This window comes from Pleurodeles waltl, chromosome 3_1 (assembly GCF_031143425.1).
Source record: "Pleurodeles waltl isolate 20211129_DDA chromosome 3_1, aPleWal1.hap1.20221129, whole genome shotgun sequence".
Taxonomy (NCBI): domain Eukaryota; kingdom Metazoa; phylum Chordata; class Amphibia; order Caudata; family Salamandridae; genus Pleurodeles; species Pleurodeles waltl.
This window is the reverse complement of record NC_090440.1, coordinates 545,293,408-545,565,920: the sequence shown is the minus strand read 5'-3', so window position 1 is coordinate 545,565,920 and position 272,513 is coordinate 545,293,408. Positions and strand designations below refer to the sequence as shown.

Here is a 272,513-nt window from a genome sequence, read left to right as displayed (position 1 = left end):
GGAAAAATTACCGGTTTCGAGCACAAGATCATATTAAAGAAGGAAGCTTTACCAAAAATTCATAAGGCCAGAACTGTGCCGATCATGATCAGAGAAGAAGTCTCCAAGGAGCTGGACAAATTGATTTCAATGGATGTGATTGAGCCAATTGAGAGTTCGGAATGGATTTTGCCTGTAGTAATAGCTCGGCGCAGTAACGGGAAAATCCGTTTATGTGTAGACTTAAGATACTTAAATAATAATATCCTGATTGATCGTTTTCCTCTACCCAAGATTACAGAAATGGTTTCTAGTCTTGAGGGAGCACATTGGTTTTCTACTATTGACTTGTCATCTGCGTATCACCAGATTCCCTTATCCGAGGGTTCCAAAAGGTTAACAGCCTTCATCACACCCTTCGGATGCTTCCAATACAAGAGGATGCCTTTCGGTCTAGCGTCTGCAGCAGCTGTTTTTCAACGTCTAATGCATAAACTGTTTGGAAAGGTTAAAGGGGTTATGTGCTTCCAAGATGACATTTTAATTTTTGGGAAGGATAAGTGCATGCATGATGAGCGTTTGGAACATGTATTAGAAGTTTTGGGTGAGAAGGGGTTAACAGTGGAATTAAGTAAATGCAAATTTGCGAAAAGAAGTGTGGAGTATTTGGGACATGAGATTAGTGGTGAGGGTGTTAGACCAAAAACTTCTCTGGTGAATGCTATAATCGAGGTATCTCCTCCTGTGTCTAAGGATGAGGTAAGATCTTTTTTGGGTATGGCTGAGTTTTGTGCAAAATTTATTCCGAACTTTGCCAGTAAGATTTACAATTTAAGATCTTTGCTAAAAAAGAATTCACCTTTCGCGTGGAGTGAAGCATGTAATCAGGAGTTTGAGTGTATTAAAAGGGAGTTAAGCAAGGCTGCATGTTTAGAAAGTTTTGACCCTAATTTGGATACATTTGTTACCACAGATGCAAGTAATAAAGGTTTAGGTGCTGTTTTGTCTCAAAGGAATTGTAAGGGTAAGGAAAGGATTATACTTTTTGCTTCCAGATCGTTATCTCCTTCAGAAGAGAGATACTCTGTTATAGAGAAGGAAGCTTTATCCTGCGCTTGGGCTTTAGAGCACTTCTGTGCATTCGTGTGGGGTAAGGACATAACCATTCGCTGTGACCACAAGCCTTTGATTAAACTTCTTACAAGTGAAGGAAGTGTAATGGCTTCTGCTAGAATCTTAAGGTTGTCTATGCGTTTAAAGGACTACACTTATCGTATGATGTATGTACCAGGCAAGAGTAATGTATTAGCGGATGGCCTTTCTAGATTACCTAATTTGTTGGAGAAATGTGTTGATGACCCGTGGTATGAATGGAATGTGGCGCTTATTCATGACTTTGGCAGCCCTGCACTGAATGAGGATAGTTGGAGGAAGGAAATGCAGGTAGATGTTAGTTTACAGTCCGTCTTAAACTACGTTTTGAATGGATGACCTAGGAAGGATCTATTACCTGAACTGTGCAGAAATTTTGGGGAGGTAAGGAACGAACTTTCTGTTGTGAACAATGTTCTTTGGAGAGGTGATAAGATAGTTCCTCCTTCTGGTATAAGGGAGGTGATCTTAGAATTATGTCATGAGGGACATTTCGGCATCGTTAGAACCAAATCTGTGGTAAAGGAGCTGTTCTGGTGGCCTGGTGCTGATAGATCGGTGGAAAGATTTGTCAGAACCTGTCATATATGTTCTACAACTGACAAAAGTTTGTGTACCCTTAGGCCTTCCATGCAGCAAACATTCATTCCAAGACAACCATGGGAATATGTCGCTATTGATCTCTTGGGTCCGGTGGGTGATTCTCAAGAGTTTGTAATAGTCCTTATTGATTTGTTTTCCAAATGGCCAGAAGTTGGCATTTTAGAAAAAGCAGACACTGTAAGCGTGTTGGAGTTTTTGGATAAGATTTTCCTTGCAGAAGGTATCCCTTCTAAATTGTTGAGTGATAATGGTGTACAGTTTACGTCAGATGCTGCAAGAAACTATTTTAGGAGAGTGGGAATTGAACATAAAACTACTTCTCTGTACAATCCCAGTGGAAATGGAGCGGTAGAAAGATTCAATAGAGTAGTTAAAGGTATAATTCAAGGTGCTATGAATGGTGGAGAGGATTGGCAAATTGCCATCTTTAAAGCTGTGTGGGCGTATAGGATAACAGAGAATGTTACTACTGGTCTCAGCCCTTTCATTATTATAAGTGGAAGAAGACCAAGATGCAAACATAACCCTGCTTGGTTGATCAAGACTGGTTTTCAACACTGGTCTGTGGAGAATGTAAGGGATTGTTTGAATAAATCTCTTGAAAAATCGAAGTCCTATTATGATAAGCTCCATCATGTTAAGTCTGTTGATATTAATATTGGTGATTTGGTTAGAGTTAAGAAACCCTACAAGGTTAAGAAGGGCGAGAGCCAGTACTTTAATCCTGAACGTGTCATGGAAGTTTTGCATAATGCGGTAAAACTGAGTGATGGTAAGGTGTGGAATCTTAAACGTATTGTCTTACTTTGTAACGGACAGGAATTGGGAGGTGGGGGAGTTCACCCAAACGATAAGGAGGGTGGAAAGGCTGAATGGGTGGAAGATGAAGTTATGAGTCAAAATGTGTTTAATAAGGAAGCGCCTCCACACGTTTTGTGCAAGGAGGAAGATGTGATAAGGGATTCGGTTGCTGAGTCGGAAATTAGGAGTGGTGGTATATGTGGTGGTGTGCAACAGGGTGAGTCTGTGGAAAGGACAAGGAAAGTGATTCCTCCTGGTTGGTTGAAGGATTACGTGTTAGGATACTTAACTGACGTTTCTGATGACGTTTCTGATTTTCATGTTTAAGTGCTTTTTATCTATTGTTATGTTAATTGTTTTTTTTCTTGTTCCATATTTTCTTGTTATAGGAAAAGAAGGAGGATGTGTAGTGTTCTAGTTTATTCCTAGAATGCTCGTGATGCTGACTTGGGGAGATTCCACGTTCTATGTCGTGCAGTCTCCTGAAGTCAGTTGATCCAGAGCCTGTCCCTGAACGGACCTGTTCTTCCGTCCTTACTTCTTAATAAAGGATTGTACCTACCCGGCTTGTGAGAAGCAATTACTTCATGCTGCTATGCTGACTATGTCCCAACATGTGAGCAACATACTTTTGAGGTATGACTGAATGGGCAGGTCGCATTTTGCATGGCACTGTACTCAACTTTCATGGCATCCGTTCTCCTATGTGGTTTTGATTTTGCTGACGTTTAGGATTATTTCTGCTCATGTTATTCATCCCACATATCTTTTATGAAATAAAAGGGAATTTTTGTTTGTGTAAAAGACAATAACTAAAGAGCCCTTTTCTGCCCTACTTTTTCCTTGCTAATAATTTTTTATTTTAGAATAGAAAATGAGGAAAGTGATGACATTCTGACAAATGAAAAAAATCATTTTGATTGGTGGGGAACATTTTTTGATAAACAAGAATTTTGGTGTAGGAAATACGCCTTTTCTGCATGGTTACCCCTTCTAGCCTTTTGCTGTACCCTACATTTTTGCTGTCATTAGAACTCTATATTTTACCTCTGCTAATCAATAGCAAAATGGCTGTGCTTCCTTTAAACATGGTTGAAATGTCACACTCCTAATTAGTATATTTAACTTGCCTATAAGTCCTCCGTATATGGAATAAGGTGTACCCGGGGCCTCAAACTGAAATGCCACTATTGGACTACAGCACTTATTGTGTCATCCACTACAGTGTTAGTGTAAACATGGCTTCAGGTCTATCCTGTGTAGCCTGACTGTTGCAGTGTAAAAACTGCAATTAATCCCATCAAAATAAACACTTTTAATAGGTCAAAGCCTCCTCTTTAAATCTTAATAAGTCAACCATGTATAGGCCTTGTATTCCACAAGGCAGGGTGGATGGTATTTAAAGAAGGACATGTTAAGATTACATTTCTACATGTCCGAATGGTGACTAGTGGCCAAAAGGTATTTTTCACTGTGGCTGGCCTAGCTGTCCTATGTGACGACTTTTACTTCCTGTAGATAGTCAAGTTTGATCATCTTCTCAGTGCTCCGCCGGGACCGTTGCTGACCCCGGCGAGGCCGATCCGAGGACCTCACTAAACCATCCAATTGGCAGTAGTGACGGGCGGTGTGTACAAAGGGCAGGGCCTTCACGCAAGCTTATCTCCTGCACTTACTGGGAATTTCTCGTTCATGGGAAATAATTGCAATCCCTATCATGAACAGGATTCAGCGGGTTACTGGCACCTGTCGGCGAGGGGCAGACACACGCTCATCCATTCAGTGTAGCATGCGTGCAGCTCTGAACATCTAAGGGCATCACAGACCTGGTATGGCTCTATCTCGTGTGGCTGAACCCCACTTGTCCCTCTCAGAAGCTGGACGCCACCGCTGGGGGTCGTGTAACTAGTTAGCATGGAGGCGTCTCGTTCGTTATTGGAATTAACCAGACAAATCGCTCCACCAACTAAAAACTGCCTTGCACCATCACCCACAGAATCAAGAAAGAGCTATCAATTGTTCAATCCTTTCCGATTTCCGCTTAGATGTCCTATGTAGAAAACCAGAGTACAGTTTAAAATCCGAATACTGTATCACTAAAAGGGGACCAGCTAGAAAAATGTTAGAGGTGAGTTCCTCGGGAACAGTACCCTCCAATGCCCACCTTCTGGCAGCACAGACTCTGTGAATATCTGTTACACCAGAGGATCGGAGTGGCTGGATCAGGGGAAGGATTTTGGGGAGGGTATTGCGGGGAGGGGGACCTAGAACAGCGATGAGTAATGATTGATGCTGAGTTTAGAAACAAGGAACAGCTACTTATTATCAGTATATGTATTCTAAACCCCTCTTACATATATGGGATTTAAAGGTGTTAATTTCACACACCATCATGACTTGCAGCCATTTTGTGTTGATGAGCATAAGGAACACGATGTACACTCTGCAAATATTTCCACTTGAATGTTCTCTGTGTGTTCAAAGTTCACACTAGATGTTATTGTACCACTCAAACAGTTTGTTCACGGATCAATAGTTCACTTCACACATTTCCCATGCTTGTTATCTGTTAGCAATCATCCATAAAGAAAGTAACTCGACTTTCATATCATATAAATGCAAAACAGACGTTATGCGCTTTCCTGTTGTATGCGCAAAATGTCAGTTTTTAGAAACGTCTCACTGTCCTTGGTGCACTTTCATTACTTAAATGACAAGCCTTAATTCTTAGTGCTGCTCAATGCGCCTTGTTTTACAAACGTCATGAATGAGAGAACCACAATTCTTTAAGAGTCTCTGAGCGTTCTCTAGTAAGCTCTCTACAAGGTTTCTTTGATTAGATAAACCAGGAACTGAGAGCGCGATACATGCTTAATGGTCCAACTGTGATTCAGTCATCAGCAACAGGAGCCACGGCTGCTACTAGGAACAGTGCTAATCACGGGTGCTTGTCATTAGGCGGGCCCATTTTTATACTCGGCCGCTGTGACCATACCCAATACGGCAGCCACGATTTTTCAAGTATTGGGGGACCACGTGGCCCAAATAGTTAGTAGTTGAAATGTTGCTCGCACACGCATAGCACGACTATTAATTGGGTTATTGGTCAGTTGGTGATGCGCTCTGAATGCAAAGATTCAAGTGTCCCAAGAAAGAATACAGCTGTGTACAATGTTCTAGTGACCATGCACTGCTATTCAGTCAATCACATAGCAGACATAGCCTCACAGCATTAATGACTGTATATAGGCTGCTGTTCACATGCTCATGTCGAGACCCCCAATGTCCCATGTCTATGCTGGTCACCTTGACAGGCTGAGTGGACGCCTGAGGACTGGGCTGATCAATCATGACAAAAAATAATTAAGCAACTATTTTCAGTAGTTATTAAAAATCTAATTCAGTGGTGATGTCAGATGTTTAATAAATATTAAGGTAAACCAACTTTTCGACTGTTACCTTTTCCCTGCCTGAGGTTCCTGGAGGCCAATTTGAATTTACTGTCAAACTTCTCTTAGGCAGGGATTAACATTTGTTGTGGAAAAAAGTTGTGAAATGCTTCCAAATAAAGAGGCTAACTTATGTGGTCAGAGATGACTCTTCTGAACTGGACATAATATGCATTGTGGGTTTGTAGAATCCTTTTGGGCATTACAATGTCAAATCCTGCTTGACAAGTCTGCTGGGTTTACATATAGCACTGTGAGGTCTGTTTGAAAGTCAGAGAACAGGATGACAAGCATTGAGACCTCCTCTTTCAGGGCGTTATGTACTTGTGGTGCCATGGTCTCTAAAGCCTCCTTTGCTAGTCAGGCTTGAGGAAATCCTCAAGACTGCTGACTGATCTCTAAAGGCTACGCTCATGGCCTTCTACCTTAATCCAGCCGAATATATGGCTTCCAAAATCAATACCAGGTCTTAAACTCACATATTGTACCTCCTCATTGTCGTGTGATACAATGGAGATTGTCCTAGCTTCAGTGAAGAGGAAATCTGAGATTTTAAAGACTATAGGTCTGATTACGAGTTGGTTGGTGTATTCCTACCCGTGCTTAAACCCCCTAATACACCTGGGTCAAAATTATGAGTTTGGTTGTATTCAAAGCATCTGTAAGGAAATGCCTCCTTGGCATGGTTACCCCCTAACTTTTTGCCTTTGCTGATGCTAAGTTACGGTTTGAAAGTGTGCTGGGACCCTGCTAACCAGGCCCCAGCACCAGTGTTCTTTCCCTAAACTGTACCTTTGTCTCCACAATTGGCACAACCTGTCAAAGTCCAGCTCACCTGAGTTCTTGTTCAGTTCTGATGGAGGTTGAAGACAATCCGACCCCACCCTGAAACTGCTTGTTCCAGCACACTAGTTTTTAAAACAGTGCACTAAGAACAGAAGCTCAAGGGAAGGGGGGAAGTGGATAAAATAAAAAAAGAGACAACACCGTTCTTGCGTTTCCACTGTTGAAGTGCTGCACAAATCTGCGGCCCTTTCTGACTTCTGTAGAAACTGGTGCCTAATGAAACATAAATAAAGAACAGATAAGTGCAACCTATTCCTAAATGGGTTCCTGACTATCTCTTTATTTATTAGAAATTCTCTTCTAAAAGTACCTCTTGGATCCTGGTCTCTAGTTTCCAGGTTTGGAATGTGTTACTGCTCTAGGATGTGTTTTCTATTACTGTAAAGCTTCTAAAACATTAAACAAATACCGTTATCAGAATTATCAATATCAAACATTCATCATAATATAACTAAAGCCTAAATTCCCAATAGCAGACTCACTTTTCCCATATTTCCAGAATCTTTTATAAAACAAATACTGTACTTTTACATCAAAATACAGCATGTAATTTGTGCAAGTCCTTGATTTACTGTTTGCCTTGCTGTTAATGGTTTCCACTGTTCGATTCTTAAAAGTTCCATAAAAAAAAAACAATGTTTGTTTACAAAGTTCCGCAAAGTATTCTTGTAACAAAGGGTTTGAATCACAATGTTCGTGGAAGGTATCTTGTTTCCAATTGTCTATACACGAATCCAGAAATTGTTGTCAAAGTTCTTTCAGGTAATAAAAAGTTTTGCACTTACTTGTTGCTGGCAAGAGATATCGATCAGTCTAACCTTGTCTTCTTTCTCTTTTGCAGGTTGCTCGTAGGAGAGAGGCTGAGGCAAGGAGGAACCGGAAACCAGAAGAAGGAAGAGCCAGCAGCTGCGCCCATTGAAGCCAATGAAAGTCAGGAGTGTCAGCGCCGAGGGATCTATTCTCAGGTAAGCGGGAGGTAGACGAGCACAAGCACTGGGTGAGGCTCGGGGGCTGCCTTTTATAGACAGGGCTGGGTGTGGTTTGAAGAGCTGGGTGTGGTTTGAAGGGCTGGGTGTGGTCCTCACATGCTGCACATGTTCTTGAAAGGTGTGCAGAGTTTCAGTTATTATGCAAATGAGTTGAATTAACACATGGCATAGGGAGGAGTGTTTTTAAAGAAGCCTTGGTAAAAGCAAGGCCCAATGTGTAAACAAAACAGCACATTAAACAACATACACAGAAGCCTGGGGGGGGAAGGTGAGATAACAAGAAAGGCTTTCAATAGTAAGTTTAAAAGGGAGCTATTACAGAACCCACTAGTGCAGTGAGAGGGGACATGCTCTTTGCTGTGCACAAACCCTAACAGTTGCCCCCCTCAAAGGCCCTCCTACAGGACGGGGTTTTCCTGGATTTTTTAAATAAAACCGTCTAATCAGGTGTGGGGCATGTACATATGATGCTGGTTCCCATGAATTCTCAGATTCATCATATCCTTTCCATTCTACTAAATAAAACAGACGTCCACTAATTCTTTTTGAGTCTTTTATGCTTTTCACTTCATATTCTAGATTTCCCTTAATTGTTATGGGTGGAGGTGGTGGTTCAGGTCGGGTTTTTGGGTTGTACGGCTTAAGCAAGGACACATGGAATGTAGTATGTACTGGATATTCTTTTGGTAAATCTAATTTTACTGTTACCGGGTTTACTATGGCAGTTATACTAAAGGGTCCAATGAAACGTGGTTGCAGCTTTCGGGATCCCTCTATGTTTAGGTTCCTTGTGGAGAGCCATACCTTGTAACCAATTTTATACATTGGGGCCTCAGATCTGTGTTTGTCTGCTTGTCTTTTCATGCTTTCCTTGTACTTTAATAAATGTTTCCTGGCTTTGTCTTGTATGTCACCTAACCTCGTTAGTCTATCCGTTACTGTAGGTAACAGGGAATCTTCTAACAAAATGGGTATAGCTCTTGGATGATACCCCTGCAAGAAATAGAATGGTGAGCAAAGTAGAGCTGAATGCTCAGTATTATTATAAACAAACTCCGCTACAGGGAGAGCTTCCAACCATTCACTAGAATAATCAGCCAATAAACAACGTAGCGTTTGAAGTAAGGTTTGGTTCAGTCGTTCAGTCTGTCCATCTGTCTCTGGGTGGAAAGCAGTGGATAATGCCACATCTATTTTCAGTTTTTCACATAATTTTTTCCAAAATCTAGAGTTGAACTGGCTCCCTCGGTCTGACACCACTTTGCTTGGCAAACCATGTAAACGCACAATTTCCCTTATAAAAATATCGGCAAATTCTGCCGCCGTGGGTAATTTCCGTAATGGTACAAAATGTGCCATTTTAGATAAAAAATCCACTATAACCAACACTGTTGTGAAAGATTTTACAGGTGGTAAACCTACAATAAAGTCTACGCTCACAGTATGCCAAGGTTGTTTGGGTGTTGGCATTGGTATTAACAAGCCGTCAGGGGCCTTATGAGAAGATTTATGTCTTGCACAAATTGGACAGGTAGTGACAAATTGCTTAATGTCCTTTCTTATAGTGTCCCACCAAAAGTGTTTTTGCACATTTTCCAGGGTTTTTACCCAACCAGGATGACCTGCCAACGGTGAGGCGTGATGCCAAATTATCACCTGTGTTTGTAATTCAGAGGTGGGCACTAACAGCATGTTGTCGTGATACAATAAAACTCGTTGTATTGTGTTATGGGAATCCTTTAACCAATCCTGAGGTGCTATTTGCATGTGTGCATTATATAGATCTGTGATGAAATCCTTCTGTTGTACTGGTGCCAAAAACTTTTGGGGAGGAATAATGGGTTCTCCTATTTTATCTTGTTTCATGTCTGAGGTATGTCCGTATCTAGATAACACATCAGATTGAATTTGTTGTGCACCTGGTCTATAGGTTATTACAAAGTCAAATGTGCTAAAAAAATTTAACCAGCGCATCTGACGTGGTGTTAGTGCTTTAAGTGATCCAAAAAACTGTAGGTTCCTATGGTCAGAAAAGATTGTAATTGGGTACTTGGCTCCCATTAAATGGTGCCTCCATTCTGAAAAGGCTACTTTGATAGCTAGTAGTTCCCTTTCAGCCACAGTGTAATTTTGTTCAGCTGGTAATAACTTTTTGGAATAGAAGGCTATAGGATGTAACTGGCCATCTACTGCATCTCGTTGAGAGAGAACTCCTCCTAAAGCTACTTGTGAAGCATCCGCTTCAACAAAAAAGGGCAAGTCAGGATCAGGATGTTTCAGAATTGGGGCTGAAGTGAATTTTTGTTTTAGGAGTTGAAAGGCGTGTGCCGCCTCATCAGTCCAAAGAAATCGTTGCCCTTTCCGCAACAAGGTAGTTATTGGGGCCGCAATGTCTGCAAAATGTGCAATAAACCTCCTATAAAAATTGGCGAAACCCAGAAATTTCTGAATATCTTTTACAGAGGATGGTTCTGGCCAATCAGCAATAGCACTGATTTTCTTTACATCCATAGTTATTCCTTGAGGTGACAGGCAGTATCCTAAAAAGTCCACCTTGCTGACATTAAAAGTACACTTTTCTAACTTAGCAAAAAGATGATTTTCTTTTAACTTTGATAATACTGCACGAACATGTTGGGTATGTTCTTCTGAGTTCTTAGAGTAAATGAGGATGTTGTCTATGTATACTATGACACAAACGTCCAGGAATTCGTGTAGGACCTCATTTATAAAGAACTGAAAGGCCGCAGGGGCATTACATAACCCAAAGGGCATTACTGTGTACTCAAATAAACCAAACTTTGTTTTGAAAGCTGTCTTCCACTCATCCCCCTCTTTTACTCGGACCAGGTGGTAAGCTCCCCGCAGATCTAGTTTAGTGTATACAGTAGAATGTCTTAATTGATCCAACAACACAGGTATTAGAGGAAGAGGATATTTATTCTTTATTGTAGCCTTATTTAGTCCTCTATAATCGATACACGCGCGCAGGGATTTATCCGGCTTCGGGATAAAAAAGAGTGGAGATGACACCGGAGATGTGGAATGACGGATGAACCCAGACTGTAGTAGGTCATCTAGGTAGGTTCTTAAGTATTTGGTTTCTTCGTCAGTCAAAGCATATACTCTGTTATTAGGTAAAGGGGCCCCTGGGATAAGATCTATACGACAGTCATAAGACCGATGTGGGGGCAACACACTAGCCTTTATTGGATCAAAGACGTCTTTAAAGTCAGAATATTCAGGAGGGAGACTTGGTTCATCTTGTGTAAGACTAGCACAGTGTAATACTGTGCTCTGTTCTGTACCTGCTTCTTGATAGCAATTGGTTCTACAGAAAGAGGAATCCAAAGTAACAGTTCTATTCACCCAATCAATTTTTGGGTTATGAGTTGTTAACCAGGGTACCCCGAGAATCAAACCAAAATTAGGAGTATCTATCAGATCAAAGCTAATCACCTCTGTGTGCCCGTTCTGACAGACCATAACAAGTGGACTTGTTTGTTTTGTGATTAATCCAGAGGTAAATTCTGACCCATCCACTGTACATACTGCTTCTGGACAAGGCTTTAGGCACATAGGAAGTCCTAAGTTTTCAGCTAACTTATTATCCACAAAATTTCCTGTCGCGCCTGAGTCCAGTAGGACAGGGAGAGAATGCCTCACTTGGGTAGTAACAATTAAAACGACCTGAATTATGAAATGTCTAGGTATGTGCGGTACCCTGAAGGCTGCAGCATTAGAGGTTTGATTAAGATGTTTTCTCGAACAAGTAACCTCTCCCCTTGTCGAGCTTAATCGTTTCCCTGATTCAGTTGAGGAGGTGGAGGAAACAACACCCTTTCGTGGAGTTTTAGGCTTTACTGGACATTCTCTGGCAAAGTGACCTGCCCTGCCACAATATAAACATAATTGAAGTTTTCTCCTTCTTTCTTTTTCCTCTGATGTGAGTGGACCTCTGAGTGTCCCTATTTGCATAGGCTCTGGTTCAGGGAGTTTATTATCTGTGTCTTTCTTCTCGTGTCTAATAAAAGTTAACCGTGATTCCAGTTTGTATTTATCTCCCTTTCTTTCTCCTAATCTATGTTCTAATTTCACAACTAAATCTACAAAGTCCGAATAGTCTTCTGGCAAATCAACGATATGAGCCAAGCGCGTCTTTTAACTCGTCTCTCAAACCTTTATAAAAAAGGGAGACACGCTTTGCTTCTGGCCACTGTGTCTCGGTGAGTAAACGATTAAAACTAGTGAGATAGGTCAATAAATCCTTGTTACCTTGTTTAAGATTTAAAAGCTCATTATCACTTGCCTGCATGAAAGTGTGTTTTGCAAAAAGGCTGGTCATGGTACGTTTAAATTGATTCCAATTATGGAGGAAGGGATCATCTCTATCCACGAAAGGAATTGACCAATTGGCTGCTGTGCCACCCAAATAAGACAAGACGAATGCCACTTTCGTATCATCAGTAGGGAACTGTTGTGGCTTACAAACGAAGTGTAATTGACATTGATGGATAAAAACATGGAATTTGTTACTATCTCCATGAAAACGTTCAGGTGCTGCTAAGGGCACAGCATTAGGAACATTAACAGTAACCTCAACTGGGGGAGGCAAAGTTGTATGTTTCGATGGCGCCCCTGTCTCTGAGGAGGTTTTAAACAAAGGCGTAAAAGCTGTGTTCCACTGAGATCCCCTAAATTTATACCTGCTTAAATCCTGTTTTAAAGAGGTATTCTCCATCTTTAATCTCTCTATTTCCTCTTGCATATGTTGCAAGATGCCAGACACTGATTCATTATGAGCCAAGTCCTCATTTAGGGCCTGCGCCATATCCGTGACGTCAATGCCCTCTATTTCTTCCCCGGTATTCATCGTCCACCAGAACTGAAATTTTTTAAGGCTTGTGCTTCTGTCAAAGCCCAGCTCACCTGAGTTCTTGTTCAGTTCTGATGGAGGTTGAAGACAATCCGACCCCACCCTGAAACTGCTTGTTCCAGCACACTAGTTTTTAAAACAGTGCACTAAGAACAGAAGGTCAAGGGAAGGGGGGAAGTGGATAAAATAAAAAAAGAGACAACACCGTTCTTGCGTTTCCACTGTTGAAGTGCTGCACAAATCTGCGGCCCTTTCTGACTTCTGTAGAAACTGGTGCCTAATGAAACATAAATAAAGAACAGATAAGTGCAACCTATTCCTAAATGGGTTCCTGACTATCTCTTTATTTATTAGAAATTCTCTTCTAAAAGTACCTCTTGGATCCTGGTCTCTAGTTTCCAGGTTTGGAATGTGTTACTGCTCTGGGATGTGTTTTCTATTACTGTAAAGCTTCTAAAACATTAAACAAATACCGTTATCAGAATTATCAATATCAAACATTCATCATAATATAACTAAAGCCTAAATTCCCAATAGCAGACTCACTTTTCCCATATTTCCAGAATCTTTTATAAAACAAATACTGTACTTTTACATCAAAATACAGCATGTAATTTGTGCAAGTCCTTGATTTACTGTTTCCCTTGCTGTTAATGGTTTCCACTGTTCGATTCTTAAAAGTTCCATAAAAAAAAAACAATGTTTGTTTACAAAGTTCCGCAAAGTATTCTTGTAACAAAGGGTTTGAATCACAATGTTCGTGGAAGGTATCTTGTTTCCAATTGTCTATACACGAATCCAGAAATTGTTGTCAAAGTTCTTTCAGGTAATAAAAAGTTTTGCACTTACTTGTTGCTGGCAAGAGATATCGATCAGTCTAACCTTGTCTTCTTTCTCTTTTGCAGGTTGCTCGTAGGAGAGAGGCTGAGGCAAGGAGGAACCGGAAACCAGAAGAAGGAAGAGCCAGCAGCTGCGCCCATTGAAGCCAATGAAAGTCAGGAGTGTCAGCGCTGAGGGATCTGTTCTCAGGTAAGCGGGAGGTAGACGAGCACAAGCACTGGGTGAGGCTCGGGGGCTGCCTTTTATAGACAGGGCTGGGTGTGGTTTGAAGAGCTGGGTGTGGTTTGAAGGGCTGGGTGTGGTCCTCACATGCTGCACATGTTCTTGAAAGGTGTGCAGAGTTTCAGTTATTATGCAAATGAGTTGAATTAACACATGGCATAGGGAGGAGTGTTTTTAAAGAAGCCTTGGTAAAAGCAAGGCCCAATGTGTAAACAAAACAGCACATTAAACAACATACACAGAAGCCTGGGGGGGGGAGGTGAGATAACAAGAAAGGCTTTCAATAGTAAGTTTAAAAGGGAGCTATTACAGAACCCACTAGTGCAGTGAGAGGGGACATGCTCTTTGCTGTGCACAAACCCTAACACAACCCTGGCACTCAGGTAAGTCCCTTTTAATTGGTATCCCTGGTACCAAGGGCCCTGATGCCAGGGAAGGTCTCTAAGGGCTGCAGCATGTCTTATGCCACCCTGGGGACCCCTCACCCAGCACATGCACACTGCCTCTCAGCTTGTGTGTGCTGATGGGGAGAAAATGACTAAGTCGACATGGCACTCCCCTCAGAGTGCCATGCCAACCTCACACTGCCTGTGGCATAGGTAAGTCACCCCTCTAGCAGGCCTTACAGCCCTAAGGCAGGGTGCACTATACCACAGGTGAGGGCATATGTGCATGAGCACTATGCCCCTACAGTGTCTAAGCAAAACCTTAGACATTGTAAGTGCAGGGTAGCCATAAGAGTATATGGTCTGGGAGTCTGTCAACCACGAACTCCACAGTTCCATAATGGCTACACTGAAAACTGGGAAGTTTGGTATCAAACTTCTCAGCACAATATATGCACACTGATTCCAGTGTGCAATTTATTGTAACATACACCCAGAGGGAATCTTAGAGATGCCCCCTGAATACCAATCCAACTTTTAGTGTAGGCTGACCAGTTTCTGCCAGCCTGCCACACACCAGACATGTTGCTGGCCACATGGGGAGAGTGCCTTTGTCACTCTGTGGCCAGGAACAAAGCCTGCACTGGGTGGAGGTGCTCACACCTCCCCCCTGCAGGAACTGTAACACCTTGCAGTGAGCCTCAAAGGCTCACCCCTTTTGTTACAGCACCCCAGGGCATACCAGCTAGTGGAGATGCCCGCCCCTCAGACCACTGCCCCCACTTTTGGCAGCAAGGCTGGAGGAGATAATGAGAAAAACAAGGAGGAGTCACCCACCAGTCAGGACAGTCCCTAAGGTGTCCTGAGCTGAGGTGACCCCTGCCTTTAGAAATCCTCCATCTTGAATTTGGAGGATTCCCCCAATAGGAATAGAGATGTGCCCCCCCTCCACAGGGAGGGGGCACAAAGAGGGTGGAGCCACCCTCAAGGACAGTAGCCATTGGCTACTGCCCTCCCAGACCTAAACACCCCCCTAAATTCAGTATTTAGGGGCTCCCCAGATCCCAGGAAATCAGATTCCTGCAACCTGAAGAAACAAGAAGGACTGCTGACCTACAAGCCTGTAGAGAAGGCGGAAGACGACAACTGCTTTGGCCCCAGCCCTACCGGCCGGTCTCCAAGTTTGAAAACCTGCAACCAGCGACGCATCTGACAGGGACCAGCGACCTTTGAAGCCTCAGAGGACTGCCCTGGACTAAAGGACCAAGAAACTCCCTTGAACAGCGGCCCTGTTCAAAACCAGCTACTTCTTTGCCTCAAAGAAGCAACTCTCAAAGACTGCATGTTTCCCGCTGGAAGTGTGAGACTTCACACTCTGCACCCGACCCCCCCGCGGAAGATCCAGAGAACAAACACCTCAGGGAGGACTCCCCAGCGACTGCGAACCCGTGAGTAACCAGAGACGACCCCCCTGGGCCCCCACAGCGACGCCTGCAGAGAAAATCCAGAGGCTCCCCCTGACCGCGACTGCCTGTAACAAGGGACCCGACGCCTGGAACCAACACTGCACCCGCAGCCCCCAGAACCTGAAGGAACTGAACCTTAGCGCAGGAGTGACCCCTAGCCGACCCTCTACTTTGCCCAGGGGGTGGCTGTCCCGAGAAGCCCCCCCCGTGCCTGCCTGCACCGCTAGAGTGACCCCCGGGTCCCTCCATTGTTTCCTACCTGAAACCGACGCCTGCTTTGCACACTGCACCCGGCCACCCCTGTGCCGCTGAGGGTGTGTTTTGTGTGCCTACCTGTGTCCCCCCCCCAGTGCTCTACAAAACCCCCCTGGTCTGCCCCCTGAGGACGCAGGTACTTACCTGCTGGCAGACTGGAACCTGAGCACCCCTGTTCTCCATAGGCGCCTATGTGTTTTGGCACCTCTTTTGACCTCTGCACCCGACTGGCCCTGAGCTGCTGGGGTGGTAGCTTTGGGGTTGCCTTGAACCCCCAACGGTGGGCTGCCTATGCCCCAGAACTGAGACTTATAAGTGTTTTACTTACCTCCTAATCTAACCTTTACTTACCTTCCCCAGGAACTGTTGATTTTTGCACTGTGTCCACTTTGAAAATAGCTTATTGCCATTTTTTCAAAGACTGTATATGATATTGCTTTTATTCAAAGTTCCTAAAGTATCTAAGTGAAGTACCTTACATTTACAGTGTTTAATGTAAATCTTGAACCTGTGGTTCTTAAAATAAACTAAGAAAATATATTTTTCAATATAAAAACCTATTGGCGTGGAGTAAGTCTTTGAGTGTGTGTTCCTCATTTATTGCCTGTGTGTGTACAACAAATGCTTAACACTACCCTCTGATAAGCCTACTGCTCGACCACACTACCACAAAATAGAGCATTAGAATTATCTACTTTTGCCACTATCTTACCTCTAAGGGGAACCCTTGGACTCTCTGCACATAATTTCTTCCTTTGAAAGAGTATATACAGAGCCAACTTCCTACAGCATCCAAAAACAATTCGGCCCCTAATGCGATGCATGTTTAAAATAAACTTGCTGCAGAAGAAGAGCAAAAGAAAGACTGCTGGCTCGCTGAGTAAATACAGAGGACTCAGTGAGATGCCTTTAATTCATGACCCCTCCCGTCCAGCACACCCCGTTGAAACTTCAAAGTGGTGATAAATCCAACCTCCTGAAGCAGCAGTCTTTGCAAGACTTGAACACTCTTGCAGAGGAGGCAGAAACAGCTGCTAAATGCCATTTGCACTATTTTATTTTATTTCATGGGGGTGAGAGGACAGAAAAGAAAAACACTGTCTCACCTTCCATGAAGGCTGCTCCCTCAGCACAGCAGTGAATATGCTGCCTGTAGCAATCTAAGCCCCAAAGAGATTGGTAGACAAGCTGGCCCATGAATAGAACAAACATTCTACTCCACATAATTCAATACCACACAATTAAGTGCCACACAATTCTACACCGTATAATCCCACCTCACAAACACATTTGAACATCTCATAATTCCATGCCATGCGATTCAATTACACACAGTTTCACTCCACACCATGCCACTCCATGCCATATAATTACAATCCAACAAAAAGCACGTCCTGATGATTTATCCAGTCCTTCAGTTAACACTAGCGGAATGCAAAAAACTGGGACAGAAGTGCATACTGATGCCTGATTTGGACCAGTGAGATTGTGCTACCTGTCTGCAAATGTGGTATAAAAATACAGCTAGATGAGTCATTGAATCTCATTGTAGGCCATACATATTTTCTTTTAATCATACCAAGGTACACAATAATAAAGGAAAAGGTTTACCTTTAGATGGTATTATTTATCTGAATCCCTGCAAATAATCCAGCAAGCATTTATATATGAACTCACAGCGATGGTTGAGTTTACCAAGGTGGTATTTACCTCCAGAGGTGTGGGAAACCGCCAATTATGAAGCAAGCCACAAATAGTTGTGGGTCAGGCATCTACCCCAAAATCTTTTGCATTCCTGTAGGTCTATTATGATATCCTCTCAGATTATGCCACCTGTCTGCAAATACGGGGAAGAAAGATCATCCTGATGACTGATTCAGCCCCTACAAACTGTGCTGCCTGATTACACAAAAGGAAGCACGTCCTGATGACATATCCAGTCCTTCAGATGACACTAGCAGAATGCAAAAACCGGGACAGAAGTGCATACTGATGTCTGATTTGAGCCAGTGAGATTGTGCAACCTGTCTGCAAATGCAATTCAGAAAAGGCACCCTTGTGGCTAGGTCTACTCTGTCAGATACACCTTTGTAAACACAGAGAAGGGAGTGTATCATGCTCATTTATTCAGCCTCATTACCTCCTCATCGATCTTCCACATCCTAGTCTTTAGTAATGAGCCTTCTGCTTCAGTGCGCAGACGTTAACTCCCGAAAAAAATAAACAATATACTGTGGAGGAAATTATTCCCCTGAACCACACCCAAAGCATATTGACAAATACGGACTAATCCTTTCTATCATCCTCTGTTTTTTTCTGTCTCTGTTGAGCAATGTTTCCTTGAAGATTGGTGATTTTTAGTTTCTTTTTGAGTTTCTTTTAAGGCACACAATTTTAGAATTGGCGCACCTTTCAATAATGTCTGAGTTTTAATCTTGCTAACGTTTCCCACTGGGGGAAAGAACGGCTGCACGATGCTAGTGTGCCATTCTGGGTTTCTCTTGTCTCAATTTAGAGAAGAAGATGCTGTGCAAAGTCACTTCATCTTCTAATTCTGTTAATTGTTAAGCAAGGATGTCGCTGTGCACAGCCTTTGCGTCTTGCCAAACAATTGTCTTCACTGGTTTATTTACTTAATGGGGAGATGATGCTGGGCAAGTCCAGTTAGTAAACCGGTTTGTTTACTCAGAGGAGATGACATGGCTATATGGAGCCACCACATCCTCTTTAACTGTTTTCTCAGCAAGGGAAGATACATCTGTGCATGGCCAGTTCGCCATCTGTTTATGTGTTTGCTTTGCAGCCTTTTTGTTTTGAGAGAAAACAACTTATCTTTAACAATGGCCATTCTTTAAACCTTTTATAGAAAGTTAGCTTTACTAAGGCAGCTAATTAATATTGCCTGCTTAGATGTGCAGATTTATCCTTCTTTCGTTTCAGATTTTCTCTGTGAGCTGGCAGAATGTTGTTATAAAAGAAAAAAAGTAATTTTAAGGCAACAAAATCCTCCTCTGGGGTAATATTTGGTCGTCTACAGAAAACTTGAAGGAGGGAGTGACTCCTAGCTGGCGATTTACCTGTTCTGATGGAGTAAGGCCGATGAAAAGCAGTAGCTAAAACGAGACATTTAGAAGAAGACCTTCAGGTGGATATCTATATCCCACATAACTGAAACTATAGTATATGATTAACAGAGCGGGGGCTGCTCCTTTTACATATCAACGATCATGTGGGGTCTTCTGATGACCGTGTTGAAGAACACTGAGAAAAGAAGGGGACTGTATTCAGGGTCCTAACTTTAGTGAAGTTCTTATTCACGTTAGACCAAATTTATATTTTCCACAACCTACCACACAAGAGGAAGAAGTGTTTCTTCCGTGCAATATCATTGTAAAAAAACTGACTCCTTGCCAGTACATTGCTGCTTTAAGTAGAGTTCTGAATAGAGAGTGGAAAAACATTGAAAAGCCATTATTTCCACTGTTTCTCTCCAACAGAAATCCTGCTGAAATTTGTCAAGATGAAGTTCCCTCTTTGGTCTCTCACGGGTGGGCTAGCCTCCCAATGTCATTATTTACTCAGGGCCCTCTCTCTAAGACATGGTGGATACATAGATGGATGCCACAATGAAGTATATACACATAATCAGACTTTAAGGGCTTCCGTGTATGCCTCTTACAAGGTCCAGTCTCTTTTAAGGGATTGTCAATCCCTAGCTGATGAAATTCAAGATAGATCTGATTGTACTGAAACACTTTTACCAATGGAACAACAGTTCAGGTTCTTGGCTAATATTTATTTTGGCTTTCTGTGCACTTAGCACTTTTCCATCAGCCTATGCTATTTATATTACTAGAAGCATATGAATGCCTTCATGGACGGTAGATGCTGCACAAAAAGCTACGTTGAACCACCTTCCTTTTACAGGACTTATAGTGTTTGGAGCCCAGCTGTAAGATGTGATCAAGGAACCTTCTGATGCTATGAGCTGATGGAAGAACAGTAGATCCTTGTTCTAGTGGTTCTTTTGTCAGCTTTTGTACAGTTGGTTCTTTGTCTCTGTTGATACTGCTTTAGCAAACAGCACCTTTTTCCCTGTCCAGGCTCTTATCAATTAGTCAGTAAACAAACACAGGTTTAGCCTTACTCAAGTCTTTCTTTCCTTTCAGATTCCTAGTGTCAGTTGTTCCCAAAAAGAAAACGATGAGTCTCTGTCCTAACAACGTCTTCAGTTGTTGCCTTACCAGCACCTAAAGTGTTCACATCAAAACAAAACAATTGTCCTTAGTCTTACCAAAGTAACTGTAAATACAATGTGGGTCTTCAGGAACTTCATCTCCAACATTTTGCCTTAACATGACTCAGGCGAGAGGTTAAGCATCAATGTCTTATACTTATGGCCTTGCCAAAAAAGGTGAACCCCTCCAAGTCCTCCAGTCACTTCAGTGTGCATGAAGGATATCCAGGGCATGTCTCCCCAACTTGCTGCCTCAACTCTCAGCTCTGGACGTGTGAATGCCATGTGGGTGCTGGAGGAAGCAGCTGTCTTAAATAGGCGTGCTTTGGCAATGGTGGCCACTATTTGGTGAGTCTTGTGAGATCTCGTTCACGCAGTGCGACCTGAAAGGAAACAAAAAGCATTAACGCAATACAATGGAAACAATGTATGTCAGGGCTTCAGCATGTCAGCACTTAGCATTGCATTCATACCTGGATGTGTCTGGTTTAAGTGTTTGGGTGTTTTGGTGGATATTTTCTTAGTTATTTAATGTGGCATCATAGGTGCATTCTGTATTGGCACAGCGATTATGGTAATAATGACACAAGGCAGTGTACTCACGTGGGCCACTCCCAAGATGGCAGCGCCGTTGGAGGATGAGTTCGAAGATGCCCCTGACGTGCAGCCTCTGGAGCCTACATTGAGTAATATAATTGACCAGCGTTCCCTGAAATTGATTTTTTGTGGGTGGCAAAGGTGGCACTTTCCTGCATAGAGGGCATTGTCATAGTCCAGTTTGCTGCTTACGAGGGCTTGGGTGACTGTTCTTCTGGTTTCAGTGGGTATCCATTTGTAGAACTTTTGGAGCATGCAGGAGGAGGAGATGGCGTTGACGTGCTGGGTCATGGATAGTGAGGGGTCCAGGATGAATCCCAGGTTGCATGCATGGTCAGTGGGAGTCGGAGCGGTTCCAAGAGTGGCAGGCCACCAGGAATCATCCCATGCGGAGGGGGTGGAGCCGAAGATGAGGACTTCTGTCTTGTCGGAATTGAGTTTGAGGCAGCTGCTCTTCATCCATACAGCGATGGCCTTCATTCCATCGTGGAGGTAGGTCTTGGCGGAGTACTTGGTGAGGGAGAGGATCAGCAGGGCGTCATCGGCACATGAGATGATGTTGAGGTGTGGGATCGGGCGATGTTAGCGAGGGGGGCCATGTAGATATTAAAGTGGGTCAGGCTGAGGGACGAACCCTGGGGTATGCCGCAGATGATTTCGGTGGCCTTCGAGCGGAATGGGGGAGGCGGACTCTCTGGATTCTGCCAGTGAGAAAGAAGGTGACCCAGTCCAGGGCTCTGTTGCGGATTCCAGCATTGCTGAGGAGTGAGCATAGGGTGTGGTGGCAGACGTTGTCAAACGTGGCCGAGAGGTCCATGAGGATGAGGGCCGCGGTTTCGTCACTCTCCAGTATGGTTCTGATGTAGTCGGTGGTGGCCATGAGGGCGGTTTCGGTGCTGTGGTTGCTGCGGAATCCGGATTGGGAAGGGTCCAGGGTGCGGTTCTCCTCTAGGAAGCGGGTTAGTTGTCTGTTGACGTCCTTCTCGATTACTTTTGCCGGGAAGGGGAGCAGAGATAGGCTGGACATTCTTGAGGTCCTTTGGGTCCACCTTGGGTTTTTTGAGGAGGGTGTTGATCTCAGCTACATAAGTCATCTGCTGAATAATTTATAGAGTTTAACAAAAATATTCTAGCTCTGACTGATCAAATGTTACTAACATGGCGACACTCACAGCAGCCCAGTGTAAGATCATTCTCCGCGGTTCACAGGTCAGCTTTCAGTTGCTTATTTCTGTATTTGGGTGTTAAACAGATATTGAGATGAAAGTACTAAGATGAAACCTTTCCCACATAGTGTTAACCTGCAAAATGTCAAAATAAATGATATGACCACAAAATTATCCCCGTAACGTAGTATGATTTGACTTTTCTTAACATATAATTTAGTCAATCCATCCACATAATTTAGTCCTCCATTACTGCATAATTCCAGTGCCATTGATAATATGGCACCTGCAGGAGACACCCTCAAACCAGTGGTATTGTCTTCGTTTTTTAGGTCTTGCCTAGGCAGCACATGCGCTATCTCTTCGAGACATGCTGTGTCTACTCTGTAGGCTTTCAGCACACCCATTGCTTTTCATTAGTGCCTTTCTATGTTTTTTAGAAAAGCTTGCTTATCTTTGGCTAATCTATGCTGTTGGTCCCTCCTTTGTCCGTCTTGCTTCCTCCCACGTTGCAGCGGCCTATTACTTGTATTTTTCTTTTTTGTATGTCTGTTCATGTGCGCGCAATATTTTTATTGTTGCTTTCTGACCGTGTTTTTGAAATGTCCAGTTTTGCCTTTGTAGTGGTTATCTTTCCACTTGTTTTCTTTCTGTTGTAAAAACAAACACCCCCCTGGAGGGTTTTTATGACAGTTTGTTGCTGTTTCGTTTTTGTTCATTCACTTTCCAATGCTGGTTTTTTTCCACCGAGCCTCCAGCTCTGTTCGTTCTCCGTTGCAGTATCATTTTCTTTCCCCCACGCCTCCAGCTCTGCTCATTACAATGCTTAATCAGCAAAGTGACTATATTTAAAATACAACTTAACTGCAGCAAACATCTTACTTCCAAACATGGGTGCTCATTAATATTCCATTGTTGTTTCCATTTTCCCATAAGCGTTAAAAATATATTTGACAAATTCACAAACGATTGTGTTTATAATTACACTTTGGCGCAGTTTTGCTTTCATTCACGGTCCGTTGCTGTATCATTTTTTTCACCAAGCCTTCTCTAAAAGGCTGACTACACATTCTCTTTCAAGTATTGGCTCGGCCATGTATTACGTAGGCTAACCCCTTTGTGTCAAATAAAATAAATGAGCAGGTCGTCCCCTTGAACTGCTGCCTCAGAGATCAGTACTTAAAAGACAGAGAGGCTGCACAAGAGTCCATTTACTGATGTACTTTTTATATAACTTGTTGCAATAGTGTTTATGCATGCCTTGGCTGAAGCATTGCACACCATCTAACCATGTTCCCCAAACTACTCCACATTATTGATCCATGTCCTCCAATGACCGTAGCTGAAGCATTGCACACCATCTAACCATGTTCCCCAAACTACTCCACACTATTGATCCATGTCCTCCAATGACCGTCATGCTATCTGTCCACGTGTCCAAAACCTCCTGGGGCAACAAGCCTCACACAAATTATCCTGGTCACCCAAGTACAACTTTCTATGTGCCCTTATGTCACAAGTCCTCACATAAGCCATCAGTGTGGTCTCCATCTACCCACTCGCCAGGGGCTCCAAGCTCCTCATTATGTTGTGTGTAACAAGCTCCACAAACATCAGACTGCTTAATGGGCAATCAGGCAGTGCCCAAAGGGCTGGACTAAGAGGTCAAGGTGGGGGCGTTTTTTTTGGTCATTTGTGGACCTGTTGTATAGTATGCTTTTTACAGTTTATTAACCTAATAGTAAAACAAAACATTGCCCGCAGCAAGCTCAGATCCATGAAGTCTCCCATACCTGTCAAGTAATGGCGGACGCAGAGAAGGTAGGTAAGAGGTTTATTGCACCACTCCAAAGAAGCATCCAACTCCTGGATCAGCGGAGAACAAACTGCCAAACCGTGAGTGGAACACTACGAGAATCCACATCATAACAATGCAAGCGTTGCCACAAACACAAAGCGGCAAGGACATGCGTATGACATAACACATCTCCTTTCTTTTACAAACAAAGCACGTAAACATTCAAAAGGAACAAAACAATAAAAACAAAGATAATATAGATCTAATTAAAATACTCAGCTAGCCATTTTGGTTTACATCTATTCCTTTTACATTTGGTGACATGGTTATTATCAAGAATATCTGGAGATGAAGACTTAGCTCCAGAGTCTCCGACTATCTGGTTTTAGTTCGAGGAATTATTTTCTTCATGTCTATGAGGCTCGAAATCCAGTTCATCTTGTTCTACAACTAAATCTTGAACCTCAAGACCCCCACTCTCCTCATTGCTCTTTGACAAACCAGATTCAATTACTGGATCAACATCCAGAAGAGTCCTGCGCTCACCAGGTAGACTGTGGTTATTAGCAGGATACAATAAACCAAAATAATATACACACGGTTCCAAAAAACACGAGGGTTTCTTTTAGACATGTGGTTCTGTAATGAATGGAAACCAATATGTTCGAAGCAAGAGCCCTCACTCACCTTTCCGGTGACATACTTCATCATAGGGCTATGCTCCTCGTCAGGCCGGCGCTGCAATGCCTGACGGGCCCCACAAGGGAGCTCTTTGCCGGAGATCTTTTGAAAATGATGCACAACCGGTCAAAGCGTGAGTAAGGATTGGTATAAGGATAGTTAAAAATGCCTAGAGGTAAAAAAAAAATGCTATTTATTCTGATATTAATACCCCTGACATGGTTAAAAACAATAAATAGGGATATGGTAAAATAATGTCTACGCTCCCCAAATGAAGAGATGATTTATACAGTTACTATGTCTCAAAATGGAGAATAGTACAAGGAAAGAGAAAACACAGGGACCCTGTGTTACTCTATATAGTAGGTCAACAAGTTTCTCACTATTTTTTAGTCAATAATGATCTTATGCGATTCGTCAGGACCTTAGCACATACCTAATCCTTTAAACAATTAGGAGTCCCATACTAGGGAAATCAGAAACCTTCCAAATATTAAAGGTAGGGCCTCATCGGGGAAAACATCAGGCTTGAAAAGTCCACTATGACCGGACCGACAGCGCTTTTAGGTGGACCAGAATTGACGTATCTACTACAAACCAAAGCCATCCCTTTAGTGGTGAGTAATTTAACCAAGGGTTTGTGATCACTACGAATTTCATAAGGCTTGCCCCAGACAAATGCTCTAAAATACTCCAAAGCCCAGACACATGCTAAAGTTTCTCTTCTGCGTCAGTCAGAGACCTAGAGGCATAGGAAATTAAACTTTTACTGCCATCACTCTTCCTCCGAGACAACATTGCACCTAACCCTTTCGAGCTGGCATCAGTGGTAACAATGCTGGGCAAATTGGGATCAAAACCCGACAGAGGACCAGCATTAGCAATAGCGGACTTAATATTTCTGAATTCACGATCACACTCCTCACACCAATTAAATTTGTTACTGTTCTTGAGTAATTGTCTTATGTGAAATGTTTTGCAAGAAAAATTCATTATCTATTTGGAGTAAAACTCTGTGAGACCAAGAAAAGATCTTACATCGTCTTTACAACTGGGTTCCGGGGCTAAACGTATTGCATCAATGAAATCAGGTTTGGGCTTAATCCCCTCCTCACTCAACACATGACCTAAATACGCAACACTCTTGACAGCAAATTTGCACTTAGAAAACTTAACAGTTAGACCTCTTTCAGTTAGGATACTTAACACACGATCCAACAGATTATCATGTTCAATTTTGTCTCTGCCATGGATCAAAATGTAATCTTGGAAGCAATGTATGTTGGGCATGTTACCAAATAAAGAGGGCATAAGTCTCTGAAAAACAGCGGCGGCTGAAGCCAGACCAAAAGGCATTCTCTTGTATTGGTAACAACCAAAAGGAGTAATGAATGCTGTATAGTTTTTGGAATCTTGATGTAACGCAATCTGATGGTAAGCGGCTGAAAGGTCTATGGTGGAAAACAGTTTTGCACCTTGAATAGTAGAAAGCATTTCTGAAATGTGTGGTAAAGGAAACTGGTCAATGAGGATGTTGTCATTAAGATAACGCAAATTGATGCATAGTCTAATTTTGCCATCAGAACGTCTAGCTACCACTATGGGAGAAACCCACTCAGAAGATTACATTTTTTCTATTATGTCTGCACTCACTAAAGCATTTAATTCCTTCTCAACTTCACACCTAACAGTTAACGGTATGTTCCTTACTTTGAAAATCTTGGGAGTGGCATTATCTTTAAGTACAATTTTGTGTACGAAATCAGTTAACTTGCCAATGCCATCATTAAAAACTTTAGGGAATTTTCTTTGAATTGAAGTAAGTCTAGATTCGCACATATCAACTACCATCACTGGTTCAGGACTATTGGGGTTTAAAATGATATCTAAACTACCTTGATCTTGCCAACCTAAAATTGCAGGACCTCTCTTCGCAACATACAATTTGCACAAGCTGGATCTATCTTTGAATTCAAACAAACAAGTGATAAATCCTACTAAATCAATTTTCTCACCTGAAAATCCTTCAGGAGCAATATCAGTAGGAACTAAAATATTACCAAATTTCTTTTTACATTTATCAAACCACAACTGTTCATCAATAATAGTATAAGGTGAACCTGAATCCACATACATTTGGACTTCAACACCACCAATAGTCATCATACAAATAGGTTTCTTCCTGACCCTCGCAGTGTCAACATTTAAGACTAAGTTGTCATTACTTCTGATGTTTAGAATAAACCTATTATCGTCATTTTTGTCCCATAGAGAAGTATCATCTCTTCCACACTCTTCTTCTACAAATTTGACCTCATTGAGGAGTTTCTTCCTACACATGTTAGAAAAGTGTCCAACCACCCCGCATGAAGAACATTTCTGTTTTAATGCAGGGCATGATTTGTTATTTGCCAAATGTGAACTGCTGCCACAACGAAAACATTTAAGGTGTTCATTAGGAGTTCCTTTAACTACTTCTGGTTTCTTGCTTTTATTCTGCCCTCAAATTTTAGGATAAACTTTATTTACACTCTCATCTAGTTTAGATTCCTAGAAGACATTTCAGCTTTCCTGACAATATCAAGAATTTGTTGTAGGCTAGAATACCCATTAACCCACAACCTTTCTTGAACAGAGGAATCATTAACGTGCATACCAATTTGATCCCTGATGAATTCTTCTTGTAACTGTCCAAAATTGCAATCTAACAATAATGTCCTAAGGGCAGCAAGATAATCATCAATATTCTCATCAGTTTCCTGTGGAAACATTTCTTAAAATACCAATACATACTTTAGGGGAAAAATAATGGTCAAAAACACTAATAGCACTATCGAAAGCATTTCGATCCCCATCTCCACCCCCAGTTTTTGTCATTTGTTTGTATGCCTTTAAACCTTCCGGGCCAACAAAATGCAAGAAAATCCTTTTCTTTTGTTGGGGAGGCATATCACCTTGGGTATCAATAGTATCAATGTAATTGAGAAAGAATGCTTTCCACTCTGGCCACTTCATACAAGGAGCACCACCTGCAGGCCAGAATGATTGTGGAGGAGGAAGAGAGAAACTCTGGGCACACATAGTGATAAATAGTTCCTGGGACAGAGAGCCCTTTGTTGTAACAGAGAGTAAGTATCAGGTAGGTAGAGGAAGTAGCAACGGCTTCAGTTGCACAGCTCGTGCACTTAGTAGTAGCAAAATGAAGGCATATTCTAGTAGCAAACGGCGTCCTCCATTGTGTCTAGCTGCCACTAAGTGAACTGCATCAGGGTGCATGCGGACAATCACCGCAATAAAAATGGCGTCTCCTTTTGCTAGGCAATGGTGTTGTTAGAAGATTAAGTATGCAGGCACACGGAAGACGCAGGTTACAGTGGTAACGGATGAAACGTCTTCAGCTGAAAGGCGTCCACTGTTGCTAAGTGAGGAGCAGAAAGGGTACACGTCACTGAGTATCTTAGCGATGTGGAAAACGCAATGGAGAATGCAAAACATCTGACGGTGGCACACTCGTGCTTTGTATCCTAGCAACGTGAAAGACACACAAGAAGTCCAACAGTGGAACACTTGGTATCCTAGCAACGTGGAAGACGCACAAGAAATCCAACGAGGCACGCTCGCGCTGGAAAGCATGAGCCGCAAGTCTCCCCCAAAATAATGTGTAAGGGAAAAAACGCCATGGCCAAAGACGGTGCAGGGAAGCTTGAACAAACTTCGAGTGAATAGGCAGTCAGCAGGAACAACGATGGAAATGTGCAGGAGAGGAGGAAAAAAACCAAAAAAATTGGAAAAAAAAGTGTAGGAGGATTAGCAGAGAGAATCCTGGAAAGCGGGTTTGAGGAGTGGTGTGGCTCGTCGCCACTTGTCAAGTAATGGCGGACGCATAGAAGGTAAGTAAGAGGTTTATTGCACCACTCCAAAGAAGCGTCCAACTCCTGGATCAGCGGAGAACAAACTGCCGAACCGGGAGTGGAACACTACGAGAATTCACATCATAACAATGCACGCGTTGCCACAAACACAAAGCGGCAAGCACATGCGTATGACATAACAATACCTTCAAAAACACTTCCACAGCATTTCTTCAAATCTGACCTAATTTGCACACTTCTGCATTTTTTACCTTTCTAATTCACCTATGGGGGCCATGTCATAGCGTTTTGTTTTAAGCAAGATGTCACTTGATTAAATTTGAAGTGTTGTTACAACGACCAGACAAAGAGAGTATGGCAAACAGCCTGTGAATACGTCACTGCTCCCAAGCTCTGATGATATCAGGGAAGTGACATCTTGTTTATCACTGCTTCCCAGTTTTTTTGCTTTCCTTGCCTATCTGGAGTTCAAATGTTAGAAAGCCATGTCGTGTTTTAATCGAAAGGTCTCCGCCTTGTTGTGACTGGTAGCTTCATGTCTTGAAGAAAACAGTCATTTCAGACCACGTTGGGGGTTGCGTTTTCTATGCACATAGTGCTATTAAGTTTGCTTAGAGCGTGAGCAACTAGATTGTATTAATATAAATTCTAGTTTTGCTCCTCTAAGTAAACAAATGCCACTTGTTTACTTTGCTTCATATGTCATCTGCCTGCAAGTTGGTATACACTTTTTATTTTGTGTGCAGTTTTTTTTGTTTTTTTGCACATGGATGCACTTTGGGCTTGATATAGCCTTACACAAATTCTGGAATTAAGCTATAATTTAAACCACGCAGGCTAATGTGCTGTAGGGCAAAGAACTTATAAGGTCCCAAAGCTCCGCTCAGCAACTCTATAACATTGGAATCCTTGGCCTAAGGACTATGATAGGAACATTCTAATGACATAAGACATAAGTTTGGAACTGAGGTGCTGGTTGAATCCAGTCACCATGGTTGAGGGTGTTTTTTGATTGTTCCAAATCCAAAGATCATCACTACAGGTACAGGGTCAGGGAGGGGGGTGGTTGTTTCCTGGGGGCAGTGATGGAGAATCTTTCTTTCCAGGGCTTTTGGTCTTAACAAAGGCCCTCAAACTTGAGGCAATGTGTTTTCTGGAATCTGTCCAGAATATAACCCTAGATTTGAATTCTCTAGACCCTCTGGTAGTGCAGACTTAGTCAAAATACCATCATGAGACAGAGAACCCAGCGGAGTGTAACCCACAAAACCCACTGAATCTTACATGATGAATGAAAATAATATGCAGTTAAATTAATGAATATGCAAAATATAATGAGGAGTGCCTAAAGACAAAATATAAAAAGGTTATTTCAGGCAGAGTTAACAGCAATCTTCAGTGCCCTTCAGGCTTTTCTGCTATACGTTCATAATCAGGCAGTGAGAATAAGAACAAGTAGCCTGTTTTTATGGCAACCAACAGGGAGGATCAAAGGTCTGGGCACTGGCACTCCTAGTGCAGTAAATGGGGAATTGGGTGGAATCCAATCTCCTCTCTCTCTAAGCAATTCATCTTCCTGGGAGAGAGAATGGCCTTGTGGACCAACTGACCAGGGTTTTTCCTTTTAAACTTCAATGAGTCTAGTCCTATGCTTTTCCATCTGCTCATTCAATGGTTCAATCTGCCATGTGTGGATAAGTCTGCAACAGAGTGAATGCTCACCTTCCATATTTTGATCCCTTATTCCTTCCCAAAAGGCTTGAGCACTGGATGCTTCGTCCATTCCCCGGCTAAGGGGCCTAATTTATGCTTTTCCTCCACTTCCCTTACTATCCAGAATCCGGAGGAGAATGCTTAGGTCCTGTTAGTAGTCCCTTGCTGGCCTTGAAAACCCTGGTACTCTGTGATTCTCAGGTTAGCAGTCGCCAAGCCTTGTTCTCTTCTGATTCCTCTTCTTTCAGTTTTATCATATTAAAGCTGAGATTGGGAGTCTGGTGATTGAAAAGAGAAGATTAATTGAAATGGGATGTCAGAAAAAGTAGCCTGTTGAGGATTCTAGAAAGCCACCCCCATTAAAAATTGATTCTAGGAATAGGAAAAAGTTTGAGTACTGGTATGGTTGAAAGGGAGTTCTTCATTCTTGCACTACAACTTTATTTCTGGGCTTCCTTAGAGACAGTTGGGTTTAGCTGCCTCCACTTTACCCAGACAGTGGGAAGTTATTCAAGCCTTCAGAGGTAAGGATGTCTTTTAGTTACAAATACTTGTCTCCTGACTTTTGAAAGATCTTTCTAACAGGAAACCTGTTATTTACTCTCACATCCCTTCTTGAGCCTTCCATTGGTTGCTTGCTAGTGTTCTACAGAATTCTCCTTTTCAACTATTCCATTCTGCTTTTCTCAAGTTCTTCACATTTAAAGTTTTTCTTGTTACCGTTATATCAGGTAACTGAGAAAAACTGGATGTTTCTTCATTAAGGATCCATTTCAAAAGCTCTCACTGGATAAGGTAGTTTTCAGAATTGATTAAGCTCCTTCTCCACAAGAAGAGGAGTTTTTGCATATGTTAGATTTACATCTCTGACCCATCAAATTTTAGAAAGTTGCAATTTTGTATTCCTACTTTTGGGCTTTGACCTTCCTCTTCCAATATGAGCAGAAGGATAAAGGAAACTGCTTTTGTAGCTTATGATCTACATCGATTTGTCCTACAAGGAACAATTCAGCATAGGTCAACAAGAGAAGTATTTACCTCTTGGGCAGTTGTAATGATATTTGTGTTTTGACCACTGACTCCACGTTGCACTTAGCCTAGCAGCACACTGTCACATTAGTGACCACCAACTTAATTTTGCCTATTGACTTTAATGTAGCATTAACTACTGCCACATTAAAAGCCGCAAGTATTTTTCCATGCTCACGTTATACAATGTGCTCATGTTTTTATTCTGCATGTTTGCGTGTTCTTTCTCACCAAGGGCTTAGGCTGATAAGAATGTACTAGAATGATGTTTATGGTACAGCAGGGAACGGTTTTGTTTTGAGAGAGGGCACCTTGGGATCTTGGCCAGTTCCCGACGTGTTCTTTTCAAAACTGACCTGAAATAGCCAGCATTTTTTTAATATTAAACTTATGGAGTGGGAGGAGGGTTCTAGAATTCTCCTCTCTTGTTTGTTTAAAGTATATAAGAGGCCGAGACCAGGATGGACCAGGGAGTGACTCAGATCTCAGGCATGCTCAGGATGCTGAGGTATGTCATCCAGAGGATAATTGATCTCGCTCTCCATGATTGATTCTGGGATCTGGTGGTCTGAGGCTGATAAGGAGGGAGATGACGCAGATTTTCCCGTGCCTCATGGCGATGCATTTTTTTTATTCTTGTTGTCTGCTTTGCTTTGTGACATATAGACATACATATATATTTGCTGTGTATATTGCAGCGGAGAATCATTTGTACATGTTTTTATTTCATTGCTGTGACCATTTTTAAACATGTGCTTTCAGCATGCTAATCTCCTCTACGAACCTTGCAGAGTGATTTAATAAATGTCATCTTTAGACTAAGAAGCGCATTCCAGAGATTTTTGTCAGTGCATGAGTGTTTCATCTCGGTCATTAGAGAAGCAAAACAGCAGTATACAAAGGATTATGTTTAAAAAAATTAATATGCTGCTGCCTGGACTTCATCAAACACTTTTTTGTCACATTACAAATTGCAATTGGGGTGTTCTGGTTCTACAGTATTTGGTTCAAAAGTTCTTCAACATTAGATTAATTAGTTCAATTGCTAATCAAGCATGAATTGCTTACACTGCCTTTGTTTATTTTATAAGTAGCCACATAAAATCAGGGTAGCACGGGAACATCCTCATTATTATGGAGTAGGACAGGGAAGACAGATGAGCAGATAATGTGCTGATTGCTTACCGGTTATCTTCGTTACTCAGAGTTGCAGTATCCCCTTTAATATGGACTGAGATGAGGAAGACAGATGAGGAGTTAGTGTGCTGGTTACTTACCGGTTATCTTCATTACTCAGAGCTGTAGTCTTCCTTGTCACAGTTCTGCGTATACCCTCCCTCCAATTTTACTTTATATGGCTCACAGTTCTGAATTCTGTTGGTTGCTTTTATAAAACAGGATGTAAGAAATGGTTAGTCCCTTATTTACACAAATATGTTGTCGGTGTGGTTCAGGGAAATCATTTGCTATACAGTATATTGTTTTAATAGAGAGATAACATGGTTTACACACCGAGGCAGAGGCCTACTTAGTGAGGACTGTGACAAGGAACACTAGCCCTTGGAATAATGATGATTACTGGTAAGTAATCCAAGCGTCAGATTCTACTACGTGTCTGCAAACACGGGGAAGGAAAAGCATCCTTGCTACTATTTCCACCCATTAGATAGTGCTACTAGTTTGCAGAAGGAGTGTTTCCTGGCGGCTCATTCAGCCCTGCACTGCTATACTACCTGTTTTCTGGGAGATGCAGTGCATTCCTGTGATTGATTCAACTCTCACAGATTGTGCCTCATGTCTGCTCACAAAGGGAAGGAAACAAGTACTGGCAAATGATTCAACCCTGTTAGATTGGGCTACAGGTTTGTAAAAGCAGGAGAAGAAATATGTCATATCTCATTTAGCCTCTTCAGATTTTGCCTCCTGATTAGAAACATGGAGGTGATGGGGGTACACATCATAATGACTGATTCGTATCTGTCAGGTTGTGCTGCCTTTTGGAAACACAGGTAAGACGACGTTTCCTGACAACTATTTCAATCCTGTCAGATTGTGCTACATGGATGCGGACAAAACGTATTTACTGCATCCTGCCGGTTCCTTCAGCCACATCATACTGTGCTGTCAAAAAAGTATAAGGTAGAAACACATCCTGCTAGTTGATTCAGAATTATGAAATTGTGCCTCTGGATCACAAACAGAGGAACGGCATAGGAGGGGAAATGCATCCGGATAAAAAACGGAATCCTTCGACTTGTGCTACCAATCTGCAAACAAAGAGGAGGAGGCAAATACAACCAATCAACCATGTCATGCTGTGCTACCTTTTGTGTAATTCGAGCTAGATTCTTTTTTGCTGCCCAGCAATATCTTACCAGGAATTTAATGTTTAACCAGTCCGTTAATCCCATAGTGGAAAGGACATGGTAAAGGTGACTGGTAATTGTTTAAGGGGCTGGTGCATAATTTTAAAATAAGACATTGTCACATAGTAGTTGAAATGTTAGCTTTAATTGCAAGCTATTTGTGATTCCAAACCAATGCCCACCTGGCATCCTGCACTTATTATAGGACTTTCACGATTCCATCAGGTGAAATCCGATAATGTTCTCCTTTGTTCTCTTCCCCTACCTTATGCCTCCTCTCATCTTTTTATGTGTACATATCTCCAGCTAGAAAGTGCTCTCTGGCTCAGCTAAGTAGGAAAAACGGGAGGTGGTGGGGTGGAGAACAAAAGAGAGGTAAAAAGAATGGTATAGTGAGAGAGGTAAAGTAGAGGGAGAAGGCGGTGGAAATAGACATACGGTAAAGAGAGAAAGGTGAGGTTGCCAAAAAGACAGATACAGAGTTCTAGAAAGAGATCTATGGAGGTAAAGAAAGAGATATATAGAGAGAGAGAGTTCTAAATAGAGATCTATGTAGGTGAAGAAAGAGATATAGAGGGCGAGCTCTAAATAGAACTATGTAGGTGAAGAAAGAGAGTAGAGAGAAACAGAGATAGGGAAAAGGAAACAGAATGGGGAAATGGGGTACATCGAGGGGAAAGTTATAGAGAGATGTGAGTTAGGGAGAAGTAGAAAGGGAGAGGAGGAGGTGGAGAGGTAAAGAAGCATGTCAAAGAATGACAGGTAAAGAAGGTAGTGAGGCAGAGAGGGAGGTAGAGACAGAGGGATGAATAGAAAGAAAAGAGAAAAGAGGCAGAGGTGAAGCAGGGAACTGGGGATGAGGCTGATGCAGTGGAATAGAAAGCATGGTGAGGTAGGGCAGGGCGAGAGCTTGAGCTCTACAGGAGAGGTGTCAGCTGTATTAAATACGAGCAAGGTGAGGCAGGTAGGGTAAGTTGAAATAGTGAGGAGAAGCAGAAAAATATGACCGACGGTAATGGCAGGCAGAGAAAAAAAAAGGTAGAGGCAGAGAAAGTGAGATAGCGAGAAGAGAGTAGGGTAATGGGAAAGGTGAGTATTGCATTTTGCTTAGCTTTCTTGGAATGCTGATGTGACATTCTGAGCAGAGGCGGCTGGTGACTTTTGAAAGTGCTGGGGCGTAAACGCTCTTTCCAACTTTCACAGCACGAGGTCTGAACTGCACGATGTAAAAGCAGAAATCCTGGGTCCAATTCTGCCTTCCCCTCTTGCCCAAACTGTGTGATCCTAAGCAAATATTGTATTTCACCAAGCTTCCCTTTTCTTTGTTATTGCATATGGGTGCACCTTCGATTACGCAATTTCAGGATGTGCTCTGTTGAAAGACATCATATGTTTAACTTTATCGAAAATAATGTTGCTTCGTGTTAATATTGCTTCATGTATCATGTCTTTAGGGCAGGGACACAGGAATGTTTCTAAAGTCATGTTAAAAAAAAAATCATATTTAAAAGACAGAGCAGACACACATACTCTCATACACTCACTCACACAGTCACACCATCAGCGCCAGTCAGCCACTTGTTATTGTGTCTTAAGGCAGCTAACACTGGGGTGAAACTGCGTGTTAATCACTGCGAGTCACAGAGCAGTGTGACCTTTGGCACTGCGCTCCGTGCAGCACAGAAATGCCAGATGTTCAGAGCAGCAGTTAAATCTTACCGAGCCCTTTGCCATTCCAATAAATGAGATACACACATATAAGGGAGAACACAACACCCATATGCAGCCTACGGATGTCACCCTTCTCACCTTGACCCTGCTCTCTATGACTGTTAATGCACTCGCTGATTATGTCACTACGACCTGTGGGCCACGGAGGTATCGCCTAAGGGGAGAGGAATGCAAGAGCATGCAAAATGGACCACGCCCTGCACCGACGTAACTGCCGTGGCGTATTTATCAAGGGCGAGGGAAGCACGTGCTTGTGCATGCGCAGTTGCATCTCAGCAGCCAGAAATATAGTACATATTTTAATATGGAGCAGTCAGCCTTTAGCTGAGCCACTCGTGCCATGAAAGGTGGGGCCCCGCCCACCATGCTCACTCACACCAGGCACGGCTGGTTCTGGGTTGGAATGTTGGTGTTTGAGGCGCTGACAGCAGTTGGCTGGCAGGCTCCCTCCTGCTAGTGATACACTCAAATAAACCTCTACAGCTTACCTGCCGCCTCATCATTCTTCCAAAGGGACTTTTCACTGGCGACAAGAGTTCACCAGTGTGAGTGGCCAGCAATAGCATCTCCGCACTTCAGTGTTGTGTTGGGTGGTGATTCTCTAGAAGGATGAATTCAAGTCTGCAGATTGGGGTAGGATTGAACCACAATTACCAACTGTTTCACCACAAAGTTTTTTGGATGGGCTCCGGCGCTAGTTTGCTCGTATGACTGCTTGCAGCGTCACAGCGCGACCCACGATGCATAAGCGGAGTGTGGTCTAGGAAGTAGATTAAATGCTACTGGTTAAATATTGCTAGGCAAACCCCGAGTGGTTCTCAGCACTGCAGATTGTTCATTTGAAGTGCATCTGCCCAAGTGAAAACCACAATTTGCAACGTGAACAAAATAATTGTATTACAAAGCTGCAGTGCATATTGTGTTATGTAATATATTGTACTTCGTGCTTTATTGTGATGTTACTTGTTTATAATGGTATGCTTCCATGGTGTGCAGTTCGAACAGCAAGCGTGGATTGAAGCTGAGATCGTGATTTCGTGCAGGAATCCAAGCAGGCTGGTCTCTGTTCAGGGGTGAACCGCTGGACTTCAATAAACAACCTGGCAAATTGGTGTGTGCGAATGCTCACTATGCCTTGCTCAGCATGCAAATACTCACTACGCCAAGCCAGTGCAAGGCGTAGTGAGCATTTGCACAAGTCAGTCTGCGGATCACGGGTGCCACCCAAACCAGCTATTTGAGAGGCTGTTCTGCCACTCTGACATTCTACAGCAAGCACCATACTTTTAACACTTAACCAGCGGTGCAGCGTTTGAAGGTCTCCTTTTGCCCATGCTGAGATAGGCATTGTTCATTCTAGGCTTGCCTGTTGGCAGACGGCCCCATTCTCGGAGCATTAGACCCCCAAGAGGATTTTCTTGGATGTCTAAAATGTGTATTTTTTACCAACGTTTGACGTCTGCAGGGGCTTCTGGATAAAGTTATCTGGTTAGAGCCACACAAGTCACGCACACCTGGACTATTTTAGTTGTCTAGTTTTCAATGTGCAAGTTTGCTGCGTTTCCTTAGGTGTCGGGGAAGCCCTGGCCCAAAATCCACAGTCACCCACTTTGCTAAAAAAACAAGAGTCAGTTTTGAGTGGAAAAATGTAATGTATCTATGTTGTCGTTAGGGCCATTCCTGTCGCTGGCACTAGGCCTACCCACACAACTGAGGTACCATTTTTATTGGGAGACATAAAAATGCTGGGTGGAAGGAAGTTTGTGGCTTCCTGCAGATTCCAGGACTTTCCATCACAGAAATTTGAGGAAAGTGTGTTTTTGGTCAAAGTTTGAGGTTTGCAAGGGATTCTGGGTGAATAGACCTGGTGAGAGCCATGCTAGTCATCCCACCCTGGATTCCCCCACATGTCTAGTTATCCTGTACCGGACACTATTCCTACCCACCCAAGTGAGGTACCATTTTCATAGGGAGATCTGGGGGAATGCTGAGTGGAAGGAAGTTTGTGGCTCCCTGCAGATTCCAGAACTTTCCTTCACAGAAATGTGATGAAATATGTTTTTTAGTTAAGGTTTGAGGTTTACAAGGGATTCTGGGTAAAGAAACCCCAGCTAGAGCCATGCACGTCACCCCATCTTGGATTCCCCCAGGTGTCTAGTTTTGAAAAATGTGTAAGTTTCCTAGGTTTCCACATGTGCTGTATGTATTAGGGCCCAAAGTCCACAGTTACCCACTTTGACAAAAGGGTCAGTTGAGTGGAAAAATGTTTTGTAGCCATGTTGCCTTTTGGTCTATTTCCTGTCCTGGCAGTTTGCCTACCCACAGAAGTGAGGTACCATTTTTATTGGGAGACTTGAGGGAATGATGGGTGGATTGAGGTTTGTGGCTCCCCACAGATTCCAGAACGTTCCATCTAAGGAATGTGACAAAAATGTTTTTCAATCAAAGTTTGAGGTTTGCAATGGATTGTCCATAAAAAAAACCTGGTGAGTGGCACACAAGTCACCCCACCTTGGATTCTCCCAGATGTAAAATGTGCAAGTTTGCTCTGTTTCTCTAGGTGCCTACTGAGCTGGGTCCCAAAATCCACAGCTACTCACAGTGGAAAAAAGGGTCAGTTTTCAGTGGAAAAAGGTAATGCATCCATGTTGTGTTTTGTCCCATTTCCTGTCACGGGCCTAGGCCTGCCCAAACAAGTGAGGTACCAATGGAATGTGGAACACATGTTTGAAGACACATGTTCTGGAGCAAATACAATTTTGAGTTCATTATCCACAGAGCAATGGAGTGGTTGAGAGGTGGAACAGAACATTAATGGAAGGATAGCAGCTGGTTCTTTGTCATGGAAATAACTATAAGATAACTGTAAGTAAATTAGTGTGGACTTATAGCACTTCTCCTCATAGTGTATCATCATCATCATCAGTTTTATTTCGGTAATTCAAATACCATGAAAGCACATTGTACAATACACATAATAGGAATTTAAAAAAAAGAAACAATAATGCAAAACCCTCTCACTGGGTAATATTAAGGATAAAACAGAAAGAATACAGAGTAAAAAATACTTAAAAACGTGATCACACATTATAAAAATCATTTACAGCACTTCTCCTCATAGTGTATCAAGTAAGACATTGTTTGAAGTCATGGTATGAAGCCTAGGATGCTGTTATCCAAGGATGCTGAAATATATAAATCATGGGACAGGTATGTGAGAGTTGGTTAGAGTGCTGATATCAAAGGAATGTGTGTTGTCAACAGGATGCACGCGACAAAAAATAAAGAAAAGGTCTATCTAAGTTCTCTGAGCCATTACAGGTTATGAAGGTACATTTTTATAATGTCCTTTTTAGTGATGGAAATTTATGGAACCTAAAAAATAGTGATGAGCAAGCATGTTTCACCAATGATATGAGAGATCAAATTGATGCCAAGTCAAATGAGTTGTCTCCAACTAATATCCATGTGCTGCCTCAGAAAGTGTCTTGTCAAGTTCCTAAATGGTTGGAAGAATTTGTAAGGTATTGAAGATAATGCGGTGTATTGTGGATGGTGTTACTGATTGTTTGGTTTTATATTTTCTTCCTAGATACTTGCTTCAATATATTTATTTGTTATTTGTTTGCATTTTGACCATATTACAATTTTTTTTATCAATGTTTCTTCTGGAACAATTGTATTACATATTCTTATGGTTTTATTCTCTGTTGCTGTTTAAGGAAGGGAGAAGTGCTGCATCTTGCTTAGCTATCTTGGTATGTTGATTGACAAGGTTGGTTTGGAATGTTGGGTGGTTGATGAGTTGACAACTGTTGCCTGGCATGTTCCCTTCTAGTAATAACTAACTCAAATAAAACTCTTCAGCTTACCTGTTGCCTTGTTCTTCCGAAGGGACTTTTTAGTGAGGTAAAGGGAACATGGATAAAAAGAGAGAGGGGAGTTTGAGATCTGAGGTAGCGAATGAATGTTGAGGTACATTGAGAGGTTAGGTAGGAGAGAGAGATGAGGCAGTGAATTGTGAGGGAAAAAGAGAAATGAAGTGGATAATGAAAAAGTTGAGAGGGTTTAAAGAATGGTAAAAAGAGGTGGAGTATAAATTGACAGAGCTATAGAGGGATATGCTAAGAGAAGACACTGAAAGAGAGGAGTAGATGGAAGAGAGATGCATGGGGTTGAGCTAGAAACAGAGCAGTGATGCAGAAAGAGGGGTGAGGTAAAAAGAACTGAGGTAAAGAGAAGGGACAGAGAAGTAGAGCTCTAGAGGCAGACACAGAATGGTCGGAAGATGAGGTCATAAAAGAGTAAATGATGTGAGGTAGAGAAATACTTTGAAAGAGAGGTGTGGAGTAGAGGGTAAAACTAGGGCAACAAGTCAGTAGTTATAGAGATGTATAAATAAAGAGGGTAAGACAATGTTGAAGAAGAGGAGTGAGACACCCGACAGTAAGGTAGATTAGGCAAAGAAAGAGAGGTAGAGGCAGTGCTTAATTTGTACATAAAAACATGCTGGTGTCCAAAGCTTTCCTCTTAAACACATGGCTACTTCCATTAAATGTGCGAACACGAAAAACTGAGGCAGCGTAATCCTGAAGCCGTTTTGGGCCTCTTCAATTCATTTAAAGCCACTTCCTGCCCTTTCAGCTCACTTTTGCACCTTTCTGCTTTCACCCATTGTGATGCTTTTTCGTTGTTCTTTTCCTCCATCTTTCTCATATAGGTCTTTTGCTCGCAATAAGTACTGGAGGCAAAAAAATAAGTGCTGTCTCTCAAAAATAAGTGGCAGTGCTCTGCACCGGAAACACCAAGCACAAATTGAGCACTGGGTAGAGGGTGGTATAAACAGATGACAAAGGTAGTCACAGAGAGTAGTGTCTAGAAAAGAGAGGCAGAAAGAAGGGCAAGTATTTAGTCATTGGTGAGGTACAAAGAGATGACGTAGAAGACAGCGAAGAAGAGAGAGAGAGAAATGACATAGCAAAAGGTGAGAAGAAAGAGAGGTGAGCAGTAGTGGAGCAAGGCAGTCCAGAAGGTAAGAGTACATTAACGGGAGGTAGACAAATAAGTAGCACAAAAGAAATAAAGAGGGGTGAGGAACATAAGGAGAGTGATGAAAGCACAAGTAGTAGGTGAGGTAGTGAAAGACGTAGAGAGTAGTGCGATAGAGATAGGTAAGAAAAGATAGAGTGAGAGGTAAACAGAGTAAGAGAGGTTAGCACAGAGAAAACTGAGAAAGAGACAGAGGACAGAGTCTTTTGAAGTCCATATCACTTTAATAGTGGGGCCCTTGAAATTGGGCAACTGGCTCTGCTACCTGTCAGCAAGTACCAGGAAGGAACCTTCCTGATGATGGATTCAGCCCTGGTAGATTGTTCTATCTGTTTTTTAAACAGGAGCCAGAGGGGCAAATACAACGTGCTACGTAATGTAATATTGTGCTACTTGTTTGCAAACAAAGTGAAGTAAGTGCTGATGGCTGATGATTCAGGCCTGTTAGATTGTGATACTTGTCTGCCTCTTGGGGGATTGCTACCTTGAAATGGTTGAGAGGTGTGCATACCTCAGCAACTCAGAAAGCTATACATACAGGAGCTTTTTTTTTGGCATGTTGCCCAACCCAGACTTGTCAAAGTATAGGCCAGATAAAGCGGATCCACTGGTCTTCCAGGTTGGGGTTTTGGCACAAGGCTACAAACATTGTAGCATAAAAAGCATTTGTTATGGAAACAGCAGAAAGAAACACTAAATCTTCTGGGCACAAGGGATTTCCAGAGTCTTTATATGAGGCATGCATGATTGAACCGTAATCAACTACTAGGAAACTACTGATAGTATAACAAAGATTCTAAGTTCAAGAGCAGAATCAGATTCTGGAACATAAGGGCTATGTATGATGCAAAAGCTGGCTCCAGTAACATCGGAGAAGAGGAGCTACAACCTATAAAACCTGGGGGGTCAGTGAAAGTGGACGGACCAGATTTGGCAGAATGAAAACCACCACAGGACAGACAGCATTGTACTCAGGGAGGGACGATGACACACATCACAAAGAAGTAGCCATCATCTTGAGCAAGGGTACAAAGAAATACCTACTAGAGTGGAAGCCAATCAATAGACTCATTACAACCATGTTAAAAGGAAGAGTCATCAACACCCCCATTATCTACTGGTTTGCTCCAACAAATGACACAGAGGAAACAGTCAAGGACATATTCTACCAACAGGTACAAATTGTGCTTTAAGCCATGCCGAACCACGACCTGAAGATTGTGGTGCGGGGCTTGAATGCTAAAGTGGGAAATAACATGAATCATGACAGAGCCATTGGAAAGGAAGGTTGTGGAACAATAAACAACAGAGGGGAAGAAACTGTTGGAATCGTCTGCCACAGACAATATGGTCACAGGAAGAACTCTCTTCCTCAACCATGATATTCATCAATTATTTTTGTGCTCACTCAGTGGCAGAGACAGAACCCAGATTGACCACCTGATGATAAGCAGCACCTGGAGATGCTCACTGCAAGATGCCAAAGTGAGGAGGGGCATGGACCTCAGTAGTGATCACCATCTCCTGACTGCTCTTGTGAAGCTGAAGCTCTAAAAACAGAATTCAAAACATCAGGAAAATAACACTTCAATCAGTCAGGATTGGATTCTCATGAATCTACTCTCAAACCTGTTTCCTGCATGGAGGCTCAGAGATCTTTCCTCAGTTCCAACCTTGTTAACCTATATCTTGCTCACTTAGCTAGATATATTAGACTTAACAGGGTATCTTTTATCTGCTAGCCCAATGACACACTATTTATTGTCGACAATGGAAACCAATGAGCCTCAAAAAGGAAATTAAAGGATTGTCTTTCTGATCTGGTACAGTAGATTAGGATAAACTGCCTAAAACTTAACTCCGATAAACCAGAGATTCCGATCCTAGACAGGGCTAGTTCCGTCTGATCTGCAGCCTCTCAAAGTTGAGAACTGTCTAGCACCAGTATGCTGTGTGTGCAACCTAAGATGTGTGTTCAATCAAACTCCCACAATAGAAACTTTATTTTTTACCACATGCTACAAAATACTACCCTTTTCCACATCCAACTTTCACTTTCTGGCCATCCATGCTAAAGATGAATTTCTACTTGATTATGGCAATGCACTCTATCTGGGCCTTCTCAAATACTAATTTCATCTTTTGCAAAATCTTCAGAATTCAGAGGTTTAATTCTTAAACTTCTATGCAGAGCCCATATACCTCATCTCAAGCTGCTGCAGTGGCTGCCTCAACAAATACATTCTGTTTAAATCCCTGACCATCTGTCATAAAACACTGCATTTTCTTGTACCCCCCCTCCTGTATTTTCAGTACTATTCCACCTTAACAATATAGCTGAAACTTTCACTGTACCTCTGCCCCACTTATCAAGATTCCCAACAAAAAGAAAACTTGGTGGGGAGGAAGAGCAGTCAATAACGTAAACATCCTTCCATTGGATCGGAGATCTATCTATGATCATCTTCTATTCAGAAAATGTGTTGAACCTTAGCCTTTCAGAATTTAGCCTATCCTACATTATGTCAGTACCTGCTTAGTCTTTGGGCCATGCATAGAATCCAACACCAGGACACATCTACTGGTATATAGGTAATTACAAAACCAAAACAAATACATGAATAAATATATATTTTCTGTTCAGGTTCAGGAATTGTCTGGCTGTTGCATTCTGGATTTGCTGCATCTTTCCTAATAGGTGTTTAGGAAGTTTTATATAGAAGCCGTTGGCATAATCAAGATATAACTAATCCTGCACATTTTAATTCCTATGTCCTATGAGACAGGGAAAATCTATTGTAGCATTCTCGTCACGCAGAAGGCATCCCTGGACACTTTGTTTATGTGGTTTGCAGTGAGAGGTAGCTTCCATGATTGGACCTCCAAAATGCTTAGTGGTAGCCCAAATTCCAAGGGCCAAGCAGATAGAGTCCTAATTTTGCCATGTTTTACAGGTGAGTATTTCTGGGTTTAAGATTATTCATTGGAATTAAATGGCTTGTTGCCAGAAGGTACCCAGTAGGCCTGAGTGCCTTAAAGTCTAGAGGTTGTTCATGTTTTAGGATTACTGGGTATCATTGGCATGATTGCATCAGGTTCGCTTGAACGGGATGGCAAGATCAGAAGAGGGCAGGATGAATTAAAATGGAGAATGACAATTGTTGATCCTTGGTGGACACTTACCCAAAAGGTGAAAGGCAATGGGTATAACAGAGGAAGTGTGACAATCTCAGCTCTGTTCTGAAGGTTGTATTTTATCCAATTAGGGATAGTGCCTTGAATTCCTCTTTTGTTAATCCTTTGGACTTGGTGTAGTTGGTGGGCTAGTGTTGAGTGCTGACAAAAGGCTGAGGAAGACTAAGGCTGTGATTCCACTACAACCCATGGTGTTCTTGACGGCATCCTAGATGGAGGTCAGCATTGATTTGTAGTCCTTCATGGTCTGAGTCCTTTCTGTTGGTCAAGGATGTGCTTGTTTTGTTAAATGGAGCAGGGGGTTTGTGAGAAGACTGCCCTTTCAATTATCATACATCAGAACAGTCTGTTGGATATTGATCTGTAATTTGCCAGGTCCAACCAATTAAGTCCCTGCTTCTTTAGTAAAGGTTTAATGCAAGATTTCTTCAGGTCACTCAACAACTTTCTGGTTGTTAAGTAGGAGATGGCATGGTGCGCAAACTAACAATGGAATGTGATGCTGCCCTGAATAATTACCAGTAGCTGAGATTTAGTCAAGCATTCCATCTATTACTTTTTTGTTAACTTTTGGTCAGAATGACAGCAGAGCCCTTCATGGGCATAACTGAGGCCCCCCACAAACCCAGCAGCGCAGGCAACCCCAGGCTTAACCAATCCAGATCGGTCCCCTTCAGCCCCTAATGATGTGAGTGTGGAGGGCTCTTTCAGCACGACTTGTAGGGGGGACCCCCTCACATTTTGTTACGCAACTGGGTTCCTTCGAAAATACATTTAAATATGTACAAGGTGCATGAGTTGCTGGAAATCCTGCTATGCTTTCAGTGTTGATTAGATCCTTGATTTCTGATCTCAGTAGTAGGTTGAATAAGTACAGTGTACAGTGTATTTTGTTGTAGATGTAGAATTTGCCGTGATTTGCAGTTGGAGGTTGTTGCTGCCTGCATTTCAGAGGAAGTAAGCTTCAAGTGCATCTGTGCTTTTGAATAAATGATTCACCAAAGAGTTCCAAAGAGCCCCAGTGTGTCCTGTACTAGTTAAGGTGCAATTTGAAATTCAACATTTTGCAATTTACAGCTGCTCTTTTTTTCGCAAGTAGTTTTAAAGAATTTTAAGAAGCAGTGTGAGTAGTGAGATTGCTTGGCTTACTCTATATTTTGTACTGTCTTTGTAGCTAGTACTTATTGTTCTAGTTCTGCATGTGTCTCAGTTGTCTTTCAAGGCTTTTAGTTGCCATGTTACATACTTTTGTATCCATATTGATACCATCCTGCCTTATGATGAGGTAATGATGTGTTGTGTTGACTGGAAACACTGTGTCGCAAGCCTTTGTCACCACACAATAATGTTTTATGAACATTGCAAAGTCTAGAAATTGGATGGCAAAGAGTTACTTGGATGGTGTCCAGGTCAACTTTCTTCCAAGGTCCAGTAGTCTTACTTAGAGTAGGATTTACTAGTGGTTGTGTTGCCATGGGGAAATTATGTTTGAAGATGATGACATGTTGATCGCTCCAGATAACCGGGTTGTTTCCTGTTAAGAGATTATATACTTTTTAGGTGATAAAAGCATCTAGAATGTGGCCTGCCTAAAGGGTGGCCCTTTGGCTAGTTGAAGGAAGTTGTGGTTCAAAGTAGGTGAGAAGGCATGATGTCTGCTGTAGTGTTACTGTACTGAACCTGGCATTGCGATATCTTAAGATCCAGTGTTTCAATAATCAAAGGCAGTGCACAATATTGAGTCCCATAGACTTAAGCAAAAGCTGAAAGAAGGAGTCACAGAAAATTGACAAGAATGAGCAGCGAGCAAGTAACAACAATCGGAGACTGAGTAGCCTTTAACACTAGAGGCTGGTAAAGTGTTCTTGTAAACCACTGCTAGGCCACTTCCCCTCTTTTCATTTTGGTGGTTTCTGAACAAGGTTAAGTACAACTCATGGAGTTCAGGAACAACATTCTCCTTGAGCCTGTTTTCAGTAATGAAAAGGAATTTCCATAGGTGACCAGCTAGGAGGACATAAATATATATTCTGTTTTTACTTAGCAACCTGGCATTTAATAGTGTGCAGAATTGGCAGTTGTCTGGTATGTTAGTTAAATAATTTTGGCCTAGATGTTCCAAACATTTTTGATGTATTAAATGGCCCAATTTGCAGAAAAGAGCCATTTGCGATCACAAAAATGCGTTTTTGTATGTATAAAGCCCAAATTGAGATCGGTAGTATGTGGAAGTGGCATGCTGAGGGTGGCCCTTCCGAATACCGAATTAGAAAAGTATGTACAAATGTTTTGTAACCGAAATGTGGTCGCAAAGCATTCACAGTTTACCGCCAATAGAAAGTTGGTGGGAACCCATTCACATTCAGCAGACGTCTTCCCCTTTGAGAATAGTTAAAATATTTTTTAAGACCACTGGACCACTGCCTACGCTTAAAAAAAGAAACTTTGAAGTTTATTTTTTTTCTTTTTAAATGCATCCATTTTTCCTTTAAGAAAAAACGGGCTCCATGTAGAGAAAAAAAAATATTGCTTTATTCAAAAGCAATCACAGACGTGGTGGTCTCCTGACCCCAGCAGGCCACCATCCCTGTGATAGCTGCGATATAGTCGGTCGCATATTGCAACCTACTTCATTAATATTCATGAGGTAAGTTTATTTGCAACCCACTAGGAATTCCAACTGAAACTCAAAAGAGTTTCACACATAAGGAATAGCGATTTCCTAACTGTGATTCTCAGGAAATCGCAAATAGGAAATTGCTATTTCTAATCTACATACATGTAGCCCAAAGACCTTTGCATAGGGGGAGTGGATGGTGAAGCACTGACTTTGGGCTTGACTGTGGTTCTGAAGTCAGTGATGGTGATCCTGGTACTTCCTTCTGTGATTTGTCTGGTATTTTAGCCAATCATTTCTCTGGAGTTTTGTCCTGCCTGTGTATAACAGCAGAGGTGGGGTTGCTGATGCCTCTACTTGATCTGCTGTGATGGATAAGTTAGTTTTAAGACTTGTCCAAGAGGCAAGGTCTGGCCACTGGAAAATGTCTGTCTCCTGAGTATTTGCAAGTGCTTTTGTGGATTGTGAGGCGTTTAAAGCCATTAGAATGTAGTGTCCTTAAGCTGATATATTTTTTTATTTTGTTCCTTAGATACATGGTTGCTGAAACATCAAGACATTTGAAAGTAAGTCAAACTAATTTGAAATGTATCCTTTCTTTCACCTGCAACTTTTGATAATTACTGTGGTGATGGATAATTGTAGGAAATTGGGTCACTGTTTGAGGGCAGTGAAACCCTACTCCACCAGTATCCTCCATTCTTGTCATGGTGAAACACAGTTAACCCATGCTCAAGCCTCTGGAAGCTTGGCAGGCAGGCTTAACTTAGAGGCAATGTGTAAAGTATTTATGCAGCACTTAAAGTAGTAATAAAGTGAAAACACAACCCATGAAAAATCCCACACCAATTAAGAACAATTTTGTACATTTAAAAAAATAGTTTGAGACCAAAATGAGAAAAACATATCAGTAGACCTGAATTTATGCAATTTTATAGGTTTTGAAGAAATCAAGCGCTAAGAAGCAAAAAGTGCCAATCGCAGTTATCTGGTTGCATTGGACCAGGTTCAATTCACAAGTTCAGGCAGACGGCTATGGAGCACGGGCTGGCCACAGGACTGAGTTTATTATGCTGAAAAAAGTACTTTGAAGTCAGGGCCTGGATATGCAAAGACCTTGCGCCATGCTCTGACGGCGGACATCAAGGAGCTGCGATGTGACATCTAGCATCGAGATGCATCACGCAAGGGTTGGATCAATGAACCATTGACAAAGAGATGCAATGCAAGGTCTTGCATAATTTTCGAGGGAGTTGTCGGGGCTTGTGTGGACTTGCGCTGAGATGCGTCGGAGACGAGCTGCTTTGCACTGGATCAGAGTCAATGGTGAGCTGCACCATGCTGTGCGGAGATGTGTCGACGTCAAAGAAGCCTGCTATGTCCCAGATGCTTCAAACAGGGAGCCAGCAACTGAACCTTGGAGATTTACCAGAGTTGTGGGTCCACACTGGCAGTCTGAATTCTGCAAGACAGTACACACCAACAGAAGAGCCCTGGTGCAGCAACTGCAGCCCTTGGGCAGCAAAGCAGTCTTTGTTCAGCAAGCAGGTCATCAGGCCAGACTTCATAGTTGAGTAGTCCGTCTTCGTGGCAGAGCCCACAGGTCCAGCAGTGATCTGAAGTGTTAGGTCTCAGGGTCCACTATTTATCTGTAGTGACAGCTTTGAAGTAGGAAACGTTTCTCGTGAGTTTAACACCCAGGCGTGTTTGGAATTTCCTCCCTCTCTACCCTTGCCCCAGCTTTTCTGGGAACACAAAAGAACAGTGTGAAACCCTTTGTGAGTGTGTTGAGGCGTAGCTTTGTGATGTGCAAGTGTGGTAGGTGACAGCTCCTACCGTTCATCAAGTCAGAGATGTCCAACCCTGCCATCACTTATTCCCCCTCTGTCTCAATGTCTGGGTACAATACAAAAAGATAAACTTCCAGCTACATCTAGTCATTTGACCCAGGATACAGGCTGGAGGCACAAAATGGTTGGGACAAGAAAATGCGACCTTTCTAAAACTCTGATTAAATACAGAAAAATACCTTGCCTGATTCGATTTGAAACAACTAGTTCCTCATATGATAAAGAATGTGATTAACATGATCACTCTGATTAGCCAACATTGGTTTTCATCTTATTCATCACATATTTAAGGACATTTTTGCATATCATACAATGAAGGCACACCCTCCCACTCCTTACCTGATAAACTCCGACACAAATTCTCTTTTTCGTCCTCCATGTACCTCGGACGCCTACGATACTTGAAAGAGAAGAGGGACAAACAGTTGGAGAAAAAAACAACAGGCAGCGTACATCCAACACAAAACACTGAAAACTGACTTCTCCTTGCAGGAAGAGGAGGCAGGGACATGATGCAGAAAAAAGAGGCGGATTGGCTTGACAGAGCGCCAAAGATGTTCCGGGCCCCTTCGGGAATACAGCACGCCAATGAAGAACAGATAGAGCCACACAGCTGGAGGGACGAGGTGAAAGAGAAGGACGACGCCGAGAAAAGCCACAAGGAGAATGAGTGGTTCGGAGGACAGCATGACTGAAGAGGTACGGAGACCTTGTCCAAAGAGTGGTGGACGCTGCCAGACGGGATGCAGCATCCTGCCACAACTTAGGAGAGCTGTAGCAAGTGTGGCGAGTGAGCGGGGGACAGAGAAGTGTGACAGGGGGAAAGAAGGGGCACAAGCTCTTACAGCATGGAATCCTCTGGAGTCTCAACAAGGGCCACAACGTTTTAGTTTTTTTTTCTTTCTCCTTCCCTCTCAGCATATGACTGCCAGGCTCATATTGCCCTAAATTGAGAAACGCTTGTTTAGGGGTGAACAGTACCCATACTTAGACTGAGGCAAAGGCATTCAGGATACTCCGATATATAAATATAGGCCCAGCGATAAAATCCCCATTTATATCATTTCCTGACCCCCTTCCCTCAGGGTGCATTTTGATAACTTTTGGCTTATGGTGTCCCTCTTGGTAGTCGCCATAAAGTTAGCGATACCTCTGTCTGCAAGAGGAGAAAAGAGAAACCATGAGTTCAGAGACACATGGATGCTTTGGTGATGGAAAAGTGACAGTAGTAAGAAGCACACCACTTACTGCACTGTTTGTATTCCTTTTTATGGTGCTGGCTGAGGAAGCCATCTTCTGAGCCCTGAAGAAAAGAAGCAGAAGCACCTCACTTCGTCTATCAAGTTGTTAAAGGTGACCACCCAGTTGTGCCCCTGAACTCTCTTGTCTTTTATTATCACACAATAATCAGTCTAGTATCAAGTGACTCACCAAAAAGTCAAAATTCGCAAAATCACCAGGCCTTTGGAGCCTTTTTTCGCCCTTCCCTCTCACACATACATATCAAGGAAATATATTATTGAAGATATACAGTGTTCATTAAACCCACAAAACATTAATTTGTTCTAAACCTACACCAAAAAGTGCTTACAGATTAAATCAAAATATCATGAACATTACTCCAGTCGAATGCAATTAATTGAAACTAAATATTATGGAATAAATGTCTCAATTTTACTGTCCGTAATTTGTTTTATGGGAACAACTAGGAGTTGACACAAGTACTTTATGTAGGGAGAGACCCCAGTGTTTAAGGGTTCACTCCTCATGAAATTTCATTAATTCAACTTCCAAATTTACCATGCAGATGCGTTTTGACCCAATTGATTAAAGGGTCTCCTCAGGACATGGAACTAGAGGAGGCTGTAAAGTAATCAAACATCGAAAATTATATTAAAAGTCTGTGGTGTTTACAAGTAATATTCATTCTAAATGCCACCCTTTTCTCCCCTTTTTATCTTAACTTAGTAAACATGGGCAGGTTGGTAATTCCTTGCTTTGCAATCAGTGCATGGCTTTAAGAGTAATTTTTGCCATAATGAACCTTAAAATGAAGAGACAGGATAAATTTAGTATATAGTACTGGTGACCACTAAGTAATTTTTTTTTTTTAACACAGTGACTTTCAGATTAATTTGTTGCCTACGATTGCCTTCGCCATTGCGGAATCCAGAATTGGAATTTTTCTGCATGAGTTGTTCACCTATTAGGGCAATGGTACTTGTAGTTCCAATCTTCCAATGCACACAATAAAAACAAAATTGTCGCTAGTACACATATCTTAATGTGTTGCAACAACAGGGATATCACAGGCCCAATTAAGGTGATAACTTTTGAAGTTCAGAGATGTCATTAAGACACACAATCGTCGTAGTAAATTGCAAAATTAAGTTTGCCTCCCGTCTGGTTAAATTGTATTCGTAGTTAAACCCCTCTGGGATCCAGATAAATAACTGAAAGTACAGTCCATTTGAAATCATTCTCTGTATGGTTGTATTCTTGGAAATGATTGACAAGAGGAGCTGTCAGAACCTTACAATTAATACTGGATTCATGCTCTATTATTTGATGGTAAATTTCTTGGTTAGTTTTTCCCACATAGAGTTTCTGACATGGGCATACAATGCCATAGACTATGTTCTTTGTTTTACGGCTTGGAAATTATGTGTGTTTCAATTTTATATTGGCCATTATGAATTCAGGATCTTCAATTGTTTAGTCACATACTGCACATGTGCCACATTTGTGATACCCTTTTAACAAAGGTCAATGTTTTCTAACCTTTGTCTAACATTGTAAACCTTCAATTATGTCCTTTTTGTGTACAATGTGCAAAGATTTTCTCACAAAAGTGACGAATAAGGTAAAAACCAATGTTGATTAATCAGAGAAATCATGTTAATTAAATTCTTGATTGTATACGTAACTAGTAGTTTCAAATTCATTCAGGCAAGGTATTTTTATGTATTAAATAATTATTTGTGGTCTAAGGTTTGTGAACTTCAAGGTTTGTGAACTTCAAGGACCTAACCCCCTTGGTATAAATTTCTAAAATGGTATTTTCAGAATTGTGATTTAAAACCTGACTTTACCATTATAGAGGGGTATGAATTGCATTTCTTTAGATACCAAACTCGATATTCCTACCTGTTCCCAATTGAAAGTTATCACTTATTAAATGTAATAAGGTAACCTAATGTTATCCTGTAGGAGAGGTAGGTGCGCAACAGTGAACAACACGTTTAAGGGTTTTTCACTACAGGGACATGTAAGAGCTAAAAATACATGTCCAGCATCTTAAATACACAGCACTGTGCCATATGGGCTGGTTGGAGCCTACGGTAGGGGTGCCATATGCATTAAAAAGGAATGTTTGAGCCTGGCAAGAGGTTTACTTGGCCAGGTTAAAATGACAAATTAAAACTGTGCTCACAGGTTGCAGTGGCAGACTTGATACATGTTTAAAGGGCTGCTTAAGTGGGTGGCATAATACATGCTGCAGCTCCACTAGTAGCATTTAATTTACAGACCCTAGGGACAAGTAGTACCACTTTATTGGGAGTAAATTACATATGCCAATCAGGTGTAAGCCAGTTTCACCATGTTTTAGGAAGTGAGCACAAGTACTTCAGCACTGGTTAGCAGTGGTAAAGTGTCTAGGGTCCTAAGACCAACAAAAATGAATTTAGCAAGAACAGAGGAGTAAGGCAAAATGTTTGAGGAAAGACCACCCTAAGGCTGACAAGTCCAGGTCTAACAATATTGGTTTGGCTTTTACACAAACCACAGATGAGGTGCACAAAGTGTCTTGGGTTTTTAGAAGACTGTTGACTATGTACAAGTTGCAGTAGTCTAAGCAGAAGTTATCTAGAGGTCTGACTGTTGAGTAGTGTGCTGTGGGTATTGTAGGAAAGTGCCTCTTTTTGACATGGTTACCACCCCCCACCACTTTTTTTGGAATCTGATGTGATTTTAACTGAAAGTGCACTGGGTTTCTGCTAACCAGGTCCCCAGTGCCAGATCTCTTTACCTACACTGTACAACTGTTTCCGCAATTCACAAAACCTTTAGCACCCTCTCTAAGTTCCTAGTAAATGATAACCCTGGTACCTGGGTCTGGATGTGCTAAAGAGGGCCCCTAAGGGCTGCAGCACGAATTGTGCCACCCTAAGGGACCCCTCACTAAGCACACAACAGACTGCTATTGTAGGCTGCATGTCTTGGTGCAGACAAAAGCGAAAACACAACGTGTGTGCCTTGTCCCCTAACCATGCATGCAATATATGTAAGTCACCCCTCTAGCAGGTCTTACAGCCCTAAGGCAGGGTGCATTATATTACATCTGAGGGCATATCTGCATGAGATATGCCCCTGCTGTGTCTCTGTCGATTCTCAGACATAGTAAGTGACCAGGGAAGCCATTTTAAATGCATGTGCTGGACACTGGTCAATACGGGTTCCTCAGCTACACAATTGCGTCACTGAAGATAGGGGTGTTTGGTATCGAACATCTCAGATTCATGAACCCACACTGATGCTAGTGTTGTATTTACCAATACATGCACCCAGTGGACATGTTAGAGAAACACTATCAGCCTTTGGTGTGCGCACTGACCACATTCTGCCAGCCTGCCACCCGAGACATCGTACTGAACCCCAAGGGTGAGAGCGTTCTGTTCTCAGGAATCCCAGAACACTCCCTCCCACAGGATGACCTGCTTATTAGCCTTCCTAAGCCTGCAAGTCTCAAAGGACTGCTGCCTTTGAAAATGCAAATCTGGCTCCTCTCACAGAAGAGGAAATAACCCCTCCCCTGTCCAGAGCTCATTTGGCACCTTTTTGACACAATTTTTCAGAGGTAGCCACCTTTGAGATGGCGTACCTAGAAATTCTGGGACAGGCTTATGCCCAGTTCCCACAGGAAGTGGTCATATAGGGGGTATAGTGACTCCAAGGGTCCGTAGCGCATTGGCTACTACCCTACACGCCCCTAAATTCAATATTTACGGGAGCCCCTGCCACCATAGAAACAAATCCTGACGACCTAAGAAGACCAAGGACACCAAAAAGCTGTGACAGCATAAGAGGAGAAAAGAAGCAGCTGCCCTGGTACCAACCCCATCGGTCTGTCTGCATTCCTCGTTGAAATCTGCACCAAAGGTGACTTGTCCTGCAGCTGTGACTGATGAAACCTGTGAGAACTGCCTGCCTTTGAAAAAGACTCAAGACCTCCCATGATCAGCGGACCTGTTTTCCAACAAACCCCAAAAGAAGGGACTCTGAAGCCCCTGGAACCACCAAAACCCAACACCTGAAGTCACCACTGCACCTGCCATCTCCGACCCAAGTTGAAGTGGACTAGTGGTGCCAACAAGGTTCCCAAGCCCTCCAGAGCCCAAGTCCATCATGGTTTCATCCCCCCTGGACTCTCTGGCAACACCTGCACCCTCTGCATGCAGCCCCCCTCTACTGCAACAGCTCCGGTCAGAAAAACCCAACACCTAAGGCAACCTCTGCACCTGTCACTTTTGAGCTGTGGAGAAGAGGACCAAGCATTGTGAGGCTTGAGCCCCACTGTTGGTTCAGACCGATGGCCTCCTGGCCAAAGCCTGCAGCTCTTTTTTCTGTGACCGATCTCCATCGCAACACATTGAGCACTAGACTCTGTTTTACACTCTTCACCCCAGTGGCGTAACAAAGGCCCCCGCAGCTCCCATGGTACGAGGAGGCCCTGAGCACCAGATGGCCCCCCTCTGCACAGTACCCTATCCTGAGAGCTCCTGAGTCCAGAGGGGGGCCCCTAAATGTATTTTGCAGGGGGGGGGCTCAAGTTTAGTTATGCCACTGCTTCACCCAGCTTCCCCCATACTGCTGAGGGTGTACTGTTGGTACTGCCTTGAACGTTGCCGACTACTCCCCTTAACCTCAGGAGGTTGGTCTTGTAAGTCGCTATACTCTACCTGTTTGCAGAACTTGTTTTTCCTCCCATAGGATAATATTGCACAACTCAGAAATTGCACTGTGTCCACATTTTAAAGTGAAAATAATTCCTATTCAAAAACATACTTACCTGAACGATTTTTCTCTGATGCCTAAACATATATAAAGATACTTGCTATTTTTATAAATTGGTGTGGATCTCCTTCTAGAGTCGTGTGTCTCATTTATTGACTATTGTTTGTATTTGTAGATGTCCTGCACGCCTGTGTTAAGCCTAAGGCTGCTCTACCACACTACCCCTAAATAGAGCACTTTGGGATTGCTTAGCAAGCCCTGTCCACTCACTGGGAACCCCTGGACCCTTTACACGGTATTCACATGCCACATAAAGGGCCAGCTTCCTACAGGTATGAAAGGTAATTTTTAGCAGTTCAGTTGCTGGACATATTTTGATTACTGATCCAATTTGAGAGCTGATGAGAGTGCCTTAGTTCCCGTCCTTGGGTTCCTAGTTAGATCCTGGCAGGATGGACTTGGGGTATAGGAGGGATGTAGTCCACTGCCTTGGTGGACTACAGGTGGCCATCCTCAGGAATGTTCTAATGCCTGGAGAAGGTCTGTGTGGCTTCAGAGGAGCAGCTACCTTCGTGGCTTCGCTGAAGGCATAGTTTCATTGTTGTTATTTGTGATGAGTGTCTAATTTTCCTTTTGTATAGTTATAACACAATGTTGCTTTAATTTGGAAAATTTCCTTTTCTTATACATAGGTGAAAAAACCTCAATAATGCTCAAATGGTATAGAACTTGTTTCATTATTCATAATCCATCCAAACATGGGCCCTTAAAAACCTGGTACATCATATAAAGTGTTAGTAGTCTTGGATCAATTTGACTTAATTGCCATGCTTCATCTGGTTAAGTACTTTTAGACATGATGCATCAAATTGAGTGAGTTTGGACACATTAAATTGAATACTTTTAGCCAACATATGTTTCGCTCCTTTTGGTGGCTGCAAGGCCAGGGCTTTTTCAAGGCTAGAAAAACATTAACAAGTTCATATTGCCACTCTTTTATAATGCACATACTGTTCAACTCATAGTGTGACTTGCCATATCATATTAAAACGTTTTCCGTGCTTTCAAAAAGTCTAAAGGAAAGTGCTTGTGCTTTAAAAGCATCCCACAATGTGACACAAAAGTTGCCCATGAAACCATCATTATGTGGGATATAGAATATTAAGAAAACATCAGAAAAATACATGTAGTATAACGGGGAGGAGTGAATTTATGATACACTCCATTAATTTATGATGACTGGATTTACACTTATCATAGAGTAATGAGAGAACTGGTATTGTAAGGTTCAAATATCTCGTATCTCCTAATTAAACTTGTTTCCAGATTCCGTTGATCGCTCCGTTTTGTTCTAGATTCTGTACTGTGGTCTATACTCTAAACAAGGTTTTGATAGTAAAAGGAATTTGAATTGCTGGAAGAAATTTGAAAAAGTCATGCTGTTTGGACTCTGTGTATGCAGTCATAGCAAGAGACATTCGAGAATGTCCATTATTCATGAATTTGAGGTTGAGTGGGTAGCATACAGAAGCCCTCAGGTAGTGAGGTTTTTTGTGGCATTCAGCCTGTATGAAAAGGCTGTAGTTTGTGGGACATGCTGATACATTTACAAAGCAGGGGTATGCTGTTTTACCGTATTGCAATAGCTGCAATATAGATGGTCAAAGAGCCAAAATTTGTCCTCTCATAAAGTGTGTAATTCGAAGCACATGTATTTAAAGCAAAATCAGATATAGGTTTAAAATGCCTATTAGTTTAAGGGACCGATACAGGTTAAGTAGTAAAAAAAAACATACGAGTTACACACTGTTGTATAGTGAAAACTCAAATGATCTCCAAGCTATTGTATGAGAAAAAAACAAGCTGGAGTCTGATGGCCCATTTGGTCCATCTCTCCTCTGTGAGAGAAACACTCCCAGTTACTCCTACCTGTGTCGGTATGGCTCGAACCTGGTCTCTGTGGTCCTGTTCTCTCACGTTGACTTTGTTGGGTACAGCTTTCTACACCACAGACATTTTTTAAAACAATCTAAAAAGAATTAGTCCTATTCCATTTCAGTTAAAGCACCTGTCATGTTACTAGGTTCTGCCATCTTGGAACTGGTTAATAGTTGATTACAAAGCAGCCAAGCTTATGTCTAGCTGAATAGTAGTGCTGTAAAAATCATTATCAAAAAGAAGTCTAGTTAAATCCTCGTTCCTTCCACAATTGTTATGCCCTCAAACTCGAGCCTACTGTTTTGTTTAAATTTCAGTTTACCAATATAAATCAGATTAGTCCTTTTATTTCAAAGGTGCGCCCTTTGGTTTATTCAATAAATTAAAGTGCCTCCATTTTCAACCTATTCTGTTGTTTTTTCAAATTATTTCATTTTCTTTATAAGGTTGTCTAATCGATTTAATTTTATGTTGGTTTCTTCATTTTACAAGGTTGCTATTGGTCTGCTGAACACCCGTTAGCGCACTCCTGCCCTCATTATTTTATGTGTTTAACAATTTTACAAAGTTACCTGACATTGCTAAACACAACCGTTGGCATATTCCTGACATCATTGGGTAGTATCCTAGTCACATCGAAGGTACCCCAGACACAACCAATAAACAGTAACCTGTACAGGACCAGTTTAACATTTCCATAATATAGCTGAATAGTTACCATTAGATATAATTTAACACATTTGTTTGCGTGTGAAATTGATCCAAGGAAAAAGGAGAGGGGATTGAAGAGGGAATAGTAGGGAAAGAGAAAACAGAAAGGGAAGAACAGGGTGGGTTAATGTCATATTGAAATTAGAAAATAGTATTCCATCCAGTATTAGGTCCAAAGTGCAATAACCCTCATCCAAGAACGGCAACTACAGCAACCAATGTTGTAACTCAGCATCCTTATTCAGGCCCATTTTCACTGTGTTGCATTTCAGGATCATAGTACTTTCCCACTGGTGTAATCTGTTTTCTATGGGTCCTCCTCTAGGTCTCTTACTCAGTTTCTCAATCCCAAAGAACGAAACATGTTTTTGATGGGTTGGGTGGTAATTCATATAGTGTTCTATCAATGGTTGTTTCAAATCCCATTTTTTTGTATTGTGGTAATGCACTTGTATGCGATGTTTGAAAGGCCTTATAGTGCTTCCAATGTAGTTCATACCGCATGGACAGAGAATATTGTACACTACATAGGTACTTTCACAGGTGATCTGGTCCCGGATTTGAATTTGGTGACCATTTATTGTATGTTTCATAGTTTTATTCGAACCTAATTTGCAGATATAACAGTTCTTACATGTGTAAAACCCTGTAGGTTGCTTCAGAAGATTAGTTGTCTTCTTTCTCTTATCCGGAAAGAATGAGGTACACCATCTTAGTTTTAGGTTAGGTGCTCTCCAGAAACTTATTTGTGGGAAGGATGCAATCTCATCCTGTAGTTGTGTGTGACGTTGTAAGAGTGGCCAATGTTGTCTCAGTATTTTGCGGCTATGGTGGTGACCATTGTTAAATTCAGTAATGAATCTGATGGCCTTCGCTTTGTCTGATTTTTGTGGTGTGTCATGTAAGAGTAGACTTCTAGCCATTACTTCTATTTCGTGCATTGTTTTGATTAGTGTTATTTCATCACATCCCAATGTTGTGAGGCAATCTGTGAGTTCCACTGCTTTTTGTCTGTATGTCTGCTGTTCGCTATAAGTTTTTCTTGTTCTTTGGTATTCCCCCTTGGGTATATTTAGATTTGTGGTTTTGGGGTGGCAGCTCGTAGCAAGCAAGAGGGAGTTTGCTGCTCTTGTTTTCCGATGTAGGCAATTTTATAATTTATTATGGTCAACATATATTCTAAGATCCAGGGATTCAATTTCTTGTGTATATATGTGTACTTTGATGCTCCATTAATTTTTAGATAATTCCAAGATGTATTCCTGAAGAAGAGTACCTGGGCTTTTCCAGATCATTAGTATATCGTCAATATATCTTGACCAAAAAATTGTTATTTGTAAATCTGTCAAATTTTTAATGCCACAACAAATATTTTTCAACATCTCCCATGAAGATACATGCGTACGGAGGAGTAAATTTGGCCCCCATCACCATACCCTGTTGCTGCAGGAGAATTGAGCCGTTGAACAGAAAGACGTTGTTTTTGGAGGCAAAATGCTAGCATTTCTAATATCATTTTATTTCTTTTGAAAAAGTGGACTGATCCTGTGGAATGCGCTTTCTTCACTGCTTCTAATCCATTTGAATGTTTGATTGATGTGTAGAGGCTTATCACATCTATAGTGGCCAAAATGTAGTTTGGTTGCCAGTCAATATTTCCAGTTTATGCAATATATCCCTTGTGTTCCTCCCATATGAGGGTAAATTCTTCATGAAGGCCTGAACTTCATTTTACCCTAACTGGGAACAAATTGAAAGGAGAAAGCCTGGTTTATGTAGTTTAGGGAGCCCATATAGTGTTGTCATTACTGTTTTTTTATGTACAAAAATTGTTTTTCTTCAAAATTGATAAGGCACTTCTTATAATACTCTAACATTTCTGATAGTTTCCTTTGTATGTCTAATGCTGGATTTGTTGACAGTTTTTTGTAGCATGTGACATCATCTAGTTGTCAACTGACTTCTTTTAAATAGTCATTTTCATGTAGGAGGGCAACGTTGCCTCCTTTGTCCGCCTCTTTTCTGATTAGGTCTGATTTCTCTTTGAGTTCCTTGATGGCTCTCTTCTGTCTCTGTGAGATGTTAGAAGGCAAATTTTGCTTTTTCTTTGTATATTTGTGAAACTCCTTATGCTAATCCTCCAACAATGCTGTATTAAAGTGGTCAATTGTGTTTCCTGGGGGTAGGATTGGTGTAAACATTGATTTTAAAAAGATTTTAGTGTTAGTTCTTGTGTGTGATGTCAATATTAAGTTTGGCTGCCCTTTCAGCCTTATATGATCATTCACAAAAGCTGCTTCTAACAGGTTTGTGAGGAGATTAATGTTTTCTAGATATTGTACTGACAAATCACTCAGGATATGTTGTCCAAATAATGTTGTCCTAATTGCTGGCTTATCTGAAAAAATGCCTTCAGTTTTAACTGTGTTATGAACTTGAACAGAACAATTTAGGTTTTTTTTTGCAAGATCCCATTGTGAAGAACTTGAAGGAACACCCAGTCTTCTACTGGTTCTGGACTGGCCAAGATAGGGGCAACCCTTTCTAGTAGCCACGGTACTGCTGACTGGAAAAGACGCCAAGGCAGACCGTACCCCCCAGAAAGAGTCCCAGAGGAAAAACCCAAAAAGTTGGGGAAAAAACCTCTAACACAGGAACTCCTGAAAAAGAGGAAAAAGAAACAATGAAAAAGGAAAAATAGAATAACTCTTGCAGGAAAAAACAGTAATGCATAAAACACAGAAAAAACAGGAGCGAGGATCACAACCAAGCAAAAGTGTTTGCAACGCAAGGAAGAGAAAAACTGAAGTGCTTATACACCAGAAAACAGGAAGTGACACAACAGGAAGAAAGTGCGACACCGTCTTGGATTGGGAAAGACCATATAGAAAAGAATAGGAAAAAAGACCAAGTAGAAAAGGAAAAATGCATGCTGGGACGAAGAATACCAAGGAGGAGGACAACATGGACACCAAGAAAAAAGAAGAAACGAAGATGGAGGAAAAAAGAAGAAAAAGGAGAAAAAAAAAGGAAAAAACCCAAGGAGGTAAGTAAATGTGAATTCAGGGAGGGTGACAGGGGCTGTGGCGAGACCCAGAGCACGAAATTTGCCTCCTGGGTCGCACTGTGAAAATAGGTAGGCACAACAACGGGCCAGGTGGTGCCGGTGTCCCGAAACTCAGACTGCCTGCCAGACCGCGACTCGAGAAAGAGTCACCATAGTAACGCACAGCGACACACATTGGGCTGTAGGGCAAAATGACAGACCTTGCTCCAATATATCCTGTTGAGGCTTAGTCCGATTCTGTGGATTTAGATTGTGTAGTAGTTGGTTACTAGATCTTTGTTTTTTACTAGTTCTCTTTTCCTTGCTCTCATTTGTACTCCAGAGGTTAAGGGTGTCATTGGACTGATATTTGGTGAACGAGTTCTGGTATCTTGTTAGTTTTGATTGCCTAATCTGTGTCTTCTCACTTCCTCGTAAAAATATACTTCTGTTTTATCTGTAGTAGGTGCAGTGTCTCCTCCTCTAGATTCCACATCCAATTTTAATGATGTTTCAGTGGTCTTAGGTACGCATGATTGATTTTTAGACAATATCACATTATCATATTTTTTTGCAACGGTATAAACCTTCTCTAATTGATAGTCCACTTTATCACGTCAGAATTTTCTATTTTTTTCTTTTAATAATGTCTTCCTTGTAATCATCTATCACTTTGTCAGGGGCGGCTCCATTGCTAGGGTAGAGGGGCACGGCCCCCCTTCTCACCAGCAGCAGCAGATGCAAACCCTTTAATACAAAACGATAATAAACTACATTTATTACTGTTTTGTATTAAAAGGTGTGGGGCAACGGACTGTGACGAGGATGAGGGGAGTGCACTCTGCACTCCCCTCAGAGCGCATGTGCACTTGGCTGGCCGTCTCATAGGGATAACTGTGGATGGCTGCTCCAGTGGTGACAGTGAAGAGGGGTAACGCTTCTCTCTTGTCCCAGTTCACCCGATAACCGAAAGGAGCGCAGAGTTTTTGATGATCTCCAGTAAAGGTGGAAGAGAGTGGTCCAGGTCTTTCAGGGTGAGCAGGAGGTTGTCTACGTAAAGGTACAGTTTTGACACCCTCCCTTGGAGGGGTAGCCTAGAAAGTAGGGAGGTGGTCACCAGGGGTTCCATCGCCAAGAGGAAATAAGAGCAGCGAAAGTGGGCAGCCTTGTCGTGTTCCCCTGCGTATCGGAAAGGGGTCAGACAAAAAGCCACCACAATTGATCTAGGCCATGGGGCAATCATTAAGTAGGCGGACCTTGGCGATAAACTGGTCCTCCAGTCCAAATTTTTGAATTTTTGCAAACAGATAGCCCCATTGTATGTGACCAAGTGGCTTTTTGACATCGAGCAATAGGGCTTAGGGCCTCATCTGCTAGGTCCCTAGCTTCACAGAAGGTTTGGGACAATGTGTGAAGGTGATTTCTGGAAGTGCAGCCCGGCACGAATCCTACCTGAGTATGGTGTATGAGAGACGGGATGACCTTGCGGAGGCGAGCCGCCAGAACGAGACCAAGAACTTCTACATCTCCATTCAGAAGGAAAATGGGATGATATACTGCACAGGAGGGGGTTCTTCCCAGGTTTAGGGATGACCACTATCATTTCTCTATTTGAAAGAGAGCCCAAGGAACCCTCATGGATTGCCTCCTGGAAGGCCTTATAAAGGGAGTCGACAACCTCTTCTGCCCATTTATAAAATTTGGCGGGGAAACCATCCTCCCTGGGGGCCTTGTGATACGTGAACCTGGATATAGCATGAGCGATTTTGGTTTTACTGATCTCCCTTTCCAAAAGTGCCTGACCAACGGGTGATAAGATGGGCATTCAAACGCCTGCCAGGAAGGTTTACACTTGATCAGTGCTGGCCACCATTTCCGGGGTGTATAGATCTCAGTTAAATGTTGCAAACTCTTTAACAATGTCCTGGGGGGCGAGTGGGGACCTCGTCACTCAAGGAGTGAATGGCAGGGATGGCCTGTGTCGGCTCCAGATGACACAGTTGAGCTGCTAGCAGCCGTCCAGCCTTTTCCCCTTGTTCACAGTGGCAACTCTTTAGTTGTTGCAAGGCGTGTTCTGCCCTAGAGGTGTAAAGCTCATTAAGAGCTACCCGGGCTTGCTGTAAATGATGACACATAGGCAGTGAGGGGTGGCTGGTGTATAGATGGGTGAGAGATGCGATGTCGGCTTTCAGTTCACTCTGGCGAGCCACTCTGCCACTCTTTGTTTACTAGCTAGCGCCGCATCCTTCATCAGCTGCACTCGGATGGTTGCTTTTGCTGCTGCCCAGAGGGTCCTATGAGATGAAATTGAGCATTTGATATTTTCTAGATAGGTTGAAACATGAGTACGGAGCTGAATTTTACCCCAGAGGGGTGCGGTAACGTTGCACCACAAGGTGCCAGGGTTTACGACCCGGAGGCTGCCAACTGATTATAATCAAATATTCTTCACTAGGGTGTTTGTTTAGTCCACACAGAAGCAGAAAGGCTGCAACTCACCGAATTCTCTGCTAAGGTTTGCCCTGAAGCTGCAACGCTGCAAACAGCAGGGTTCCAAAACAGAACAGTAAAGGTTCTGATGTGTTTCCAAAGAAGAGGAAATGCTGGGGCCACTCAGGAATGGAGATGGGAGGGAGAAAACTGGAACAAATTTGATGCCTTGGCCACAATGTGGCTAAATGTATAAGACACCATAGGAAGGTGTCCACACTCTCTCAACTCATTGTCTGGAAACTCTGGAAGGAAATTGTTTTTAACAATGTGTTCTTGATTTTCCAAGAGAATCACATTCAGACAAGCTTCTTTGCTCACAACGTTAGCACTTATTTCTTATTTATGTATCATTTGTCAGTGAAATCATACATCTCTTATCCTCAGTCCAGTACAAATACTAACAGATATCTGAATTAAATTACTTCACTGTTGCCAATGAATCATTGTGTTTGTTCTATCTTGCTTGCTGTGATCCTCATCTTTACCTATGGAAACAATTGTTCCTTAATGTAATAATTAGATCAGAACTATCCCTAAACTATGCAGGTGTGTGTATGTTGTAACTTTAGTTCAGTGGAAATTGTAATATGTACTGATTCCATATGCCATCTAGATCCAGTGCTATTGACTTTGGAACATTGGGAATCAGTTGGAGTTTTGGTGCCTGGCCTGTGAGGCCATCACAGGTTGTTACTAATAAAACACTTTACAATCCTGGAAGTGTCAGGATTGCCTTTTTACAAAAAAATTTAGACGATTTTGGCCAAGGACAACACTTCTAGGCAACCCTGATGATGCTGAATACTCAAGTCGTTGGTATGCGTTTACAAGAATCTCCACAGACCTAACCTGTGTTTAAAAAATATTGAAGAATCCTTCCCCCACTGGACGCCTGCTTCTATTTATCCTCTGCTTACCATTATAAAACACATACTCAACAAGCAGACTGAGAAATGGGAAAGAAAGCAACATGGTTGTAGAAAGACAAATTTCATCAATTTATTGGGTCAAAGTCAAACAGCTGTAGGAGCTAACTGGGTAAAATTGATAAATGCTCAAACATTCGAATTTGAGGTGAGTGGCACTGTAGCAAAAGGGTGGTGTTTGCAGAAGAATGAAGAAGGAGGCTGAAGGGTAAAGTAGTGGAAGGTCATCCATGGCTGATTCTGAGTTTTACAACTGTAATGAGCAAAGAAGTGTGAATGATCACATGAGCAAAGCACTGTATGGAGGTAGAGTGGCTGCTGATGGTGCCTAAAGCATGAGTTTATTTAATGAGACTGAGGCCCACAATATGAGTTTGGCGGTCACTGGATCGCGATGCTGGTGGTGGCACCGCCCCAGGCAGACGGTGCAGACCCCCATATTACGAACACGGCAGTGATCCAACCGCAACACAACCAAGTCACCGCCAGAGCGAGTGGACTGCCACTGACATCTCCAGACCATCTCTAGGCTGGCGGGGACCAATACACCGCCCGCCATATTACGAGTCAACAGGCCGCCAGGACTTCCGGGGCGGTGTGGCCATCACGAAAAGCCTGGCGGAAACTGGTACCATAAAAGGAGTAAGGAGACACTCACCTCCAGGTACACAGACGCGTCTGCGGCCGCCATGGAACCCAAACTGGAAGTCTTCCCACTGCTTTATCTCACCATACACCACCAGGGCAAGCGACGACGACAAAGACGGCAACCAAAAGTACCCCAACCTAGCACACAGTGGAGGGAAGGTCAGTATTACACACCCACACACAACTGTCACGGACAGCGACGGCCACACACATACACCAAACGCCTGTATCAAAACACACAGCTACAGACACACACGCACACACTAACTACATGAATGCATACTACACACACCACAGCTAACAGACACATGCCACCCACACAGCACACTGCACACCACCACCACTGTCAAACACAGCCATACACAACAACCCACAATCACACAACGACAACATCACAAACACACAAACACATAGGGCCTCATTACTATGACCGCCAGGGTGGAAGCCGGATGTAGCACCGCCAACAGGCTGGCGGTGCTACATCCGGTATTGCGGTCGCCCAGCCGGGTCCGGCGGTTTCCCGCCGGATTTCCCCCGGCTGGGGGAATCCTCCATGGCGGCGCTGCATTCAGCGCCGCCATGGGGATTCCGACCCCCTTCCCGCCAGCCTGTTCCTGGCGGTGTACACCGCCAGGAAGAGGCTGGCGGGAACGGGTGTCGTGGGGCCCCTGGGGGCCCCTGCACTGCCCATGCCACTGGCATGGGCAGTGAAGGGGCCCCCTAACAGGGCCCCATAATGATTTTCAGTGTCTGCTTTGCAGACACTGAAAATCGCGACGGGTGCCACTGCACCCGTCGCACCCCTGCAAATCCGCCGGCTCCATTCGGAGCCGGCTTCCTCTTTGCAGGGGCTTTCCCGCTGGGCCGGCGGGCGATCTTTTGAAGATCGCCCACCGGCCCAGCGGGAAAGTTGTAATGGTCTCCGCGGTCATTTGACCGCGGGGCGGTGTTTGGGCGGTTTCCGGTGCCGCCCACCCGCCGGGGTCGGAATGACCCCCATAGTCAGAAAGGCACATCAAACACGTAGCAACAACACACAATCATAGACATACTCCAGACATCCAAAGAAGGCCTCAGGTGACACGCCACATCCAACCAACATTCAAAGGACATCACAGATGCATCACTATGCACACGGACACACACACCACTACCACACACAACCATAACAACACATCACTTCAAGCACATGGCACAAGTCATCAACCCAGCGCAGGCACCAACATAGATAGTGCTTGGAAGGGGGGGTCCTTGGGTTTAGGTTTTGAGGGGCGTCTAGGTTTGGATTTTGATTGTGGGGGAGGGGGGTTTGTATTTTGGGGTAGGAGTAGGGACCTTTGGGGTTGTTTCTTAGCAGGGGGAGGGGCATAGGAGGACTGGGAGGTGGAAGGTCTGGGTTGAGGCAGGAAGATATGGCGCCGAAGTGCATCACAGGTGGGACAGGAGCAGGGAACATGTCAAGATTAGCAAGGAAAACCTTTTTTGGTACACGGGGGCAGTCATGGGTAAAAGGTTTAGGAGTGGAGGTAGAGGGAGTAGTTGTAGGAGGTGTAGGTGTGCTGGACATGGATGCAGGTGTGTGCAATATGTGCTTGTGTGTGGTGGGTGTATGTTGGGTGGGTGAGTAAGGGCATTTATGTTTTTTGGGAGGGGGCAGAGATACAGGGAGATGTAATTAAAGATGTGTGAGTGTGTGTTGGGGTAGTGGCTGCAAGTAAGGTGGATGTGCTGCATGTGGTCGTGATGTTGTCATGGTGAGTGCAGATGTGATGTGTGGGTGGATGTCTGCTCTTTTGGTGTCTGTGGGTATGACAGGACTGGTGACAGGATCAGAGGGTGTTGATGTAGTGATGGAAGGTGTGAGTGGTGGTGTGACTGTGAAGGAGGAGGTGGAGGGGGAGACAGTGCAGGGAGTGGCTGTTGTCATGTCTGCAGGTGTGTGTTGACTGTGTGCATGCTTGTGGTGTGTACTGTGGTGCCTGTGTTTGTCATTGCGCACCTTGTCTGTTGTAGTGGATGAATGTGTGCTCTGGATGGGTGAAGCGAGAGTGGTGGTGGATTGGGGACAGGTAGCTGGAGTGGGGATAGAAGATCAAGGGTCACTGGCTGCCGTCAAAGAGGAAGCCAGAGCCTGAAATGATCTCTGCAGGCTAGCCAAGGCACCCTGAATGCCTTCTTTGTTGCATCTCGGATGCCAGTCCCTGGATGGCATTCACAATGGTTGACTGCCCCACAGAGATGGACCTAAGGAGGTTAAATAGCCTCCTCAGTGAGGGCAGAAAGTCTGATGGGAGCAGGGGCAGCCACCCTCCTGGGTGAGCGGGCACGGGCAACTGGGCGCGAGCTACAGGGAGAGCGGTGCTGGTAAGGGGGGAGTGGCAAACAAGGATGGTACTGGATAGTCCCAGATGGGTCCGCCACCGCTAAGAAGCTTCCATCGGAGGAGGAATCTGAAGATGATGTTGCTGTAATGGTCTCTTCTGTGGTGCTCCCCTTGCCCTCCATCCCACTGGTCCTTTTGGCATCGGTGGACTCTGCCTCCAGGGTCCTATGGGCTGCGCTTCCCCACTCGCTGGTGCCTCTTCTCTTTCACCTGATGATGCTGATGCACACAAAGATAGACGAGGGCAGGGAGAGAGGGTGGGAGAGAAAGAAAGAAAGAAAGAAAGAAAGGAAAGGGTCAATACCTACCCATCTAGTACACATACCAACAAGTAATCTACTCCTCCTCTGACATGGTAAGGAATGGCTATGAAACATTGTCCTCAAACATTGGTCATGAAGACAAAACCCAATATGGAAGCTTTTACCTCCTAATTCCAACAAAATGACTAGTTTGGACATGCTGCAGTCTGTCATCAGCCGTTCTACAATGCTAAAAACTACCAACTACCTATATATACTTACCAATCTGACACTTCTGACACATTGTTTTTCATATGTCCTAGATAAGATCATTGCACACAAATTGGACAGGTTGGTGAAGGACTCATGATGTACAGAAGCCCATTAAGATTGCATTGATTGCACAGTAGAAGTTCCCTGCTCAAAGGACGTATTACCCAATATCAGCCTTGACTAGATGACACTGGCTATCTAAAACAGACTCAGGGATAGGGATATAAGGTTTGGAAATCACTCAACATAGGAGTGTGTCTAAATGTAACTGGACAAGGAGGTATAGCACCAACATATTACTACTTGCATGGTGTTTAAAAGCTAACTCACACCACTTCTAAACAGTAGAAGTAATAGCCAGGACTATGATCTTATCCAATGTACACAAACCTCATTAGTACTTACGTAATCCAACTGACACAGTAGAAGCCAATACAACTGATATGAAACAGTCAGTACTTAATCCCTTATGGCTATTGTGCTGCCCTCAAGTGCCCATCTAACTCTGGGTAGGCCACAGTCATTATGCAGGCCACTAGGGGGATCAGGGTCTGACAGGCACCCCTCCTTTGTTGGGAGGATGTCCCCCAGCTGGGCCTCCGTAATCTTCTGGGCCCAGCATCTCAGGTCCTCCCACCGCTTTCTGCAGTGGGTGCTCCGCCGGCTATTGACCCCCAGGGTCCGCACTTGCTTGGCGATGGCGCTCCATAACCCCTTCTTCTGATGGGCGCTGACCTGCATGGGAGACACAGACAAAAGGAGAGATTCATGTAGTGTTACAGTACACCTACAGCAGTGGCCTACAGACTGCATGCACAGCACATGCTCATAGAAAGTCCACAATACGCCATTATCATTCAAACAACACAACCTCAGCAGTCAATCATGCCATGTCTATATTTGCGCACTTTCGCCGTCAAACAACACCCTAGCTGATAAGTATACCACATTGCACTGACCTGTTTATCTGGAACCCAATACAATGGTCTATACAGGGGTAGGAACCCTTGCACCAGTTTCTCGATTTCCTCCGGGGTGAAGACAGGGGTCCTATCTCCTGGAGGACGTGCCATTGTGGCTTCCAGATACATAACACAGCAGCTCACACAGTGGAGGTCGTGCTTGCTCGAGTATCAGGAGTCAAGTGAGCTGGCTTATAGAAAATGGTGGTCGCAGTCGCTGCGGTCATGACAGTCACCGCCGGCAGTGATCATCATTTTCCCCAGTTTCCCATAGACATCAATGTTAACCAATGAGGAGTTGCACGGCAGTTCTGACCGCCTACAGCCATGACAACTAATGCCGGCGGAATTAGGTCATTACCATTTGTCCTCTGCATGCAGGACAGGCGGCTTCCATTTCACATATTCTGAAGATATCTTTGTCATCCTAGTGCATCATAGCATGAAGTTAAACACTAGTTGCTTGATGTACAATGTCAACTCATGTGAACACACTAGTGAAGTGAGTGTCACCTGCAAATATGTCTGATGTATAATCTTTTCAATGTGTGGACGTTTGATAACTGTATCTGACTTAGGAATGAGTTTACTATATCTGATATCCATCTCTGTACAGACCCCTTGTGACAAGTAGATCAATGGAATTGACTGCCAGGATGTCGCAGTTGTGTAATTTGTGTATAACTGTTGCCCTGTGTCAGGTTTAAAATACCTTACATGACTTGTCCTGGTCACCACTTCTTTGGTGTAACAACAACAGTGTAACGGATGTCCTGAATTGTGTTCTGTCCTATGCCTAAATGCCGTCCAATGGGGAGATTCAGAAATGCACCGGTCTACCGGCCCCTAGTTGACCTTGCTACCATGGAAGAAAGACACATAATACAGACTTATCGTTTGAACCGTCAGACCATCAGGGAACTGTGTACCTAGTTGGAGTCGGATCTCCTGCCAGCCATATGTAATCCACATGCCATCCCACCAACAGTACAGGTGTTACCTGCCCTGCATTGACTCGCTTCAGGATCTTTCAGGTGACAATGGGACTGGCTGCAGGAACATCACAGCCATCACAGCCGATGTTCAGTTTTGTGTTACAGGATGTACTGGATGCCTTACTCAAGCACTTGAACAGCTACATCAGATTCCCAAAACATGCTGATCTGTACACTGTGCTGTCTGCCTTTTATGACATAGCACATGTTCCACATGTTATAGGGGCCATTGATGGCACCTACATTGCTTTAGTTCATCCCAGGGCCAATGAGCAAGTCTACAGGAACAGGAAGAATAACTATTCGATCAATGTGCATGTGGTATGTCTTGCCGACCAATACATATCCCATGTGACAGCAAAGATTCCTGGATCTGTACATGATTCTTACGTCTTGGGGAACAGCTGTGTCCCACAAATGATGTTGCAACTACAGAGAGAGAGGGCCTGGCTCATTTGCAAGTATACCACTGTGTATGTCTAACCTCAATGCTACTTCACTTCAGTCAGGTCTGTGGCTCTCATGATTCCCTAATGATTTGTACCTTGTGCACACAGGTGACTTTGGCTACCCCAACCTGCCCTGGCTCCTGACACCAGGAGGCACCCTACAACTGATGGGGAGGACAGTTACAATGAGGCTCAAGGCCAAACGAGGCAAGTAATCGAGAGGACATTTGTGCTACTGAAAGCAAGATTCAGATGCCTACATGTGTCCGGTGGTGCCCTACAGTACAGACCACAGAAAGTCTGCCAAATCATTGTAGCATGTTGCATGCAACACAATCTCGCTCTGGTAAGACACATTCCACTGTTGGATGAGGAGGAGGTGGCAGCTGGACCAGTGGCTCAGGCTGATGACTCTGGAAGTGATGAGAAAGCAGATAAGGATACAACTGACTCCAGGACTGAGTTGATTTGGCACTTCTTCCAATGAATGCCAGGTATGCATGGTCTAAAGTTTATGGGACCTCTAACCCTGTCTGCCTAGTGACATTGTCCCTCCTTGTGTTTTGCATTAGGGGATGTAAGTGTACTACATCCATCCGTCTGTGTAGTGCATTTTGATGGGATGCAGCGTTACCATCAGGGGAGGTGTAACTACTATGCTGCCAAAGGCATGTAATACTTGCTGTTGGCACGGCATGACTTCAGCATAAGGTTCCCCATGTTGCATGGTTTCAAGACTGCAGATTGGATGTGTGTGGTCTGCCCTAAACCTATCACGTCAGTGCAGCTACCCATCCACACTGTTCCCAAACCTGATGTTAGGTAACTGCCTGCTTTAGACATTTCAAATAGGTTTTCTGTTGGTGATGTTAGCCATGAGGAATGGTTCTTTTACTCTGCATGTGTGTAGCCTGCAGACCTACCTTGCAGATATGTGGTGACATCCCCACTGCAACATGATTCCTGGGGATTGCATTGTGTCCTGTATGTGTACTGGAAGAGCAACATGGGAGACATAATTGAAGCTTTATCCTATATTGTTCTATCTTCTGGTCAGATGTGTTGTCCCACTCTGCTTTCTGACACAAATGTTGCCACCCTTGGCATAGGAGAACCGTACAGAAAGGATGTCATGACCAACCTGCTGGATGTTCCTGACACATCTGCCCATCTGTCAGACTTATTGACACATATATGTGCATTTCAATGTATCTCACATGAAATGGTGCTGGTGACAATGATGACATGTACGTCATTACTGTGCTGAAATGTGTTTATTGTGATTCAAAGGGCATTTGGTGAGGAGTGGGGTAAATGGGAATAAAAGCATCAGATGAAATGGCCCAACTGTTGGTTTCACGGGTCCAGTCTCCAAGGGCCAAGGGAGAATGGAGTTTTGGCAGTGGGGAGTCAACTGGGCACATTCAAGGAAGAATAGTCAGGAGAGAAATCAGCTGGGCACATTCAAGGAAGAATAGTCAGGAGAGAAATCCCTTCCTGGTGGTGCTTTTGGTCTTGGCCTCAGGTCCTGCAGGATGCCTGGATGGATGACCTTGTTTGTGTGGGGGATCCTCAGCTGCAGGGGCAGGGGTGCTCATAGCCTGTGGGTCTTCTGTCTGTGCCTCCATTGCAGTAGCTGTGGCAGATGTAGATGGCACAGGTGTTGCTTGGCTACTGGTAGTGTCCTGCTGGCGGGTGGAGGACGCACGTAGGATGCTGGTGAGTTCAGTGAGCACCCCACAAATGGAGGCCATGGTGGCATTGTGTGTCTGCAACTGCTGCCTGGCCTCCTGGTGGTATTCCCTGTACAGCCTCCGGTTCTCCTGCAAGGTTGTCAGTATTTGACCCATCCTGACCTGGGATTGCTGGTATGCTTCCAGGACTCTGGAGATGGCCTCCTGGCCAGTCGTGTCCCATTGGTACTTCATCCCTTGACCCACAGTTGCCCTCCCACTGCCACTTGCCCCCTGTGCCTGTGACCCTGGCAAAGTGTGCCCATTCCCACTGACACCAGGGCGTTCATCATCTTGGATGTTAGGGGACGACTCAGGTCCCTGTACTGTGGGGCACACTATAGATTGATATATCCTTGGGACACAGGTTTAGGGAGGAGGGGTTTCCTGTGCTGTGGTAGCCACAGAGGTGGGGGACTCAGATATGGGCAGGGTGTGGCTGGTGGTGGACTGACCAGTCATCCTGGATGGGCCAGGTGAGGTGTCCCTTGCAGACATCCATAGTTGTAGTCCTCAATTGGGCCTACTTCCAGGGGCTGACAGTCTGTCTCTGGCATCCTCTGCTGGGTGGCAGTTGTAGAGATACCTGTGGATGGAGAAGATGTGTGTTACATTGTTGAAATGTACTTGTTGTGCACATGGTTTGCAGTGATGGCAATGACAGCTGCTTGGCCACTGGCAATGTTTAAGGGCTGATGGACTGTGCTGTTGTGTGCTTGTAGTATTAAAGGTTGTGGTCAACAATGCTGTCATTGCCATGTACTTCTGAGCAGTCCAAGTATCCTGTAGGTGAAGGGGTGACATGGTTATATGTGCAGGTGTCCTAGTGTGGAGTGGAATTAGCAGTTATACAAGGGTGGGGAGTGTTGCCTTGTGGTAGTTGTAGTACTTGCTGCAATGGGAGATATCTGTGCACTTGGTGGGCCTGTGTGGGATTAATGGTAGTGGGCAGGTGTGGCATGCAAGGGAGGGTATTGGGATCAGGGTGGATTGGTGCAGGTAAGGGTGCTGTGAGGGGGTGCAACGGTGGTGGGGGGGACATGCTGTGCAGGAGTACATGGTGCTCAGGGAGTTCTGTTGACTTACCAGAGTCCAGTCCTCCTGGTATTCTAGTCAGACCCTCTGGGTGCAGGATGGCCAAGATCTCCTCCTCCTCCCAACGATGTTAACTTTGGGGGAGCAGGACGGGATTCACCGCAAGTCTTATTGGTGGCTATTTGGTGTCTTGCTGCCATGGACCGGACCTTCCCCCGTAGGTCATTACACTTCTTCCTGAGGTCCTCCCTTGGCATGAATGGTTTCCCACTGTGTTCAGCCTGTCGACAATCCTCTGCCATAACTCCATTTTCCTGGCTATGGATGCATGCTACACCTGTGCTCCAAACAGTTGTGGCTCCACTCTGACGATTCTGTCTACCATGACCCTCAACTCCTCGTCTGTGAATTGTGGGTGTTTCTATTGTGACATGGTGGATGTGTTGTGGGTGTGTAATGTGCAGGGGTGCGGGTGTGCTGTTTGGTGCAGTAGGATTGTGTGGTTTGGTGTGCTTGTGGTATGTGGTGGTTCTGTGCAGTGGTGATCTGTTTGTTGTGTACAGGGGTGCAGAAGTGTAGTGAGTGCTGCATGTTAGGTGTGGTGGTGCCTATGGTATCCAGGTGCAGTGTATTCTATTTGTGCATTTGTCCTTTTCTCTTTAGAAAATTCAGGATGCAAGGGGTTGTGGGTATATCTGGGGGTGTGTTTCATAGTACAGTGACCAGGTATGTGTATGTGTGTCAGGTGTGGGGTATTCGTACTGTCCAATGTGGTGGTGTGTTCTGATGGAGTTGATTTTTTGACTGCGGCAATTTGGATAGCCAATGGAGTACTGTCATGCAAAGACCGCTGTACTGATTTGTGGGTCTTAATTTGGAGGGCGGGATGTTGTCAGCATGGCAGTGCTTGCGGTGGTACCGCCTCTCTCCCGCCCGGATTTTTGTCTGATTTTGGCTGGTCTGCCGTTTGTGACTCATAACATGGCAGTTGTGAGACTGCCGACACTGGCAGTCTTTTGGCCCACGCATAGACATCGGTCTTCTGCTTAGACTGCCAAAGTCGTAATGAGCACCTGAGTCTTTGATGAGAAGACAAGATTTGCAGACCACAGGGGTAGTGGCAGAAAGTTTTTCTGTATGGATGATGCTCCAGGTAGAAAACTACTTTGTATTATTGTTCAAGTTGAATATCTTATAACTTGTTGTTTGGGGCACAGATGTCTTGTTATGTTTTTATGAGAGCTTCTGCCGGTAGTAGATGCCGTCCTTTGTTATGTGTGTATCTAGTGTTTGTCAGTCCAGAGTTTGTTTGGTCTTTTGTTTTTGTGATATGTTATGTCACTTGTTCTTGTTACTTTGTGTGAAAGAAAGAATATGGGCCTCATTACAACATTGGCGGTATATGCCGCATACTGCTGCGGCAATGGCATCCAAAAGACCTTCGCTGCAGCTACTAGCCGTCCGCCAAATTATGACCGTAGCCGGAATTCTGCCAGATGGATGGCGGAAATCTGGCTACGGTCATGGCAGCGGATGGTGGTAAGGTGGCGCTGTTACATGATACGCCCTGGCGGTGTCTGATGGTGGATGCTGCTGCTGGCGGCCGCGCCTCGTCCCTTCTCCTGCCGGAGGACCCCCTGCAGTCAGGTAAGTCAGGGGCTGGGGGGCTGTTGTGTGTTTGGGGGGTGTGTGTGTATGCCTGTGCGTGCGTGTATGAGATGCGTGTTGTCTGTGTGTGCGTGTAAGGCTGTGTATGTTGTGTTGTGTGCATGTGTGTGTGCATGTATGTATGTCAGTGTGTGTGGATGTGTGTGTGTGTGTATGGATGTCTGCATGCGTGGATGAATGTGGGTATGTGTGTGTATATATATGCGTGTGTTCGATGGTGCATGAAGGTGGGTGTATGTCATGGGGGGGGGGGTCTGGAGTGGGAGTGGGGAGGAGGGGTGGGGAAGACCCCTATCAGTGACAGGGAAGGAATTCCCTGTCACTGATAGTGCCTACCGCCATGGTTTTCGTAGCGGTAAGGAGGCCACGAAAACCATGGTGGTAGGTGGGGTCATAATCCCACAGGCAGGCTAGTGACGGCTGCCTGGCTGGAGATTACAGTCTCCAGCCCGGCGGTCATTACTGCTGTGGCGGACGGTGGGGTACATTGGTGGTTTGGCTTGGGCAAAACCGCCAATGTCATATTATGGGGAAAAGTACCACCAGCCTGTTGGCAGTACTTTTCTCCATTTTACCGCCGTCCGCCAGGGTTGTAATGAGGGCCTATATGTTGTTACTTTAATTTACAGGAATTCACAATATGTACTGATTACATGCGTCTTCTAGTCCCAGTGGCCGATGCATAACAGTCACTTTCAGCAGTCTACCAAGCAATACAAATGAACTGCACCTAGGGTCTTACTGCGTAAATAGGCCTGAAGAATACTTTTCTAGTTTTGCATAGTGTAGAGTTACTACACTAATGCAATTAAAAATGAATTTGTGGTATAAGGCTCTTACCATTTCCCAATCCAGTACTTGTGTTGTGATCAGGAGGGGGTCAAATGAGCTGCTGGTCTCTGGAGTGCCTATATCTTCACTTTGCCAGGAGGTTGGCAAAAATCATCCATCAGAGAGTCCTTCCATCCCTTGGTGCTTGCAGTATTCTTGCAGCTGATTCAACCTTGACAAACCACGCTGACAGCAAAAATGAGGCAGGAGGTGCATCCTGATTGTTTATTTAGCCCTGTCTGGTTGTGCCAGTTGTTAGCAAAGAAAGGGTAGGAAACATATCATGAGAACTCATTCAGCCTTTTGGATTCTGTTACGTGCCTGTAAAAACAGGCTCAGAATCACAACCTGATAACTAATTTAGGCTTGTCAGATTGTGCTAGTATGAGACAGTGGGTAATTGGATGAAGTGGATGGTAGTTATTTTCAAGTAATAATAGCACGCTAATCATTAATAGGACCAGTTAGGTCTCAATAATTCAAACATGAGATCAACCCTTGGTAGCTGTACCACAGAGCCGGCGGGCTTAAATTAGGAGAAATTAATAATTCATTTATCAGTACAAAAGCAGTTAAAAACACAAGCAAAATCCCACTCCAATTGATAAAATTTAAATGAGCAAATAGACTCCAAGACCATAAAATTGGATGCAGTGATCCAGACACATACTTTTTCAAACTTTTAGCTGTTTCTAGTGCTAAAAGGCGCAAAGCGCCAACCACTGGTATCTGGACAGACTAGACCAGGTCTAAGTCAAAAGTTAAGGCTGACTGTAATGGTGCGCGGGTCAAATACAGGGACCAGGTTCAGTCCGGTGGAAAGGTAGCAGGCTGTGGTTGAGATGGGTTCCATAGGGCCAGTTAGCCATCAGACGTAGTACCACTGAAGCTGTTGACTTCTGATGGGAAAGCTTGAAGCAGGAGAAATTCGAAGTTCATGCCCAAAGAAGGTCCTTCACCAACCGGATACTTCGGATGCCTTTGCCCAGTGAAGCTTTTTACCTTCAGACTTAGAAACCTTTTTGAAACTCAGCATCTTTCATCAGGGCAAACCAGCAAGTTGAGTCTGATTGGCAGTGTGATGATGGCAACTGTGGTTTAGTGGAAGTGCGATGGAAGCCCCTGGTTCTTTTGGCAATTTTTTTTTTTTAAGTTTCTAAGCCCCAGCATTTAGGGTTAGGCAGGAGGAGTACACACTGGCAATTATCCAAGGGCCCCTGGACCTTAGAGACAGCACTTGGGGGGGGGGGGGGGGGGGGTTCATGACTTACTCCAGAGGAGGCCACCAGTAGTGTGTAGGGCATCTCCAGTTGTAATTGGTCAACTGGGCTCTTCAGAAGGGTGGACGTCTTACAGCTTTTGATTCCCTTTAGCTTAACAGGAAGTTAGCCAGCTGATCCTTGAAGTCCACTCTTCTGTATGGGTTCAAGTGGGGGCAGGTCCATCCTGGGGGGGGTTTCCCAACAGGATACAGTAGGTGTGTTACTTGTCCTGAAGTCTAAAGGGTTCAGCAGGCACAGTCCTTAAATGAAGCAGTGTGCTGAAGAAGGTATTTAGGGTGCCACTTTTATGCCTGGCACTAGCTTTTTGGTGGAGGAAACTTCCTGCCAAACAGTAAAAATGTTAAGAGGAGCATCCCTGCCCAGTTTGACACCATTTCCTGAGAGATGGCCTTAAACAAGCCCACAGTGCCTTGCTCCACCGAAATCCAAAATGGCAGAATCTTTCTACCCTTTATGAGATATATGGACACACCCCTGAAGAATGACCACAGAATTGAGAAACTCCACCAGCAAAACAGTTCTAGAACAGATTTTCTACCTCTGGGATTTGTGTCACTCTGGCTACTTGGACAATGGCAGGGGTAGGCTTATGTATGGGTTATATCTGCCTGTGACAGGGAATGCCCCTTTAAAGCTTGTGCAGTTGATGGGCACATCCCCGAGGCCATCCTATCAGGAGCAGGTCACATCTACTCTCATCCAAGGCCTTTTAGTTCCCTTTTCTGGGAGCCATACACACCTTACAGAAGCTGCCAGGTTACAGGTGAGGATTAACTCTGAAAAGGCTACTAAAGGCTTTTGGCAGGAATCTCCAACTTTATGAAAGTGTAATTTTCGAAATAGTAATTTAAAAACTGACTGGACACTTTCAACTGTCGACCATGCAACATGAATGAACCACATCTGGACAAGAGCCAAAGCTTTTGCTGTGGAAATAGACCGGAAAAATACTTTTCAGTTTTGCTAGTATAAAGTTACTACACCAATGCAATTAAAAACACTAAGTCACGTTCTAAGGCGTGTTACCGTTTCTCAATCAAGTATGCTTGTTGCATCCAAGTTGTGAAGGGACCAAATGGGCTGCTGATCTATGAGGTGTCTTTCTCCTCACTTTGCCAAGAGGTCATCAGAAATCAGCCATTAGGGTGCCCTTTCATCCCTAGGTGCTTGCATCTGATTTAACCCTCTCAGACTATGCTGTCTAAAAATATGAGAAAAGAAGTGCATCATAGTGTTTGATTTAGCCGTACCAGATTGTCTTATCGTCCTACAAACAAAAAAGAGAAAGCAAATACTGACAACTATTTCAGACTGTCTTGTTGTGCTAGTTTTTGCAGTAACTCTGGGGGTAGGACATCCTGGGGACTAGTTCATGCTTTCAGATTTGTCTGCAAACGCGGTTAGAAAAACATCCTGATGCTTGATTTAGCCCTATAAAAATTATTGTGCTATCTCTTTGAAACCATACAGGAAGAAGTGAATACTTACAACTGTTCTAGTCCTGTCTTGTTGTTCCAGCTCTTTGCAAACCCACGGGAGGAAGCACGGCCTGGGGACTCATTCATCCTTTTGGAGTATGTTACTTGTCTGCAAATGTGGGCGAAAGCATATACTAATAACTAATGTATGCTTGACAGATTGTGCTATCTGTGTGTAAACAAAGGGGAAGAGGTCTACCCTGGCTGTTGGTTGAGGCCTGTAAGATTGTCCTACCTGTCTGGAAAAAATTATGGTAGTAAGCATAAATGTTGATGAGGAAATGCACAGTAATGGAAGAAATAACCGTGCCAGATAGTGCTACCATCAGAATAACACCCCAGTATGCGACTCTTGAGTGTCAGATCATTTTTTACCTTTCTTCAAATGGAGACAAGGAAGTGCATGCATATACTGCTCAACTTGTTTGCTCTGAAGAGGGTGAAGTCACAGGTGTAAGATGTTGATCCTATTAAAGAGAATGAAGAGAGAACAGCTTTTAGAGGGTAGAGCAGGTTTGAAAAGAGTGTAATCCATTAAAGTATGTAGAGCCATTTTGTTTGTCAAGAGGGTGACTATGAGAGAAAAGAAGGTGCCCCCGGCAAATGAGGATGAGTTGACAGGTATTCTTACTGCTAGATGAGTCAATCTTGACAGATTTTGCTACTCAGCTGCATATGTAGGAGAGGAAACACGTCATTGCAGCTGATTCAGCCCTGTCGGGTAATTTTACCAGTCTACAAATCGAGGAAACAAAACTGATCTTTACTACTGAGTCATCCGATTAGATTGTGCAACATCTCTGCAGCACAACCAAGGAAATACAATCAGGCAGGCTAATGCAGCTGTTAGAATGTGCTACCTGTCTGCAGAGCTAAGAAAGAAAACCTTGTCAGGTTGTTCAACCTTTCTAAAAACATAGAGACTGGATTAGAGATAAGGTTCTATAAAATACAATTTGCATCATGTCTGAAAAAGGTTCCCAGTTTTCAGAAACGATCAGAAAACCACCTGTTTTATTTTTAAAAATGGAAAAAATATTAAAATAAGAAGCTGATTAGAGTTTTGAGGGCAAACTTTAGTCCTCTGCTTGCCAAATTCCGATATGGACGCCAGACCTAAGGACATCTCTGTCTCTGTTCGCCGTCATGGGTGTTCCTGTCAATGCAAGAAATTTTTACAAAGGGTACTGTCAGCCAGGACAGCTGGCCATCAAACTTTTTTTTAAACTGTTTTTGTTTTTCTATTCTCAAACTCCCAAACTAAGAGTTTTTCTTTGAAACACAAAAACCCTGGTGAACTCCACACCTGGAAGAAAACTCACATGTGGGTTTATTTATATCTCTTAACGACACGTTTTCCCCTAAATAGAGCGGACGGTGTAATGCCCTTCCTCTGATAGCCCCTACTCTGTCGGGCTTTTGGAGGAAATATTCAGTCGACAGAAGCACCAGGGGCTCCGTTTATGGAACGCTTAAGGTACGTCCATCTCTAAATGAGATAGGCGGACTGAATGTTTGGGGAGCAGGGTATTCAGCTGGGTTTGTGACCCACTATTCTGCCCACCAAATTCTAAATCAGCCCTAATTCTTCTTTTGAGTAATGCTGTCAGTCATGACTTCAGGGCCAACTAATGTGCTGACTTACAAGAGAGTATAAAAGGGACAAGATCTTTTCACAAAACTCAAAATAAATCTGGACCAGTACTGATAAAAATTAGCAAAAAATAATTAAGGCTAAATACAAATTGGAAATGTTATAAATATATATATATATATCTTTGTGTACTAAGTTTGCTATACATGCAAAAGCATTGTCTTGATAGCATTATTTCGCAAGTGTGAAGTGCTCAGTGTTAAAATACTATTTTTATCCTACATGAAATGACGTTTGGCAATACTAAAATATATTTTCTAAAATAATTTGCATTGGATTTCTCGTAGAAAGTTGAAATACTCTATGTAACAAATATCGAATGACCTAGAGCTTTTGGGTAAAAGAAAAGCACTAATTAACAAAACGCACACGAAGCAGCATCTGTCTGTCGGCTGCAAAAATCCAGCCTCTACTTCCTTCCATTTCTTTCCATCACCACGCCCAACAGGGACAATCTATCAAGAAGCAGAACCTGTCAAAATACCGGTACGCGAGTGGCTGGTCCATCACTTCCGGAGCAACGAGGAGCTCAGCTCTGTTTGGTTTGGGGTGGGCAGGTCATTTTATTCGAGGCGGGTCTTTCTTCTCTCACCAATCGTATAGCGTAGTGTGAAATACAGCCACTAAGACACTCCTATCACCGCCCCTTACCCTGCCACTCACTGTAAAACCAGCTTTCTAATAACCTCCCTTGGTTTTCTCACATTAAAGTTGGTTAGAGTCGGAATCAAAGTAAAGGCAGTTGCATATTTGAGGTCTTCTGACAGGAAACGGGAGGAAAGACTCATATTCGGGAACCTCCCGCCCGGTTTACAGGGACTAGCAGCACACATAGACACAGAACCTTTTCTGCAAAATCAAGGTCTATACTGAAGGACCAGATCCCTCTCCTACTCCATCAAGAAGTACCGGGAATCGCTTGAGTCCGGATCAGTGCACCCAGGCTGTGCCTAACGCCCGCTTTCCTGGGCGCAGGAACTGCGTTATAAGAGCTGCCTTACTGTTTCTGTCCCGTCGCTGCTAGGAACTCAAGGCTAGGAGCAAATTGCTTCTTCTGGCGAATGGTTCCCGTTTGACGTTTGAACGGACTACCTCATTGCTGTAACAAAATGCCAAAGAAGAAGCCTGGGCCAATTCAGCTGAACCCAACGCCAGACGGTTCCAATGTCAATGGCAGCACCACAGCTGAGTGAGTGGGGTCACTTGCGGGGTGGTGAAGAGGGCGGATAGCATTGGATTTAGGAGAGGTAAAGTAGGGGTGGAGGGTTGAAGGAGGAAGGCATGATGGATTTAAGAGATGGGCAACCGAATGAGGGGCTAGATTGGGCAAAATAAAGGATTTACAGTGGGTTTAGGGTTGCCACCTGGTCGATATTTTACCTGGATGATCATTGTTTTATTTCACAGTTTTAAAGAAAATCGGTCAAATTATATTTTAATCAAAGCACTAAGGTCTTAACACAGTAAATACTAGAAAAAAATCGTGTAAAGAGTGTCTGGGATGTGTCTGAATGATTCCTGCCTGATAATTAAAATAAACCGGCGGGATTGCAATCAACAAATGGATACTGAGGATTTACATTTGTGTGTAAATATCAAATCCAGCCAGATTATTTTAGATTCTACAACATTATCACAAATGACTGGTATGTTCCTCTGAAACGTGTGGCAGCCCTCGCTGAGGAAAGAAAGGTTCGAAGTGGATGGAGGGATGGGCTGAGAAGTAGACGAAGATATTAGTGTCGAAGAGGGTTAAAGAGTGGGCCGAGAATAAGTGGCGGTTAAGATGAAATATGAATTAAGAATGGCGAAGGTCTGATTTCTAGATGATTAACTTGATTCAACGATGATCTGTGGTGGGGGTCTATGATTGGTTAAAGGCATCTATAGGATGGTTGGTAAGGAGTAGGCTTTATTATTAAAGGAAATGAATACGGTAGGTTAAGGGACGGTTTAGGGGTGCATGTAGGATGAACTTTGCGATGGAAGGTATGTTTGGCATGGGCGGTGTTTATACCTGTCGTATAGAAATAATACAATACAATGGTCCGAGTTATGTTCTGGGTAGCTTGGGCACGTGTATGATGTGCCAGGGTATACTACTATAGTTTGGGGGGATGTTTAACACGGAATTAAGGGTTTGTTTAGTGGGCGTGTTTTGATGGGTTGAAGACATACTTTAAGACGCTTTCGAGTACGCTTTTGGCAAGGTTAAAGTTTGTTCAGATAAAGTGAAGAGGCCGTCGATTGGAGTTTATGTTTAGGATGGATTGTGAGGTATGCTTATCAATGCAAGACCCATGCTCAAGTTTAGGAGGCTCTAGTCTGTATCGTTTACCAAACTGTCTGTAAAGGTATTTTTGTCCACGTGTGCAGTGAAGATACCCCAGCAGCTAAAGCATGTGTGTGAGTGAAGCGCCCACGAGTTGTCCCATAGCCTACCTCCGCCCCTTTGCTGGCCGGATTCAGAAGAAGATTCCAGTTTGTGGCTACAAACCCCAGCCCTTCCGGGTTTCCAGAAGTGATCTTACAATATGTAGTGCCCTTGACCACTTACCATCCCCTTCCTCGCGCCCTACTACAGGCCTTTCTGAGGTGAATCGAATATGTGAATGGCTCTGTGCCAGCCGTATCAACTTGGCAGGACCTCTTGAGGTTTTCCTGCAGCAGTAGTAGTCCGGACACCGCTGTTGGACTAGGAGGACCATTTTATGGTGTCTGAAGTTCCGGGGATACGTATTAGTTTTGGGGAGTGGGATGGGATCTCTTGTCATGGGAACTACAGGTAGTCCCACCTGTAAGACGTGCCACGAATGAAATATTGCCGGAATGGGTTGGGCAGGAAACGTTGTCAAGCATGTTTTCCAGTGAACGTGTTCCGAAGCGCCCAGACCGTCGAGGAAGCTCTCAACCTGTCTCAGGCATGCAGCAGAAAAATGCATGCCCTCAAGGGGAATGTGAGTGTCAGCCTCGCAGGCTTGCCTACACAGTTCTATAATGCCCCTCTCCCCCTCCCAAGGGCCCTGCCCAAGGTGAGGCAGCGTCTCTGCACTGCGTCCACGGAGTGTGTTAATCCGTACCCCAGTCCGTTTTGGGGCTCTTCCAAGCTGCTGCCTCTGCCACATCTACCGATAAGGAACCCGTGCTCGGACAGGCATCCATTGAAGGAACCCAGACTATGTCTACGTTGCACGCGCATACATATTGTATGTCTTTCTTTTCTGAGCGCGACTGATAGAAGTGGTAAACGACATGTTTCAAGGACACGATTCTAAGTTGGGGTTGTATCAAAAAGTGACACAGCCCAGAAACAAAATCTGGGCTTCGATTTATACATTTTGCTTTTTAAATCACTCTGCCACAAAGAAATTGTGAAGGTAAATCTCTTCTGCTTACTTGGTTGCAGAGTCTGCATTTTAACATATTTTATGGTGTGGCTATACCTGCTGAAAAGAGCCTCGTGTGCCCCTTAAATCTCAGGGAATAATTACAATGCTAAGGTAACTGGTGGTTAACACATTTGCTGGAGAGATCTGTGTTTTGTCTACTCCCAGTTTTGAATCATAGTAGCATAGAGTGTTAATGCACAGCACATCAAGTAACATGCAGATGACAGAATTTTATTTTATGTAGATAGGAAAGTGGCCTGCTTTTAACACAGATATCCTTATGGTAGTTGCAGTTCATAACTTGTAATCCTAATATAGCACAGTGGGCTATGAAGGACATGTGACTCATACACCTTGTAACCCTCTATAGCCTATGTAACACACCCTGTACATAGATGTACACACATGATTTATTGTCATTGTATAATGTGTACATGTGATGTAAAGCAAACTGACGGGGCTGCATTGGGATAAGTAGCGCTATAGAAGAAATAAAACACAATAGTGGTATTTGAATTGTTAATTGTGTAAATATTGGAACAGATTAACACAACTGACATTCTTACAGTGCATGTATAGCTCATATGTATGTATACAGCAACTGAACAAAGTCAAAACCCTTCGTCTCTTGAGTACTTATGAACTGATAAAAATAACTGTGTGTCTTTGTTACCCCTCCATGCATTTGCAACTATGTGAGGCTCCATATAGCTCCCAGCCAAGATACTCAAACAAAAACAGACCTGATTCCCCTTGACTTTGGGTCTTTGTTTAGGGCCCAGCTGGAATTTATAATTACAAATCCCCTTATACATTGCTCCTGGGAGCAAATGCAAGACAAAGTGTAGGCGCTGCTGAATGTGTTTGGTGTCTAAAAATTACACCTGGGCACGTTTAGCATAATTCAGTGGGGCCAAACTTCTTGGCAGGGTGAACGGTGTACACCTTGTCAAAATAGTGGGTGGACACAGTCTACTTGCGTGTACCCCTGACGTGCCCTTGGTATCAGTGAATCTTTTCAATGTGGAGGAGTATGTTTTAGCATTTTGGCTCTCAGAAGAGGTTATAACAACTTTTTGTCATTTTTAGGTGTTGCCTACCACACAGCACAAGCTGTATGGTTGTAAAAGACGTATTATGAATGTACAGTGGTTTTAGATCCCGCCCATTGTTTACCTTTGATTAACTTTAACATCATGATCTGTTCTTTTCTGGCTGTCATATTCGGTCTGACAGTGGTGGCCTTGAATACAGAGGCTTGAGACTTGTCACTCCACATTTGTGACTTCGCTTTGAATTATGTAGTTGCAGTTATGTTTTCTTGTTGATATGTGACAAATGATCACAGGCGAGTTGGTTGATAGGGTCAACTCAGTGAGGCTTTATTGTCAGTCTCATTTGCTTGCTTTTTATTCAGTGTCTTGCATTCCTCTTGTGTTTGTCTCTCCCATGCAGGATACCCCCTTTACAATTCTTTTGATATGGTGACTTGTATCCTTCCACTGCCAACATTCAGGGAACTAATTTTTTATTTTGCATTCAGCTGACCATGAAAGTACATGTATTATCTAGCAGTATCCCTCTTGTGCTGCTTTCTTCTCTCAAATAACTGCCCCTCACCCCTGCTGTCTAGATACCGACTCCCCCACATATGCGTAAAAGAACAGCAACAATCAGACTTTTGCTGAGGTATGCCTAAATGGCAGAATGTAAGGGTTGCTCTTGCTTTATCTTCTGCATTCCCCAGATTACAATAAAGCACGCACTTTGGCAAACAATGGCTTTTACAGTGCTTGGTGAAGGGCCATCTGCTGCATTCACTTAACTTGCTTCTAATGCAGAAGGTGTACTTAGCATGATCCTTCCCCTGGAGGACCATAAATCTGCTCCCTGGGCTGCTGCAGAAGACCAATTGGCTGAATCCTGTACTTAGGAAATGAAACTTTGTCAAATGTTTCTCTGTACATTCTGACAGTATTTTATTCTTTTAAAATTCTATACAGTTTTCCTAGTGAAAGTATTTTGGAAATAAACCGTGCCATTTATGAAGAAGTAAAACGTTGAATTGAATGTATTGTTTTGCGATATCTTAAGATATGTGTTTGATTTCCCTCCAGTATTTTGCAATACTTATTTGATTTTACTTTATTTTTTTTAAACAGTACTTTACAGACAAACGTTAACAGTGACATTAGCTCTGCACTTGCATTAGAGAGGCAAGACTTAATGGTTTTGCCAAAGGTTGTTAATTTTCTTCCACCTTTTGCTGGCTTAACATGGCCCATGACATTTGATGTAGTTTCTCCCATAACATGCTTATGCATTTTTCTGTTGGTATTACAACCAGTCTGATGATAGTAAAGCCCTTTTAATGATTTCCCCTGATGTTCTGTTCAGTCTGTTGTTATTCTGATGCTTTTGAATACAATATGCCCTTTCTGATGATGCAGCAATTCCTGTGATAAGGTTTCCCTCCATCTATTTACACCCCAGCCATTTTGCTTCACTGCTAATAGGACTTTAGATGGGTTCACTGCCTGTGTGGTTACCTCTCTGCCCGTGCATTGATATTGCCCCATTGTAGTGGCGTCACTTCTTGGCTGTTGAAATCACACCTGATGATATTGTTGCCAGTGCCGTATCTGCCATCGTAGGAATATCACGCACTACCTTGGGACATAAATCCACTTGCTCAGACATCAAAGTCCTCATGGTACCATCGTTGCCTTTGTGGTCATGTCACTATAATTTGTCAAAGGCCTCACATCACTTCCTGCATCTCCTTAGCCCTGTCATAACAGACTCAAGATGCTAATCGATTTTGTAGTATGGCATGCTAGTGTAAGTAAGCGATCGTTCCCAGGGAGTATGTTCTATTCCTGACACATTTCCCCATGTGGGGTGTCTGTGAGGAGCGGCATACAGTTACTTTAACTGTTTTTGTCATCCTGTAAATTTAGCTATCCGATTTTACCTACCCAGTCTCCATAGAACTTTGCTTTAATGCTACATTGGCCCTTTTGGATTTTATATTGAGCACTATCTCTTTGATACATCACTTTGCCCTTGTATCTGAAATGTTTAATTTCACCATCCCCTATTCTGTAGCCCTACACAGGCCCACGGAGAGGGAAGATTTTTTGAAGTGTTTTTCGTGCAAGTTCTGCGTAATTGCAGAGTCCTTATGTTCCAAGAAAACCAGGTTTTGTACTCTAATCCGCCTTTTTGGATCCATTAGCATACACGCCAGATTGGAGAAATTGCTTGGCTTTTTGAAAAGAAAAAAAAAAAACAATTCCAACATTGAAAGGATCTGGAGGGAAATGTGCACGGCGTGGGCGTCAGTGGTTTCATTGCGTTGCTAAGGAACTGAACTGTTGCTAACATGTAAAGCTGCGTGAAGCCCACTATATATTTAACTATTAAAGTGTAATTAAGGGCCCGTGGTTGTCGCTGCGGGATTAGACCAAGTCCTGAACCGCCACACATCGTGTTTGTTGAAACCAAGTCTTAAAATTGGCATGGTATTGGAGCGGGAGTTTCATGCTATGTTCTGCCCGATATTCCAATTCTCTCTCTCTCTATTCTCGCACCTTATTTCTTTTTTTTATTCTGTTAGCGTTGTCTTTTTATGCTAAAGTTGAGGGTTTGGGCACGAGTCGGTGGGAGACACATCCATGAACCCTACCTTCCTTGAGTAGATGTCAGCTGGGGATCAATAACTGGAACAGCTAGCTATAGGTCCCAAGATGACTGCTCCAAATGTGCTTTCCTATTTGTTTTGCATGATACACTGCCATCGTTGTCCCATGTTTATTTATTTGTATATTTAGTTTAGTTAATTTACCTGCTTATCAAGCATTCCTTCACCAAAAAGGCGTCTTTGTTATAGCAATCAAAGGGAGCAAATGACGCTGTGAAAACAGAATAATTAACAAAACTGACTTTTCAAACCTGTGTGGACTGTATCTCATTCTAATTGCAACCCCAAAAATAAATGCAAATAGGTTAATGTGGCAGTAGCATTGACTTTAGCCTTTAATAAATGCAAGAGGGACTAAATACAGGTTCACTGAGATCAATAGAAGTTGTATATTCTGTGTACTACTGGGACAGCAAATGAAAATTCCTTTTGTATGCTAATGCTGCAGATCATAAACTGTAATTCAACGTTTAATTGTAGAGCGATATTGTATTGTAATAGTATTTATATAGCGCTTACTACCCCTGGCGAGGCATCGAAGCGCTTTTCGGTGAGTAGCACACTACTCCGGAACCCAACAAGAATTAGTGATGGATTAGTATTGGGAAATATGAGTACAGTTTTAGTATTATTATGAGTTAATTTGAGCCGCGGATATGAGAGCTTGTTAGTTAGATTGACTGGAGTAATGGAGGGGTGGATGTCTCAAGTTAATGGCCACTGTTATCTCAGGCTTCTGCTAGGGGATTCTCACTTGGCTTGTTTGTGGAAGTCTGCCTATAAATTACCTGAGATATGTTTTCTCAGTAGTGGGCAAGGTGGTGGCAGGGACTGGACTGAAGTTAATTTCTCTCTTACATACTTGCTATTTGAGAGATGTTATGAACTGAGTGAGGTAGGTGTTATGAACGGAGATCTTGCTCCTGTAAGACAGATGCAAACCCCTTGTTGTAGAGGTGAAAGAGAGGCTGGGAAAGTGGAAAGTCATTGGCAACACCTGTATTCAACTTGTACTGCAGGATCAAACTTCAGGCAGACTACAATAAACGGGGAGAGTGCTGAGGATAGAAGTAAGCATGGCTTAGTTGTAAGCCAAATCTTTGAGTCAGCTGGCTCTACAGCACGTGGTATGATCCTGTAGCTAAGGAAGTAAACTGAGAAGAGAGCACATCTGGTGATTTGTTCACACATGCAGCCTCACAGAAGAAGACTGTTAAGTCTTATGAGCCACCAGTCTTCAGATAAAATCCATGCAGTTATTTGATACTCCAAGTACCAAAGAAGACCAGGGAAAAGATCACAATGGTCATAACAAGCCTCTTTTTCCTCTGATCTCCATTCTTAGATTCCCAAGGAAAGGAAGAGGGAGTAGGAAGGAAACGCTGACTCAGAATGAACTAAATGGGAGAGAGTAATCCTGGCTGTACCTGCAGAAAACATTTTCGTTTGTCAGGGTATTGAGCTCTTCTGTTGAGGAGACTTGGAGGGATCTCAATCATGCTGTAAAAAACATATACCATTTGAACAGAAGGAAAGAGATAATAGTTTCTGATATCAGAATTCTTAGACTGACAGCTGAAACAAGTGCTTTGTCAAAGCTTCAGTTAAACGTGTTGGGGAGTACCTCGTGATATTGGATGGTTTTGGAAGTCAATCCATTTTTTAACTTAAAATGTTCTGTTGCCAAATTTGAGGGGTAAATGGATTCAGTAATAAAAATTGCAAGACAGCTGTGAGAGGTGCCAGGTAGAATTCTCTTATTAAGTTTGATGTATTTTGAAAGTGAAACGAAAGGCAGTGAGGCCAGTGAAATTTGTGTGAGTTTAAATCTGTCTAGGCAGTGAAGGGAGGAATTTGAATGTATGCCATCTTAATTAGACTCACAAAATTCCAAATGTGAAAATCATAATCTAAATATAGTGCAATTTAGCAAAGGTTTTGATCTTTCTCATATTTTTTGATTTTTTAAATAGTCTTCCTGGCTCAAGTTTCCCCTTTGGTTAGGTATGCGAGAAGAGTAACTTTTGCAAGAGAATCGTCAAGTATTTTGTAGTGTCAGGAGGAATTAAAGGAGTCTTCAGAGTGCTTGTGAAGGTTAAACGTTGCAAACAGATCCTGGGTTGGAGAAAACAGTAATTTCCTTTTTAAAAGGGCAGTATTCCCTAAAGCTGTTTCAATGAAAAAAAGTCTGTTATGAAGACCGTTTAATACTGTTTTTCCCAGACCTCTGCTATAGCCCCGGTGTGATGCAGAAAAGTGCATTGACCACCAAGTTATGAAACGCTTCTGTAAATAGTGTGATAGATATGTATGTGAGGCTACGATGCTGAGTATTTAAGATCTGTTCAAGATCTACAACCAAGTGAATGTGACTCAAGCCTTTTTGGACAAAATAGAGTTTGCGATGAAGGAGAAAACCTCACTGTGGAGCACACTGACAGATACTCATCTTGTAATGTGATCTGTGATTTTTTTCATATTAGATCGAGCAAACTACGCTTTCTAATGAGGGCCTCTCAAAGTGATTTGGTTTAGTTCTAGCCTGATTGGTTGTCTCATCTCTCCTTGTCCCATTTATATCATATTGATGCTGGGAGGGAAGTTGGATGAAATAAATATGTATATTTTTTTAGTTCTAGAAGTAAATAACAGTGTGATTGCTTATGAGAGTGGTAAAGAATTGTTAGATAAAAGCAATACAAAATCCGCCTTGGGTACTATCACTTCCTTTCAAGTTAAAAAACCATTGATTTTAGCACAATAACCTTAATCACCCTTGTGAGTATTAATCTTGCAGACCCACCGGAGGGAAAATGCATGCACTGAATGTTTTAAAACTATGCATATTTTGTTGCAATAGAGCTAAAAAATAAAATCAGAGATAGCATAACCACGCCGTTTATGATGGTCAAATTATGTGATGGCTGGTTGTTCGATGTGAGAAAGTAGCTTCACTTGACTCATGTTTAGGCTATATCACCCAGAAGTGCCTTACGTTTTCTAGTTGTGGTTGAGAAAATACTTTCTCTGCACCCACGTTTTGGACTACTCTCTAACCCGTTCAGGTATGGATCTTGGTTTATGCTTGAGGAGACGGACAATGGCAATCCATCACTGTGCTCATCAGTGTTGACAATGTCAAAGGCTCTGGCCTGGGTGGTATACGAGGTACTCCAGTGCCAACCCTGTGTGAGAGCTGTCACAATGCCCACTTGCCAGAGAAATGCTTAATTATATGTGTGTACTCTCTTGGTCGACTCAGGGGTGAGGTGCCGAGGAATAAGAAGATACAACCACTTTCACTCACATGGCTGTGGCTTGGCAAGTGAGAAGCACCCACCCTTTCTTTCCAAATGGCAAATAAGAAAGGATGATGAAGATTTACATTCCATCAGACCACCCGATTCAGCCGTGAGACTCTCGATTTTTAAAGCCAAAAATGACTTTATTTTAGATGTCCCCGTCCTAAAATTCTCTGTTTCCATGTTAGTCAAGTGGGTAAGTTACATTCCTCATATTTTTGGTCATTATCTCTCTCTTTCTGGTTTCAAAATATTAGCATTTATGTGAAGAGGCCTTCCATCCAGACTAAGAGGAAAAGGGTTAGCAACATCATATATGCTGCTTTTGAGAGGTTCTTGGAAAAATCAAAGGGCAGAGAGTGAAGGTGAAGCTGGGGTAGTAGCAATGATTCGAAGCTAAGGTGGAAGTAAGAGACTGAGTCATGGTTAAATAATCTTTTCTAGATTATTTTGTAATATGTGATTTATATGCGTTTCATTAGTAGTACAATATTTGAATTAAAAAATAATAATCTAGGCGGCAGAGACTGAGGAGCGATAGAAGTAGATGGAGAGAAGGAGTTTAACGTTTGGTATTGTTTGGGAGGGGCCTATAGTATAGGTAATGTAAAATAAACACTGCTATGATTTTTGCTCCATTCTAGATTTGGCCTCCACCCTTGTACTGCTCTTGACCTCGTGTATGGCATGAAGAATATCATTGATGACCTCATGAAGTACTTTGTCAATGACATCACATGAAGTTTAGTTGAAAACAATATGCAGATTAACAGAACCACTTTAGGCCATAATCTGTGCATTATGTTAGCATTTTTAGTCGGATGAAGTATGAGACGGCATTATGCATTGAACAGGAATGTTGCAGCGTTTTAAAGAACGCAAGATGACTTGAGGTCTTCAGGAGAAGGATAGAGATGCTGTTCCTCATCAAGATCTTCTGAACGGTTTCCACAACAGCCACCAGGTTTAGCACTCGGATAACCTCGAAGAGATTCTACAGCCTGTGCCGTGCGATGAGAGTTCTTATTGGATGTAACTCCCTGGATACGCTATACGTGACAAAAACCTTATTCATTGCATATGCTTGGTACACACGGTGTTTGTACTGTGGCTATGCACTGTATATGCGACTATTGCATGGCATTATGTGAAAATGAAGGCATATGAAGAAAAGAAAAAAAAGAAAAACAATAGTGTTTTTTTATTTGAAGTAAAATCAGTTAAACATTATAAACAATTCTATTTCTCTTTTTAATAATTTCAGCAGTGTAGAGTTGGGTGGGCTATGTAGTTCATGGTAGGTAAATAGTTGTGTGTATGGATATAGTTGGGGTTAGGGATATAGTTAGGGTTAGGGCTGTGTTGGTGATGTTTAAAATTTTGTGATAGGATTGAGGTTTGGTTTACGGTTCGGGTTAGGGCTGGGTTTACGCATGGAGTAGGATAAGGGTTATGGCTAGGGTTAGAGTTATGGTTAGTGCGTGTATTGTGCTTAGCGTAATGTTGAAGATTACAGCTAGTTTTAGTGTTAAGACTCTGGTTATTGTGGTAAACTTAGCCAAAGGCCCTGAAGCTAGATAAGACCTGGCACAAATTGTGCTGATGGCTACCACTCATTCCAAGTTTACACTCCTCGGAGTAGGGGAAAACAAGGGTTATTTCTGAGCTATTTCCCATTCTGAGGTCTTACACAGGGAATAGTGCTGGATAAGCACACCAGGTAAATACCGCACTACGTGGTATCAACATTTAGTGGGTACGCAGTTATCTCCTGGGATTGATCAGATCATGGAATGGTGACGTAGATCTTAGGAGGATCCTCTAATTTGCATACTGCTTTATGATCGGATTGTAGATGCTGGGAGGATCTACAAGTCTACCAACTTAAAAAAACAAAAAACCTTTGTTTTAATGTCAAAAAACAACATTCTTTCACTTCTTTGTCTTGTTCGGTCTTCCTGGGTGCTAAAGTGTGAAAGCTTGATGCCAAATAACTCCTCACAGGAAATAGAATTGGTCCGTGCGGAAGCTGCTTTCATTCCATGCCAAGATGACACTGAAGTGATATCTGCTAACGCTTAGCCCAAACCCCAAGCAGTGAAATTAATGCATGCCAGTATATGTCTTAACCATTCGAGAGAGTGACAAGCATATGGAGCCTATTTTTATCATGGGAGTGGGTGCAAATGTATCTTAGTTGAACACATGCCATGTGCTGACCTGCACCCTCTCATTGCTTTCTGTGTTTCCCCCTCCCATTGGTTGCTGATAACTGCCTAATAGAGGTTTTTTGATGGGCTGTAGTGCCCTTTGGGAAATCCTATTTATGGCTTTCCATCCAGAGCATTGCTGCTCTCGTCTAAGAATCCCAAGTGATAGTGGACCTAGCGTAGGAAATGGGGATGCCAGTTCTCAATGTAAAGCAATTCAATGTGTTTTTTAATGTGACATCACAGCGCATGGTAGTGTCATAGGGCAATTATTGTTTTTGTATTTTTTCACTTGCCTTTAAATGTTTGTCATTTCCACCCGTACAGTCAGCGGTAGTTGAGACTTGCCCTTCGTTATGCAGATAGTCAAACTTAAATGTCCATAAAGTAGTTTTTAAAAGGTGCCATCACTAGCTATAGAAACATGACATGTACTTGCAAAGACTGGTCATAGGAATTTTGTCTCTGGGTACCCTCCAGGCATATATGTTGCTACTGCCATAAAATGATTCTACTACGCTACCGTCTGTGTCCTATCATATGTGTTTCCAATAATCCATTGGTATTTTTCAAGTCCACTTTGTTTCTATTATTCTACTGCACATTTCCTGTCCAGTATATTTTTACTACACTGCCACCTGTGCCTCCCCTATGTGTTTCTAATATCCCACTGCTTCGTACCTGTGCAATTGTCAAGTGCTGGACATTGAGAATGCCTGTTGAGTATCATTCTAAAGTGCCTGAGGAAAGAGTGACTACATTTAGTAACCATGATGCCACCATGCACTGAATAGTATATTTGAAGTGTCAAGCAACTCCTTTAGAAAGTAACAGGAGGAAAACCTCACACAGGAGTAAAAACATTATTTGGCAGTCCTGTTTAGGTCAAGCGCGCAAGCTCTTTGGCCTGTTGTTAGGATTGTGGGCTTTTAACCACGTCCACCTCACACCCATCACTTTCATTCGTGCGAGGACTTACCTTTCAAAAATCACTTGATGTCATTGGTAAATGCTTTATGTTTGTCCCACCTTGGGGAGGTTGGTTACAGCTTGGGACACTGATCCTGTTACATGGATAATTGCATGATTGTGAATATACAGGGTCAAGACTGATTTGCATATGGCTGGGTCCAAACTGGAATGGCATGGGCAGCAAAAAAACGATGGATTTAGGCCCAGATCACTGTACTGGGGGTGAATGTTTGACAATGTTCAGCATTCCGTCCATCACTTGTTGTTTTTGCTTTGTCGCCCTAAGTGGGAAGGGTATGCCAAGACGTGGGTCCCGTGCTTCCCATGCCACTGGATTCAAGCTAGCCTGGCTGATGAGGGGTGAAACCCCGAAACCGGTCCCAGGATGCTTGTTTCCAGTCCAGGGAAGACCTGGCCTAGCAGTTCGGGCTGGACTGTTCCCATGGGGAACAGGGTCAAGACTGATTTGCATATGGCTGGGTCCAAACTGGAATGGCATGGGCAGCAAAAAAACGATGGATTTAGGCCCAGATCACTGTACTGGGGGTGAATGTTTGACAGTGTTCAGCATTCCGTCCATCACTTGTTGTTTTTGCTTTGTGAATATACTTCAGCATGTGCGAATTACTTGTTTCTTTTGTCTGTGCCCCGTGGCTGGCATGACGCTCACAGTGCAAACTGTGCAAACTCAATTGGCGGTATTGTTTTTACACTATATGCACTCTGATCTGCTTAATACATGTTCTTTGCAGCATGGACATTAACCCTGTGCGCTAACTTATAATGACCCCCAAGCTTCCACTAGACAAAAGTACGTTCTCTCTCCAGAAAACATAAATCACTGAGTTACTTTTGACATTTTTACATTACATGCACTTTGTTATTTGCTTAGTAGACGTTCTTTGCAGTAGGCACATTAACCCTTTTCACTACCTTATAATGACTCCAAGCTTCCGCTAGACAAAAGTATATTCTCTTGGTGTTCCTGGGGCACAGAGCGCAAACTGCTCGGTGGTATTGTTTTTATATTATATGCACTCTGATCTGCTTAGTACAGGTTCTTTGCAGCCGGCAGAGTAATCTGGTGCGCTATTTATGATGACTCCAAGCTTCCAGTAGACAAAAGGACATTCTCTCTCCATAAAGAACATAAATCGCCAGAGTTATTTTGTCATTTTTACATTACATGCACTTTGTGATTTCCGTAGTACACGTTCTTTACAGCATGCACATTAACCCTGTGCGCTACCTTATGATGACTCCAAGCTTCCACTAGATAAAAGTATGTTCTCTTGGCTGCCATGGAGCTTGCAACGCTCCGAGCGCGAACTCAATCTGCAGTATCGTTTTTACATTATATGCATTCTGATTTGCGGCAGGCATATTAACCCTGTGCACTACCTTATGATGACTCCAAGTTTCCACTAGACAAAAGTAGGTTCTTTCTCTAGAAAGAACATAAATCACCAGAGTTATTTTGACATTTTTACATTACATGCACTTTGTGATTTGCCTAGTACACGTTCTTTGCAGCAGGCACATCAACCCTCTGGCCAACCGTATAAGTCCAAGCTTCCACTAGACAAAAGTACCTTCTCTTTCCAGAAAGAACATTAACCCTCTGCGCTACCTTATAATGAGTCCAAGCTTCCACTAGACAAAAGTACCTTCTCTTTCCAGAAAGAACATTAACCCTTTGCGCTACCTTATAATGAGTCCAAACTTCCACTAGACAAAAGTGGGTTCTCGCTCCAAAAAGAACATTAATCGCCAGAGTTATTTTGACCTTTTACATTATATGCCCTTTGATCTGCAGCACACATATTCATTCTGGGACTTGTAGTTTTATTTTTATAACGTTATACAAGGTGGAAACCATTCCTTACAGTAGTATTCGTAAAGTTCTCCAACTCCCTAGTTCGATGCTTGATTCGCTTATTTAGTTTATGTTTTAGCTTTGCATTCTGGAACTTGTAGTTCTATTTTTATAACATGACACAAGCTGCGAATACAAATCAGAAACCTGACTAGATGAACTACACATGCTTTCAGTCTGTAAAACTTAAACTGTGTGCGTGTATTTATAAAACTAACCTCCAGGAGAGCTTACAGTTGAATATGCTGTACAATGGGCAATATTTTATAACTAATATTTCAGTTCAAGACTGACAGGATCATTATTATCATGTAAGGTGGCTCTCCTCAAGCTCGTGAAAAATCATCAGCGTTTTGTTTGACTCCCCAGACTGCAGTAAAGGGACAGTGATCCAGTAAGCACGCCTTCTTAGAGTACAATTATGTATTCATTACTCCACGGGCAATGTTGCTTGTACCAGTGGCCAAGTAAGTACCCTTTTACACCTGGGAGTAGTTTGTGTTTTAAGGGCCTTGTTCAAAAAAATATTCCAGTAGTCCTAATAGCCCTTTAGTTATATGCAGGGCCACTGTAATTATGTGGCAGAAAGGACTACAATGTGCAGCAGGGTTGACCAATTAATGTGGCAAAAAAAGTCCACTTATGCATTTACAATTCCAATAGCTCCAACTCAAGTAAATGCAAGACCTATTGCATTGTAAATACTTGTTTTTTTTTTTCAACCTAAAGAGAGGGCTCATGACATTGACATGGCATGGAATTCCTGACATCTGAATGGAGAAAAGGGTTATGCTGTGCCCAGAGAAGCTAACAGAGTTGAAAAACGATCCAACCTGCTTGGAGAAGAAATCAGAACAGCGTCCTAAGAAAACTTGGGTTGGTTATTCTACCCAGTATCACGCTGAGAATAGACTGCATGAAGATACCAATCATCAAGTAGTCGGGTAGGGGTGCTGAACGCCATCATGTCTGACAACCAAAGGCTTGAAACTAGGCTTACACTTGGATCGGTGACGGAATTATTATTATAGACCAAACTACTTAACGCATGTGACACAATGGTTGTGGCGATGCACTGCAGTCTAATAACTGTACCTAGTATGAGTCTATCGGCCAAACTTCACGTAGCCATTAGGAAATTAGCTTCCCTCAAGTAGCAACCAAAATGTGATATGTCTAATCTCCTAAGTGAGGAGTGTACTGTAGTGTTGCTTTTTCACCTGTGTGGTGCAACACTTTCTTGAAATCTTGTTGAAAATTAGCAGGTGCTCCAGTGTCCAAAGTATGCTGTTAAATAAAATTTGGCCTAAAAGTGCTGCTACATGCCAAATATCCTACTTCTGGTACCTCTGCTGGGCCGCAAAACAGTTTTTTTGAGGGATGTGGAATATGGATGGGGCATCTTTTGAGGATTTGCGATACAATAATAAACATATAAAAAATAAGTAGATAATCTAAAAATATGCAAAACTTGGATGTAAGTGATCTGTGCTGCTGTTGCAAGTTACAGGCACATCACTATGCCCTTTGGTAAAGAAAATGTGTGCTTTTCTTGCGTGTAGGGAAGCATCATTTTACCAGTGACAGAGACGCACAGAGGATAGTATTTTGGTGTATACTACTTTGCATTAGCAGTACTGCACAGGTATGACAGGATAATTGGTGGGGGCATTTTCTTTAGAGAGACAGGCGAATCATCATATGGCGCTCTTCTTGCTGGCACAAAGTACAGGTACAGGGTGAGCCAAAGGACAGAAAACAACCACAAGAAAGATACCAACGGGGGCTTCATGGACATACCCCTGGAGTCCCTATGGTAATACCCAGGGATGAAAGTACAGCACTTTGTTATTCCCTTGGGCGGTTATAAACCTTAGCAACTTGGAGGTTGCCTAATAACTCTCCATCTCTGTGCATGCGTTTATTTTCCTCGACTATGGGATCCAAATGTAGGGCGAATCTCAGAAGTTCAGCACCAAATGTTGTGCAGTCCCAGCGTTCTCTGACTAATCAGGTGGGCAGCCGAGTTAGGTCATATCATTGCTGGCTGCTCTTAGACTGCCTGTAAATTAACCCATCACCTTATCAAATAAACCTGCATCATTGTTTTCTCCAACCAGAACTCAAAACTGTTGTGGTATCAGCCCTTTGCTTGTGTTCTTTATTCCTTTGCGTGTATTTATTGTGTGTGTATGTGTGCGTATGTCTGTCTATGGAATAGCAGCACTACATAAAGTTTGTGTGAAAAGAAAAATCTTCGATGGTGCAATCTTTGTGACGGCCCTACTCCCTTTGTACTACTTGGTATGTTTCTAATATGCTACCACCTATGCTGATCATATTTCGATTAATAAAACCTTAAGATAAAGTAAGAACTCTGGAAAAGAAGCCTAATCTTTGGTGTCTGCTACAACTTTGGATCAGACTCGTGCGTTATACTTCACGATCTGTCATCTGTCGCGCATCTTCACATGGTGAACAAAAGATGCAGTTCCCGGTCGTGGCTATTCCTGGAAATCATGGAGGCGGTTGTCTGCCTTCTATTTTGTGGGCTGACAGGTGTGTGGGTGTGGGTTGTTCTCTTTAAAACAACGCTCTCCCCTAGCTTGCTGCACCTGATCCTTCCAGATTGGAAAAGAGTAAGGGAAAGCAGCATAGCATGTGGGGAAGGCGAAAGGGGCGAAGACAGGGCTCTTTGTAGACATCCCATTTTGAGGACCCTACTGTTTCTCCGTTTCTTTTGGATCTCAAAGTTATATAATCGCTGTTATAGTTAAGCTTCTTGATGCTTCTGGAATATTTATTTTGAAGAGAAAGCTTATGTATTTTTGAGAAGGGACGTTTTGGGCAGGAGTTTCAGGGCCTCGAAGGATCACAGGCGGGCATCTCCCACCCAAAAGCCAGCATCCCCCACCCAAAACCATCCTAGGGGATGCTGTGCCTGAATGCAGGAGGTGAGGAATACATCCTTCATTTCACTGCATGGGTGAAGGATCTCTCTGCTGTCTCGCATAACACTCTAGTACACAAGAGATGCGTCCCTCCTATTTTTGTCAGAGGTGACACAGTCGAAAATGACATTTGTGGAAGATGAGAAATCTAGCATCGCATTCCATTGGTGCAGAGTACTTTTTCACACAAATCAAAAGCTGTGCTTGTTTCTGGTTACTTGGACTAAAATATAGCAGGAAGGGAGACATCTGTCTTTATGGGTCCTACCTGCTGTGGAAAGAATATCAAGACGTGTGGCCCTTTAGATGAAATAATCAATTTATCCTATTTTAAGCAGAGTGGATGTACATTACATTAACATGATATAATACTACAATAATTGGCTAACTTGTCATACAGACACAGACTGTACAGCATTCTTGATTATAGTGGCATAAACCCATAGGCTTTGAAATCAGTTCCTGAACCACTGAATTCGTGTAGCAAGAGTTAAGAGACCCGTGGTCACGCACAGCACCTCTAACCACTTCGCTGCCAGGCCTTTTCCCCCTCCTGTGCCAGGCCTTTTTTTGCCTATTTGGGGCAGTTCGCGCTTAGGCCCTCATAACTTTTTGTCCACATAAGCTAACCAAGCCAAATTTGCGTCCTTTTTTTCCAACATCCTAGCGATTCTAAAGGTACCCAGACTTTGTGGGTTCCCCTGAAGGAGGCCAAGAAATTGGCCAAAATACAGTGAAAATTTCGTTTTTTTCAAAAAAATTGGAAAAAGGGGCTGCAGAAGAAGGCTTGTGGTTTTTCCCCTGAAAATGGCATCAACAAAGGGTTTGCGGTGCTAAACTCAGCAGCTTCCCAGCTTTCAGGAACAGGCAGACTTGAATCCGAAAACCCAATTTTTCAACACAATTTTGGCATTTTACTGGGGCATACCCCATTTGTGCAATTGTTTGTGCTTTCAGCCTCCTTCCAGTCAGTGACCGGAATGGTCATGAAACCAATGCTGGATCCCAGAAACCTAAACATTTCTGAAAAGTAGACAAAATTCTGAATTCAGCAAGGGGTCATTTGTGTAGATCCTACAAGGGTTTCCTACAGAAAATAACAGCTGAAAAAGAAAAATATTGAAATTGAGGTGAAAAAAACATCAATTTTTCTCTACTTTTTACTCTGTAACTTTTCCCTGCAATGTCAGATTATCGAAAGCAATATACCGTTACGTCTGCTGGACTCCTCTGGTTGCGGGGATATATAGGGTTTGTAGGTTCATCAAGAACCCGAGGAACCCAGAGCCAATAAATGAGCTGCACCCTGCAGTGCGTTTTCATTCTATACCGGGTATACAGTAATTCATTTGCTGAAATATAAGGAGTAAAAAATAGCTATCAAGAAAACCTTTGCATTTCCAAAAAGGGCACAAGATAAGGTGTTGAGGAGCAGTGGTTATTTGCACATCTCTGAATTCCGGGGTGACCATAGTAGCACGTGAATTACATGGAATTTCTCAAATAGATGTCTTTTTTACACACACCCCTATATTTGGAAGGAATAAATGTAGAGAAAGACAAGGGGCAATAACACTTGTTTTGCTATTCTATGTTCCCCCAAGTCTCCCGATAAAAATGATACCTCACTTGTTTGGGTAGGCCTAGCGCCCGCGACAGGATATGCCCCAAAACACAACGTGGACACATCACAGAAAACAGAGCTGTTTTTAGCAAAGTGACTACCTGTAGATTTTGGCCTCTAGCTCAGCCGGCACCTAGGGAAACCTACCAAACCTGTGCATTTCTGAAAACTAGAGACCTAGGGGAATCCAAGGAGGGGTGACTTGTGTGGCTCGGACCAGGTTCTGTTACCCAGAATCCTTTGCAAACCTCAAAATTTGGCTAAAAAAACACATGTTCCTCACATTTCTGTGGCAGAAAGTTCTGGAATCTGAGAGGAGCTACAAATTTCCTTCCACCCAGCGTTCCCCCACGTCTCCCGATAAAAATGATACCTCACTTGTGTGGGTAGGCCTAGCGCCCGCGACAGGATATGCCCCAAAACACAACGTGGACATATCACAGAAAACAGAGCTGTTTTTAGCAAAGTGACTACCTGTAGATTTTGGCCTCTAGCTCAGCCGCCACCTAGGGAAACCTACCAAACCTGTGCATTTCTGAAAACTAGAGACCTAGGGGGATCCAAGGAGGGGTGACTTGCGGGGCTCGGACCAGGTTCTGTTACCCAGAATCCTTTGCAAACCTCAAAATTTGGCTAAAAAAACACATGTTCCTCACATTTCTGTGGCAGAAAGTTCTGGAATCTGAGAGGAGCTACAAATTTCCTTCCACCCAGCGTTCCCCCACGTCTCCCGATAAAAATGATACCTCACTTGTGTGGGTAGGCCTAGCGCCCGCGACAGGATATGCCCCAAAACACAACGTGGACATATCACAGAAAACAGAGCTGTTTTTAGCAAAGTGACTACCTGTAGATTTTGGCCTCTAGCTCAGCCGCCACCTAGGGAAACCTACCAAACCTGTGCATTTCTGAAAACTAGAGACCTAGGGGGATCCAAGGAGGGGTGACTTGCGGGGCTCGGACCAGGTTCTGTTACCCAGAATCCTTTGCAAACCTCAACATTTGGCTAAAAAAACACATGTTCCTCACATTTCTGTGGCAGAAAGTTCTGGAATCTGAGAGGAGCCACAAATTTCCTTCCACCCAGCGTTCCCCCACGTCTCCCGATAAAAATGATACCTCACTTGTGTGGGTAGGCCTAGCGCCTGCGACAGGATATGCCCCAAAACACAACGTGGACATATCACAGAAAACAGAGCTGTTTTTAGCAAAGTGACTACCTGTAGATTTTGGCCTCTAGCTCAGCCGCCACCTAGGGAAACCTACCAAACCTGTGCATTTCTGAAAACTAGAGACCTAGGGGGATCCAAGGAGGGGTGACTTGCGGGGCTCGGACCAGGTTCTGTTACCCAGAATCCTTTGCAAACCTCAAAATTTGGCTAAAAAAACACATGTTCCTCACATTTCTGTGGCAGAAAGTTCTGGAATCTGAGAGGAGCCACAAATTTCCTTCCACCCAGTGTTCCCCCACGTCTCCCGATAAAAATGATACCTCACTTGTGTGGGTAGGCCTAGCTCCCGCGACAGGATATGCCCCAAAACACAACGTGGACATATCACAGAAAACAGAGCTGTTTTTAGCAAAGTGACTACCTGTAGATTTTGGCCTCTAGCTCAGCCGCCACCTAGGGAAACCTACCAAACCTGTGCATTTCTGAAAACTAGAGACCTAGGGGGATCCAAGGAGGGGTGACTTGCGGGGCTCGGACCAGGTTCTGTTACCCAGAATCCTTTGCAAACCTCAAAATTTGGCTAAAAAAACCACATGTCCCTCACATTTCTGTGGCAGAAAGTTCTGGAATCTGAGAGGAGCTACAAATTTCCTTCCACCCAGCGTTCCCCCAAGTCTCCCGATAAAAATGATACCTCACTTGCGTGGGTAGGCCTAGCGCCGGCGACAGGAAACACCCCAAAGCGCAACGTGGACACATCCTAAATTTTGGAAAAAAACAGAGGTGTTTTTTGCGAAGTGCCTACCTGTAGATTTTGGCCTCTAGCTCATCCGGCACCTAGGGAAACCTACCAAACCTGTGCATTTCTGAAAACTAGAGACCTAGGGGAATCCAAGGAGGGGTGACTTGCGGGGCTCGGACCAGGTTCTGTTACCCAGAATCCTTTGCAAACCTCAAAATTTGGCTAAAATAACACATGTTCCTCACATTTCTGTGGCAGAAAGTTCTGGAATCTGAGAGGAGCTACAAATTTCCTTCCACCCAGCATTCCCCCACGTCTCCCGATAAAAATGATACCTCACTTGTGTGGGTAGGCCTAGCGCCCGCGACAGGATATGCCCCAAAACACAACGTGGACATATCACAGAAAACAGAGCTGTTTTTAGCAAAGTGACTACCTGTAGATTTTGGCCTCTAGCTCAGCCGCCACCTAGGGAAACCTACCAAACCTGTGCATTTCTGAAAACTAGAGACCTAGGGGGATCCAAGGAGGGGTGACTTGCGGGGCTCGGACCAGGTTCTGTTACCCAGAATCCTTTGCAAACCTCAAAATTTGGCTAAAAAAACACATGTTCCTCACATTTCTGTGGCAGAAAGTTCTGGAATCTGAGAGGAGCCACAAATTTCCTTCCACCCAGCGTTCCCCCACGTCTCCCGATAAAAATGATACCTCACTTGTGTGGGTAGGCCTAGCGCCTGCGACAGGATATGCCCCAAAACACAACGTGGACATATCACAGAAAACAGAGCTGTTTTTAGCAAAGTGACTACCTGTAGATTTTGGCCTCTAGCTCAGCCGCCACCTAGGGAAACCTACCAAACCTGTGCATTTCTGAAAACTAGAGACCTAGGGGGATCCAAGGAGGGGTGACTTGCGGGGCTCGGACCAGGTTCTGTTACCCAGAATCCTTTGCAAACCTCAAAATTTGGCTAAAAAAACACATGTCCCTCACATTTCTGTGGCAGAAAGTTCTGGAATCTGAGAGGAGCTACAAATTTCCTTCCACCCAGCGTTCCCCCAAGTCTCCCGATAAAAATGATACCTCACTTGCGTGGGTAGGCCTAGCGCCGGCGACAGGAAACACCCCAAAGCGCAACGTGGACACATCCTAAATTTTGGAAAAAAACAGAGGTGTTTTTTGCGAAGTGCCTACCTGTAGATTTTGGCCTCTACCTCAGCCGGCACCTAGGGAAACCTACCAAACCTGTGCATTTCTGAAAACTAGAGACCTAGGGGAATCCAAGGAGGGGTGACTTGCGGGGCTCGGACCAGGTTCTGTTACCCAGAATCCTTTGCAAACCTCAAAATTTGACTAAAATAACACATGTTCCTCACATTTCTGTGGCAGAAAGTTCTGGAATCTGAGAGGAGCTACAAATTTCCTTCCACCCAGCGTTCCCCCACGTCTCCCGATAAAAATGATACCTCACTTGTGTGGGTAGGCCTAGCGCCCGCGACAGGATATGCCCCAAAACACAACGTGGACATATCACAGAAAACAGAGCTGTTTTTAGCAAAGTGACTACCTGTAGATTTTGGCCTCTAGCTCAGCCGCCACCTAGGGAAACCTACCAAACCTGTGCATTTCTGAAAACTAGATACCTAGGGAGATCCAAGGAGGGGTGACTTGCGGGGCTCGGACCAGGTTCTGTTACCCAGAATCCTTTGCAAACCTCAAAATTTGGCTAAAAAAACACATGTTCCTCACATTTCTGTGGCAGAAAGTTCTGGAATCTGAGAGGAGCCACAAATTTCCTTCCACCCAGTGTTCCCCCATGTCTCCCGATAAAAATGATACCTCACTTGTGTGGGTAGGCCTAGCTCCCGCGACAGGATATGCCCCAAAACACAACGTGGACATATCACAGAAAACAGAGCTGTTTTTAGCAAAGTGACTACCTGTAGATTTTGGCCTCTAGCTCAGCCGCCACCTAGGGAAACCTACCAAACCTGTGCATTTCTGAAAACTAGAGACCTAGGGGGATCCAAGGAGGGGTGACTTGCGGGGCTCGGACCAGGTTCTGTTACCCAGAATCCTTTGCAAACCTCAAAATTTGGCTAAAAAAACACATGTTCCTCACATTTCTGTGGCAGAAAGTTCTGGAATCTGAGAGGAGCTACAAATTTCCTTCCACCCAGCGTTCCCCCAAGTCTCCCGATAAAAATGATACCTCACTTGCGTGGGTAGGCCTAGCGCCTGCGACAGGAAACACCCCAAAGCGCAACGTGGACACATCCACAATTTTGGGAGAAAACAGTGCCTACCTGCGGATTTTGGCCAGTAGCTCACCCGGCGCCTAGGGAAACCTACCAAACCAGTGCATTTCTGAAAACTAGAGACCTAGGGGAATCCAAGGAGGGGTGACTTGCGGGGCTCGGACCAGGTTCTGTTACCCAGAATCCTTTGCAAACCTCAAAATTTGGCTAAAAAAACACATGTTCCTCACATTTCTGTGGCAGAAAGTTCTGGAATCTGAGAGGAGCCACAAATTTCCTTCCACCCAGTGTTCCCCCACGTCTCCCGATAAAAATGATACCTCACTTGTGTGGGTAGGCCTAGCTCCCGCGACAGGATATGCCCCAAAACACAACGTGGACATATCACAGAAAACAGAGCTGTTTTTAGCAAAGTGACTACCTGTAGATTTTGGCCTCTAGCTCAGCCGCCACCTAGGGAAACCTACCAAACCTGTGCATTTCTGAAAACTAGAGACCTAGGGGGATCCAAGGAGGGGTGACTTGCGGGGCTCGGACCAGGTTCTGTTACCCAGAATCCTTTGCAAACCTCAAAATTTGGCTAACAAAACACATGTTCCTCACATTTCTGTGGCAGAAAGTTCTGGAATCTGAGAGGAGCTACAAATTTCCTTCCACCCAGCGTTCCCCCAAGTCTCCCGATAAAAATGATACCTCACTTGCGTGGGTAGGCCTAGCGCCGGCGACAGGAAACACCCCAAAGCGCAACGTGGACACATCCTAAATTTTGGAAAAAAACAGAGGTGTTTTTTGCGAAGTGCCTACCTGTAGATTTTGGCCTCTAGCTCAGCCGGCACCTAGGGAAACCTACCAAACCTGTGCATTTCTGAAAACTAGAGACCTAGGGGAATCCAAGGAGGGGTGACTTGCGGGGCTCGGACCAGGTTCTGTTACCCAGAATCCTTTGCAAACCTCAAAATTTGGCTAAAAAAACACATGTTCCTCACATTTCTGTGGCAGAAAGTTCTGGAATCTGAGAGGAGCCACAAATTTCCTTCCACCCAGCGTTCCCCCACGTCTCCCGATAAAAATGATACCTCACTTGTGTGGGTAGGCCTAGCGCCTGCGACAGGATATGCCCCAAAACACAACGTGGACATATCACAGAAAACAGAGCTGTTTTTAGCAAAGTGACTACCTGTAGATTTTGGCCTCTAGCTCAGCCGCCACCTAGGGAAACCTACCAAACCTGTGCATTTCTGAAAACTAGAGACCTAGGGGGATCCAAGGAGGGGTGACTTGCGGGGCTCGGACCAGGTTCTGTTACCCAGAATCCTTTGCAAACCTCAAAATTTGGCTAAAAAAACACATGTCCCTCACATTTCTGTGGCAGAAAGTTCTGGAATCTGAGAGGAGCTACAAATTTCCTTCCACCCAGCGTTCCCCCAAGTCTCCCGATAAAAATGATACCTCACTTGCGTGGGTAGGCCTAGCGCCGGCGACAGGAAACACCCCAAAGCGCAACGTGGACACATCCTAAATTTTGGAAAAAAACAGAGGTGTTTTTTGCGAAGTGCCTACCTGTAGATTTTGGCCTCTACCTCAGCCGGCACCTAGGGAAACCTACCAAACCTGTGCATTTCTGAAAACTAGAGACCTAGGGGAATCCAAGGAGGGGTGACTTGCGGGGCTCGGACCAGGTTCTGTTACCCAGAATCCTTTGCAAACCTCAAAATTTGACTAAAATAACACATGTTCCTCACATTTCTGTGGCAGAAAGTTCTGGAATCTGAGAGGAGCTACAAATTTCCTTCCACCCAGCGTTCCCCCACGTCTCCCGATAAAAATGATACCTCACTTGTGTGGGTAGGCCTAGCGCCCGCGACAGGATATGCCCCAAAACACAACGTGGACATATCACAGAAAACAGAGCTGTTTTTAGCAAAGTGACTACCTGTAGATTTTGGCCTCTAGCTCAGCCGCCACCTAGGGAAACCTACCAAACCTGTGCATTTCTGAAAACTAGATACCTAGGGAGATCCAAGGAGGGGTGACTTGCGGGGCTCGGACCAGGTTCTGTTACCCAGAATCCTTTGCAAACCTCAAAATTTGGCTAAAAAAACACATGTTCCTCACATTTCTGTGGCAGAAAGTTCTGGAATCTGAGAGGAGCCACAAATTTCCTTCCACCCAGTGTTCCCCCATGTCTCCCGATAAAAATGATACCTCACTTGTGTGGGTAGGCCTAGCTCCCGCGACAGGATATGCCCCAAAACACAACGTGGACATATCACAGAAAACAGAGCTGTTTTTAGCAAAGTGACTACCTGTAGATTTTGGCCTCTAGCTCAGCCGCCACCTAGGGAAACCTACCAAACCTGTGCATTTCTGAAAACTAGAGACCTAGGGGGATCCAAGGAGGGGTGACTTGCGGGGCTCGGACCAGGTTCTGTTACCCAGAATCCTTTGCAAACCTCAAAATTTGGCTAAAAAAACACATGTTCCTCACATTTCTGTGGCAGAAAGTTCTGGAATCTGAGAGGAGCTACAAATTTCCTTCCACCCAGCGTTCCCCCAAGTCTCCCGATAAAAATGATACCTCACTTGCGTGGGTAGGCCTAGCGCCTGCGACAGGAAACACCCCAAAGCGCAACGTGGACACATCCACAATTTTGGGAGAAAACAGTGCCTACCTGCGGATTTTGGCCAGTAGCTCACCCGGCGCCTAGGGAAACCTACCAAACCAGTGCATTTCTGAAAACTAGAGACCTAGGGGAATCCAAGGAGGGGTGACTTGCGGGGCTCGGACCAGGTTCTGTTACCCAGAATCCTTTGCAAACCTCAAAATTTGGCTAAAAAAACACATGTTCCTCACATTTCTGTGGCAGAAAGTTCTGGAATCTGAGAGGAGCCACAAATTTCCTTCCACCCAGTGTTCCCCCACGTCTCCCGATAAAAATGATACCTCACTTGTGTGGGTAGGCCTAGCTCCCGCGACAGGATATGCCCCAAAACACAACGTGGACATATCACAGAAAACAGAGCTGTTTTTAGCAAAGTGACTACCTGTAGATTTTGGCCTCTAGCTCAGCCGCCACCTAGGGAAACCTACCAAACCTGTGCATTTCTGAAAACTAGAGACCTAGGGGGATCCAAGGAGGGGTGACTTGCGGGGCTCGGACCAGGTTCTGTTACCCAGAATCCTTTGCAAACCTCAAAATTTGGCTAACAAAACACATGTTCCTCACATTTCTGTGGCAGAAAGTTCTGGAATCTGAGAGGAGCTACAAATTTCCTTCCACCCAGCGTTCCCCCAAGTCTCCCGATAAAAATGATACCTCACTTGCGTGGGTAGGCCTAGCGCCGGCGACAGGAAACACCCCAAAGCGCAACGTGGACACATCCTAAATTTTGGAAAAAAACAGAGGTGTTTTTTGCGAAGTGCCTACCTGTAGATTTTGGCCTCTAGCTCAGCCGGCACCTAGGGAAACCTACCAAACCTGTGCATTTCTGAAAACTAGAGACCTAGGGGAATCCAAGGAGGGGTGACTTGCGGGGCTCGGACCAGGTTCTGTTACCCAGAATCCTTTGCAAACCTCAAAATTTGGCTAAAATAACACATGTTCCTCACATTTCTGTGGCAGAAAGTTCTGGAATCTGAGAGGAGCTACAAATTTCCTTCCACCCAGCGTTCCCCCACGTCTCCCGATAAAAATGATACCTCACTTGTGTGGGTAGGCCTAGCGCCCGCGACAGGATATGCCCCAAAACACAACGTGGACATATCACAGAAAACAGAGCTGTTTTTAGCAAAGTGACTACCTGTAGATTTTGGCCTCTAGCTCAGCCGCCACCTAGGGAAACCTACCAAACCTGTGCATTTCTGAAAACTAGAGACCTAGGGAGATCCAAGGAGGGGTGACTTGCGGGGCTCGGACCAGGTTCTGTTACCCAGAATCCTTTGCAAACCTCAAAATTTGGCTAAAAAAACACATGTTCCTCACATTTCTGTGGCAGAAAGTTCTGGAATCTGAGAGGAGCCACAAATTTCCTTCCACCCAGTGTTCCCCCACGTCTCCCGATAAAAATGATACCTCACTTGTGTGGGTAGGCCTAGCTCCCGCGACAGGATATGCCCCAAAACACAACGTGGACATATCACAGAAAACAGAGCTGTTTTTAGCAAAGTGACTACCTGTAGATTTTGGCCTCTAGCTCAGCCGCCACCTAGGGAAACCTACCAAACCTGTGCATTTCTGAAAACTAGAGACCTAGGGGGATCCAAGGAGGGGTGACTTGCGGGGCTCGGACCAGGTTCTGTTACCCAGAATCCTTTGCAAACCTCAAAATTTGGCTAAAAAAACACATGTTCCTCACATTTCTGTGGCAGAAAGTTCTGGAATCTGAGAGGAGCTACAAATTTCCTTCCACCCAGCGTTCCCCCAAGTCTCCCGATAAAAATGATACCTCACTTGCGTGGGTAGGCCTAGCGCCTGCGACAGGAAACACCCCAAAGCGCAACGTGGACACATCCACAATTTTGGGAGAAAACAGTGCCTACCTGCGGATTTTGGCCAGTAGCTCACCCGGCGCCTAGGGAAACCTACCAAACCAGTGCATTTCTGAAAACTAGAGACCTAGGGGAATCCAAGGAGGGGTGACTTGCGGGGCTCGGACCAGGTTCTGTTACCCAGAATCCTTTGCAAACCTCAAAATTTGGCTAAAAAAACACATGTTCCTCACATTTCTGTGGCAGAAAGTTCTGGAATCTGAGAGGAGCCACAAATTTCCTTCCACCCAGTGTTCCCCCACGTCTCCCGATAAAAATGATACCTCACTTGTGTGGGTAGGCCTAGCTCCCGCGACAGGATATGCCCCAAAACACAACGTGGACATATCACAGAAAACAGAGCTGTTTTTAGCAAAGTGACTACCTGTAGATTTTGGCCTCTAGCTCAGCCGCCACCTAGGGAAACCTACCAAACCTGTGCATTTCTGAAAACTAGAGACCTAGGGGGATCCAAGGAGGGGTGACTTGCGGGGCTCGGACCAGGTTCTGTTACCCAGAATCCTTTGCAAACCTCAAAATTTGGCTAACAAAACACATGTTCCTCACATTTCTGTGGCAGAAAGTTCTGGAATCTGAGAGGAGCTACAAATTTCCTTCCACCCAGCGTTCCCCCAAGTCTCCCGATAAAAATGATACCTCACTTGCGTGGGTAGGCCTAGCGCCGGCGACAGGAAACACCCCAAAGCGCAACGTGGACACATCCTAAATTTTGGAAAAAAACAGAGGTGTTTTTTGCGAAGTGCCTACCTGTAGATTTTGGCCTCTAGCTCAGCCGGCACCTAGGGAAACCTACCAAACCTGTGCATTTCTGAAAACTAGAGACCTAGGGGAATCCAAGGAGGGGTGACTTGCGGGGCTCGGACCAGGTTCTGTTACCCAGAATCCTTTGCAAACCTCAAAATTTGGCTAAAATAACACATGTTCCTCACATTTCTGTGGCAGAAAGTTCTGGAATCTGAGAGGAGCTACAAATTTCCTTCCACCCAGCGTTCCCCCACGTCTCCCGATAAAAATGATACCTCACTTGTGTGGGTAGGCCTAGCGCCCGCGACAGGATATGCCCCAAAACACAACGTGGACATATCACAGAAAACAGAGCTGTTTTTAGCAAAGTGACTACCTGTAGATTTTGGCCTCTAGCTCAGCCGCCACCTAGGGAAACCTACCAAACCTGTGCATTTCTGAAAACTAGAGACCTAGGGAGATCCAAGGAGGGGTGACTTGCGGGGCTCGGACCAGGTTCTGTTACCCAGAATCCTTTGCAAACCTCAAAATTTGGCTAAAAAAACACATGTTCCTCACATTTCTGTGGCAGAAAGTTCTGGAATCTGAGAGGAGCCACAAATTTCCTTCCACCCAGTGTTCCCCCACGTCTCCCGATAAAAATGATACCTCACTTGTGTGGGTAGGCCTAGCTCCCGCGACAGGATATGCCCCAAAACACAACGTGGACATATCACAGAAAACAGAGCTGTTTTTAGCAAAGTGACTACCTGTAGATTTTGGCCTCTAGCTCAGCCGCCACCTAGGGAAACCTACCAAACCTGTGCATTTCTGAAAACTAGAGACCTAGGGGGATCCAAGGAGGGGTGACTTGCGGGGCTCGGACCAGGTTCTGTTACCCAGAATCCTTTGCAAACCTCAAAATTTGGCTAAAAAAACACATGTTCCTCACATTTCTGTGGCAGAAAGTTCTGGAATCTGAGAGGAGCTACAAATTTCCTTCCACCCAGCGTTCCCCCAAGTCTCCCGATAAAAATGATACCTCACTTGCGTGGGTAGGCCTAGCGCCTGCGACAGGAAACACCCCAAAGCGCAACGTGGACACATCCACAATTTTGGGAGAAAACAGTGCCTACCTGTGGATTTTGGCCTGTAGCTCACCCGGCGCCTAGGGAAACCTACCAAACCAGTGCATTTCTGAAAACTAGAGACCTAGGGGAATCCAAGGAGGGGTGACTTGCGGGGCTCGGACCAGGTTCTGTTACCCAGAATCCTTTGCAAACCTCAAAATTTGGCTAAAAAAACACATGTTCCTCACATTTCTGTGGCAGAAAGTTCTGGAATCTGATAGGAGCCACAAATTTCCTTCCACCCAGCGTTCCCCCAAGTCTCCCGATAAAAATGATACCTCACTTGTGTGGGTGGCCCAGGTGCCTGCAACATAATAAGGCCCAAAACCTGAAGGGATAGAAGGGATAGCACAGCAAGTTTATAAGGGCATATTCTTTTATACATCTTTAGACGGACTCTGCTTTGGGGACCCACATAAGTGAGGTGTCATTTTACTTGGGAGACTGAGGGGAAAACTGTGGAGTAGGAATTTTGTGCTGGAGCGGTGATCCTACTAAGAAAAATCAGGAAAATATGCTTTTTTATGCAAATTGTGAGGTTTACAGAGGAGTCTGGGTAAGAAAATGTTGGGGGAGCCACACAAGCCACACCTCCCTAGACTCCTTGGGGTGCCTAGTTTTAAAAAGTTTCTGGGTTTTGTAGGTTTCCCTACATGACGGCCGCACCCAGGACCAAAAACATAGGTGGGCCCTCCCCCCCAAACACAGGTATTTTTGGAATATATCACTTTGATGTGTGCACATACGTCCGTGATGTGCCAAACACTAAAATTGTGAAAAGAAACACACTTAGGTTATGTGAAGAAGACCCCTCACCCACCAACCAAGTTGGTGGCATGCTTCATCGGGGTCCCACCTGAGGCACCTAGCGTGTCTCAAGTGTGCTGCGACGCCTGATTACAGCGGAGCAGGTTTTGTCATTTGTACCACACATACTGGTTGGATTTGGCACGAGGGTGAGTGATGGTTCAGTAGATCAAATTTTATTAACAAGAGATTTCACAAAAGTGAAATGCACTGGTAATAACTGAAAGGCCAAAAAACTGAACCAATGACTCACAGCTCGTGAGCTGTAAAGCCACGACAAGGCACCAACCGCTTTACAGTCCATTCACACACCTTTCATACATGACATGCACTAGACCATTCACGCCGCCAGCCACGGGCCCAGCACATTACAAGACTCGCATCCACAGACAGCGCCAGTCAAGGGCCCATCACTTTCATACGCCCACATGCCTGATACAGCAATCACACCAGCTGATGAGTGTGTGGACTGGCGTTTGGCCGGCACTGCCAGCCAAGCGCCACCCCACCCACACCACCAGCCAAGCGCCACCCCACACACACCGCCAGCCCAGCGCCACCCCACACACACCGCCAGCCCAGCACCACCCCACACACACCGCCAGCCAAGCGCCACCCCACACACACCGCCAGCCAAGCGCCACCCCACACACACCGCCAGCCAAGCGCCACCACACCCACGCCGCCAGCCAAGCGCCACTCTACACATGCCATCCCCTTTTTTTTGTTTTTAAACAACAAAGAAACCACTAATCATAAATTAGTACAAAACTACAAACACAAAAGCTCTAACTGAATACATGACTAATGCCAACCGTGAAACCGAACATATAAAAATATAAAACACCAGTTTACGCTCACGGAATTTCCCAATAATTCTTCTGTGTGTGGTAGCTCCTGAAACAGCCACCCACACACAGCCCAGGCTTTGAAGGACAATCAGGGCAGTACATCCTAGTCTCCTTCCTGATACCTCTTCGAGCACAGACTCTACATCTCTTAGCAGGAAAGTTTTTGTTTGGCCGTGGGAGGAATGTGCTCAGCAAAGTGACGATCTTTCAATCTAGCCACATCCTCCACCACTGCTTCTCTAGGAACTCTTGCCTGTTCCAGCACAACAAGGCTAGCTATGATAGACTCCTGAAATTTCACAAATGTCATCCTTGACTCTGGAGAACTATCCTTAAACACAACAAAAGCATTAAAAGTTGCCAAGTGGAACAAGTGAAGCGCTAATTTCTTATACCACACATAAGACTTACGAGCAGCAGTGTAAGGTTCTAACCTCTGATCTACTCTATCAACACCACCCATGTGCTTATTATAGTCTAAGATGCACACAGGTTTGCGCACTTCGGCAACCTGACCCCAAACAGCCACAGGTGAAGTACTCTCATCATGGATGGTGCTTAGCATGTATACATCCCTCTTGTCTACAAATTTCAGAGCTAGCAGCTCATCATTCCGCAAGGCACTGCACTGTCCCTTCTCAAGTTTTTTACAGACAAGCTCTTTTGGATAGCCTTTCCGATTAGAGCGGATTGTGCCACAAGCAACAGTGTCCACTCTGAACAACTCCTTGAACAACCGAACTCCAGTGTAGAAGTTATCTACATATAAATGGTGACCTTTGTTAAACAGTCGTCTACCAAGTTCCCACACAATTTTCTCACTAACTCCAAAAGTGGGAGGACAACCAGGGGGGTCAATATTGGAATCCCTACCAGTGTAGACCCGGAAATTATAAACATATCCTGTACTACTTTCTGACAGCATATACAATTTAATTCCATACCGTGCCCTCTTGCTAGGAATGTACTGCCTAAAAACCAAACGACCCTTGAACAGGACCAAAGACTCATCTACAGATATTTCTTTCCCTGGAACATAGATCTCTGAAAACCGATCTACCAAATGATCAAGGACAGGTCTAATCTTAAAAAGACGGTCAGAATCAGGATGATCTCGTGGCAAGGCTAAAGCATTATCTACAAAATGCAACATCCGAAGAAGAAGCTCATACCGGTTACGACTCATGATGGCAGGAAATATAGCAGTTGCCATCAAGGGACTAGTAGACCAATATGAAGACAGCGACGGCTTCCTTATCAGCCCCATCAAAAAAGTTAAACCCAAGAACTTTTTCAACTCTTCCAGATTTGTGGGAATCCACCGGCTAGCTCTAGAGTGTGGCCTAAGTCTGGCAGCGTTGTCCCTCAAAAACTGCTCTGCATACAAATTAGTCTGCTCAACAATCTCTTCCAAAAATATATCGTCCATAAACAACTCAAAAAAGTTGACGGGCAAAAAGTTTTCCGTATTAACTCGACACCCTGGAAAACCAGTAAACGCAGGCAACTGTGGCTGCTCCATGTTTGGTGCAACCCATGCGTCAGGTCTTCCAATGGGAAGCCTTTCAGCCGCTGGCTCCTGCACCATTGGCACATCACTGTCCTCCTCTAAAACAGGCCCTTCATCAGCACTGAGAGTGGCTTCATCATCAGATGATTCATCTCTGACAGAAAATTCACTTCCAGAATCCTGCACTTCCTCCTCTGCCTCAGATGCAGAGTCAGTCTCATATTCATGGTCAGAAGATGACTCAAAAAGCACACTAACAACCTGCTGAGCGGTCATCCTACGGCTGGCCATGATCCTTCCTACTAAAATTAACTGGACAAATACACCACCAACAACCAGCACTGTGTAAGATAAGTAACAAAGTATAGGTTTATCACTAAGAATTATAAACTCAAAAACTATACTGCTCACTTGCCTGAAAAAGCTTGACTCACCAGCAACTACTCTGCACAGCCACAGCAATCACCAACGATATCCCACTAAAAAGAGAAAAAAAAAAGCAAATTAGACATAAGACAACACAATAATCATTGTGCATAACTCTAAGGACAATTTCACACACAATCCTGCATTCAGTACACCACCTACAAACATGTCATTCATGCATTGCAACAATACTCACTTGGAGTAAATTTATTTACTTACCTAAAACATGCAACTACGCAAACCGCAGGACAACTACTGCCAAAACTGCAACAAGCCACAGCAAAGTCAGCAAAAGCTTTGAACTAAAACAAAAAGGAGAAAAACTGTTATTATCATAAAAGTAAATACTTCGCCAGTTGACAAACACTCCGCCACTAACCATTTTTTCATTTTCCCGTGTCTAGTCTTCTCTGCTTGGGGGAAGATGGGCCTAAAAAAAAAATAGGCCAATCTACCCCCAAGGGGAGGGGGCAGAAATCACCCAGATTACATTGCACCCTTTGGGGGGGGGCGACCCTTGCCCAAGGTGCCACACCCCCACACAAAGCACACACACACATACATAGTATCCCTGGCGCTATGGGGATTCTGCCCCCCTTGGGGACAGAAAGGCCTAAAAAATAGGCATATCTGCCCCCTAGGGGGGCAGAACTGCCCAAAAATACATGTGGGCCCCTGGGGGCGACCCTTGCCCAAGGGGCCACCCCCCAACACAAAAAATAAAAATCAACAATAAAATCCCTGGTGTCTAGTGGCTTTCTGCCCCCCTTGGGGGCAGATCGGCCTAAAAATAGGGCCAATCTGCCCCCAAGGGGGGCAGAAACGACAATAAATACATTGCGCCCCTGGGGGGAGCGACCCTTGCCCAAGGGGCCACCCCCCAACACAAAGCACACATACATACATACTATTTCTGGCGCTATTGGGATTCTGCCCCCCTTGGGGGCAGAAAGGCCTAAAAAAAATAGGCCTCTCTGCCCCCAAGGGGGGCAGAACTGCCCAAAAATACATGAGGGCCCCTGGGGGCGACCCTTGCCCAAGGGGCCGCCCCCCAACACAAAAAATACACATCAACAATAAAATCCCTGGTGTCTAGTGGCTTTCTGCCCCCCTTGGGGGCAGATCGGCCTAAAAATAGGGCCAATCTGCCCCCAAGGGGGGCAGAAACGACAATAAATACATTGCGCCCCTGGGGGGAGCGACCCTTGCCCAAGGGGCCACCCCCCAACACAAAGCACACATACATACATACTATTTCTGGCGCTATTGGGATTCTGCCCCCCTTGGGGGCAGAAAGGCCTAAAAAAAAATAGGCTTCTCTGCCCCCAAGGGGGGCAGAACTGCCCAAAAATACATGAGGGCCCCTGGGGGCGACCCTTGCCCAAGGGGCCGCCCCCCAACACAAAAAATACACATCAACAATAAAATCCCTGGTGTCTAGTGGCTTTCTGCCCCCCTTGGGGGCAGATCGGCCTAAAAATAGGGCCAATCTGCCCCCAGGGGGGGCAGAAACGACGTAAAATACATTTGCCCCCAAAGGGGAGCGACCCTTGCCCAAGGGGCCGCCCCCCAACACAAAAAATACAAATCAACAATAAAATCCCTGGTGTCTAGTGGCTTTCTGCCCCCCTTGGGGCAGATCGGCCTAAAAATAGGGCCAATCTGCCCCCAGGGGGGGCAGAAACGACGTAAAATACATGTGCCCCCAAAGGGGAGCGACCCTTGCCCAAGGGGCCGCCCCCCAACACAAAAAATACACAGCAACAAAATCCCTGGTGTCTAGTGGCTTTCTGCCCCCCTTGGGGGCAGATCGGCCTAAAAATAGGGCCAATCTGCCCCCAGGGGGGGCAGAAACGACGTAAAAAGCATGTGCCCCCAAAGGGGAGCGACCCTTGCCCAAGGGGTCGCTCCCCTACACTAATATTCACTCACACACACACACATACAGAAATCCCTGGTGTCTAGTGGGCATTCCTGCTGCCCGATCGCATCGCGATCGGGCAGCAGGAATGCTCAAAGTGACATCGAGGGAAAGGAAAACCCTTTCCTTTCCCTCGATGCCTCTCTGAGAGCACCCCCACCCCGCAGGAAGGTGAAATACTCACCTTCTCCCTTGACGCGCTGGAAGCAAATGGCTTCCAGCGCGTCATTCCCCGTTTCCATGAAATCAGCGCGCGATCGCGCGCTGACGTCATGGGGGGGGGGGGCGTGAAAGGGGAAGGGATTCCCCTTTCAGCCCTGGCCTGGGGGTGTTGGGGGGCGGCCCTCGGGGGAAGCGCTAGCGCTTCCCCCGACTGCCAGTCCCTGGACGTAATGGTTACGTCCATGGCGCCACACGGGCGCTGCCATGGACGTAACCATTACGTCCGTGGCGGGGAAGGGGTTAAAGGCATTCTGCATTGGCACATAATCATTAGACTTGTGCAGCTGTGGAGGTGTCATTCGCCGCTGACATATGTGCAAGCTATTAATTTATTTTCCTCAACACAGCAGTGTGTCCCATGTAGGAACTGTGTGGACTGGCAAACTCAGCAACATCTAACGTGCTGCATTTGGGGTGTTTGATGCTTTTGAATAGAAAGAAGATCTAGACGCTTTCCTGAAATGGTAAAGGTCAGCCTAATGGTGATCAGTGTGTTTGTGTCTCAGCGGAGTATTGTGTATTGAGTACTGTAGTGTTTCAGACAGGGGAATTGTGGCCTCAGATGGCCGCTGGCACTTAACTGGATCTCATGGGGGAACAGTGACTGACCCTGCGATGCCATCATATGTCTCACTGTTGGTTGAGATACTAGCATTGGGAGGAGACTCTGCTTGCTTGTTGGTTACTTGGGTTCGTCATGAAGTATTTCCTCAAGTTGCTAGTGGTGGCTTGAGGTAATAGTAGTTAGGTGTGATTATTAGAGTGAATTCCTACAAGTGGAAAAATGTGATAAGTAAATAGGATGGAGGTTAGATATTGTGAGATTGCAAGGAGAGGTCACTTGGAAGAAGCATTTGATATTTATGAGCATGGGGTGAGTACATAAGCTGGAAGAGGTTAGCAATTAAATAAATGGTTACTGAGAAGGAGAGTTTATGATTTGTAAGGAGAGGTATAGTTAGTTAACTGAAGTATAGCACACAGTAAGGGAGGCAGGTATGTGATAGAGTAGGGTACACTTAGAGATATTAAGGCGGGCAGAGGAAAGAGTGTTAGGGGAGTGTCATTTATTCATATGAAAAGGTAGGAGAGAGAATAATCCGTAGTCATAATCAGGGGTCCATTTCAGTGGATGTTTAGGAATCTGGGGAATTATAAAGAGTAAAAAATGAAAGGGTGAAAGTTGATTACCTGTGAGCAGATCTTTCGTTATTCAGTTTGGCTTTTGATGACGTCTGTACAGTCAGTCTGTTTTTTTTACACAGATATTAAACATTATCGAAATTGTTTGACTTTGTGTTTTTTTTTTTTAATATGGAGTTATGTGGAATGTCTGGATAGTAGGTCGTTTAGGTTTGACCATCCTGTTGTGTATTTGTGTGAGACCAATGCATGGGTGGGAATTTTTTTAAGGGATGTGGTTCTCCCTGGTGTTAGAGGTTGTTTGTATAAGCATTCTGCTGATTTAGCTTTCCTTGATTTTAGGGACCTGTAGAGTGTCTGTTTTAAATTAAAAAAAACGAGATCGTGTGGGTTTTTTGTTGATCACATTGGGAATCACCCAGTCTTAATTATCCTACAGACCTGTCAGTGATTCTCAGTGGCACTGATAGCTGCAGGTAGGGCATTTATAGTTTTTCGGCTCGATCGGAAAAAGTAGTGTCACCAGTGGTTTTCTTCCTGTAAGCAGTAATTATGAGACAAGGTGCCGGTCTGGAATGTAAGTTCCTAGGTTGGGAATATTTTGTGCTTTTTTGCTATTTATATCTCTTTGTGTTATACAAAGTAGTATGAAAGAGGATCTTATTAGTATTAGGAGCAAGTATAGAGCCTTTAAAAAAAAAAAAAAACATCATTTTGTGAAACAGCTACACCGCACATAATATTTTGACTATCTGATGAAGTGCGAAGAACATGGTGGCATATAAGACAGGTTTACAGTTGACATGATCATAATCTAGGAGGACCATACAGTACTATGTGACACATGTAGTGATAAAAGTGGCAAGCCCAATTAAATAAATGCAATTGTAAATGGGCGATTTCCCACAAGGCTGAGTAAATGGCATCCATTTTCGCGCTCCCATAGGTTGACTCAGTCTGCAGTTGCCCCACGCATAAGTATCGTCCCACACTCGTCCACAGCCAGTGTTTCCAACTCTTGAAAAGCATACAGGTATTCACGCGGCTGCGTGTCTAAGACACTGTATCACTAATTTCCCGAACCTCCACATTACCATCTTTCAGAAGCACAAGATATGCTTGATATGGCCCTCTGATATCCCTCTGGCGGCTGCAGAGTGGCATGAGTTTGTGATAAGCATCTGATTGGGTTTTGCAGTACATCATGTCGGTGTACCAGTCTTGCAGCGTGGGTAAGGGGCCTTTCATCCAACGCATGGCTATTCTACACCACACGCGTAGGAGCCCTATCGCCAAGAGGTGCCCACAGGCCCCTGCTGAGTTCGTATCATAGCCTAGGAGCGCTGAGAGAGGAGTAGATACTATCGACTCCCCCATGGATCTCCCACGGCGCTTGTATCACTGTGAGGCAGAAGCGCTCGGGGCTGTACCATGCCACCTGCGCAAAAGTGGTACGCTCCGCTCCGCAACGTGGACAGCATGAATCCTCCCTCAGGCCGTAGCGGAACAATTAGGCCGGGCTGTGATAGACTTGGTTTAAGTATCTGAAATGTATCAACTAATGATGACTTCAAGGAGACCGATCAGGTCCCTACACAGCAATAAGCCTGTTGCTTTTCAGTGATGACTATCTCCAAGTCTTCGTGTCAGTCTGTATGAGCCTTAGAGATGCTGGACTGACTGTCCTCCTGTGATACTGTGTACAACTTCTAGATCACACGCTGTGGTGATGTCGCCTTTAGTAAGTAGGTTAAAGCAGGTAACTGAGGGCTCCGCCAATGACCTGCCCTGGACCGCCCGTAACGCATGTTGCACCCTAGGGTAGTGGAACTGCCTATGGACAGTGGGTGCGTCACATTGAGTGCACACCTCTGCCCAGTCACAGAGGAAGACATTGAAGTTGCCCATGCATCCAAGCCAAGCCCCTGAAGCGACTGACACCGCAGCCCTCTCCAATGCAAAGGGGAACCAAGTGCACCAGTTTAGTGGTAGTTGGGAAGGAGTGGAGCAAGGACCCAGGCTGCAGTTTGGCAAGTTTTTCCAGAAGCACTGTGTGGTACCGGGTAAGGTCCATCGTGTGGTAATGGCGCATAGCCCGTCTGCATACAAATTGAGAGAAAGTCAATAGGAGCGCAGCATCCCGCTCCTTCCACAGGTGAGGGAGATCCACCAGACTATGAATGGGCAAACATGCATTGTGCAGCTTGATAGTACGCTTCCAGATCCAGTGCATTCAATCCCCCACTGCATAGGGCAGCGTAAGCGTGTCCCTTTGCACCTGCGGCTGTGTGTCAGCCCATGTCAGGTGTACCATAAATGTCCGCAGAATCTGAAAAATGGCACTGGGCAGTAGGCTAGGGATATTCACAAATTGGAAAAGAAAGCGGGAGAGCTACCATCTTCATGATAGCGATCCTGCCACAGAGGGAGAGAGACAATCAAATCCAGCGGACGTTTACCTGAGGCGTTTACTGCCTTGCGCAGCACCACTTCGGGTTTGTGTGCACCTGTATGCCTAGCTATCTCTCCAGTTCAGTTGTCCACTGCAACAAATATACCAGCAGCACTTGGATCGTTGTAGTAGACTCAGAGTACAGAACCTGAACCAATTTCAAAAATATTTCTCCCACATGGTGCAGCACCAGTAGCAGAAACCCCCACTCCACCAAGTCCAAGGCTTTCTCTGCATAAAAAAAAAAGCCATTGCACGCACATCTGGGACTATCAAGGAGTGTGTGCCAAAGAGGGTGCGTAGGTTGTATATAAGCAATAAACCAGGTATAAAGCCAGCCTGTTCTGGTCCAACCACTCCTGGGAGCTGAGGAGCAAGGCGATTCACGTGTACTTTTGCAAAAATGTTGGTGTCAGTATTTATTGGTGATAATGGTCAATAAGACTAGTAGTTGACAGCGGGTTTACCTGGTTTGAGTAAGGTAACTAGCAGCGCCTCACGCAACGAGGGAGGCATGGAGCCATCCTGTACCATCTCCTCAAAAAGAGTGATCAAGTGTGGCACAAGTTTGTCCTGGTAAGCCTTGTAAAAGACTACCGTCAGCCTGTCCGTTCCTGGCACCTTCCCGCTTGTCATGTCCTTCATTGCCACCACGATCTCCGAAGGCCGGAGTGGTGCCATGATATGTTCCCTATGTGCTTCCATCAGCCAGTTCATAGCAATGTGGGGCAAATAGTCTGCCGTGGCTTTCTCATCATGTGCAATCTGTGAGGGATAAATATTGGAATAATAGCGACCGAACCGGTCAGCCTCTTGGTTGCCTGCATGCAGAGGCATGCCCCGTTGATCCTTGGATAGACAGCACAATGCCATCCTAATGGTTAGGATGGATAAGGGCTGTGAGTGTAGTGTTTCACCGTTCACCTTCCCCATAAGCCTGCGATGCTGTGTACTTGCCCAGGAGCATGATCTCGCTCTGGGCAAGTTTGTTATATTCAACTAAACATGCTCTTATTTCGCCCAGCAGCCTCTGCTCTGCTCTCACGCCATGGGCACATTTTAAGCCCTCAATTTCTATCTCAAGCTTTGTCAAGTGACATTGAATTGAGTGGAGTACTCTGGCTTGTTTAGAGATGGTAACTCCACGTGTATAAGCTTTGAAAGCCTCCAATATGGTGAATTTGTCCACAGACCCCAGGTTAATTTGAAAGTATTTATCTATCACCTGGACAAGCTCTTTGTGCAGAGTCCTACCATAGGGGAACGATTGCGCCAGACATCTAATAGTCTGCATTGGTCGGCGATAACAGTAATGGCGCAGGTCGAGGGCCATCGGACCAGTCCATGAGAGCTACCCACGTCCGGGGATAAGACACAAGCCCATAGCTGAGCAGGGCTAGAACAAACATAAAAATGTTACTAGACCTGCAGGTCGAGTAAATTAAATAATCTACTTGACCTAACTGTAATGTACTTAACCCGTAAACGGGTCTCAAATTGTGCGATCATAGGCAAATAGTTTACAGAGTGGCCTTTTTCTTAGTTCTCACATATGATTGCACCTTCAAATATGTGAGCTCAGCATTTATACAGTACAAAAAAAACTCTTTTGTTTGATTAAGTAGACTAAAGTTTGCTGCATGCATCACAAGAATCGAGCCCACATACCCAAAGGTCTAGCCCACATAACCTATGACTTCTTTTAGCTTACTAACAACATTGCCATCAGGACAGGAGTGTTTCTCTGTTTGTTTAAACACCCAATTTTAATAAATATATTATTAAACCACGATGTGGTAACATATTGTCATCTACACACAGTAACTTTCCAAGAAATGTCCAAAAACCTTTCCATTAACTTACAGCTTTAATGATAAAACTATATAGTGTTGTAATCTGTGAAAATTGGGTTTCAGAAAACATATCCTTTGCATATCAACATGTAAAGTATTCTGATTTGTTTTCATCCTATTAAAATATTTTTTCATCACACAGAAATATAAAAAAGGGCTTTCACAACTACTGAAATATATTTTGAAATGTTTGCACAGTTGACTTAGTCATTTAAATGCTATGTGTTAGGAAAAACCTGACACCCTATATCCTTTTATTTTACATTCTAAGCAGCAGGTCACACAGTTCACCTTACAAAGTCCTGGAACTCTGCAGTCAGAAGGAAAACTAATTGTAAGAAAAACTGACTTTTGACCTCTGTCTGTGAACACAGAGCAAATGTGACACAAGGACAAGATTTAAAGGCATCTTTTATTGCCCCTCCACTTTTCAACTGAACAGAACACCTGTTCAGTGTCAACTTGTCAGAAGGGACTAGTAAGTATTAAAAATAGCTCGACCTTATCAAATAAGACTGGCCAATGTGAGTGGTTGAGTGGATTTTTTGAGCCCTGCTGAGGAATACCCCAGTGAGTGAGCCTAGGGCGCAGCTCATAATAAAACTGCAGATCATCATAGTTAGGACCATAAATTTGCACTAAAAGCATATTAAGGTGGTCTTATGGCAACACACCGCCACAAATCGATTCTCCAGGTCAATGGTGATGTCTTGTAGCTTAATACCGGAGTTGGGCCAAATCCATATTAACACCCCATATGTGAGGTGAAGGCCGCTGCGTAGGAAGTGGCCCTCATATGCCTCTGTGTGAGAAGACCACTACATGGGATCAGATGTGTTTTCTGCAAGAAGGCCACATCTATTTTGTGACGCTGTAGGTATAATATAACTTTACAAATTTTCCTGGTGTCATTCAATCCCCAGTATATTCCATGTGAAGAAGTTCAATTGGGGCAGGTGCCCTGCGGCCACTGTAGCACTCGCCATACCGTCTCCCTGTTCTAAATACAGAAGCCAAGCATACTGCAAGCCACTCAACTGTATCAGCACTCGCCAGAGTAATTTAAGTAGTTGTAATTAACCTAATCCTCCTCCCACCCACACTATGCTCCCCAACGAAGCGGACCAGCAGTACTTCAACCCTTCTTGGCCCACCCACAACCCCAAAGAAGAAACCCATAGTTTAACAATGTCATACACACATGGGGACAGAAAGTGCCCACCAAGTACCCCTGCGTCAGGAAGATGAAGGGGGCAGCATCACGTGTAGAGTGTGCATCCATCCACCTTGCACCCTGCATCCGTCTCGGACAACCTAGATCCCCACCCGGCCGCTCACAAGGTACACAACATAGGCCACCATTGTGGTGTCTTCTCCAGTCGTTTCTGTGTCTCCAAGCCCGAGACCTGCTCATCCTCTGCGGGGGATACCCATCGCTCCACCATGTCTAACAGCTTGCATGCTTGTCGATGCACTCCAACATCCTCTCCATGTGATAGAAGAGATCATCTATCTTGTCATCGATTTTTGGTAAGACTAAGCTGCATGGTAGTCAGGATTTGGCACAATTCTCCATCCATCTCCGGTCCCAAGGCCAGGCCAGTCCTGACACCATAAGGCCACGGCACAAGTTGCAGCAGATCAGATGAGGTTTACAGCCTCACTAATCCGGCGCCTTGGGTCCTCCCTGCACATCACTCACCTCACTACTCTATGGGGGTGCTCCTCGGCAGCTGAGCTGTTTTACGCTGCTAGCATGCACTGCAGTCTTTTACAAGGCCTCCGACCAGCCGCACCAGTCCTGGTCTTCGCTGCTGCTATTCCCAGGTGATGTCTGGTGGTAGAGCCAGACTCTTCCCCGCCCCCCTGGCACCAGCATTGGCGTCTAGGCATACAGTGCCTTCCTCCTAGGCACAGATGCCAATGAAGGTGTTTAGGCAAGTCCACACTCAGGAAAGCAAACCCCACACTAGGCCTCACGGCCCACGCTCGGACTCATCCGTGAGGTTGGCGGCCTGGGCGGCTTCAGGGTCATAGGTGCCCCTACAGAGCAAACCTTTCGGAAGCAGGCAGGGCAAGGTCACAAGCGCTCCAATAGTGTAGCTGGGCACAGGATAATTTAGGATTGTGGATGCAGCCGAAGGAGCTCACCTAGAAGGCAGCCAGGCAAGCTTCACCACCCAAGTATAGAGCCTTAAGGACCAGAGAGATGTGGGTTTGTGTATTTACATTTCCAAGTATTTTTACTCCTGAGTTATGGATACTTTATAGCCTTATGATAGTTGAAAGTGTAATGCTTTGGTATACTGGTTTAGAATATTGAAGTTTGGTGAGGATGACTGATGTTGTGGCTTGTACCTTTTGAGGGAATCCAAGATGTGGAAAGATGCATTCAAGTGTTTTCATTGTGTAGAAATTTGATTGAGGCAGTCTATCCACTTGAGTATTCATGGAAAATGTAGAATCAAAGAAGATTCAAAATCTCTTATGTTAGTAGCTATTTTGGATGAGGGTTTCAACTCACTGGGCTCCAAGGTCACAGTTTTTGTCAGTCTGGCTTCATTTAGGATTCCATGCATGGTCTGGATTTTTATAGTTGTGGGCATGATTGTTTTGGCTTCAGTGGTGCTCACAGTGGGTTTCTATGAAGAGTTTCAGTTTGTCTTTTTCTTGCAAAATCCAGCACTAGGCTTGGTCCATGGCATCAAAGCACCTAACGTGTGGGACGCTGGCACCCTTGCTTACCCTGTGCGAGCAAAGTTCTTATCTCACATGGACCTGCACCCTCTACTAATAATTTTGTAACTCATTCAGGATTGAAGTTTGAGAATGCTGTCAGCATTGTGTTTTGTGTCTTTGAATGTTGCCTTACAATCCAGCCAAAAACAGTTTTTGTGTATAGCGATCCCAGTGGCTTTGTGACAGTTGTTAGACTGATTATGAGTCTGAGTCTGTGATTCACCATTTCCAGAAAGCTCTTCACATCCAGGATAATTTTTGTGGGGAGCATCTGTCTTCACGACCCTTGTCTGGTTTTTCTTCAGACAAGGATCTGTTCACTGCAAAAGTGTAATAAAAAAAAAAAAAATCCAAGGTGGTCTTCATGAATTAGCATCTTTAGCATCAGAGGTTCAGACCCCTCTCCACTCCACACATCACTGACTTTAGTATTGCCCTTATGTTAAATACATTAGAAACTCGAGGAATTTGAAAACGGTTTACAATCATTTTTTGTTAAAATTTTCAGTCATTTTTTTTTTAAAGATGTGTTCCCTTATGAGGGTATTTTGAAGATACGATACCCTTGACATCAGTGGGCTACATCTCTTTGCTGGGGCTTGGCCATTCTCTTACCCTTATTTCTGGTAAGGCATCAGGACTGGGGCTGCTGCCCTCTTCTGGGTTTTCACGTGGTTCTTACGACTTCTGGAATTATTCTGGAACAGATCAGAATCACCTCAACGGGTACTATATGGTCTGCTGCTCTCACTTTAATTCGTTGGAAACCTTATAATTTCTAAATCATGCTTTTCTCTGGGACTGACTGTTTCTGCTGACAGTTCTCCCTGAGTAAGGGATGTAAAGGGGATCCTGCTGTGAAATCTTCACTCCCCTGGTTCACTTGGAGCAAAGACCCAAAAGTGCTGCTGCTGTTCTACCATGCAGCAGCCCAGATCACCTTATGGGTGCACCTAGGAGGACAGACCATTAGGGCAGCTTATTACAGAAAGCACCCATTCCTCCTCAGTGGTGGCAACCTGAAATCAACGGATTCCTCACTGCATTGCATGGTATCTGAATTCATTGATCTGCAAAATCTCAGTAGCACTCTACTGCTTGAACCTACTCACCAAGTACAGCTGTTGTGGTCCTCCACCTGCTGTCAAAGAGAACTGTTGAGGGATCCTACGATTGCAATACTTTATACCGCGAGGACTGGCCAGCCACATCAGCAGGATTATAAGATGGTAGCAGCACGTTAGCACCAAAAGGCCAAGGTGTTTTGCTATGGACACAACAATCTTTTCAACTGCTGTTCGGCTGCCAAAGCGAGCTTCGCCGGCGCAAATGAGGCTAGAGTTCACTTTAACAAAGCTGTTCTGGGCCAGAAGCTGTACATTTCAACATTTCTGCCACATGCTTCGACTTGCCCCGCAAAACACTATGAATGCCTTACTCTTGTGTGACTTAGAGTACAGGATCCTCGTCCAGTCGCCATTTACAAGAAAAATTAGAAGAACTTTCACTTACCAAGGCATGGGAGAAAATCTGCCACAGCAGGCATTTAAAAAGCGTACAGCAATTTCCGCAAAAACACTGTCATGATCAGAAGTCATGTCTGCATTGTGCAAACGCTTGCACGCATGGGCAGTATTTAATTCTTGTACCCGCTGGAGCAAGCTGAAATACATCACATGCACTTACCCGCTATGACTAAAAGCCAGGTTTGCGGCACTTCGGCTGGGGGAGTGGAATTTACAGGCTCGTCACCCAGCCTGGTGAAACACTGCAACTCAAGGAACCTTTTGTCACTTTTGCAGCCTAAGCGAGGAAATCATCACTCACATAGTCTGCATCTGCCCCTTTTTTGTTACGGCTAAAAAAAATATCTTCTTCGTAGAGTGCTTGGCTTGAACCCTAAGAATACCACACTAAAGTTGGCTGTAGGGAAATTGGGATCCTTAAATACCTCCTTCGCTGCAGAACTCTAACCCCCAAATCTGCCGCCTCATTAAACAAGCCACTAGTGAACATTCGATGCAACAAAGGGATAATCCATTGCTCGAATGCACTTGGTACTTTCTACGGCATGAATCCCCATGAGGAGTGTCATGAATATCGCTGCTGCATTGTTGCTTCTAAACCTGTAACATTGGCAGCAATCTGGGGATCACTTGTGCCGCCTTCATATTTCCACCTTTCATGCCACCTCTGGACATGAAAATGACTGTCTGATGATGTCTTAGAACCAGCACAAGTAGAAACTATGGATTAACTGTTTCTATATATTCGTCTCTATAATGCCCTTGGCACTTTATATCATATGAGTCACCAAGAGGAAAATTGTGAATATTGCAGCTGCACCCCTGTTAATATTTTTTTTTAAACATCTTTTTTTTATTGTTTTCTGCACATCAAACGTTGGCATCAACAGTTTGTTACAAAACTTTAGGATTAATCCGACATAGCATATAACCTGATTAACAATAACGATACCAATAACAACACAGGTCTTGTCTCCATCTATCTAGCATATTTTACATCTTACAGCTAAATCACTTGATCTCTCCATTATCATTCTAGTTCTAGTTCTAGGCGGGTGGCGTATATTTTCCTATTTATACATGTTTTCCTCAGTTGCGTCGGGGGGGGGCCCGGGGTAGGTGTCACGTACTTATTTTGTGTCTGTTTATTCTGCTAATACATGTTGTGGCACTGTGGAATATTTTTGTTTCATGTGTATTTATGTATTGTTTCGTGTCCTATGTACTATTCCTAATCTTTGTATATTTTCATGGTGGGCGCTCATCGTTTTTTACCTCCAATTTGGCCACAAATGTTTCCCAGGCCTCAGACCCGGTGTGTTTCTGGCCTCCATCGGACATCTTACGTAGTGCTTGATACTCTGCGTGTGCCCAGCGCAGTGTCAGGGCACGCTATGCCTTCAAATCCGGTGGTTTAGAGGCTTTCCAATTCATAGCAATTAACCTTTTATACATTACAAAAGCTAGATCTGCGAACCTGTGTATGTGTTTGTTTTTTGTCTCTCTTCCTGACCCCGAGCAGACAGGAGCTAGGATCTAATGTGAATATAAGGTCTGTAATCTCTGATATGTCAGACGCTCCCGTTTGCCATTCCGAATCCAGGGAGCCACACTCCCAAACCATGTGTTAGAAATTATCTGATCGGGAGCCGCATCGGGGGCACCGGAAGTCCGTCTTGGGGAACATGCGTTTCAGTCGCGCAGGCGCGAGATATGTTTGATGTATATAATTGAATTGAGTGTATCTAAACCGGGGATTTCTTGACACATTACGTGTATGAGTCGGAGCCTGAGCCCACTCTTCGACCGATAGTTGGTTCGGTAGTACACTGTTCCATCGACTTCTGGCATTTTCTAGTCCGTTTATGGGGAATGTATTTAAGGCTTTGTATGTGTTTGTTATAGCTTTATTCTGATTGTCATATGTAAGCATGTGGTGTAATATAAGGGATGTGGTGGGTTCACGATCCCCCGACAGCCATGCCTTTTTAATTAAGTGGCAGATAGAGTGATATGCTATAAATTGGCCTATTCCTACTGAAGTGAGTTCTCTCATAGCTTCAGACGTCATTAGCTTTCCGTCCTCAAAACAGTCACCCATTGTTAAAATGCCTGCTTCTGACAAAATCACAGTGGAGAACATGCCGTTGTGTTCCCCTTCCTTGGGATTTGCCCCAAAGGGATAAGGGGGGAATATGGGTTTCCTTTTGGGCCCTTTTGTACGTATTTTGTCCAACATTCATGTGCGGCTATCATTAATAAATTACTGGTTGCCCCTTTCGTCTGGGCATTAAATAGCCACTCCAGCAGTGATTTGCCATGCAGCTGCTTCAGGATGCATGTGGTTTCAGCCGATTCAGGTCTGTGTATCCAGTTCAGGATCCACTGTAGTTGCGCCGAGGCAAAATACAGTTCAATGTTTGGGGCTCCCAGTCCCCCCTCATTTAAAGGGCGCTGTAATGTGGTGAGGGCCACTTGTGCTCTACCACTCCCCCATATGAGTCTCAGTAGGACTGCATTTAACTCTCGAAAAAAGCTTTTGGGTACTAACACCGGTAATGCTGCAAAGAAATATAACAGTCGGGGGAGCAGCAACATATTTGCTATTGCCACTCTTCCTAGTGGCGATAATGGTAGTGCACACCAGAACCGCAGTGATCCCTTCATAGAATTTAATATGCGTCCAAAATTCCCATCTCTCAAATCCTCAGGCTTATGATATATATGAATTCCCAAATACTTGAAGGTGTCAAAGCACCATCTCAAGCGCCCCTCTTGTATTGAATCCCTGTTTTCAATCGGCCATGTAGTCAGTGGGAACACACATGATTTGTCCCAGTTTACCTTCAGTCCCGATATTGCACCAAATTCCTCTAATAGGGATATCACCAAGGGTATAGTTTCATTACACTTTCTCACATATATCAGGGCATCATCTGCATATAACGAAATTATATAGCGAGTCCCCGATGCTGTCACTCCCCATCGCTCCCCTTCCTCGCGTAATCTAGTCTCCAATGGTTCCATCGCTAGAGATAGTGGGCACCCCTGTCTAGTACCTCTTTCGATAGAGAAGCTATCAGAAATAATGTCCCCTGTTTTTACTCTGGCCCTGGGTTGCGCATATAATGTCTGTACCCAGCCTATGTAATTGGGCCTAAATCCCATGCTATGCATCGTTGCAAATAAATAATTCCAACCTAGTGTATCAAATGCTTTCTCGATGTCCAGTGATATTGCTACACTATCATGTGCCTCCGGTGCAGTATCTCCTAATATGCTCAGCAGTCTGCGAATGTTCAGGAATGTGTTACGTTTTGGGATAAACCCATTCTGATCTTCATGTACCAGGGTGTGTATTATGGGGGCTAGTCTATTTGCCAGGATTTTACCTAATATCTTACAGTCCAGATTTAGAAGTGAGAGTGGTCTATAAGACCTAACATCTGTGGGCTCGCGTCCTTGTTTAGGCAGAACCACTATCAGTGCTTCTCGCTGTGAATATGGAAGTAATTTATGTGTCCGTGCTTCTTCGAGCACCTCTAGTAAATGTGATTTCAGATGTTTGGAGTATATACTATAATATTCTATTGGTAAGCCATCTATTCCGGGCACCTTATCTCTAGCCATCTGTGCTATGGCTGTCTCTAATTCTACCATCACCAGAGGGGCTTTCAGCACCTCAATGTCCGGTCGTGACAATTGTGTTAAGTTTACTCCGCTTAAAAAGGACCCCAGTTGTTGATTAGTGCATGATTCCCGTCCCCGGTGGTAGAGATTTGTATAATAACTTTCAAATGCCTTGTTGATTGTTTCTTGGCTAGTGTCCATACTACCCTCTGATTGTCGTATAGCCCCTATTGGAGCATGCCGGCGATCCCCACGGAGTAACCACGCCAATAGTCTCCCTGATCTATCCCCCTCCGTCTGCAGCTGTAGTAGATAATAATTATAGTCATGGCGGCGGAGTCTCAAATCCGCCTCGTATTTTAAGCGGTTGTTCGCTAATTCTTCCTGTGATGCTTTATCTTGCACCCTTGCATTTTCTAGCCTTCTCAGTTCTTTCTCTAGTGTGGTAACTTCAACGTGTAGTGAGCGCCTAACCCCCCAGCTAGCAGACAGACAGTGCCCCCTGACAATAACTTTGTGAGCGTCCCATTCTGTCGCTCTTGTGTCTGTGGAACCCTTGTTAATTTCCCAATAATGTTTTATATTTAACTTTAGTTCTTCCCTAAAAGCCTGGTCTAGGAGGGCTTCCCTTTGCAGGCGCCACGTGGGTATCATTGATCTTCTCCTTCCCCAACGCAACGTTAGCATCAATGGTGAGGGATCAGATATCATTTGAGCTAAGTATTCCACCTCCTTAACCAGTGAGCATATTTCATGGGTGCCCCATATAATATCTATCCTAGTGTGCACTTTGTGGGGTATGGAATAGAACGAATATTCCCGCTGTATTGGCTGGCTTTTACGCCAAATATCATATAGTCTCAAGTCGCCGGCCCATGCCACCTATGGGCCGGCGGCTGGTCTATGTGTCAATCCCCCCGAAGGCAGGGCGGAACGGTCGAGTGTTTTATCCGGTGTGCTGTTGAAATCCCCACCCCATATTGCCGGTGCCTCAGTGTTGACCATTAGGGCTGGCGTAAGAGTACGCAGGAATTCAGACAATGCACTATTAGGGGCATAGATTCCCACTAGTGTGAGTTGTTTACCGTCCAAACACCCTTCCAGTACCACATATCTGCCCCCTTGATCTATTTTATATGTATGCTGCACAAATGGTACTCCTTGGGCTATCCATATAAGTACCCCCCTGGCATAAGCCGAATATGATGTGCCTATAATCTGTCCTCCCCAGCGTCCCCGTAGCCCCCCCAGGTCAGCCTCTAGTAAGTGTGTCTCTTGGAGTATGGCAATGTGTATCCGTTGGCGCTTAAGACAGGCGTGTACCCGATATCTTTTACTCTGAGACGCCATTCCCCGCACATTCCACGTAATTATATTGTATTCATGCATGACACAATTTATTATTTATCTTGTACGCTTTTAAATCATCTTAGTCCATGCACCCCGGCCCGGCCCCCCATCTTATCTGACCATGTTGCCACCCGCTCTATATTAGTAACATTAACTGCAGGTTGTATCAAATCATTTCGCTGTTTGGAAAGACCTGTGAAACATAACTTCCTCTCGAGCCACCCCCCTCCCATCTAAGCACCCACTGCAATCTTGAACTTGCATAAACATCACATGCATAACACTTCTAATAATAAAAGGGTGTATCCATACGGGTACCTTCTGGGGAGGCATAATAGCAATTGGAAGTGACCCTTATAGGGGTTCTCCACCTTTGGTCAGGATATCAATATTTAGTGAAAAAGAAACTAAAAAACAAATTGCGAGTGTCGACGCCTCCGGTGCTTGCCGGTCCCAGCAGCGACCCGGAACAATGGGGCTTCTTCTCTGGTTATCCCCCTTGCCGGCCATGTCTCAATTGTATTGGCTTGAGCTTCCTCATCAATACCATATAAAAGTCCCGCTGTAGTCGATAAATGATAAGATCTCTTTAACCCCCCCTCCCAACCACATCACAGTGCATCCGCTGATCTGGGGGTAACCTTCGGGCCCCTCAGTGCTTCCAATAGCGTTGAGTCAGAACTTATTGAGTCGGAGTCCGTGTGGTCACTTATGTTGGACCGCAATGTACTGAAGGAGTTCTGTATGTGTAAGGACGTCTCTTGCAATACCTTAGCCCTCTCGGCCGCGGCCTGCTTCACTGAGGGTTGTGACTTAGAACGTTTCCTGGCTTTCCTTGGATCCTATGGCGTGATCCATTCCTCCTCCTTCCCCGTTCCTTCTCGGGGTTGTGCCAGCCCCTTTGGCGTGCAGCCATGTCCACGCATCTTCGGGGGAGTGAAAAATATGTGTTTTGTCGTCTGAGATTACTCGTAATTTAGCGGGGAACATTAGAGCATATTTAATGTTGTGTTCTTTGAGCCGTTGTTTAATCCGCAAATAGGAGTTACGTTGTTTCTGCACTTCCTGAGTGAAATCCAGATAAGCAGTAATAGATGAGCCCTCGTACTGGGCAGGGCCTTTATTACGGAAGTGTTGTAATATAGCGTCTCTATCCCTGTAATTCAGAAATCGTGCTATAAGTGGCCTAGGCTGTGCTCCTGGTGCCGGTTGTCTTCCCCGCACTTTATATGCTCTCTACACTGAGAAAAACTTCGATGGGTTACCCATCATGACTTCGTTTATTAACCATTGCTCCAGAAATAGTTCTGAGTCTTGACCCTCTGATCTTTCAGGGAACCCCAGGAATCGTACATTGTTGCGTCTAGATCTGCTCTCCGCCTCCTCCGCTCTACGCCATAGCACTTTCCCTTCAGATTCCAAGCAAAGAATCTGCTTTTGATTTTCTTGTGCTAGTGGGTTTAGTTCACTCAGTGTGCCTTCCGCTGCGCCCACTCTTTCCACTAAGTTGCGGTGATCCACTCTTAGTAGGTTAAGATCTTGGGACACTGTGTCAATTCTACTTTCTAATGAGGATTTAGTGTCCAATATTGCCTGTAGGATTTTCTCAAATTGAGTTGAGTGACCTTGTAGTGTGGATTCTAAAGAGGACAGGCTGAGCATTGTTTGCTGGTCAGTTGGTGTTGGTCCCAACGTGGAGCGTTCATGGGCTTTAGCAGACTTCGATTTCCCTGCCATAGTCCCTGTTTTATGATGTTGCTCTGTGTTTGATTAACTGGATTACTGCGGTCGTGGGTGGAGGGGGATCCACTTCCACGGGTTAGGTTAGAGGCACTTCCTGCACAGATCTATCGGGTGATCAGTTGGCAAAGTCTCTTCGATTCTGTTGCAGAACTCACATTGGTCCGAACTAACTTCTCCTGTTTACTCACAGCAGTAATGATCGCCAGAGCAGAGGTCTGCCGCCCCAGCAGGTTATGTACTAGCACCAACGTAAAAAGAAGGGGGGGTATCCTCCTTAAGTGGTTCGGACCATGATAAGCGACTTATGGCAGTGCTATTCCATCCTCCTATTGTGCCTGGCCCTTTTGATATTGAGAACTAGTTTTAATATGCAACTTTGCACTGAGGGGCCTACCCATGGTCCCTGACCAGGCCAAGTGCTATTAAGGATCCTTCGTTGGCATGCCAGTCCAGCGTTAATTAATCTCTAGAGGGCACTCAGCTCCTCCTGAGGCCGTGCACGGATAATATGCTGCTGCAGGCAAAGGGGGGGGGGGATCAGTGGGGGAGGGAGAGAAAGAAGCAAATTCCCTCTCCTAACACCACCCCCCCCCGAGTGTCACACAGGGGCTCTGGAGTCAGTTTGGCCCGCTTTCACCCTTTCGGGTGGGGTAGGTGATCCCAATGTGTGGAGGCCTCGCGCGCACCGCGGACCTCCAGAAGCCGTTCTGTACCCCTGGCGCTCCTCTTTAAGACGCCGCCAGGATCGCGCACTCCAGAGGAGCAGCGCCCGCGTCGAGATGTCTCTCCCTAGTCAGCGGTCCGCTCCAGCACCGCCAAGAATCACTCGCCGGCTGCCGAATTGTCCCGCGAGGGTGGAGGGGCAGGGGAGGGAGCAACGATCCATCAAAGGGGGGGGGCGGTGAAAGAAACTCAGTCGGCCCCCCGCAGAAACCCCCTCCTCACTCACCGCTCCCCTCCGGTGTCTCGCAGGGGCACGCCAGTCCGGGCTCCAGCAGTCGATCGGGTCCGCCCCTCGTCTCTCTCCATATCGCGAGGGCCAGCCAGGGATCCCACACGGAGGCCTCGCGCGAGCCGCAAGCCTCCAAGCACCATTCCGCTCCTCCTCAAGGCGCCGCCAGGACCACAAAGCTTGGAGAGGCAATTTCCGCCACTCCGCAGCGACACCGGAGGCGCCTGTCAGGATATTAGGTGGGACCGAGACGGAGCCTATGTATCAGGCATCCGTCGCAGTCGCCATCTTGGCCACTCCCCCGCATCCCTGTTAATATACCTCAGACATCGGTAGCAACCTTGGTATAATTTGTTCTGACTTTCATCTGTACCTTTAATGTTGGCTCTGGCCACGAAAATGACTGCTTAATGACTGCTAAGAGCCAACATTCGTAGCAACTGTGGACGTACTGTTTCCCGCTATATCTAGGAGAAAAAAATTAATGCCGGGGAGGATGCGCTTAGGTCAACTATAACAGCCTTGTACAGACCATATAGTTGTCTCTGCACTATGCACTTTTTCCTGCACTCTTTGGCACTTTTCTTGTTTTGTCCGCTGAATGATCAAAATGAATCCCCATGGGAGTTCAGGGGTTTTTCCCTATTTTTACATGCTTTAATGGTGGTTTAGGTTGTTGTCCAAATATGCAAAATGAGCTGGTCACTTGTAAAGGTTTTAATTAACTTTACAATAAAATTGTACTTGCTTGACAATCGTTTCACTCACAACAAAACCACAAGGAGCAACTTTTTCTTGGAATATTATTTTCAATTCAATTTTATTTTATTTTGGTGAAAAAATGTAAACATTTAAGATAATTTTTCCGCAATACAAATTATCCATAAAACATATACAAATAAAGTCTGAATACATTGCCCTAGAAATTCATGGCATCTTACATAATATATATGAAAAGTAAAATGATATGGAAATTGTACAATTGGTTCAACCTCTAATTCAATGAATTTTGATATGTTCCTAAAATTCCGACCTGATTCCTTCCTTAGTGGTCTGGTCGTAACATCTGTAACTGGATAGTTGAGATTCCTAGCTATTACAAACGTCCATTATATGGCAAAGATTCCTTCTATCACTATTCAGCCCTTTTAGTTTCCAACGTCAGATTTCTATTAGTAACCTACACATAGCAATAATTGTATCATAAATTTGCAGTCATTACGTGTGTTCTTCCCACTGTTAATTCATATTTTTAACATCATTGCATTTACCTTAATATTAATAAGGAAAGCACTGTTTGGATTTGCTGGGGCAATTGCATGTTATGTAACCCTAACTCACCACACGGACTTCGGTACAGTAAAGAGTAAACTAAATTAGAGTATTGTAACACACAATAATTATTCACAAGTGGTGCTTGAACAGAGTGATTATCAGCTATCTAGCCTTTCAAACCGTCCTGAAGGAACACACCAATTACTTGTAGACATGTATGTAATTTACCCTCTCCTCTCAAATCGAGCTCAGTTGCTCTACTGTTTCAGTAAAGTACTCGACTGGTATGGACACGTTTTCCAGGCCTGTTTTAATTCTACATTTTAACATTGAATTCACCACTTGTAGCCAATTCGTAGTTCAGGTTACTGTCTCTCTTAGTTGGCGTAATTAGCAGTTTGCCTCTTGTATGTTCTACCATGGACAAAAGACTGATGAACATTCATTATCCAGTCAACATAGACATATAGTGATACCTCATTTTCCCCTTCTCTAGTATCTCCGATTGCTTAGTAGTGGGAGCTGGCATAATGTTCTCGTAATAATAAGGGTTATTTCTGTTGTCCTCTCAGTTATTCTAAGATGTGGTTCTTTTAAATCCACATTCAAAACAGCTAAATACCTTTAGGCTGAGGACATATTAATATTTTAATCTTGCTTCTTACAAATAGGTAGCATGTGCATTTTTTAAGATCATGTTTACCTAGGGGGTGTCACATGTTCGGGTTCACAACTTGTGGATTTCCCTTGGCCTAAATCAACCACTTGTATACTAGCTGTTTTGCTGAACTCGCTCAGAGAAGGTTTATTTCTGGAACTTAACAGTCATAGAATAACACCTGTCAGAGTCATGGATGTATCAAAAGACCAGTCCCAAACGCTTTCCAAAATGGTGCACCATCATTATGTGATGGGACCTGTGTACTGAAAGGTCGCGTCACAGGATCTGGCAAAAAGACCTACCTAATAAATATTAATTAGGCAGGTCGCGATTTGTGATACTCCTGTGATTGACTAAACACAGGGATGGAGGCCTGCAAGAAACAGCAAACAACCATTCCTGTATTTGCATTCGCTAAAGAGAAACTATTTTGTTATGTAAAGCAGCTTGTCTTTCTTAAAAATAGCGAGTGCTGTCTTTTTTTCCCCTAAAAAGCTTCCCATTAAGGAAAACATTGGAGAGGGCCACTGCCTTCTCCGCCTAAAGCTGATGACACAGTTCACAAAAGGTAAGGTGTCCTAGGAGGATACCATCACCTTTGCAAAACAGCTAGCACAGCCGTTGAGGTGTCGGTAACTGATCAGAGGTTTGCAGCTGCAGTTGTGGTCACCAGCTGTTGATTGATACAAAAGCTAATCGCAATTAGGAAGCAACGCCCCTTCCTATGTGATTCCATGTGGGTCGATAAACCCACTTTGCAAGTCGGAAATGCCTTTCCCAGTCACAAAATTAGTTTCATGAATACCAAAAAGACATTTTGTGTTAACAAACCTTGTGATTGTGCAACTCACAGTCTAAAATCGAAAATTGCTTTGTACATGTGACTCTCATTTTTTATTTAAGTGGGTTCCCTCCGACCTTTATCCCAATAGAACACACATAAAAAGCCAGAGGCATTTTTAAAGGGTTTATTTGAAGCCAATCTAATGCAAAGCATATGTTAGCGTTTATTATTTACTCTAGCATATATTAAAAGAAGCGTGGTAATTATAAATGCACACAAAGTAAATATGATTGAAAAATAACGTACTGCATCTTTAATTCCATTTTTAATAATCCTCACTAATTATAGCACAACAATGTCTGCCGTCAGAAGGGGTGCAAAATATTTGTTACATTGCTAAAAGAAGAAGGCAAACAAATTGAAGCAATCTGCAAGTCTCCTTAATATTTCTGAGAAACTATGATCTCTTCCGTGTGTAGCTTGACTCGAAAAGTCTGGAGTTTTTTTTAATAATAATTCTTAAACCATCGGGAGAAATTGCTATTGTTATTCATGATGAATGGAACACGGGAGAAAACTTGAGGGGATTAGTACACAATTTTACACTTGACAGAATTATTTCACAATTTTACGCATACAATCTCAACATATTATTGTAAAAACAATACCCAGCCTACGAGTATTTATTTGAATATGCATATGGAAATAGAAAGAGACACTATCAAAACTCACAATGCATATAACACATTTTGATATGATAATAATGCTGAATACAGACAAATAAACACCAGTTATGAATGCAAAACATCACATGAGGCACTTAGACCCTAAAGGAATGGTGGGCAGTTGCACGATATGCTGGACGTCGGTACAATCAATACAGAATGGATGCCAGGGGGAGAAAACATGTTTAATTAAACCAGTTACTCAAATTAAGAGTACAGTGCCGTTTTTTTTTTTTTCGCGGAGCCACCAAAAAAGAACGGGTAATAGAAAGAATGCTGAACAATGCAATCATTCACCACCAGTCACAGATCAGAGTTTAATTCATCATGTTTTTTGTTCACCATGCCCCCCAGTTTGGGCCCAGCCATTTAGAAATCAGTCTAGACCCTGCTCCCCATGGGAACAGTTCAGCTCGATATACAACCTCTTCAACACTTGATTCTTAGTGGTGTCAAAGGCGAGCAGACATAGGCTTCTTGTGGTGATAGTGTTGGGTGTTTCAAGCTCAGGAATCAATTATCACCCAGCAGCAAAAAAAAAAAAAATGAATATCCAACTTGGTGCTTCTCTTTGTTAAAAAGAAAGTGCTTCACTACACATTGAAAATATAATACTACTCAGTACAATATACACATAAAGCATTTCACTGGCATTGAGCCACTGTACCGAAGGGATGGATAATTCCCCCTTTATCCTTCTCTTCTCACTCTTTCCCCTAATCCTAGGTTTGAGTCTGTCTGGGCATATATGGGGCACAGGTGCATGCCCCCGATCTCTAAACTTTATGCACTCTTAAGCTCACCACTGTTGAGCTTCTTTGAAGTACAGTCAACAGCAGGGCCGCAACACATGTCTGGCTTTCCCTTCCTGTTCTGAGAGGAGGTACCCTGATTGCTAGAATTTCGTCACTGTGGTCAAGTTTATTGAGAGCAGCAGAGGATGCTGCTTGGAGTCTCTAGGCGTGTAGGCTTCAGGTTTGTCACAGGTCTCTGGCTGGTCAAAAGCCTGTTTCCGGGTGAGTTGAGTGATGAGCCGCAGGGTCAGAGGGCAGAGGTTTGCCTCAAGGTGCTCCTATGTAGGTGGCATGATGACTGTTCAGGTCATAGTGCTGGGTTAGTGCCACAGTCCACTTAGGGACATTTAGTCGTCACAGCGGCACAGTTTATTCAGGTGCTCACAAGGCTACCTCAGTAGCATCATCCACTTTAGCACACCTTTGAAATTTCGCTGCAGCGAAGTGCACTCTAATACACAACAGTTTGCTCGGGCACAAGTTCAGGACAGTGCTGCAGGGCAGGCCGTTTGGGTATAACTGCAGGATCACAGTGACATAGCCCCATCAGACACAAATTCAGGACCGTGCTGTGGCTCTAACTTCTTAGGCCACTTCAGATTTGCAGCAGTTTGGTCCACTTGAATACAGCTGCTGGACCGTGTCGCAGTGCAAGTAATGTACTTGACCCGGAAATGGGTCTCAAATTGTGTGATCCTAGGCAAATATTGTATTTTACAGTCATTTTTTTCTTCATTCTCACATATGAGTGCACCTTCAAATATGTGAGTTCAGCATTTTTGCTGTAAAAATAAATCCTCTTTTGTTTGATTAAATACACTAAGCGTTTGCTCCATGTATAATAAATGTAGCCCACATATAGGGTACACATGAACCATGCATGACTTGCCTTTTAGTTTACTAATAGCTTTGCCATCAGGGCAGGAGTGTTTCTCAGTTTATGTTTAAACACTCACTTTTAATAAATATATTACTAAAGTATGATGTGGTAGTGCACTGTCATTTACAGTCAGTAAATGTCCAAGAAATGTCCAAAAACCTTCCCACTAACTTGCAGCTTTAATGATAAAACTATATAGTGTATTAACAATAATCTGTGAAAATTGGGTTTCCGGTTTCAGAAAACATTTATCATTTGCACATCACAAAGTAAAGTGTTCTGACATTTTTTCATTCTATTAAAATATTTTTTCATCACACAGAAGTAGAAAAAATGGGCTTTCACAGATACTGAAATATATTTTGAAATGTTTGTAAAGTTGACTTAGTTATATAAATGTTCTGTGTTAGGAAAAACCTGATACCAAAAGCTTTTCATTACACATAGGTCAGACAGTTCACCTTACAAAGTCTTGGAACTCTGCAGTCATAAGGAAAAGTATTTTCATTGCAAGAAGACCTTTGACCTCTCTCTCTGAACAGAGAGCAAATGTGACAAGAATAAAATTTAAAGGAATCTTAATTGCTGATTCAGTTTCTGAGTGTACAGAACACCTGTTCTTTGTCCACTCACCATGAGGGTCCAGTGGAATCTAAAACCAGCTCAACCTCATAAAATAAAACTCGCTATAGCTAGTGGCCGAGTAGATTTTCTAGTCCTGCTCAGCTCCAGGATAAGCAGCTTCTGACTTGCCCTAGTCGATTTCAACTCCCACAGGGTTGGCCCCCTCCTTTTTTCTCTCAACAGGAAAGTTAAATTCTGGTGATTAAGAACAGGTAAACAGCTCTTCCTATCAAGTCAGCTTTTAGGTGATGTCCCTTCATTTCTAGGAATCTGACTATCAGGCTGATACCAGCTCTGTTGCACTGCAATCCTTAGACTACTCTGGGTTGCACCCCTTTCCTTGGACAAATAACTTAGAAGTGAAACAACAAATAGTCAGTAACTCCGACTTTTATACAGTAGAAGCAGACAGAGGATGTGGATCTCTGACTGCACTCTCCGAGCTAGGTAGGGGTTGATCCTTCATGCGTCCTCTCCAGGCTGTTCTCCAGACCAATTCTTTGTCTAGAATGATGCTCCCCACAGCAGAGTTGCCTTCAGCTTGGAGGACCCACAACAGAGGCACAAAGAGGTGTGAGCTTTCTGCAACTGGCTAGCGACAGCCACATTGAACAGTGATCAGTAAGGAAACAAAAGTCTGACCTCACTTTAAGGACACTTCTCTCTCTGAACAACAGACCTAAGTGGCGGTGTCCTGATGGCAGGGCGCTGCCGAAGGTGGAAGCGATTGTTCCTGTTCCCTGCCGGACTATCTCCTCCCCGGACCAGGTAAGTTGATCGTCTGACAGGGGAGAGGGATGGGAGGGTGGTGGGTGTTGTGTGTGCGTGTGTGTTGTCTGTGTGTGTGCATGAATGTGTGAATGTGTGGTTGTAAGCGTGTCTTAATGTAGAAGTAAGTGCGTGTATGCATGTAAGTGTGTATGCTTGTGTGTTTGCAAGTATGAGTGTTGTGAGTGCATGTTTGCGCTGGTGTTTGGATGGGTGTGAGTATACGTGTTTGCGTGTGTGTGTATATGCATGTTTAGATGGGTGTGTGCCTGCGTGGTTAAATGTGTGTGTGAGTGCTGAGGTGAATGCGAGTTTGGATGCGTGCGAGTGAATGCATGTATGTAAGTGTAGGTGAATGAGTGTATGCGTGGTGAGTGTGGGTGTCTGTGCGTGTGCATGTATGCGGGAGGGGTGCTCTGTACCTGGAGGGGGGTTGGAGGGTGATCTACCTGGGGGTGGGGGGTGGGAGGGTTCGCTGTACTTGGTGGGGGAGTGGGGGAATTCTGCTTGCTGGTGGGGGGGTTGTCTGCTCGTGACAGAGAAGAAATTCCCTGTCACCGGTAGCAGTTCAGCCAGGGTTTTCGTGGCGGTGCTGCCTCAGTGGAAAGGCGGCTCATAATACCGCCGGCGGTCTTCTGTGGAACGCCGGGTCGGAGATGCTCATCTCCGGCCGAGTGGTTTCGACCGCCCTGGTGGTATGAGTGGAGATGTGGCAGGTTGGCAGTGACCAACCCGCCACACTCATAATATGGCGGTCTTCACCGCCAGCCTGTTGGCAGGGCAAACCTCCACCTTTGCCCTGGTGGTCAGGAGACCGCCAGGGTCATAATAACTACCATAGTCTTTCCCTTTTAGCAAATGGCACTGTGTGTAGAAATACTAAACGGCTGACCCTCACTGCAAAAGGACTTAATTGAACGTTTAAAGATAGCCCTGTTTCCTGTTTCCCCACTTCATTGTTTAGACCTCCTCCCTCCATTTCAGGAATGTCAGCAATACACTTCTTCTGTCTGGGAACACAACCACACCTCCATCTCAGCACATGGACAGGCCAGGGACTTCCAAAATGGGACCCACACACTTCCATTCCTTTGGTTCACTCATATATTCGGTGCATAAGCTACACAGGCTATAACCACACATACTGGCATGCTTAACATGCACTGGGATGTTAGCGCAAGGATCTAGATTACCACATAGACACAGAACCTTGCACAAGTGGGCCAGTTGACTTCTACTCCAGTAACACAGGTAAAAAAGTCTGGTCACAATTATAGGTTGCTATAATGGTATGTTGCAACCAGCCCTGCAGTTCACTGTCATACAAATGAGAAAAACCTTTGTGTGCCCCCCCCCCCCCAGGTCCAGGACCACCCTCAAGTCAAGCAATAGGCCTAGGCCTTCATGCACACACTAGATTAGTGTGAGGCTGGGGCAAAATCTAAACCAGGATACCAAAGTCTTGCATTTGGGCACTCAGGCCAGAAGAATTCAAAGGTACACAATGCAGGGGACATTCCCATCCCAACAGTTTTTGTGACCAGTTTCACATAGTGCACCCATAGTGTTTTTATAAAAGAATAATTCTCCATTTAAGTGCCCTTAGTGAGAGGTCATATTTGATTGAAATGATGCATAAGTTAGCTTCTCATTCTTTTTCTTCCAGTGCAAGTAATTTGCAAATCTTATTGCCCGCTATTCCCAAGACTTTACATTTTCAATAATTCCATAGCTCAGAAGATATTTATGTTTAATTATCTTACCAGTGCCTACTTCCAGTACCTTTGATTTGCTAATGTTGATTTTTACCGTAAGAACAACAACATCTTAAGGTGCAGTGGTTGAATAGGAGGGAAGAAAAGTAGGGTTAGAGCAAGGTGTGAGGGGTTAAAGAGTGAGAAAGGCATGCTAGGCTTGTTGCATACAGTGTTGCTACAAAAGTGGGTTCTAAGCTGCAACCTGCAAAAATAACAGAACTCTTGGTTAACCTTTAACATGTCTAAGGGTCCATAAATGCTCACAACCTTGGTAGAGCGAGTCTAATTGCTCTTATTTTGCTAGATGCCAGCGCAGTTTGCTCACAATAGCAGGAACAGCAGCGCTCAGTCATCATTATTTGACACAGAACGGTTTCCTTTCCTGCATCAAAATGAGGAGTTTGCACTTGTCTTCAGCGTTTGAGGAAAATCCTTCTTGCGTTTGTGTGTTCTGCTCAATTTTGTAGGGTTAAGGACCTTCACCAATGCGTCTTTGCCCCAAACTCTCAATGGAGCATCATAGTATCCCTTCTTTGTTGTTTTCTTTAACAATCTGGGCTAAATCTGGTTAGAATTATATTGCTCTGTCCTTCATTTTTGACTTGCCTCTGCAAGTGACTGCCTCCAACAACTGGGCTTTCAAATCTTCGTCCCTCAGGATTCACATGACAGTAAGATTCATCCCTCCATTCCGAGTTGTCTATCTGAAAGATTTTAAGTGGAAATGTTTCTTTATGCCTCTGGAAAAGACCCCAGTGGGATTTCATGCTCTTCAGATAACCAGTTATTACACATTTATATGCAGTTTATCAAATGCTTGCTCCTACATTCTCAGTGATCCCCAGTATTTGCAGACTCCAAGACCTATCAGTATTCTCTAGGAATTTCATTCTGGGGTGAGTAGCCTGTTGGTGTGTTTGAGTGCCCCAGGCCTTCCTGCAGGACTTTGGGGCCTCTTTGTCTGCCTTGTTTTATCAGCAGTCACATGTATGGATTTCTCCACTGGCAGTACCATGCTTTACAGGGTATAATGGGCTCTTCAGATGTATCCAGTGTATTTCTGTCAGTCTTCTGTAGTGTCCCTAGCTAATTTGCCTCCTAAATTATTGTTTAGGTCACAGTTTACTCAATGTATTCACAGCTTAATCCTTCTAAATCTCACACAACCGTGGGTCATTATCACTTCCGTTCAACAATCTGTCTCAAATGCTGACACTGCCTACCATAATTCAATACTTATGTAAAAGTAGTCTTTCAAACTTCTTTTACCCAACCAGGTAAAGTATACTAATTTGGTCTGTGTCTAGGAAATGATCTACTCTGTAATCTACAACCATAACTAATAAGGCATTAATTTGCTTTTTCTTAATCTGTCTTTATAGTGGTTTTGTTCTATAGAAGATCCCTCCCTCCCACCCTTATTTCCTTTTCCATGAAGATGGCATCAGCCATTACTTATCCGAATACAATTTTTGCTATAATATTTATTGTAAGGAGAATTAATTGAGGTAGTTTACTTTTTTCTAACAAATTGTCCAGGTCATTAAGGAGGTGCACTAAATGTTTGTATGTTCATCATAGATCAAAACATAACTACTCCAACTCTCTCAGATGAATATACTCCCTAAAACATGGATGCTCATCCGAGCACATCTATTATAACTACTGAGTGTATTGGCACATGCACATTAAAGAGGACTGGTCACCACTTTAGCTCACCAAATCATTGCAAATGTTGCTGACGTGTGCTGTTCGTAAATCCACCTTTTCTAAATGGTTTGGCCATCTGCCTTAAATAAAATGTTTATTTCACTGATGTAGCTGCATGCACACCTTATTAAAGCATTATACATTAAGGAAATGATAAAAGCAAAGAAATGGGGTTACATCTCAAAAATCAAAAGGAATTACATCTTATTATCTTAACAACTACACAATGAAATGCAAAATACATTTTCTAGTAACACTTCATTAAAACAAACTGGAAAGTCAATCAACTGCTGCTTTCCTTCGATGTAATATTAGATCACACATAATCTTTGAGATGCACGGTATATCATAAATAATCTTTCAGATGCAACGGTTTCTTACAACACCTCCCAGTCCTCCTCAAATCATCATACACCTTAGTACTCACAGCATCATCTGACTCATTTCCTGTACCAATTAATCTCTCACTGTAGAGCATCTTTGCCACTCTTTTCACATTCCATATTTTGTGATGTTCCATGTTGACCGCATTCTTAAAAATCTTAATTACCATTGACAGGAGCCAATAATTTAGATTGTAAATTCCCCTTTCCAGATATAATCTAGCGTAAAGTATTGCTTTTGTCATGTTTTCCGTTCTGTATTCAACTTCAACCATTCATCTTTGCAGTCGTCTACAAGCATATTGTTCACAACTTTATTGCTACCCCAAGAATGACGTAAAGTGATATTACGTTTCCTCTTCTGATAAAGTTCAAATTAAGTAATACCCGTGGTGCAATGAGGTAACAGTCTAGAAATATTCAAATAATCAGCTTGTTTTCCAATTCTATGATGGGACCGGAGGCTCAGTTTATGCATATCTCCTTCTATTTATTTTCTCAGCACCTAAAACCAATATAACAGTATAACAGGACTACATTTCCCATGAGTCCTGAATAATACTCAACACGGTAAGAGCAAACACAGTCCACCAATCAATCTACCATCCTCCCACATAAAACGCTCAACAAGGAAAAGTCCTTCAACTTTCTTCGCTGCTCAGCAGTCAATTAAGTACTTTCCCTTGTAGGCTGTCTTATTTACTAGCAATTGTTAGTTACAGTGTCTCGGGGTGGATGTGATTTCCTCTGGAAGGGTTCACACTCCAGAGCGACTGAATGTGAACACATTGCTTTCATATGTGATTTTTTTTGTTTTTGTGTATGTCATTTGCTTTGTTTTTTTTAAAGAGAAACGGTTTATTTATTGCCAGAAGCTTTGGCTATAATGTGTTTTATTGCTGTTTCTTTAATTTCCGAATTGATTTTAATTAATCAAAACAGTAACAATACAATACAAAATGCATTAACAGTTGTGCTGAGCATTCATTGCACGTACAGTATAAACATCTCAACACAACCCTTCCCATCTGCTCGTCCCCCAAGACTAACAAGCTTAAAGATTAAAGGGAGAAAAGCGTACCTCTTCACAGCTTTTCAAAGTGAAGTCAAAAAATCATTTGACATTATATTATAACACACCAAGGATATCACATAATTGCACATAAATTCATATGGCATCTGGAGCGCAGTTGATATATTTATGTGTCAAAGAGGCAACAGAGAACACAAATTTACAATCTTCTCAGGGTGTGTTCTCAGATCTCAGTCCGCTGATTCCGCCCCAGAGTCAAACGATGGGTCATGCAGAAGCTAATTAATATGCAGCGGGTCCTTAATATCTTGAGGTCTAGACTGAGGCAACAGTTCAGCATATAAGGGCAATTGTTCATTGTAATAAATAAGGTCTGAGAGCCAGTCCTTAAACTTCAGCTCTCTCCCATGTCCTCAGCGACAGGCAACTTTACGCTTCGTCAGTAGGAGAGCCAGAACCGTATGTTTCCTGAATCTAGTGTCAATCTCACCTGTGTGTCCCAACAGTGGCCAAAGGGGAGTACGTATCAGGACTTGTTCTATCGTGGCTGTAAGGGCAGTGGATACCTCGCTCCAAAAAGGGTATATTGGCCCACATGACCAGGCAAGACGGAGAAAGCCTGCCCCGGCCGATCCAGATTTGGCACACGTATCACCTGGTAGATTCAATAGCGATGAAGTTGGGCTGGTATATATTTATTTTATTTATAACACTTATAAAGCTCATCTGCCACCTAACCGGTATTATTGCACTGTAATATTAATGAGGGGAGGGAGGGGGTAGGATGAAAGGTTCCATACAGTGTGACAGGACTAAAGAGTTTACTACATTATTAAATGATTTTAGGGAAGAACCATGTTTTTAAAGCCTTTCTGAGTGCATTAAGTCAGGAAAGAATCTCAGGGCATCTTGAAGGTGATTCCATAGTAGAGCTGCTTCCATCCTGAAGGCTTGTCCTCCTTTTCTGTTTTTTCTAAATTTGGCCACAAAGGATAAATTGCCTGAAGAGGATAGTAAGCTCCTACTAGGGGCGTATCATTTTATTCTCTTTTGCAGGGGGATCGGACCAAGTCCATGTAGGGATTCAAAAACAATACAGAGGGAATTAAAAATAATTCTTTGTCTTAATAGCAGCCAATGCAAATCCTTCAGAGCCAAAGATACAGAGGACCTTCTTGCTCTATTCAGAACCAGTTTAGCTGCCACTGCTTGAACTCTGTGAAACTGATTTAGCAGGTATTCCAGAGCTCCCATCAGCAAAGCATTATAGTAATCCAGCCTGCTTAAAATCACACTCTGAACTACAAGAACTCTGGATGAGGGAGGCAGTAACGGGAAAATCTTATGTAGTGCTCTAATTAAAGAGAAGCAAGACCATGCAGTCTTGTTTACATGACATTCCAGGCTCAGTTTCTTATAAAAAATAACCCCTACATTTCTGATAGCCTCTGACGGTATGGGGACCGCGTCGGAGGGAGCTGGCCAGAAGTTTGACAGAAGTAGAGCCAGGGACTTCGTCGCTGAGCAGTAAAGGATATAGTAGATCCTATGAAGAAATTAATAATGAATAATGTGGAGTAGACTGCTAGGGGCAATATGCCCAGTTTGTACACAGCAGTATTTCCATTGGTCATCCGTAAGGGTGGCCATTGTGTCTATTTCTCACAGTGTACGGATATGTCCCCAAGGGCAAGGAGCCTCTGAATGTGCAGTGCGATTATAAAAGGGAGATTAGATGGAGTGGAGTATGCTCTTGGAGCATAACATGTAGGGTACCGAAGACGGGAGCTTCATTAGGAAAGTTCAAGGTGGCAGCCTTGACATTGTAATTCAGCCTAATGTATAGAAAGATGTCTAATGGAGATGTAATTTCATCGCCAAAAAGGTCAGTCCGGGATATAAATGAGCCTTCCTGATATAGATCCTCCAACTGTCAGTGCTTCTGAAGTAATATCCTGCATGAGGCCTCAAGAGTGACAAGTTAAAATGGGTGATAGGGAAGTGGTGTGAGTGGAGAATATACAAGCACCTTGCCTAACTTCTGTCCCAGTCTGCACTGGGCATTCGAGGTACACCTTACCTTGGATTCTGCTAGTAAGGGCGCATCATAGGAGGTGCCCAGAAATGAGGAAAGGGGAATAGGAGGCCACATATCCCTGTTCCAATGCCAGATGAGGGAGGAATGGAGTAGGTTTGTATCAATGTATGGCATGATGAGCCCAAACACACAGATAGTACAACTTCATGCCTGGGGTTTCAAACTCCCCCCTTACAAAAAAAACATTGTTAAGATGACCCATTGCAAACAAGGCTGCTTGCCGACCCATGGTAACATTATTATCTGAATTTGTAGCGCTTGGAAAAAAGATCAACTCAGTTGGAGGGGTATCTTGAGGAATAAGTATCGAAATTTAGGTAGTATCACCATTTTCGTCAACGCAGTGCAGCCTGCCAATGATAGGGAAAAGGAAATCCAGTGGTTAATACGACCAGTAAGTGCAGATAATGCCGTGCCATAGTTAGATCTTATTACTTTCTCTCAAGATCATAACACCCAGATATTTAAGGTTGGACTGACACCACTGTAGGGGGAATTCCAGGACAAAACTCTTTGTCCTGGCTTTAGGGGAAAGAGTTGGGATTTTTCCCAGTTAACAAGCAAGCCTGATAGGCCACCAAAATGGACAAATTCTCGGAGTACACCATTAAGACTCAGATGAGGATCACACAAAAGGAGGGTCATGTCATCTGCATGTAGTGAGGCCAATAGGTGCCCAGAAGGGTAGCAAAGCATATAATCATGGTGACGTTGGCGAAGCTTGATAGCCAGCAGCTCTACCACCAGGGCAAAAAGTAATGGTGAGAACGGACAACCCTGTTGCATGCCTCTGGTAATAACACTGGGGGAGGAAATCGATCCATTTACTCGTAACTGAGCTACCCGCTTCGAGTATAAAGGTGCCACCCAGGCCAAGAAGGGGCTAAGAAGTCTCATCCGACGTAACACAGTCATTAAAAAATCCCACTCAATTAAGTCAAAGGCTTTGGTGGCGTCTAAAAAAGCCACTACTCCAGCTAGGTCAGGGTCAATGTCCTGCATCACTGCAAACAAAGGCTCTCATTACGAGGCTGGCGGTCATCAGGCCACATCACGAGTTGTGGGGCTTGCTTGCAGCCAAACCTTTGCAACATCGCCTTGCCCACTAGTGTGGGTCCACTGACGCGGCCGGCGGTGTGCACCTCCAACCCAGTGACAGTCCTCAGCCTGCCGGCCGGATTACAAGGCTGCAGACCACCAGGCTTTCCGTGGCGGACACCCGCCACGAAAGCCCTGGAAGTCACGCACCCGGCAAAAGAAATCCCCATTCCTGTTGCCGGCACACATACCCCCACACGTCCACACACATCCCCACCCGTCCACACACTTACAAACATCTTCCCTCCCTTTAGCATACGCATTCATGCACACAGACACCCCCACTCGCTCGCATACATGCAGACACCTCCCCATTCGTGTGCATACATGCAGACACACACCCCCAATCACACGCACACATGCAGACACCCCCCATTCACCTGCACGTACACGCACACAAACATTCACATTCAATCACATACACGCACGCACTCACACTACACCCCCTCTCCGCACACACGCATCCACACACACACAGACACCCCGCCCCCCCCCCCTCCTTTTGGATGACCACTTACCTTCCAATCGAGGAGGTCGTCCGGGAGGGGATGGGTCCTGGCGGTCTTGCATCGCCAGCACCACCGCACCAGCAGGACTCACCACAACGTATTACGGCTTGTAATACAGCAGGTGGAGTTCTGGTGATGCAACTGCCTCTTCGGAGTCAGGCCTCCACCCAGAAATGGGTGGAAGTCCTCTGAAGACTCCTAATATAGCGCACAACAGAGTGCCAGCACTGGCCAATGTGTTGCCTGCAGTGGCTTCGGCGGTCTTCAAAAAAGACCACTGAAGTCGTAATGAGGGCCAAAGGCTGCAAACTGTGAGACGTGGACTGTCCAGGGATGAAGCCTGATGGGTCAGAGTGTACTAAAAATGCCATAAGGAGAGATAAGCGATTGTCAAGTAATTTAACTACATTTTATTATCACAATTAATTAGAGATAATAGTCTGTAAGATTTGCAACAATCAGGTGATTTGTCCGGTTTCAGGGGAGTAATGATCATAGCCTCCTGTATAGAAGGGGGGTGTTGACCTTCCTTTTTCACTTCCTGAAAGACTGAGCCTAGCCCGGGTACCAAAAGGTTAACATAGGCCTTGTAAAAGTCAGCTGATAGACCATCTGGCCCCGGTGATTTGCCAGCCTGCAATTGAGTAATTAATCCCTGATCTCATCGCTAGTAACGTCTTGGGCCAGAAAGTTCCTTTGGGCATCATTCAATCACCCCAAAGCTGTGTCCTTCAAATAGGTGTCCACCTCAATGGGTTCCAGCCTCTGAGACGTATAGAGGGAACTATAAAATGAGGAGAAAGTACAGAGTTTATCCAGGGAGTTACAATGTAGTTGCCTCATATCGTCCGGAACCTCCAAAATATCATTGGCAGAAGGGGATTTCCAGGTCATGATGACAAGAGTGTGTCCCAGGCGCACGCCCTCCCCATAAGACCGAGACTTGACATACTTGCCTCAGGATAGGCATTCTCTCTCAGCTATTTCATGAAATTCAGATGATCGTGTCCTAAGTTGCTGAGCCACTGTGGGATCATTTACGCCTCCCAACTGAGCTTCAGGTTGTTTAAGTTCTCCCTCAATCCGATCCAGATGATTATGCAGGGAGAGCAGAACTCCCCCAATAATTGGCAAGGCAGATTCCATGGATTGTAACTTTAAAAGCCTCGCAAACGGTGCCCAATTTAGGCATCGACTCTGCGTTTCTTGAAAAGAAGTCCGAGATCTCCTGTCAAAGCTCTTCTCGAAATTGAATATCAAGAAGTAAGTTCAGGGATAGTCGCTAGTCCATACCAGTGGAAGCCTGGGCAGGGATGGATAGCACGAGTAAGACTGTGGAATGGTCCGAATATGTATGTGCAAGATGAGAAACCTTCTGTACCCAGCATCCCACTCCTCGTGAAATAAGACAATAGTCCAGTCGTGACCAACTTCCATGGACCCCAAAATGGAAAGTGTTCTCTGTGTCGAACGGGTGGAGAGTTCTCCAAGCATCAAGCAAATTATGCTCATTCATGACATCCCCGAGATGACGAGCAGCAGTGCTGTGGTAAGTGAAGGGGATGTAAGAATGATCCATTTTTGCACTCATGCAGTTTAGTGCTATGTTAAAATCACCTCCCCACAATCTTAAGAACGGTCCTATATCTGCAGTTTGACCCAACAGGCAGTAAAAAAAAACAGGGTCATCTATATTGGGGCCATAGCAATTCACCTTTGTGACAGCGTACAAGTTCAATCTACCCCACATGATCGAATAGCGGCCTGGTGGACGTCACATTGTCCCTTGTGGAATGTAAGGTAGCCCCATGCAAATAAGTGTAACTGTCCCTTCTGCACAAAAGGAGTATGTGGAAAATTGTCTGTGGGAGGCCCATCGAGTCGCAAAGGTTGCACTGGTAGAGTCATTCATATTAGTTTGTTGCAACAGAGCTATGTGAATGTGATATCGATCCACATAGGATAATATATTCAATATATGCCTACGTTTGCATGGATTCTCAAAGCCCATGACATTCCATGTGATGCACCTATATAATGTGAGAGAGGGACTACCATTTGCATTAGTCATGGTGGACACGCCAAGGTGGGATTAGGGAGCATAGGCAGCAAAGAATAGTCGGAGAGATGATGTGTACAAGATAACAGCACTGCATTATCAGTAGCATACAGTAGCCAGCACAGCAAAAAAAAAAAAAAAGCACTTACCTCCCCCCTCCCCCCACCCACACTGACAGCCCAAACTTGTCAGGAATACAGCCCCCCCCAAATCACGCCTTCTTAGAAATTCAAGTCAAGAACCAACCTTAGCTGGTCCTGGGCATGGCCACCACTAGAACACCAGCCTAGAGGAAAAAAACAAAGAAAGAAAAACAAATAATTTGAATAAATCTCTGCCATAGGAAGTACCAAAACAATACCTACAATCATAATCAGGGGTACTGTCCAGAGGCCATCCAAAGATTCAGCCAGGGTCATCCTCATAAAAATGAGGGTGTTCAGGGATCTTCATTGTACTCTCATTTAGCGTAGTGCATCAAGAAGTTAGGGGGCTGCGGTAACCGCGAAGCGACATTTACACAGGAATTAATTTGATAGACCAAATAGGGGTATAAAGCAAACCCATCGGCCTAGCTAAGGGCTTAATAGTGGAAAGAGCAGTGTCAGTCCAGGCCAGATGTTGGAGAAGAGTCCCTGGTTGAGGCAGCAGGCATTTTTTTTGGCATCGTGCAAACAGAATGCCTGTGTAGAAAATCTGCGACTAGCTGAGGGTTGGTAAAGAAATGATCTTTTCCTCAAAAGGAAATACGAAGGCAAGCTGGATATAACATGGCCTAGGAGATTGAGGCCTGGCTCAGCTTCTGCTTGATCAGTACAGATTTTTGCCTTGCCTCCTGGACCGCCATGGTGAAATCTGGATAGAGGTTCACCTCGTTTCTGTCAAATTGCAGGTTGTGTTTTTTTCTGGCGAGGTGTAGCGCAGTGTTGTGATCGCTGTGATTTAAGAGTCTGGAAATAATTGGTCTAGCTGGAGCACTAGGTGGTGGACAGGCCAGTAAGGCATAATTGGTCTAGCTGGAGCGCCAGGAGTTTGGAGAAGGAGTCTGTGCCAAACAGTGTGGTGAGCAGCCGCACAACGTATTTCTCTATTTTGCCTGTATTTGCATATTCTGACACTCCTAAAATACGAAGATTGTTGCACAGAGGTCATGCTTCAAGATCCTCATTTTTTGCTGCTTAGAGTTTCAATACTTTTTCCATGTTAAGCAATTTGCCCCCTCGAGACGAAACAGTGTCTTCCACTGTGGTTAAGCATTGTTCCTCTTCCTGCTGTCGCCCATTGCGTTTATCAAGTTTGTGCATGATAAAGTTCACTCTGCCACACATGGTGTCCATTTAGGACTCAACAGACTTCAGACTTTGTTGCTTGTTCACAAAATAGTGTTTTCATGTCCCCTGAATCAGAAGGCACACCAGAAGAAGGGCCCCCGGCAGTAGACTGCTCAGTCCTGTGATCTGGCGCACGCACAGTGCGGCAGGAATCAAATTGTAGCTTGGACTGACGGCCATCAGATTTACACTTGGTGCTTACAGTGAATTGTTGTCTTGGATGACCAGTACCAGACTGGAGTTGCAGGCGTCGCAGGCATAACAATCGTACAGGTAGTATACAATTGGCAGCACCCAGACACCTCCCAATGCCACCAACTCAGAAAAATGCAGGTGATGATGAGGCTATGATTCTCAAGCAAGCAAGCATGAGGTGCTACAACAGTGCATGCGCTGGCTCCCAGCTAGAGAGATCTACCAGTCCACTCCCTCAGAATCACGAGGATCCTTTGTTAGGCTACAGCGTGAAGCTCAGGACTGCGCACCCTCCGTGGTTATACATAGCCTTTCCCTCAGTAAAAAGCGGGAGAGTTCCTTACGTTTGATGTGAGTAATGTAGCAGCAGAATGCAGGATTCTCCCTGTAGGGGTTACGAAGAGCCTGTTGGGGGCAATGACAAATGGCCAAACAAACACCTGGCCCGCCTCACCCCTGCTCATCTGTCACAGGGGCACATGAGCAGACTTAGGTCCCCACCGTAGTCTCCATTCTCATGGGGGCAAATTCATATGGTAGACAATGGAGTTGAACCCCCCCCCCTCAGTATCCAGTGCCTCTCATCCACCACAATTTTTAAGTCAGGTAACCTCTCTGCAGGTGTAGTTTATGCAAAAAGTGTTTTTATCTCAGTCTTAGGCCTTCACCGTGGAAGACAGTATACCAAATAGGCTCACGCAGTACAGGAGCCAGCAGAAGCGTCCACTACTATCATCACTGTATCCTGCATCCACCGAACGCCTGAACCAGACAGGAGTGTATGATGCACAAATATGAGACATCCGCTTAAGGATCCACAAGGTCAGCACCCCCAGCCAGCACTTAGAAATCCCCACTGGGGCTGCCCAAGTGTCAGATCTCCTGTTGAAGACTGTAATGCCTCCAGCTAGTTTCAACAGCCCCATAATAACTTAAAACCGCTATGCCAGCCAGTGTGCAGGGGAAAAGTCAGGCATAGCTTGCACACTCCCCAGCCGGAGTATATTTATACATAGTCTCCCAGGAAGCAGTAGAAGCAGCCGGGCAGTCGCTCGTGGCTGCACCTCTAATCGCAGCATCCCCGGTACAGAGCGCCAAGCACACAACACAACAGACCTCTCTTCGGCAGCCGACAGTCCCAGAGGCACCCTAGAGGCGCTCCTCGCCAGCCCTGGTTAGCGATCTACCGCAGGAGCAGGGGACGTACTCCTTTCCCCTGCACCCTGCAGCGGGTGATGAGCATTGTCAGTAATGCCGCCAGGTCCAGTTGCGTATCTCTGCAGAAAGGAGTCGCCAGGCTGCGCCAATCGCTCAAGACGCCTTCATGGTTGCCAAGCAGCACTGCCTCCATTCAGGGGATAAAAAGCACCAAAAAAAGCTTGATTACATCTAATGATGCATCAGGGAAGCACTCTACCCCCTGGACAGGAGAAAAAAAACTCCAGATGAGGCAGGATGATGGTGAGTTTTGACCATGGGCTGCAGGAGTGTCACAGAAGTGCAGCCATCTTGCACGTGGGTTTTCTGGCACCCCCTGTGTTATTTGCTCTGTGTCCATAGTATTATCATTCAGTTTACAGCTTTTTTACTATTGAAGCCTATATCCTGCTTTCTCTATACTATGTGTTGAGTGAGGGGCCACGAGGAGCGGCCTTTTGAGACTTTGGGGACTGTAACATGCAGGGTATCAAGTTCAGGGACCTGGTCGCATCAGGAACATGCTGAGCTGGGTTCCCCCACCACTTTTGGATACTTTAATGCAAAGGCATCACTAGAGGGTGCAAGGTCGTGGACTGCTCCTCCATGTCTCACTGGTTTCCCCCCAGTGTTGGGTGAAGTGAGGGAGGAACATGCGGCAGACCGGAGCAAGCATAGACAGTAGGGGACACAGGCTAAAAGCCCTGGTAGTATTAAGAGTAGTCAGTTCAATTTTAGAATACAGGCAGCTGTCCCACAGTATCCTTGGGCGTAGGCAGTCTCTAAAGAGCAGCATATTTTGCCCCTATATTCCGTGCTTCTTCAAGTCAACTCACTCCTGCAAGGCTTATTGGGATAATCATAACATTGATTGCTGTAGAGGCGCTTTACGACTGCCATCATCATTACTAACAGCTGTATAAACATTAAGGCCCTCGTTTTAACCCTGGCAGTCTTTTGATCGCCAGGGTTAATGTGGCGGTATCACCGCCAACAGGCTTGGGTGTATACCTCCACATTATGAGTGGCCAACCCGACACATCACCACTCATACCGCCATGGCAGTATGGACCGCCGGGCCGGAGATGTACATCTCCAACCTAGCAGTCCACACATGACCGCCAGCGGTATAATGAGCCGGCCTACTGCCATGGTTTTTACGGCGGTACCACCGCCACGAAAACCATGGTGGTAAGGCTACCGGGGACAGGGGATTCCTTCCCTGTCACCGGTAGAAGGCTCCCCCTAGCAATCACCTAATCCCCCAACCCCACTGCCCCCTAGAATCACATCAATCCCCCAGCCCCTTAGAATCACAGCAACCCCTGCCCCCTCCCCGCAATCATGCACACACCCCCACACGCATGCACCCATGCACCACCACTTCCACACACACATTCACTCACACTCATCCATACACGCATTCACTCATTCTCATCCATACACTAATTTACTCACACATGCTCACACGCATACACACTGACATGCAGACACGCACTCACTTTAACATTCATACACGCATTAATTCACATGCATACAACCAAGCATACACCAAATCACTCACGGACATATACACACACGCACACACACGTTCATACACACACGCTCATACACACACGCAGACACCACATACTCACACACAACACCCCCCACACTCCACCCCCCTCCCCTGACGGAAGCCTGACTTACCTTGTCCGATGAGGAGGTAATCCGGTAGGGAACGGGAAGGGGCGCTGCTACTGCCAGCAGGACACTGCCAGGCTATATGAATGGCCATAATACGGCTAGCGGCATCCTTTCTGGCGGGGCGGTGCAGGTGTTAGCACCACTCAGACGCCTTGCCCACCAGCCAGCATACATTTCCACCCTAATTGTGGCAGAAATACGGCAGTGACCATATTATGGCGGGCAGCACACTGCCAGCACGGGTGGTCTTTTGCCGCCCATGGCATTGGCAGTCTTGGGAAAAGACCGCCGATGTCATAATGACAGCCTAAGGTGGGTCCTGAAAACTGTGACAAGATTTCAAGTAGAGGTTTAGGTTCAAGGTGGAGAACAGCACCTCCTTCCCCTCAATGAGAAATTTGTAGTGTCCATACATGTATCATTACAGAGGGCAGTCTTGAACGCACTGGAACCCCTGGGCAGACAAATTACATTGCTGGCTGCTAGGCACTGCTTGAATCTTCCCTCAGTAGGGGAAGATTTCTGGTCCTCCAGGACCTTTGAAGCCTTGAAGGTTTGCAGTATCGGTGGCAAGGCCAAGGCTGTTCCATCCCAGTCCGCCCCTCAGATGCCTTTGAAGGTTAGAACAGACCTTTATAAAAAGACAGACTCAGGCCTTTGAGAATAATGTGGAGGTAGACCTGGATAATGTCCTACAAGAAAGAGTTAAGAATGAGGTACCATTGCACAGGGAGATACCTGTGATGACAAGGATGAGTCAGGGGACTTGGAGAAAGATGATGAATCAGGAGACTGACGCGGTCCGTGTAGACCTTGTCTACTGAGGTTGGTCCCAAATGCCAGAATCCAGTCCCAAAAGTTTATGGGACTGGGGATAATCCCAAAAGTCAAGCAAGGGATGTTAGTCCCGGACAATTTCCATCATCTGCAATCAACGAATTGGGCCTCCACGCTGAAAGTAGCAGAGCGCATAGGCAAAATATTAAGGAAACTTCTGGACAAAGAGGTGAGGGGCAGATTGAAAGCGTAATGTCTGCAACCACTGTTAGATCGGAAGGTAGCATGAACCCAGACATTGATGGGAAAATGCCCACTTTTGTGGCAAACTTTTTCAAAGACCCTAAGAAGGGCTTTGCTCGACCACTGCCAGGATAATCTTCTAGACATTTCAGGCCCTTTAAACAAAATCCTAGCTATGGCACAGGACATGAACGGCACTGTCAACTCAATAGCTCCTGATATACTGTCAGTGCGCCATAGGTTTTTAGGTAACATGAATTCTGCACTTTAAACAGCGAGGTGCCACTCTCTCCTCATCAAGATAGACCCCAAGTTAGGGGAATTGGCTACTACTAAAGGCGGTGCAGTAACTGAAGGAGGCCTTTTTGATGGCTCATTTATTAAGGAGTTGAGCTAGTTTCTAACAACTTTTCACTCATTCCACAAGCCACAGAAATCCATCAAGGAGGTCCTAGAGGGGTCATTAGAGGCTTTTGGCTCTCCACCGCTCCTGTGCCACTTCCAGCCTCCGGTATCTGGGTCGGAAACCTGTATCAGTGGCAAGACCACAGAAAATTTGGAGGCTTCTTTCAAACCAAAGGAACTGGCAGATACTGTCAAGGAGTGGGAGGATTCTATGCACTGAGTTGATCTTCAGGTAAGGAGTACCCCTTTTTCCTTATCAAAGGTGGGCGGCAGGTTGTCTGTTTTTATTCCCAAATAGAGGGAGGTAACTAGGGATACCTGGGTTCTCCAGACAGTGACAAGTTTTCATATAGATTTTTACAGTTTTGGACAAGGTGGCAAACACCCAACTTTCTTTCATCCAAGGGGATTGCTCAGCAATGTATTTTTGTTCCAGAAAAAAAGATCACTGGTTCCACTCCGTGACAAATTTACGGGACTTCAATGAGTGCTTGTATATCATTATTAGAAATGGGGTCTCTAGTTGGCAGTGGTTTGGACCCTGTCCAAATAGGGACCCTCACTCTAGTCAGGGTAAGGTAGTCACACAGCTAAGATAACCCCTGCTCACCTCCTTGGTAGCTGGGTTCAAGCAGTTAGGCTTATTTCAGAGGCATTGTGTAAAGTATTTGTAACACAGTGAAAACACTACTAAAGGACTCCACACCAGGTTAGAAAAATAGCCAATATTTATCTGGGTAAAACAAGACCAAAACAACAAAAATCCAACATACGCAAATAAAGATAAAAATTTTCAAAGAATAAATCTTCGCATATTTCTTAGAAACACAATAATTCGAACTGGGGCTATAATGGCATCTTGACGGAGTCAGTTCCAACAGTCCGACGTCACTCGCGAGGGAGTGCAGGCAGGTCATGGAGTCGCACAGACCCCAGGTACAGTACCTTGGAAAACAATAAAGAAACAAAGACATTGCACGGCGTTGGGGAGGTGAGGTGTTGTAGGAGCCAGTGCAGTCTCGGTTCCATACTGCTACTGGGGAGGTGAGGCGTTGGTTCCTTCCTGCTATGTGGGGGAGGTGAGGTGATGGTTCCTTACGGTTGCAGGGGAGGTGATGCACCATTGGCGGTGAGGCATCAGTTCCTTACAAGGTAGAGTAGACAAATCCAGCAGGTCAGGATGCGAGGCGTCGACTTTGTGGTGTTGCGATCACACCATGGGGCCACAAGTGCTGTGGCAGAGTTGGAGTGGGGTGGGACGGACGTCAGTGACAAAGCACTTGGGAGATAAGCCTAACCGATTGAGCCAAGCTACCAAAGGGGTGAGCAGGGGCTGCCCTAGCTGTGTGACACCCTAACTGGAGTGAGGTTCCCTACTTAGACAGGGTGCAAAGCACTGACAACTAGAGACCCCATTTTTAACATTGGTGGCAACGGTGGGATAGGCCTTGTATTTGTACTTTACATACAGTCATTGGTGTACACTACTTCCATATCGCGGACCATTACACCCCAACATACTGGTTTGATTTTTCCCTTTTTGCAACTTTTCAGTTTTATTCACAGTAATTTCTCAGTCTGGTGGGCCATCAGTTGGAGCTGCAGATTTAGTGTTTGAGCAGGAGAGGTTGGAGATCTATTTGGTGCCTCAGCTCAAAAAGTTCTGTAAGGAGCTCAAATGTCCTATTAAAGGCCTCACTAAGAAGGAAGGGAAGCTGCAAAAGGTTATAAGGGCCTGGTTGACAGCGAAGGAGGCTGGTGAGCCCACAGAGGAGGACAATGCTTGGTGATTTTGTGGATAATCAGGATCTGCCTGGGAGGAAGGCACCTTCCAGGATAAGCAGCAGTAGTTCCTCAAGAGGTCTGATCCCGGAGGAGCAGAAGGGCAGACGGGAGGCTCCAAATGGAGCTAGAGAAGCTCAAGCTGGAGCATGAAAGAGCGCTCCAATAGGAACTAGCCATGCTCAAAAGAGAGGCAAAAAAGAGAAAATCACCATGGAGGAGAATAAGATGATTTTGTCTCAAGAGCTGAGCATGAAGGAGCTGTATCTAAAAAGCAGGTCCAGCATATATGGTGGCAGCAGTTCTACAGTGCAATCTGAGGGAACGGTGCATCTACCCAAGGATGTGGTGAAGGAGTTTGCTGTGGGGGATGACATAGAGCAGCGGTTCAGGGGATAAGAGGTGGCATTGAGAATGAACAGGATCCCTGAGAGACACTGGAGGGCAGGCCTGTGGAATTATGTCTCAGTGAAGGAGAAGGACACCATGTTACAATTAGATCCCACCATGAAAGAAGCCCTAACCAGGAGGTGTGGTCTCACCCCAGAAAGTTACCAGGTAAAGGTTAGGGAAAGTACTAAACTTGGTTCTCAAACATGGGTGGAGTATGTGGATTTCTTTTGCAGAGCACTGGATGGTTGGGTGACGGGCAGCGAGGTAACAGACTATCAGGGGCTCTACAATTTGCATGAGATCACCTGTCTCATCATTATTTTCCAGAGCTGCGCCACCACTTGATTAACAGCAAGCTTACTGACCCCAGGAAACTTGCCAAGGAGTCGGACTGCTGACTCAGCACAGGGGACCAACAGAAGTTGTATTTGGGAGACTCATCCACGGGTGGGCAGGGTCTACAGCAGAAGAAGGAGGGGGGGGGACAAAGATTACCAACCCCCTGTTGAGAAGAAGAGTTGGTTCCTTCAGGAAAGCTTGCAGGGAAGGAACTCCTAAAGTGTTTTGTCTGTAATCAGGAAGGGCATTTCAGGGGGAGTCCCAGGTGTCCCAAGCTGGCACAGCCCCCCACTGGTGGGAGGATACTAGGGGTGGCTAGTGTAACGCATGGGGAGGAGTTAGTGGTGGGGGGCCAGCTGAGTTAACCCTAGTCTCCCTGAGTGAGGGTGAGGGGGTCCAGAGAACCCTCATGCCTGACAACACTAAGAAGTACAGAAGAACCTGGAGCCTGAAACAGTGGCCCAGGTGCTTGCCAGGAGGTGGAGGTGCAAGGTGCTTGGAAACCCACTCCTGAGATTTCCTACAGTCTAGGAGGAGGCTGAACCTGAGGGGGGCGTCCCAGAACCCACAGGGGAAGAAGAGGCGAAACTGGGGGACCAACCTGAGCTGATCCATTGGCAGCAGGAAGGAGGCCCCACCAGGGAGGAGTTATGCGCAGTGCAAAAAGGGTTCCCCACTCTTGAGGGTTTTCGGAAACAGGCCCAGGTCCAGGCAGCTGGTGACGCCTCTGGATCTCACGTGATCTATTGGGAGAATGATCTCCTGTATAGCAAGCCTATCCCCAGTGTTTAAGAGACTTTCTTCTGGATCTGGCTCATGATGTGCCACTGGCAGGTCATTTGCGGCGGACAAGACTTTTGACAGACTTGTCACCCACTTCTATTGGCCCCAAATGAGGAAGAACTCAGATGCATTTTGCAGGACCTGTCAACCTACCAGTCGAGTGTCAAATCTGGGTAGAGGTGCAAGGCTCCTCTTCAACTGTTTCCCATCATGAGCACCCCTTTTGAGCAGGTGGTGGGGTGTTGACCTTTGTGGGGCCTCTGGACGCCAAAACATCCATGGGCAACAGGTCTTGGTGGACCATGCCACCCAATACTCGGAAGCTGTCCCCTGAGGACAGTGACTACGCCCACCGTGGCCAGGGCACTCATGGGGATCTTCACCCATGTGGGTTTCCTGAAGGAGGTGGTATCTGACCGGGGTACCAATTTCATGTTGTTGTGCATGAAGGCCATGTGGAAGGCTTGTGGTGTTACCTACAAGTTCACCACGCCTTACCACCCACAAAACAATAGGTTGGTTGAAAGGTTCAGCCATGCCCCGAAGGGCATGATTATGGGTCTCTCAGAACCCATGAGCTGGGATGTCTTGTTACCATGCTTGTTGTTTGCCTACAGGGAGGTACCACAAAAGGAGGTTGGCTTAAGCATTTTTGAGCTTCCGTGTGGGTGCGCTGTATGAGGGCCTCTCAGTTTGGTAAAAGAGGGCTGGGGGCAAGCTCCTAAGAAGCCCCCCTAGGATGTATTCTGTTACATACTGGCTTCAGGAACCAGACAGCCCGCTTCTGGAAACTTGCCCAGGAGAATCTGGAAGCTAGCTAGGAGGGCATGAAACCCTGCTATGACTACAATACCACTCTGGTTGAGTTTCAGCCTGACCAGAAAGTGTAGGTTATGGCCCGGTGGAACCCCATGCTCTGCAAGACCGATGGTCTGTGCCATTTGAGGTGAAGGAGCTCAAAAGTAATGTCACCTACCTGGTGGGCATGCAGACTATGGAACCCTTTGAGGGTCTTTATGTGAACCGCCTCAAGACGCACTTTGAGAGGTCTGAGTTGACCATGCTCTTGGTCACAGATGATGGGGTGTAAGAGGAGAGTGAACCTCTCCCTGACCTCCTGTCTTCTATAGAGCAGAATAGGTCAGTGGAGGGTATGAGCCTCTACCCGACTCTGATCCTAGAACAGCAAAGGGACTGTTGTCAGCTACTGGGCCAGTTCGCCTCCATGTTCTGACTCATCCTGGGGTCACTGAGTGGGGTATCCACAGTATGCCACAGGAGCAGCCTGCCTGTTAAGCACAAGTCTTTCAGATGGAATGATAGAGTTTGGAACTACATCAAAGAGTAAGTCTCTATGATGCTGGAGTTAGGGATGATTGATCACTCCAACAGTCCTCGGTCCAGCCCAGTTCTGGTCCCCAAGGCTGAACTGAGGTTCTGTGTTGTCTACCATGAGTTAAATGCTATTACCAAGACTGACGCGCACCCCACCCCCGAGCTGATGTGCTCATTGACCGGTTGGGAGCTGCCAACTTCCTCAGCACGTTTGATCTAACATCTGGGTACTGGCAGATTGCCTTGACTGAGGGGGTGAAAGAGAGGTCTGCATTCTAAACGCCAGAGGGGCAATATCAGTTCCGTGTTATGCCCTTTGGGTTGAAGAATGCCACTGTGACATTCTAGAGGCTGGTCAACCAGGTTCTTGCTGGGTTGGAGAACCTCGGTGCTGCCTACCTAGATGACATCACTTTGTTTAGCTCCAGCTGGTAGAACCACCTGCACCACCTCCAGGAAGTGTTGAGGGCCCTGCAGAGTCCGGGCCTCACTATCAAGGCAAGTAAGTGCCAGATAGGGCTGGGGTTTGTGGTATACTTGTGACACCAGATAGAGAGCAGTCAGGTAGTGCCGCTACAAGCTTAAGTTGACACCATTTTGGCTTGGGCAGCCCCCAAGACCCAGACAGAGGTGAGGGCCTTCTTAGGCCTTGCTGGATGCTAAAGGCGATTCGTCAAGGGGCATGGCACCATTGTTGCCCCCTTGATGGAGCTGACTTCCAAGAAACAGCCACGTTGGGTGATCTGTACAGAGGTGTGCCAGATCACTTCTGATGCCCTGAAGGAGGCCTTGTGCACTCCACCTGAACTCAAGGCACCTGACTTTTCCAAGGAATTCGTGGTGCAGGCAGAATGCCTCAGATCATGGTGTTGCAGCTGTGTTTTCACAGCTAAACAAAGAGGGCCTAGATCAACCTGTAGCCTTCATTAGTAGCAGGTTACTTCCCAGGGAACAGAGTTTAAGAGCAATAGAGAGGGAATCTTTTGCTATGGTCTGGGCACTGAAGAAGCTAAGACCCTACTTTTTTGGGGACTCACTTCCAGGTTCAGACAGACCACAGGCCCCTCAGATAGTTAATGCAGATGAAGGGTGAGAATCCTAAACTGTTGAGGTGGTCCATCTCCCTACAGGGAATGGACTTCTCTTTGCAACACCGTCTAGATTCTTCCCCCTAAGGGATGAGAACTCCCAAGAGGTTGGGTAGCTCTCCCCACTTTCAGCAGTGGGGGCACACATGTTAGGCCTGGCAGCTCTTGGTGTGGTTTCCCTTTTTGCTTATGACCTCCTGTTTTGATCCTGTGCTGAATTTCGTTTTTTGCTGGCTTTAGGACTCTGGGCACTTTTGCCGCTGCTGACCAGTGTGAAAGTGCGAGTGCTCCATGTATAAAATGCATTGGTGATAGGTTTCTCCATGGTTTGCATATTTGATTTACTATTAAGTCCCTAGTATAATGCACCAGGTGTGTCTAAGACCTGTAAATCAAATGCTACAAGTAGGCCTGCAGCACTGATTATGTCACCCACATAAGTAGCCCTGCAAACATATCTTGGGCCTGCCATTGCAGTGCCTGCGTGTGAAGTTTTAAACTGCCATATCGACCTGGCACGTGCACCTACTTGCCAGGCCCAAACCTTTCCTTTTATTACATGTAAGTCACCCATAAGGTAGGCCCAAGGCAGCCCCATGGACAGGGTATACCGCATTTAAATGGTAGAACATGTATTTTACATGACCTGATGGAGAAATACTACTAATTTAGTTTTTGTATTATTTCAATACCTATTTCTCCCATAGAGTAACACAGGGATTGTCTTGAAATATTTTTTTAAGTGCATTTTCCCATTGGGACCCAATAGAGATATGGAGTTTGCGGTCTCTGAACTCACAATTTAAAAATGCATCTTTTGGTGAAGTTGGTTTTTGAATTGTAGGTTTGAAAATGCAACTTTTAGAAAGTGGGCATTTTCTTGTTTGACAATTATGTGCCTCTGTCTATCTGCTGAATGCATGTCTGGGTCTAGACAACAGTTGGGCTGTTTGTGCATTCACTCTAGACAGTCACTCAAAGGGAGCTGAGGTGTGCCCTGCATATCCTGATGGCCATCACCAGGCTGATGGGTCTTCCTGAGTTAGGGTGGTGGGAGGAGCTGACACTTGCACATGAATGGGCTGTATCTGTCCTCACACAGAGCAGTCTTTAACTCCCTGGAGTGTGTCTGTGGCCAGGACAGGGAAAGGCAGGGTCTTGTGCACCCCAAAAGACTTCTCTTTGAAGTTTGCCTACTTCAAAGACAGAAATGTATACAAGCACTGGACCTCTGACAACACAAAGTTAAAAAAACGTCTGAAGTGAGGACATTCTGCCAGGAAGAAGAGCTGGATGCCGTAAGAGGGACTGCCACTCTACCTGTTGCTTTGTTGTGTTGACCTTCTGCTTGCTGCTTCTGTCCTGGGAATGAAAGGACTAGCCTTGGCTTTCTACATCCAGCTTTACAAGGTTCTCCAAGGGCTTGAACTGAGCTTGCCTCCTGTTAAGAAGTCTTGGGGCCATGAGAGGCTTCACCTGCTAGCACCTGGGCTTTCTTGCTGAGAGTCCTGATTTGCCAAGTGGTGCCACATCCAGTTTCTGGTCCCTTGGAGGTGAGCTCTGGTGCAGCCAAGAAGAAACTAAGCACATTGACTCCAGAGTGACTTCGGAGCCGGTGCCGCTCTTCGACTTTGAGCCGCTGCCTGCACCAGAACCGTGGCTCCCGCTGAGTGCAACAACCCTAACCTGCAACACAGGCCAGACGCAGTGCCTCGAAGTCCCGCCACAGCGTGAGTCCTGAGTGCTGCCACCGACATCTATGACACATGACTCCGACTCCACAGCAGCATCTGTGACTACGTAGTGTGATTGTAACACCGCAAAGTTGATGCCTTACATCTTGACCTGCTAGATACATTGACCTCGCCTTGTCATAAGGAACCAATGCTTCTCCATCGACGCCGCATCACCTCCCCTGCAAACATAAGGAACTTTCAACTCGCCTCCCCGGTAGCAGTAAGGAACCAATGCCGCACCAGCTCCAACGATGCCTCCCCGACTTCATATAACATCTTTGCTTCCTCATCGTTTTCCATGGTACTGTACCCGGGGTCCTTGCGACTCCGTGACCGCCTGCACTCCCTTGTAAGTGGCACCAGACTGTTAAAAACAACTCTGTCTGGACTCCATTATAGCCCCAGTTGGAGCTATTGTGTTTCTAAGCGCTATACTAAGATTTAATCTTTGAAAACTACTATCTTTACTTGTGTATGTTGGATTTTTGTCGTTTTGGCCTGGTTGTTCTTAAATACATATTGACTATTTTTCTAAATTGGTGTGGAGTACTTTTATGATGGTGTGTGTGTGTGTTTGTTTGTTTCTGAGTGTGTACACACAAATACTTTACACATTGCCTCTGAGATAAGCCTAACTTCTTGAGCCAATCTACCAAGGGGGTGAACAGGAGCTATCTTTGCTGTGAGACTCCTTACCCTGACTAGAGTGAGGGTGCCTTCTTGGACAGGGTGCAAACCACTGCCAGCTAGAGACCCCATTTCTAACAGTCATCATGATGGAGGTATTCCACCGCCTGAGGAGCATCCTGCTACCAAACAAATGGATGGCAAGGCTGGATCTAGAAGAAATCTACTTTATCATTCTGATATTCATTCCGCACAGATGCTTTCTGCAATTTCAGCGGCCACACCAAGTGTACGAGTTTGTAGCCCTGCCATCCGAATTTTCCTCCTTTCCCTTGTGCTTCACCAAGATGCTCATATTGGTGGTGGAGCTCCTGCATTCCAGGGGGATCGGAACGATCATCCATCTGGACGACATTCTTATCATGGAGCAACATGCATGCCAGTTGTTTCACAACTTAGCCTTGACTCAGTTGCTCTTGCATGATTTGGGCTTTATTGTCAACAAGAAGAAGTCAGTTTACAAACCTACACAAAGCATTGTATTTCTGTGTTTTGTTATAGAATCCATTCAACTGACCTTGTGTCTCCCATAGAGAATGATGGCTCTCATTTGCAAAGAGTTGTGAAAGTCATTGAGCTGGAGACAATCACAGCGAGATATCTGGACAGGATAGGGTGACTGTTAGCCTCATCAATTCAGGTGATTTTTCTCGGACCACTCCATTATTGTGCTTTGCAGCGACTGAAAGCAGCTCACTTATTGAAAGAGCTGACTTATGCCACAGAGATCAACCTTCCCCAAGAGACCAGAGTGGAACTACAGTGGTGGCTCGATTAAATTTAGAAGTTGAATGGCAGGGCCACTTGTGGCTCTGCCTGACCTTGAAATAGAGTCTGATGTGAGCAGATTGGGTTGGTGAGCCTGATGTGGAGATATAACTACAGGGGGCCAATGGTCGTTTCAGGAGAGCTAGTTACTCGTCAACTGTTAAGAACCCCTGGCGGGGTCCTTTGCGGTGAAATGTCTCACAAAAGAGAAAGATTCATGTGTTATCCTTTTGATAACAGACAAAGTATTGGCAGTCCAAACACATAAATCATCTGGGAGGCAGGAGGTCGAGACTGCTGGCGAAGCTGACCTGGGTCTTTCACAATGAGCTTCTGGAAACTGGATCCCTCGATGTTCAGCAGTCTGTCACAATAGGGTCGTGCGAAGAGGATTCCTCTGCCTCACAAATGAACGCTCAACTCCTGCATTTCTTCATTCGGAGACCAGACCAAGTGGCTGAAGCGAGGGACGCTTTTCTCCAGGTTTGGGCAAGATAGTGGGGTACTTGATTTCTTCATTCTCAATGACAACTAGGCTCAGGTCAGGAGCCAGAGAGTGATGGTGTGCCTGGTGGTGCCATTATGGAGGTCCCAAGCATGGTTTCCAGCCAGCTGTTCTGCTTGGCATTTTCTGTCCTACTTCCCCCAGAGTCCTCGTATTCTTCTGGATAGGCATGGCAGATCACATATCTGGCAATTGTGGGAGCACTTCAGTTGATGGCGTAGCAGATTACAGAAGTTGCTGGGACATCCCAAGACTTTTTGGTGTATGCGTCTTCGCTCATCAGGAAGGCCTCGGCAGACTCTCAATTTTCTGTCTGAGCTGGGGAAAGTGGCATGGCTTACCACATGGTCAACACTTTTAGAATGCGTATTTCAGCTGGCCATATGCCTCTGAACGGTACTTTGATCGGGGAACATCCCTTAGTCTGTAGACTTTTGAGGAGGAGTATGTTTGTCTCTTCCTCCTGAACCAAGATAGTCATCTTCGAGACGTGAATGATTTCTTGTGCTTTTGGAATGACGGGTTGGGTAACGTACTCTTATCAAGGAAGCAATTATCAGGTAAGTCAGCTATGCCTTTATGTCCGATTTCATGTGAAACGGTTTCAGATGTACGGGCCTTGGATATATCATCCCAAATGTTTTCTCCAGAGGAGGTCTTGTTCGTTGTATCAGGATATAGAAAATCTCATACCAGGGCAATTCAATATCCTGTTTTCCCAGGTAATCCGAAGTTATGTGTGGTGCGATGCATCAGGGAGTATGAAGCATTAACGGAAATGTTGAGACCTACGGGTACTTGAAAATTGCTAATAGCAATTAAGAAACCATATAAACATGCCTCCTCTCAAGGTTGCCAGATGGGTAAGATGGAACATGTCAGAAGCAGGCATAGATATTTCACTCATTGAAGCCTGTCCTGCAATAGGGCCATGGCATCCAAAGCGTTAACTGTGGTAAGTTGGTTGGAAGACATTCTTCATGCGGCTGATTGGTTGTCGGAATCCACCTTTAAGAAATTCTGTTTCAAGCTGGTGACAGGAGTAGCATCTTTGGTCGTGAGTAAGCTTTAAACTTGCTAAATCCGATCCTCTGGTCCTGACATAGAATATAAAATGTCCTACCTATCTTGCAGGAAAGTTTCCGTTCTATCAAAGACAGGAGGCAAGGATTATCCCACCAAACATGGTATCCTACCAGTTGTGACTAGACCCTTTTGGGAACAGAAAGAACTGTGTTTGGTATAGGTATAAGGTTTTTGCTTTCGATCCAGGTGATTGCAACGTTACTATCTGATATTAATTGAAGTTGTTGGATGTTTTAAAATACTATTTCATTCTTTTTCAGGAGGAGACCAAAAACAGGAATTTTTATGGGATTAAGGGCTGCAGGGTGTTTTCCACATAAAGAAATAGAAAGGACTTTTCCATGGAGACTGTTTTATGTAGAATCTGAATGGTGAACTGTTTGCTGTCACTACATTGAATTGTATTCTGACTCATGGGAAATGTAGTCCTGGTATACTGTTATACTGTTATACGGTTACACAGGGTTTGGCTGCTGAGAACATAAATAGAAGAAAGTATGCATATCCCTCGCTTTGTGACTTTGATAAATCTGAAACTTTAATTCATAACAGCTAGAAAATTTGATATTCTTTCTGCCCAAACAAGTTATTCAAGACTGCTCTCTGAAGGGCTTCCTTCAAAAGTGTGTAAAACCTTTCCACCATACCTTTCACTTCTGGTTGGTACAAAGAAAGTTCTCATACGTAGTTTATATGTGAACAATCTAAGAAGGTATCTGTGTGTGGGCATGCGGCTGTGGCAACTTAAAGCATAATGTTCAGCTTCTTTGCACACCTAGATTACAGCGCCTAGCTCTCCGCACATTCGTCATTCATCCCCAAATGAAAATAGCCATCGCAATCCCTCTCCTGTTGCATGCATTAACAGAAGTTTGTGAAACTGTTAGATTCCATAAATGTGAATTTATCAGGTGCCTCTGCAAAGGGCTTGCAAAGACCCAAGAGTGACTCTGGAGTAGTGGCGAATCGGATAATGATATCATAATGACCGGTTGTAAAGGATGAAGAATGCACAGCGGGCAAAATAGAGGTTACAATTTTTGCATTTCTAAAGGATCAATCCACTCAGATTAAGGTGCAAAGATATATATATCTTAATTAGCACAACAAACAGCGTTCAGTGGGACTTATGTGCTCCGTCGAACTGGCAAGTAACCAACACCTTAGAAATCTGTTAAGTTTGTAGATTATTAACCAGTGTACCAGAATAATGTTGCGTAGTCTGTTTAAAGAATGTCAGGAGCAGAGTATATGACCCATAAAGTGTTCCCACAACACAAACTCACAGACACAAACTGACATTACCTAAGACTCGCAATACTTGTTTAGTCTTGGACACCTCCTGGAAGGTGCCCCTTTTTTCTTCCCATCTTCCAATTTTTAAGTCCCTCCTGAGCGCCCATTTGAATTATTTATTGGGGCTTGCCTGGACTGGCATCTTCAACAACAGCAGACCCCCAACGGGCTGCACATTTTTTTTAGGGATGGCAACTATGCTGTTTACGTCACCCCCAAAATATACAAACCACTCTACAACAGTGGTTCTTTACCTGTGGGCGGAGGACGCCTGGGGTGTGCAAGGCCTACCCAGGGGGACTGGCACTGTTTTAAATTAAGGAACATGATTAGAATTAATCATGTTTATACAAACAAAGAAGCAAAATTACAATTGTGGAAAAGTCTTCTATATTAGATTGTGATATTTGAAAATTAGTTTAGTATATAATTGTTTTGGTATTTTTGTACATTGTTTTGAGGTTCACCTCATAGAATTTACTTAGGCCGAGGATCCCCGGCTTCCAATAATAACTCATTGTTAGTTCTCAGATTCTAGTAATTAGTCAGTGGGGGTTCACAGAAGTCAAAAGGTTAAGAACCACTACTCTGTACCTCTGGAACTGTACCTTTCTACTATGATCTCAACTGCCATCGCAACTGTGCCCAGACAGTGGAAAAGAAGTGCAGTTTTGCAGAACAAACTGAGTAGTTGGGGTGCAGTGGTGAACTAGACATAGTTTACAGCTGAGCTGCACTAATCTTTGTCCCCCACAAGTGGCGACAACATATCCTGTGTGTTTGTTCCATATATGCCTTCTTTATTTCCCATTGTAGATAGCATGTTAGTGGGTTTGGTCCAGAGCTGTGTACCATGGCTGTCTTTATCTTCCCTTTCGCTGTGCCTGATTTGTTTTGGCCAAGGTACTGCACCTCTACATTTGAATGCTATCATTGCTAGTGGGGCAGTCTCCTTGAGCATCCAGCACAAGGGTGGAGAACCGTGCATATACACCCTTGAAAGATCACATTTTTCTGTTGATTTTGTTCTGTTGATAGTGTAGGCTTCCCTTGCAGACCCAGTCTGTCCTCAGGAGGAAGGTGTAGTGGATACTCCTATTTTCACGAACATGTCCTAAAACCTTCAAACCCCACGTTACATGTTGTTAAGCAAACTTACACTGTGTACATCAAAGAATACATAACTCACGATGTGTCATCTACAGGAGCTCCCAAATGACCCCATTTAGTTTTAAATCAAATAAAATGTTTACATGTAGATTGAGTTTGTTTCCCACTTGTTTCAACCGTCTTTGTTTTTTAACCCTGACTTTCGGGTTTCAGCAGAGCTTTACAAATCCCATCAAATAATTTCAATAGTTATACTTATTCCATGCCCAAAGTCTTTGTAATAAATTATGACATATGTAATGTAATCTGTCATGAGCAGTAGGTGGAGGAGGAGGGTTGTACCATTCGCCATAACCTGTGAATTTCAATGGAATTTAGTTCGACATTTGAAGTTTTTTTTCAGGGGAATTACTATCTTTTTTTATTTCAAATGTTATTTTTGTTTCTGGCTCTAGCACTACAACAGCCTTTGTACAATTTTTTTATGTTATAATTTAATTATATAGGCCCTCATTATGACTATGGCTGGCGGCAGAGGCCGCCTGCAAATGTAATTCCACCATCATGCCACTCGGGCGGGCTGAATCCTGCCAGCCCTAATTTGAGTTCCCTGCTGGGTCGGTGGCGGAAACAGTGTTTCCACCCCCCGGCCCAGCAGGGAACAGGGCCTTAACATTGCAGCCGGCTCCTAATGGTGGCAATGTGGCAATGCAGTAGGAGCAACAGCACCTGTCGAGCATTCCACTGCCCGTAATTCGGGTCTTGAAATGTACGATTGGGCTTTGCATGGCCCTGCCCCTCTCCGAGTCCCCCATTCCGCTAGCCTTTCGCCATGGGCAGGCTGGCGGATGGGGACTCGTAATCCCTGGCGTTGTCGGTGGTGGAACCATGGCGTCTCCACCGTGGTCATAATGTGGCAGTTGGACCGCCACAACTGTGGTGGTTCGGTGACTGCCGGGGTCATAATGACCCCCATAGTCTTGATCAGAGTATGAAACCGGTGAAGGTTCTTTGGCAGTGCACAGCAAGCACTATGTTTTGGCCTCTCCATCCTTAGTACCTGTTGTGAACAGCCTTTGCCTTTGAGTAACATGAAGTGGGCGCAGGGCATGTCTCATACCAAAGGCTCCTCCATAGTTTGCATTGCCTATCCCTACCCACGAACTGCATGATCTTGCTATTGGTTTTCTGCATCAATTTTTCTGCATTAGATGCACCATCTCCAATAATGTTTACTTCTGCCTCATATAACTCAATTTTTGCAAGAGCAAAATATGCATTACTTTTGAAAAAGGTTTTCCAGTATGGCCTCACCGTTCCTAAGACTAATGAAGAATGACTCCCCATTCCTTTTCCTTCATTTATTTTTGTTTAGTAACATTCGTTTTTCGTTTTTAGATTAATAATGTGCCACACATGTTTACTTTCTATAGATTGTTGTCTAACATATTTAATTGCTGTTTTCCTGTTTTGCATGATGAATTCCTGCATGCTAGCTTGTGATAATTATGCTTTTCTCCAATCAACACAGCTAAACAGCTATTTCTGGTACGCACATTTTTTGGCTTAAGAATAGATATATTTATTCAGAAATCATTAGCCCGTGTACCATGGTCATCCAAGTTGGAGACGATGACTAACTTTGTAATTTGCATAGACCTTAGTCTTGCTGCTCTGTCCAGACTGTCTTTGGTTTCTATGAATTCCCAAAGGAGTCCCGTCACTCTTCACCACATAGTAAAGACTGGAACCCGTGTGAAATTGAGCTAAGTCAGATGGATCTACCTGAGACTTCTTAAAGCGGGGGACTTACTACTGTTTCTTCCAGTTTTCTGTGGACATAGCCTGATACAAGAGAGAGCAGTGCACCAATTTTCGTAAGATTAGTGCTAGTTAGGGTGCAAAGGATGGTTTCTTTTCAGGGGACAAAGGTTTCTTTTCTCAATGTGGATCAAATATTGTCTGTCTCATAGTGGCTCAAAAATAGAAAACATCTGTCTGCCTTGATCTGTTTCATTTTCTTAGAACACTCTCCTGAGTGCCTTGAGTTGCCCTATATAAATATATTTGTACATTTTGGTCTAAAATAGGTTTCAGTTGCTCACATAGCTTTTGTTGGGGCTTATAAACCATTGTGTTAACCTGCGGTTTCCTTAAGACTCCTCAATCTTTGAGAATTCTTTAGAGGGGAGTTTAGCATTATCATATTTGGTTAATGAAAAATGTCCCTTTTAAGCTGACACCAGTATACTTATCCAGTAACATGCTGCTTAAGAAAATGATAACCTTGAAGACTATGTAGGTGTGGGGTGTCCTTCATTTTAAGTACATATGTGCGGCTCATTCACTTTAAGGGTGACCTATAACTTTATATGTGACTCTCAAAATTTCTCTTTCATCCTTATTTGCACAGAACTAACCTGGAAGCATTGCAAAAGAAGCTGGAAGAACTCGAGCTTGATGAACAGCAGCGCAAGCGCCTTGAGGCTTTCCTTACCCAAAAGCAGAAAGTTGGTGAGCTCAAGGACGATGACTTTGAAAAAGTGTCAGAGTTGGGAGCCGGCAATGGTGGTGTGGTCTTCAAGGTGTCCCACAAACCTTCGGGGCTCATCATGGCACGAAAGGTAAGGAGGATGCCGGCCTTACAGATAGCTGGCCTCACTTCTGAAGAGAGAGACCGGATCAAGAGCTTTAGTAGATGTGGATTAGGGCCTTCCTTTGTAAATGGGCGGGAAGGGTTGGTGCTTTTCCTGAGATCCTGGGGGAGAAAATAATTTAGGTCTAAAAATTGGTCCATTGCAATTGGGACCACGTGCCCCGTCCCATGCCTATATCTATTAAGTATTTATCTACTTGGTTCAAATTAAATAAACCTTTACTACATTTCCTCGCTTGCATCAGGCTGCTGAATGGAAGCCCAATACGGGAATATGTGGGCTTAATGATGTGGAACAAGTGGTTCTTATGGTCAGGCTGAGGAGTGGCTCTATTTGCGTTCATGTGAGCCTGCCCTTTGTATGGAAGGACTGAGTGGAGGTTGTAAGTGGACTCGCTTCAGTTACATGGGCTTGTCGTGTGGCTGATGGGATGGCTTGTGTGTTGCCTTTTACGATGGCTCATATAGCTGGAAAGAACTGTACCTGCTCTGTTTTTCGAGGCTGAGGACTTTTGAGTATGTGGACCGACTTCCCTCCTCTAAGCCTGCCTGTACATGAACAGGCTGTGATAGTCTAAGGGGTTTCGTCTTTATCTGTGTTTTCCTGAGATCCTGGGGGGAGAGAATAATTTAGGTCTAAAAATTGGTCCATTGCAATTGGGACCACGTGCCCCGTCCCATGCCTATATCTATCTTCCGTAGATGTACCGTCTATGCATAGGTGGGGGGTAAAATATATGAAAATATATATCGTCATTAATTTAGCCTGTTACATTTGGTCACTGTAGAGGAAGAGGACAGGACCTCTAGTATGTCATAATCTGAGCTGTCTTGTGTTTTAGAGAGACAGTATAATGACATACAGTCACCTTTACCAAGGCCTGCCCATTGCATGCTGTGGCTGTGGTGACAAACACCAGTTTTAGCAGACCTTGTTCTATGTTTGGAGAGATAGCTAGCATATAAGCTGCCTCTTTCATTTGCCATGCTGTGTGTATATTAGAAGGCATAAGAGAGGATGATGATATAACTGGTCTAAGGGTTGGAAAGTAGTGCTTTCTATGTAGTAGGCAGGGGATTATATGTTGAGGTACATTAATTTATGTAGTTTTTGTAAAATGCAATATTCACTATTTCCAGCATTCTTTGGTGCTGTTTGATGCTATTGTCCCACTAGTTGATTGGCCAAAAGGGAGCAATTTCCCATGTAGGCGAAGGGTGTGTAGCTGTCGGCCTCAACTTTGAGGTGTGTCTCCTGGTGATGGGTTGGTGTGGAGCATGTGTTCACTTAAGGGGTAAGATATTATGACTCTCCACCTCCTCCAATGTCTGCCTGTTCCTACTCCTAGTTAAATTGTGATGGCTGATCCTAAGGTCTTTTTGTTCTGGTGTGTAATGTTGCAGTTCTAATTAACACCATGATTCTCCATATTCTCCCTGTCCCCCTGACTACTGTCTTTGGCTATTGGCTCTCACCATGGAAGATCTCCATGAGGGGCATCATCTAAAGACTTGTCTCTTACCTCTGTGCGGATGTGGGTGTGTGTAATCCTTGTTGTGCCTTTGGCTTTGGTGCTGGCCATGGTGTGCTGGTTCTTTGGTGGTTATCTTTCTGATGTTCATTGATGTTGCTTTGGGTGTACTTGGCAATACTCGTGGCCTGTATCAGTCGCCTACAATCGCCATTTTGTAAAGGATGGTGTGGACCTTCCTTCAATAATCTGGGCCTACTTGATTCATGCAGAGATAACCGAGATAAAACTGCATTCTCTTCTATTGTCAAGGTTGTTTCTTTGCATAGAGCGGCATAATTGTGATTTTCTGTGTAGCCCCGACTCCTTTACCATTAATGACCAACGTTTCTGCCCTTTTTATATGTATTTTAGTGTTTGTAATCTACAGCTACACCTGCCAAAGAAAAGTAAACCGCACTTTATTTTTTTCTAGTTAATTCACCTGGAGATCAAACCAGCAATTCGAAACCAGATCATCCGTGAGCTGCAAGTTCTGCATGAATGTAACTCCCCATACATTGTGGGTTTCTATGGGGCATTCTACAGTGACGGAGAGATCAGCATCTGCATGGAACACATGGTAAGAGCTCCTGTGCTGTTTGGGCTACTTCTCAGTTGGTACTGAAAGCGCATCTCAAGATGGTACATTCATTGCTCTGTCAGTGCACACATTTAGCAAGCTTGAAGCCGTGCACACTGCCGAATGATTTTGTGCATCCCTCTCAGTTGTCGGATGCTTACCAACAAGTCCGTCAACAGGCATCATCTCCACATCTAGATTTCTTACGAAATATAGCCATTATTGTATGTCATACCATAAATGCACTGTTTACACCAATATGTATTGCTGTAATGTGCATCCTTTGCATGTTTTCATGTAAACCTATATTGCATTCCACAGAAATGGCTCTGAGCTGCTGGTTGGAGGCTTGTTTGACGGTAAACTAACATCCAGTTTAATTCTAAAACAAAATGTATAATTTGTTGCAAAGCCACAATAGCTTGACTGCTGTTGGTTTCATGAACCCATGTCTACAGGTTATTCTTAAACTAAATAGCTGGCCTCCTAAAGCCATGTCTGGCGTACAGTGGATGGACAAAGACCTGACATTGGATGCACAATTCTCATTAGGGCACGAGGTGCTTTGGCACAAGGGCCCAAGGGCATGTGCCAATGGCACCTCAGATATGGTTGTCTTTTATTGCCCAACTGAGAGCAAAGACGCACATTTTCATTCTTTGTATGTGGTGGACAAGGCACCTGTGTTATGTCCCAGCGTAACCTCTTGGAAATATACTAGATGCTGTCCAATATCACTCACATCATCATAGTAGGATATAAAACCAAATAGAATATAAACTGACTACTCTGATTCTGGTCAACAAATATTTCAGAAAGGGAAAGGTGCCCGGATTCTGAAAGCACTTCAGTACCATACAACTGGTGAGAATGCTCTGTACAAACGTATGGAAAATTCTTGTAGTACATTAGGTAAGTACAGAGATGGCTAACCTACATTGATGAAAACATGTTGGCCTCCTGAAAGCAACCCTGCGAGTTTATGGTCACATTAAGGCTGATGAACAAGCTTTTCCTCCTTGAAATATGGCTATGCCCCAGTGGTTAGGAACCTGGTGTTTCACCGGCCCAGTATGTATAACTATTTGGTACTCTTTTCAGGTCAGACAAGAACTGAATGGGCATGGACTCTGCATTTTATTTAGTTGTGGGAGTAGGTTTTAATGCACACTGAGTGGGCAGTACGAGAAGGGGGCTTTGGCATGGAGTTTGAGAAGGTGGCATTAATGCAGCTGGATTTTTCTATCAATGTTGAAAAGTTGAGGTCTGGAACTGCTGTGAAGCTTGGAAGTCTTGCACTAGTAAGTTGTACGAGTGTGACAAGTTGACACCGCTTTGATTGCCATCTTGCCAAAGTCAATGTCATATGCTCATTGTACATTCTTCCTGACATTTAGAACAGATCCACTTCTCAGCATGTGCTAAAGAAAAAACTCAATGGGCCATTGTCACATGGAACATTGGATGGTATTTTGATTTTATGGCTGCAGGAACACCCCAAACTATTTTATTTAAAACATCTTAAAAGCAAGAGTGCCAAAAGTAAAAAAAAAAATGTTTTTTCTGACAAACATACACAAAAGCTTCCCTGCAAAACTCTGTAGACATATTTTCACATGGACTGACCCTTAGGTGTGAAGTCGTACTTGTGAGAGTAACAAAAAATAACACATACATCCTATTTTAAAACAATAAATGCAAATGGAACCCGTAGAACATGGCATATCATTGCAAATGTAGGTTGAAAAGACAGGTATTCCTCACTCACTTTATCAAGATCTGAACTGTTGTAAGGATGTAAGGAAATGTTATGTGATTTGTGAAAGTGAGACCACCACAGTCAGCTGATCACTTCTGATGAAGGAGTTGACTAGTTTCCACACTCCCATAGTTATAATGTGATGCAATTTTTGGTTAATTCTCAGGATGGTGGCTCCTTGGATCAGGTGTTGAAAAAAGCTGGGAAGATCCCTGAGCAGATTTTGGGGAAAGTCAGCATTGCGGTGAGTATTGGGCTATCGCTTAATCTACCCCCTAGAAGCCATGGAACAAGCAGAAAGTTGAGCTTGGCCAGTCATTGGCACCTACAACCTGCTGAAACTATGAACGTTTTTATTTTTTTTGTAGGTCATCAAAGGTTTGACTTACTTGCGGGAGAAGCACAAGATCATGCATCGAGGTGAGTAAGATTCTGGGATGCGACTGGAATTGTGAAGTAATAATCCCAGCTGTAGTTAACTTAGAAATGTGGTGAATACTTTCAGTAAGATACTTAAGTATATTTATCCCTGTTGTGTTACTGTCTCCTTTTTGCAAAGTTAAAAAAAAAACACTTTTTTGATTATAACCCTTCAAGTCCTTTCGTTGACCTGTTTCTTGCTTGCTGTGACCCATAATGTTTCTGTGGCATCCTGGGCACGTCACCTCCTGTGGCAACCTGTAGGGTGTGATGACTGATATTAGGTATATGTGAGATGTTTTAAGGGTTCTAAACAAAACCCCTCCTTTGTACTTATTTTAGCGTTTTGAAGAGCTCCTGCTCTTTCAGGGCCTGGTGTTATGACCTATAAAGAGAGAATTCAGAACACAGATGTGCGGCCGTTAAGAGTAGGTGACCATCCAGGCAGCTAAATGGGAAAACTGGCTAGCTCGAACCTTGACTCCTGGTGCACAGACGAAACCCAACAGTGAGATTAGTGTAAGTTTAATGTCCTCATTACTACAAATACCCCTAGCCCCCAGGTTGAGACACACACTTCACACCATTCAGTGGGAGTGTATTACGGGGAACGGAAAATTCATCTAAAAAATTGTCCACGATGCCCCAGTGTGGCGATGATTAGCAGACTCTATGTAAAAAAATAAAATAAATGTTATGTCTATAATCAAAGATATGCACCACTCACCCAACCTTTGTAAATGTGCAATCTCCTGGGGTGATTGTTTTGTTCCAACCACAGCTTTAATGAGCTAAACAATTATAAAAAGGGGACAAAAGTATGTGGCATCAGAAGCTTAAATATCTTAGTTTAAGTCAGTTGGTAAAGCTTTTAGGCATAGGCCTGCTTACTTTCATAGGAGCTTGATTGTATTGGTACAAGTATGGCAGCGCTGTGTGTATCCCGAAGACAGACGGGCAATGTGGAGGGAGTTCATAAGAGTTTGTGATGACGTGCTCATGCTGTCACATTGAATGCACGAGTCATATGCAGATGCTCCTTGCAGCGTGGGCGTGTTGGATGTGTCCCAACTGGACGTCTTAAAGCACCACATAAGTGAGTGGTTTTGTGTGGGGGGGGGGAACAAACTGAATAAAGTTTAGAATGAGTCTCAGAGAACACTACATGGCTCAAACCCTTGCGGGTAAATGCGCTCAAATGGTGGGACAGAAAAGTGGAATACCAGTAAAAGCGACGGCCTACTTTATGAGCTCAGATGTTTAAACAGGATATTGGTGCCCTTTTAACTCACTGAGGTGGCCAATGAATTTACAAATTCTTAAAATTATAACTGGTGCCATGGGATGTTGGTGTTTAGACTGTTTGTATTGTATGTAATGCATAAGACCAGTATTGTTCTTTGATTTATAGGATATTGGTGGCTTTTGCATGGCCATTTTCTGGATGTATTCTCCCAATGAGTCTTACAGTTCTGAACTTCCTTCTCTAAAAAGTGCCCGGTCGTATTTGTGGTGTTGCATTTGCGCCCGAATGCTTGTATAGTTGTATTTTGTAGATTTCTATACATTCCCCAGGTTACTTTGTCAGATAATTAGAAATACCACATAAATACCATATATACACTATTGCAGTTCGTATGCTTCCTAAACTCCCATGATGTTCCTAATGCTAGCTCTAACTGTTTATAATTTATTGTGTATTTACATACTCCTCAGTTGTCCCATGGATAATGGTCCACCATTGAGTGGTAGCGCCGATAGTGTCTTCTATTGTTTTCTCTCTAAGTTTCCTTTGGTCTTGCATGGTTGGAAATGTTTTCTGAAACTTCAGCATATTTTAAATCTGAATAATGGTTTATCAAACCGTATAGTCCCTTGGTTCAACGTGTGGCAGTATTTGGTCACTATATTCTTTGACTGTTTTCAGATGAGGTTAATGCTTTGGATTACACTAAAAGTGTGTTTGACTACTAGTGCTTCTTGGTTAATGCTATTTGCTTTTTACCCCTTGAGGCACATTTTTGTTTGGATATATCTGTTTGTGAGTGCTTTTGCTTGCTCATTTAATTTCTTAATTTCTCCCATTGCTAAGCAATTTCTAATTTTTCCGTTTGAGCCTGCAAAAGCGTGCACTAGTGCATGTGTCTCGCTTGCAAGACACTATTGTATACACAAAGGGCTTGAAGTCCGCCCATTGCATACCATTTGTTGGCTTCACGTCACTCTTCTTTGCAGCCTCCTTAATTGGCCAGTGCAGGTGAAATGTAATTACTGATTATTTCTGTGGAGCAGGGACCAAGCACAGATTGATTCAGATTAATCTGTCTCTGTCTGATGCTCCCGACATGATTGAGGTACTGTTTGTCCTCTCTCCCAGCCCCGCTGCCCTGCTGCTTTCTCCATATCACTTGCACTTTTTTTTATTGTTAAACTGGTTGTTTCTCTTCAGGTGACGGTTTGTAGTACTTTTGTTTTATTGCCAGGCTTCTATTATTGTCATGTTTATTTCGTCTACTTACTCTCCTTTTCTGCTAAGGACAACTTGCAGAGGTAACTCTCCAAAGGTGTAATGTAAACGCGAAGCATAAAAACACAAAGATCTCAGTTTAGGTTGTTTCATTGAAAAATACACTTTCACTGCCCGGACGCCTGCGCAGTGTTGCACCAAGCTCCTAAATAACAAATGTACCATTTCAAATTGTATCAGTTTATTTACTTGGGACTTTTTATATATTACTGCCTGTCCCCTAGGCTACTTCAGAGTGCTGATCGGTTAACTAGCCACAGATTTCACCCTGATACTGGTGCAATTTTAGGTGAGCTGGTGTTGTAAATCTTCTATGGTTTTTTTTTTTTTTTTAAATATGAAATAGGACAGGTGATCTCCTGAGAGCATGTTGGTTTCTATCTCTTAAAATAACGGTGCATATGTTTAATGTGATCACTTCTTAATTTTTATCACACGTCATGCCTCCTTTGCAGTGAAGGGACTTTGCCTTCTTGTAGATGCGGTGTCTCAGATGAGGTGGCTCGTACTAGAAGCTTCTGTGTGCTTTACATGTCTCGTAGATATCTAACGCTGTCTACTTCCTGCTTTGGATAAAAAGTTAGCTTCCCTAAGAGTTAGCACCCATCTATGCCTTACTTAATTTAAAGTCCAATCTAGTCTACTAACAAACTGTTCTCTTGAACACCCATGAATAAAACTCCACAATATTCAATCAGCCATGTTTTGCTGCACCCCCAAGCACTTTGGACCCAGCCCGTTCTTCAGAACAGCTGTTGAGCCCACCTTTTGCAACATTCTCCATACCAAGGCTTGCCGCTTGCTTGAATTCTCATTGCACCTAAAGGCAGAGCTGAATGAGTATTACTAGCTAAATAAATATTAAATGCAAGCATACCAGAGAATTTCCTCTTTCTTTTTCTGTGTATTGGGTTTGACTTTAGGATGGCTACATTAAAAATAAAAACAAAAACTGAAAGGAATAACATGAGATATGTGACAGCACTAGAAGTCTCTTATGGTTGGGTCTTCAGGCAGCTGGGACCAGCTGCATAAATGGGGGGAGACCATGGCAAGCGTCAGAGAGGACAAGGAGCCCGTAAGGGGCCACAGGAGTCCCCAAGTTGGTGCGGCCGCATTGGCTCAATATTACTGATTGAATGCAGTGGATTTTACAGTATTTCGAATCACTAAATTTAAGTGTTTTTGCTATTCTTTTTTAATTTAGCATGGAGAAGCTAACTGGTGAGAGATGTTGTACAGAAGGGCTAAAACCCATTGGCAAAACCAATAGGTCCCAAAGACGAGACCTGTTGGCTTTGCCAGTGCTTGTTTTAAGGTTCTGCCTATAAGGAAGATTCTGCCTTAGAGCACTCTGGTTTTGGTTGATGAACAAGAGAGAGGAATTCTGGCTAGTTGGTTTGTAATGTACCTCAAGGATAAAATCACCATTTGCAGCTGTAATGAGCATGTCTGGAAATGCTAATCTGTTTCTTCTCAGGAAACTCTTAAACTTCAAGTGTGGGTTCCCTCTATTATTACAGTCAACAAACTGGGTAGCCCTTTGTTTTCTCCTGAGTTGTGGGCAGTGTAGCGCTGGTGCTGCAAGAGGGTTGCAGCATGAGTATGGGTTGACAGAATTGCATGTTGTGGGTGGCTCGTGGTTGTTTGCTGTTTGAAGGTGTGCAGACAGCAGTTAGGGAGATTGATGAGTTGAGAACAGTCGAGAGGAGCAGGGGCCGACCAAGCTTGATAGTGATGCAAGTATAGAATAAAGGCATTTACTTACACCCAAGTCGTCAGTCTTTTCAGTATTGGTGATGAGTACCCCTGGACCTGCCCAACGAACCCACTGACAGAGGATTTTGGCCGCAGCACCGTTCAACACCAAAAGCTGAACTCTGTTGTTGGATGAGCGTCACTTTACTGCAAGCCTGTGCACCAATCATATTGGGAAACATAATTCCCAGTTTTGACTGGGCACTTTTGCCTTCTTCTAGCTCTCATTGATAAAGTGGGTGACACCATCATTGTCAAGCAAGAAACTATCTGCAGAGCATATTGGGAAAGATAGTTCCTAGCTTCTTTTGGGTGATTTAATCTCCAAGCAGCTCTTACTGGCTAGAGTGTGGGGGGCGGGGTAAGTTTATTTCTTTGGAGTATGCTCTCTGATAGATGTTTCCCTGACAATACTGATACTACATGGTTGAGTGAGGAGGTGAACTTGGAAATCCTTCGGCGAGACTGAATACATTGCTTGCAGAGTGACTCTGCTGCTTCACCTTGTATTAATTCTATGATATATACTCCTTGCGCATTTCTTTAATACCTTTCATAATTTACTTCTTTATAATAGCAACTCTATTGGTGAGCACCATTGTGGTTGCTATATTGCTTCCACCACCCTTCTTACAAGGTCCAGGAGAACCACCCAGACCCTGGAAAGAATGACATCATGTCTTTAATGTGAATTTAGGAACTGCGGATAGTGAAAGGTTTAGAGCAAGCAGCAAAAGATTCATAGTTGAGCATTTTCTGGGAATGGAAGGCTTATGAGTATTTGCACATCACTGGAATAGTATATAAAGAAGGTGAAGAAATGGATGAATATGAGAAAGCACTAAAGCAATCAAAGAAGCAATCTAGTACACAAAAAAGTCTTGTTTATAGGAGTTACACATTTTTCCCAGGGATCAAATGACTGGTGAAAGTGTTGATATTTACATTGCCACATTGAGAGGGCTGGCAACCCAATATGACTTTGAATTACTCAGGGAGCTCCTTATAAGAGACCACCTAGTTGTTGAATGTTTTGATGAGAAAATTTAAGAGCATCTGTAATCCATCAAAGATTCATCTTAACAGAAAGCAGTGAACATTGTGAATGGAATTCAGTTTTCGCAGGATAAGTGTTAGAAATGGGGTCTCTAGTTGGCAGTCGGTTTGCACCCTGTCCAAGTAGGGACCCTCACTCTAGTCAGGATAAGGGAGATACCCACTCAGACAACCCCTGCTCACCCCCGTGTTAGCTTGGCACTAGCAGTCGGGCTTATCTCAGAAGCAATGTGTAAAGCATTTGCACATAACACACAGTAATAAGTGAAAACACTACAAAAAGTCACCACACCAGTTTTAGAAAAATAGCCAATATTTGTCTATATAAAACAAGACCAAATACGATAAAAATCCAACATACAGTAACAAAAATATGAATTCTGCAAGATTTACTCAAAAATACAGTTCCTTGAAGTCGATAGCTCCACCTGAGGCTATCACGTTGTCGTGATCAACAAAACCAACAGTTCAGGCCAGCTGCGGCGTTGCGGGCCAGCTACGGGTCGGGAAGACCCACAAACAGTACCTTGGATTTGCAGAGCGTCGTGATCCTCACGGTGAGCTCCGGAGAGCATCGTTGCTGACGTCGCAGTGTCGGTTCCAGAGTCGCTGCAGGAGTCGTCGGCCCCTTGAGGTCACACGCGTTGCGTATCGAACTCCAGGCTGATGAAATCAGGTGCACCGGCGTGGATGGCGTCGGGGCTGCGGTGCGAAGCGGGACGATGTGCTGTGTGGTGCCCACAGGTCACGGTGCAGGCAGTGGCTCGGTGACGGCATCCAGCGGTGTCGGTGAGACCCGGGCTGAGGTGTGAAGCGGGGCAGTGCGACATGCGGTGTCCACAGGTCACGGTGCAGGCAACAACGTTGTCGTTGCTGAAGCGCTGTCGTCAGTAGGCCCAAGCCAGCGGTGGGGGACGGGACGATACTTCGTGACTCTCACGAGCGCTGGCCACGGTGCAGACAGGATGCCTGGTGACGACACAGGAGTCGATGGTGCTGGCGCTGGTGTCAGCAGGAGCGTCGTCGTCGGGGATGCCCAGACTGCGGTGTGAGCAGGCAATGCCAGAGTGTGGGGCCCACAGGTCGCGGTGCGAGCATCTGCTCGGTGGAGTCGTCCCATGACGGCGTCGGGGAGACCAGAGTTGCGGTGCAGAGCAGGGCAGTGCGACTCTGTGTGGCGTCTGCAGGTCACGGTGCAGCCCAGCGGTGTCGTTGGCGGGGTCGCAGTGGTTTCTCCCCTTGAACAGCACAAAACACAGTTCCCAGTGCTGCAGGTCGAGGAAACTGAAGTCTTTGCTGTCCCTGAGACTTCCAACAGGAGGCAAGCTCTACTCCAAGGCCTTGGAGAATTTTCTCAAGCAGGACACGCAGCAGAGTTCACCCTTTGCACTCTTTTTAGACAGAAGCCGCAACTGCAGGCCAGTCAAGCAAAGCAACACAGCAAAGGGACAGTACTCCTCCTTCAGTTCTTCAGCTCTTCTCCTGGGCAGAGGTCCCTCTTGGTTCCAGAAAGATTCTAGAAGTCTGGGGTTTTGGGTCTTTTTCTTATACCCAGTTCTGCCTTTTCGAAGTTGGCAAACTTCAAAGCAAAGTCTCAAGTGTTTGCAAGATCCTTCCTTGTCCAGACCAGGCCCCAGACACACACCAGGGGGTCGGAGACTGCATTTTGTGAGGGCAGGCACAGTCCTTTCAGGTGTGAACACCACTCCTCCCTCCTCTCTAGCTCAGATGGCTCAATAGGATATGCAGGCTACACCCCTGCCCCCCTTTTGTGTCACTGTCTAGAGAGGTGCAAAGCAGCCCAACTGTCAAACTGTCCCAGATAGACAATCCACAAACAGGCAGAGTCACAGAATGGTATAAGCAAGAAAATGCCTACTTTCTAAAAGTGGCATTTTCAAACAGACAATTTAAAAAACAACTCAACTAAAAGATGTATTTTTAAATTGTGAGTTCAGGGACCCTAAACTCCACATTTTTATCTGCTCTCAAAGGGAGTCTGCGCTTAATTTAAAGGCAGCCCCCATGTTAACCTATGAGAGAGCTAGGCCTTACACAGTGACAACCGAATTTGGCAGTATTTCACCATTAGGACATATGCAACACACTAGTATATGTCCAACCTTAAACATACACTGCACCCTCCCCAGGGGGCTACCTAGGGCCTACCTTAGGGGTGCCTTACATGTACTAAAAAGGGAAGGTTAAGGCCTGGCAAGTGGGTACACTTGCCAAGTCGAATTGGCACTTTAAACCTGCACACCCAGGCACTGCAGTGGCAGGTCTGAGCCATTTTTACAGGGCTACTACTGTGGGTGGCACAACCAGTGCTGCAGGTCCACTGGTAGCATTTGATTTACAGGCCCTGGGCACCTCTAGTGCACTTTACTAAGGACTTACCAGTAAATCAAATATGCCAATCATGGATAAACCAATCAACAGTACACTTTACAAAGAGAGCAAATGCACTTTAGCACTGGTTAGCAGTGGTAAAGTGCCCAGAGTCCTAAAGCCAATACAAACAGGTCAGAATAAATAGGAGGAAGGAGGCAAAAAGACTGGGGATGACCCTGCAAAAAGGGCCATTTCCAACTATAAGCTTGAGAAATCAATTGCACAGATAAGAGGGCGATTGTTGGTGCTGTCAAAACATTACAGAAAAATAATAAAAGAGAGACATTTCATTGGTGCATGCTGTAAAGTAGTAATATTTGTTATAGATTTGGATCTCTGTAACAAAGGTAGCCAATTCCGAAATATCGCCATGCCATTTGGAAAACCTGTAGCAAATGTGGTATTTCAGGACATTTTCTGAAGATTTATAAAAACACGAAGAGAAGAATGAACATGCATATGGGGAAAGTGAGATTTGATCTTTTACTTGACAATGTGAATAATTTGGTTCTATTGGTGATGCAAATTGGAGTATAAAAATCATGTTCAAAGATAAGATTGATCATGCATTGATTAATTCTTCTGGGGCTAAAAACATCATATTGTTGAAAAGTTCAACGTAAATGCTATGCTATGCCTATTTTACTTTAGAGCTATATGATGTTGCATTTGCAGTGTACAGTGCTCTACAGACTGATCTTGCAGGGTACATTTGGGCAAATATTGATTATATGGGGATAGAGATCACATGCAAAGTTTGTTATAAGGGGAGGACAAAATATTTTAGGATTGCAGAATCAAGCTTTGTTAAACAGGGTCTTAAACCTGTCAAACCTATAAAGTTGCAGTTAATTAGGACAGTGGTCACAACGTTTGGAAAGGGGTTCCAAAATTAAACAAATGCCTAATAGTACGCAGAGTTCGTAACTGGGTCTTTGATCAGGAGTAGAAATAAGACATAGTGGTGTGCTCTTCTGTTACAAAATTGACCTACTGGTTAGTGATCTAACATGCAGATTTCCTCTTTGTCGTTTAATATTATATACTTCTGAGTCTATTAGTTATGTTATCTTAGCAGATTTGTGGAATGCACTTTTACACGAAGGGTGTCCTGGTGCTGAAGGATTGGACCTTCAAGAGGTAAACCTGTCTTATACTGAAAGTTAATAATTAGGGAACAGCCACGCTTTAACATATTTTCTAAAAACGTGCATCAATTGAAAGTTTTTTTCAAAACTTGGAGAGACCAAACAGCCCCCTCACCAGAATTTTCTGAAACAGAGAACTATTTCGTGATGAAGAAGTTAAAACAGAAGTAATATTTAAATGTATAATTAAATCATTAACATCGCCTGCAATTTGTCTGATGTGCTGTACCTGTAATGAGGACTGTTTTTCAAGTACACTTTTGGAAATCTGATCAGGGAAAACTAGCCACCTTGGTTGCTCTGTATGCCCACCACCAGGACATTTTGAAGTATGTTTTGACAGTTTGCCAACTGCCACGTAGATCATATCGGAGCAAAGTATTCAACTGTTTTGCTGTGGGCTTTGGCTGTCCTTGTGTTGTAATCAAAAATAATATTATTTTGTGTTTTTACGTCTTATAAGGTAGAATACATCTAATGACAAGATATATATTGACGCACCTTTTTCATGCAAGCTCTTAATAACAAGCTAATGGTTTTTTGGGCATTCAGTGTGGTCCTCGTCATTTTTTCATCAGCAAGTATTATACATAAAGTGCAGATTTGAGATTGAGTGATAATTCAGTTATTTTCACTATAATATCTACTGAGATTCATAAGACCTTCCTTATAAGGACATGTGAATTTAGATGGCCCAGAAGAAATGTTCCGAAGACAATGTTCCCTTTTCATCTGTGCCACTTCATTCAGATCACCAGAAATGTTCACGTGTACAGCTCCCATGTGAAAGGGTTCCACATTTTTGGAGATTTACAAATAATTACTGGAGTATGCATACAAGTTGCAGTTATACACACATGAGGTGCACACAAGTGTGCTAAATGTTTGTAGATTTTTTTCTTCATCCTTTTTTTTCTCCATCTTAAAAATAATTTTCTCTCTACAAAAACCTTCTTCACCTCACCCCTTTTAAATATGAATGTGCTGCTTTAAGTTCCCCAAAATGGAAAAGTACTATTACCTACGTTTTCGACAGGAGCATTTTTTATGCTTTTCTTGGGGACGAAATGCACTTCAAACATGTTGTGAATACCCACAAACTTAGTTCTGGTGATTGCAATGCTAGTGGATTTACCACAATACACATTTCTATCTGTGGCAGGAAATGTAGTAATAATAACTTGGTTTTTTTTATGTAGCACTTCATACCACAGTTTTGTGATCTGCCGAGGTGCTTTAAATAACACTTTTTCCATTACCCAATACAATGATAAAAGTCTGAATGTCCTTACTGGATTCAAACTGGTGGTCTGTAGTCATATCAAGTGACAGCACCGACTACTTATCTACCACAGCAATTCTGTTGGCTGCCAAATCAGGCTCAGTAAATGTGAAAATCAGTTCCAGACAGGCATACTTAAAACATTTGCTCTGGATCCCCATGCAGTTCATTCCTGCACACAGTTAACTCTCTTCTAAGGGCAAATATCACTGTTCAGTTTTCTAACAAACCGAAACCACATAATACACATTATTTCAATAATCATGGCCTTCGGTTTGACAGTCGAGTGAGACGTTGCAGCGTCTCATTTCTTGATCGTCCACTAAGGTGTGGTTTGATAAATCTGCCTTTCACAGATTATATAGCAGTGATATAAGCCTTACTCCTTTGACGTTCTGTACTGTGTGAGTGAAAATAGACCTTGCTCCGTCAGTTTTGTTACAGTGAAATTATATAGGCTTTGCTGTCTTTGAATTATATATTGCATCACGTTGATATAGTCCATGCCCTCCTAATGGTCTGTAATGGTATTAACTATCAACAATTGTGCTAGCTCGTGTGTGTGTGTGTGTGTGTGTGTGTGCGCGCGCATTCCTGCGCCCTCTACCCCTTGCATAATGATGGTTCTGGCATTATGGTGCTCTTTCTTGACATTTTCGAGGATTGGTCAACAAAATATGTCCATTCATACAGTTGTGGCCTTCACTGTCTTAACGGAGGCATTGTGGTGTCTAGGTCTCTCGTAATGGAGGCTCTAGCGTAATGGTGGCTAATCTTCACATATTGCATTTTAAGCATTGGTGTTATCAATATGGTATAGAGGTAGGCATCTCTCATATAATGGTGGCCACCCTTTATGCATTGACGGTGTTCTTGACCTAACTGAACCTGTATCACTTCAGACACAGTGGCCGCGGGTCCTGACAGGTGAGCATCATTGCCTTAAGGTGGATATTCCTGCCAAGTAATGGTAACACATGGGCATGTAAGCGTAAGGCAAAATATGTCAGTGTAAGTTGAGTAATTGATGAAAATGACAATCTGATGTTAGGCGACCAGAAATTAATTTACAAAGATTAAGTGATATTTCAAAGCAAAGTGAATATTACATGTTTTCTAAAAATTGACAACTTTGTCTATGGGCAACTAAGTATGTTTAGCAAAAATCTGTTGTTAAATAACAAAATGTGTTCATATTCAGAAATTAGCTGATGTTTATACATAAAAGTGTTTCATTTTCTAAATATGTTTAAAGCTAATGGAATAATGATGATTAATTTTGAGCTGTGACGGGTAGTGCAGGCATTTCATATTGACAGCTTTTTATGATGTTGCTACACTCAATTCTGCCTGACTCTCCGAAGTAGTCACTCTTATTAATACTGCTTGAGATGGCCACACATATAAATTTGTCAGATGTAGTCACTAGTGGAACATGGGTAATATCTGTGAGGCGCTTGGTATAATTCATTCACCAGGCATAGTTCTCTTAAAAAGGGTTTGTGGTGGGTTACACACCAGGCCTACAGAGAGCAGCTGCTTATTTTATGTGGTTCTTACAACCTCTACTTGTTTTTTCTTTTTCACAGATGTGAAACCATCGAATATTTTGGTGAATTCTCGGGGTGAGATCAAGCTCTGCGATTTTGGAGTCAGTGGCCAACTCATTGATTCCATGGCCAACTCCTTTGTGGGCACCCGGTCGTACATGTCGGTAAGTGCAGGCTGATGCTTACCTCCAAAACGCAGTAACTTCACTTATGGAACCACAATCCCGTTACACACCATCCTCTGTGCTAAAGTTTTGTTCTCACTATTCTCAGCAACAATGATCAGCCCTGAACTGCTCTCAGCATCACAATCCTGCTCTCACAAAGTTCATAGCACAGACTTAATGGTGCCTTCATCTTTCTCAAGCCTCATTCTTCACGCTACTATCTTACTTCTACCCCTTCATAAACACAAATGTTCTGCGTTCATGCTACCTTTGTTGCAGCAATCCTGACGTAACACTGTCTTGGGCACCACAACCCTGCCATCGCACTATGCACCGTATCAGTTCTGACATCACTTTAGCTATAGTAGTACAACCCTACCCTATTTACAGTACCGCAAATCTTCCATCACACATTTCGAAACCACAGTCCTGCTCTTTCAGCATCCTTAGCATAACTGTCCTACTCATGCACTATTCACAGTAGCGTAGTATTGCTTTCCCACCACCATTCATATTCTCACTGTACCGTGATACTATCCAGGGTCTCACAGAATCTCCAGGAGACAAAGGCAGCCAAGGAATCATCATCACAGTAAAGTCTGACATTTTTAGCAACACAACCCTTGACTGTCCCCAACCTACACACCAAAAGCTTGTTCTCATGCAGACCTTCATATAAGTGTTCTACCTTACACTGTCCTCCATACCACAATCTATTTTTCATGCTATTCTCCGAAACACAACCTAGTACTCGCAACGTCATCAATAGTACAATCATGCCCTCAGCCCATTCTCTGCCACAGACCTACCCTGGAACGGCCTCTATTGCAGTTGTCTTCTGTGCATACTTAGACCATATTGGGCATGAAAATCCTCTGCAACAAAGTTCTACAGGTACTACACCCTCTTCAACACAGTAGTGCCTACATCATAATCATGTCTTCACATCACCATGGGTAACACCGTGCTGTTCCTCAGCCACACTACCCCTCACTTCACGGGGGGACAGATTCACCTGCAACCAATACTGTGCACTAGAATCCTATCCTGACCCATTCCTCTACACCACAGCCCCCTCGAAGGAGCCTTTGTACCGTTGTCTTACTCTGTTGTAAGTCTCTGCGTATCTGTCGTGCATAACACCATCCTTACTACAGCCCTATCCTCACACAAGTCTTTGCACCTCACTCCTACCTTCACATAATCCTCTCTCTCATATCCGCGGCTCAAATTAACTCATAATAATACTAAAACTGTACTCATTATTTCCCGATACTAATTCATCACTAATTCTTGTTGGGTTCCAGAGTAGCGTGCTACTCACCGAAAAGCGCTTCAACGCCTCGTCAGGGGTAGTAAGCGCTATATAAATACGATTACAATACAATACACCAGTTCTGTCCTCCACCATCCTTTTCACTGTTATCCTATCCTCACATCCTGAGGGTAGAATCACACCATCGTCTGCACCACAGTCTTTCCTACACTCCATCGTTTGCTCTGCAATCAGGTCCTAGAAAGCAAAACAGTGCAACGATTCTATCCACCCACAATCCTCTGCTGCACAAACCTACTATTATACCATCCTTTGGACTACCATCCCGCCCTCGCAACATTTTCTGCAGCACAATCCTGATATTACACCACCCTTTGCACCGCGACCCAGTAATCCTCAGCATATATACCGGCCCTCATTCTCCTTAGCATAACAATCTTACTGTCGCACAGTATCCCACCCCACATTCATGTCCTCACACCCTGCACACAGTCGTTTTCTGCGCCATCTCCAGTTTCGTGCACATATTGAATATCCGCTCACGTGTGGGTGAGTGGGTGTGCCTCCCACACACTGGCAGCTTACTGGCATGGTAATGGATTGTGTGGGCTGTGATAAGTGGGTTCTTTTCGGGGATAATGTCTTCTCTTCATATTGTCAATGAAAACGCTTCCATGTATTTTCTGCTGTCTCGTGTTCCACAGAGCAGCAGTGGGGGGAGGGGGTCTTGGTGAACTCTTCCAAGCGGGGACTCTCTGCACTTTCATGGACACTTTGAAGTCCCTTTGCGTATTCATCCTTGGTTCTGTCTGCTGAAAGGGTCTCCTCTAACTTACACATTTATTGAGAGTGGAGAGAGTGGATGAGGTATTTGTCATCTTTAGCAATAGATACTGCAGAGCATTAGCACACCAACAAGAAGCAGCAAACGTTTGGGGTGTCAAGTGTAGTCTTAGGGGGAGATTGTGCTGCCGGACATCATGAGATTCCACGGACCACGGAAAGAAACATTCTCAAACTGTAAAATGGAGGCATTGTAAAAGCTGTTGTCGCATCACTATCTCATGAAGTCAATGTCTGTCTACAAATGTGAACTTAATATCAGCAATTTAGCAAAGTGATGAAGATCGCTCTTACATAGCACACTCTATGCTGTAGCGTATCCATGTGATGTTATTTTCGCATTTATATAGCACCAACCGCCATTGTGATGGAATCTAAGCGCAATCTCAATTTGGTCGCTCTTTTGTGTGGATCTAGGAGTAACCAGCTTTTGATAGCGTATGTTGCTTTTGTTGGTGTTTTACGGTCAGTGTTAAGTTCACAAGTAGTTCATGTAAGTTAGTGTGAAAGTACAAGGTGTTTCATCTAGGTGACACACGTTTTCAGTAAATCTGCCCCATTTAATGTTTAAGATAAAGTGTTATTTATATTTTTACTAATGCACATTCAGACAATACCTAGTGCAACCCTTTCTTTTTCTAAGTTTCCTTTAAAAGGACACACTCTAGAATTTAGCTGATTATACCCTTAAATTATGTGTATAGGCATGTGTGGCATTGCTTGGTAGAGGTCCAGTTCTTTATATATATATATATATATATATATATATATATATATATATATATATATATATATATATATATATATATATATATATATATATATATATATATATATCTCGTAGGCCACTAAGTTCCAGATCACGAGAGAGCGTTGACGAAAACTGAAACGACTTTCTCCCTGTTCACACCCCTTCACTCTGCTCCCAGAAACAGGCACCAACACTCTAATCCTCTAAACACTTTAAGTGGCTACTCTCAATAAAATTAGGGTTTGCAGAAGCTTGGAGTGTCTGAGTTAACCACAACCAAGAAGACGGTTGTCAAAAGATGTTGGTGGTCTTCGATGGAAATGTGGCAATAGATAGATATCAGGCACCCAATACCTATTGGGCTAAAAGTGCTTCAAATACTGCCCCTCATGATACCCCCGCCACCTTTGGTTTGTCGTAGACTGGGCTGCTGCAGCCTTCAGGACACACTCAGTTCTTTAGATGATGTTAGCAGGGCTGCGCTTCCGATGGGTCCTCGATGACCGTCTCCTCCAAAGTATTTTGCAGGTCATGGGGAGGTTGTACTACACAAAAAAAGTACAGGAACTGTGATCCTGACTGCAATGGGGTCGAGGCATGGGGTGTACCTAAAAACTATTTTGTTTGTCTTTTACTTTCAGGAAAATGCATATAAAATATCAGGCCCACACCTTAAATGAGACAGTGGCCGATCTGAATCCTGGTTGGTGCACTGGGGAACAGTGACGTGTGTTTAGAGCACTACACGGTCTCAGCCTGAGATCGACAGCACTGTGACTAGGCAAATAATTATCTGAAAATTGTACTATGCACAATACACAATAGGCGGCCTCAAAATATGCAAAGGGATATAGGGACAGATCTGCTAGGTTTTGAAGCAACGCAGTGCATCAAACCGAGTTGCTTTGCTCCATTGCGTGAAAGGGAGAGAGTAGGACAGTGTCATATCTACAACAATATGGTGCTCATAGTCGCTTCCTGAGCGCTGGTGCATAAACCATCTGCCTACATCTTTGCCGCATCTTGGAACGGTGGGTGTATGTTGTCCAGCACAGGCTCTGTACTGGAAGGTTATCCTTCCTGTAAAAACTACTATATCCGGACACGCTTTAAAATGTTTCCCTCATTGTATGTGTGCTGCATAATGCAGCACGCATACAATCTCGGAAAGGTTTGGGGAAATAAAAACATTTCTCCTTTTCAACTCCTATATTGATGCAGCATTATTTTTTGGCCCCAAGCCCTGTCTGCCATTGTCAGTAGATAGTGTCAGAAAGTATGGGCGGTAGCATGCGAACACCCATGGGACGCCCCTATGACTCAAAAGAGCGCAGGTGCTACGATGCTATCTTCTAGAGTAAACAATGTTTTGCACTGAAGTGGAAATCCCAGTTCTAGATGGCACACATTTTTTGTAAATCTACTCCATTTGATATTTAAGATAAAAAATGTATTATATATATTTTTAGTAATGCGCAATAATACAATACCTAGTGCACACCTTCCTTTTTTTAAGTTTAAATAAAAGGGACACTCAGCTAATTACATTATCCCTCAAAATGGATACATTTTTGCCCCCATCAAGCTTCCCTTTACTCCATCAAGGAAAGCCACACACTTTTCCTGAGCTGCCTTTAAAGATGCCAGTGAAACAATTTTTGCACAAATGTACATTTATAGTAGCAGCCCCCCGTCCCCAATATCCCCCCTTCTTTTTCAGACAGAGGCACCTAAACGTCTTCATTATCCATCATTGAACAGATTTTTTTTTACAAAACGTATGAGAACTGTTATTGTACAATTAACAAAATTGGGGGACGTCATTGCCAATATATCTAGCACACTTTAGCCACTGAGGTAGAGGAGGGTTTGTTGGCTTTTTTCTAGTTTCTCATGCCTCATGGTGCTGTGCTCTCTCTCTGCTTAATCAGCCCTCTCTGAAATGTCCGTACAAGACATAGGCCAGAGAAGAATTGCCATGTGGAATTCCGTTCTGCACAATTATGAGGCTCAGTGGTTCCTGCATCCGGGTTTACTGGGTACGAGAACAACAAGCCACATCTTACCAGCCAGCAGGTAAAATCAACGAGAAAAGGCTGCACTGTAGCACAGAGCTTCTTCAGTGGCCCATCGTAAGCTTCAGACAAGGCAGCCAACATCCTCCACTTCTTTCTTCAGCCTCCTCAACCCTTCGCTCCACACCTCGCCTTATAATAGCCCCTTTCCCACTTTTCCCACAGCTCCCTGAACAGTTGGACTACTGCCCGGAGAGCGGGTGGTAAGTGTGTGTGTGTTAAACCTAAAGAAAGGGATTATTGTGCAGAATATCACATGGTAAATACATGTCTGCACAGTAATTCCCCATTGTCTGGGGTTTAACTCATAACTGCACAGTACTGGTAATTAATGGTTCAGAGTTTGCACCCGCAAGTACCTGCATCTAGTAATGATGGCTGTGATGGGCTCCTAAAGTGCCTGGGGTTAGATCAACAGGGATGAAAGGCCCAGTTATCACATCTGTATAGCACTTTCTTAATTCTTGAAAGGCCCAAAATGCAGATCTATCCGAAACTTTAAATTGTTTTATTTTCTTAATATTTTGATCCCACTGAGAGCATTAGGCACTATTAAAACAGAAACTGAAATAACAAGCATTGGTAAATGCATTCAGTTTCGCTTATGGCATTAATAATAAGAGGTGTGGGAGCAGTGTATGAGTGCAGGGAGAATGGTGTGAGTGCTTTCTGTGTAGGGTGAGTGGTGCATGAATGAAGGTTGCTAAGTGTCTAAGTGCAGGTTCAACGTGCCTGAATACATGGTGTTGGATGTGAAATATAATTTAAGAAGAACTTCAGTCACTTATCACTACCAATCCCACCCCTGGCTTTCTCCCCCCAAAAAATGTATCCTGTCTTCATGAGAAGAACTCTGGGTACATCTAATCAGGTGCAGAGGAGATGGCCCTACCTGCTGGACAGCCAGTTAGTGGAGTGCCCTAACCCAACATATTACACCTGACACTGCAGTCAAAGCAAGGAGGGCCATTAAAGCTGTTTCTCTGTACTGGGGACCCATTCTCAGGCTCTACTGGCAGAGCATGGCGAGGCACGTCTGATCACACGCGAATGATGACCCTCTAATGCATGGGTACTCGCAAACATTTTCCCAGGGGCCAAAAAGTTTGGTCTGTTACGTCCCTGGGGGCCGCATTGATGTCAGGGCAGTGGCGGTCAGGTGGGGTGGCTGGGGGAATTGGTGGCAAGGTAGGTGTAGGAGAAGCAAATGATATACATCTAGTGGCTGAAAAAAACAATGGGAAACCAGAAAACCTGTAATTAATCCCGGCTTACCCACTTTTCCAAATTGTGTGATCCTAGGCAATTGTTTAGTCTCACTTTCCCGTCTTTTTCTGCATTATCACATTTAAGATGACCTCGAAATACATGATTCCTGGTGTCCACTGCACAAAACCTGCTTCTATGTTTGATTTATTACACTATATTTTTGTTCATGTATGATAGGAACCCAGGCCACCCATAAAGTAAAGTGCACATACCAAGTGACTTGCCTCTTTAATTTACTATTGGTGGTGTTCTCAGGGTAAGGAAAATAATTTATGTTTCCAAATTTATGTTTGAAAACTATCACTTTTAAATGAATGCATCTCAATGCACTGATAAAATAAATTGTACTAAGGCGCAAAGGTTCTGCATCTTAACTAAATACACTTTTTTAATTTTGAAGAGACTGTCTTAGTTTTACACTTCTGCTGCAATATGTCTTTAAAAATGAAGGCGTTTCTAAAGTTAAGTGCAGGAGTCCCTAGTTACTTACTTTCTTTAACACCAAATAAGTTTGAAATAAATGATTGTGTGCCTATTTAATATTTTTGTTGTTAGTGCGGAGTCGAGCAAACAGCTGCCTAGTGCTCCTGTTGCCCAAGGGGCCGCATGTAAAGGTCAGAGGGGCCGCATGAGGCCTGCGGGCCGTACTTTGAGTATCCATGCTCTAATTGGTGAAACCCAGGGGACACCTCCCCCCCCCATTAGAATGCTGGATCGGGGGCACATGTCTCTTCCACTGAACCTCAGGAAGTGTGTCTGACGGCTTTATTGGAAGCCACCAAACCTTACAGAGCTGAGAACATGAAGCGCAAAGACAGGAGAAGGGAGGAACATGTACTCCTGTCTCAAACACACAATAAGCAATTTGAGGGGAGTGTCTGAGAAGCAGCACAGCTTCTGCAGCTGAAACCTCACCTTGCGAGCAGGAGGAGATTGCAGCTGGCACATTCCCCTGCTGTGTGCAGTGCCCAACATGGACATGTGTTATTGTTGTCGTGATGGCTGGCCGTATTGACCTCCAAGTATGCCTCCGTGTTGGTGTCAGGCTGGTAGCTGGATTCACAGTGAGGAGGAGGTCCGAAGAGGAGAGGGAAGGGGTGGAACCTTCGAGGCGGGCACAAGGTGGCTGTCAGTATTTGCGTTCTGAGAGCCCTCTCCACTTGATTGTTTGTCAGTGTAAATGTTTAAGGCAGCCATTGAACACATTATATTAAATATATTAATTTGGTGTCTGTTATGTGCACTGTTCCCCTTGTAAGAAGATTATGTGTAAAGCACGTGTGCTATATAAAACTACTAATAAATAAGGGAATGTCAGATAAAGGAAAATACCTTGCTCTGAGAGTGGATTAACCTCTTCCTTCACTCGCAACATCGGTGCCCACTGATGGAAAATTCAGATCCATTTTTTTAAAATGAGGTAGGCTACCTCTCTCTCATGTTGTAAATGCCAGGTCCTAAGTATTTCATAGTCTCCACATTGATCTCAGTTTTCCAGTGACTGTCCCGGACACTTGCCTTCTTTCTGCTGTATAACAGGGTGCAGCTGCTGCACCTGTGCTCTTTAATGACAATTATTTATGAAAATGGCGAACGTGCCTGCATGGATGTCTCCTGTAGGAGGTTTGGCTGGAAATGGTAAGACACATCATAAAGCTGACATTTGTTGTGCAGCGTGATATGAGGCTTCCAGTGATGGGCCACGAGAGATGCAGGGCACTCCTTGCCTGTCAGAAATACATTCTCATGCTGCATGGAATGCCTCTCACGAGCTGGTTCCGGTGAGGACTGAAATGAAGGGGGAGGCGTCAATTATGCATGTGCTATATGATGACCTTTGCTGTTAGGAAAAAAAAGAGGAAAAGGAAAAAAAACATTGTTGATATGTGTAAAGTAGTGAATCAAACAAGAAAAGAAGTTCCGAAACCAAGGCAGTTAAACACAGTACTTGAGGCCTCGGGACACTGATAAGAGTGAACACACTTGGAACAAGCATTAGTAAATGCAAGAAAATAGTGCTGCAATTAAAAAAAGACGGAGTAAAAGTAAGTGATAAGCACAGGAACCAATGAAAGCAAGGAAAGCAAAAGGGGGAGGGCGGGATGTAAGCCCCTTTTAAGATTTGTATTAAATACAATAGATTTGACAAGCAGGTAGCCAGAGCTGTGCAGGCGAACCCTAAAAACAGATATATTCTGTCATCTGGTTTTAGTAGTGATTCTAATTATTGTGCAAGCCCTCTAAAGTCTGTCATCTTTCATGATTCCAGGTATATTTTGCCTTAATCAAAGTGTATTGTGGGTGCAGTAGGCCCTTGTTGGAAATTTGCCCTTTCTATGGGCTCAGCCAGTTTTCTTCTGTTTCTGAATCTGTTGTTTTGTTGACCATATGACTGCGCACCTTACCCCTGCTAATCTGTGATAAATGTCTTGTGTCTCACTTGTAAACATGGTAAAATTGGCATACACGTGACTGCCACCTTTATATGTAAATACTTATAAGTCCCTGATATATGGTACACCAGGCACCCAGGGCCTGTAAATTAAATGCTACCAGTGGACTGCAGCATGCATTGTACCACTAACTAAAGTAGTACTGTAAAACATGTCTCAAACTTGCCATTGCAGCCCAATTGAGCAGTTTAAAAGTGCCTTTCGACCTAGCAAAATAAACATTTGGACAGGCCTAAACCTCCCTTTTTCATACTTAAAAGTCGCCCCTAAGATAGACCTCGAAAACCCACAGGGCAGGGTGCATGGTATTAAAAAAAAATAGTACGTGTATATGTAATGTTTTACATGTCCTGGCAGTTGAAAATATCCAAAGTCGTTTTTCACAGTAGCAAGGCTGGCCTCCCATAAGTTAACACTGGTTTACTCTATTACATTTAAAAGTGGGAGCAGCTAGAGAAATCTAAAGACCCAATTTATTAGTAATTTAAAATCCAACTTTATGGTGAAGTCATATGTTTTTTTGTTGTGGAAATAACACTTTTAGAAACTTGTCATTTCCCTGACTAAACATGAAAGGCCTTACTGCCAGTGTACAGTGCCTCCTAACTGCTAATGGCCCCTCCTGGGGTCTATATATCCCAGATAGTCGGCAAAGTGCCTTACGTGAGGGGTGGTGTTTCCCTTCCTTTGGCATGATGGTCTGGCGGCTGCGTCTGTAATGTGATTAACTTCAAAGGAGGCCTGTACTGTCATGCAAATGCAGCTAACACCTAGGCCTGCCACCTCTTTTGCCCAGTTAGCTCGTCAGGCTCCAATCACAGTGGGCCGCTCTTTTAAATTACAGTGACAGGTCTGCTGGAGGTTTACATATAACACTTGGGGTGCATTTCAAAGGGGCGATGACAAGATACCAAACCAGCTCTGGAATATTCACAATCTGGTTGCCGAAAGGCCAGCTTTTATTCTTTTAGTTCTTCTAGAGTTCGGTCTCTGAATTTCTTGGGGATACAAGGACTTCCCCAAATTGATTTTGGTGTTAGATGTGGGAGAACATTAGGATTGCCATAGTACACTCCTCATTTACACATCCAGCCCTCAGAGCCAAAGTTTAGTGTGGCCAAAGATTTTTGCCATCTTGAAAATGCTCAAAGTGGGTAACGTTAGCCCCAGGAACCTTTACCTCATTTATTAGGGTATCCTCACGGGTCATTTCCACCCACTAGCTTGTGCCAGGCATAAATGTGACAACTCTCTACACCGACTTCAAAACACTCTCTACCTGAGTAGAGCAGAAGAAGGATGGACTGCCCTGCTGTCTGTCACCTGAGAAGAGCCCTGAAGACTGGACCTGCTCTCCCACTTGTACCGAGGACAAAGATGTAGATTCCAGTGGTCACAAAGCTGACCTCCCTTTAAAGCTACATGGACACACCAAGCTACAAATATGCCTTTTCCTGCAGCTCTCCAGTTGACATGTTGCAACTTGACCTCAACTGTACCCTGCTGAATACTCTACTTGCCTTCCTCTGAGTTTTTGCCTCCCCTGAGTTCCTGAGGGGGAGTTTAAAAGTGTACTCCTGTGGTAGATTGGAAATACAAGAACCAAAGTCAGAAGGTAAAATGTTTGACCAGGACTTAGCGTATCTGACCTGTGCACCCACATGGTTAGCATCAAATTGCATCTAGGTGCTGTTATGCCATGTCCATTGACTATTAATGGCAATTTGTACTTCTTGGCACTATTTTTACTTAAACCTGTAAAAAATGAATAGCTCTGGTTTCTCTTATTGCAGTTTTGTTATTTTGAGATCATTTTGTTTATTATTTTTAATGTATTTTTCTAATTTGTTGTGGGATTTTAATTATTTTGCTGTTCATCTTTATTACTGTTTTAGCACTGAATACATATTTTATGCATTGTCTGTAAATTACGCCTGATTGCTAACAGAGGGTTAAGCACAGGTTTATTTAGTGGCTTTTTTGGTGCACCCCGTCAAGGATTGTGATTATTATTTGAGGTGGGTTCTTACCCCCCTCACCTGAAATTCTCAATTTCTTATATCCCTGTTGTATTGTGAAGTTGAAAGAGGTTCTTCCTTCCACAAAGGCTATTTTCAGATTAATTAAATGCACTCTTAAGCCTCCTAATTTCCTGACTCCCTGAGTTTCCACCTCCCAAGGGTAGTCTCCATCATCTCTGTGCACTTTCGAAGCCCTGTAGTTCATGTGATTTGAACTGTATGTACACAGATTACTTCAAAGATGGCAGCTATTGACATGTGCAGCGACATCTCTTCTCACACTTCTCTCCTATACTCATGAGTAAGTGCAGCTACACATTTGTTTGACAGTTCAGCCATATCCCCTCACCATAACACTTCAAACATAGGCCAGACTGCACTCACACACTTCTGCCTATGAATTAGAATTCAATATTCAAGCAACCTCTCGCTCAGTGTTGCTTCAAATTCACGCAGAGGCATAACAACAAAACTTGTTAAGAGCATAACTCTAGTGCTGATGCCAGACTTAAAAAAACTCTCCATATAATCCTTATGACAGACATGCACTGTTCTATTTATGGTACCTGATGGAGTAGCATGTTACCCCACTGCAAGTGCACTTTGGTTCCTCGTTACTAGCTGTATAAATTCAATGACAAAACAACAAACTTGAATTCTCCAGCACTGCGAGGCCATAGCAGAAGCAATAAACAGCTATCCCCTTGCTCAGGGCTCGTTTTCCAGGGGATGTTGGTGTCCCATCTTGTATACTGGAGGACTTAGAAGTAGACTCTCAAGTGCCGTTTATTTTATCAAACTTACGAGGGCAGCCCCACCCCTATAGTCTGATCATTGGGCACCCATACACTAGTCTGTGTCGTTGCACCGGTGTCCAAACAACAGAAGTAAGGGCCACCTCTCTATGTTGTGCCTCGCCACCACCTCGCCCAGGTTTCAGAATAGTCGCTGGGATCGCGTAGCAGTCTCCTCCCTCCTTATATCCAGTATACATAGTTTGTTTTCTGGGCTCAGCTTACTGGGAGAGAGCTGCTACAGGCAATTTATACCATCTCCCAGTATTCCTTGACTCTCAGGAAATTCCAAATAGTGTGCAGACACATAACCACTTAAACAAATCCCATAAGGCATTTGTTAGCTGCATCTCGACTATATTTAACCAACCGTGTCCTTGTGTAATAAACTCTGCGTACCTTATCACCCTTAAACAAGCTTCCCCCAGTCCCTAAAACCACCCAGAAAATCCAGGAGATTGTTAATTATTTTCCTGTATACAAGCTAGAATGCTTTTACGGGAAATGGTTCTGCTCTCAAGGCATGTCAGAGACGTATATAGCAAAAGATTACCTCATGAGAGTTAGCTGAGTTATGTGAAGCCTGGACACATAACTTATGCCTAACCAGAGTCATACATTTTCTGCCTAGAGCAAACACCTCTGTGATCGGTTTCTCAGAGTTCATTGAAAGACAGATTGTTTTATCATTTGCCTTGTGTGGTTTTCCTCTGCGATGGTGTATATGCAAAGGCAAATTACCAGCACTCCCCTTGCGTAGGCATTGCATCACTGTGTCCCGCTTCTTCAAACTAGTGCAGTTTGGCAGCAAAATGCTTGTGAAACTTTATTCTGCTTCTTAAGTAAACCTGGGCTGTCAAAGCAGCATAATTCTGATATTTTGTATAAAAGGTGACCAATGCAAATGCACTGCACATTGCACAATAGACGCACTACTTTTTCCACTACTTTTTTGCGTGTTACAATGACGAATAGGTAATCATGTTGTCAGCTTGGTGTGTCTCTTGTGCCCCATTCAGGGATGTCCTTTTTCCTACCTAGGACAGCCTAATTGCTATCATCTCAAACATCTGTTTATTGGTATTTTCAATGTATTATAACATGATTTACATCAGCAATATAATAACAAATTTGTGCAATTACAAGGAACTGTATACGCACAACGAATAACGGTAGGTGTCGGCCAGCTGACAAGTAGCCCTCCAATCAACATGTCCAGGTTCAATTTACCCAAATTTCACATAACGTAGGAGTAACAAACATAACAATTCTAAAGAGAGGGTTCATTGAATAGAACTCTAAATCCTGTAGACACCTTGAAGGAGAGCCAATATCTACTTGTCTCTTCAAACCTTACCGGAGGATCAGCGTGCTCGTACGATGATTCGCTGGCAGATATATAGTTGAAGCTCCCCACAGACAACAATAAAAAAAAACATGAACAAGAACAGCCGTTGGAGTGCTATTTATGCAGTTTATAAGTTGTGATTTAAGCATACTACCATAGGTGTGGGAATCTCTTCGTGTCATCCTTTCAAACCAGCATAGGACGAGATTGCATACAAGCCATAGATATAAATATTTGCTGCCTTGATAACACACGGCACCCTCTACAGCACCAAAACCGGGTCAGCCTCTAAGGAACTAACCTCCCCTTGCTCATACTCCCAGTCCAGAAGCAGACGCACACCAGCCCCAGCATCTAGACTGATTCCTCCGCGTCAGAGCCCCGATTTGCATCCTGCAGGCAGGACTCCATCTCCTCCCACCTGTCTGATAACGGATACTGGCGTAGCCCCAGCACGTCCTCTCGCCTCAACGACACTCCCTCCGCTGCTGCCCACACCCCGAATGAATATTTCCAGGCCTGCCCAGCAGGTGGGTCAGCTGACTTCCACCTGCGGGTTATCAGACGCTTAGCCGCTATCAGGCCCAGGTCCAGGAATCGCTCCTCCGCTCTATGCCGCTTACTCCTAGGAAAAAGGCCCAGCACACAGATAGGCAGTCGACCACCGCCCTCCAGAAGCAATACAGGGACGCACAGGACCATATCATGTGCAACATGTCAGCATCTATGGAAGAGCAGCGTGGGCATGCCGCATCCTGACGAGCAAAATATCTGTTCACATGAGCCGGAGTAAGATAGGCCCTGTGGATGATATAGAACTGGATCAGGCGAAATCTAGAATTACGGGGGACATTAACCTGTCCAGAAAGGGCTAACCTCCACTGTGTGTCCGTAACTGAAGCAGACTCATCCCTGTCCCAAGCCGCACGCAGTGTATCGCATTCCAGGGCTGTGCGTATGCGCAACGCATCACTAAACCATCTGATCAGGTGTTTCCCCTGCCCCATCACCTGAATGTACTGTACCAGCAAATGCGTGGGAGGGGCCACTGACATGTCACCCCACCTAGATGCTAAAGAACACAAAAGTGAATTGTATTAGAGGAACTGCCCTGCAGACAGACCCGACCCCTGAACCAGTGTACGAAACGGAATCAGTCTGCCATGATCATAGAGGTCACCCAGCGTACATAACTCCACCTCATGCCACGTGCGTAGCTCTTGTCCTGACGTAATCTTAGGGCCACGAGGGGTTCCCAGCAACGCCAGAGCTGGAGCAAATGGATCCCCCTCCCCCGGTAAGGCGCAGGGATCTGCGATAGCAGCTACAAGCCACCTTGAGGAATATTTGTCCTGGTGATACCCTGCGTGTAAGTGGGTGAAATAGGTGTGACACCTGCACGAGGGACCAAGGGCCTTCCGTAGTCGCAGTGTCTGCGAGGTGAAGGCCCGCCAACCACTTAGATACCCACTGGGGCTGGGATGCCAGATAGTAGTGCTCCAGGTTAGGGACCGCCAGGCCGCCTCTCTCTAACGGCAAATACAGCTTTTTCAGCGCAACCCGGCATCTACCCCCATTCCAAATTAATTCCCTCAATGTAGACTCCAGTTTCCTAAAAAAAGCTGGGGGGGATATAGTGTGGGTGATTAGAAAACTAATATAGCAGGCGCAGTAAGACTATCATTTTGAGCAGCGCTATCCTGCCTGCTACTGACAGCGGCTGCCAAACAGCCATCTGGGATTTGATAGAAGATACCGCTTTCTTAAGATTCCCATCAACTAGGTCTCCCTCTCCATGATAAATATGGATGCCTAGGTGCCTGAAAGTGTGAGGTTTCCATGGGACCGTACTCCCAGCAAGACAAAGCTCTGGATTCGGAAGCGTAGGATCAAAAGGAAAAAGGCATGATTTGGACCAATTGACTTTTAAGCCAGATAGCGAGGCAAACTGCTGCAACAGGGTCCCAACCTCTGGGGGGATTCGCGCTACATCCCTAAAATACAGCAAGAGGTCATCAGCGTACAGCGATGCTAAGTGCAGGCCATCCCCCAGGGTAATACCCCAGTCAGAGCCCCTATCACGCAAGACCGCCGCCAGTGGCTCCATGGCAAGGGAAAAAAGCAGCGGAAAAAGGGGGCAACCCTGCCTCGTACCTCTACACACCCTGAAAGATTTTGATATAATGCCCCCCACCTTGACCCAAACCTGAGGATTAGTATATAGCAACTTAACCATCCGAATAAAGTGGGGCCCAATACCAAACCACTGCAAAACCCGGAAAAGATACGGCCACTCTAGGGAATCTCCAGATCAAGAACCAGGCAACCCGCCCGTGGCCAGTCCCGTCTTGCATAGTGCATAATGCGGAACAGTCGCCTGATATAATGTGACATATCCCTCGCTGGCACAAATCCATTTTGATCTGGGTGCACCAGGCCCGGCGTTATAGGCGCAAGCCACATTGCTAACGTTTTGGCCAGTATTTTGTAATCCGTGTTAAGCATTGCTAGCGGCCGATACGACCCCAGCTCTACCGGGTCCTTGCCTGGTTTGGGAAGGGACACAAGCAGCGCCTACCCCTGAGATGGCGACAAACAGACCCTCCGCACTGCCTCCTCATAAACATGGAGTAACTTTGGCGCAAGTATTACATTAAATGCCTTGTAAAAGTCAGCCGGCAGACCATCCGGACCCAGCGTCTTACCAGACGCCACCTTGCGAATACTGGCCTGTATCTCGGCGAGATCAAGAGGCTCCTCCAGTCTACCATCGGTTGTGGGAGTTCCACACTAGCAAGGAACTCAGTACAAGACCGTTCAGAGGAACTCCCCATTGAGGCGTACAGGGCCTAAACGCAGTATGTATTTCCCCCGGAGTATACAACACACGCCCAGATTCTGAGCGAACCTCCATAATCGGGCCATGGTCACAGTCACCTCTGACCAGCCAGGCCAGAAGTTTGCCGACTTGTCTGTCGAGGCATGCAATCTCGCTGAGTGTGCAGCATAATTCAGGCAACGCAGGCGTTCAAGCAGCAACAGATGCTCAGTTCGAGCCCAAGCTAACCAGGCACCATCCGTAGGGCTCCGGGCAACCTCCCTTTCTGGGCGTAATGAGACGCGTTCTATACGAGCTAGGTCATGCTCGTCGAGCGGCGCAAATTCCACTGAGTCCCCATACAGTGGCCTCGGATAAAGACCTTAAAAGCATCCCACCCCATTAGGCCTGTAGAGGCAGTACCATTGTTATGCTAAAAAAATTCAGGGATCGCTGCTTCCAGAGATGCCTTAAAGACCGTGTCCTCTAAGAGCTCAGGACGGAGTTTCCAGGTAGGAACAGCCGAAGGGGGGAGATCCCAACCCAACCTTACAATCTGTGGGTTGTGGTCCGAATCCGTGCGCCCTAAGTAATCGACACCCACAACTGCAGAGGCCAGGTTCCACGTGCAGAGTATTCTATCCAATCTTACATGAAGGGAGTGCGGAGCAGAGTAGTACGAGTAAACTCTGTCTGCAGCATTCCACTGCCTCCAAATATCTATCAGATGCCATTGTTGCGTCCAATCTAGCAGCCCACGCGCGGCTAACACCACAGGAGACGTAGGCAATGGGGGAAGGAACGATCTAAATCAATATCAAGCACACTATTAAAGTCCCCTCCCAATAACCAGGGGTAGTCGCTCCAACCCGTCAAGTGGCGGGAACAGATTGCGCAGAAAAGAAGTCTGATCCACATTTGGTGCGTATACAGAGCCCAACACTATGGCCCGGCCCGGCCCGCAAGTCGGCTGCGAACCAGGGCAAATCTCCCTTGCGAGTCTATGATCTGCTCCTCTGCTACAAAAGGGACACCTGCTTTAATCCAAATCAGGGCACCTCTGGCATAAGCGGAGTGTCCTGTTGCATATAGTTGCCCCCTCCAGCGCCGCTGCAAGCGAGGAAGCTCTGAAAGCACAAAATGGGTCTCCTGCAACAAAGTGAGGTGGACCAAGTGCCTTTTAAGATATGAGTATATGGAGTACCGGCGCCGAGGCGTGTGTATACCGCGCACATTCCAAGTAACCACAATATATGGATTCATGGCAGCTTCAGTTAGGACACCCACCTACCGCCCATCCCGCCCACAAGCGTGACGCTGCGCGCGCAGTAACAGACTCCCAGCACTAGGTCAACCGCCCTGCACATAGCCTCCAACGGAACCAGAACAAAACCAATACCATCAGAGCAGATAAACAACCGGTCTCCGCCCAAACCCAGCAACTTGAACAGCCAACAACACAATCACACATTCTAAGTCTCAGTTAGAAGGAGATTGGGGTAGGCCAACTCACGCAGTAAAACAAGCACTTACTCACTAGTCCAGGCTCAGGGCTCGGAGTCTGCGCTTCAAGGGCATGTAGGAGGCCCGGTCTCTTTGCACCGCGAGCGTATAGCCCGGACAAAAGCATTATTTGTGCTTCGTCAACTCGAGGCGGCGGGGAGGATCGCACAGTCTTAAGTATAATATCACGGGCCGCATAATGGAGCACGCAAATTATAAAGGGGCGAGGAACGCTCCCCGGAGGCCTGGGCCGCGTGGGGATTCAATGGGCCCGTTCCACTGAAAAGAATGGGGTCAGTGTACCAGACGACACCAGTCCTCGGAGCCAACTCCCTCCGGCAAGCCGATCACTTGTTTGTTGTTTCTTCTGGTGCGTCCCTCCGCGTCTTCCACACGACATTCCAGCTCCGCCACTCGTGCTAAAACATCCCCCATCTTGGACTCCAAGCGAGACGTCACTGGTGCCAGCTCATCCACTCGCGCCTCAATATCACCTGTTTTGTCTGCCAGATTACGGTGGTCAGCATACAGGAGCACAAGGTCACTGGCTACTTTGTCGATCTTAGCCTCCAAAGATGTGCGAGCCCGCTCCAGCGAGTCCCCGATGCGCTCCACCGCGGCCAGCACAGCATCTAACTTCTGGCTATCTTGCACTGCAGCTTTTCGTGACCTCCCAGCTCCAGTGCCAGAGCGAAGGCGGCCCGTCCCCGCCATGACCAGGGCCAGTGCAAACTCCAGCCAGTTCCACTCCACTCACTGGGCGACTCACCACCAGCAGCTCAAAACCCCTCGGCTCACTTTGTTGGCACGGGAAGACCAGACCAGGGGATCTGTGTAACCAATATGGCGATCCCGCAGCAGATTGGCTCCTCCAGGGCAAACCTCTAGCTTCTCGCCGTTCTCCACCACACTAGCACGAGTCCTCCGTGCCAGGTACCAGAGGGGACCCACTCTTCATCACCCCCGTCGTCGTGCCTGGCAGTAATTTTGCTCCCCTGCCTCTTCCGATGCCAGTTAGTAGAACACCTCAGCAGGTCTGCCGCCAGGGCCTGGCCCGCTTGCCTGCGCATCCAATATAGCGCTGTGCAGCAGCACGAGCAGCCCAGCCCACCGCTGCTCTGCCGCCCTCCTCCTGTTCCGCGCCTACAGGCCACTGCACCCCAAGATCGGGCCCCTTTGGAGGCCCTCTGCAGACAGTTCAGCCAGGGGGAGACCGGTGGCCCAACCACTTGGCCGGCAGGACCAGCCCTCCCCCGCCACGCCCGGGTGCTCCCAACAGGGAGCCAACGCCTTCTGCTGCATGTCCGCAGGGTCCTCCTGCTCCTCTTCACCCCCGACGGGGCAACAGCTCTCCAGGGGGTCAGCATCCGCGCCTCACCGCGCCACACTCGATCGGCGTTGCAAGGCTGCGCCCATGTCTCACCCGGGCCGGCAGGCCACGGTCCACCGCATGCCCGGCCCGATTCCTCCTCTACTCCCCGCTGGGGGAGCCGGCACCGAGCTCCGCTGCTGCCGGGATCCTCGCAGCCGCCCGGCACCTTATGTAGCAGGTGCCGCCTGCCGTCGATCCCCTGTGTGGCGTCGGATTAGCTGGGCGGAACGCAGAGCTCTCCTAGCTCGCGTCCGCCATGATCGGCTGCTTAACCACGCCCCCAGCCTAATTGCTATCATTAGTGTAAACATTTAGAAACAGCCATTATCAAAAATATATTTGTTTTCTTAAAGGCAATTTGGAGAAATGTGTAATGTGTGTTGTATTTTTTAAACCTTAATGTATTTGAAGAGTGTAAAACAACATTGATATTTTAGTGGATTTGATACTTTATGTGCTAGGGGATTCAGAACAGACTTGAAAGCACAGTTGTTATTACAATATATCCTAATAAGAGAAATAGACTATTTTTCTGTTGAAGTGACCTCTTTGCAGAATATTGCCCATTAGAGACACATTCTGGATCTTGAAGGATCCTTTGCCTGCTATAACGCCATTCATTTCGAACTTATTTCAAGGCAGCTACATTTTTGCCACATCTTTAGGCCTGGTGACTTCCTGCATGGATGTAGCTCAGTCATCTCAGATGAGAACTGCTCAATGTGGGGCGCTAACAACATCAAGTCTATCTTGATTTAAAGTAGTGCAGATTCTTGGCAGATTAATTAGAAAGGCTGTACAGGGAGTGCAGAATTATTAGGCAAATGAGTATTTTGACCACATCATCCTCTTTATGCATGTTGTCTTACTCCAAGCTGTATAGGCTCGAAAGCCTACTACCAATTAAGCATATTAGGTGATGTGCATCTCTGTAATGAGAAGGGTTGTGGTCTAATGACATCAACACCCTATATCAGATGTGCATAATTATTAGGCAACTTCCTTTCCTTTGGCAAAATGGGTCAAAAGAAGGACTTGACAGGCTCAGAAAAGTCAAAAATAGTGAGATATCTTGCAGAGGGATGCAGCACTCTTAAAATTGCCAAGCTTCTGAAGCGTGATCATCGAACAATCAAGCGTTTCATTCAAAATAGTCAACAGGGTCGCAAGAAGCGTGTGGAAAAACCAAGGCGCAAAATAACTGCCCATGAACTGAGAAAAGTCAAGCGTGCAGCTGCCACGATGCCACTTGCCACCAGTTTGGCCATATTTCAGAGCTGCAACATCACTGGAGTGCCCAAAAGCACAAGGTGTGCAATACTCAGAGACATGGCCAAGGTAAGAAAGGCTGAAAGACGACCACCACTGAACAAGACACACAAGCTGAAACGTCAAGACTGGGCCAAGAAATATCTCAAGACTGATTTTTCTAAGGTTTTATGGACTGATGAAATGAGAGTGAGTATTGATGGGTCAGATGGATGGGCCCGTGGCTGGATTGGTAAAGGGCAGAGAGCTCCAGTCCGACTCAGTCGCCAGCAAGGTGGAGGTGGAGTACTGGTTTGGGCTGGTATCATCAAAGATGAGCTTGTGGGGCCTTTTCGGGTTGAGGATGGAGTCAAGCTCAACTCCCAGTCCTACTGCCAGTTCCTGGAAGACACCTTCTTCAAGCAGTGGTACAGGAAGAAGTCTGCATCCTTCAAGAAAAACATGATTTTCATGCAGGACAATGCTCCATCACACGCGTCCAAGTACTCCACAGCGTGGCTGGCAAGAAAGGGTATAAAAGAAGGAAATCTAATGACATGGCCTCCTTGTTCACCTGATCTGAACCCCATTGAGAACTTGTGGTCCATCATCAAATGTGAGATTTACAAGGAGGGAAAACAGTAAACCTCTCTGAACAGTGTCTGGGAGGCTGTGGTTGCTGCTGCACGCAATGTTGATGGTGAACAGATCAAAACACTGACAGAATCCATGGATGGCAGGCTTTTGAGTGTCCTTGCAAAGATAGGTGGCTTTATTGGTCACTGATTTGTTTTTGTTTTGTTTTTGAATGTCAGAAATGTATATTTGTGAATGTTGAGATGTTATATTGGTTTCACTGGTAATGATAAATAATTGAAATGGGTATATTTTTTTTTTTGTTAAGTTGCCTAATAATTATGCACAGTGATAGTCACCTGCACACACAGATATCCCCCTAACATAGCTAAAACTAAAAACAAACTAAAAACTACTTCCAAAAATATTCAGTTTTGATATTAATGAGTTTTTTGGGTTCATTGAGAACATGGTTGTTGTTCAATAATAAAATTAATCCTCAAAAATACAACATGCCTAATAATTCTGCACTCCCTGTAGTATTGCCAACCGATTGGCAGTCTCTTACCCAATGTCAGGATAAGTGAAAGATGTATTAGTAATCACACCCAAGACTTGCCAGTCACACATCCTGAAATCAGGTACATTAACACACCCAGTTCAGTATTCTGAGGTCTGTGCATATGTGCTGCTTCAGGCAAGCATATGTTGCTACGTTCCGAAGAACAGAACTTGCCTTTCGTCAACAGTCAGGTAGGAGCGCCTTTCTGAAGATGAAATTAAAAATATTTCTTGAGCTCATTGTCATTTCACTGAAAGAAGTTTGGTTGAATTGCCAAAAATCTTTGCTTTCTTGAAATACATTTGTGAAAACTGAATCAAGTGTTCTTTGTATTGAAATCTGTAGAAGCTGCTTTTTTAGTTGTCAAATCACTTATTCCTCTTTTTAAATAGCTGTCAGTAGGCCATAAACATTGTCAAATCCACAAAAATGTTTGTTTAACTTGTATCAGATTTGACCAATATGCTTAAAATGCACAGTTTATAGCTGTACTTCTTATATTGGCTCTGACGGTACCTCCACCCCATTGTTTGAGCGCCACTTCCACTGGTTTAGTTGCACCCTGGTCGCAGTCCAGGTTGTTGTGTTATGAGGAATTGTTGTGCTAGTGTGTTAAGTTTAGGCTAGTTTTCCTGCCTGCTCCTATGGTGTTTTTGTTGTTGTTGTGAGTGACAGTTGCATTGATTATCTCTACTTTGTCAACTACGTAGCTGCAGAGCTGTGTTGTGTTTATAATGGCGAGGAGGGTCTGTCTAACGTGTGCTGTCTATTTAATGGTGAGGTTTGAGCAGCGGTTTGCTGTGTTAATGTTTGGTGTAGAAAGTTGTTCGATGACCAATGCAACTCTAAATATGGGGAATAGGAGGTGTGCATCCACTGTATAGTTGTCTGTTGGGCTTAGATTTAGTTACTAAGAGTAGTTAGAGAACATTCAGTGCCACATCTCAACATTAATGTGATCCTGGATACTGGTCTTCAAGGATGAGTAGCGACAACCCAGATTATGCTGTAGGGGGTGGAGGCATGCGAGGGGGCACAAGGAGGGTGGTGCAATCTTTATAGTCACAGATACATATATCCTACTGCAGTCATACTCCTAGGCTCATAACATTGAGAACCACTGAATAAGTATCAAAGTGTTTCATGCTTTTCATTTCACCGCAGTGTATTCAGTACTGGACCAGCCTGCCGGGTAAGGATGCCCGAGCCCCCCATCCTCTGTCACAGCATTTTTTTTAACCCTTGCTGTTGGCACAGCAGGCTGCTTTGTCCTTCTCCAGACATTACTGATTGTTGTGCTGGGCCTTGGTCTTGCAAAGTAACACAAATGGTGAAGGCAAGGTACTTTGTGTTTACCATCTAGACAAGGTTTGACAGCTGTAAGGCCTTCACTGAGTAGAACAACCCGCATTTCTGATGCACCAGGGAATATGGCCAACCATAAAAGAGATGCATGCGGAAGGCAGAAATTCGAGGAGAAATTATCAAGCATACTGGGGAGTGAGGAGAGTTATGCCACAGGTTGGTAAGATAAGTAGTCTATGACCACCATTTTAAACAGGATGCATATGGTCAGCATTTGGAAATGTACATCACCAGAGCTGAAGATGGAGGAGTCCCAGGATTAGATTTTTATCAATAGAATTTTCAGTCGAAACAGAGTTTTAAAATTGCTCTCTTTGTTTTGATTACAAAAAAAGGTAAGTATTTTTAACATGCTCCTTGTTGTGGAGCCCGTTTTGCTAGAATGTGTATACATATTCTTGTTTAGGCATACAGATACCCACATACACGCCCCACATAGCATATAAACATAGTTAGAATTAAATTATTTTGCTTTTTGAGAGAGAAACACCAAAGTATGGCACAAAGCCACTGGGAAACCCAATGAACTCGGGAACAGCAACTAGCAAGGGGCACCCCGCCTAATGCTACAGAAGTGGTGTGTCTCAGAAAGGCACCCCAAAAAAGAATAAAGGTCTCAAAAAGCTCAGGCATCTGCATGAAGCCTCCCGTCATCAGGACTCGCTACCAACCCTACCTCACCACCAACCCTACACCTCACCAAGTCACACCAACCCCATGACATATGTTTCCTGCATTGTCATAGCCAGACATATCTGAAACTGATTTCCGGCACTTCTGCCACCATTGCAACTGTTAGGCACTTTAAGCCTGTTGCCTGCACAATCATAGAAAAGAGAGGGAGTATCAAGAAAAGAGAATGGTTTGAAGGCAGATTTAAATTAGTAAACGCGGTTTCTTGTCTTGAGATCTCAGGAAGAGAACTGCACAGATTAGCACCCTTTGTCAAGAAAATATTTGCCTCCAAAGTTGGTCTGTCTGAAGGTCTGCGGATGACGAGATCCTTTGTTGCATGATGTGAGAGTTTCTAGGTTCCGGAGTACAAAGATCTGTTTCTTTAAATATATTGGTGCCTTATCAGACAGACCTCATTGTAGCAAACACAGACCTTTAGGCTTTATCCGGTTGGCTGCCGGTAGCCAATGATACTCTCTGTTTATTTGCCTTGAAAACATAAACCTCTTTTTGCAGACAGAAGACGAGCCATTGTCTCCTGAAGCAGTTTCTTGGACGACTCTAAGTGATGTGCATTTGCATGATCCAGTTTGAAGTTAGCATATGACATGGTACCCCAACTCTGACTCATTTATCTTCAGGATTGAGTTGAGGTTTCCTCATTTGGGAGAGTCGGAAGAAAATACTTTTGGAAAGTTGGAGCACTTGATATGACCTGTCAAGCCTGCTATCCAGTATGAATCACGTTTTTCATTTTCTCCCTTGGTTTAATGTTCGGGACATAAGGCCCAGTGGGGATTTTAACTAGTTGGCTTTCTGTTTTACCAGCTTTATTTGCAGACAGTTGTTCTGCTTCAATATTTCCGTGGCTGTGAGGCATGGTGATGAGATTTCCTTCTAGGTTGGAGTCCAGTCCGGTTAAGGAATGAGCCAAGTTTCCTCCGCAGTGAATCTTGCCTTAGACGAAGACCATTGTTCCTCCTGCTGCTTTTGGAAGCTGCCAGCCTGAACTCAGTAGAATTAGTTTTCCTTTTGAACTTTTTCAAGTGGCTTTCTGACGGGAGGATGGCTGTGCAAATAACCAATAACTTCACGTCTGACTGAAAGATGGTTTTTGGTTCAGCTCAACACCTTAGCCCCTTTACTCCAAAAGTTAACCCTGCACATGAACGAGAGCCAAACAAGTCAAAATACGTCCACGGTCGTTCTTCTCACAGTAGTCGAATATAAGAGCGGCATCTATATTGTAGCTAGTAAGATTGCCGTGTCTGTTGAGGCTCTGTAGGTAGGGTCACCAGGTGCAGCGGATTTGCCGGGACAAGCCCGATTTTTAAGCTGTTGTCCTGGCAAATTTTGGCAAGTTTGACTTATGTCCAGTGGCGGCCGACACCTTTAGGAGGGAGGTAGGTGGGCTGGAAGTACATACTCATTCTTTCACACACACATGCATGCACGCACATCCATTAACAAGACTCATAACATTCAAACATGCACGCATGCACCAAACATTCATTTTAAAAGATCACTCACATACACACACACACACACACACATTCTTTCACACACGCACATCCATTAACAACACTCATAACATTCAAACATGCACGCACCAAACATTCATATTAAAAGATCACACACACTCATTCTTTCACACACACACACGCACGCACATCCATTAACAACACTCATAACATTCAAACATGCACTCACGCACCAAACATTCATTTTAAAATATCACACACACACACACACACACTTATCTTCAGCCTCGGAGGACCCAGGAGGGATGGGACTGCTGCCTTCCCACTGGAAAAGAAAATGTTTCATTGCTGAACTTCCATGGAGTGTCTTTTTCTTTGTCTGAGAAAGTGATGTTTGTTGTGGTACTGACTTTGAATGTGATGTAAACCGGCTTCAGAAGTGAAATGTAGACGAGGAATGTCCACCATGGGCCCAGGAGGGCAGGATCTTTGCCATATTTTCAGAATATCTACTGACAATGTAAAACAAAAGTTGCGTTAAAGTTTACATATTCAAGCTTCCGTGGCCTTCTCAAGTGCCTGGCTTAATTTTTCGCTACTAGAAGAGTGAAGTCCTTCAAAAAGTGTGCCTCTTAATTTTTCTACTTCTACCTCTTCTTCTTGTTAACGGCATTTAACTATCTTTCCGTAGTTTGGGGTATGCCTTGCAAAACTTTTCCATCAGACACTCGAGTCTGATTTGGCATTTTATGCATTGTAACTTTTCAGTGGTTGAGGCGAGTGAGGCCGCAGAACTTTACCAAACTGCTTATGTCTCTAGTAGGTTGGCGCAGACAGTGCTTAATGTGTGCCAGTTGTTGCAATTAGAAGGCCATGCACTCTCTTTTGGCGACCAGCACTTATTTTTCATCCTTAGACTTTGACCCCAGAACAGGAGAGAGAAAGGATGAAGACTGCTGACTGGCACCTACCTGATATTCACAAAAAACACGATGCTAATTCTGTTCTAAAGGGGAAGTCTTCACTCCTCCAAAGCCTTAGTAAATGCCACATAGTGTGCTATACTGCTTCACCAGTTGGTGTAGCGTGAGTCTCATGGGCATGTTCTTTCTGTTCCCATGGTTCGTCCACCCCTTCCTCCTCTTTAGTGATACTTTACTCTTCTGGAAAAAGGAGGGGAAAAGTACTTTAATGCGATCTCAGGGTTTCCTTAAGTACTTTAGACGTAACCAACAAAAAAATTACATAATGTTTCCTGAATAGCTGCACCCTGCCACAACAGTTTTCTACCTCCATTCCGGCCTCATGGTTCCTCATATTTCTGTTTTTCCAGCCAGAGCGCCTGCAGGGCACACATTACTCAGTGCAGTCTGACATCTGGAGTATGGGCCTGTCGTTAGTAGAGATGGCTATTGGTCGGTATCCTATCCCACCGCCTGACGCCCGAGAGCTGGAGATGCTGTTCGGATCAGCAGCCAATGCAGACTCTGCACATACAGAGGCCTCGACCAGGCCACGCCCTCCTGGCCGGCCTCCCAGTTGTAAGTGATTAATTGTAATTGTAATTGTAATCGTATTTATATAGCGCTTACTACCCCTGACGAGGCGTCGAAGCGCTTTTCGATGAGTAGCACGCTACTCCGGTACCCAACAAGAATTAGTGATGGATTAGTATAATTTAATAAGGAGTACAGTTTTAGTATTATTATGAGTTAATTTGAGTTGCGGATATGAGTGAGTTTGTTAGTTAGATTGACTGGAGTAATGGAGGGAATTGGTTGTGTGTTGTTTATATAGTACCAGCCTGCACTGCTGAGAATAAATGGACGCGTTCAATGTTAAATTTGTCTTGTAACTCTTCCTACTGGGTGTTTGCCTTTTTCTGGGTGCTCCCAGTGTGTTGGCAAATAAGGTGACTAAGGCTCAGGGCGAAAAAGTAATTTTGAAAGGATAGCACAATTTGGTAAGTGGAGAGGTCGGCCTTAAAATTAGAGTCTCGTTATTCTATACCAACAGCCTAGCAACCAGACCAAAATTCATCATCCACGGATCTTTGTCAGGGAACAGAATGTGACTGGCCCCTTGTTAGAAGTCATTTGTCACCCAACATACCTAAATGCAGATGATTCTGGAAGAAAATAATGTTGGTTATGGGATAATTATTGCAAGGCTGCAGTGAAGATTGACTAGCTAGGATGTCCTTCTTAGCCATCTGTGTATGTTGCTTTTGGAACTACCAGATTTGGGTTCTCATACGCTAGAGCACATTTTGTGATCTTGGGCTTATCACTTTATCTCTCAGTGCCCTTTTCTAGTGGAAACTATGCATGCTTAATCAGGCTAACCTCGATCATGAGGGCTTTTTCAAGATTTGGGTAGACATCAACATCTTTGACATGCAGATCGTTTATGCTTACTGATCATTTTTACCTTTCTTTACCAACAGCCTATGGACCAGACAGCCGAGCACCGATGGCCATCTTTGAACTTCTGGATTACATTGTAAACGAGGTTAGTCACTTGTGGTGTTTGTTGGTCATTTTCTTGTATGTTCAGTTAGAAGTAAATTGAAGGGTGACACAGCTAACCAGGAGAATTATTTCTTTTGAATTAGGGCATAAGAAGTAAGTAGTTCCAGATCTTGGTCTGAACCGAGGTGTAGACAGTTCAACCACATGCGCACACTCAGCAGGCGACTGTCAGCAGTGACTGTGCCTTCCTCAAACTCAATGTGTTCTATCTCTCTCTCTCTCTCTCTTCATATTTAACTTTCTGGGCCTAGGAAGCACAACTTGTATATCCAGCCATCTATTTAATCTGGAACAATTCTATAGGCTGAATGTTTACCTGTTCTTGTGTCTCCTCTCCCTAAAAAAGCCTTTCATGGACATGGTCATACCTCCCATAAAAACAATGCCCTCGTCACAGAAACCCTGTTTACCAATGTCTCCACAAGACTACTTTTCGAATTCTAGAACACCCATGATTTGAGCCCATATGCCCCGATTCCATTTGCCCCTCGCGCTCACCTCTGCTGATCCTACCTAAAGTAGCACTAACAAGTGGAAGAATTCCTGTATGAGGACGGGTGGCATTTGGGAGTGTAGTATTTGTTACCACCATTGCTTTTCTGTAGATGTAAGTGATAATATTTTTTCTATTTCCAGCCTCCTCCCAAATTGCCTAGTGGAATTTTTGGTCCAGAATTTCAAGACTTTGTGAATAGCTGGTAAGTTTCAGTTTGCACCTTTGGCTACAGTTGCATTGCTGTTAAGCAAGGCCTATAGATACATCACTAACCACCCAACAAATGTCTTGCTAGATAGAGAAATGTCTGTGAGAGCTACTCAGTTGACTCCATATCATTCCTGTCTAAAACAGTACTGCATAATCAAGATCAATTCTGTGAAACTGAGAAGGATCTGTCAAAGACATTCTTAATACAGTGGATGTCATGTAAGATGCAGAAGTGCATTTTCCATGTCTCCATGGACCCCACACATGCCTTTCAGGTACAGCAATATATTTGATAATCATCTGGCTGCAAATTCCTTACCTTAGAATTCTCCCCCAGATGCCAGACCGTATCTGTAATGTTTTCCCAGCAGTACCTCTGCGTGTCGGAAGACTGCGCCGTGCGACTCCATAGCGACGCTGTCCACCAAATGTGACGTCGACTGAGTACATATAATCCCCTCTCCAACAAGCTGACGTCAGTTCCTTCTTTCAACGCAGATCCGGAACGGTTCTTCAGGCTGTTTTTGGCCTATCTCAACCTTGTTCTGTTGAAGAAACAGCGTGTCTTTTTTTCTCATGTTCTCGGGGTTCAAACTTTGTGGGTCCTTTGGCAGGCAGATGTCGGCCACAGATCCTCATAATCTTTGTATGTGGTGCTTCGGGGAACACTATACTCTGAGGATTGCAGCTCCTGCCTTCGCCCAAAGGTGTGAGGGAACGGTGCATGAAGATCCTGACGGCGCAACTGCTGAAGACCCTACATCATCGTCTGTCTCGTTCTAGATCACAGGAGCGATCTGAGACCAATCCAGGAGCTGTTCCCGTGAGCGTACACCTCCCTCAAAGTCGAAGGATAAGAAATTGAAACGCAGGCACTCAGTCGCTGCATCCACCGACGTCATGTAAGTCCTGCATGTTCGATGCCCTCTCCCAGCCTTTGGCTGAGGAGTCGGTGCATTAGTCCACCCGCGCCTCCCTGCTTTCCCTGCTACCGGAGCAACTCTTGACCAGATGCGGGATTACTACAATTTCCTCTATGCCATCTTTGGGCCCCCACCTCCCTCTTATGCGCTTTTGAGCCCCAAGGAGGTGAGAGGTATCCTACCTGAATCCACGCTGACGGGTTCGCCCTCGGCATCAGTTAGGCCTTCTGGATCTGTACATGGGTCTGTGCCAGCTTAGTTGCTCAACCCTTTGGAGTACCCACCCGCAATGCCGGAGTTCGATCAGTTGACGTCAGCGGCGCTGGTCGATGCTGAGACAATCACCCACTCCGATGCCGAGACGACGGCACCAGGCGCACGACAGTGGTGCCATCCGGCTCTTACACCTTCCCCTCTCCTTCTAAACAGTCTCTTGCTGTTTTTCCTGCAGAGGAACAGGCCTTTGGAGGTCAAGGAGAGGAGTGGGGTTTAGGAACCCAATGTACCAGACTGTCCAGCCGCCTCACAGAGCTGGGTGAGGCTAGTGGCCTTGAGTACTCACCAGTTTCATACACAGACGGTACACTGCCGGACTAGAGAAACTGCACAGGCCCCAAGGTTGTGTCTGAGCGGCAGTCACTGCCACTCAGACCAATCTTGGCACTGCTTACATGCTATGTCTAGCATGTAAGCAGCGTCAGGATTGCTGGGGAGCCTCTTCTGGTGTCCCAGCAAATGGCAGACACCAGAACAGGAAAGGAGGACAAGCGAGGCAGCAGGAGAGGGCGGCGGCGGCGGCAAATGGTAAGTTTTTGTTTTTAAAAAAAAATGTATTACCCCGTCCCTGTCGTCCCACTACCCCTTGATAGCTGCGGCAGCTGCTACTGATAAATACTGCATGCATTCTGAGACGCTTTTCCCATGCGTTGTGGGATTCAGTGGCACGCCTGCTGCCTTCACTTATCGAGGGGACCCAGAGCGAACTCACTCTAGAATGGGTGAGAGGCAGCTAAGTTTGCAATAAAATGTGGTATGGGTACCACCGACTCAGTAGGTCAAGCCATAGCTTATTCGGTATCGCTGCACCGTTATGCCTTCCTACCCCACGCTAGCTTTTCGGAGGCTGTCCAAACCACCCCGGAGGACATGCTCTCCGAAGGCGCCTGGCTGTTCAGCACACATGCCAATTCTGCTTTGCAGTCCTTTAGGGACAGTCTTGTGGAAAAGTATCTTAAATATATCTATTCCTGTACCCTCCCTTTTTTTCCGCTTCATCTGAACCATTTTAGCTTCTGGTGGCACCCTTTGGAGTGTTCCTGCCTTGTTCAAGTGTTACTATTATTTCTTAAGGCCTGTCGATGACAGCTTTTCACTGCCGCTATTTAGGAGGTATTTTCTTTGTGGCCCCAAGTGGGTTTAACACCTGATAGAACAGGTTTTTGTTTCTTTTTTTCTGTAGATGGACTTTATGCCCAAGAGATAGTTACCTACATGGTATGTTCCCTGCTCTGGGTGGAGCACCTTCTGTATGCCTTATAGGCATTGCTAGGTACATTGTAGTACTTTTAGTATCCCTTATAGTGACCTTATAATTATGACTCCTTGGAAGCCTTTGTACATGGCTCACCACTTTGCTTTTATCTTTGAAGCATTACTTCTGCTTCTCTTTCTAGGGTTGTTCTACTTCTCACAAGTCATACTTACATTTCCATGCAGAGCAGTGGGGCAAGTGGTAACGCCATTTGACATCCATGCGTCCTTGCACTTCTTTCTCAAGTTGCTCTCGCTCTACCTCAGCAGCATGGACTCTTGCCGCTGGTCCGCCCAGCACTAGTGGTACACAGGTTCAACTTCCTTCTTGTGTTCTCTATAGAATGGGATTTTTCCTTCATCCTTGTACCTTGCTGGTCTTCTTTGTTTGTGGCATGTTGCCTAGGTTAGTCTGTGAGGATCATGATCATAGCATTCTTCTCTTGTGTCGCCAGTCTAGTCATTACATTGACTCTTCACGGCAAGGAGATGTATGATACTTATCGTTTAGAGGCAAGGTTCTGTAACTTTGCTGCTACAGGCACCTCTTGTTCAAGAGTCCCCACACCACTCACAGCCTCAAGATGTCTACATATATCTATTCTTAAGGCGCTGCCATGTGGCAATCTTCTGTGTTGATGGCTATTTCCCATCTTGCGGTGGATACCTGGTTGTTTACGCATGTTCCTTGAACATTGTGGTTCTGTCTTTCTTGCAATTAGTTTATAATGGGGATTGGTTATTCCCTTCGGTCACAGTCTCCCTGGTTGATTCCTTTCACTCTACTCTACATGGTGTCATAATAATTGTAGCCCTCTGGGGGTAGTTATAATGCTTCTTCGTTATTGTTATGGTTCCTTACTTCTTAAGGGAATATTCCCCTCTTGCTGTGGCCCTCACTTCCTTCAGAAGATGCCTGTATATATTAGTATAATGAAGGCAGTAGATGTGCTTTGTCATATAACGTCCAGTGGTTTTAATGTTTCATATTTCCTGTAGGAACATTATTTCTTATAATCAATCAACAATTGTTGCTCTTTTATAGGTTGTAACTTCTTTCATTGATTCAGATTTTACTACGTTGTTTTCAGTTTGCGGACACTCACTTTGTGGGGTTTCATCCATAGAGGACTATGTATTTTACCTTACATTCTTTACTTCGTCCAATTTTTTCACACCTGCTGTCTTCTTTTAAGCTTTTGATATCAGCAACCCGATTGTGGGCAAGTCAGTCAGTTGGCATTGGTTTCAGTGCTTCTGCAGCCTTTATTTTACTGGTGTGTGTGATATCCTCCACACACTCCATCCTCTTATATAAGTACTGTCTTGATGATTACTCAGCTCGATCCTCATATATATTTATGACATCACCATAGTGGCGGCTTCTGTCTGTGGCAGATATATGTGTGTGTGTGTGTGTGTGTGTGTGTGTGTGTGTGTATATGTATATATATATATATATATATATATATATGTGTGTGTGTGGTTCCTTTTGTTGTTATATAGACAATCATCTTTCTTTTCCTCCTTTGTGCTTTATACTTTCTAGATGGTCCCAGACGTGTTAACATTATCTCTGGCAGTTTTTTTCTTGGGACAAGTGTTGTTTCTAGACCAGTATTTGTTGGTGTTCTCTTCCCCATATTTCTATTAAAGCATTGTTCAATGATTTCTTCATCACATATAGGTTCTTGAGTTCCTCGTTATCTATGCTTTTACAGAGCAGGTTTGGCTAAAATAATGGCTTTCTGTGGCAAAGAGCTATAGCTCAGTGGCATTGCCTGTTGACTCTGGGCCTCCATGTATTGGCCTTACATGGGTTCAGTCCTACCTTGGGTGCAGGTAGTTTTCATGTCCATATTGTCTGTTGTCTTTGTACACGTTTGTTCCACTGCCATGGTAATGCTGTTCCCATGCTTGTCAATGCTGTTATAATTTTACTTGAATGTGGTCCTTTCCACAGTTCTTATGGTGTGGCATATATTCTTACTCACCTAAATTCCTAGGAGTATCCTGTCTCTTTTCTACACTGGCTTGTTCTAGTCAGTGATTTTTAGTAGGATCATTTGTGATCTGCATTAAAATCTGCTATGCATTGGCAAGAAGCAACTCCCTGAGGGCTTGCGTCTTCATTCTACCAGTCAGATCTGCAAACACTGCATTAGATTGCAGAGTTCCGTTCCTGGATATATGCCAGGCATATGCCAGGCACCGTGGCTTCCCTGCACTAGTTTAACTAATTTTAGCATCTGAACAGTCAGGTCCATTGTGATGGACATTTTGCCCATCGGCCCTGCAGGATTTCCTGTCTGAAATTGGTCCGCAGACCCACCTCAGTGGATGGTGTTGCTTTGGTATCTAATTCTAAGGTAAGGAGATATGTTCTAGTCACAGATTCCTTACCTACCCACCCATCCTCCTTGCTCTGCAAACTGATTTCTAAGGGCAGGGACTCCACTTACAGTTCTTTCTCTGTCGGTGATCCCATTCTTGGCATTAAGATTCCTTCATTGAGAGTTCATAATTAATTGACACAGAGATGTTTCTTTTTTGATACACTGTTTCCAAAGTCTGTTTCTTTAAGTGGCTTTGAGTTTTTGGCACGGAAAACAGTCACTGATAAACTGACGTCAGCGAGGGGATTATATGGACTTGGTCAACATCACTTCCAGTGGACGACGTCTCTATGGAGTCGATGACTCCCTTTTCTGACGCGCAGAGGTAGTGCTGGAAAAACATTTCTGGATCCAGTCTGGCACCTGGGGGAGAATTCTAAGGTAAGGTATCTGGATCCTGCCTCTACCATATCAGGCGTTACCGAAGGCAAGTAACTTGTTCATCTTTCATACTCCTCTTTGAAGGTCATGTGCAATACTAGAATCCCGTTGGAACTCATCACTTGAACCCAGGTCCTGATATATATATATATATATATACATATATATATATATATATATATATATATATATATATATATATATATATATACATTGATGTATTATTCCAATTATAAGTCTTCCACTGCACTAGGGCAGGTCCCGTGGGATATAGTAATGCCGTTTGGCAGTGTTATCTTGAGGATATTTGGGGTCCTGAGCAAGGTGTATTCTAGAGCCCATGTATGGAACAGCTTTAAGTTTGTTACCCATTTTCAGCTAAATTAAGCACTAATGTGGGGTGTGTTTGAAAAATTGAGGTAAAGAGATGGGGAGAAAGGGAGAGAGAAAGTTGGGGTTTTACTGATTTGTGAGGTAGAGAAGGATGGCATACAACAGTTCAGAGCTAGAGAGAGATGAAATAGAGGAAGGTGAGGTGGCTAGGGAGGCAGAGAGCAGCATGGACAAAAGCAGGCAGGTAAGAGTATGTTACATGGAGGAAGAGAAGTAGAGAGAGGTAAAGAGTGTGAGCAGTGGAGAAAGAGAGATGACAGAGCAACAGATAAGAGAGGGACTAAAGTGGAGGTAGCGGCTCAGGGATCGCTATAGCAAATCATAATTAAACGTGAGTAGCAAGAGGTGGAGAAGGAGACAGAAGAGAACAAGAGGAAAACAGAGAGAAAGGGTCTTGTGACTGTCCCATTCCCATTCGTCTCTTCAATTTGACCCTCTATCATTGGTACATTTAAGGTCTGAGTGGGTACAATTGGGTCCATAAGAGTTTCTCCATTTACACAAAGAGGTCCTATCAGGTACCCAAATGCTCCTTGAAGTAACTTTGGTCTTTGAAATATTTTGTAAGGTTCAGTAATGCCACGGGAGTATTGTCCTATGAAAAGTCTGACAAACACAGCAGTGCCCATTAGATCTTTAAGGTCATGTCACATACTGTAATGCCCTTTAGAGTAACCTTACCCCATGAATGGTTCCTTCAATCTATGAAGATTCTGTCCAATACAATAATCCACATTAGAACTCATTAGTTGGCCAACTAAGGGAAGTCTGAAAGATTAATTCCTATTAGAGTAACTCTATTGGCCTGTAAAGGTCTTTTTGGATGTGGTAATTCCCATTAGAGCAAACTCAATTTATGTGTGAAGTTTCTGCCAGATACTGTGCTGCCCATTAGAGTAACTTCTTTGACCCATAAAATTTTAGTCAGATACAGTAATATCAATGAGAGTACCTCTCTCGTCATCTGAAGGCCATATCAGATATGGTAATGCGCCTAAGACAGCAACTGCAGCTTTGTCACTAGGGCTGGCGTGTGCAACGAATCCTTTGGGCAATATGTGTCCACTCTAAGAGGATCCCTGAGAGGAGAAGGGAAACAGGGCTTGAAAACGAGGGGTTTCGCACTGCTTCTCGAAAGCGTGTTTTTGTTTTCTTTTTTGGGGGGGGGGGGGGGGGTGAGGGGGGCAGTGTTTGAAAGGACCTCACCAAATTGAGAACCCACTGGGTCTCCAACAGAACCCAGACCTATTCCTCATGCTCATAGTGGGATAACACCCTGAAATGTGTGCAAAGGCAACATTTCAGTGCTCTATAAAGTATTTGAAATAATTCAACAAAAAATACAGTGATACATATAAAACCTCTTGCTTTTTATTGTTTCAGTTTGGTGAAAAACCCAGCGGATCGAGCCGACCTGAAACAACTAATGGTAAGTGACATGTGTAGAAGTACATTGAGAGTGATGTGTGTAGATTGGCTAGTGTCAGTACGTGGATGTAGCCATAAAAATTGTCTCAGCATTTCCCCTTCTTAGTGCTGCTTTCCTTTCTGATGCATGTTGCTGATTAATTGAAATTTGAATTGTGTAGGGTTTTCTTTCATTTGAAATCTAGATAGGTTCGACTGAATCATTTTACATCATGGGGGCCCCTACTTAAAGAATGTATTCTGTTCCCCAACATGTGTTTTAATACGAGTAAACTGCTTTTCACCCACTTACAGTGACCTCTGAGTGCTTGTATATCTGAGGCTGCAAGTCTTTTGATTTTAACTAGATGGAATGTTACTGAACACATATTTAAGAAGAGCCACAGCCTGAGATTTGATCTCTTCTGGACTGGCAGTGGAGGCAGCCATGACAGCAGACATCCAGTGTCTGATTACTAAATTTCAAGTCCGATAAACAGCAGTGTTTTGAACCATTTGAAGACATAAGTAGTATTTAGCAACAATCTCAAGAATTTAACACACTGGCGTTGCCTACTCGTCAAATCATTAAGGTATGGATAATGGTGCCTCTTGTGGCCCAATAGATGTGGTGTAGGATCTAACAGAGAAGCATAAGGTGATGAATAAAACAGATTTAACAAACTGCGCTGAGCCATAAGGGCGAAGAGTTTAAAAAGCATCCTCCATTTTGAGATGGGCTTTTAAGGCAGTAGATCGTTTTCAGGATAAGCAGGCAGAGGAAGAAAGGATGGATTATTGTGCGAGGAGGTGTTTATTGTGTCTAAATTTGAGACAGCCTTAAGACATCCATGTGTGGGTAATGTTGATGGGTACCCACTCTGTTATGTTTGAATAACAAAAGAACGGGATACTGGTCGAGTGGATCATAGAAGGGTCAGAAATAAACATTAAAGAGGAGCCCATAGAGACCTGAAGACCCTCCTGACTATGCCCCAAGACGTCAAATGTTCGAAAGAAAGAAGAAATGATATGGGGCCATGGAGGTCATCTGTTCCTAGAAACAACTGGCCACCCTTACAGCAAACAAAGTGGCACATTCATTGCTGCTGCACGAGGGATGCATCTTTCGAAGAACTATTGGTGTCGGAGGGAAGTCCGAAAAATGACAAAGTAATAGTTAGGTCAGCTATCAGTGCCCACAGGGGATCTTGAGTGCCTCTTGTGATGTATCTTCTTTCTAACTTGGGCACAAGAGCACTAAAGTGCCTGAAGGTCTAAAGGATCCGGTCAGATGCAGTATCTACCAAAACTGGGACGGTTTTCTAATTGCTGCTATAGGAAAAATCTGGTATGGTCGCACTTAGAGTGGAGTGAAAGTCTTCAGTTCTTCTGATAGTTTCCTCCCCAAGTATCATGTGGGTTTTTTCTATTTTTCTTTTTTAACCGAAACAAAGCATTGTTCTTGTAATTTGTATTCTTCTTGTTCTGTGGGGAAGCCTTTTTCTCTTTAAACTACCATAAAGTGGCAGGCAGTGCCCATTCCTCTGAGTTATGGTAAAGTCTGACCAGCAATCTCCTCTTTGTGCTCCTATAGGACTGGCAAGATTGTCAGTCCAGTCCCTAACTAATATCGGTACTGGTAACCTCAAAAAGCTGGAATCTGTAGCAAGGAGGGCTTACTTTAGTTTGCACACTATCAGGAGTGAGCTTGTGCGATTTTTCTTCTCTGAGGGCGCAAGATGAGACTGTCAGCTATATAACAGGAATGCAGTCCCTTGGTGGCACCATTCAAGTGACATAAACAAAGGTTCCAGTCTAAAAGCAATAAAAAGTCTCTTCAATGGACCAGATATCTGCTTTCCCGTATGGGCATTGGGAAAGGGACGAGGCACATAGAACGTATCTGGTCCCCTGGTAGAGAGACCACATAGGCAAAAGAAAATTCAGCCAGGCAGATGTTGAATAGTAGGGCGATGTGACTTCAGTTTTCTTATCTAATTCCTAGGTGCATGCTCACCCATACCAGTCATCATTTAGCTTTAAAGAGTAAACATGAGCCACAAACATGATGGAGTACCTTGTTCCGTTTGTTTTAGTGCTAGTCAAGTTGACCATCATGTTTGTTTGCGGTGCCCCCATCGGAGTTGAGGCTGCCAGTGTAAGAACATCAGACCATTCGCCATACTGTGGGGAAACCCTGGCGATCCAGAAAGAAATTTTTTTCAAAACGACCCTCCCACACCCTGGTAGAAAGTTTTTTTGTTTTTTTTTCACAAACAAAATCCCACTATAGGTTTTCTTTAGGAAACAATTACGTTTGCTAAGCTGCCCCTTAAAAAATGGTGGCCACTCACCAAACATTCAGTGCCTTCATGGGAGCTGTGGTGTTGACGGTTCCTCCAAAGGCAGATAGCTACAGGGACGGCAGAGATCTCTAAAGGTGGTGGGGGCTAGTCCAGCCAGGGTAGTGGAGGAAGTGATCTTCACCACTGTTAGGGTCAGCGAATACTTTAAATAAGGCCCTGTGTCCCTGATTTCAGCTTTGGAGGGCAATGATACTTCCAGTAGGACTGTTCTTTATTGAGTATCTAAACGTCTGGTTACAGCCACCTCCATGTTCTGGAGGCTCACACTCGTAACAGGTGTCCTGTAATTCGAGAAGTTATGACTTACACAGTTCAATTCTGTAAGGTTGAATGGATCCAAGTGTGATCAAACAGAGCAGAGAGCAACCAAAGTTTGCAAAACATTGTGGAGATGTGGCTGGCCTAGTGGAGCTTCTGCTTTTCTCTGCAGAAGACATGGCTTCCTAAATCAGACCAGATGGCCCCTATTCGGCCACTGCATAAGCAAATGGAAAGCAATAAACCTGAAGGTGTCTTTGCCACTCTAAAATTCCAAAGCAGAAGAAAACGTATTATGTGTGTGTGTGTGCTAGAGGAAAGTGGACTGAGTACAAGTGAGTATTTCATGGGTGTAGGGAGGAGATAAAGGTGGACATTTGGTGACTTTCTGTGAAAGTTGAGTGCTTAATCTTCCTAGTGTGTCAGTTTAGGCTTTATAAAATGGGACTCAGTGGTACTTGCTTTATTAACCTGGCTATCAGGAAGCACAATGAAAGCAAGTTGCCAAGTTTGTGAATATCATCACTTGCAACATGAGAGCATTGGCTTTCAAAGTGTACTTGGCCACTTAATTCCGTGAAAAGGTGTCGCTACCCATAAAGACAAGCTAACAATGAAGTTGATGCCCGTGCACATTGCCAACTAATGGAGAAGTAACACCATATCTCCTAACTCGAAACACTTGTTCAAAGAAAAACCACTTGCAAACATCCAAGTCCAACACTAGATGGTAAAGGTGTGCAGAGCATGTGACTGTACTGCATTATACGCCGCAAACAGATGCTTTCATGGTAAATAACATTATCCTTCTCCTGACGGGTCTGATCTAAGCTCTGGGTTGCATCAAGCAAGAGTACATTGGCCACACATGCAATTACAACTGGGAATGTTTGTTGTTTGTGATCAGCTGGAGGTATTCAGTGACATGGAAGCTGATAATATGGTGTTTCAGGCCACTGAAAGTGAGATGTTTTTTATGAAAGGCAATTAGATGTGCTGTAGAGGTGGACATATGCCACAGTTGGCCTGTGCCTCGGGAAATCTGTTAAGGCCAGAGCTAAATACATCAGATCTCAGAGCCACTGGCCTGTTGGTTTGCTGATATTTTTCATAAGCTACCTTGCTTCTGCTAGTACTATGAAGCTTTTCTTTGAACTACTCCTCTTTCTTTCACATCCCCCAGGTTCACAACTTCATCAAGAAATCTGAAATGGAGGAAGTGGATTTTGCAGGCTGGCTGTGCTCAACCATTGGCCTCCGCCAACCAAGTACCCCAACACATGCTGCCAGCCACTGAGCGTGTTGGATGGAGAAGTTCAAGGGCAGATGTCGGGTGCTACATTTCTGCAGCTAACAAAGTGCCACCTATGTCAGTTTTCTACCACCGTGAACTGTTTAGTGTTTCGTATTTTTTCTTTGCATCTCAAAGGAAGGATAGTCTGCTACAGCATGTGCCAAATCATTACTGGTTTTGATCATTTGTGGGGCTGATAAATATTCATTGATCGATATACTAATCGATGGTTAAGGGTTCCATTGTAAATGTATTTGGTAGGCATGGTTGGCTTACAGCTTATACATCAGGCTGATCAAGGAGAACCTCCACTAACTTCCACCAAAACCATCCTTTCTCTTGGTGTGTGTTTACTGTGATGCTCTCCACAGTTGTAAAGTTGAGCTTCATATTCCTACTAACCACAGGTGCATAATTTTACTTACTGCTGACAGGCGCCGTAGTGTTGGGCTTAGCATGTCACCAGAATTCCACTGGTAATGGTTGAGTTGCTTTTTCTGAAAGTCCATGCAGTGTATTTTTCAGTGCAGTGTTGCACATATTTGGGAGGCAGAGATGGTTCCCTGGGTTTTGGTTGGGCATGTTTTCGTGTGCCGCTGTAAAGTGAACCTACAGCATTGAAGAATCCTCCTGAGAGACTGTGCAGCATAGCTCCATGCCAAGTTCAGAAAGGTCCCTGGTTCAGGAGACATCAGGTTTCTGGGAGAGACAGTTTTTAGGAAGCTTGCATATTATGGAAAATTTCAGATTCAAAGGAAAGTTCAAGTAGCTCTCATGTTTGGAAAGATCCCAGGGTCAAAAGATTAAAAGTATACAAAAATACCCAATTTTGAAGAAACTGGGTTTGGGCAGCGTTCAGGTTCTGATAGCTCCCCAGAGTGGGGAGGGGGTAATGGGTTTTAGTTCAAAGGATCAAAAACATCAACAGAACCTACGTCTCCTACACCTTCCCCTTTCTCCCACCAGAGGCTCAGATGCTGAGTTAACCCATTTAAGATGCTACTTGGTTCATGAAGATCCTAATTTCAAAGAGGTCTTAGTTGCAGATAAGTCCTAGATTTGGCAGAATTGCTGGGATTAAGAAGACACCAGGGTCCAGTTTAGAAAGGCTTCAGGTTAAGAAAGGTTCAGTGACCTGGGTTTATAAGGATTCTAGGATATGGAACATTCTGAGTGGGTTAAGTTGATCTGTTTTGGGATGTCTGAGCTTCAGCATGATGTGGGTTCAGTAAGCTGCAGGACTGAGTGAGAACTTCAGTTAAGCAGCCTCTTACCTTTTCTGCAGGCTATTAGTCAGTGCTGATTATCCTTTTGAAGTAAGTCTCTTCATGCTCGGGCTCACTCAGAACTATCTATCTGGTTCCACAAACTTACTCTAGAAGCCACTGAAGCTCTACTCGTACAAAAAGCCATGCAATCACTTGCACTAGGAGCCACACAAGCACTTACACCTCACATCATCTACACACTCAGGCTAAGAGCAATCAAGGTATCACATGGAACAACCCAGGCACTTGTGAAGCCACCCAAGCACTCACCCATGGAGCCATCAATACACTCGCCTAGGAATACGCTAACATCGCACCATAAAAGTATTCACATCTGGCAACAAACATACAATCTGTCACTCTTGGGTCTGTAGATGTCAGCACTGGTTGGGCTGAGTGATGGATTCTTGGCTGGCAGTTTTAATTTTAGCAGTGAAAACTTTGTCTTGCCTTTGAAAATGAGAGGAATAGCGGGTAACAGGAGAAAGGACAGTTAGGATGTCTTTGAATATCCTGCGTGCCCTCCTAATCAACCTCTTACGTATAGTTTTCAAAAACGCACCAGAATGTACTTTCTGTTTGCCGAGACTGGTGAGTGTGATCCAGCTTAAGTGAATGCATACATCCGTATTGTCTTGTACTGTATTGCAACATTTCTATAGAGATTTCCACCTCTTGTTCAGGTCACAAAGCCCTTTGCAAATCAAGAGTCGATGTTTATGATTCCTAGGTCCATGGTGGAGAAAGCCCCCTTTCATACCTGGACTGACGTACAAGTTCCATTTTTTTAAACTTTACATTTACTAATTTTTAGGTGTTTCTTAGATGCATTAACTGAGAAACCCAAAGGGAGTCTTAGGTTTGTACTTTTGTGAGGCTGTTAGAGGTGGAGCGGGATCAGTCACATGTCTGGACCCCTTAAAGCGTGTCTGCCTTCTTGCCAAAAAAAAACCCTAGTGTGGTGCAGGTCTTTCGAATGGAGTGCACCAAATGCCAGACTGGTCATTCTTATAACATGGACAAAAGACCTTTGGTGTTTTATTTATTTAATGTTTTTATCATTGCTTAGCTCAGTGGTGTACTGACTTCAGAATAAAGAAAGCCTTGAAGATCCCATTTGGTCATCTTATTGGACATTCATAGTCTGACTCCGCAAAGGACCCATTTACACCATGAGGCTTAAAATAGAACCCTAACTGCAACCTTAATACCGCATCATGTCATAGGGTGCAAGGGTTCCCTGCTTTTTATCATTACCCCAAGCACTGCCAGGTGTTCGGCCTTTTTCTGCACTGCTACTTTCTGAATTTTGTTTAGATATTTTTTAAATACTTCAATGTTATAAAGTGGTGTATGGTGCATTTCCATTTGTTTGTGACTGCATGCATTTTAAATGTAGTTTTAAGTTCTTTTCTTAAGGTGCTCCACAGGATCAAACCGAAATGTCTGTCTGATTGCCTTCCTTCCATCAGTCCGTTTTAAGAATATATTGTAAAACAAGTGTATCTAGAAAGGAAGAAAAGCCTATCAGCTAAGTAATGTCTAAGACTAAATCATGAATTCTAATAAATGTACTATAAAGAGGTTGACATTGTGTGATTTAAAAAAAAAAAAACGTGGTGATCATTCACTGTTTTGTAATCAGGTTAGTAAAAGCCGTACAAAGGTTTCTCTCTCTTTATCATTCTCATTTTGTTTCTCTCGCTCGCAAGGCTGCACGATTCAACAGTGTGCTAATGTACAGAATGTTGTAGGGTCTGTGGCTCTCTTAGTTGGTTGAGTGACGATTCCTTTAAAATGTCCTTGGTGTGGGAAGCTTTCAATTGGTGGCTGAAACGTTTTTGTATGCTCGAGGGGCACAGAAAGGATAGTGGCGCTATATAAGTGTAATTAGTCAGTTAGAGGTAGCAGGTGAATGAAGGATTAAGCAGTCCGGATACTAGGGCATGATAATTGTAAGTGGGAGGTCTGGCCTTCCGGCTGGCAGTTAACTTGTCAGATGAGGGTGGAAATTGTTTAGAAAAAGGATGGATGAGTAATGGGGGAATGGCTTGGTGAAGAAGATGACATCCTGGTGGCCATCTTGGTGGAGGTTTGCTGGTCGATGTTTGTTTTGTCTGAGAAGGGGTTGACATGTTTTCACAGTGTTGGATTGAATTACAGGTGGGGGAAGGCTTTTACGTTCTGGTCGGGAGTTGTAATAATTCTTTTGTGTAGTGTGTTGTAATTATACCTTTGCATTGGGTCTTTCAAACGTTAATGCAGTCTTGTAGTATCTTATTTGTCATTTGTGTGTTAGTTTGTTCCTTCTGTTGTATGAGGATTGCCATTTCCTTTCTAGCACTCTGATTCTGTATTCAAGGTTTGTTGCTGCTATATCAAACCTTTTGCCTCTTCTGATGCGTTTTTTTGTGGCTTCTTTGAGACTGCTGTCTTCCTTTTCCAGTATGTTTCTTAAATCTGGGACAGAACATAAAATATCAGGACCAGTCCAGGTGGCTCAGTTGAATAATGTATCCACTTTGGGGGATCTGTATTTGACATCATGGTTACATGTTCAAATCTCAGTGGACCCACTTAGCCTGTCATTCTAAGGTCGAGAAAATGAGTTAGGTAACCAAAAACCTCTCTTAGTCAGCAACAATATACCTCAAGGGGTGAGCATGCCCTTTACAGATTCATGTTATGTTGTGTTTGTTGAAGACCCATACCAAAATGAGACTAGCAGTTAATGGCCAATTTGGGTTGCTGTTTTTAAGATTTTTTTTGGGCTACATGTACGTAGCTGAAGAATTGCGTGTCGGAAATAGCGAAAACGGGATGTAAGTAGAAATCGCAAATCCATTTTGCAATTCGGTGCGGAGTCTCATCGCAATTTGCGAAATAGCACATGGGTGTGGCCCGGAGTCGCAAATTGCAACTGTGTCACAAATCACCTCCTACAGCCATTGAGACCACACTTCAGCCGGAAGCTGTCGTAGGAATTGGGGACCTGGACAGTTCAGCACTGGGAACATCCAAAAGTAAGTAGCAAATCTCACTTATTTACACCATTCAATGCACCATGCACACAACCACAGTACACAAAAGCATGCATCATCCACAATTGTTCCATGCCTATATTACAACCTACATAACAATGCATTATGGGCAATGTAGTACAGTAGTCCAACTTTTGAAGGAATATTTATTTTGATACACCACACATATGAGAGGCACTGACAGTGTATCCCCTGTGTCCCACAGGTCTCCCACAAGTATCCACGATGACCCTAGTATGCAGGGAGATGAATCTGCCACCATCACAGCAGACAAGGCGGCCAGTGTATCTGCTGGGGAGTGCATGACTACACCACTTGTCCACCAGGCACGTGAGACCACCGAGGAGACAGATGTGGACACTGAGGCAACCTGACACCGGGGCCACAGATGATTGTGAGTCGGCCACATAGATCAGCTGGGTCTGGGCAGAGACGGCGACATCAAACACAGTCAGCAGGTGAGGAGGATGACTGGAGGCATCCTTACTGAGCAGTCGCCACCTGCAAAATAAACATATGCGGTTAATGAACAGGAACTTGCACAGACTACAACAGACCCTCTCACAGGGATTTGCCAATGTTGAAACACAATTCACCACCATAAACAACAATATGGGAAACCTCACCACCGCCTGTAATGACCTATGCAGGGAAATGGTAGTGGATAGGGCCCATGCAAGGCGCAGAGAGCGCAACACTGCTCCCGTTTGGACCGGCTGAGTCAGTCGATTGGCCGCCTTGCAACTATAACTACCTGCCTGTCATACGTCAACAGTTCATTATTACATTCCTGACCTTAAAGGGATATGTTTTTTGCACAACCTGGCTATGTGTGTCTTACATATGTGAGTGCTGTAACAGTTGCCATGTACCTGCCAAAGTAGTGAGTTGCAATGTGGTCCCGTCTCCGTCTGCCCTGCATTGCGATTCTACCATCCCCAGGCTGTCGTTGTGGTGGCTCTTGTGCCTCATCCTCCGAATCTGTGTCATCTAGAGTTAGATGTAGTCCACGTCTGGTTGCTATATTGTGTAGGATGGCTCATGTCGCCACAATCTTGCATGCAGTCTCTGGGGCATACTGGAGTGCCCCTCCACTTTTGTGCAGGCATCGAAAACATGACTTCAACATGCCAGAGGTCCTCTCAATGACGGTTCTGGTTCGCCGATGTCCAATGTTGTAGCGCCTCTCATTCTGATGGCAGGTGTTAGCTATGGTGTGAGTATCCATGGCCTCAGAGCATATGCACTGTCACCTGTGGAACAAACCTGCAGATATGAGAATGGCTTCACATGGTTATGCAGTGACATGTATTTATGACATTGGTGTGTACTACACAGTACATAATAAATATCCTTCACCAAACTCCCCACGTTCTAGGCGTTGGTGTATCCCACTGTGCCTGAATATGTATGCATCATGTGTGTTTCCTGGAAATTTTGCCACTATATCAGTTATTACATTATGGGCATCACATACCACCTGGATGCTGAGTGAGTGAGTACATTTCCTCTTGTGGAACACATATTCCATATTTACAGGTGGGCAAATGGGTATATGTGTCCCGTCCACACACCCTATTACATGGGGAAAGTTAGCAATTTTGTAGAAGTCCAATCTGGTGTTGTGTATTTCCTCCTCATTCCTGGGAAGCTATATGTATCTGGACATGTGTGCGAGTATGGCATCTAAGAACTGTCTAAAGAATCGTGACAGGGCACTTTGGGACACCCCAACAGCAACAGCAATCACCCCCTGGTAGCTACCCGAGGCCAAGAGGTGCAGTGATCAGAGCACTTGCACATGTGTGGGGATGGAGCAGCTGCGCAAGGTCTGGCGTTCTAGGTTTCAGCAGTTCAATAATCTTGAACATAACTGCGCTGCTTAGTCTGTATTTGTCATATATTTCCTCCTCAGTTTGTTGAAATATGGTCTGCCTGGGTCTGTATATCCTCTCCTGTCGCCGCCTCCTCCTCCTCTACTGGGCAGCCTGGACTCTCCTCCTCCATGCAATCACCTAGAGGGCAGCCATTTTGAGAAACCCAGATGCCTTCTGGGTCTGCTTTTATACTTTCGTTCTGGTTACCCACCTGTTTGAATCAGTGCTAATCTGGGTGTGCAAAACAGGCTTTTTTTTCGACTATTCGCAATTTGCGACTACCTTGTACATGTGGTTTGCGACTCGCAAATTGCGATTTCTTAATTGCGATTCGCTATCTCAAATCGCAAATGTTGCGAGTCGGGCATTGGTCGCATCGCTATTTGGGACTCTGAAATGGCATTGGAACATACCATTTTGCTTTTTGCACGGTCGCAAATAGCGCTGCGACCAATTTGTGACTCGCAAAACTTTCGTACATGTAGCCTTAGGTCCCTTATTACGGACATTTGGTAGGTGAAGCATAAGGTTTTGACTGGCTTATTTAAGAGATCGGGAACCCGTATAAATAATGCATTCTGTCCATGGACTAGGTGGATTTCAAGATGTGCTACACCTTTTTGTACCTCTTTGTAGTCGGCAAAGCAGGTTATTTCTCAGTCCTAAGGAAGGGTACTTGCCTAATATTTGGAGTTGATGTTGGTTGGTGTGAAGTCATTGCTACTGGTGTTGGATGTGAGCATTGGGAGTGTAATGCTTGAGTGTTAGGAGCAGCCAATGAGGTTTGCAGTGTGGCATGGTTTACAGGGCTCTGCGAGTGGGTAAGGTGCTCATGTGGTTTGCAGTGGGCGTGAGCATGCTTGCTGAAGTAGTACGTTTTTGTTTTGGGAACAATGTACACAAAACCAGCCCATGTCTACTATGTGTAGTGTTGAATGACACAAGTTAGTGTCTTTGAATCATTTGGGAGTCTCAGTCATGGTATAGCTTGATGTTCCTGGGGGCAGGAGATTGCATTGGTTTGTTATATTACTTATCATATGTAGAGCAAGCTTCTCCCAATAGTGTGATCCCTCAGCGCTCTTTCTTGTCTGATTTGTTGGATTGCCAGAACCTGCATGCCTTGCCTGATCAGTTTTAAGCAGGAGCCTGCATTAAGGGTCGGGAGAATGAGTAATTGAAGCATATGGGATTGTGGGTGAAGCTCCGTGAGGCACTTAGAATAGGTGGATGAACTCTACACTTAGGCTTGATTTTGTTGAAAAGAGTGTGCAGAGGGTAGAATGTATTGATTACCTACCTTACATGCATACAGTTTTGCTGAATCACAGCATAGTCAGTTAAAGATTCCACATTACATAGCATCTGCTAGATAAGGTTTGGCTGATTAGTAGTTTGAGAGCTTTGTAGGCTTTGACAGCATAGTAATCCGTTTCCTTGAAGTTTGTTAGTTATCTTTAATCATCTGTCATCCATTTCTTGGTTGCAGATGCTAGGTGAGGTAAACTGTCTTCACAGAAAGATGAGAAATTGGGCCTGTTCCGCATAGTTTCAGACTCCTATAGTGAAAAAATATCTTCCTGCTATGCGACTGAGTGATTGGCTCACCCAGCAACATAGGTTTGAATAAAGACTGTCTATGCTGTTATCCTGTCTCTAGGATCATGTGCCATGAGAAGTTAGGTTAATGATAATAGTATTGAGAGCCCAGTGTTATTTGAAATCCCTTGTTGGTTCTAAGAATGTATACATAAAGTATGATCCATTGTTAGCAGCCGATGGACCCGGCCTGGAGGGCAGTGACTTCATCATGTTCTCAAACTTGGATGTTGGATAAGGCAGAGAGGAACTATGAGCCTGAACTTTTATAACAGATTGAAATTACCTGTAATGACGTTGTTGTACTGCTAAAGCAGAGACGATGGTAAGGATGCCTTGATTTAACGATGATGTGGTAATGGTTGTTGATGTTGCCTGCAGGTGGGTTTGCAATCTGTATAGATCTTGAAATGCCATCCATTGTTGTAAAGATATTTCTGATAGAGACTTCTAACCGCAGATTCTGCACTTTTTGATATTTCCCGGGGATCAGACTGGATCTAGAAACATTTTTAGTAGTGCCTATTCATGCAGGAAGGGGGTGCCATGCGGCTCCACACTGACACATTCTGATCCAGAATTGAAGTGCAGGGACTGAATAGGCATCAATCCCGCACACTGATGTCTCTCACTTTCTTTCTGCACCTCTAGACACTGTCCTGAACTTCGTTTGTCTCTCAGAGACTGTTTTTTGTTAAAACAAAATTTCTACAGCGTGCAAAGGATTTCAACCCCTAAGATGACAGCCCAGTTGGGACTATCGCAAACGGATATCTGTGACAGATCCCTACCATGTTTGCCTGTGGTGTCTGCGGTCGAGCCATGACTCTTAAGAAGTACAGGGGCTGTACGTCGATAAACTTGAAGGTTATCTTGGAATGCAAAATTAAACTTTGTCAGCAAGCGCAGGAAGCCACCGCTGCAAATCAAAAGCCCATTCCCGGTCCTGCTCCTAAAGTCGACTGATCTGCTTTCAAGGCCGGTCTTCGTCGCACTTCCAATCTACAGCTAAGTACCAGAAGCATAAGAAGAAGTGGAGTTCTGCTTCTTCGCACCATTTCCACTCCCCTCACAAAGTGTATGGTGACCCAAATTGTACTGTTTCCACTCCCAAAGTCAGCCAACTGTGAAGTGGATTCCACAGCAGATTTTGGAAAACTAGAGTTTCTGTGGCCTTCAGGCATACCGCACCAAATCAAAGAGTTTCGCTCGGCTATGCTCCAACTCTTCAGATCTCTATCTACTCCCTGTGGTGCATCTTTGGGCCCCACAAAGCAGTCAGGCCATCAACATGGGTTACTCATGGCAGGGTTGCCCTTGGCGCCAGCTGTGCCACTACTGACACAACTCTAGGTGCCCATAACCATTTGACACCCAGGAATGCCCATGCTGATTTTGCTGCCGAAACACGTGGCCCGATTGTTCTTTCCGATGCCAACTCAACACCATTCTGACTGACCGATGTTGCAATTGAATCCAACAGATGTTTTTTGCTTATGCCTTACGACCTGGCAGGCAACATTTCCTACATTCTCTTTTTGGCATAGATTCTGACAGTCATCCTTATCGGGGTGATGAGTTTGCTCAGTTCTATGCCAACGACAATTGGTATGAAGACTTGTGAGATGCTAATGGCCTAGATACGTCCTTCAAGTCAGCCATTTTCTCTCCTCCTGGCCTGGCCATGGAAGAATCTGCTTCCACGCCATGGTTATGCGTAGGGCGGCAAATGTCATGATACGCGCCTCGTGCAGTGTTTGTTCCCCTTATGTTTCTCCAGGGTTGGGGAAATGAATTCCTAGGCACTTACCCTCCTTGCCCAGTTTTCTGATAATTTTTGTGTTGGCATGAATGTTTATTCACTGCATGGTTGTGGAACTGATGAGTTGTTGGGGGCCCGGGTGTTTTGGGTAACAAAGGTTAGGGATCACCCACTGTTAAGGCCCCCGTTTGTTTCTGTTTGTTTGCTGCTGAACACAAGGTCTCGTGAGATCTCATGCTCTCATCAATTGCAGCCGTCATGTAGGAGTAGGCAAGGTCTATTTAGATCATGTTCTCCGTTTCCATGACTCTTGGCTTACTTTCTCCTATCCGGGAGACTGTTGTTTGCTTGCTGGCTTTTGAATTACCTGGTTCCCTTCCCGATTCCTGTTTGTCCGCCTAACGGAGTACCCTGCACTGTGCTGAACGTGCTGAATATCCTCTAAGCCTGACAAAGGACTTGTCAGGCTTTTACTACCTAATTCCTATCCTTACCTTGCCCCCTTCTCAACATTTTTGGTTAGTGCACTGTACCATAGTCCCTGTTTAGGTAGAGTAGCGGTCTTGCTCTGTTGGTACTACATTTGGCGCATTCCCCTCCCTTAAGATGCACTGTACTATAGTCCCTGTTTAGGTAGAGTAGCGGACTCGTCTGTTGGTACTACATTTGGCGGATTCCCCTCCTCCCCCTTAAGATGCACTGTACTATAGTCCCTGTTTAGGTAGAGTAGCGGACTCGCTCTGTTGGTACTACATTTGGTGCATTCCCCTCAGCTCCCTTAAGATGCACTGTACTATAGTCCCTGTTTAGGAAGAGTAGCGGACTCGCTCTGTTGGTACTACATTTGGTGCATTCCCCTCCCTTCCCTTAAGACTGTGGTGTGTAGCCTTTCCTTATTTGATTTGCTGAAGATGTACCTATACTTTCCCTAGGCTTTGGTAGGGTGTCCTGGTTGTTACCTATGATTGGAACAGGAATACTTGGTTTTATTTTCCTATGAAGCAATAGGAAATCCTTTAGACTCTATCCTGTACACGCTTTCTCTATATACAGTGGTGAGTGAGACTATGGGGCTGGCAGGGACCTTGGCAACAGTCTGTAGCTTTATATTTGGTATAATTTGTAACCCCATTGTATATTTGCTTTTTTAAAAGGACGTGTGGCCACTGGACGTACAGACTGGAGTCTGATTTGGCGTCATTGCTTGAGGGGATTGTACCCAGTACTATACTGAGAGCCACCAAGTATTCAAGTGTTCCTTTCTCTTCATACCACCTTCTCCCCTTTCCCCTTAAGGCTAATCAATCACACCCGTTATCTGTTTGGTGTGTAGGGCTAGCCTGGAGGTGAGAGGACAGACTGTTTCCGTTCCTGTGGAACATGGGTGTGATGATGAGCAGATAGTAGGGAATGTGATGATGCTTATGACATCAGATGGAATGAAAAGAGAGCTGGGAGGCAGAGGAGCTGGAGGACGACAAGAGCTCTGCTGAAGGTATCTTATGAACATGAATTAAGATATTAAGAAGAAACAAAACGCAGTGTGAACTTTACATTGGTGACTGTAAAGAGACAAAGTCGAATCTGCAGCTTCCTCCACTGGAAATAATCAATCCAAGCGGTAGAATAGGACAAGGGAAAACACCTGTGCAGGGGACAGACATCTGACATCTCCACCCCTGGTGTTAGTTACCGAGCACGTATGTGTGTGAAATACAAATGATAAATGGTATTATTAAGGCATGTGTGTCCTGGCTTATTCAACTACTTTATAACTTTGCTTTTAAGCCTTTGGCTTTATCTTAAACTTTCAGTGAAAGTATTGAGGAGAAAAAATATTATCATCAACGGCCGGTGCACAAGGATTATCGCTTTCAAGCACACGTGCTGATGGGAGGGCAGCGTGAGGAATAATCAACCTCTGAGACATGTGCCCTGACAGTAGCACGAAGAGCAGTGGGAGGGCAGCGCAAGCAGTATCGCTTCCAAGCACATGCGCTGATGGCAGCGGGAGGGCTGCACAGGGAATAATCAAGCCCAAGGCATACGCAAGTCAGCGCGACCTGCAACACATGCACTGACTATAAAGAGCATCAGCGCATTGGGATTAAGAATCATAACACGCAACCTGCAACATGTGCTCCGCTTTTAAATGAGCATCAGCGCATTGAGAGGAACTATCACATCTTGACCCTGCTAATTCACTGTCCTTTAAATGCAAACAAGCATAAAAGAGGCTTCACTTATCAGTCCAATTTTCAGCACATTGACGGCGATGTACCCGTGCCTGGAAAAAAAATGTTTTAGAGGAAAACCCTTGGGAAATAGCGTACTAGTAGTAAAGGAAGGACTACATACCAGGTTTATGCCTGTTTATAAAGAGGAAAGAAACAAGCATTGGAAGAAGCTCTTGGAAACAGTGTGGTACAGATATTAGACAGCATATTGGAAAAAAATGTATATTGTGGTACAAGTTATAGCCAACATTTTGAAAAAATATATATAACGTACTTACCCAACATGCAGAAAGGTTGAATGAGAATGCAATATAGGACTGTGTTGTTTTAGATTGTTATAGTAATTTGTTGTGTTAATTTATATATTGAATTGTTATTTTAAACTGATATTTTAGTTTGTTTTATTAAGATCATTTTACAGGAAAATATGGCGTCACCTCTTCTTTTTTTATCAACACCGGGAGAGCCACCAATACTATGGAAGCAGTGGAAGAAAGTATTTATCATGTATAAGTTAGCTATTAGAGGAGATCGATATGGACCTCTCAATTGTCGGGCCATTCTTCTTCATCATTTGCGCACTGAAGGAAAAATAATTTATGAGGAACTCCCAGAGGTGTCTTTAGGGCAAAGGTGACAGTCAACCTAACAGTGCTTTTAACATTTCCATGCAAATATTAGACTTTCACTTTACTCCTAAAACGAATTTGGTTTTGGAACATCATTAGATTTTTCAAGGATACAAAGAGCGGATGAGGACTTTTCATCGCATGTAGCAGCATTGAACTTGGCATTGTCCTGTTGAACAGCTCACAGGTTAATTGATAAGAGATCAGATTGTGAGGTGCGCCAATAGCAAGAAGATAAAAGAGAGGCTTCTGACGAAAGATCCTAATTTGGAAGAAGCTATACAAATAGCTAAGGGAATGGAGCACACAGCGATGTGGTTAAAGTATGAAATCGTTAACACGAGGGATGATAAAAAAAATAGGTATAAACAAGATTGGAACTGTGCAAGAAACAAAAGTAGTGATAAAAACAGTGATGAGAGGAAGAAAGCACAAATGCCCAAATCTAAGGTAGAAGGAGATATGAAAAATAAATATTTATTGTGAGAGAGGTGAAATATTTTTAATGTGGTGCTCCTGGCCATATTGGATCTAGCACAATGTGTACCGCTAAGAATGCAATTTTCAGAAACTGTGGCAGGAGGGGGCATTTCGCAAAAATATGCAAAACCAAGATTGAAGGTAGGGATGGTCAAAAGATTCAAGTAATTCACCAACAAATTCAAGGCAGCTGTGAAAGTATTTAAGAGATAGTTCTAAGGTTTGAAATTAGAGAGTGCTGAAGTTGGAAAAGCCACATTTTAAAAATATTTCTGAATAATATGTCCGTAAAAATATTATTTACCCTCATATCCATAGAAAGGCATGAAACTACGTAGAGACATATTAAAGATTCTCAACTGTGCATACCGGATTATGCTGGAAGGAAAATAAAAATTCTAGTGATAAAGTAGATGACTATGAATGTTAAGGGAAAAACAGTTTATGGAAGAGTATAGATTACAGATTATGGTCCAGACTTAAAATGGCGTCATCGGAGAGATTTGAGAATAATGATAAATCCCAGTGCAAAGGAACCAGTGATGTTGACAGAAAGGGATGAAGTAGAAGGGGTGGATGAGGAGGCTCAATACAGTTTAATGGAGAAGTATCTGTAAGTATTTTCTGGTGAAATGGGTCCACTGATGGGTTTTTCCCCACAAGATTATATTAAACAAGGGAGCAAAACAAGTCGTTCATATAACACAAAATATTCCCAACATGATGAGTGAACCTTTGAAACAGGAATTGGATAAACTACTACAGCTACAAATTATCGAACTCATTGAGGCTGCAGGATGGCTTGTATCGATTGTTGTACCACCAAAGAAAGGAGGAAAGATCCGTGTATGCATAGATCTGTGTGACCATAATAAAAACATTTAGGTGGGTAGACAGCCACTTCCTAATATAGCCGAAATGTTAACTATGAAAGGCAAGTGAGTTGTGTAGCGTTTTGGATACATCAGCTGCATATCTTCAAGTTAATCTGCATGTGCAATCTAGACACCTAACATCATTTATTACTCCGTTATAAAATAATGCCTTTTGGGCTTCCTTCAGCCTCAGGAGTATTTCAAAGAATAGTGAATAACATTTTTGGAGATAGGAATCAAGTGTTATGATTCCAGGACAACATACTTATTGTAGCAAAGTGTGGAACTGTACATGACCACTTGTTCGAAGAAGTGATGAAGGATTTGGAAAAACATGGATTGACGATTAAGAAAGAGAAATGTCAGATTAAAAAGAAAGAAGTAACATATTTGGGACATGTCATAAATGATGAAGGAATCTGTCAAGCACTAACCTTTTCTTTCCACGGAGACTCAATGCTGACCCAAGTTGCTTTTTCCCAACTGCACCTAGACATTGTGTGCATCCCACTTACTTGTATGTGATCGGCACAGGAGCATTCCGGGGGAAAGGGGATGGATGAAAGAGAGAGAGAGAAACACAGATATTGCCTGGCAGGATCAGGATAGCCAGCGGTGGTCTACGAAGCAGATATCTCCTATGATGAATTAAACATTCAGTCAAATAACACTTTTCATGTAACCGATATACTAAAATTACTCTTCCCCAATTCCCACAAACTAGGTGTACCTGTCATTGTCCCCTTTCCCACTTTTGATGTCTCTTCCCCACTCTCTAGGGATCTTAAAGAAATAGTATGGAACCTGCAACCAGATATAGGTGGTCATTTTTACTTCGGCAGTAAAAAACGCCTACCTTTCCGATATTTCCGGTGACAGCCACCAAAATACCGCCACCGTGCCTACCATCCATCCGCCATATTATGAGCACTGCCGGACTTATAAAAGCTTGAAAATCCAGCAGTGTTCATGCTGTCTGACAGTGGTAAGGTGGCGCTGCTACCACCAGCACCGCCACGCCAGTAGAACAAGTAATACGGCCTAGCGGTCTTCTGCTGGTGGGGAGCTGCTGGCGGTAGCAGTGCCCCTTCCCGTTCCCTGCCAGAAGACCTCCTTGCACAAGGTAAGTTGGGCTTCCAACAGGGGAGGAGAAGGGTGCGGGGTGTTGTGTGTGTCTGAGTGTGTGTACAGTATGTGTGAGTGAGTGTGTGAATGCGTCTGTGTGTTGTGTTGTTTGCATGGTTGTATGCTTGTGAGTGAATGCGTATTAGAATGGTGAAGTGAGTGCGTGTCTGCATGTCAGTGTGATTGTGTGTAAGAATGTGTGCCAGTATGTCTGGAAGTATGCATGTTTGAATGCGTGTATGCTAGTGTGAGTGATTGGGTGTATGCGTGGTGCATGTCTGTGGGTGTGTGCGTGTATGGGGGTGGTGGATGAGTGAGAGGATCGGAGGGGTTGGGGTGTGTTTGGATCAAGTGTGGAGGTGTGTGTTTAGATCGCAGGTGGGGGGTGTTTGGATCAGGAGGTGGGGGTATGTTTGGGTGGGGGATGTGAATATTGGTGGGTGGGGGTTATGTGTGTGTATGGGGTAGGAGGGCTTTGGATGGAGGGGGGGTGGGAGGTGTTAGCTGTGTGTTTGGGGGGTGGAGGAGCCACCTGCCGGTGACAGGGAAAGAATTCCCTGTCACCGGTAGGGTGTACCACCATGGTTTTCATGGCGTTAGCAACGCCACGAAAACCATGGTGGCAGGCAGGCTCATAATGCAGCCGGCGGTACTGTGCTAGCCGCCGGGCTGGAGATCGATCTTTCCGGCCCAGCGGCTGATACCACCATGGCGGTATGAGTGGAGAAATGTAAGGTTGGCTGCAGCCAACCCGCCATTCTCATAATGTGGTAGGTATGAACCGCCAGCCTGTTGGCGGTACTGCCGCCACATTCACACTCACCGCTGGGGTCATAATGAGCCCCATAATGTTTAGCCCTCTATACTATCTACATGTATCCCCACCTTGTTCCCAAGTCAATGTGGCCCCACTGGACGACCTACCTAAAGTGTTCCAGAAATTCAGTGTACGTCTTGCTCGTTGAATCTTGATGAGACTTTCTAAAACAGTCATACTCACAATCATAGTATTAACAGTAGATACAGAATGAAAATCAATTCTTAAGTATTTAGATTTCTCAAATATTCAGGGATTAATCAGAGCATGTGTTAGTATCGGAAAGGACACCATTCAGTGTTTTCACTACACTGAGAGTATAGGGTTAATTTACTAAAGCTCACTTTCGTATGTAATTGGTGTCATCACTGTTACATCACAGTGACAATTGAACATGGAAATAACAGACCTTTGATTCACGTTTTGAAACTATTGTGTGCCAAGCACTGAGTGTTCTTTATCACAGGCAATGATTGGGATCACAAAAATGCTACATAAAACTTAACTATAACAAACATGTTCATAGTGCATTGATAAAATAACAATTTTCCAACACGCGCTCAAATCTGTACTGTCATTGCAATCTAACAACAATGAATGTTATTATTCGTCAGACAGCAAGTATTCAAGTAACCAAAGACACTGATAATATGCCCTTCTATTGTGCGCTGCTGTCTGAACATCCTGCAACCAACTATCAAAGGTAACAGGTAAGAAGCATTTCAAGCATGTGCAGCGGATTACCACCTTTTATAAGGCTAATCTTCTTGATCTCTTCTTTTGTAGGATCAGTGTCCATGATGCTGGGCAGTGGGATAGACGATCCAGGAACAAGCGTGGCAGAGCAGAGAATCCCACTTTGCATCTGAAGACCCCTGACAGCAAGCAATCACCTCAAGACTGGTGTAGCTTTAAATACCTGCTGCACCTGGCCACACCCAGTCTGAGTCATGAGGCTGCTGTACCTGGCCACACCCAGTCTGAGTCATGAGGATGCAACAAGCTCAGGCAACGAGTTGACATGTGCCCCAGATTCCTACTTAAGTTCTAAAACAAGCATTGGCTCAAATAAACATTTCTCAAATGCAACAACAATCATTGGCCCATGCAAAGGCAGGTGATTTGCTTAGAGGCACACTTTACTAAACACCAGATGTGGGTTCTGGAGCATATTCAGGTTTCCATGCCTGACAGTACACCTCTCCCAAGGTGCCCCCAATTGGTTTCGGTTTGTTGGGGTATATGTAATAAAACTGGCAAACCAATCGAGGAGCACGTACATGTCCTGCTTGCTCCCATGAATGATCCTCCAGTCTATAACCTTTCCAATCCAACAAGGAGTAGAGTTTATCACGCAGTTGTTTGTAATCTAATACCGCCCTTACCTCGCACTCTTGTTGATTATCCGTTAGGATTGGAGAGGGTCCCTCTGGGCAGTGCATGGTGTCTCCTACTGGTTTTAATAAGGAGATGTGGAACACTAGATGAATTGGCAGAGATGTGGGAAGTTCTAGTTTCATGGCTACTTCGTTAATTTTCTTGGTGATGGTGAAAGGACCCACAAACCTTGGATGATACTTTTGTGCCCCCTTCATATTTAAGTGTTAAGTTGACAACCATACTCTTTGTCCTTCCTTATAATGTGGTCCCTGGTGTCTCTTTTTGTCTCCATATGTCTTATACATTTGTTTTGGCGATTTTAGATTGTCTTTTGCATTTCTTTGAATGTCAATTGTAAAAAATCTTGTACAGTGGGAGTGGGTAACTGAGGTACTACATTAAAATCCAACGTGTGAGGATGATACCCATAATTACAGTAAAAAGGTGAATATTCAGTTCAGTTCTGATTACATTGTTATATGCTAATTTGGCGGCCCACAAACACTGCCCAATCCACTTCAGAGCTTGGAAGATAACAACGTAAATATTCCTCCATACACTGGTTGACTTTTTCAGTCTGTCCATCTGATTTTGGGTGGTGACTGAATGAGATGTGGATATCCATATCCAATTCCTTGCAAAGGTATTTCCAAAATGTGGGTACAAATTGTGGTCTTCGATTGGAAACTACCACCGAAGGAAGCCCATGGAGACACAATAGATTGTAAGAAAACTTGGGCTAATTGTATGGCTGAAGGTAAGGTTTTTAGAGGGATGAAGTGTTCCATTTTGCTCAAATGTTCTACTACTATTAGAACTGTAGTAAACCCAGCCTGGGATTTTGGTAATTCTACCACTAAGTCTAATGATACAGTGTGCCAGGGTGCAGGTGGCGTATGTGAGGGTTACAGGAGCTTGTTGCAAACTTTTCCTTTGTGAGAAAGTAGCACAATTTGCTACATAAGCCTTTGCATCTTTGGCTATGAAGGGCCACCAAAAATGTAGTTGGAGGATCTCTAGGGTCTTTTTTCCCCATGGTGACCAGCAAGTTTCCTAGCATGGCACCACTCACAGTTTTTGTATTGTAATTTTTTTGTGGGTATATATAACTTCTGAGCTACATACTTTAACTCCTCACAGCTAGTGACTGCAGTACTTTCCTGCTGTAGTTACATCTCTTTTAAAACAAAAATTTGAATCAAGGATAATGACCCCCACATGTTTATCTGAAGAGATAATAAAAGGTGGTTCTTCCACTTGTTCATTAGTGAACTTGGTTAGTCTAGAAAGTGCATCCGCTTTTCCATTTTTATGACCTGGTTGGAACTGGATCAAAAAATCATAATCACTGAAGAACTGGAACTACCACAACTGCTGTGCAGATAAAGCACGTGTGGTTTTAAGGAATTGTAAATTCGTATGATCTGTCAGAATGGTGACTATGGGGGTCATTCAGACCCCGGCGGGCGGCGGGAGCCGCCCGCCTGGCAGGAACCGCCAAATGACCGCACCGCGGTCAAAAGACCGCGGCGGCCATTCTGTGTTTCCCGCTGGGCTGGCGGGCGACCGCCAGCCCAGCGGGAAACCCCTTCCCACGAGAAAGCCGGCTCCGAATGGAGGCGGCGGAGTGGGAAGGGTGCGACGGGTGCAGTAGCACCCGTCGCGAATTTCAGTGTCTGCATAGCAGACACTGAAATTCAAAGTGGGGCCCGCTTACGGGGGCCCCTGCAGTGCCCATGCCATTGGCATGGGCACTGCAGGGGCCCCCAGGGGCCCCACGACACCCCTCACCGCCATCCTGTTCCTGGCGGTCGGAACCGCCAGGAACAGGATGGCGGTGAGGGGGTCGGAATCCCCCATGGCAGCGCAGCAAGCTGCGCCGCCATGTGGGATTCCTCAGGGCAGCGGAAAACCGGCGGGACACCGCCGGTTTTCCTGTTCTGACCGCGGCCAAACTGCCGCGGTCAGAATGCCCTGCGGGGCACCGCCAGCCTGTTGGCGGTGCTCCCGCCGACCCCGGCAGTCAATGACCGCCGGGGTCGGAATGACCCCCTATATGTAAACTCCCTAGAAGATAACGTCTCCATTTCTCAAAGGCTTGTTTTATTGCTAGTAATTCTCGATCTGCTATTGAATAATTTGTCTTGGCTGCATTCAGTTTGTGGGAGAAGTGAGCCACTGGATTGAGCTCCCCAGTCCCAAGATCGCACTGAGATAAGACCCCACCCACCGCTACTCGAGAGACATCTGCCTCTACCACAAATGGCTGCGTAGGGTCTGGGTGTCGTAAAATAGGAGCTGTACTGAGCATGTCTATTAATTGGTGGAAGGCCTTATCTGCCTCTTCTCCCCACTGGAACTTAATTCCTTTATCAAGTAATTTAGTGATGGGAAAATAGATAAAACACCTATGGCAGTTGGCAAAGCCCAGGAAGCTTTGTACTTCTCAGATACTTTGTGGGGTTTTCCACTGCGCAATAGCATCAACATTTTTAGGGTCCATCTGTACCCCATTTGGGGTTAGGATATACCCGAGGAATTCTACTTCTTGAACATGAAAAATACACTTTTCTAGCTTTATGAAGAGGTGATGTTGTCGTGAGGCTTGTAAAATTGCTTTGACAAGGGTGACATGTTCTTTGTAGGTATTGAAATAAATTAAAATATCGTCAATCTAGACAATAGCACACTGATTGATGAAGACATGTAGGGCTTTGTTGATAAAATATTGGAAGGCAGCAGGGGCATTGCAGAGTACGAAAGGCATGACGAGGTATTCGTACAAACCAAATTTGGTCCGAAAAAGCTGTTTTCCACGCGTCACTCTCCTGGACTCTTACAAGATGGTAAGCCCAGCGCAAATCCAATTTCATGTATATACGTGCATTTGTAACTTGATAGATAAGTTTTGAGATTAGAGGGTATCTGATTTTAATTGTGATCATCTTTAGGGCCCTATAGTCAATATATGGCCTACGTTCCCCCTCTTTTTAGGGACAAAGAAATTATGGTGATGAGGCTGGTGATCTAGAAGGTCGAATAAAGCCTTTAGCCAGCATATAATCTAAGTACTGCCCCAAATGGGAGTTCTCCTCTGTTAAAGCGTAAATTCGACTACATGGGATTTGTGATCCTGGTTGTAGATCTATCTGACAGTCGAAGGGACGGTGCCGTGGCAAAGTAGTGGCCTTCCCCTTATCGAGGACATCTGCAAAATCTCAGTATGCTGCTGGTAACTCGTGTTCCTTTTTTTCTTTATCCCCCATACTTGTTGCAATACCGTTACCAGGTGAAGCCGCCACCCAGCTGCGTTTTTTACAGAATTAGGACTGCGCGGTAACACTCTGTATAACCTAGTTTATAATGGGGTTATATTTTTGAAGCCATGGAATGCCTAATGTCACTTTGAATTGGGGTGTACATATCAGATCGAATTGATTGGTTTCACGATGATTAGAGAAAAGGTACATTGTCACCTCACAAGTAATTTTCGTGACTGGACCAGAAGACAAGAGGCTACCGTCTATAGTCCTAACTACTTCTGGACTGATATTAGGCAAAAGTGGAATTCCTAGCTTCTCAGTAACTGCAATGTCCATAAAATTTCTGGTGGCCCCTAAATCCACCAGGAGCTCGAGAGAAAATGGATGGTCTGAAGAGACCCATTCCACCGCACCGGATAAATATAAATGTTGGAATTCTCTCTGGGAGCTAGTCTGAGCCAAAAAGTGGGAGACTTATGAGCTTTCTGCACCTGAACAACCATGCTCCACGGTAGTCGGGTGTTTTAGATTCCCTCAAACGTTTTGCTTTCAGAGCGATCAGTACCTACAGACTGATTTTTGGGCTTGACCTTTTTTCCCACAATGCGAACACAACATTTGGTCATGTCTTCGTTGTTGCTCTTCCCTAGTAAGTGGGCTCTAATGGTACCGTTTTGCATTGGTTCGCTTTTGTTTGTGCTTTTACTTGTGTCTTGATTCTTATCTGTGATTATGAGCAGCTTATTGCCAGTATGACCTTTGTCACTCCGCCTCGCTGATAAATGATGATCCAATTTAACCCTAAATCAGTTAGGTCATCACAAGAGTCGGGCAGATTTACCACTCGCACTATTAGGTTCTTGAGTTAATCTTTCAGCACTCTATAAAACAAGGACCCCCTCTTTTCTTGTGGCCATTCTGACTCACCCACCAATCTATTAAATGCATATATATATATATATATATGAGCAAGTCTTTTTTTTCCCCTGCTTTAGATTAAGCAGTTCTGAGTCTACTGATTGCATAAATGTACTGTATGCTTGTTGAACAGTATTTTCATTTCTGCTTTAAAGGCCTGTTAGCCATATAATAACTGGTCATCCCGCTCTACTAAAGGAATGGACCACGAAGCAGCTGTACCAGCCCAGATACGAGAGGACAAATGACAACTTAGACTGTTCATCAGGAAAAGAGGCTGGTCGGCATAGAAAATGAAGGTGGCATTGATTTAAAAATAATTCAAATTTTGCAGGATCCCCTCCATAACTCTCTGGAGGGTCTAATGGAACTGGGGGTGGTGTAGTGATCTGGATAACTGAGGCATTACTTGGTGACTGTTCCTGACCAGCCCCTGTGAAGAATTGTTGAATATTTGTGTTATCCGGGGCTTGCTTTGGCTTAAAAAAAATGCAGTTTTATAGAAAGAAGGTGGTCGGCCTGTGGCTGTGGCCTGCAGAGCTTCATGTCATTGTGAGAGCACATTGTAAGTTTCCTAACATATGGGCCAGGATGACTTCTTGCGTCTCCATTGTGTCCAGGCGTGAAATTAAACATTGGCTTGCTGTACCTTCAAGCACTAACCTGTGCGTCCTACGGAGACACAATGCTGACCCAAGGTGCTTGTTTCCAACTCCACTTAGACGTTGCGTGCCTTCCACTTACTTGTACATGATCATCATGGGAACGTTCCAGGGGAAAGGGGATGGATGAGAGAGAGAGACACACATGGAGATTGCCTGGCAGGATCAAGCTGGGGAGAGGTGGTCTACGAAGAGCAGATATCTCCTATGATGAATTAAATATTTAGACAAATAACTCTTTTCATGTAACCACTATACTAAAACTACTCTTTGCCAATTCCCATAAACTAAGTGTACCTGTCAGGGTGCCCTTTTCCGCTTTTGATGTTTCTCCCCTCTCTAAGGATCTTCAAGAAACAGTATGGAACCTGCATTCAGATACAATTTTAGCCTTCTATACTAACTACATGTATTCCCACCTTGTTCTCAAGTCAATGTGGCCCCACTGGAATATCTACCTAAAGTGTTCCAGAAATTCAGTGTACATCTTGCTCGTTGGGTCTTGATAAGACTTTCTAGAACACAGTCACACTAACAATCATAGACATATTACAGGCGATAAAGAATGAAAATCAATTCTTAAGTACTTGATTTCTCAAATATTCAGGGATTAATCAGTGCAGCGTATTAGTATCGGAAAGAATACTGTTCAGTATTTTAACCACACTGAGAGCATAGGGTTAATATACTAAAGCTCACTTTCGTATGTAATTGGTGTCATCACTATCACATTACAGTGGCAATTGAACATGGAAATAACAGACTTTTAATACATGTTTTGAAACTAGCTTGTGCCAAGCACTGAGTGTTCTTTATCATAGGTAATGACTGGTATCACAAAAATGCTACATAAAACTCAAACTCAACTATAACAAACATGTTCATAGTACATTGTTAAAATAACAATTTTCCAACACGTGCTCAAATCTGTACTCTCATTGCTAGCTAACAACAATGAGCGTTATTATTCAGCAGACAGCTGCCCTTCTAGCGCCGGCAATCAAATATCAAAGGTAACCGGTAAAAAGCTTTTCAAGCACGTGCAGCATGGTACTGCCTTTTAAGATGCTAATTTTCTTGATCTCTTCTTTTTTTGGCGTCGGCATCCACGATGCTGGGGTGTGGAGTAGACGATCCAGGAACAAGTGCGGAGGCTTTAAATACCTGCTACACCTGGTCACACCCAGTCTGAATCTTGAGGCTGCTGTACCTGGCCACACCCCGTCTGAGTCATGAGGAAGCCACAAGCTCAATCAACAAGTTGACACGTGCCCCAGATTCCTACACAAGTTCTAAAACAAGCATTTGCTCAAGTAAATATTTCTCAAAGGCAACAACAATCATTGGCCCATGCAACTGCAGATGATTTGCTTAGGGGGACACTTTACTAAACACCAGATGTGGGTTCTGGAGCATATTTGGGTTTGCAGGCCCGACAGAATCAAACTGTAGAAAAGTATTGTAACAGCAATAGAGAAAGTGTTGAGGCCATGTACTGAAGAAGAGTTTAAATCATTTCTGGGACTTGCAGAATATTTCTCAAAATTTGTAAGAAATTTTATAGAGATGCTGGAACTCTAAAGGAAATTGATGATAAAAGGCATAGAGTTGGAATGAGGAGAGGAATTTGAACATGAACTTGAGAGGCTAAAGGAGAGCATTGCTCATTGTTCAAGCTCCCATATTGGGACATGTTGATGTTACACGTAGGACACATATTATAACAAATACCAGTAACATACGTATTGGTGAAGTACTAGGGCAAGATGCCAGTAATATAGATAATGGTGCAGTACTAACACAAGTTAAGGATGGCATAGAATATGTGGTTGGCTTTGCATCCAAGAGATTGCAGGGAGCAGAAACCACATAATCTGTGATAGAGAAGCAATGTCCTATTGCTGGTGAATTAACCACTTTAAGTTCTATGTGTGGGGTATCCCTTTTAAAGTAAAAACTGACCACAACCCGTAGCCTATATTTTCAAAAGGGTAAGAGGTTTGGAAGGGAATGTTACACCATGCATTTTAAGGTGGTTGTTATCAATAATGGAGTATAATTTGAAGTGGAATTCATGAGAGGCTGCAAAAATGTGGTGGTGGCAGATTGTCAAGGATGCCAGTAGGATTGGAAGAAGTTGTTGAGAAGGTGTTTATCAGAGAGGAAGGATTTGTAGATGGACAAGTGACAATGAAAGAGAAAGTGTGGAATGCTGCAAAGCAAAGTGACTTGGGGATGAGGAATGTTGAGGTGAGAGTTGTGAGTGGATGGAAGGATGGAAATAAATTGAACAAAGATGTATGTGAGTATTTTAAAGTCAGGAATGAATTAAGTATAGTTGTGAAAAAATGAATGAGGAGACATTAGTTTGTTCGTCCTAGTGGGGTTCAAGTGCACATGAACTACATTGTGCATGAAGGACACCTGGGATGTGGAGTGATGAAAAGGAAAAATAGGCAGTCATTCTGGTGGCCCCGTATACCTGAGATATTGAAGAGAGAGTGAGAAATTGTGTTGCATGTGCCAACAGCGATAAGCCTAAAGTTGTGAGGCAGCCTCTGTTAGAAGCCATGGGTTTTACTGAAAGACTGGGAACATTTAGCCATTGATTTCTCAGGACCTGTATCAAGATTGGGATTGAGGAGTAAGTACATCCTGATATTGGTGGATCATATATATATATATATATATCTCAACAGCAGCATTCATGAGATTCTTCATGAACAACCGCACTCCGGGATCTCTTATTTCCAAAGATTCATTTATTCAGGCTCTGTTATCTTTGTTTATAGCTCAACAATCACCCGCCCAACGCGTTTCGGTCTGAAAGACCTTGATCACGGGCATTTCCGGTAAGGGGTTCCTGTTTCCACATTTATATCTCCAAATAACACATTTAAACCCAACATACATCTAAATAAATACACTTTAAAACTACTTCTCTCTGCTTATTAAGCTTGACAACTACACTCTGCACAACTAAAACTCGCCCATAATCTCCAAATAAATCCAATTATTGACTAGTGCACTATAAGCTTGTAATGCTGCATTCTGGGAGTTGTAGTTTCCGCCAAACAAAAACAATATATATATACACGTATATATATATATATATCATACAAATTGGTTGGTTGTAAAAATGATGGAGCAAGTGAATTTGGCAGGGGTCATTGAATTTCTGGAGGAAGTTTTCACAGATGAAGGAATACCAAAAACTATTGTGTCGGACAATAGGGTGCAATTTATATCCAGGGAAATGACTAATTATCTTTCTAGAATGGGAATAGTCCATGAGAGTGTAGCTCTGTTCTGACCACAGGTAAATGGATTAGTAGAGAGAATAAACCAGTTACTAATGGAAAACATTCTGTTGTCTCTGGCCAGTCATCTTTCGTGGGGAAAGGAATTGAGGAGAATGATTTGGTCACATAGAACGGCTCTTTATTTGGTAATAGGTGTATCACTGTTTATGTTCTTGAAAAAGAAAATCTTGTACAAAAGAATGCCCCATATGATTGAAAGGAAAAGTTAGTGTAAGAGTGAATCGTGAGGAGTTTGGAAAGAGAGTTAAGGAATTACATGAGAAAAAATGTGTAGTATTACAGCAAGAGTTAAGGTGTGAAAAGGTGTTCCGTACAAAGGGGAGATTGGGTTGTGGTAAGAAAAGGATCCTGGTCTACAAAGGATATAGCAAATTTTCCATTAAATGCAAGGTAAAGGAATTCAAACGTAGTGTCGTAATTTTAGAAGATTGAACTACGTAGTGATTAGAGATGTATGTAAGGTTAAAGGATAATAGGAATGGATAAGTGGCAAATAAAGTTATATCATAAAGAAAGCTGATGCATGTATAGAATTTGAAGTACTGTATAGAGAAGAGTTATATTGGAATATTTTGTGATGTATATCATTTAATATTGTAGGATTAAGTGTTATAATGAACCTTTAGCTGATGTTACATACTAATGAGAACATTATAGGAATGCTCACATTTTAAGTTTTAAATAATATAAGGGAGAGATGTGTGATGATAAAGCAGATAATAGGGAATGTAGAATGTGATGATGCTTATGAAATCAGATGGAATGAGGAGGGAGCTGGGAGGCAGAGGAGCTGCAGGAGATGAAGATGTCTTATGAACATGAATAAAGATATGAAGAAGAAGAAAAATGCAGAATGATTTTTACACTGGGTTTCAGGTGACTGGGACTGCAGCAGCAGAGGTCCTTGATCTCAAACTTCCCAATATGGAGGTGAAACCGATGTCCTGACGGATGTTCTGCATCTTGTTCAAACTGCATCTAAACATCTTCTCCCTTTTAACGAGACCTTGACCAATATCGTACTTGGGACTTGGGCTAAACCTTGTATCAGCCCTCGGGTTACCCGGCCAATTGCTAGATGCCATCACCCTGCTGCAGGCTTCCTGGCCTTTCTATTGCAGCACCCTTCTCCTGAGAGCCTTGTGAAGGTCTCCACCAGCTGAGCTAACCCCAAAAGTTTCCTACCACTCCCTCTGGCTAGGAATCAAAGGGAGTCGAGGCTTTCAGGAAACACCTCTTATCATCCGCCAGTATAGCCCTACAGTCTATTAATGTGTCCTATTTATTAGGCCGCTATACTCATGCTTTGCCTTGTTCTGTCACAGGCCATTCAGGATGGTTGTGATGCGGCCAAGGTCACAGTTTGTTGTGGTTTGGACACTACACATTCCGTGGGGCGATTTATAGGCATCACTGTTGCCGTTCACCGCCACGTGGCTACATTCAACTAAGTTTTCGGGGATGTTCAGTCCTCCCTGATGGACATGATGTTAGATGGGACTTGCCTGTTAGGGGACAAGGCTGATTTTGCCCTTGAATGCTTCAAAGAGAGTAGGAATACCTCTCACACTCTGGGCGTTTCTACCCAGCCCCTCCAGCACCACTTTGAGGATTCCTTTTGTGGCTTCAGCCAAAGCTTTCCCTACCACTAGTCTATCTTGCCCCAACAGAGACCCCATCAGTATCATGGAAGAGGCCGTGGTACCCACCGCCCCACAGCCAAAGTCAGCATGCCACTCAATCTACCACCCCTGCCCACCCTGCAAGCCTCTTTAGTGTACCCTTATGTTGATCACAGCTACTCTGTGGAAGGCAGAATCCACAAATTCTATCCAGCTGGTAAGCGATCACATCACACAGGTGGAGCCTCCAAATTGTTTGCACGGGCTATGCCTTACCCTTCCTTTTGTCCCAGCCACACCTTCCATCATCTACCCAATGACTGACAAAGAACCATCTCTCCATTTTACGGCAGGTAGTGCTTTTGCCCAAAGGGGCTAATGAGCCGGTATTCACGTCATAAGGTCGACATGGTTATTATTCCTGCTACTTTCTGGTGCCTAAGAATGATGGAAATCATTCACCTATTGTAGATCTGGGTCCTATCACTTTCTGCCCCTGCCAGGAGAAATTCAGAATGTTCACCCTAGCCCAGGTCTTGTGTCCCTTGGACTCTGAAGACTGGATGGATATTTTGGTCTTGCAGGATGCCTATTTCCACATTCCCGTCCTGACCGCCCATCTGCTCTACCTATGGTTTGTGGTGGGAGAGAACCATTTTCAGCTTGCTGTGCTCTCCTTTGGTCTCACCAGTATCCTTTAGGTGTTTACGAAAGTGATGTTAGTGGTGGCAGAAGCACACCTTCGAATGTCAGGGGTGCTAGTATTCCCCTACCTCCAAGACTGGCGGTTGAAGGTGGGCTCACCCCAGACAGTCGTCAGTCACCTCCAGACTATGGAGAACCTCCTGTCATCTTTGAGAATCACTGTCAAAGTTCTGAGTCACACCTAACTCCTTCTTGAACACTCCTTTTTATCGTACCCATACTGAACATGGTTCGGTTTTGTGCATTGCCTACCAAGAAAGAGAGTCTAGGAGATTCAGACTATGATCCTGATCTTTCAGCCTTGGTCCTGGATTTAAGTGAGGTCTTCTCTGAGGTTGCTTCAGCTGATAGCCTCCTGCAGCCTGCTGTTCAAGCACACCAGGTTGCATATGCACAATGTGCAGTGGGATCTGAAGTTTCAGTAGGCCCAACATCAAGTGGCCCTTCTCATGCACATCCAGATTTCTGAGGAGACTTCAAAAGATCTGCAGTTTTAGCTACTTGACCATGATTGGGTCAGCGGCAGACTCTTCTCCATTCCCCACCCAGTGGTGACATTGATTTCAGGTTATGTGGGCCATCTGCAGGTTGCTTTTGGTCTCCACTCGAGTCCCGGCTCCATGGCAACCTTCGAGAGCTGAGAGCCCTCCATTTGGTGCTGGGAACTGCGTCAACAAGGCGATAGACTGAATGCTCGAAATAATTTTAGCCATGACAAAATCTATATACACTCACATGCCAATCCATCATTTTTCACCAACCATGCCACCGCAGTTTGGACCCAGCCATATCCAAATCAGCCTTGACCCTGCTCCTCATGGGAACAGTCCAGCTGAACTGCCAGGGCAGGACCTCCTTGAACTGAAATGCAAGCAACCGAGGACCGCTTTTGCCCTTAATATGGGCTCATCAGCCAGTACAGCTTGATTACAGCGGCAGAATGAATACAGGACCCATGTCTGGGCATATTCGCCACACCTGGGGCGGCAACTGCAACATTAAAGTGATGGATGGAATGCTTGAATTATTCTCAGCCACTTGCAGTCCCTCACTCCACATCCCAATCCTTTGTTTTTTGCTCACCATGTCATCTCAGTTTGGACCCAGCTATATGCAAATCAGTCTTGACCTTCTCCAAATGAAACAGTCCAGCCTGAACTGCCAAGCCAGGTTCTCCCTGTGGTGGAGCACATGCAACCCAGGATCGGTTTCACCCTGTGCAAAATAACGATGAATGGGGATGCAATCAAGTAATTACCAGTGGCTGCGATTTATTCCTTATAAGTCTCTAGTATATGGTACTTAGGTACCCAGTACATTGGGATTTCAGGGGATCCCTATGGGCTGCAGCATTACTTTTGCCACCCAAAGGGAGACCATGCAAAGGCTTCTGCAGGACTGCCATTGTAGCCTGCCTGAAATGGTGTATGCACCCTTTCACAGCCATTTTACCTGCACCAGGTCACTTATAGGTCACCTATATGCCAGGCCTTCTCACCCTGAAGGCTAGGTGCAAAGTACCTATGTGTGAGGGCACCCTTGCACTAGCAGAGTTGCTCCCACATCGTCCAGGACCATTTTCCCGGACTTTGTGAGTGCGGGGACGCCATTTTACGTGTGCACTGCACATAGGTCAATACCCATGTCCAGCTGCACAATGGTAACTCTGAATATGGCCATATAAGGTGTCTAACAACTGGGAATTGTACCCCAATACTGATTCTAGCATTGGTTGCACAATTCCATGCACTCTGGGGGCTCCAAAGTGGACCCCCAGTACTGCCATACCAGCCTTCCGAGGTTTTCCAGGCTGCCCCAGCTGCTGCTACCTCACAGACAGGTTTCTGCCCTCCTGCTGCTTGAGCAGCTTAAGCCCAGGAAGGCAGAACAAAGCATTTCCTTTGGAAGAGGGGTGTTACACCCTCTCCCTTTGGAAATAGGTGCTACAGGCATGGGAGGGGTAGCCTCCCAGAGCCTCTGAAAATGCTTTGAAGAGCACAGATGGTGCCCTCCTTGCATAATCTAGTCTACACTGGTTCAGGGACCCCCAGTCCCTGCTCTGGTGCGAAACTGGACATAGGAAAAGGGATCAATCACTCCCCTGTCCATCACCACCCCAGCGGTGGTGCCCAGAGCTCCTCCAGAGTGTCCCTGGGTTTTGCTATTTTGGATTCCAAGGTGGTGGGGCACTCGGGGAGCATCTGAGTGGCCAGTGCCAGCAGGTGACGTCAGAGCCCTCCCCTGATAGATGCTTACTTGTGTAGCTGACCAATCCCCCTTTTAGGGCTATTTAGGGTCTCTCCTCTGGGTGTTAACTCAGATTCACATTGCAAGACTCCAGCAAGAATCCTCTGCATCCTTTAGTTCACCTTCTACCGACGAAACTGCATCTGGATCCTCCAGGAACTCTACAAACTGCAACAAAGCAAAGACAATTTCTGCAACATTGTAGCTTCAGCTCCTGCCATCAACTGCAGCTGTTTCCAGGTTGTGCATCCTCCGAGGACTGCCTGTCTTCAGCCTACACCAGAAGAACGAAGGAATCTCCCTTGAAGTGAAGGAGTCACTTCCCTGCTTCAGCAGGCACCCCTCTACAGTGACGACTGGTGGTGTGGGTCGCCTCTCCTGACAAAGTGCATGGATCCAGCAACACGGGTGGTGGACTGAAGTGGTCCCGATGGTCCTAAGGTCCATCTGTCCAACTTTGGTGGAGGCAATGGCTTGCCTCCCCACGCAAGACAGTACCCCTGTGCACCGCGTGATTTGCAGTTGCCAAGGTTTTTGTGCGACCTTCCATGAAGTTCTTCGTGCACAGCACAGCTCTGGCCCCTAGCACTCCTTCCTGCGACGCACAGCTTCGTGAGTGGTTTTCCGGCGGCGTGGGATCCCTTTGTGTCGTTCTGCGTGGGGCTCCAATTGCACCTTCTTTGTCCCCGTGCTGTGGTTCTCCTGTGTGCATTGCCTGGTTTTCTGAGGGCTCTCTGAGTTGCTGAGAGCCCCATCTGTCTCCCCCTCCTGGTCCTGGGCAGCACCATTTTCCACTAACCGTGAGCTTTGCGTGTGCCAAGGCTTGTTGGCGGAATCCAGTGACGCAAACCAGACTGCAGTCTTCCATCCGGCGTGGGATATCATCTGCAGCAACCAGGAACCCGTATCCATCTTCTTGGGTGCAGTACTGACTGTTCTTCTTCACCTGTGGTTCTTTTTTTGCACCTTCATCCTGTTCTCCTTGGATTTAGTCTCCTTCTTCCACAGGTGTTCAGGTCCAGGAATCCATTGTTGGTGTCTTGCAGTCTCTTCTGATTCTTGCATAATCTTTTATCACATGTTCTTGTGTGTTCTAGGAAACCTACTGTGATTTACTCATGCTTTCCTGGGCTCTGGGATGGGTTTTATTACTTACCTTTGGTGTTTTCTTACATTCCCAGCGCCCATCTACACACTACACTTACCTAGGTGGGAAACCGACTTTCGTATCCCACTATTTTTGTATTTGGTTTGTGTTCCCCCCCAAGGCCCATTGTTATCTATCGTGATTTTCACTATTTGCACTGTTTTCTTACTGTTTGTACAGCTACTGCATTCTGCTGTATATACCATGTATATTACTTACCTCCTAAGGGAGTATACTCTCTAGGGTATTTTTGGTATTTGTGTCACCAAAATAAAGTACCTATTTTTGTAACACTGAGGCCCATATTTAGACTTTTTTAGTGCCACATTTGCGTAATTAGTTGACGCAAAAGCAGCCCAAACTTACAAAATACAAATGTAAATCCTGTCAAATACCTGCCTGTTACTGCTCTTTTACCAGCAGCCCCCATTGGCTCCTCCTTTTTGGAAGGACCAAAGCAGCGCCTCTTTTGCCCACCCATTGACTCAACGTTGCTTGCCTCCACATGCCTACCCACTTTTCCGTTGTTCCCACACCCTTGCAGTCTAGGGAATATTTCTCTTTCATTGTATTTTTTGGAGGGCTCAGAACTTATCATTTGCTACTGAGCTGCTCTGCATTGCATAAAAGCGATTTTGCACAAAAAAAACCCACTTTTTTATTTACTTATCCAAGTGGCATGCCTGTCAACAAGCATCTTCTTCCCAGTGAATGACGCCGCTGTCAGCAGTGCTAGTGTCATCAGACAGCCTGGTTCTAGATACTGACTACAGTTAACTAATAAGGGATATCTGGATCTGGTATAAGGTGTAAGTACCTTTGGTACCCACTACAAACCAGGAGAGCCTCCTACATGAGCTTAATGCTCACCCATTTCTATTAATTGTTTGACTTTATTGCCAATCTAATTTCCCTTCTTCTCCGCTTTCTTTCTTCTTGTGTTCGTCCCTCCCCAGGAGCAGGTTTTTTTTACCAATCTTTTAATTGGCTGTCTTTTATCTTTCCACTGGTCACATTTAGGAAACTACTTTTTTTCTTTTCTGTTAAGCACTTGGTTAGAGTGTATGTGCTTTCTTCCTCTTGCTTGCTGGTTCCCCTCCTCTCAAATACCTGCCTGTTATGCACTTTTACCAGCAGCCCCCATTTGCTCCTCCTTTTTGGAAGGGCCAAAGCAGCGCCTCTTTTGCCCACCCATTGACTCATCGTTGCTTGCCTCCAGATGCCTACCCACTTTTCCGTTGTTCCCACACCCTTGCAGTCTAGGGAATATTTCTCTTTCATTGTATTTTTTAGAGGGCTCAGAACTTATCATTTGCTACTGAGCTGCTCTGCATTGCAAAAAAAGCGATTTGCACAAAAAAAAACCCCACTTTTTTATTTACTAATCCAAGTGGCATGCCTGTCATAAAGCATCCTCTTCCCAGTGAATGACGCCGCTGTCAGCAGTGCTAGTGTCATCATGCCCTTTTTAGGTTTCACCTGAGCAGTACATGCAGCACAAAACATCTTGTAAACAAAAATAAAGCTTCAAAGGGGCTTATAACCCACCCCTTACTTACCATTGGTTGGCTTGCACATTGTTGTTGTTTCCTTGCTTCCTATTGATCAATAGCTTTCTAGGCTTCGTGCTTCCTCCTGGGATTCAAGTTTATGTCTCTGTTGTGGAGCATGGAGCCAGTAAAGCTTCCTGTGGCCAGTGTCCTTCCACTGGCCGCAGGCTGCTGCAGGTACACTTTTCTAATTTCAACATGTCCTCTTGAAGACTGCATGTCTCTGCAATGCATGTCCTGCACTCCTCCTGCTCCCTCATGTAGCTTTCCCCACTCGCTCCTCCTGCTGTCCATTGTTTGTTCTCCCTCCCACATCTCCCTCCTGCTGTCCGTAGTTGCTGACACAGCTCCCTCATGTTTATTTCCCACCTCCCCTCCTGCTGCCTGTCCTTGCTGCTCCCTCCCTCCTCTTCAACACCTCCCTTGTTTAGCTTGTTTTGTTTATTGTCTCATGTTATGCCCCTTTGGATTTCGCAACTCCTGATGTGCGGGTAGATTGGAATATATATTTTTTTAGATTAGAAGTGGAAGGTTCTACACTTTCATTCAAGTGTGTACAAAGCCTAAATACAACCATATTGCACATAATTTACAGTAGTGTCTTTGTTGAGTATTGAATAAGTAATGTGACATGGAGAGAAAATAAAATGTATTCTTTACAATTTTAAAATTAGTTGACTAAATCAGTTTTTAGAAAGGCACACTAGGGGACAAGGCAGCTCTTATTCTTTAATTATACATCTCTAGTTATGGATTATAAATGTTTTTACACATCTGGTTCATTGATATGTAAAAGATTTTCTATAAGAGCAAGAGATGGGTATGTCCATAAGCCAACTGTAAATTGATACATATAAGGAATATTTCGAGCTTTTTTGTAGGAGGGATTTAGGAACAATTCTAGCATGAATATGCCATTGTTTCTGAGATGTTAAAAGGAAGGGAAACATACAGTGCTTAATTTGAGCTTGTGGTTGCAGGTGGAGCCCACCAGGTCTCATTTTTGGAGACCCATACTTATTTTACGCCATCGGAATTTTCACCCAGAGAAAAAGAGAGGAAAACACAAATGGGGGGAAAGAACTAGCAAGGGAAAGAGAAACAGAGACCAAGGAAAAAGCATAGATGGAAAAGAGACCGTAAGAGAGCGATAAAAGCCCAGGTAGGGTTTGGTAGTGGATGAAAGGGTCATGAGGTAAAAATCAAAACAATTGCAGTGTTGGAATTCAGTACCCCCAATATTCATAGCGCCGGCTGCAGGCTTCTCAGCAAAACTATGGGCTCTGGCACTTATTGTTTTACAAATTAAGCACTGAAACCATAGATGATTAAAAATAACAATTGGTGGGGCATGTTTGGTTGCATGCTCCAGAACTATATAAGCACGATTAGTGGCTTCTCTTCACCTGCCTCTGGACCAACACGTGGCACAGGTTGGCTTGCATCTCAGCAAGCTGAGGTTTCTTAATCCAATTTCTTAATATTTCATTAAATCCAGCTTCAGCTCGTAATGATTTTTTACTGGTTATAAATTGTTCCCATATTCATACTGAATTTTGAGGTCCTCCACAAGCGTAAAAGTGAGCTTACAGTCAAAATTTTAATTCCAAGATCCTTTCCCTATTCTACTCTTTGCTTATCAAATCTCATACTATTGTGAAATTGTATAGCACGGAGGTGTGGTCAGCACATTTGATAAAGAGATAATTTGTCATCATTACTTGGAAACCATGTCTTTTAATGGTAGCCTTATGTTTGACATGCTGATGTAGAAACAGAAGTTCCCTTGAATGACTTGACGTTTGGTGAAAACTCTCTTGTGCCATTTAACAGACTGATTTTGAGTTTCGCGGACGGGTACTCCATCACAAACATGACGGATATCCCATCTGCCTTTTCACAAATGCCATAAGATATAATTCTCTTGTAATATGGCAGACAAAATATCTGTCACATTTGTGACAGAGTAACTTGTCCTCCAAACTATCTTCCCTTTTGTCCCAAATTGAGGAACGTTTAAGTAATCTGAATTTGAATTTAAGAGTTGAACACACACAAGACATTGGTGAAAGAATCGCCTTGAGTGAAGCCCAGGCGGTGAAACCCAATCTGGGCAAGCCTTCTCATACAGCTATTAAATATCTATTTCCCTGGCATAAATTTACTATGAATTTTACATCCATGTTGTGTCAAAAGTGGCACTAGCCAATTCATGATTTGATATCTATACATTTTTCAGGCGTCTATGAAGTTGAGCTGACATTTTCATCCAGCATTTCCTTCTCAAAAAACATCATTCGACTAGGTTCAGCAGGGTGTTATCTGTCAGGCAAGTGGCACACGTAAAACACGTACTTTCTTTTTAGGAAAACTGCTCCCAGTAAGTAATCTGTTGCAATCATTGTTCAAATGCATTCAATTGAAGTAATTTTCAGTCATTCCAGTTGCCTTCACACTACAACCCCCCTCTATTAAAGTTTTTTAACAAAAATTGTACGTATATATATATATATATATATATATATATATATATATATATATATATACACACATATATATGTACATATATATATATACATACACATATAGCTACTACACTCTGGACAATATTTATGTATAGGTATACCAGCTAATCGATGTGAAGAATATCAACTACCAACATATTTTCAAGGTAAACATATGTGATGAGGTATATAGTTACTATTTTTAACACCACATCTACTTACCTAGGCATTATGTTGGTGGTCAGTTTTGTAGAGTCAATATCAATATTAAAAACTCAGTATTTTCATAGAACACAGTCTTCTGCTTGCCCAAGATGTGGGATGTTATAATTCAGCATCCCATATGTTTCCAAACAGCGAGGTTATTGTAAAGGTTTAGAGGTGCTTTTTCTCAAGGTTAACTAAATTTGTGGTTAATGCTATTCTCTGCCATCTGCTGTTATTTTTTACTTGTATTTCTTTTGGCAATCAGGTACTGTTTATTCCACGCGTAAATGAAGAGAGCATAATCCAACCATGTGCGTTCTCTTTAGTGATTCATGTTGAGAAATAAAGCTAGAATTATTTCACAAGTAAAAGACACACAAAGTTAAGAACCAGTATAATTCAACTGAGTAAATTTGAACTAAGCAATTTCTGTTGAGATATCAGCTACAGAAGGATTTGGGGAGCTCCCTTCCCACATTCCTTCTCCAATTGTTACTTGATTACAGGTTAATGGATCTTGATGAAGTGACCTCTATTACTTCAGTTCTTAGTGAATACCTATTGAAATGCAAGTTCGTAGGAATTCACCTACTTCATCAAGGTGTACATTCTAGAAGTGCTTATAGATGTTCAAATTCCTCAATTCTGCCATAGTTTCATTTTTTGTGAAATATTTATTTATTGTCATTTATAACCAGAAACAACAAGCCAAACACACAGTGATCCTTGCACATTACCATATATAACAGTCTCATCAACCATTGCATATTCGTCCATTGAAACATGGTAATTCAAATGGCTTATACAGTCTACTTGCGGCTCTTCAACAATCTACTTTTAAGTAACTAAACAAACAATAAGCAAGCCCAAAGCATCCTATTGATTAGATATTGTGAGGACCATCAGGTTAGGCACTTTTGCAACAAACATTAAACAGTAACACGTGTGCCATATATCAGCAGAGTTGGACAATTATATCCCTCATCCTTCTGTGTGAACATTAGCCTCCATCAGCTGAGGCCCGCCACTTGTAGGTAATTGAATTATTCTGAATGGTGAACTTCTGGGTTGCCTTGTATCATTTTTGGCCTTCACTTTCACAACATATGTATCTCATTCTATCCTGCTGGCACCCCCACCACCTGCTTTCTGGCTATTTTAAGTGCCCACTTATGCAAGTTCTTTAGCCAGGTCCTAATGGCTGGGGCTTCAGCCACCTTCTATGATATGGCAATTAGATGCTTGGACAGTATAAGCACCAAATCTACACATGTATATGTTGTTTTTTGAGCGAGTCATCAGCCCAAAAAGGCAGAGGCACAGTGCGAGAGCCATCCTCCAATTAGTAAACCTGAACACATTGTCCATCACCTCCACCCACGCTGCCTGCATAACTGGGTATTTTCACACCATGTAAGAAAATCTAGCATCTAGATGTCGGCAATCTGAGGAGGTACCCTTGTACATGCAATACCAGTGACGCAGGGTGAGGTTGGTGTGAAGTAAGTAATTAAATTGGGTACATCTGAATCTTGGATTTCTTGATACTCTTGAATTTCCATGAAGGCCACCCATTTTTCTCAGACAATTCTTCACCCATGGTCCTAGCCTATTTTATCTTGGGCTTCAAGACTCCTCCCCGTTGCCCTGCACTAGCAACATAGTGCATAGAGTGGTGATTGCCTTTCTGCCCTGTCCCTGGGTTAACAAACACTGTAAAGGTCTCAACACCACAGGCTTCAACTGAGCCTGTCCCCATATTTGTTGTAGATGATGTACCAGTGCTCTATAGGAAAGGAACTGCCCCTGCTGTAGCCCATTTCACACACCTCTGGGAATGTATACAGAACTTTATCAGTGTACATGACCCACCCCCGCATCTGCCCGCATGTTGTAGGTAGGTAGATTGTAGGTACATTTTTAGAATGTACCAGGATTCTATTCTCTTTATTACTGTGGTGTTTTTTACAGTAGCCTGTTGCGTTGTTACTTGAAACATGCATAAGTTATGTTTTAACTTGAGAAAACATATGCTCGAATGCTTCAGCGTAGGCCAACAAAGAGGAATATAACAGCATTAATAGCAGAGTTCAGAAATTAGTCCGTCAATCATTTGTCACTGTCAATGTCACCCAAAGGACCCTTACCTAACCCAGATTAGCATTTAGCATGTGGGTCTTCATGCAAAAACAATTTGGAAAACATCTAGCTAAGAGAACAACTATAAAACAGTGCAGTTGGCACCTAGTAAGAAAGGCATAAACGTTAATCATTCACATTGTCATAGCTAACTATCCATGAAATGGATCAGCAGCAAAGTCAGTCTTTGTCTTCAGGTCATCAATTGATCAGCAGTGCATCAGACTCTCAAGAGCATGAGCCCAATAATCTCGAATCACGTCTTCTGGCATCAGCATCTCACCCCTCGCATCTGAAATTTTAGCCCCATGTCATGACTTTTTATTAGAGCTTTTCAGTCCATCCCCCTAATTCCTAATTGGTCAGGCAATCAGCAGAGATGACTCTAACCTATAATATTAATTTGATAAATCTATGAGTTCTAATATTTTTCCATCCCCAATTAGTTGATTGGTTCGCTGTACGATGTCCTCATCATCCGGCTCATCAGGTAACGAAAATGTTGCCTCTTCTTCTCCAGTCAGTGCATCTATTGTTCAAGTCCTGGGAAAGTAAATCTTGTCTACTCTTCACATAATTGTTTCAGTTTGATTCCACCATCTCCTGTCCGTCGGTACATTGCAGAAAATTCTAGCTAAGCAAATTTTAACACTGGGTGGTTCAAGGTCAGTCTACTCTCTCAAAGTCTCTCCAGCCTGCTCTAATAAATCAGCTTCTGCATGAGGCCTGGTAAAACTAAGCCCCGACTTCGGCTAAGTTAATTCTACAATATAATGCCAAACATAGGTTATACATTTCAATATAACATATTACTACATTATTATTATACATTTTCATTATTTCACACATTTTTTGTTCTTTTAGTACAAGTTCGTATAAGTGGCTGACATACCCCGTGGACACATTTTCAAAAACATGCACATTAATTTTTCTCTACGATTAATTTCTCTATGATCTTTTTGTAAATCATAATGTATAAGCATTTATTAATAACTTCTAATTACCATATCTGCATCAACACTGCTCTGAAGTCAGCATTACTGGTTTAACAGTGGGAGCAGTGGACGTGCTGGTCGAGAGCTCTGTGTTACTTGACTTCTGCCTGATTTGTAATAGAGGTGAATTTACAAGACTTACCTGGAATCCTTCATCTTTTCATTTGGTGATGAGATGTAGAAAACAGAGGTCCGACAGCATATTGGTCCATGAGGCTGTGTGTGAGGCTTAGGCTCTGGTGAGACCTGAAGCCTCGGAGCAATGTGCGGTATCCCAGGTGGCTTCTTCTATCCTCACACCGTTGTTGGTTGACTCAAGAAAAGTATACTGGTTGCTGTTTGTAGGTTCCACTTATTCAGCACTTATGCCCCAACTGCATTGACTGTCTAAATTGTATCTTTCTATTGGTGAACGAGCTGCAGGTTATTACATGCGCACGCTGCGCTTTATTGTAACGAAACTGAAGGCTAGACTGCTGACCTTTATATTCACTGCTGCACTTTATTATGGATTTAGCATTGTTTGCTTTATCATTTCTGAGGAAGTTCAAGTACGGTGATGTGCACACCTAAATTCAAAGTGCATCACAAAAATATTTGTATCATCCTACTTCTAGTGTTAATACATTTATCAAACACGGTGATGCACTCAACCTATATATAGTGCATCATTTTCTTGTTGGGTATCATAAGGCTGTATTATCCTTTCTAAAATCACTTAATTGTTCTGAGACTTTATTCTCTGATCATATACATCACAGCACAACAACATTTTATTGACAATATTTTAAATTGCTACAAATAATTTTGCACAAATAACATAATTTCTTCAAACTCAAGGCAAACCACCTCTTAAATGAAGTGCAAGATTAATATGTTTTGAAAGTGACCTAGTAGCGGTTGGAGCGGATGGTTTTCAACCTAAAAGCAAAACAGCTATTCTGTTTAATCATGTAGGAAACAAAGACAGGCAGTTTTTTGACAATTTTCACATATCACAGGACCATCCTTAGATTCAGGAGACTGAAATGATTACTCTGAAGCAATTTGCAGATTAGAAAAAAAATTCTATGAAGAACCTAGTGTCTTATTGTAAGATTTCATTTTTCTAAAAGAAAACTAACACCAGAAGAGTCAGTGGAGGAATGTATTTTGGCTCTTAGAATTTTGGCAGCCACTTGTAATTTCGGTTCATCATCTGTTATTTTTATTAGACACCAATTTATTTCCAACTGTTACTCAAAGAAAATACAAGAAAGACTCTTAAGTTGCAGAGATCCTAAACTAATGGAAGTTATTGATTTAGCTAAGAGCCTAGAAAGATCTATTCTGTCAACTAAATTAATGAGTCAAGAATAAAAGTCCATAATAGATCCTGACATAAATGTTGTATGTAACAGGGATTACATAGATGCCATACATATAAAAGATAAGCATGTGAGAAAGACTTAATTCACCTCTAATGCTTTTTGTTACAGATGTGGATCAAAATCACACTTAAGCAATTCCTCTCAATGTCCTGCTGTTGGTAAGCGTTGTATGAAATGCAAGAAAACAGGTTGTAAGAGTGCTAAAAATGATGTTAAGATACATAGGGCCTCATTATGATTTCGGTGGATGGTTTAGACCGTCAGCCGAACTTCCGACAGGGAGGTTGCCCCCATAGTGGCTACCTCCCCACCGGGCCCTTTAAGAGTTTCCCGCTAGGTCAGCAGGGGGAAACCTGAGGCCTAGCGGGAAACACCCTACACATTGTCTTCGGCTTGTAATCGAGCTGGTGGCAATGCTGTAGGATGCAGGGTGCACCAGCACCCTCTCAATGTTCACTGTCTGTAAAGCAAACAGTGAACATTGCGATGGTGCTAGTCATGGGGACCCCTGCACTGCCTATGCCAAATGCATGGGCAGTGCAGGGGCCCCACTGGGGCTCCCTGCACCCGTTCTCCACCAGCATTTTTATGGCGGTGCTACCGCCATGAACTCACTGATGGAGAACAAGGTCATAGCTGGCAGATTAGCACCGCTGCAACCGCCATACCGTTGGGATCTCTGAATCCGGTGGTGCTTCCACCACAGCACGAACGCCATGGTCTTAATCGTGGCAGTCTGACCGCCACCACAAGTCTGTTGGTCTAGTGACCGCCAGACTCGTAATCTGGGCCATAGTGTTGAATTAGAAGATAACAATGGAAAGTTAGATTTATCAAAAGTTGTTCTATCCCTTGATTGTGATGCACCAACGTTTAACAAAGCTAAAGACCCACTTTGCAAAGTGCAAATAGGTGCTACAGTAGTGTTGGACTTTATGGGTGATTCTTGGGCCCCCATAACAATTATTTCAGACACATGTTTTTACCATCATTTGGGATCAGAAAAAAATTGGAGAAACCTGATATACATTTGAAAGCGTATGGAGAACAAGATATTGATATGTTAGGTTTGTTTGTAGATAAATGTATTTGTCTTGGACAAGAAACTACTACCAAAATGTATGTTGCCATTAAAGGTAGACATATAGGGGGTCATTACGACCTCGGCTGTCTTTTCGCAAGACCGCTGAGGTACCGCCGTGCTGAAGACCGCCAGTGGTGGCAGTCTTCCGTGCCGCGTATTATGACCGCTGGCAGGCCGCCACCCTTTTTCGTACGGAAAGCCGCCAGCAGCCATACTGGCGGACGGCGGGAAAGTGGAGGTTGCTCAACCTCCACCGCCACGTCAACAGAACACCGCCCACTGAATCACATCCCATGATTCGGTGTGGCGGTGTTCTGGTGGCGGAGCTGCCCCATGTATCCCTTCCCCTCCCGGAGGATCAACGGACAAGGTAAGTTGATCGTCCGTTAGGGAAGGGGTAGGGGGGTGTTGTGTGTTGTGTGCGTGCATGGGGTTGTGCGTGTGAGAGTGTAGAGTGGGTGAGTGAGTGAGTGTATGCGTGCGTGGGGGGTGCTGTGTGTATGGGAAATGTGTGCGGGTCAGACGGTGTGCATGTCTGTTTGTATGTGTGCGGGTATGTGTTGTCGGGGTGTATGTGTGCGTGTAGAGGTGTGTATATGTGCATGTTGGGGGTGTGTGCGTGTAGGAGTGTGTATATGTGCATGTTGGGGGGTATGTGCGTGTAGGGGTGTGTATATGTGCATGTTCGGGGTTGGGGTGGGGAGGGGGGTTGTGCCACCTTTGAGGGGTAGCGGGGTGGGGGAGACCCCTATCAGTGCCAGGGAAGGAACTGATAGTGCCTACCGCCATGGATCTCATGGTGGTTCCCAACCACCCGAGATCCATGACGGTATGCAGGGTCCTGATACTGTCGGCGGTCTAGTGACGACCGCCGGGCTGGAGACCGCAATCTCCAGCCCAGCGGTCTTCACCGCCATGGCAGTCGGAATGGTGAATGGTGAAGTAGTGGATGACCGCGGCGGTAACTGCCGTGGTCATAATTCAATTTGTTTTCCGCTGGCCTGTTTGCGGTCTTACTGACGCTTTACCACCGACCGCCAGGGTCGTAATGACCCCCATAATTGGTTGGCAAGATCTAGTCAAATTAGGTTTGATGCTGGTATCGGGTGCTGGTTCACCAATAAGGATTGCCCATAACCCCATTTCAAGTATTGACATGCATAGTGTTTCTAATTCAAGAGGATATGTAAAAGAATTTCAGGATGTATTTAGTGGCAAAGCTGGTTATCTAAAGAAATACACTCCAGTATGTCATAAGGTGAGACCATTTCCTTTGAGTGTGAGGAGTGAACTGAAATCTCTTTTAGTTAGTATGGTTCCTGAAGGCATTATTAAACCAACTAATTCTTCAGAATGGGTAAGTCCCGTAATTATTGTGAGGAAAACAGATGGGCACATGGGAATATGTATAGATCTGAGGATCTAAATAAAAATATTAACGTGGATTGCCACCACTTGCCTAAGGTACAGGATCTTTTGGCTAATATTGGAGATACCAAATGTTTCACTTTACTCGACCTTAAGTCAGCATACCACCAAAACCTTTAGAGGAAGAGTCCCAAAATTAATAACATTCGTTACCCCCTTTGGGGCATATACATTTTGCAGACTGCCTTTCGGCTTAGCCTCTGTGGCTAGTGTATTCCAGCGATTCATAGACAACATCCTGGAAGGCATAAAGGGTGCACAGGCATTCCGTCATTATGTTTTAATTCATGGAACAACCTTGGAAGACCATGATATGATTCTTAGGCAAAATATTTCAGGAAAATGGTATCCCACTTCAAGAAGAAAAATGCATGTTTTTGGAGAATAAATTTGAATATCTAGGTTACTCTATCAATCCTAATGGCATTCCCCAAAGTTTCCACTAATAAGAGCAATATAGGAGGCCAAAGCACCATGTGACAAGGATACTTTACGGTAATTTCTCGGTCTTAGCGAATATTATTCATGTTTTGTACAGGTTTATGCGCACATTGTACAACCACTACATACGTTATTGAAGAAAGGAGTGAAATCTATACGGTCAAACAATGTTCAAGAGGCATTTGATAAAGTAAAAAAAACTTAGTGCCACTGCTCCTGCATTATTTCCATTTGTAGCTGGCCGCAAATGTATTATTAGAGTAGATGCCAGCCAAATTGGTTTGGGAGTGGTATTTTCAGAGAACACTATTGCCTTTTCTTCTTGCACACTTTCTGAGAGTGAGTCTCACTATAGTATAATTGAACGTGAGACCTTGGCATGTTGTTGGGTGGTTGAATGGTTCAAAACATAACGTGTGCATATTTCATGTAAAAACACAACACTCTACTGTATAGAACACCACGGTAATGAAGAGAATAGAATCCTGGTAGATTCTAATAATTTACCTACAATCTACCTACGTACAACACTGCACCTTCTTGTCAAAGTTTTCATCTCAGGTAGTGACCATAGTGCCAACATGTGAGCGTACAGGCGAGGCCACCATCTTACATGCACATATTTGTTCCAGCACTTTTTTGCAACTTTAGTTTGCACAGTGTCACACCTGCCCTAGTATAATAACCAGTGTTTGATGCAAACTTTATGCAGCTTTTCCAACAGGTTGGTTCTCTTGGGGTCTAATGCTGTCCCCTACCAATATATTGGCCACTGCAGCTATGCTGCTGCATAATACATTTAATAGCTGAGTGCCCACTCCATCAGCAGTCGCTTTGTCTTGTGTAGGGCTAATCTTCTCCTGCCGGTATCCCAAATTCGTTTGAATAAGACCCCATGCATTTCTTTAAGAATGCCCTATTTAGGATGACAGGTAAAGCCATAAAGAACACCTAGTATTAACAACATTTTTGCCACCACCACTCGAATGATAGGGAAAAATGGAAGGCTGGTCAACAGCAGCTAATGTTGAGCAGATGTAAGGGCCCTCACTAGGATTCAGCTAACGCGATCCTGTGTCTCATTGTACACCGGTGTCCTCAGGTATTTGGACATATCAGGCTTCCAAGCCAGCCTCAAACAACATAGAATGTATCTCCTGCTTCTACCATGAATTTGCTGTTGTTCAGATAAGGAATACATTTTGTTGATTCCATGCTAATTTTTCACTGTTTTTCAAGCTTTTCTTGGGTTCCAGGTTGTAGCTGAACATGCTTTAAATTTCAGCTATTTTTTATTTTCCCGATGTATTGCTTATTTGCTTGTGTTACCCCCTATATTGTATTGCCTTATTTATTCTTGTAGTATTGCACTAAATTGTAATATATATATTTTTTATTTGGGCTATTGTCCTTTGCCAGTGCTTCAGTTTCTGTGTTGATTTTCCTTAATTATACATTGTTTATGCTTTGGTCTTCTTACAGTTGTGGGTCCTAGGTTGTCCTTGTATCGATATGTTGGCAGTTACTGCTCTAGTTTACTACTACACTTAGTTTATATGTAGACTTCTGTCCACTACTGTATAGTACTGAAGCTAATAAGTGTCTTTTGATTTTAATTTTTTTGATTGAAAAGGGTGGTTTACAGTTGGAATCCCAAATAAACTATAGAAGAATGGGCTTCCACATTTTGTGATACATACTGATGCATTGCATAGGTAATTTGCATAATAAATCAAGAATGCTATGTAAGAGGTACACTCTGATTCTGCTGAGTCTGGCCCAAGAGTTAAGACAGTTTATTCCACAAGCAATGTTGAGATAAATTTTGCTTGTCATCCTACTCTTAGGTAATGTTATTAGGTTATCAGTGTACTTTTCAGTATTCCTGAACAGTCTTGCGTCACCAACAGAGTATATGCATCTTTTCATTTAGAAATCATTTTCGATATGCACTTTAGGCTTGATTTAAACCATTTAGCCGCATATCACAAAATACACCTAATTATTCTTACAAAATTTAAAGGATTTGGGATGGAAGTTTCACATTTGGAGATGATCATGCCCTCCAGAAATAATAATGTTTTGAATTTATAGAGCCTGAAGTAGCACCCTTAGAGCCCTAGATTATTCTTGTGGAAATGGCTAAAGGCTCAAAAACCATACTAAACAGTGGCGATAAGGGGCAACCTTATTCAGTGCCTTTTCCTAAGTGTACGCCTTCCTTCCCTCCTATAGCAAGACACTGGTGTCAATGCATACCTAGAAATTGTCACACAAGTTCATGTGTTAAAGTAAAATGAATCCCTTAATGTATTTGATGTTGATATTTTCAGCCCCAAAATGTACTGATACAGGCCCATCGCTACATATTTTTGTTACGTTTTCTACTTGTGTAATGCTGATTTCTCCAGTTCTGCTTTTGATAAAACCTGCTTAGTCCATATTTATTAATTCTTTGATTATTGGTTACAGTTTTGAAATCATTTGTTGCAATTCATTTAGCATGTAAGTTATTTTCTGATATGGTCCAGTAGCTTTCACAGTCTGCAGAGGTTACTTTAGGTTTTAGAATAACCTTTTATTCTTTTGTTGAGTTCAGGAAATTATTGTTAGTGATGCAAAAGTTAAAAACCTTTAGTCAAGTTAGATGCGACTTCTCAAGTATATGTTTAGTAAAATTGTAATGGTAAATGTTATTTATATATAGTGTACTACCCCTGACGAGGCTCTGAAGTGCTTTGTGGTGAGTTGTACACTACCCTGGAACCCTAGGGTAGAAGTAAATAGGTAGTAGATTAGGTATAAGTGCTTCTTTTTTGTTGCAGGGTTACTTGTGTCACGTTTGTGCTCTTGGGATCTCAGGCAATTACTCTGGAATTTTGCATAGGGCTGTATCAATTGGAGTAAATTAGTAAAGGGAAGATGTGAGCTGTGGTTTGGAGTGGTGTGTGTGTGCCACTTAGTTTGATGAACTGGATAGAAAGAGGAAAGTGTTTGGAAACCATGTTTGGCAGCCTATTGCAGCAGCGGCTGGCTTATATTTAGTGCAGGGGTGAGAGGGGGAACACAATATAATAAGAAAAAAAGAAGAAAAAAAAAAAGCACTTACCTTCCGATGTCTTACGCATGGCGTCCTCCCACTCCTGGAAACTTCAACCCATGAGACCAGGAAACGCCACTAACCAATTCTGACTCTGCTTTCATGCTGATAACCAGCATGAAAGCAGAGTTAGGATTGGTAAGAGCGGGCTCTCTGGGCGCTCACCATAGTGCTGGAGGCCTGTGCCTTCTCTAACCCAGCTGTCTTAAGCTTAAGACAGCTGGGTTAGAGAAGTTTAAAGTGCACATGTGTGGCTGGCTGTCACAAGACGGCTGGCCAAATGGACATGCGCACTTTAAACATCGTGCACAGCTCCCTGCTGCCACTCGCAGCAATTTCCATGCCCCGACCTGACACTCAATTCAGGACGGGGCAATGAAAAATATTTTTTCCGTTACGGGGGTGTTTCTTTGGTGGGGCGACTCTCCTCCACTCAAATGCAGGGGCTGCCCCTGGTCTATTGTAAACAGAAAAGGTTATGATCAGGCAGACACACATTATACAAAGTACTTTTCATGCAAGGCATAAATATATTAATAACGTTTACAGAAGCAGACATATATAGGTATGTGGTGCATAAATATACATAGACTTATTTTTTTATTTATATGTCTTTTTTGTAAAAGATTCATTAGGTTTTACAACATATTCAACATTAACGCACAATGTCTTGCAACACAGATTTCACATATTTCTAAAGGAAGAGAGCATCCTAGCAGAAATGCATTTGGAACTTGGGTGTGTGTTAAAGTCATGACTGCTGTTGAGTGTGGTGGGCTCGAATTGCTAAGTTCAGTTGGCCTGCTATGGCAAGCATTGTGTATTGCAGCTGGGGAGGAATGAGGGGGTGTCATGATGGGGAGCAGCGGGCGGATTGGTTTCAATGATCTGGCACATGGGTGTGGGTGCACAAGTGAGGCAGAAGGGCGACAAGTATGCAAGAGCATTGGGAATGTGCAAAGTTGGAGAGAGGCTTGGTGCTTGTGTGTGACAACATATTCAGCTCTCCTTGGAGAGGGAGTTGCTATGTGTGTGTGTAGGCAGAGCTCGGGAGGTCACTGTGGAAGATCGTTGTTCCCTGCCTCCTGCAGAAAGTGTGTGAGTAGGGTGGCCCACTGAGGAGATATGGGTTGTTTG

General features: G+C 44.1%; 1 protein-coding gene across 1 annotated transcript; it reads left to right on the top strand.

Annotated features, from left to right (window-relative positions):
* The first annotated feature begins 79,121 nt into the window (after positions 1-79,121).
* Positions 79,122-228,433, top strand: MAP2K1 (mitogen-activated protein kinase kinase 1). The gene is made up of 11 exons (XM_069222895.1): positions 79,122-79,717; positions 170,566-170,776; positions 172,756-172,902; positions 174,828-174,905; positions 175,030-175,081; positions 186,836-186,960; positions 212,727-212,934; positions 213,840-213,904; positions 214,561-214,622; positions 221,637-221,682; positions 225,471-228,433. The coding sequence occupies exons 1-11, from the start codon at positions 79,638-79,640 to the stop codon at positions 225,582-225,584; spliced, it is 1,188 nt and encodes a 395-aa protein (XP_069078996.1). The 5' UTR covers positions 79,122-79,637; the 3' UTR covers positions 225,585-228,433.
* Positions 228,434-272,513: the final 44,080 nt, after the last annotated feature.

Bases quoted from the DNA above. Each gene is read 5' to 3' on its own strand.
- MAP2K1 (XM_069222895.1), top strand. From the start codon at position 79,638: ATGCCAAAGAAGAAGCCTGGGCCAATTCAGCTGAACCCAACGCCAGAC. The intron at 172,903-174,827 runs GTAAGAGCTCCT...GTTAATTCTCAG, and splicing joins GCATCTGCATGGAACACATG to GATGGTGGCTCCTTGGATCA. The intron at 214,623-221,636 runs GTAAGTTTCAGT...TTATTGTTTCAG, and splicing joins CAAGACTTTGTGAATAGCTG to TTTGGTGAAAAACCCAGCGG.